The 288,358-nt window shown below is 42.4% G+C and overlaps 1 protein-coding gene and 1 long non-coding RNA gene across 3 annotated transcripts; both read right to left on the bottom strand.

Moving 5' to 3' along the window:
- Positions 1–38,011: 38,011 nt before the first annotated feature.
- Positions 38,012–77,272, bottom strand: LOC134348998 (uncharacterized). Its single transcript, XR_010018556.1, has 5 exons — positions 77,150–77,272; positions 55,607–55,709; positions 53,543–53,635; positions 52,034–52,069; positions 38,012–38,771 (listed from the first exon to the last, which is right to left on the bottom strand). It is a non-coding gene; the product is annotated as an uncharacterized LOC134348998 (long non-coding RNA).
- Positions 77,273–169,657: 92,385 nt separating this feature from the next.
- Positions 169,658–287,308, bottom strand: ccdc82 (coiled-coil domain containing 82). Of its 2 annotated transcripts, none has more exons than XM_063053816.1 (8): positions 287,172–287,308; positions 274,875–275,536; positions 271,878–272,046; positions 263,959–264,051; positions 261,555–261,679; positions 251,715–251,885; positions 232,602–232,787; positions 169,658–169,795 (listed from the first exon to the last, which is right to left on the bottom strand). In XM_063053816.1, exons 2-8 carry the CDS (start codon positions 275,529–275,531, stop codon positions 169,703–169,705), a joined length of 1,494 nt encoding a protein of 497 aa, XP_062909886.1. In that variant the 5' UTR covers positions 275,532–275,536; positions 287,172–287,308; the 3' UTR covers positions 169,658–169,702. The 2 variants fall into 2 exon arrangements, with proteins under 2 accessions (XP_062909886.1, XP_062909887.1); XM_063053817.1 differs by lacking the exon at positions 169,658–169,795 and adding an exon at positions 200,045–205,442.
- Positions 287,309–288,358: the final 1,050 nt, after the last annotated feature.

The following is a 288,358-nucleotide window of genomic DNA, read 5'->3' as shown; positions in this document are numbered from 1 at the left end:
GTGATATGCCTGTCATACTGTCTACCTGTCCTGTCACATGCTTACGTCAACAGTCCTGTAGAAATTGCCCAGGGCTGCATCCCTTCCTGGGCCATGAGTCCATTATTGAGTCCATTAATGTACTGAAATTTAATATATCTTGTGTATTTATCTTTGACAGTTTTTTTCTTGTCCTTTTAGAGTCAATAAGCTCCAATACCTTGGCCTCAATACCTCCTTGTGCAATTGGTTCCTGGACTTCCTTACTTGTAGACCCCAGTCAGCTCAGATTGGCAGTAAAATCTCCTCCATGATCTACATCAACACAGATGCACCACAAGACTGTGTGCTTAGCCCCCTGCTCTACTCTCTTTACATCTGTGACTTTGTGGCTAAGCACAGCTCCATTGCCATATTCAAGGCTGTTGATGACACCACTGTTTTGAGCTGAATCAAAACTGGTGATGAATCAGCTTACAGGAGGGAGATTGAAAAATTGGCCGAATGGTGTAATAACACCAACCTCTCACTCCATGTTAGCAAGACCAGGGAATGGAATATAGACGTCAGGAGAGGGGAAGCAGAGGTCCATCAGCCAGTTCTCACCAGAGGATCAGAGGTGAAGAGGGTTAGCGACTTTAAATTCCTGGGTGTTACTATTTCAGAGGATCTGTCCTGATCCCAGCACATAAATGCAATTGCAAAGAAATCACCACAGTGCCTCTATTTCCTTAGGACTCTGGAGATTTGGCATGACACCTAAAACTTTGACAAACTTCCACAGGCGTATAGTGGAGAGTATATTGACTGGCTGCATTACGGCCTGGAATGGAAGCACCAATGCCTTTGAACAGAAAATCTTACAAAAGGTAACGGATTGGGCCCAGAACGTCACGGGTAAAGCCATCCCAACCACTGAGCACATCTACATGAAACACTATTGTAGAAAAGCAGCATCCATCATCAGAGATCCTCACCACCCAGACCATGCTCTATTCTTGCTGCTGCCATCAGATAGAAGGTACAAGAGCCTCAGGACTTGCACCATCAGGTCCAAGAACAGTTACTACCTCTCAGCCATCAGGCTCTTGAATAAAAGGGGTAAACAACACTTGCTTACCCCGTCATTGAAATGTTTCCACAACCAATGATCCCACTTTAAGGCCTCTTTATCTCATTATGTCACGTCCTGGTTATTTATGGCTATTTATTTATATTTGCATTTGCACAGTTTGATTGTTGTCTTCTGCACTCTGGTTGATCTTTCATTGATCCTGTTATAGTTACTATTCTATAGATTTGCTGAGTTTTCCCACAGGAAAATGAATCTCAGGGTTATACATGGTGATACATAAGTACTTTGATAAGAAAATTGACTTGGAACTTTGAACTTTTGAACTTTAGAATCTAAAATACTTTTACTAAAGTAGCTGATCAAATGTAAGAAATAGTTTGCAAAATTATGCTACTAGTTTCCAAAAGACTGAGTAGAGTGGATGTTCATTTACTTTTAGAACACTGTGCTTTGTTTAATAAGTGATCATAAGACCATAAGACAAAGGAGCAGAAGTAGGCCATTCGGCCCATTGAGTCTGCTCTGCCATTTTATCCTGAGCTGATCCATTCTCCTATTTAGTCCCACTCCCCCGCCTTCTCACCATAACCTTTGATGCCCTGGCTACTCAGATACCTATCAATCTCTGCCTTAAATACACCCAATGACTTGGCCTCCACTGCTGCCCGTGGCAACAAATTCCATAGATTCACCACCCTCTGACTAAAAAAATTTCTTCGCGTTTCTGTTCTGAATGGGCACCCTTCAATCCTTAAGTCATGCCCTCTCATACTAGACTCCCCCACCATGGGAAACAACTTTGCCACATCCAATCTGTCCATGCCTTTTAACATTTGAAATGTTTCTATGAGGTGTCCCCTCATTCTTCTAAGCTCCAAGGAATACAGTCCAAGAGCGGACAAACGTTCCTCATATGTTAACACTCTCATTCCCGGAATTATTCTAGTGAATCTTCTCTGTACCCTCTCCAATGTCAGCACATCCTTTCTTAAATAAGGAGACCAAAACTGCCCACAGTACTCCAAGTGAGGCCTCATCAGCGCCTTATAGAGCCTCAACATCACATCCCTGCTCCTATACTCTATTCCTCTAGAAATGAATGCCAACATTGCATTCGCCTTCTTCACTACTGACTCAACCTGGAGGTTAACTTTAAGGGTATCCTGTACGAGGACTCCCAAGTCCCATTGCATCTCAGAACTTTGAATTCTTTCCCCATTTAAATAATAGTCTGCCCCTTTATTTTTTCTGCCAAAGTGCATAACCATATACTTTCCACATTGTACTTCATTTGCCACTTCTCTGCCCATTCTTCCAATCTATCCAAATCTCTCTGCAAACTCTCCATTTCCTCCGCACTACCAGCCCTTCCACCTATCTTCATATCATCAGCAAACTTAGCCACAAAGCCATCTATTCTATAATCCAAATCGTTGATGTACAATGTTAAAAAGAAGCGGCCCCAACACTGATCCCTGTGGAACACCACTGGTAACCAGCAGCCAACCAGAATAGGATCCCTTTATTCCCACTCTCTGTTTCCTGCTAATCAGCCAACGCTCTATCCATGTATGTAAATTTCCCGTAATTCCATGGGCTCGTATCTTGTTAAGTAGCCTCATGTGTGGCACCTTGTCAAAGGCCTTCTGAAAATCCAAATATACAACATCCACTGCATCTCCCTTGTCTAGCCTACTGGTAATTTCCTCAAAAAATTGTAATAGGTTTGTCAGGCAGGATTTTCCTTTAAGGAATCCATGCTGAGTTCTGCCTCTCTTGTCATATGCCTCCAGGTACTCTGTAACCTCATCCTTGACAATCGGCTCCAACAATTTCCCAACCACCGATGTCAAGCTAACAGGTCTATAATTTCCTTTTTGCTTCCTTGCCCCTTCTTAAATAGCGGAGTGACATTTGCAATCTTCCAGTCTTCCGGAACCATGCTAGAATCTATCGACCTTTGAAAGATCATCGTTAATGCCTCCGCAATCTCCACAGCTACTTCCTTCAGAACACGAGGGTGCATTCCATCTGGTCCGGGAGATTTATCTACCTTTAGCCTATTCAGCTTCCTGAGTACTTTCTCTGTCGTAATTGTGACTGCTCACACTTCTCTTCCCTGCCACCCTTGAGTGTCCGGTATACTGCTGATGTCTTCCTCAGTGAAGACTGATGCAAAATACTCATTCAGTTCCTCTGCCATCTCCTTATCTCACATTACAATTTCTCCAGCATCATTTTCTATCGGTCCTATATCTACTCTCACCTGTCTTTTACTCTTTATATACTTGAAAAAAGCTTTTAGTATCCTCTTTGATATTATTTGCTAGCTTCCTTTCATAGTTAATCTTTTCTCTCTTAATGACCTTCTTGGTTTCCTTTTGTAGGGTTTTAACAACTTCCCAATCCTCTGTCTTCCCACTAATTTTTGCTTCCTTGTATGCCCTCTCCTTTGCTTTAACTTTGGCTTTGACTTCTCTTGTCAACCACGGTTGCATCCTTTTTCCACTCGAAAATTTCTTCTTTTTTGGAATATACCTGTCCTGCCCATTCCTCATTTCTCTCATAAACTCCAGCCACTGCTGCTCTGCTGTCTTTCCCGCCAGTGTCCCTTTCCAGTCAACTTTGGCCAGTTCCTCTCTCATGCCACTGTAATTTCCTTTACTCCACTGAAATACCGGCACATCAGATTTCGGCTTCCCTTTTTCAAATTTCACAGTGAACTCAATCATGTTATGATCACTGTCTCCTAAGGGTTCCTTCACCTCAATCTCTCTAATTGCCTCCAGTTCATTACACAATACCCAATCCAGTACAGCCGATCCCCTAGTGGGCTCAACAACAAGCTGTTCTAAAAAGCCATCTCGCAGACATTCTACAAATTCTCTCTCTTGAGATCCAGTGCCGACCTGATTTTCCCAATCCACTCGCATGTTAAAATCCCCCACAATTATCATAACACTGCCCTTCTGACAAGCCTTTTCTATTTCCAGTTGTAATTTGTAGTCCACATCCCTGCAGCTGTAAATAACTGCCATCAGGGTCCTTTTACCCCTGCTATTTCTTAGCTCAACCCATAGAGATTCTGCACCTTCCGATCCTATATCACCTCCTTCTAATGATTTAATATCATTTCTTATCAATAAAGCCACGCCTCCCCCTCTGCCTACCTTCTTATCCTTCCGATACACCGTGTATCCTTGGACGTTCAGCTCCCAGAGACATGCATCCTTTAGCCAGGTCTCAGTGATGGCCACAATATCATACCTGCCAATCTGTAGCTGTACGACAAGATCATCCACCTTATTTCTTATGCTGCGTGCATTTAAGTACAACACCTTAAGACCAGTATTTGATACTTTTTGCTTTGATTTCACTGCAACTTTATTGCACTGCAACTCATCCCAATGGCTACAAATTTGCCCCACCACCTGCCTGTCTTTCCTGACATACTAATAACTGGTAACAATTGAATACAAGCAGTTCTTTTTTCTCTTGAAGGTCCACTGATCAGTATGATAAGTTACCAAAGATTGCTAGCCTATTGAACCGTACCAGTAATGGCAATTGAACCACTCACTCTCAACTTCCATTGGAACTAATATCACTTGAAACATTGACCAGCTGTGGATTCAACCAAACAGCACTGTTTCTTTTAATCAAAAACGTGCAGATGCTAGAATTCTGAAAATAAGGCAGAGGTGCTGGAAATATTCATTATGTCAGACAGAGCAAATAGAGTTAACATTTCAGGTTAATTCCCTCTCACCAGAGAGATGGGTTTTTTGAACTGTAATGGTAAACCCTGTTTTCTCTCAATGATTGCTGCCTGACCTAACTATTTCTGTGGCTTCCTGTTTGTATTGCAGTAGTTCTCGGATTATATGGGGGAAAGGAAGAGGCAGAAATTTATTATAAGTGCAATTGTTTCCTGGTTATATTGCAAAGACCATATTGGCTTTGAGTAATATTCAGGCAAGCACCACATATACTAATGAAGCTAGCATGTCGATATCAGTTTTAGATTATTGGACACTGGGCTTGATGGTGGTGAGGAAGGAGCCCAGGAACCAGAAGATACATTCATTTCTTGTTTATATGCTTTTCCTCACATTCCTATTAACCAATGACCCCATCCTCCAGTCCCCTGTACTGTTTGAACTTCTTGCCTCTGACTCATCAAATGCCGCTGGCTGAACAGAACACCTCAGCCTCCATGGGTCTATTCTTTTCTATATTGCAGCTGAAGGGAGTTCAGAATAGGAAACAACGAAGAGTGTGATATGTCCTCAGGTGGGCCTTAGATACTAGCAGAGAACAGGAGTGACCTAACCATAACCACAGTTACTAGAGAGGGGATCTTCAACAGTAGCAAAAGAGCAAATTGCTGGAGTAAGTCAATGGGTTAAGCAGCATCTGTGGGGTGAGAAGAATTGCGAACATTTTGGGTCGAGATCAACCCTACATCAGAAAGAATGCAGGGTTTTGACCTGAAGTATTGAAAGTTCCTTCCACCCTGTGGTAAAACCATATATATATGTTGTAACTGGGTTACCTGTCTGGACACGCCCCTCTGCTGACTGCTCCTGTGGCTCCTCCCACAGACCCCTGAATAAAGGCAATTGCGCCATTGCTCCTCCCCCTCAGTCCAGGAGCAGACACTCAGCATGATGGAGGTCACATTTTACTGCTAATAAAAGCCTTTCAGTATTTACTCTACTTCCAGTCTTTTGGAGTTACTGATGGTACATCAGGCCCCTCCCCCCTCAGATGCTACTTAAATTGCTGGGATCCTCCCGAAATTTGCTTCTGCTCCAGATTCAATCATCTGTAGTCTCCTGTGTCTCCCTTTTCAAATAATATTTTTGCTTTATGGTTTCTCTAATTGGATGATCCCTCCTACCTGCCATGCTTGTGCACATTTTGATGTCATTGTGCCCTATGACCCGTTACACATTTGCATATAGTATATAAATAACCACATTGCTTTTTCATTTTAAGGATATGTGCAAATATTGGTCATAGTCATTAATATTCATTACAATGAGTATCTCTTACTATAATCATTCGAGTCATATTGATATTTTTGACAGTTTCCATTGCTGAGTTCCATTTAAGATTATGAGATTAGTCTTTTTATTGGGATCTTATTGCTGAATCTTGTACTCAATCTGTGGCCTAGTGAGTCTCCTCATTCCCACTTTTCCCACATCTTCTCTTCTCTCTCTCTGTGAAAATGCTTTTCTTCACATCTTGACTTTGGCTTTGCTTCAGTTGCTGACTCTGTTCTCTTTTCTAATTCAGGCAGTATCAAACTCAATTTGCACAAAAGATGATGCACAAACATTTCTGCCAGAGAACAAACAGCAGACGAGTGGAGTTGGTACCTTAACATGGAATTAGACAATTGATGAATCATTGTGAAGTGAGAATAATGTTGAAACCCTTAATTCTGCAAGGCTTCTTTTACCTAACACAAGACAGATCCCTCTACTGCTCCATTTGAAGCCAGGTGACACACAGAAGTAAACAGATACTTGTTGTCATTGCATCAGATAAAACACTCAAATAAATACAAAGTGAAATGCAGTTCATTGCCAGAGACAGATCCTGTCAGTATTTCACATGCAGCGAAGATTCATCTTGACTCTCACATTCCCTAACTGCAGCATTTAATGTCTGCCTGTTTTCAGCACTATCTTTTCCAACTTGAATATTATTGGTATGAAAAGCATCTTCATCCTCTCCTTATAAGATATGAATGATTCACATTCCTTGTTTCACATTCTTAGGCTGTCTGAGAAACCTGAAATAAAAACAGAAAGGGCTAAAAATACTTATCATGTCAGGCAGTGCCTGTAGGGTGAACAACAAAGTTAAACATTTAGGTCAATGATCCAAAGTGTACTTTAAGTTGTGGGGGAGCGGTGGTTGAGAAAAAAACACACTGAAATGTCCAGGGTAGCCCAGTTCTCTTGATGCACTGTCAAATTAATTGATAGCTCAGAGCAATTAGCAACAGCACATACTGGATTTATGAGAAGCAAAACACAATTAGCAACAGAACATACTGGATTTATGAGAAGCTCTCCAGATAAGAGAGCTGGAAAGACTCAGCAGATCAGGCAGCACCTGCAGGAAGAGAGAAGAAGAAAGGTTACTGTTAAAGAAGTTGAAGGTGTATCTATGGAAACTTGTCATTTTGTTGTGTATGTCAAGAAGTCTTTGTTTCCATCTGAATGGGTCCTATCCCTCAACTCTTTCTTTATTGATATCTGCCTTGGTGTGCCTGGCATTCATAAAGAAACTTAAAGCTTTCATTACCATGGCAAAATTTCCCACCTTGCTGATACTTGCACATGATCCACAGCTTTCTCTTCCATTCCCTTCATCATGTCCATCTCAGGGGATAGCATAATAACCAACATTCATTACAAACTGACAGGCTCCTTTAGCCAACCTGACAATTACTCATCCCACTCTGCTTTCAGTAAGACCCATTCCAATTTTCCCAGTTCTTCTGTTGTATGTATTCTGATGACAAGATGTCTTCCTGTAACGTTAGTTATGACTTCCACCTTACCACAACTGGTGTGGCTCTCAACAGCAACTCCTCTATTTTACTGTCAATTTTGCTCTCAAACTCTCTACTCACAGCCAGAGGAAGGTTAGGTTTCCCTTTCTGCCCCAGCAGTTTCCGCATTCAATCATCTCTGTAACTTCAATCACCTTCAACAAGAGTCCACTTTCCATAAATTGTATGCTCCCCACTCTTTGAGCATTCCAAAGGAACCACTCATTTGATGACTTTCTGGTTGGCTCACCCACCAACCATTGCCTTTTCATGTCACTTTCCTATGCAACCGTAGATGCTGCCTGAACTGTTGTGCATTTCCAATAGAGTGGCATGATAATGTAACGGTCAGTGTTCCCACCTCACAGATCCAAGAAACAAGTTTTGATCCTGACCACAGGTTCTGTCTGTTCTCCTCTTGACTGTGTGGGTTTTCCTATCTTTTCCAACTGTTCCCCCAAAACCTGAAAGAGGTTGGAACATTGATTAACTCCTGTAAAAATACCATACTCTTCATTCTGGGAGAATGATGGAAAATGTGAAGCATATGTAAGCAACACACATCAAAGTTGCTGGTGAACGCAGCAGGCCAGGCAGCATCTCTAGGAAGAGGTACAGTCGACGTTTCGGGCCGAGACCCTTCGTCAGGACTCTACAGCAAAATAAGACATGGAACTGGTGTGATTGATTTGCTGGAAGCTGGCATTGACTTAACGGGTGGAATGGCCTCCTTCTGTATCATAGTTATTTGCCAAAGTGGTGTCCTTATATCCCCCCTTCCTGTGTTCTTGCATTTTTACTCTCAACTCTTTCTACTATTTGTCAACATACACAATCTCCTTTGCTTTAATTTTCACTTGACCTATTTACATATAATGATAAATACACTACAGAGAGGGATACGAGTAAGATGGAAAGAGAAGGGGCAGACAGATAATGTACTTGGTTGCATTAAAAAAAAAGATTATGGCATGTTATCATGCTGATTTGATTTGAAGTAAATCATAATCATCTCCATATATGACCATAAGATGATAAGACATAGGAGAAAAAGTAGGCCATTTGGTCCATCAAGTCTGCTCCATCATTCAATCAAGGCTAATTAATTATCACTCTCAACCTCATTCTCCTGCCTTCTCCCCGTAACCTTTGATGCCCTTACTAATCAAGATCCTATCAACCTCCACTTTAAATATCCCCATGACTTGGCCTCCACAGCTGTCTGTGGTAATGAATTCCACAGATTCACTACCGTCTGTCTAAGGAAATTCCTCCTCATCTCTGTTCCAAATGGACGTCTCTCTATTGTGAGGCTGTTCTCTTTGATCCCAGACATCCCACTATAGGGAACATCCTCTCCACATCAACTCTATCTAGGCCTTTCAATATTTGATAGGTTTCAATAAGAACCATCTCGTATTCTTCTAAACTCCAGTCAGTAAAGCCCCGGGCCGTCAAATGCTCCTTATATGTTAACCCTTTCATTCCCAGAATCATTCTTGTAAGCCTCCTTTGATCAATGCTAATCAATTTTCTCAAACTAGGGCTTTTAACATCAATTGCCAGCAAATAGCCAAAGAAGCCAGCCCTCTGAGGGGACCCATTCTCAATCCTAGGCCAGCTACTAATAGCTAAATTGGTCCAGTTGGGAAGGCCAGGAAGATAGTTGGAGTATCACCTGAAGACTCAGAGCATGAACATGGCAGATGGTGCTGGCGGGGCATTGCAGAACAGGGGTGGTGAAACTTTCTGTGTTTGTGTATCCAAATTGGTGATAATCTTCTAAAAATTCTCTCATGTGCTTAGTAATCTTGAGCAAATATTATCATTGATTAATGAATTAGTGACAATAATTCTGGACATTTTAAAGGAAGACAGATGAGCCCTGTTACTTAATTATGTGTATTCATTGTTAAGATTTTTACTGCTAATGCTGTAGGGGATTTCATTCTGTGAAAACAGTGTGCCCAGCTGGTGGAATGTTTGGGTTTTGGCTAAAGATAAGGGACTATGATGCTCAACTTAGGAACGTTATGTCAGCCAATCAGAATGGTGGAACTAGAGAGAGCTGGATGGAGAGGAACCTGTGATGGACACTGGTGGGGTTTGTGGTCTTGTTGGCAGGAGCTATGGAGAGGATAGAAGGGAAAATGGCTGGGAATGCTGTGGGAAGGAGCATCCCTGTTGCACAAACGGCTTTGTGCAGATGAATGACTCCAAGGAGGAAGGGCCAATACTCCCAAGAGAAAGCCCATTGGTTTGAGATGAATTTCAAGCAAAGTTCAGAATGTGCTGTGTGCTTTCCCACAGACCGTGGATCCAGCACGTGAGGTAAAAGGACAACTTCAAGATGAGCTCCAACTTTATGTATACATTTGGACTGGGTTAACTGAAATAGGCCCTTTCTCCAACTAGCTGATCCATAAAGCTGAGATTTGTAAATATGCTTTCTTTAAAATTTTATGCAGTGTACGATCTGTTATCTCGTGCTGACCAACAATTGTGTATGGGCAATACTTGCATGGCATTAACTCAAATCAAGGTTCCACTAATCTGAACATCATGACATTCCTGTGCGGCTGAACCCCAAACTACACTGACAGTGGACATATATAGTTTATGAAAGGTGGCCTTCTCACCACTGAGACATGTGGCTGTTGGCAGAGCCGGCTAACAAGCCAAGTTTGCATATGAACCCGGTGAGGGGGGCTGCATTATTAATCGAAAACCTTTAAAAATTATTACTATTTATCTTTTTAAAAAGGCAATTGAAAAATAAATATTCAAGGAGGCACTAAACTACATCCACAGATAAAAGATTTCATATTGATGGAACACCTGTCCCAACTGTTTCAGAAATGCCAGTGAAGAGCTTGGGCTGATGGTACGATGCTAAGCTGAAGGACACTGAGCAGTTTAATCAACTCAAAAAGGATACCATCATGTACATAGCTTGCATCAACATGACATGGCTGCCAGGAAAACTCAAGGCTGTGGAGCTTCCAGTTCGACATACCCCCAAGACTCATGAGGCCTTTAACAGTGTATGAAATCCCCATCAGCAAGGTTGAAAAGCTCGAGAGAATGATCAGCACACATGTAAAACAGTGGCTTGGACTTCCATGATGCTTAAGTCCTGTTGGAATGTACAGGAACAGCAAATTGGCATTACCAATTGCAAGTCTTGTGGAAGAATTCAAATGCACCAAAGCAAGGTTGGTCATGACCCTCACTGAATCTGAAGATACTGTTATTTGAACAGCGGCCCCCCGTGTGGCAATGGGGAGAAAGTGGACCCCATCTGAAGCTGTTCAGAGTGCTAAGTTTGCTCTTTGCTTCAGGGATGTGGTTGGCCAAGTCCAACATGGGAGAGCCAGTCCCGGGCTCGTTCCAAAAGCTCCTCAGTGGCACAAGGCAACATCAGTGCAGAAGAGGTGGCTCGTGGTGGAGGAGTTGAGAAGACAGGTGGAGGCAGAGTGACACGCCAGGGCCGTCTCAATGGCCAAGCAGGGCCAATGGACTAATTGGGAGAGCCTGGAAAAGAGGAAACTTAGCTGGCGTGACACCTGGGAGATGGAGGGATCTCGGCTAAATTTTGTCATCAGAGCCACTTATGACCTCCTACCCACACCCCAGAACCTGAACCAGTGGTGGGGAGAAGACCCCGCTTGCTTTCTTTGTCAAACACCTGGATCACTAAGGCACATTTTAACAGGAGGCACCATGAGCCTCACCCAGGGGTGGTACACATGGCGGCATAACCAAGTTCTCAGACAGCTGGCATCAATCTTGGAACAGAGGCGAATCACCACAAATGCTCTCCCACAAACATCAGCAGGAAACGTCCACATCACACGATTTGTACCAGCAGGCCAACCTCCAGAGCACCATTTAACATCAAAAGATGTAAGCATTCTGCAGGTTGCTCGGGATTGGAAAATGGACGTGGACTTGGAAAAAAAGCTTGTGTTTCCCCCAGACATTACGGCTACAAACACTTCGGCCAGACATGATCTTGTGGTCCACAACAGCCAAGCTGGCATATGTTGTGGAATTGACAGTACCATGGGAAGATGGTGTCGAAGAAGCTTATGAGAGGAAAAACACCAAGTACTCTGAACTGGCAATTGAAGCTGCCCAGAATGGCTGGAAGACCAAGATTTTCCCTGTAGAAGTGGGATGCAGGGGATTCGTTGCTACATCTACGACCAGACTATTGAAGAAGATGGGGGTGAGAGGTCACTCCCTCCAACAAGCAATCAAGTCCTTGTCAAATGCAGCAGAAGAAAGCAACAAATGGATTTGGATTAAAAGGAAAGACAACAACTGGGCTGCAAGATAAAGACAGGAGGGTATGGAACTGAGGGGGGTGTATCTGGGATGCCAGGTAGCACCGTTGAGCCCTCTGGAGACGTCGTGGGCTTATCAACGAAACGTCAAAGAAGGAGAATGCCCACCTGATGACCCCGATGACGTACCTACCCTCCTTGTCACCACTCCAAGCCCACTGCCAACATCGAGAATGCCGACTTACCATAGGGATTTAAACATCAAGTCCTAGTAGCTCTACTACATAGAGAAACTTATTAAGAGATACAGCATGGAATAGGCCTTTCTGGCTTTTCAAGCTGCACTGCCAGTAACTCCCAGGTTTAATTCTAGCGTAATCATGGGACAATTAACAATACCCAATTAACCTACTAACTGGTGCCTCTTTGGACTTTGGGAGAAACCTGGAGGACCCAGAGAAAATCCACACATTCCATGGGAAGACATACAAATTCCTTACAGAGAATGTCAGAATTGAACTCTGAACTTCTACATCCCAAGCTGTAATAGCATTGAGCTAACCAGTAAGCTACAGTTGCGGATTTTATTGTTAATATCGTATTTGTGAAGTAGGATACCGTGCACAATCCGGATTATATAGAGATAGCCGTGAGAAGTGCAGAGGAACATCTGGAGTAACTTCTGAAATGCCTGCTTCGCTGCTGCTACTACTGTGCGATCAAGAATCTCCGGAGGGGAAGGCCCCAAATCCTTGGCTTAGCCTATTGCCTGTTGCTGGGGCCAGGGTCGAAGCTCTCGGCAGAGATGGTGCTCAGTGCTCAGTGTCGAAAGGTGGTCGGAGGCTCGGAGTTTTCAGACGGACTTGGAGTCGGACTGTGGTCAGATGCTTCCAGGATGCTGCATCGGCAAGTTGGTGGTGCTGAAGGTTCACCGTCTGTGTGAGATGATGGGACTTTCGAGAGACTTTGAGACTTTTACATGGTCTGTTCTTATCAAATTACGGTATTGCTTTGCACTGTTGTAACTATATGTTATATTTATGTGGTTTTTGTTAGTTTTTAAGTCAGTTTGTCATGTGTTTTCGTGATATCATTCTGGAAAAATATTGTATCATTTCTTAATGCATGCATTACTAAATGACAATAAAAGGGGACTGCGTGTCCTCATAATCTAATCTAATCTAATCTAATATCACTGAATATCAAATATTCACTTACAAATGACAGAAAAAAATATAAGTAGAGAAAAGGCAATTGCAACTGGCCCAATCGTTTGCTATCCAAATACTGATTTGTATACAACAGGAATTCTGCAGATGCTGGAAATTCAAGCAACACACATCAAAGTTGCTGGTGAACGCAGCAGGACTGACGAAGGGTCTCGGCCTGAAACGTCGACTCTACCTCTTCCTAGAGATGCTGCCTGGCCTGCTGCATTCACCAGCAACTTTGATGTGTGTTGACTGATTTGTATACACCAGGTCTGCAAAGACTTCAAAGCATTTCATCCAACCTTATGTGTACTTACAACCATCTAGCTGGTGCCAAACCAGCATGAGATGCTTCTTCTTATGTTGTAAAATATCATTCGCTGCTTCATTTGCCAGCAAAGATAATGATTATATATATTTTTATTATGGCTGGGGTTTAAAGAATTGAAGTGTGGCGCATGGCCAAGTGGTTAAGGTGTTGGACTAGCGATCTGAAGGCCGTGAGTTCGAGCCCCAGCCAAGGCAACGTGTTGTGTCCTTGAGCAAGACACTTAACCACACAATGCTCCAGTCCACCCAGCTGAAAATGGGTACCAGCAAAATGCTGGGGGTTAACCTCGCAATAGACTGGCGTCCTATCCGGGGGGGAGTCTCGTACTCTCAGTCACCTCACGCCACAGAAACCGGCATAAGCACCGGCCTGATGGGCCTATAAGGCTTGGGACAGACTTTAACTTAAAGAATTGAGGGGTAGCACAGCATGCCCAAGATGGCACAAAGAAACATAGAAACATAGAAAATAGGTGCAGGAGTAGGCCATTCGGCCCTTCGAGCCTGCGCCGCCATTTATTATGATCATGGCTGATCATCCAACTCAGAACCCCGCCCCAGCCTTCCCTCCATACCCCCTGACCCCCGTAGCCACAAGGGCCATATCTAACTCCCTCTTAAATATAGCCAATGAACTGGCCTCAATAGTTTCCTGTGGGAGAGAATTCCACAGATTCACTACTCTCTGTGTGAAGAAGTTTTTCCTAATCTCGGTCCTAAAAGGCTTCCCCTTTATCCTCAAACTGTGACCCCTTGTTCTGGACTTCCCCAACATCGGGAACAATCTTCCTGCATCTAGCCTGTCCAATCCCTTTAGGATTTTATACGTTTCAATCAGATCCCCCCTCAATCTTCTAAATTCCAACGAGTACAAGCCCAGTTCATCCAGTCTTTCTTCATATGAAAGTCCTGCCATCCCAGGAATCAATCTGGTGAACCTTCTTTGTACTCCCTCTATGGCAAGGATGTCTTTCCTCAGATTAGGGGACCAAAACTGCACACAATACTCCAGGTGTGGTCTCACCAAGGCCTTGTACAACTGCAGTAGTACCTCCCTGCTCCTGTACTTGAATCCTCTCGCTATAAATGCCAGCATACCATTCGCCTTTTTCACCACCTGCTGTACCTGCATGCCCACTTTCAATGACTGGTGTATAATGACACCCAGGTCTCGTTGCACCTTCCCTTTTCCTAATCGGCCACCATTCAGATAATAATCTGTTTTCCTATTTTTGCCATCAAAGTGGATAACTTCACATTTATCCACATTAAATTGCAACTGCCATGAATTTTCCCACTCACCCAACCTATCCAAGTCACTCTGCATCCTCTTAGCATCCTCCTCACTGCTAACACTGCCACCCAGCTTTGTGTCATCCGCAAACTTGGAGATGCTGCATTTAATTCCCTCATCCAAGTCATTAATATATATTGTAAACAACTGGGGTCCCAGCACTGAGCCTTGCGGTACCCCACTAGTCACCGCCTGCCATTCTGAAAAGGTCCCGTTTATTCCCACTCTTTGCTTCCTGTCTGCTAACCAATTCTCCATCCACATCAATACCTTACCCCCAATACCGTGTGCTTTAAGGTTGCACACCAATCTCCTGTGTGGGACTGTGCTATAGATTCACCACTCCTGTTATAGAGAGTTCACCACAACCTTCTCGGCACTCTAGGCAGATGGACACACGCTGTTCCCTACTGGACAATCAGCAGAAGATATTTGTATGAAGTGTGGCAGAAATGTGCACTGGACTGGAAGGTCACACTGTCCCTGATGGCAGGGAGTTTAGAGGAACCTTCCTCAAGCATATGGGATTATATTACAAAATATGCTTCCTGTATGGATCAAGCAGCCAATCCTGTTGGTTATCAGACACACAACTGAATTGGGTCCAAATATACCATGATGCTGGATGCATGCACTCTGAATTCATTTTGTCTTCAATTATGTTGGCAGATACCTTTGAACTCAGACTCAAGATGGTGAAGTCTGGTTGGTCTTTGAGATGGATGAAGACAAAAGATGAAACTCCATTGAAGTGCTCCTCATCTGGAATCTACTATGCCTCAAATCACAAGCATGCTCCTGATACAGAAGAAGTTGATTTCCTGAAGCTCTCCTCGTCTCCAGACTCATAATTTGTCAGCCATGTGACCGAGCAGCCAATCCTTACCTTTGCTGGAACTACAGAAATCACACTGCAGGTAGTAAAAGAATAATGCTTTAAATTTGCTCAAAGGCATTTACTGGGTTGGATGAAAGTCAAATCATATGTTTTCACTTGTAAGTCATATGTATCCAAATCATTCTGAGTATTTAACTTGAAATAAAAGTATGAAATGTCAAATATACTCAACAGGTTAGGCAGTATCAATGGAGGGAGAATTAGTGTCATTGTCTCAGGTCAGTGATCTCTCATCAGAACTATGTCCTGGACTGCTTTGCCCATGGAGCTCAGGGTCAAGTTTGTTTTCAACTTTCAGCTCTCAGGGTCATCCTAACTGCTGCTGATTTCTGCCACGTCTCAGTTTGTGCTCACCAGCATACGAGAGGAGTCACCCAAACTCCAGACCAAGGAATAAAGTCCATCTACATTTCCTTTGGCAGACAGAAGGGAAATGGGAATCAAATTTGTCTGAATATAAAACCTCTCGAGAACACACTCGTGTTCTTTCTGTGGTTTTCTTTTAGGGTCTGCATAGACCTGTAGGACAAAGAACTCTTACAATTACTATGCTTCACTGACATGAGAACTCAGTTGGTAAGATGGCATCTACGGACAGGAATATGCTGTTAATATCTTGGGATGAGACCGTTCATCAGGACTATGAAGCATCTCTGCCTGAATTGATGACTGTTCATTCCTCCCCATAGATGCTGCCTGGCCTGCTGTGTTCCTCCTGCATTTTGTTTGTGTTGCTCACTATTTTTTACCATCCTGTTTAAGTTCCCCTGACCCCTGGGTGCATTGTCTCATTCAGCTCCCACTATTAGAACATTTATTCACTCATTGAAAAAACGTAGCTGCGGCTGTAAGTTCTGCTGGTACATTGCTGTCCCTTTAAATGTTGCCTGGGAAGTTTGTATTTGCCGTTTTACTGTAATGTGCAACGCCAACAGGTAACACCCGACTGGAACCCACAATATCAGTTTCAGCTCCGCATTGCACAGGGAAACCTGATCTTGTGTTCTGTGAGCCTTTCCCCTCGCAGTTCCCATTCTTTACACAGCTTTCGCAAACAGGTGTTACAAAACTCTGCTTCAATGTCGGGAAAAAATGGCATGGAGTATTTTCTAAGCCAGCACATCTTGATGTGATTCAGAAAAAACTTCCTGTGTAGAAAGTAAACTGTCAGCAAGTGCAAAGTGAACAAATTCTATCCTACCGGAAATTTGAAAGCACCTGTGAATATGGAATACTTGTGTTATTTCTGTGAGTTTTAAGCAACCCGCTCAATAGCTCTCGCTCTCCCACCTTGCTGTTTATGACATATTTTGTGAAACCAGGAACACTGTGGCTAGTACATTAAGCTTTTGAAATATCACTCCTCTGAGCAATTGCTGTACTCTATATCAATGGGCAACCTGCATCTGCTAGGGTGGTTGTAATAACATCTTTGAATTTAACTTAGTTGCAGCCCGCAAATGTTGCTATGCTTCCAGTACCAACATATCATTCCCATAACTCACGATTCCTAATCCTATGTCTGGAATATGGGAGGAAGCTGGAACACCTGGAGGAAACTCATGTAGTCATGTACAAACACTTACAGCCTGTTGCAGGAATTGAACCCTGATCTTACAGCAGGCATTGTAAAAGCATTATGCTAACTAGTACGCTACCATGCTGCCCCTCTGCATTTTGCTCCTGCTGTGTAGGGGTGTGCAGAATGCTTGGCGATGACCTGCATTCCCTGTACCTCCTCCTCTCCTCTCATAATCATTTCAAAGAAGTTATGGATGTACGGGTAATTGGTTTACACATACTGTCTTAGTAAGATTAACGAAGCACACATGTGACCCTCCAAAAGCAGTCACGCCTTCCTTGGTTTAAAAGATGGCATTTATCATTGGTAACATGGACTCAACCAACGTTTCGTGATCAGACCTTCATTAGTGCAACAGAGAGCAGTCAGTATCAAAGATTCAGTCTGCCTATTCAGCTAATATTTATTTTCATAATTCCTTACAACAGAACAGAACATTCAACTCATTGAGTCTGTTCTGGCTTTCAGAGCAAACCCATCCCTCTGGTTTCTCCCCTGTAACCTATACTCTCTGACATGCATACCAGTCCACTCTAGTTCTCCTACCACCATTCCATCAGCTCTTTTGTCCTTTGCTCTGCAAGGCCTTCCTTAAACATTTCTTTTGTACTTTGCTTTTCCCCTGAAAACTCTTCTTGAAATCCATTTCTCTGGCAAAGCTTTTGCCTCAGTGTCAAATTAGCAAGTGCTTTGTGTCGACAATACTCCATGTCCAGCAACAGAGGGGCAGCAGAATGAGAAGGTCAAATTTACAACTCCTCCCTTAGGGGGTCAGACACCCTGAGCCAATAGGCTGGTCCTGGACTTACTTCCTGGCATAATTTACATATTACTATTTAACTATTTATGGTTTTACATTGCTATATTTATACTCTATTCTTCGTTGGGGCAACTGTAACGAAAATTAATTTCCCTCGGGATCAATAAAGTATGACTATGACTATGACTAAGACTTCAGTTCTAAGCGCAGAAGAAGGCCATTTGCCCTCTCCTGACCGGTTCACCATTTAATAAAGTCTTCTACTTCAATGCACCTTTACTACACCAGCCCCATCTATCTGGAGTCTAATAAAAACAAGTGTTTGCAAAAACTTTGATAACTAAATCTGGAAAATGGGATGTGATTTTACAATTTTGTTTTAAACTAACCTTAAAAGTGGAGCCTCTTCTGCTAAACAAAGTTATTGAGCAACTTTTACTTTATTGTTGATCAAACTGAAAAAATATGAAGTGCTAATGAGTCAATCTATTGCAAGCAGAGTCAATGGAAACATTTGTTTTATGATGTTCAGCAGATCAAGTGCAGCTAAATGTCACCTGATTCTATTCAGTGAGGAGCACGTCAGTGCAAAATTAACAAACATGCAAGTCTGTCAGTGTTAAGCACTTAATGCAGTACTTGAGGCTGGATCTGAATTAACTGGGGTTTTCCCCACATACAATATGAAGTGATTAACATGATCTACACCTTGAAATGCTTTGACAAGACTAACTTGATGGGTGTGGTAGATGCAGGGGATGAGGTCACCTGCAGAAACTGACTGAAGAGGTTTTTTACATGAAGCAACATGAAGTAGATGACATGGTTTGGGATATATCTGCTTACAACTACAAACGTTTGTACACTAAATCCACACAGAAATGGAAACTGCACAACTGTAACTCAGAGAAAATGTGAAAAATGGAAATCTGCCAATTTTAAAGTAATATATATATGTATATATGACCATAGTGATTTCAACTGGTGCCGAGTATCCACCTCCAGGAAATTTTACTGAACATACAGTAGGAAATAGATTACCAAAATTATGTGGAATAAATAATGATTCAATAATCTAGGTACACCAGTGAGTTTCTTGATAGAAAATTAATCAACCCTCCCCCCTTCCTACATTCCGCAGTTAAATAGTCCCAGCTGAGACTTACTTCTTTGCTCTATTCCTATTCTTCTGTTAAAACCGGGAATATTATTTGCCACTAATTCCCCGTTTCTCCTGTTTGCAAACCAGAAAGCAATTTGTGGCTTACAGCTGGCTACCAGTGACTAAATTCAGCCATTCCTGCTAATGTGCTAATGGTAATAGGACCCCAGGCTCTTGCCCTATGTCCTGAGTGGAAGAACCATCTTTACCATGCTGCAATTCAAATTCACTTTTTTTCCCTGTAGCGTGTCAAGTTTCTTGAGCCTTGTCAGAGTTGTATGATCCAAGCAGATGAAAAAATATTTCATTGCCCTTGACTTGACCCTTACAGAAGTTTTATGAAGTTGGGGGTGGGGGGTGGTTGAGTCATTTATCCTATCACACCCAAACGCTGTATTCTAACTTATTTTATTTGGAGATACATCATGGAATAGGACATTCTGGCCCTTCAAGCCACGCACCAGCCTGGTTTAACCATAACCTAATCACGGGACACTTTACAATGAACAATTAACCTACCAGGTACGTCTTTGGACTGTGGGAGGAAACAAGAGCACCTGGAGAGACCCCACGCATTCCACAGGAAGGATGTACAGAGACAACTGGCAGAGGAGGCTAGGATTGAACTCTGAACTTCCGGTGCCCTGTAATAGCTGTAATAGCATCCTGCTAACTGCTATGCTGCTGTGTGCCTCTTTTGGCTACAGCAGTTATGTGAGTGCTCTAACTCATTTTCTGTTCAATAGTAATCCCAGGACTGAAGGGAAGACTCTATAATGGTAATGTCATTGAATGGCAGACATACATAGTCACACACATGGCTTTTATGGAGATAGGTATTGTTTGGAAGCTCATTTCAGTCAGGTAGGACATTGGCGCACAGGTCATTGGTAAGTGACACTTCTAGCACAGTTGTTGAAACCAATCGTTATTCTGCTGATGATTGAGGCTATACTGATTGGGCAATAATTAGACTGACTGGATCTTTTCCACTTCTTGTGCTTGGACAAACCTGAGCAAATTTCCACATTGAGGGGCAAGTTTTAGTATTCTACCTGGTCTGGTATTGATTGGATAGAGAACTCAGTTAGTTCAAGAATTCATGTCTTCACACTACAGTCAGAACCTAATTTGGTCCTGTAACCTTTGCCGTGCCTAACATTTTCAAATGGAGAAATTCAAACTTCTGAAGATCTCAGGAAGTAGCAGTTCTGGCCTTCCTGCTAAAGATAGCCATAAATGTTTCAGCCTTGACTTTAGCACTCATGTTCTGGGCTCTGCTATCATCATGACCAGCAATGTTCTTGGTGCCTTTTCCTCTCATTCGCTGTTTAGTTGTCCACCACTGTTCACAATTGGATATGGTGGGACTGCGGAGCCTTGGTCTGATTCAGAATCAGGTGACAAAGATTCTTATTTCACAGTAGGAGTACAGTGCCAATCATAAAAATTATTATAAGTCGCAAAAATAAATACATGGAGCAAAAGGCGAGTAAAGAGATAATGTTGAAGGATTCATGGACTATTCAGAAATCTGATGGCGGAGGGGAAAAAGCTGTTCTTAAATCATTGAGTGTGGGTCTTCAGGCTCCTGTACCTCCTTCCCGAAGGTATTAATGAGAAGAGGGCATGTCCTGGAGGGTGCGGGCCTTTATTGATGGATGCCACCTTCTTGTCACACCTCCTCTTGAAGATGTCCTCGATGTCAGGGAGGGTTTTGCTCATAATGGTACTGACTGAAAAGACAGCACCGGAGGTCAGGACTGACCCCTCATCGCTGGAGCTCAGCCCTGGTCGCTGTACCACTGTGCTAAATCTACTGCATGTTGCTTTTACTGTTTAGTGTTCATGTAATCCAGTGTTCCTTCAGGTTGACATAGCCGGAGTGTTTGGGAGTGATAGTGGGGATAAGCTCCCACTACCTATTAAATGCCCCCAGTGCTATGCTCCTCGAATTGCCTCTGACAACCAAGTCCAGCTTCTGGCCTTCCCGTGTGGCTTAGCTACTAAGCCCAGCGGAACCAGTATCTGACAGGAGAAGGGGCAAAGGCGGGTTACTTGCACCTTAAAACCAGTCACTCCAGGCAGAATTAATTAACCAAACATAGAATGCTTAATCAAACAATATGTTTATGATATTACTCAAATATTACTTATATATTAAATTCACTTACATCTGGCCTCAAACCAAGTCTACAGTTATTTCCTCCGAGATGGCCATGCCTGTTGGTTGTGATGCTATTTGAGCCGGTCTTGGTGATGGATATTGAAGTCTCCACTCAGAATGTATTAACCCCGCTACTCTCAGTCCATCATCCTCATCTTCAGTACACCTATTGCTGCTCCCTGTTGATGCACCCTTCATCATTGGACCTGGCCTAGTCTCCAGCTTGATTGCAATAGTACAGTAAGAGATGTGAGGTTGACCTTATCAGCTGAGGGAGAATGGTAGGTAGGGACCGGATAACCTTGAAGATTCTGTCACTGTGTGCTCTTGGAGGACAGGATCCAGGTGTGGAGGAATGGCAGGCTTTCTCTGTCACAGAGGTCACTGGCACTGACTCATCCCAGGAGCTGCGGACGGCAGGTTCACGATTCGACCCAGGAATGGAGAAGCAGCAGGTTCCCCAGGAGGAGATGGAAGCAAGAGGTTACACATTGGAATACCAACAGAGCCTCAGTGGAGCAACTGAGCGACACTGTGAGACAATTCATTCTCTCCAACACAATGATTCCGGTAAGGGAACGTGGGAAACTCGTGCCAGTCATAAAGAATTTGGCCTGATTAAACTGAAAGCACAAGGGGTTAATGGCTCTGGTAAAGATATTGATTAGTAAGTAAAGGTGCTCGAAAACCCTAGAAGCTCAACACTCTATGGCAGGGCTCATGACAGGTTCTCAAGCTGCTTCCTCCCAACCATATACGAGGGTACTGCCACCGTAGTCAAGTCTGTCCCACAAGTTGGCAGGAGGCATCGTGAGACTGAAGTGTGTGAATTTGGCTGTGATCTATGATTTTTGTTGATAACGCCAGGCTGTTAATTGACCATTTCAGAATGTTCAAAATTCCACATCAATTAATTAAATGACCCTATTCTGCCCAGTTAGCATGGTGGGGTTTGGAAAGTCTCTGGATGGTCCCCCGACCACTAGATTACAACAGTAATGTAATCTCCACACTACTGCTCCCACCAGGCTAATCGACAGCTAAATTCAAGAGATTATTATCCCAAAATATACTAGCCTGAAGATTCTCTGCTAAATCCTGTATTTACGAAGGTTTTGAGTTAACAATTCTCCCATTTCCTTAGCTATTGTGAAACATTGTTAAACATTTGCTTTACAATGATCTTATGAAGGAATGTGATGTTAAAGATTAACTAGGAAGCATATCTGTGCACATATTATTTACAAAACCCTGCAGGATCTTTTCCATAAATAACAATTAGTAGATTAATGAGAGTACAGTGTCTCCCAGTTTTCATGACAATACTCCTTCATTATATCTCCCATTAGGGAACATGTAGAGGTCCCAGTGGGGCTGAAAGTAAGCTCAAGTCTTGCACTGCAGAAGAACAGGAAGGGGAAATACATTCAGTCATCCAAAATAACTTGACTATTTATTTGCAACAGACAAATGAGCTGATTTTTTCTAAGGACTTATGCCTCTGTATCTTTTCACTTTGGCTTACTGAGCTTAATGAGGCAACTGAGCCAATTATTGGGAGTCTAATTTATGACAGAGAATGTTACAGGTTCTTACAATGTCATATTTTGTGACGTGATTCCCTCCCTTCCAGCAAGAAGTTTTCTTTCAGTTGAAAGGATCTTAAGGCAAGGTGTTTCATATGATTTTTGAGTGACTAAGAGAAAGATTAATTTGAATTAATTGCTGTATGTATTACCATTTGTACGAGCCATTATAGCTCCAGAGATGGTCTCTTCTCTCTGCCAAGTTGGTTACATCAACTGAGCTGGCAGTGAACTCTTGGGTTCTCGGAGAAGGAACTGGGAAAACCAGATAGAGTTTGATCCACTCATCAAAGTTGTAAGGCTGGTGTGGGTAAATGTCAAATAATCACAAATTAAGGGTCAGCCGTGATGCACACAATATGACACTTACTGTCACTCACACCAGTCTCTGTCACCCTGTACCATGATGTGAGTAGATGCCTTGGAAAAAAGCAAATAAAGAAGGTTAAATGCTTTCTCAAACAAGAGAAAATTTGCAGATGCTGGACGTCTGAGCAAATCACACAAAATGCTGAAGGAGCTCAGCAGGCTATGCAGCATCTATAGAAAAGAGTCCACTCGACATTTCGGGCTCAGACCCTTTGGCAGAACTGGAGAAAAAAAGCTGAGGGGTGGATTTAAAGGGAGATGGGAGGGTAGGGAGAAACACAAGGTGATAGGTGAAACCGGGAGGGGGACAGATCCCCCCCACCCCCTGGTTTCACCTCACATCTTGTGTTTCTCTCTCCCCTCTCCTCACCTTTAAAATCTAGGTTAAATGTTTTTTTACTTTTTTGTTGCTGATAAAGCTACTTAAAGCGTCCAACTAACTGTCCTTTGACCTGCCTGCATCACTCATGCCTGCTAACAGCACTATCAAAGCAAAAATCAGTAAGTGTCAATGGGATAATTTCAGTAGTCTGAAAATCATGGGGAGACTCTCCAAAATACATGATTTCACAGTAAAATTACAGCAGAAGCATCTCGGGATGTTACAATGTTCTGTAGAAATGCAAATAAGATTAGAAAGCCAATCTTAGATTATCTAACCCCAATAAATTTACTGTGTTCCTGTGGTCTAATAACTAACTCCAATGAATTTGATTCCACTGCTCTGAGGCAGAACTCACTTCTGTGTTGAGTGCTTTGTACATAAAGAACTTTCTGACCCCACCAGTAGTGCCGATAGGAACATCATCCTTTTCTCTTTTTGGGAAAAGTATTCAGTTTAATTAGCTTCCCTTTCCCACCCACCATAACATCTTAGACATTGGTTGAAAGTTGAATATTAGCCAAAACATAGGGATAGCTCCCCTGCTGTTCTGTAGCAGCTTGGGTTGAATCATCTGTTAAAGGGCAGTGTAGCACACCTTCAACACTGCGCTGAAGTGCCAGACTAAATTCCATATTTTGTAGGGCCACTGCCTCCTGGCTCAGAGATGTGTGCTTTCAACTAGAGAACAGGAAGTGGTGAAAGAAATGCGCAAAACTTTAAAGAATAATTCTTAGCTGGTTGCACTGGCAGACCTTTGTACCAAATACATTTAAGCCAGGCACTGCTGAAAATATTTATGTCTGCTAAACCAGTCATGGATCAGTTATAGTACTGTCTGAGCCATCCTGATGATGTAATTGTTCCAGTCGAAACTATTCTTACAAACCAGCAGATTTCCATTAGAATATATCAGCAATGAAAGCGTGTCTGCTTTCAATAATGGGATTATTCTTTCATTTGCTTGATTTGTATACCATTCTAAAAGCTGCTCTCCTTAATCTCAAAATGAGTTCTCAATAGAACATGGTTCCACTAAGATTGTCACCTCCCAAAACAACATTGTCTTGGAACCAAATCAAAGACTTCCTGCAACTTACCGAGGTAGTGGTCCAGCACCTTCTGAAGCAAGCTAAAACTGACCAGATTGCTCATCCTGTGAGTGAATTATTCCTGCATCTTCATTTGCTGGAATTTTGAATTGGTAACAACATTGCATCTCTGTCAGGCCAACTGGAATGTCCTGAATGTTGGATTCAATGAAATTTCAGGAAAGACTTAATGGTTTGTTTTATGACATCAAAACATTAAACTAGTTCAAAGGAAGATGCAGGAGTCTGAAATGTGAGTCTAACTTCGTGCTTTACTTTAAGTGAGGCACGCATGTATCATGTGGTAGCATCAATACATATTCAATTCATGTATTTATGCATATAACTTGTAATGAATTACTTAAACAAACAAGACTACTTAATCAACACACACACACACACACACACACACACACACACACACACACACACACACAAGATTACTGAAATATTAAATACCCAACTCTCCTCCCTGCTTAGCTACAATCTCAAACTAAGTAGAGAATTTATCAACTATATACACAGTATGCTATATAATACACCTACTATATACAGATATCCATGGCATAGGAAATTTTAAATTGTCCCATTCAGGCCTAAAGATAGATTTAATTGCTGTAGAAGATTTCTTACTCTTGTGGAATAACATCATTTCTGACAAGGGATTTCACTCTGCTTGGCAGGGGAGATTTGTGACTGTGAAACAATCTGAGGTTCTGGGGCCTCCTTCATGGTGGTTGTAGGAGTTAACTCTGGGACTGTAGGAAGTGGTTCTGACAGCTATGGACACCTTTCTTTAACAATTGACTCTGTTCTCCTCAACTGATCAATGTGTCATCTCCAGCTGATATCTGACACAATGTCCATTGTGCAAGAAAGCGGTCCAGTTCTGTCCTTAATCTTTCTGAATACCCACTTGTGATCACCTCTGTAGTTCCTCACCAGGACTGCTTGTCCAGGGGTAAAACATCGAACCTTTTTGTTTGAGGAGCCCTCAATGCGTCTCAGCTGTTTGTGCTGCATACTCCTTCTGAGATTGGGCTTGAGGAGATCCAAGCGTGAACACGAGGGACAACCCAGGAACAGCAGAAATATTGGCTATGGAGTGTGCTGCATTACGATATACAAGGAGGAAATTAGTGAGCTTGTGATTCAGTGTCAATGTAGTGTGTTCTGCTGCCATTGCTCGCAGTGAGTTCTTTAGACTCTGGATAAACCTTTCTGCCAAGTTATTTCTGGCTGGGTAGTATGGTACAGATGTAATATGTCTAATTCCATTCATTTTTAGGGATGACTGAAACTGTTCCCCACTAACTGTGGTCCATTGTCACTGACTAAGTGTTCTGGAACACCAGTCCTTGCGAGGAAGCTTCTCAACACATGAACAGTGGCTGTAGTGGAGGTCATTGGGAACACTTCTGGTCACTTTGTAGTTACATTCACAATTACCAAGAAATTTGAGCCCAGGAATGGTCCGGTAAAATCCAGAAAAAATCCTCTGCTAGGGTAATGCAGGCCATTCCCAGAGACGGAGAGGCTCGACATCTTCGGGATACATAGTGCATGGTAAGCTGTTCGATCTGCTGATCTATCCCAGACCACCGGACAGACCTTCGATCCAATGCTTCAATTTTAACCATGCCCAAATGACTAGCTTGGATGGTACAACAAACCTTAATCCCCACATAAGACATCCTCCTCAAGGGCAAGTTAACTCGTTGTTGGTAAAAATGGGGGAAATGGAGCTTCTGCTTTTGCCATGTGGGGTCTTCTCTGGTTTCCTTTTGGATCATCTCTGCTGTAATAGGGAGACTTTTGATTTTTCAATAGTGAGAATACGCTGAGGAGTGTCTTTTTTGAAAGTTTTTCACGTATTTCCTTTTCCAAGGGTAAACGGAACATTCCATCAGCAATTCCAAGTTTAGTCATCCTCTTGAAGTCAATCTTGTAATTGTATCCTCCAAGAAACAGATCCCATCTCTGCAGTAGTGCTACTGCTGTTAGTGGAGCACCCTTCTGTGGATTGAAAACGGACACCAGTGGTTGATGATCAGTAACGAGGTTAACTCTCTCCCATACAAGTACTGGTTAAAATGTTTTACACCCCAAACCAGACTCAAGGCCTCTCTGTCAATCTGTGTGTATTTTTTTCTCTCTGCAACATAATGCAAAGGCGATGGGGCATTCATTTCCATCGCTCATAAGATGAGACATGACTGCACCTGTACCATAAGGTGAGGCATCACAAGCAAGCTTCACTGGATGACGTGGACCATAACGTGTGAGTACACTGTCTAATATCACCATTTCATTTACTTATTTGAAAGCTACCTCACACTGCTTTGTCCATTGCCATTTCTTCCCGATCTGCAGTAATGAGTTCAAGGGGTGGAGGACAGAAGCTAGGTTTGTCAGGAACTTGTTATGGTAGTTGACAGATCATAAAAAAGAACCACACTTTGACACATCCTTTGGACTTGGGGCATTCAATACTGCTTGAAATCTCCCTTGCACGCTTGTGTAATCCTTCGCATTAATATTATGACATTACGTATCTGATGTTTGCTTTAAAGTATTCACACTTGTGTGTCATACTCAGAGCCCATAAACTTCTAATCTTTTTAACACTGTCTTCAGGTTTTGGAGTTGTTTCTTGTCATCCGTACTGGCAACAGCAATGTCATTCAGGTAACACTGAGTGCCTAGTGTCCTCGTAGCACCTGGTCCAAAGCTTTCTGCCAGAGGGCAGGTGCAGATGCTGCTCCAAAAATAAGCATATTGTGGTGATAAAGCCCTTTGTGAGAATTTATGCTGAGAAATACTTTGGACTCTTCTTCCATCTCGATATGTAGGTAGCAGACATCCCACCTCTCCCGGAAGTTCCAGGAGCCTCCCGCATATTAATAGCGGCTCCCTGATGCCCGCAAATTATATGCAATGTCCTGGAAATTGATTTTTTTGAGAGCGAGTGTGAGAGAGTGCGCGAGAGAGCGAGAGCAAGAGCGAGAAAGCAAGCGGAAGAGAGCGACAGCAAGAGCGAGAAAGCTAGCACGAGAGAGACCACGAGAGAGAGCAAGCTTGAGTGAGAGGGACCAGGAGAGAGAGCGCGAGAAAGCAATATGAGAGAGAGCGACCACGAGTGAGAGAACGCGCGCGCGTGAGAGAGAGAGCAAGAGCAAGAGCGAGAGAGTTCCACAAAAAGTCAGAGTGGCAGAGTGTTCCAAAAGAAAATATAAAGTGTACCCCTGCCTAATAGGGGTCAAAAATAATGACAGTTTGCAACAGTGACTTTTCTATAGCCCGTGGTGAGTTAAGACCGTAAAAGACATGTTGAGGTGAGTTCAATAGGTGTGTCATGTGTGACGCCAAGCAGAGCTACCAGACTGATGATGCTAATGAGAGGGATAACAGAAGACAATGGAGAAACATTCAAAATGCTAATAAGAGAGAAGAGAGAGGTTAACGAGAAAGAAACACAATTCAGATATTGACAGACCGTTTGCTTTGAACCTGAACTGTTTGAAGTTTTATGGACAGGTGATACCCCAGCAGGAAGATGAAAAGAGCAGGTTTGCTAAGGCACAACACATGCTATGAGACCCTGGAAAGAGCAGTGTGCCCCCACAAGTTGGTGGGAGTTTGCAGGACTGGTTCGCGTGAATTGGTCAGAGGCTCACAGGGTGTAAAGGTATGATCAGTGGGAACCTGGGGAGTGTGTCTGCCCTTGCCTGCGTGCCGGGTTCACCGCGGAAGAACGATCGTATCTGGAATGGAGGGGTCACAGTCGGTGACCACAGTGGGATCAGAAGACATCAAAAGGTCTGCCCAAAACCAGCTGCATCTCTCACTCTCTCTCTCTCTCTCTCTCTCTCTCTCTCTCTCTCTCTCTAACGGTACAACAACAGCGATTACTCCAAAATGCACGAAACTAAACTGAACTCTGTTTCACGTAAGACTGATCATTTTACCCCTAGACTGCAATAGAGCTTGGTTGATTCCTATTACCCTATTTCTGTGTATATGTGTGTATTATCATTGCTAACCTGTTACATTTATATCCTTGCAATGAGTGTACTGTATTACTTATTTCTTTAATAAAACTTTATTAGTTCCTAGTAATCACAGACTCCAACGAGCGTTCCATTTCTGCTGGTTTGGCAACCCAGTTACGGGGTACGTAACATAAGTGGGGATCTTGTCTGGGATTTTGAACTCCAAAATTGGGACTGGGTAAATTGATTGGGTTAAAATTCCCAAAAGAAAAAAAGGGCAAACAGCAGAAATGGAGATTGAGGAATTTCTAAAGGCGCCAACCTTGGAGGCATTAGAGGATGCCATGAAATCAGAATTGGCGACTGTTCCAAACAGTTGAATCTTTTTAAGGGGAAGCTGACAATGAGGAGAGTGGAGATGCACAGAGCTATCCTTGAGCATTATGTATCTAAAGGTGTGTTTCCTCACGGGGAACTGGAGGTGGTGTCTATGAGCAAACCTGGTGAAGAGGCAGTGCAGCTGCAGATGGAAAAATTAAGACTGGAGCATGAGTTCTGAGTAAAGCAATTAGAACGAGAAGAGAAGCGGTTAGAACGAGAAGAGAGAGAGAAGGAAAGGGAGATTGAACTGGAGAAGATAAGGATAGCGTTAGAGAGGGGCCAAATGCTGAACCAAGGTGGAGGGTTCAGGGCGACCCAGGAGGTTAGGTTGGTTCCTCCATTTGAGGAGGCCGATGTTGATCGGTACTTTCTACATTTTGAAAAAGTTGCTGCAAGTCAGGACTGGCTGAGGGATAAGTAGGCTGTTTTTTTGCTTCAGAGCGTACTTAAAGGGAAGGCTCAACAAGCTTACTCAGTGTTGTCAGCAGAAGATGCCCAGAGGTATGATGTGGTGAAAGAGGCCATACTCAGGATTTATGAGTTGGTCCTGGAGGCATACCGGCAGAGGTTCCGGAATGTGAGGAAGCAGTGGGGCTACACGTATTTAGAGTTTGCCTGTGAGATGCAGATGTATGAAAGGGGTCACTGGGAATTATGACAGACTACTACAGCTAATACTGATTGAGCAATTTAAAGGTTGTGTCCCTGAATGTATGGGGCCCTATCTAGATGAGAAAGAGGCAGAAACCTTAGCCGCAACTGCTAGGTTAGCAGATGAGTACGCGTTAACACACAAAGCAAAGTTAACCCTGAATAAGAGCTACCAGAAGGGTAGTCGAGAGGGTGGAGAAAGTCTGCCGGAAATGCTAGAAAGTAAGTCGGGAACTAGTGAGAAGGATAAGGAAGACGGAAAGCAATGTGATAGGAAGTCTCTTGGGGTCGTATGCTATAATCGTGGGAAAGCCGGTCACATTGCGTCCAGGTGTTTTGCCCCAAAGAAGGAGACGGGGAAAGGAAAAACGACGACTCCGACTGGCTGTATTGAGCCGGCAAACAAACCGCCAGGGGAGAAGAGGTCTGGTAGAATTCAGGAAGGGCGCGAGAAGTTTATTTCAGCCGGACTGGTGTCGGTGAAGGAGGGATCAACCCCAGTTCTGGAGAGACACTGGGCTTGTCAGTCATTGATCTTAAGGAGTGTGTTAGACCTTAGTGCAGAGACCGAGACTGGGGAAGTCAGTGTGATAAAAGGCATTGGGAAAGGGACTGAAGCAGTATCTTTGCACCAGATACACCTAAAAAGTGACTTGGTCTCCGGACCAGTCATGATAGGGGTGAGGCCCAAATTACTAATGGAAGACGTGAAGGCCTTACTCAGTAATGACCTTGCAGGCAGAGATGTGTACCCAGCAGTAAAGCTGACAAGCAAGCCTGCCAGGACTGAGGACCCGCCCATGGACTCACAGGTTTATCCCGTTTGCACAGTAACTCGGCGCATGTCGAGAAAGGCTGCCGAAGCGAACGTAGATTTAGCTGAGATGTTTTTACCAGCCTTGTACCAGGAGGGGTTAGAAAGTGAGAAGAAGGAGCATAGTGAAGCGGAAGGAAGTGAGGGAGTTGAGAGCGAGGAAGGAATTTATACAGGCACAGGAATGAGATGAGGAGCTGATGGTCTTGACGGAGACAGCTCTTTCTGAAGCAGAAATAAAAAGGGAACCAGTGGGCTATTATGTGAAGGAGGGAGTTCTGATGAGGAAGTGGAGACCAAGTACCGTGCCTGCAGATGAGGAGTGGGGGGTGGTGCCCCAGGTGGTAGTGCTGAAAATTTATAGGGATGAGATTTTTAACCTGGCCCACAAGGTACCCCTCGGTGGACATTTTGGGGTGAGGAAAACAGTCGATAGAATTATGAAAGAGTGTTACTGGCCGAACATGAGGAAGGATATTATTGAATATTGTAGACAGTGTCATTCCTGTCAGGTGGTAGGAAAGCCGAACCAGGTCCTGCCTAAAGCACCCCTTCGACCGATACCCACTTTCAGGGAACCTTTTTCCCGAATAATTGTGGATTTTGTCGGTCCCCTGCCCAGAACTGCGAGTGGGCGAGAGTATGTGATGACTATGATGTGCGCCGCCACCAGGTTTCCGGATGCTGTGCCCCTAGCAAGCGTCCAGGCTCCTGCAGTGGTAAAGGCTCTTGTGAAATTTTTCACTACGGTGGGGCTGCCAAGGGAGTGTCTTCACATCTCACACATTCCAATGGATGTTGGATGAGATGGGAGCAAAGCAGATTTTGGCCTCCGTGTACCACCCGGAGTCCCAATGGGCGTTGGAAAGATTCCACGCAACATTAAAGACCATGATTAAAATTTATTGTCAAGAGAACGCTAGAGACTGGGATGATGCCTTGCCTCTCCTGTTATTTGCCGTAAGGGACATGGTTCAGGAGTCACTGGGGTTCAGCCCATTCGAGCTTGGCTTCGGTCATCAGCCCAGAGGACCTCTGACCTTACTGAAAGAGCAATGGTCCAGTCCGACAGTACAAGTCAATGTGATTGATCATGTTTTAAAATTTTGTGAGAGGCTTAAAAGGATCTGTGACCTTGCCAAAGAAAATCTTCCAAACACTCCCAAACTAAAATGAAACAGTGGTATGATAGACGTGCCCGCGAACAAGTGTTTCAATTGGGCGATAGGGTCTTAGTTCTGTTTCCAGTGGTAACCAACCCCCTCCATGCGAGATTCCACGGTCCGTACAAAGTGATTAAAAAGATAGACTCTTTGAATTATGTTGTTGAAACGCCAGACAGACATAAGCCGACCCAATTAGTACATATTAATATGTTAAAAGCTTACCACGATCAGAAAGCAGATCTAGTCAGTGTTATGACAAAAATAAATGAGGGGAGGTTCCCCTCCTGTCTTCTCCTATCATTTTGGATCTCCCCCTCCCCCTCCCACTTTCAAATCTCCTACTAGCTCTTCTTTCAGTTAGTCCTGACGAAGCGTCTCGGCCAGAATCGTCGACTATACCTCTTCCTAGAGATGCTGACTGGCCTGCTGCGTTCACCAGCAATTTTGATGTGAGCTGCTTGAAATTCCAGCATCTGCAGATTTCCTCTTATGTGAGTGACTTTTATGTTCCACTTTAAATGAGGTGTAAATATATCACGTGGTAGCATGATGACGTATGCAACTCACATCTTTATACACATAACTCGTAATGAATTATTTAAATGGACAGGAATGCTTAATTAACTATATATATATAATATACATGATAACCCAAATATTACTTAAATATTAAATGCACAACAGTTAATGCAAGGAATTACTGAGTCTCATAAGATGCAGGCGGAAATAAAGAGAACAGAAACGGAGCTTTAAGAAAAGTGGAACAATTGCTCCTTTGCAGCTTTAAACCTTCAGATTTGTGTGGTATGTCACAACTTTAAAAAGGGCTTAAACAGCAATGGTTGCTGGCCTGAAATTAATTTATATTTGCAGAGCAAATTGAACAATTCATAACCCAGAATGGAAGTCTCTCAGTAAAATTATTCTGGGTGAGGTTAATTGGTGGAATAATGCAAATGGACGAACAATTTGATGATTGGAACTCAGCATGTATTTTTTCCATGAATTGCTAGTACAGTATTTTAATGTACCAATATTGGCAATTGCTGTGAATTTACTATTTTCATCAATGCTTTTGACCAAATTTTACTTTAAGTTGTCCAGTTTGCTGAATTACTTGCTAAGTTGGGCAAGTCTACTAGTCGAGAGCTGGGAGGAGTCATTTGCCTGATTTTTCAAGTATAAATTAATGGGTAGTTAATACAATTATAAATTAGGACACTGCAACTCCTTGGCTTAGTATTCACTCTGCTAAATGTTCAAAGAAAATTGCAAATGTTATTCATATTTAACAATGACTGCATTTGAAACATAATATAAATGAAGATCATGGACTTTTGACTGGTGTACTGTTACAAATATATGGGTGAACACAATAGTTAGCCTGACAAGGTACTATAGCTGTGAATTTCCTGGTTCATACCCAGCTACTGCAAAGAAATAAATACAAAGCAATTTCTCTTGAAGCCAAATATCTTTTTTGCTAAATGGTTCAACAGAGATTTAGAGGCTGTTTTACTAATGACTGACAAAAGTTGATTGTATTGTAATTATAATAAACTGTTGCATTATGGCATATTGATTTAAAAATACACCAGTAAATACAGTGCCTATAAAAACTATTAACTTCCAAGAGGGAATGTTCATGTTTTATTATTTTACAACATTGAAACACAATGGATTTAATTTTGCTTTTTTGACACTGATCAACAGAAGAAAACTCTTTCATGTCCAAGTGAAAACTAATCTCTATAAAGTAATCTAAATTACAAATATAAGACACAAAATAATTGATTGCATAAGTATTTACCCCCTTCAAGTCAGTATTTAGTATATGCAGCTTTGGCAGCAATTACAGTCTCTGTGCATAGGTCTCTTTCAGCTTTGCACATCTGAAAGTGCAATTTTTTCATTTATCTTTACAAAACTACTCAAGCTCTGTCAGATTGCAAGGGGGTTGTGAGTGAATAGCCCTTTTCAATTCCAGCCACAAATTCTCAAATGGATTGAGGTCTGGACTTTGACTTGGCCACTCCCGGACATTAACTTTTTTTTGTTTTTTAAGCCATTCCTGTGTAGCTTTTGCTTTATGCTAGGTGGTATTGTCTTGTTGGAAAACAAATCTTCTCCCAAGTCACAGTTCCCTCGCAGACTGCATCAGGTTTTCCTCCAGGATTTCCCTGTATTTTGCTGCATTCATTTTACCCTCTACCTTCACAAATCTTCCAGGACTTGCTTCAGTGAAACATCCCTACAGCACGATGCAGCCACTACCATGCTTCATGGTAGGAATGGTGTGTTTTTGATGATGTGCGGTGTTTGACTTATGCCAAACACAGCATTTAATCTGATGATCAAAAAGCTCAATTTTGGATTCATCTGACCATAGAATTTTCTTCCAGCTGACTTCAGTCTCCCACGTGCCTTCTGGCAAACTCTAGCCGAGATTTCATGTGAGCCTTCTTTTCCAACAGTGGCTTTCTCTATGCCACTCTGTCATGAAGCTCTGACTGGTGAAGCACCCGGGCAAAAATTATATGCCCAGTTTCAGCCACCGAAGCTTGCAACTCCTCCAGAGTTGTCATAGGTCTCTTGGTGCCCTCCCTCACTAGTCCCTTTCTCACACGGTCACCCAGTTTTTGAGGATGGCCTGCTCTATGCAGATTTACATCTGTGCCACATTCTTTCCATTTCTTGATGATTGACTTAACTGAACTCCAAGGGATAGTCAGTGATTTGGAAAGTTTCTTGTATTCATCTCCTGACTTGCAATTTTCAATAACCTTTTCATGGAGTTGCTTGGAGTGTTCTTTTGTCTTCATGGTGTAGTTTTTGCCAGGACACTGACTCACCAGCAGTTGAATTGCTGGTTAGAGAGGAGATTAACACAATAGAAAGGAAGGACATTAACAGGGAGGATGTGGAATCGATGTGGGTAGAGCTACATAATATTAAGGGGCAGAAAATGCTGGTGGGAGTTGTGTACAGGCCACCTAACAGTAGTAGTGAGGTTGGGGATGGCATTAAATGGGAAATTAGAAATGCGTGCAATAAAGGAACAGCAGTTATAATGGGTGACTTCAATCTACATATAGATTGGGTGAACCAAATTGGTAAGGGAGCTGAGGAAGAGGATTTCTTGGAATGTATGCGGGATAGTTTTCTGAACCAACGTGTTGAGGAACCAACTAGAAAGCAGGCTATTCTGGACTGGGTATTGAGCAACGAGGAAGGGTTAGTTAGCAATCTTGTCGTGAGAGGCCCCTTGGGTAAGAGTGACCATAATATTGTGGAATTCTTCATTAGGATGGAGAGTGATATAGTTAATTCAGTAACAAAGGTTCTGAACTTAAAGAAGGGTAACTTTGAAGGTATGAGACGTGAATTAGCTAAGATAGACTGGCAAATGATACTTAAAGGGTTGACGGTGGATATGCAATGGCAAGCATTTAAAGATCGCATGGATGAACTACAACAATAGTTCATCCCAGTTAAGGTTACCATCAACTCAGTAATGAAAGTAGATCAATATCCTGTGCCCCAGGGCCAGATGGTCTGCATCCCAGAGTGCTTAAGGAAGTAGCCCAAGAAATAGTGGATGCATTAGTGATAATTTTTCAAAACTCTTTAGATTCTGGTTTGTTCCTGAGGATTGGAGGGTGGCTAATGTAACCCCGCTTTTTGAAAAAGGAGAGAGAGAGAAACCGGGGAATTATAGACCGGTAAGCTTGACACTGGTGGTGGGGAAAATGCTAGAGTCAGTTATCAAAGATGTGATAACAGCACATTTGGAAAGTGGTGAAATCATCAGACAAAGTCAGCATGGATTTGTGAAAGGAAAATCATGTCTGACGAATCTCATAGAATTTTTTGAGGATGTAACGAGTAGAGCGGATAGGGGAGAACCAGTGGATGTGGTATATTTGGATTTTCAAAGGGCTTTTGACAAGGTCCCACACAGGAGATTAGTGTGCAAACTTGAAGCACACAGTATTGGGGGTATGATATTGATGTGGATAGAGAATTGGTTGGTAGACAGGAAGCAAAGAGTGGGAATAAACGGGACCTTTTCAGAATGGCAGGCGGTGACTAGTGGGGTACCGCAAGGCTCAGTGCTGGGACCCCAGTTGTTTACAATATATATTAATGACTTAGACGAGGGAATTAAATGCAGCATCTCCAAGTTTGCGGATGATACGAAGCTGGGCGGCAGTGTTAGCTGTGAGGAGGATGCTAAGAGGATGCAGGGTGACTTGGATAGGTTAGGTGAGTGGGCAAATTCATGGCAGGTGCAATTTAATGTGGATAAATGTGAGGTTATCCACTTTAGTGGCAAGAACAGGAAAACAGATTATTATCTGAATGGTGGCCGATTAGGAAAAGGGGAAGTGCAACGAGATCTGGGTGTAATTGTACACCAGTCATTGAAGGTGGGCATGCAGGTACAGCAGGCGGTGAAAAAGGTGAATGGTATGCTGGCATTCATAGCAAGAGGATTCGAGTACAGGAGCAGGGAGGTATTACTGCAGTTGTACAAAGCCTTGGTGAGACCACACCAGGAGTATTGTGTGCAGTTTTGGTACCCTAATCTGAGGAAAGACATTCTTGCCATAGAAGGAGTACAAAGAAGGTTCACCAGATTGATTACTGGGATGGCAGGACTTTCATATGATGAAAGACTGGATTGACTAGGCTTATACTCTCTGGAATTTAGAAGATTGAGGGGGAATCTGATTGAAACGTATAAAATTCTAAAGGGATTGGACAGGCTAGATGCAGGAAGATTGTTCCTGATGTTGGGGAAGTCCAGAACGAGGGGTCACAGTTTGAGGATAAAGGGGAAGCCTTTTAGGACCAAGATGAGGAAAAACTTCTTCACACAGAGAGTGGTGAATCTGTGGAATTCTCTGCCACAGGAAACAGTTGAGGCCAGTTCATTGGCTATATTTAAGAGGGAGTTAGATATGGCCCTTGTGGCTAAAGGGATCAGGGGGTATGGAGAGAAGGGAGGTACAGGGTTCTGAGTTGGATGATCAGCCATGATAGTACTGAATGGCGGTGCAGGCTCAAAGGGCTGAATGGCCTACTCCTGCACCTATTTTCTATGTTTCTATGAATCTTCCAGATACAGGTGTATTTTTACTACAATTAATTGAAACATCTTGACTGCACACAGGTCTCCAAAAACAGGATTTTATTAAACCAATTATGTGACTTTTAAAACCAATTGGCTGCACCAATGATGATTTGGTGTGTCATATTAGAGTGGGGTGAATATTCATACAATTACTTTGGGTTTTATATTTGTAATTAATTTAGATCACTTTGTGAAGATGTTTTTACTTCGACATGAAAGAGATTTTTCTGTTGATCAGTGCCAAAAAAGCCAAATTAAATCCACTGTGATTCAATGTTGTAAAACAATAAGTCATGAAAACTTCAGGGGGGGCAGTGTAGTGAATACTTTTTGTAGGCACTGTAAATTAAATTTGTTTTTCACTACTGGATCTCAGTATAACCTTGTTGGTAAAGAATAGTAGCCCCAATGCATTGTGCAGTTTTCTACACATATCATTAGAACTTCATTGCTGAATTGGACTGATATTTCTACAGCCATGCAAAGTTTCAACAAATAGGGAGAATGTTTAAGGTGAGAAACACTTTGGACTCTTCTGCCATGTCTATGTGTAGGTAAGTGATGGAGTGATTTCTTCCAGAAAAGTTTGCAGAGATATCCTCTATCCTGGGCGGAGGATATTGATCTACTTTCATTACTGAGTTGATGGTAACCTTAAATCATCACAGTTCAAGCCCTTTTTTAGGACATGAACATATAGATTAGCTTGGTACTCCTCAGCAGTACTGAGTGTATTGTATTGTCAAAGGCAAATGCGTAGAAAATAAATGTTAAAGTGAGGTGTGTTTGTCTGGAATTCTACTATTCAAAGAAGGAGAATAAATTTACTCTATGTCCTAACCAGCATTTATTTCTCAGCAACCATGAGTTGAAAGAGTCACTTTTCATATCAGTTTATTTGTCAAATAATGTTCATTACCCACCTTTCCCCATGTAAGTTTCAGGTATTTACTCAGTTATCCACAATGGTATTCTCAAGTTCAGGAACATGTAATTTTGCAGCGCATACCTCTTCATTCTATTGTATTTTAGTACATCAATAGTAAGCTGCTCATTTTACTCTAAGTCAGTAGGTTGGAATAATGCTAGTCTGACTCATAGTTCAATAGTTCCATTTAATATCAGAAATCTATGCAATATACATTCTGAAATTCTTGTTCTTTGCAGACATCCATGAAAATAGAAGAGTGTCCCAAAGAATAAGTGAAAGTTAAAATGTTAGAACCCCAAAACCCCCTTACTGCCCTCTCCCATACACAGCAGCAGCAAAGCATGAACACTCCGACACCCCCACCCCCACCCACTTTCACACAAAAGCATCAGCACCCTCCACCCACTAGGCGAGCAATAGCAAAGCACGCAATAAAGACCATGACCTGCGGTACAACAAAACCTCATCGTTCACCTGACAATTTGACATACCACGGGCTCACTCTCTCTTCCTAATAAAGGGAAAAAGAGGTGTCCTCTTTCATAGTGAGAGGGGAGACATAACAAAACAACTCGCTCATTTCCGGTGTTAAAAGTCTGTTGCACTGCTCTTTTTTCTGAGTTCTCCAACTAGAGAATCAGCAACGAACGCTCCCCCGCCAGCAAGAGAGAGGTAGTGCGTGATTTGTCGAGTACAGAGCCCCCAACAGCTGATCCGCAATTCCCAATGTTCCATTTTCTCCCGTGATGCTTCAGTTGGTGGCACCGTCTTAGAATCAGTCCATCTGTAGGCCGCAAAACCTTGGAGCACCAAAGGCATGCTCGTCTTCTAGGTCGCATCCTTGGGATTTCAAAAAGCAGCTGGTTGTGAGCCCCCGGGAGCAGGTCCCACCACCGCAAAGATCCGAGGTCTGAATGTAACTCCAGGTCTGCAGCGGAAACCCATCCACCCTGAAGAGGAAAAAAAGAGACATCAGAGGTAGAAATTAAGCTGTTTTCGTAGATAAACTCAGAAGAGTCGTCATTGAGTGTCATCGTAACTCTGACTCATGAAGTGGAAAACAGCCTGTGGTTTAAAAAGTATGAACTCAGTGTGCATAATCCAACATCAGTGTCAAACCTGAATAGATATCTGAAGGAGGGGCTGAAATAGCCTTTACAATCTAGATGGTTCCTCTCAGTTTCAGAGAGATTCTGTTATTACATAGACACAAGAGGTACTGCAGATGCTTGGAATCTAGAGCAATACACACAATGTGCTGGAAGAGTTCAGCACGTCAGGCAGCGCCTATGGATGAGGATAAACAGTCAATGTTTCAGACTGAGACCCTTCATCAGGACTGTAATTACATACCTTTTGGGATTATAATTTGTCTTATCTAATCAAACTTTCAACCAGAACAATTTAAAATTGATTATTTGCCTTCATTTTAATTTAATAATATATCCCATATGTGAGCAAGTTCACCACGTGTACGCTTCTTATTAGAATGGAAGAACTTTGAAAAGCCACTCTATACTTCAGAGCCAAAAAATTGATCTATCAATCCATAAGTATACTCTGTGACCTTCTGTTAAAAATCATTCCTTGAGAATGTACTGCATGACAAAATTAAAACATATTTCTTTATCTCCAGCATATGAGCATGATGAAAGAAGTGTGAAATAAAAACAAAAATAGCTGCGTACACTAAGCAAGCAGGCAGAATCTGTGAAGAGAGATGCAGATGTTATGCTTCAGCATGAAGTCCTGCCATTCGGTTTGGAAAATCTTGTGTGTAGGCAGTCAAAGATCTGTTCGGTTTAGTGGTAGACCATATAAGTGAGGGGGGAATAGATAGGACATATAGAGAGGTCGTTGTGCATTTAATACTTCAGTGGTATTTGAGTAATATTGTAAATGTATTGTTTGAGTAGGCATTCTTGTTCTTTAAATAATTATTACAGGTTATATGTATAAATACATGAATTGCATATGTCATCACGCTACCACGTGACATGTATGCGGCTTGCTTAATGCAAACTCGAAGGTACACCTGTATTTTCAGACTCCTGTGTCTCCCCTGAATTACTTTAATGTTTTGAAGTTACAAAACATAACATTGGTGGCGTGTGTTTTTAAAGTGAACCCCAGCCAGCTAGCGACCTGTTAAAGTTGAGCGAGATATTTGAACTAAAAAGTAACGCTGCGAGGAATGGTTGACATTAAAAGAAACAGCACAGTATGACATTGAGTTAAAAAAAGGCCGTAAATGGAAGAATTCAGGGTTCATAAAGAGTGAGTACTGAATGATAATAATCACTAAAAAAATCAGAAATGACTAGATACATCAGAAAGTTCATGTATAGTGAACTATTGGAACAGTATTTTGAAGCAAATGAAATAGCTACTGAAAAATGAGTACTAATTTTGCTGAGTGCATTGGGTTTAAAGGCATACAGTTTGCTTCAAAGTTTGACTGCTTCAGCCAAACCACCAGAATTGAGCTTTGCTGCTGTTGTAAAAGAAATACAGGATCACTTAGAACCAAAGTCATTGTGGATTGCAGTACACTTTAGGTTTAATAGGTGGAATCAAAACAAAGGGGTGTCTGTTTCAGCGTATGTGGCTGAATTGAAGAAGTTGTCTGAGAGTTGTCAGTTTGGTAACAGGTTTAATGATGCACTGAGAGATTGTTTAGTCTGTTGAATCTTACAAGAAAGTATTCAAAAGTGGCTCCTAACTGAAGCACAGCTTACATTTAAAGGAGCAGTGGAAATTGCTGTTTCAATGGAAACCACTGACAGGTAAGCAATTGAGTTGCAGTCAGGAATGAAAGTGAATGTGAACAAAATTGCATCATCTAAACAGAATCTGGCTTGGTGGAACAAATTGTTTGTGGCAGGGGCCCACATATAGCAGACAAATGCAGATTTAAAGATGAAACTTGCAGAAAATGCAACAAAGTCGGTCACATACAGAGAGCATGTCAGGCAGACAAAGATAAATGGATTGCTCAGGGAAGAGAACAAGCTAAAAAGTTATATGCCATTTCTAAAAGAGCACTGATCTGCACACTGTTGATGAAAAGTCTGATAACGATGAGAGTGACACAGGACTGTGCAGCCTTGAGATTTGAAGCGTGAATATTAATAACAGACAGGCAATATGGCTTACACCAGAAATGAATTGCAAATTAATTTAAATGGAATTGGATACCGGCTGTTCAGTTGTTCCATAAAATGAATTTGACTGGTATTTCAAAGACCAAACTGAAGGTTGCAGATATTCAACTAAGAACTTATACTGGAGAAAATATAACTCCAGTGGGAATGACATTCGTTAACAGTGAAATACAACAACCAATACGCCACATTGAGTTTGCATGTGGTAAAAACAGAAGAACCAGCATTTTGGGGGTGTGATTGATTGAGACAATTGCAACTTGATTGGAGATAGAGTCATAATTTGCATGTCATATCCCTGCAGTGAAGCCACATGAAAGCGAATTACGAGAGGTACTGGATGATTCAACAGTGTTCAAGGATGCCTTGGAAAACTCAAACATATCAAAGATAAAATAGTGTCAAATGAAAATGCTGCACCCAAGTTTTGCAAAGCCCACCTGGTTCCTTACACCATCCTGGTAAATAGCCAGTGAGCAAGATCGCATGGAGGCTGAAGGTATTCTTTCCAAGGTCAAATGGAGCCCATGGACAATGCCAGTGGTCCCAGTAGCCAAGAAGACTGGCTCTGTTAGTATCTGTGGTGATCTATAAGATTACCATCAACTCAGTACTGAAAATAGATCAATACCCTCTGCCCAGGAAAGAGGATATCTCTGCAAATCTTTCTGGAGGAAAACACTTCTGCAAAGTGGACTTAGCTGAGGCCTACCTACAGATGGAGATGGAAGAAGAGTGTAAAGTGTTTCTCACCATAAACACTCACATCGCTATAATAGGCAGGCTTACTTTTGGAGTGGGATCTGCACCTGTGCTCTGGCAGAAAGCTTTGGACCAGATGCTGCAAGTTTGCCCAGGCACTCAGTGTTATCTGGATGACATTATTACCAGTAAGAATCACAAGAAACATCTCCAAAATCTCAAGATGTTGTTAAAACAATTAGAAGATAATGGGCTCTTCAACCCAAGCATCATTTACTGTGGTCACACCATTGACGCACAAGATTTACACAAGTGTGCTGAGAAAGTTCAAGCAGCAGTGGATGGATGAGTCACAGTTTTGGTCCTTTTGAGGATTTGTCAACTACCATCAAAGTTCATGCCACACCTGGCTATTGTGCGCCTCCCTTGAACTCATTACTGCAGATCGGGAAGTTACGGCAATGGACAAAGCAGTGTGAGATAGCTTTCAAATAGGTAAAGGAAAATGGTGACACCAGACAGTCTACTTGCACCCTAGGATCCACATCGTCCAGTGAAGCTTGGCTGTACATCTTGCCTTATGGTACAGGTGCAGTCATGTCACGTGATTACTGTTGGAGGTGAACGCCCCATTCCCTTTGCATCATATTCCCTTACCGCTGCAGAGAAAAATTGCACACAGATTAACAGATGTCTTGAGTTTTGTTTGGGGTGTAAATGCATCAACTGGTACTGTAGTTGTATGGGAGAGAGTTTATCCTTGTTACTGATTCTAGAGTCCATTTTCAAACCACAGAAGAGTGTTCCACTAACAGCAGCACAGAGAAGGGCCCTGTTTCTTGGAGGACACAATTACAAGAATGAATTCAAGAGGATAACTAATCATAGAAATGCTGATGGATTGTCTCATTTACCCTTGGAAAATGAAGTACTGTACTGGAAAAATTTACTAAAAAAGACTCTACCTTTGAAATAATCTCCCTCATGCAAATTGATAGTCTCCCTATTATGGCTGAAATGATCCAAAGGGAAACCAAAACAGACTTCACATTGTCTCAGGTCAATGTGGCAACCCAAAATGTCTGGAATGTGCAGCAGAAATTCCAGTTCCTCTGTTTTTAACAGTGATGGCATGAATCTGCCCTTGTCTGATGTGGTGATTGAGAGCTGTTCTACTATCTGAGCATAGGAGGAGCTACGTGCTGGTCATCTAGGCGTGGTTAAAAATGTCCAGAAGGCGCCAAGAGCAATGGCTCTCTGTCCCTGGCCTTGGCAGAGGATTTGCGTGCATTTTGCCGGACTGTTCATGGGTACAAATTTCTTTGTAGTGGATGCAGCTACAAAGTGGTAAGAAGTGTTCCCAATAGCCTCAGCTGTAGCCTTGCACACTGTCGATGTGTTGAGAAGCCTCTTTGCAAGGACTGGTGTTCCAGAACACTTAGTTAGTGACAATGGACCACGGTTCATGGGGGAACTATTTCAGTCATTCCTAAAAATTAATGGAATAAGACACATTACTCCTGCACCGTATTACCCAACTACAAATGGCTTGGCGGAAAGGTTTATCCGGAGTCTAAAGGATACACTGTGAGCAATATCAGCAGAACACACTGCACTAGCACTGAATCAGAAGCTCACCAATTTCTTCCTTGCATATTGTAATGCAATATATTCCACAACCAACAACTCATATGCTAAGCTGTTCCTAGGTCATCCCTTGCTTCACGCTTCGATCTCCTCAAACCCAATCTCAGAAGGAGTATGCAGAACAAACAACTGAGATAAATTGAGGGCTCCTCAAACAAGGAGGTTTGATGTTTCACTCCTGGACAAGCAGTCCCGGTGAGGGACTACAGAGGTGATCACAAGTGGGTACTTGGAAAGGTTAAGAACAGAACTGGGCCACTCTCCCACGTAGTGGAGATTGTGTCTGATATCATCCGGAGTCTACATTTTGATCAGTTAAGAAGAGCAGAGTCAATTGTTCGAGAACAAAGTTGACTACTGCTGTCAGAACCATTCCCTGCAGTCTCAGAGTGAACTCCTACAACCACCATGGAGGAGGCACCAGAACCTGAGGTTGTTTCACAGCCACAAGTCTCACCTGGTAAGCAGAGTGAAATCTCTTTTCAGGCAAGATATTATCCCACAAGAATATTAAATCCTCCACAGCAGTTAAATCTACCTTTGGACCTGCATGGAACAATTTAAAATTCACTATGCTGTGGATATCTGTATATAGTCATTGTATTATATAGCATACTGTGTATATAGTTGATAAATTCTCTACTTAGTTTGAGATTGTAGCCAAGCAGGGAGAAGAGTTGAGTATTTAATATTTCAGTAATATTTGAGTAATCTTGTACATATGTTGGTTGATTAAGCATTCCTGTTTGTTTAAGTAATTCATTATGAGTTATATGCATAAATACATGAATTACATACATCATCATGGTACAACGTGATATGTGCGTGTCTTGCTTAAAGTAGATGTGAAGTTACATCCGTGTTTTCGGACTCCTGTGTCTTTCATGAATTAGTTTAATGTTTTGAAGTTGCACAACATAACAGAGGTAGTAACACTCAAGGAGCAGCGCACAGGAGACAGGGGTGACAGTCAGGAAGGAGAAAGGGGTTAAGGAGCCAGTGCGGAGTACCCCAGTGGCCATTCCCCTCAACACCAGTTATATCACTTTAGATTCTGTTAGGGGGATGACCTAGCAGAGGGAAGTCACAGTGGTCAGATCTGTGGCACTGAGTCTGTCTCTGTGACTCAGAAGGGAAGTGAGGAGAAGAGATGAGCTGTGATGATCAGGGATTAGTTAGTTCGGAGGCTCTGTGGATAAGAATGAGATTCCCAAATGGTATGTTGCCTCCCGGTTGCCAGGGTCCAGGACATCTTGGATCGGGACCTCTGCATTCTTAAGTAGAAGGGTGAACAACCAGAAGTCGTGATCCATGTAGGTACCAATGACGTGGGCAGGAAGAGTGACAAGGTTCAAAATAGGGAGTTAGGTGCTAAGTTAAAGGACAGGACCTACAGGGTTGTCCTCTCAGGATTGCTGCCCATGCCTCATGCTAGTGAGGCCAGGAATAGGAAGATTATACAGTTTAACATGTGGCTAAAGTTGGTGTATGAGGGAAGGTGTCAGATTTTGGACCACTGGACTCTCTTCCAGGGAAGGTGGGTTCTGTACAGAAGAGCTGGTTTGCAACTGAACTGGAGGGGGCATGGGGGGGGGACTAATATTCTAGTAGGAAGGTTTGCTAGTGCTGCACGGTGGGGAATGAGAGTCGCAGGGGGACAGGAACCAGACTGCCAGAACAGATAGTGGACGGGTTGTGGAGACGGATGTTGTTAAGATCTCAGACAAAGTCAGTAATCAGTAGGTTGAACATGGTGCAACTATGTCTTGAGCTGCATATATTTCAAAGCAAGAAGTATCATAGGAACGACAGATAAGCTCAGGGCATGGATCAACACATGGGATTATGATATTGTAGCCATTATTGAGACTTGGTTGTAGGAGGGGCAGGACTGGCAGCTCAATATTCCAGGGTTCTGTTGTTTTAGATAGGACAGTGCGGGAGGGATTAAAGGGGGAGAGGTGGCATTACTAGTCTGGAAAATATCATGGCAGTGCTCAGTCAGGGCAGACTGGAGAACTCGTCTAGTGAGGCTTTATGGGTGGAAATGAGGAATAATAAGAAAGGTATGACCATGTTAATGGGGCTATATTACTGACCACCCAAAAGTCCACAGGATTTAGAGGAACAAATTTGTAGAGAGATCGCAGACTGTTGCAAGAAACTTAAGGTGGTTATAGTAGGTGATTTTAACTTGCCAAATATTGACTGGGACTCCCATACTGTCAAAGGACTAGATGGGATAGAGTTTATCAAATGTGTTCAGGGACGTTTCCTTAATCAATACGTAGCAGTCCAAATGAGATGGTGTGCAATATTTGATCTGCTGTTAGGGAATTAGACAGAGTCGGTTGCAAAAGTTTGTGTAGAGGAACACTTTGTATCTCATGATCATAATGGCATTAGTTTCAAAGTACATATGGAAAAAGATAGGTCTGGTCCACAGGTGGAGATTCTAAATTGGAGAAAGGACTATTTTGATGATCTCAGAAAGGATCTGGCAAGTGTGGATTGAGACAGGCTGATTCCTGGCAAAGGTGTATTTGGTAAGTGGGAGGCCATCAAGTGTAAAATTTTGAGAGTACAAAGCCTGTCAGAATAAAAGGTAAAGATAGCAACACACATCAAAGTTGCTGGTGAACGCAGCAGGCCAGGCAGCAATCTCTAGGAAGAGGTACAGTCGACGTTTCGGGCCAAGACCCTTCGTCAGGACTAATTGAAGGAAGAGCTAGTAAGAAAAGGTAAAGATAATAGGTTTAGGGGACTTTAGTTTTCGAGAGATATTGAGACCCTGGTTATGAAAAAAGAGAAGGTGCATCGAGGTATAGTCAGGCCAGGTACCTATGGAGTACAAGAAATGCAAAAAAACATTTAAGAAAGAAATCAGGATGGCTAAAAGAAGACTTAAGGTTGCCCTATCAGACAAGGTGGAGGAGAATCCTAGGGAACTCTATAGCTATGTTAAGAGCAAAAGGATTGCAAAAGACAAAATTGGTCCTCTGGAAGATCGGAATGGTAATCTAATTGTGGAGCCAAAAGAGCTGTGGGAGATCTTAAATGGATTTTTTACATCTGTTTACTCAGGAGATGGAAGCAGAGTCTGTAGAAGTAAGGCAAAGCAGGATCAATTTCATGGGCCCTGTACAAATTACAGAGGAGGAGGCACTTGCTACCTTGAAGCAAATTAAGGTAAATCCCCAGGCTGTGGCAAGGTGTTCTCTCGGACTCTGTGGGAGGCAAGTATAGGAAATGGAGGGGCCCTCGCAGAGATATTTACATTATCCTTAGTGATAGGCAAGAGGATTGGTGGATAGCTATTGTTGTTCCGCTGTTTAAGACAGACTCTAAAAATAAACCAGGAAATTATAGGCCAGTGAGCCTGACATCGATAGTGGGAAAGTTATCGGAAAGTATTTGAACTGGATATACGAGTATTTGGATAGTGGAGGATGTTTGCATGGCCTTTAACAAGGTCCTGCATGGGAGGTTCAGTTGCTTGGCATTTTAGATGAGGTACTGTACTAAATTGGATTAGATATTGGCTTGGGGGGAGAAGCCAGAGAGTGGTAGTAGATGTTTTCCTCTCTGACTGGAGGCCTGCAACTAGTGGAGAGCCACAGGGAGTGGTGCTGGATCCGTTGTTGTTTGTCAAGCCTGTGGTGAGAAGGCAAATGCAATGTTGGCATCCATTTCACAGGGGATAGAATATAAAAGCAAGGAGATAATGCTGAGGCTTTATTAGACACCAGTCAGGCCACACTTGGAGTATTGCCAACAGTTTTGGGCCCTATCTCTCAGAAAGGATGTGTTGTCATTGGAGAGAGTCCAGAAGAGGTGCACAAGGATGATTCTGGGAATGAAGGGGTTAACATCTGGGGAGTGTTTGGCAGCTTTGGGTTGTACTCACAGGAATTTAAAAGAATGTGAGGAAGAGGTTATTTGCCTGGCACCAGACCTCGAGCTCTTCCACCTCCTCTCTGTAGGCCATCTCATCATTGTTGGTCACGAGTCCCACCACTGCCGTGTCATCGACAAACTTGATGATGTGATTGCTCGGGTGTTTGGTCACTTTTTCATGTATGAGCTGAGTGTAGAGTAATAGGCTCAGCACACAGCCCTGGGGCCACGTGAGTTGGGGAGAGCATCTTTTCCTTAAGTTCTTTAATTGACGATGGCAAATTGCGGGCCAAGTGTATAGTAGTAGTCCGCTACTCAACACTGTTGTTCCAGCAGCTGCATGGCACAACAGATAGCTTGTTCCTGAACTCTCCCAACTCTGTTCATAATTCCGGTTTTTCTCTTTCCTCTCCTTTTTATTCAATGGCTTTTCAGAACAGCAATGCCGGTGATTGGAAAGTTAGTGACATGAGGGTAATAAATTTAAAAATAATTTTCACAGCTACTTAGGGTAGTTCTCTACAATAGATTGATCTCGAAAGCTTTTATTTCTTTCCTGTAACTTACCTGAGTGATTAAATCTTGCAGGTAATGTAATACATAGTTTATTTAGTGATGCTCCCAGCCATCAGCTCTGCAGCTTTTCTTCCTGTGAGTGTTATAGCAGTGCTCTGCTTTGAGAGGGATGTAAGGGTACCTTTGCTGTTTGTCCTCCTCCATCTGCTGGTTTCAGCAGTGGGATATGAAGATCAGAGGAAGCATGCGATTGAAGCTTGTTCAGCTGCACAAGAGGATTGGCAGCGTCCTCCTGCAAATTGCTATTGCCACAGAACAGATGGATAAGTGGAGAACCTGCCTTGAATACTGCTGGCAACAGTTCTTGGCTTCAAGTCAACCCTTGTAAGTTCATGAGCAAGTACTATATGGATCAAACATGTGTTGGCTGCATCTTTTGCATTTGAATGTGTCAGTGTTGCTTTCAGCATGCAAGGACCACCCTTCTGTCTGGCCTGGTTGAATTCGGAAAAATTGCTTCATCTTTGTCTTGTTGTACCTCAATCACACAAGTTAAAGTCACATTATTGACAACTTCTGAAAGGCATACACGGCTTTATTTTAGCTGCAAACACAACATAGTTCCACTCACACCTTGCATAACACACTGTCTGTCAATGCTTGTGGTATCAATTTTGGTTAGACTTATGGCTTCCCTTTATTCCCTGTGTCCCAGGCTCTTAAGTCCCTCCTTGTCAGATTTTATCTAAGGTTCTCTCTGTGATTCCAGATTCTTGTTGGTTCATTACAAAGGTAAATCACGTTTCTAAGACCCATCGCCCTCTTATTCTTTTTGATCTCCTCAAATAAGATGGTACTTTGTCCATCTTCGTCTGGGTGCAGCTGATTGGTTGCAACAGTATCATCCCTATCTTCCACTTCATCAATCGAGTAGCATCCTAATTATGGGAACTAAGCCAATCACATGAAGTTCGATCGCTCTTGACTGGTCAGACAAAGACCTTACTCCCCATGCAGGTCTCTTGACCAAGCCGAATCCCTTCTTGTTTCTCAACCATTGTGTCTGTCACTCAAGAAATTGCTAGTTCTTCTGGCCTAGATATTGTTGGAGATGTCCTACAGTGGACTCATTATATAATAACTCATTACAAGAAGATGGCAACTGTCTGTTGCTTCTGATTTATTAGAGGTCTTAGACATTTCCCAATTCATAGCTCCTGCTGGCTGAAGCTAAGAGGATGTTACAGTGGGGGAAAAGCATTTCATCATTCACGTCATTAACAATTCTGTTGCTTAGACTTTCTTAACATTATCAGAGAACTTCACACATTTCACTGGTTTCACTCATCATGTTCCTTTCTTATCAGATTCCATAAACTTTGTTACTTGCTTACTGTCCATTGCACTGCTGGCACTTAGGGCAGCGATGAAGGTCCTTCACCTCTGGGGGTGTTCAGGGCTTTTTTTCATCATGTCAGTGGTTTTGTCTCAGTTTTCATTACTGTCAGTCATGCAAGTACTAGGTGGTATACCATTGCACTCAGATGTAGAAGAACTCTTCATCGCTGTTTCCACAACAGTTTTGTTTTGCCAGTCAGGGTTGTTCACCCTGAGCTGAACCCCCAAAACTGGAGGACTGGTGGACCACTCTTAGCCCAGCCCCTACCCTTTGACCTGTTTGGTATGGGTGACCCTGTTAAAGGGTGGCCCTACCCTACGAGGCCCTGGCTCCAGACAACATAGCAACATAGTTCATTGAAACACGCAAACTTCCAAACCACAACAAGGTTGTGGTCCTCTTGGTGGAAACTTTGTTATCTCCACTAATTACCTGCTAGCCCCTGTCTTTATTTCCATCCTCCCATCTCCTATCTGACTCCATCTGCCTACTGACTGCTTCTCACCTGGATCCACTAATTGCTTGCCATCCCTTGCCTCTCTCCTCCCCCCTTACTTCCATATAGTGGCCATCTCCCCTCTATATTCTCATGCATAGTTTTGATGCAAAACATCAATAATCCCTTTGCCTTCACAGATGCTGCTTGTTTTGTTGAGTTCCTCCAGAATTTTGTTTTTGTTTGCTCCAAATCCCACAGACTATTAACCATTCTTCTACATGGCAACCTGCAAATGCCTGTTAAGTCTGTCCATTCCTCTGTTTTTGTGAGGACTGCTGTGAATCTCTACCAGAGTTTGACAGCAGTGGTTCAAGTTTATCAGCAGCTTCAATGTGGCCATTCAGAAGTGTTGCTGGAACATATATTAAAAATCTGACAATCCAGAACATCCAGGAGTTTGGTGGTGCTGAACTGGCATTTCATCTGATGGTGTCCAATGGAATTGCAAGTATTTTTATTCGTATTTGTTGTCGAAGGGCACTTATGAAAATTGCAACCATATCCCCACTGACCTAGCTGAGATCAGTAAACACCACAAAGTCTCCCCCTTTACAAGTTACTACTACATATTAAGTTACTGACTGGATCTTTGAGTCAGCCAATGTTGGCTTTAAACATTTTATTCTCTCACGGATTCTGGCAAGACCAGAACTAATGACCCCTTTCTAAATGTCCTAGAGAATACTGCTGGGAGCCATCTTCTCAGATCACTACAATCCTTGTGATGTGATTGGCAGCTAAATATCTTCAACACTATTCTGAGGAAATCCAAGGGAGATTGGCTTCTAATAACTGTAACCATCTTCTTTTAGGCAAGGTATGACTCCAGCCAGTAGACAATATCATTTTGCTTTTTGCCAGAATTTTGGAATACATCAGGTGTTATCAGTTAATAACAATAATAATGCGGGCAAGACATTAAGTGAACTACTAGCGGTGCACTGCTGAATAGGCAGGCAGGCACCGGGAAACCCAAGAAAGGTACAGCAAACATTCAGAGCAGCCCACCAACACCACAAGCTGCGATTGCTGGAAGCAGTCTACTGACACCTGAAACCACTCAGGCGGTTAAGAGAAGAAAGACACACATGAAATAGTTATTAGAAGTAAACACATTCATAATGTGTGTCTATTATCAAGTAACAGAACTTGAAACTGATAGGACAAAATAGAGGGACAAATTTCATCAACAGTTCCCTCCATGCAAGTAAATGTGCAATCAATAGCAGATCAACGTAGAGTGACAGTAAAAAATAACTGAATCCCGATAGACATGTTAAACCAAATAAAACAAAAAGTTGCACAAGAGTTAGAAAGAAACCAACCTGAAGACCATGACAATACTACACTAGAAAATAATGAAGATGCATCCCACTGAAGCACTGATGTAAATACAATTATTTCAATTGCTTCACAACTGGACAGTAATAGCAACAACACAGATGTAGAGTACTCACCGAATGCTGATGACGAAGCTGAGCTTACGGACAAAACAAATCTAATATTTAACACCACACTAACAGACTGTGTGGTCATAGACACAACAAAAAGATCCTACATACCAAAACACGACATCAAAATTTGCAAAAATTGTTATTTCTCTCAACAATATTATATTACAACAATATTTAGGAAAACTTGAAACATTTGAAGAACTACACACAATAACAGACTGTGCAGTACTAATGATAGTGCAGTGCAATGGCTCCAAAATAGAGGCACTCATTAATAGAAACCCAAAACTGAGTAATGAAATGAAAACACAAAAATGGCAGAAGAAATTAAGAAACAAAGTTGAAACCTCAAGATAAGAAGTAGCCCACCTAATGGAGTATAAAATGGATAACCTGAGTAAGAAAGTTAAGAGAAAAGTTAAGAAAATATAAGGTTCATACTAGATACAATCAACCTAATGAATGCATTGTAGAATTTATAGATCGACTAAAACAACAGTTTGGTGCCTACAAAGCCAGACTAAATAGATACATGAAATATGCCAGACAAAGAAAACAGAATTATCAGTTCAGAAAAAATGAAACAAGGTTTACACAGGAGATTAAAACTAAATTCAACACACAGAAACGTCACCAACCCTAGCACAGAATTATCAACAAATATGGACATAATGAACTTTTGGTCTAATATCTGGGTGACGCAGAGTCAAGAAGCAAGCTGGATTCGGGAGGAAAAAGAACACACACACACAACAGAAGAAATGCAAATACTGTACCTGAAGTTACAATGGATATGCTGAAAGAGGTTATAAAAAATACCCAAATTGGGAAAGTACTGGAAGTTAAAATAATTATTGCTGTAAAAAAATTTACTTGCATTCATCCGTACCTATTAATGTATATCAACAATTTTCTTAAGAATCATGAAAAATACCTGAATTTTTGACAGAAGGTAAAACGTATCTCTTACCTAAAGGAGAAATCACAAATGATCCATCAAAATATCATCCTATCACTTGTTTACAAACCATATATAAAATTGTAACATTGTGCATCTTGCAACTAATCACCACTCACTTAGATAACCACAATATACTTACAGACCAGCAGAAAGGACGTAATATAAATTTTTAATATACAGTATATAAAATACACCCAATACTTGTGAAATTCCTTTAACATCTGATGAAGCATTGGCATATTGTAATCACCTGAACGAAGAAGGAACAACCACCATTATCAAAATAAACCAAGGCAACTCTCTGAGCCCACTATGGTTTTGTCTAGCTTTTAAACCTGCTCTAATTTACTGAATCAGATGAAAATTGGGTGTCAAATTAGAAATAACAAAATTAATTATACCTTGCCACACCTTCTATACATGCATGATTTGAAATTATGCACTCCTTCACAAGTAAAGGTAAAGCAATTAATTCAATTAGTAGAACTATTTTTGAAAGATATAAACATGAGCTTTGGACTGGGTAAATGTAGAGCATTAAATATAAAGAAAGGTGCAATAGAGCTAGTAGAATACAAAACAGAGCAGCAGGATACAATACAACTGATGGATGAATATGAAACATATACTGTAAGTAGCTGAGATATCAACAAGCAAAGAAAATAGATCATAGTGTGATAAAGAAAAAACATTTGACAGAATTTACTTCAAGGCTTAAGAAAATCTGCCGTACAGAGCTCAGCAGCAAAAATATAACAAAGGCAATAAGTTATTTTGCTATACCCATATTAACATATTATTTTGGCATAATATCTTGGTCCAAGACTGATCTGGAAAATTTACAAAAAAGAATAAGAACTGAAATGACAAATTTTAGAAAAAGCTATGTACATTTGAAAGCACTTAGATTAACACTTCCTAGGACAGAAGGAGGAAGAGGAATAAAAGACATTAAACATTTACACAACAGTCAGATAAAACTTCTAAGGATATATTTTCACAATGAAAACAGGATCCAGCACTCCATGCGAGCATATGCAATTCTGATAAGAAGTACACACCAGAGCACAACCCAGAAAAATGAGGACATTATCACTACTGAAGACGAAGTTAACCAATGGAAGAGCATGACCCTCCATGAAAGACATCCCTGTGATCTGAGCCGACCAGATTTCGACAAGGAAGTGTCGATCGCCTGGCTCAGAGATCAAGACCTCTTCCCAGAAACAGAAGGGTTCCTTGAGGCAATACAGGACCAGGTGGTTTACACAAAAAATGATCAAAGTACATAATAAAAGACCAACAAATTCAAGATGATAAATGCAGAAAATGCCAAGAGAAACCAGAAACAATCCTACAAATACAGGATCCTGCAGTAGTTTAACTCAACCTGATTACTTACACAGGCACAATCAAGCAGCAAACATCATTCACTAAAACCTAGATTTAAAATACGAACTCATATAAGAAAGCATAACCTACTATAAAAATGAGACTGATCCAGTTTTCGAGTCTAGAGTCCCATGAATTATATTATGACTGATCCATCATTATTGATAAGGCAATCCATAGTAACTGTTAGAATATAATAATACAGGATAAACAAGTAAGAACAACTAACTTGATAGATATAACTATTCTAAACACACATAACATACAGAAATGAATAAGTGAAAAACACCAGAAATATGGTAAATTGAAAGACTATGGAACATGAACAGGGAATACAGTGACCCAATAATAGTATCTGCAACTGGTATCATCCCAAAGGCACTGCACAATAGGATTAAACCATTAGGGCTACACAATAAAATCTATGTGAATCTTCAGAAAGCCTCAATACTAAACATCACTAGAATAGTTGGAAAGTTCCTAGCAATTGAGAAATGAGTGTGCTTGACTATGCCTGTACCTTAGGATTTACCAGTTTGAGCTGAGAAACACTATTTAAAAAATATTAACTTTATTTATATAGCACTTTTCATACTGTACATTAGATGCAGGCTCAAACTGCTTTACATAGATTGTAAAGATAAATTAATATACTCATTAGAATACAAAACAATGATAAATAATAAGTAAAAAAAATTATATAGAATAAAATGTAATTGAATATGCCAACCTGTATAAATGTACAGGTTCTAACATTTAACTGTTGTTCATTCTTTGGGACACTTGTCTGTTTTCGTAGATGGTTGCGAAGAAAAAGCATTTCAGGATGTATATTGTATACATTTCTCTGACATTAAATGAACCTTTGAACCTTTGAACATTAACAGGCATTAAGTAATCTTATAAGTAGGCTAAATTGAAAAGTAAGTTTTTAGAAGTGTTTTGAAACATTCCATAATACTAGCCTAACATATCTCAGTCGGGAGAGTATTCCAGAGTTTTGGTGCATAAGAGCAAAAGACTGCATCATCAGTTCTTACATGCTTGGCTCCAGGAACACTAAGCAAATTAGTATTTCCAGATTTAAAATTATGATTAAGGATGTAAGGGGATAGACAATCCAAATACAGTTGTCAATCATTTCTCAAATGAACAAATTACCTATGGAATCTTATAGGGACTTCTGTTGAGTTGGTTACACTTTATGTAATATGTAACTCACAGCTTAATTGAACCTGAAAATGGTTTTGGACTGAATGGCAATATGCATTATCCACAAGCAATTAACTTGTCAGTCCAGTCTGGCCTACTGAAACCAGAGGTCCATGAGCCTCTCCTCATCAGGGATCAGAGGTGGAGAGGGTCAGCAACTTTAAATTTCTCGGTGTAATCACTCCAGAGGATCTGTCCTGGGTCCAGCATGTAAGTGCCATTATGAAGAAAGCATGGCAGCGCCTCAACTTTCTTAGAAGTTTGCAAAGATTTGGCATGTCATCAAAACTTAGACAAACTTCTATAGATACCTGATAGAGAGTATAGTGACTGGTGGCACCATGGCCAGGTATGGAAACACCAATGCCCTTGAACGGAAAAGCTGACAAAAAGTGGTGGATACAGCCCAGTCCAGCATGTGTAAAGCCTTCCCCACTATCAAAGACATCTACATGGAGCACTGTTGCAAGAAAGTAGCTTCCATCATCAAAGACCACCCGCCCACCCCCCACCATCCAGGCCATGCTCCTTTATTACTGCTACCATCAGGAAGAAGGACCCACACTAGCAGGTTCAGGAACTGTTATTACCCCCCAGCCACCAGACCCTTGAACCACGCAACTTCACTCACCCCATCACTGACCTATGGACTCACTTTCAACATCTCTTCATCTCATGCTCTTGATATTTATTGCTTATTTATTTATTATTATTATTATATTTCTTTTCTTTTCTCCTGTATTTGCACTGCTTGTTGTCTTTTGCGCATTGTTTGTCTGTCCTATTGAGTGCGGGTTTCCATTGATTCTATTGTGTTTCTTGTACTTACTGTGAATGCCCACAAGAAAATGAATCTCAGGGTTGTATATGCCGACACATATGTACTTCCATAATAAATTTACTTTAAACTTAGAACTTTTAAATAAATGCCTGTGAAATTACTCGCTTGTTCTTGGAGTGCTTAACTTCTCTGGGACCGAAGCTTGATTTGACTGGGGAGGAGCCAGGGAGTCATTCATGGACTCACGCAAGTCTTAAATTCCTTCTGAAGAATGAAATAGACAAAATATTTTAAAATGTTATCACACGTTCCACAACACTTTAGTACAGTTTGCAGAAATAGCTTTTTGATTACATTTAAGCTATTATTAAAAGATTTCTACGTCCTTTCTAATCGTTCTAAAAAAGATTTTTGTAAGCATGGTTTCATGTTTCCAGTTGCTCAGGAGCTAGTTTAAAGAAGACATGTACAACATTCTAGTTGTATTACAGATCTGCTTCCACTGAAAATAGTTCTGTATAAATGCACAGTATTCATGCTGATTGTACAGTAACAGAACTCAGTTGTAATGGCCGACTGGGGTTACTTGAAATTTTGTCCCTGTACCGTGGCTCTAATAAGGCACATTTAACGCAACTAAAAAAAGCAAAGGAGATTCAGATGTGTGTTACCAAACAAAATATTGAAAGCAAATTACTTCAAAATATCAGAATTTAGATGGATTGAAAGAGCTTTTCAGAGATGGGAAGAGAGGGAGAGAAGCAAGGGATTTAAGATTTTTAGAGCTTGAAAACACGCATGCAGGATCACAGTTGGTGATGCTTCCGAATCTGGAATTTGAGGAGCAGAGAAAAGTAGGATTCATAGTGTTAATGAATATGAAGCCAGAGAAAACTATGAAAATGGAGGGTTCTGATGGGGAAATCTGAAATCAAGGTATTACATTACTGGAAGCCAACCTAGATGAGCAACAACAGAGATGATTGGTGGACAGGACTTGGTTTGAGCTAGGAAATGCATTGTGGAGAGTTGAATGATACACTTTCATAGAGAATAAAGCAAGAGGCAGGTCAGGGTTGTATTAGAGCAGGGGTCCCCAACCTTTTTTGCACCGCGGACCCATTTAATATTGACAATATTCTTGAGGAACGGCAAACTGGGGGGTGGGAGTTCAAGTAAGGTTAAACTCACCTCAACATGTCTTTTACAGTTAAGGTTGCCAGCTTTCTCACTCCCAAATAAGGGACAAAAGTAGCAGTCAAATACAGGACACTTGGGTTTACCCCAAGAAAGACTACCATGACCATGAAGCCTTGCGCGGGCACTTGTGTGCGCATGCGTGATGTGCGCATGCGCGTACGTGCCGATTTTTTTCCTCACAAATCGGTTTTGGCTTAATCTTCCTGACTACACTGTACATACATTATTTCTACTTTATACAGGCTGTGTATTTATCATATCATTCCTGCTTTTACTATATGTTAGTGTTATTTTAGGTTTTATGTATTATTTGGTAGGTTATTTTTTGGGTCTGGGAATGCTCAAAAAATTTTCCCATATAAATTAACGGTAATTGCTTCTTCGCTTTACGCCATTTCGGCATGAAAGGTTTCATAGGAACGCTTTACCTTGGCGGGGGAAATACGGGACAAGGGCGGTACCGTATGGGACAAACCAATTTAGCCCAATATACGGGATGTCCCGGCAAATATGGGACAGTTGGCAATCCTCTGTTCAAGTTCAACAGTGCATGACAGGGAATGAAGAAAGGTGTAGCTGACTCATATCATTTCCTCGTGGGCCGGTAGCACATGCTTTGCGGCCCGGTGGTTGGGGACCGCTGTATTAGAGAGTATCCAGAAGTACCAACAGCACAGCTGAAGGGCACAGGCAGTAATGGATCAGGATGGTATGATGGCGGTGGGGACACACTGTATGCCTTAGTGGGCAGAGATATGTTCCTAAAAATCAAATGCGAAATCAAGATTGCAAACAAACTAGTACAGTTTCAGATAGAGGAATAGGGGGTAACACCAGAGGAATAGAGTTTATAACAGTGACCAGAAACTTTGGCTGCACTCTTAACAATATTTCATCTGGAAGAAGTTTCTGCTCGTTCAGCACTGAATGTTGATGAAATCTGACAATCTAAAGATGATGGATTGGTCAAGGGAGTTGTGAACACTGACATTGATTTGGGATGGTGTTGCTGAGGGCCATCTTGTAGAGGAAAAATAGGAGACTCTTACAGGGTCTTAGCCTTGATGATACTACAATCGGATGGAATAGAAGAGAGAGCTCAATCCAATCTAATCCAAGGATCATGGCAGGGAATCCTTGGAAGAGGATTGTGCAACCAACGATACAAACAGAAATAACATAAAATGTTGAAGGAGTAGGGGATTTGGCTGCACACGTCTATTTCACCATTCAAGGTCCTGGCTAACCTTCTACCTCAGTATATAACCCAGATCTTTTTATTTCTTTAATATTCAAAAATAATTTAACTTCTGACTTGAATGTACTCAGCAACTGAGTTTCCATAACTCCCTTAGGTGGAGAGCTCCAAAGATCCACCACACCTCTCATCTCAGGCCTAAATGACCAAAGTTGCTTGAGATTCTGGATCAAGTTTCAAGAGAGATTTTAACACAAGTGAGTACAGCCCCAGCTCGCTTAACTTCATACGACAAATTCCACTGCCTTGGGAATCAATCTGGTGAGCCTTTTTGATCGTTGCCATTCAGCAGACTTCTGTGGAATTGAAAATTCACCCATGGCCTTCAACACCAAAACTAAGTAAGTATCTGGAAGGGAAGAATTTGCAGAGGGAAATGTTGTGAGAATGGGATTTGTTGGCTTGATTTGTTGAAGCACTGACTCAGATTCAGTCTGATTGGCGCCTTCTGTGCTGTAATCATTCTGTGCTTCGTGTCATCTGCAGTTCTCATGTAAGGAGATCATATCAATGTACGATATTCCAGGTGTATTCCCAGCAGGGTATTGTATAATAAAACACACTTATTCTACGGAAATCCTCTTGCACTGAAGGCCAACTTGCCACTTGCTTTACAAATTATTGGCTGTACCTGCAATTGGCACAGCTTGCTCTGCACACTAGCACATCAATCTCACACCACATAAAAATAATGTTTTTAATCAAAGAGGATAACCATATTTTCCACCTTATTTATGCTGTTTCAGTATGCTTTCGCTGCCATTCAGCTTTATCTCATCACCAAACCTGAAAATATTACACCATGTCAATGTTACAGTCAGCTCAAGAAAAACTAGGATAGAATGTGATGTTACCTCAACAAAGCACCTGTTTGTCCTGTGTATATTTGGATAGTAGGTGTAAGACATTACTACCCCTCAACCATTAGGCTCTTGAACAGAAGGGGATAAGTAAGCCAGGATCAGGGAGGCTAAAGACAGGTACAGGAGGAAGCTTGAGTGGAAACTCTAGCAGAACAACATGAGAGAGGTCTAGAGGGGGATGAGGACCATCACTGGGTTCCAGCAAACTAGCAACAGAGGAGCTGAAGGCAGTGTGGACAGGGCCAATGAACTTAACCTGTTCTTTAACAGATTTGACATTGTGGCCCCTGCCCATCCCGCACATGAGCCATCTGTTGTCGGCCCCCAACCAACACATATTCCACTCTCCCCTCCTACCCCTCCTCACAGTCCCCCACCCTGCTGTCATGACTATACCCCTTCCCCACACGAAACCACCATGGTGGGCTTCATAGCTGAACAGGTGAGAAGACAGCTGGAACGTCTCAACCCAAGCAAGGCTGCAGGACCGGATGGTGTCAGTACCAGGGTGCTCAAAGCCTGTGCCCCTCAGCTATGTGGAGTACTTCGCCATGTATTCAACCTGAGCCTGAGGCTCTGGAGGATTCCTGTACTGTGGAAGACGTCCTGCCTCGTCCCTGTGCCGAAGACTCCGTGCCCCAGCGGCCTCAATGACTACAGACTGGTGGCATTCGACCTCCCACATCACAAAGACCCTGGAGAGACTTGTTCTGGAGCTGCTCTGGCTTATGGTCAGGCCACACTTAGATCCCCTCCAGTTCGCCTACCAGCCCCGACTAGGAGTTGAAGATGCCATCATCTACCTGCTGAACCGTGTCTACGCCCAGCTGGACAAGCCAGCGAGCACTGCGAGGGTCATGTTTTTTGACTTCTCCAGTGTGTTCAACACCATCCGCCCTGCTCTGCTGGGGGAGAAGCTGACAGCGATGCAGATGGATGCTTCCCTGGTATCATGGATTCTTGATTACCTGACTGGCAGATCACAGTACATGTGCTTGCAACACTGTGTGTCCGACAGAGTGATCAGCAGCACTGGGGCTCCACAGGAGACTGTCTTGTCTCCCTTTCTCTTCACCATTTACACCTCGGACTTCAACTACTGCACAGAGTCTTGTCATCTTCAGAAGTTTTCGGATGACTCTGCCATAGTTGGATGCATCAGCAAGGGAGATGAGGCTGAGTACAGGGCTACGGTAGGAAACTTTGTCACATGGTGTGAGCAGAATTATCTGCAGCTTAATGTGAAAAAGACTAAGGAGCTGGTGGTAGACCTGAGGAGAGCTAAGGTACCGGTGACCCCTGTTTCGATCCAGGGGGTCAGGGTGGACATGGTGGAGGATTACGAATACTTGGGGATACGAATTGACAATAAACTGGACTGGTCAAAGAACACTGAGGCTGTCTACAAGAAGGGTCAGAGCTGTCTCTATTTCCTGAGGAGACTGAAGTCCTTTAACATCTGCCGGACAATGCTGAGGATGTTCTACGAGTCTGTGGTGGCCAGTGCGATCATGTTTGCTGTTGTGTGCTGGGGCAGCAGGCTGAGGGTAGCAGACACCAACAGAATTAACAAACTCATTTGTAAGGCCAGTGATGTTGTGGGGATGGAACTGGACTTTCTCACGGTGGTGTCTGAAAAGAGGATGCTGTCTAAGTTGCATGCCATCTTGGTCAATGTCTCCCATCCACTACATAATGTACTGGGTGGGCACAGGACTACATTCAGCCAGAGACTCGTTCCTCCGAGATGCAGCACAGAGCATCATAGGAAGTCATTCCTGCCTGTGGCCACCAAACTTTACAACTCCTCCCTTGGAGGGTCAGACACTCTGAGCCAATAGGCTGGTCCTGGACTTATTTCATAATTTACGGGCATAATTTACATATTACTTTTTAACTATTTATGGTTTATTAATATTTAATTATTTATGGTGCAACTGTAACAAAAACCAATTTCCCCCAGGATCAATAAAGTATGACTATGACTATGACTATGACTGCACTCAACTTCACTTGGCCCATCATCAAAATATTTCCACAACCAATGATCTCACTCTCAAGGACTCTTTGTCTTGTTATCTCATGTTCTTGTTATTTATTGCTATTTATGCATATTTGCAGTTGCACAGTTTGTTGCCTTCTGCACTCTGAAGTTGATCTTTTACTGATCCTGTTATAGTTACTATTCTGTAGAATCTCAGGGTTGTATATGGTGACACAAATGTACTTCGAACCTCGCACTTTGATTACAAGGAATCTGCTCACAAAGGCCAGTTGCACTCTAACCAGACATACAGAACAGTCCACTGCTTTTTAAGTGTTTAGTTAACTTGTCAATGAATCATTTGACTTGATTTATAAAGCTTTCTTTAGTTAGTCTTCATAATTTATCCTGGGAACTTCGTATTCCTATGTCTTTCCATTGCTAAACGATTGAAAATGAAATATTAGATATTAAATTCCATCTCTTATTTCCTATTTTCAAATGCTAAATTCCAAATATCTCTGGATGAAGTCTGGAGGGATTGTCTACTGACCCTCTATAGGTGGAATTTAGAAAAAGGAAGGGGTCAATAACTCTACTGGGTGTTTTTTATAGACCACCCAATAGTAACAGGGACATGGAGGAGCAGATAGGGAGAAAGATTCTGGAATGGTGCAGTAATAGCAGGGTTGTCATGATGGGGGATTTTAATTTCCTCAATATTGATTAGCATCACACTAAAGCAAGGGGTTTAGATGGGGTGGAGTTTGTTAGGTGTGTTCAGAAAGGTTTACTGACACAGTATGTAGATAAGCCTACAAAAGGAGAGGCTGTACTTGATCTGGTCTTTGGAAATGAACCTGGTCAGGTGTCAGGTTTCTCAGTGGGAGAGCATTTTGGAGATAGTGATCATAATTCTATCTCCTTTACCATATAATTGGAGAGGGATAGGAACAGACAAGTTAGGAAAGTGTCTAATCGGAGTAAGGGGAAATATGAGGCTATCAGGCAGGAACTTGAAAGCATAAATTGGGAACAGATGTTCTCAGGGAAACGTACAGAAGAAATGTGGCAAATGTTCAGGGGATATTTGCGTGGGGTTCTGCATAGGTATATTCCAATGAGACAGGGAAATGATGGTAGGGTACAAGAACCGTGGTGTACAAAGCCAGTTGAAAATCTAGGTAACGATAGAGATCCAGAAAATTATAAGGCTAGCGGAAAGGAGCTTAAGACTGAAATTAGGAGAGCCAGAAGGGGCCATGAGAAGGTCTTGGTGAGCAAGATTAAGGAAAACCCCAAGGCATTCTACAAGTATGTGAAGAGCAAGAGGATAAGACGTGAGAGAATAGGACCAATCAAGTGTGACAGTGGAAAAGTGTGTATGGAACCGGAGGAGGTAGCAGAGGTACTTAATGAATACTTTGCTTCAGTATTCACTACGGAAAAGGACATTGGCGATTGTAGGGATGACTTACAGTGGACTGAAAAGCTTGAGCATATAGACATTAAGAAAGAGGATGTGTTGGAGCTTTTGGAAAGCATCAAGTTGGATAAGTCACCAGGACTAGATGAGATAAACCCCAGGCTACTGTGGGAGGTGAGGGAGGAGATTGCTGAGCCTCTGGCAATGATCTTTGCATCATCAATGGGGATGGAAGAGGTTCCGGAGGATTGGAGGGTTGCAGATGTTGTTTCCTTGTTCAAGAAAGAGGGTAGAGATAGCTCAGGAAATTATAGACCAGTGAGTGTTACTTTATTGGTTGGTAAGTTGATGGAGAAGATTCTGATAGGCAGGATTTATGAACATTTGGAGAGGCATAATATGATTAGGAATAGTCAGCATGGCTTTGTCAAAGGCAGTTCATGCCTTATGAGCCTGAATGAATTTTTTGAGGATGTGACTAAACACACTGATGAAGGTAGAGCAGTAGATGTAGTGTATATGGATTTCAGCAAGGCATTTTATAAGGTACCCCATACAAGGCTTATTGAGAAAGTAAGGAGGCATGGGGTCTAAGGGGACATTGCTTTGTGGATCCAGAACTGGCTTGCACACAAAAGGCAAAGCGTGGTTGTAGACGGGTCATATTCTGTATGGAGGTTGGTGACTAGTGATTTGCCTCAGGGATCTGTTCTGGGACCCCTACTCTTTGTGATTTTTATAAATGACCTGGATGAGGAAGTGGAGGGATTGGTTAGTAAATTCGCCAATGACCCAAATGTTGGGGGTGTTGTGGATAGTGTGGAGGGCTGTCAGAGGTTACAGCGGGACATCGATAGGATGCAAAATACATATATTTCCAGTCCCTTAGTATATATTCCAATAAGTTACCCACTACTGATGTTCGGCTCACAGGCCTATAATTTCCTGGCTTATCCTTAGAGCCTTTCTTAAACAATTAAACAACATACCTATCCTCTAATCCTCTGGTACCTTCCCTGTGGTGAAGGACATTTTAAACATCCTCTGTAATTTCTGCTCTAGCTCCTACGGGCTCTGATGGAACAGCTTCTCAGGCCCTGGGGATTTATCCACTCAAATTTGCCACAAAACACCAAACACCTTCTCCTCTGTCAGCTGTCAGTGTCCGTGAGTTCACTGCTGCTTTGCCTCATTTCTATAGACTCTGTATCCGTTTCCAGGGTAAATACAGATGCAAAAATTCCGTTTAAGTTCTACCACATCTCCATCAGCTCCATGTATAGATGACATAGAACATAGAATAGTACAACACAGTACAGGCTCTTCGGCCCACAATGTTGTGCCGACCATTAAATCCTGCCTCCCATATAACCCCCCACCTTAAATTCCTCCATTTACCTGTCTAGTAGTCTCTTAAACTTCACTAGTGTATCTGCCTCCACCACTGACTCAGGCAGTGCATTCCACGCACCAACTACTCTCTGAGTAAAAAACCTTCCTCTAATATCCCCCTTGAACTTCCCACCCCTTACCTTAAAGCCATGTTCTCTTGTATCGAGCAGTGGTGTCCTGGGGAAGAGGTGCTGGCTATCCACTCTATCTATTCCTCTTATTATCTTGTACACCTCTATCATGTCTCCTCTCATCCTCCTTCTCTCCCTTAATCTCTGATCATAATGCATACTCTGACCACACTGAAATTCCAGAGGAACAACTTTGTCACTTGCTATGCTTTTGCTCTGAATAAATCTGTAGAAGCCCTTGGGATTCTCTTTCGCCTTGTTTGCCAGAGGAAATTCATGCCTTCTTTTAGTCCTTCTGATTTCCTTTGTAAGTGATCTCTTGCATTTCTTATACTCCTCAAGTACCTCATTTACTCCTTTCTGCTGATACGTGCTATACACCTCCTTCTGTTTTTTTTAACCAAGGCCTCACTATCTCTCGAAAACCAAGGTTCCATAAACCTGTTATCCTTGCCTTTTATTCTGACAGGAATGTACAAACTCTGTACTCTCAAAATCTCGCTTTCGAAAGCCTCCCACTTACCGTGTACAGCTTTTTTTGCGAGACGCTCCCAACTGGTCCAGCTTCCGGCATTTAGTTGCTCTAACTCCCTGGAGTACGGATAGCTGGCGTGGCCCCTTTAAGTGTTCAGGACGGTCCCACTAATTGGCAATCATGTTTTGGATGCCAAGAATTGAGTATTTAAGGAACACCTGAACTGAGGTTCAGTATACAATTGCAGCCCTACTGGTGATTTTGTCTTGCATTTGTTTTGTGCTCAGTTCCCGATGCAGTTTGAGACCGTGTCTCGATCCTTGCTTCAGATACTCTGGCATGTGGGTCCAAGACATCCTCATCATGGACTCTCATCATACCTTTGCCAGAAAATAGCCCGTTCCAATCCACATTTGCCAAACCCTTTCAGATACCATCAAAACTGGCCTTTCTCCAATTTAGAATCTTAACCCGAGGACCAGATCTATCCTTCTCTGTAATTATCTTCAAACTAATGGCATTATGATCACTAGATGCAAAATGTTTCCCTACACAAACTTCTGTCACCTGCCCTGTCTCATTCCCTAATAGGACATCTATTATTGCACTCTATTTGGGGACCTCAGTGTACTGATTAATAGACTTTCCTGAACACATTTGACAATTCTATCCCATCCAGCCCTTATACAGTATGGGAGTCCCAGACAATATTTGCAAAGTTAAAATCACAACTTCAAATAGGAGAAAATTTGCAGATGCTGGAAATCCAAGCAACATACACAAAGTGCTGGAGGAACTCAGCAGGCCAGGCAGCATCTATTGAAAAGAGTTCAGTCAAAGTATCACAACCTTGTTTCTTGCAACAGTTTGTAATCTCTATGCAAAGTTGCTCCTCTAAATCCTGTGAACTGCCTGGTGGTCTATAATATAATCCCATTAATGTGCTCATCCCTTTCCCATTCCTCAATTCCATCCATATAGCCTTAGTAGTCAAGCTCTGCAGTCTGAGCACTGCCATGACGTTTTGGTAGGTCAAATATGATGGCAGAATATAGTATTCATGGTCAGACTCTTGGCAGTGTGGAGGATCAGAGGGATCTTGGGGTCTGAATCTATAGGACGCTCAAAGCTGCTATGCAGGTTGACTGTGTGGTTAAGACGGCATACAGTGCATTGGGCTTCATCAACCATGGGATTGAGTTCAAGAGCCAAGGGGTAATGTTACAGCTGTATAGGACCCTGGTCAGACCCCTCTTGGAGTACCGGGCTCAGTTCTGGTCACCTCATTACAGGAAGGATGCGGAATCCTTAGAAAGGGTGCAGAGGAGAACTACAAGGATGTTGCCTGGATTGGGGAGCATGCCTTATAAGAATAGGTTGAGTGAACTCAGCCTTTTCTCCTTGGAGCGGTGGGGGATGAGAGGTGACCTGATAGAGGTGTTTAAGATGATGAGAGGCATTGATCGTGTGGATAGTCAGAGGTTTTTTCCCAGGGCTAAAATGGTTAACACGGAGGACACAGTTTTAAGATGCTTGGAAGTAGGTACAGTGGAGATGTCAGGAGTAAGTTTTTTACACAGAGAGTGGTGAGTGTGTGGAATGGGCTGCCGGCAACAGTGGAGGAGGCAGATACAATAGGGTCTTTTAAGAGGCTCCTGGATAGGTACATGGAACTTAGTAAAATAGAGGGCTATGGGTAACCCAAGGTCATTTCTAAAGTAAGTAATGTTCGGCACAGCATTGTGGGCCGAAGGGCCTGTATTGTGCTGTAGGTTTTCTATGTTTCATGTATCTCTTGAAATCTTTTGCAGCACCCAATTTGAGATTGCTATTTGCTTGGGTATTTGAGTGTTTATTCAGTTTATACAGTCACAAGGTTTGGATATTGACCCATAGCTTTTGCCTCTCAGCCACAAGGGTAGTAAAGACCATTTAGGTCTGGATGCACTTTTAGGACAAGGAAAGGAATTTTTTCCCTTAAGTACATTAATAAACAAAATAGTTTTTACAACAGCAAGCATTTTTGTGGTTACCATTGCTGATACAAGTTTTTATTCAATTACTTGGATTTGAATTCTTCTGCCCCAGTGGGATCTAAATTGATGTGTTCAGGTCAATGGCCTAGGCCTCTAATTTAATCCAGTCACAACCACAATGCCATTTCCCCCTCTTTTTCTCAGCTGAAGGTGAGTATTTTATGATCTGTGTTCTAATCAATAAACTTAACTGGGTTATTAATAGAAAAGACCTTATTTTTAGAATTTTTATTTCAGTTTTGCCCTCACATCAAAGAGCAATAAATTAAGTCATGCATTTATTCTGTATGGCATGCTACAGATGTACTGATTTTGCCAAATTATCATCAAGAGTGAAAATGTAATTTGCCACCACATGATGTCTATGTATTCTGTGTAACTCCAAAATGATTAAAGATTGTCTGTCAATTCCATTAGATGTACCTGGGCGATTTGATGCTTAGAAAGCTTACGTAGATTTGGAAGCAGGATGAATTTTCTCCCTCTATAAATCTGTGTTATTGAAACTGATAATTCAGAATTTGTGAAAGGATGATATCTCATGTCAGTCCTGCCGAAGGGTCTTGGCTCAAAACGTTGACTGTACTCTTTTCCATAGATGTCTGGCCTGCTGAGTTCCTCCAGCATTTTTTGTGCATTGCTTGGATTTCCAGCATCTGCAGATTTTCTCCTGTTTGTGATATCTCACACATGTCTTGTTTGACTTGTTTCTCCAATCTTCAGCTTATAATGTTTTGGCTTATAATGTTCTATCAGTTCAAGCTGATAATGGTGCAGTGAGGAAATGCAGAAATCTGGGATCTTGGAAAACAACAGGCAACAGATCTCCTTGAACTAACAGATTTAAGGACTGCAAAATAAATGAAGGTCGGACCGAGAAGCAGGATGAATTTCAGTGTGTGAATTTAATGTTAAATCAGCTACAGGAAGGAAAATAAGAAGATTGAATCAAATGGGATAAAGGAGAAATGTAAAAGACAAATAAGTCAGTGGTCAGGCAGCATCGATGGAGGGATCATGGAGAGTTGACACTTTCTGATGAAGATTCCCAACCCAAAACATCGACTATCCATTTCCCTCCATAGGTGCTGAATTCCTCCAGCTTATTTGTGTGTGGCTTCTGATTTCCAGCATCTGCAGTTTATTCTGGCTCTAAGAGAAAAATAACATGTTTTAAAAATGTTCGGCACTAATCCACTACCTGAAGGGATGCAACTCTACTTCTTTACTTATTCACTTCTGGGCATGATGGACAGTCATTAACAATTGTTATATTGTTAAAAATGTGTATATGCTGTAAATTACCACTACAAGATGAACACCAAGATCCCACTGTTAACAGACACCTGAACAGAACTCTTGGACAGTAAAACGGGCTCTTGGCCTCACAATCTACCCCATTATTATCTTGTTCTTCATCATTTACCTGCATGGCACTCTTTTTGGTAGCTTTTACACTTTATTCTGTATTGTTATTATTTTGCCTTATTCTAGCTCAATGTATGATGAACTGATTTGTTCTGTATAAATGGTATGCAAGAAAGGGTTTTCACTGTATCTTGGTACAGGTGACAATAACAAAACAATACCGATACCATCCAGGCCATGCTATCTTCTTGCAGCTACCAACAGAAGTTTAAAGTCTCGCTCCACAAGGTTCAAGAACAGCTTCTTCCCTTCAACTATTCAGTTCTTGAACCAACCTACAAAACCCTAATCACTACAGTTTAGCAACAATTAAGACCACTTTCATCACTTTGCACCAAAATGGACTATGCTGTTTTGTTCGAATTGTGTACTTTCTTGTACCATTTGGTAAAGTTTATTTTTAATGTATGTTTTTCTTGTGAATACTGTGTCTCTAATGCTATATGGCTGTGATGCTAGTAATTTTTTCATTGCGCTTGGCGTGTGACAATAAACTCGGCTTTGAACTTTGAACACTAGTTAATGTGCAATTGCACCAACTTGGGAACAATCACAGGGAAATTAACAGTGAAAAGTCAACAACTGTAAAGCAAGTGGCAGGCAGCACAAATTGCCAGCAAAATTGAGATATTTTGTTCTTCACAAGCGAATAAATGGTTCCATGCCCATGATGGTGCGGGCACTTCACACAATATTGACTTCTTGGCAACTCTAGTGCAAAATGTTGATTTAATTTTCACCCTTTCAATAGGTATTTTGTAATAATAAATATCTGAGAACTTGGAGCGAAGATTATAGACTAGACTCTTACCAATTAACTCATTCTTATCTTTCTTGTTTGATCGCCCACAATAAGGAAGTTCAAACTTCAAAAGTTCAAAGTTCAAAGTAAAATTTATTATCGGAGTACACACATGTAACCACATACAATCCTGGGATTCTTTTTCCGGAGGGCATACTTAGCAAATCTATAGAATGGTAACCGTAAATAGGATAAATAAAAGAGCAAGAGCATAGAAGACCACAAACTGTTGAAATGCAACTATAAATAAATAGCAATAAATAACAAGTGCATGAAATAGGAAGATAAAGAGTCCTTAAAGTGAGATCACTGTTTGTGGGAACAAGTCAAATGATGAGTGTAATTATCCCCTTCTGGTGGTTGAGGAGTGTTCTTGAACCTGGTGGTGCAGCTGTGCTTTCTTTGCGACTTCATTTATATGACGTATCTAGGACAGGTCTTCTGAGATAGAGACACCCAGCAATGTTTGACTGGAACATTCAGCCCGCGATATTTTCAATGAAGCCGGAAGTGTAGATGGCTTGGGAAATCCTTACACAGGCGAAGTGACGATGAGATCAGTGATAGGATTTTGCCATGATTATTTTCTTTCTGTTCACACCCAACTGCTGCCTGATTTAAGTACAACTGACAAATAGGAATGATCCCCAGCAAGTGGAAGGAAGAAAACAGAGCATGGCGAGGAGAAAGAGAGCAACATAACTAAGAGGGAATAAAATCTAGTGTGGGGAAGGCACCGGATGCAGCAGGTGCAGAAAGGGTGAGGGTCTGTCATCTCTTGTCCTAGGAGATAATCTTTAAAACAAACTCAATAACTTGATCCAGCAGCTTCCATCTCTCTTCATTGCCAGATTTGCTGATGATTGAGAAAACAGTGTAGCAATATTAATGTTAAAACAGACTACAGCTGTGATATAAGTGTTATGTTTGCTCTTCAAAACAAACTCTGTGTGGGTTTTAAATGCTAGCACATTTATTAACTGGAGGCTAGTCATGGGTTCTAGCTGCACACTTTAGAGCATGCTCTCCAGTTCATCTGTGTCACTTCTGGCACCACATTGCACTGAAGTTCTTCATTATGTACACATATAATAACACAATAAGTAAATCTTTAAAATGTAGAGGCTGGAACGCTCTACACAACATTATGAGGGTACGCGGTGGTTTGGGGTCACATGCTGCACCTGTTGTGGATGATGGTGTAAAACAAAATAATACAAAACACAATGAACCAATTCAGCCATTCATTCTATGTATATCCACCTTGAAAGGTGCTATCCGATCAGTCCCACTTCCCTCTTTTCTTCCATACACTGCTATTTTCTCCCTTCTTGTATTCCCTGTTATTGATTTTGTTTCCCACTTTTCTTTCAGACAGCAGCTTACAGCTCAAATCTCACTGGGGCTAAAAATATTCTCAATAAAACATATCCTTCCTCATTTCACCTTTGATTCTTTTGACAACCACCTCAGATCTATTTACTAAACCTTCTGACAACAGAATCCATCTCTCCTTTTCACTCCAAAACACCTTTCAAAATTTTGAACACATTCATTAAAATTTTCCTTAATCACCTTGATGTAAGGACATCTACCTCAGCTTCCCCACAGCCCCTTCATCACTGAAATCCTTAACACTAACCCAGCTAATCTCTGCACACTCTCAAAGGTCTTCACATCTTTCTTCAAGTATGCTGCCAAGAATCAGACACACAACTTCAGCTGGAGCTAATCAGTGCTTTATTAAAATTAAGTGGAACTTCCTTGCTTTTGTACCCTCTAATTCTACTAGTAAAGTCAAGGATCTCATGTGCCTTTATATGTCTTTCTCAGTTTATCTTGTCATCTTAAAATATTTGTTTTTATCCACTCAGTTTAAAAGTGAACTGTTTGGTTTATGTGGCCTCCTTTTATTCCCCCTTGAATATTAATCACTTTGCACGTTGCATTCAATTTTACCTGCCACGTGTTTGCCTGTTACCAGTCTATCCAAAGTCATTGCTAAATTTGGTATGAAATGCAGGTTTTCTATGTCCAAGTACAGATCATTGTGTATATCAAAAAGAGAGGGAACAGCACAAAAAATACACCAGCAGACTTGACTAAAAACAAGAGAAAATCTGCACATGCTGGAAGTCTAAGCAATACACACAAAATGCTGAAGGAAATCAGCAGGCCGGGCAGTATCCATGGAAGTGAATAAACAGTCGATGTTTTGGGCCGAGACCCTTCCTCAGGACTGGGAAAAAAGATAAGGAGTCAGAGTAAGAAAGTGGGGGTGGGGGAGGAGGAACCACAAGGTGCACAAGGTGATAGGTGAAACTGGGTGTGAGGGAGAGTAAAGAGCTGGGACATTGATTAGTGAAAGAGACACAAGGCTGGAGAAGGGGGAATCTGATGGGAGAGGACAGAAGGCCATGGAAGAAAGAAAGGGGGAGGAGCACCAAAGGGAGGTGATGGGCGGGTAAATATGTAAGGCGAGAGCGAGAAATGGGAATGTAGAATGGTGAAGTGGGGGTGGATTTCCCAGAAGTTTGAGAAATTGATGTTTCTACCATCAGGTTGGAGGCAACCCAGATGGAATATAAGGTATTGCTCTTGCAACCTGAGCGTGGCCTCATCGTGACAGTAGAGGAGGCCATAGACTGAAATGTTGGAATGGAATGGGAAGTGAGATCTCACTTTTTCTGGCAGTAGCTGCTCGGCGAAGCAGTCTCCCAATCTGTGTCGGGTTTCCCTGATATACAGGAGGCCACACCGGGAGCACCAGATACAGCAGATGATCCTAACAGACTCACAGGTGAAGTGTCGCCTCAGGTGAAGCACTTGTTCCGCTTGCAAGGATAAGTGTCAGGAGGGAGATCAGTGGGGAAGGACGAATGGACAAGGGAGTCACATAGGGAGCGATCTCTGCGGAAAGCAGAAAGTCGAGGGTGGGGGGATCCCGCTGGAGATGGTGGAAGTTACAGAGAATTAAGTGCTGGACGCGGAGATTGGTGGGGTAGTAGGTGAGGACAAGGGGAACTCTATCCCTGGTGGTGTGGCAGGAGGATGGGATGAGGACAGACATACATGAAATGGAAGAGACGCGGTTGAGGGCAGCGTTGATGGTGGAGGAAGGGACTCCCTTTCCTTTGAAGAAGGAGGACATCTTAGTTCTGGAATGAAAAGCCTCATCCTGAGAGCAGATGTGGTGGAGACAAGAGGAATTGAGAGAAGGGGATGGCATTTTTACAAGTAACAGGGTTGGAAGAGGTATAGTGCAGGTAGCTGTGAGAATCAATGGGTTTGTAATAGACATCTGTGGATAAGCTGTCTCCAGAGATAGAGACAGAGAGATTGAGAAAGTGGAGGGAGGTGTTGGAAATGAACCAGGCAAACTTGAGGGCAGGGTGGAAGTTAGAGGCAAAGTAGAACTGATTAACATCATTCATTTCAGTCTCCCAGCCACAGATAAGATGGAGATGCTTCATACTGTACCTGATGCACCTGAGGAAAGGAAATACAGAAGAGAAGGATTGATATTACTGAAGGATGGGGGGAAGTCTCAAGTCTTGTGACTGTGGAGTTCAGGGGGATGGAGGTGCTTAGCTGTGATTAGTGGGAGTGGAAATCAGTAGGGACTGTCAGGTGAGAGGATGGAGGAAGGGGGAGTGATTGGGGAAGAGACAGAATGTGAGGGGGATAGGGTTATTCAGGTAAACATTGGAATGGTGCTGGGGAAAACTGGAAAGCAACGGACCCATTGTGGTTTGGAGATCGGATAGGGCCAGGCTGTTTGTAGACCCAGTGCAGGGGGTTCAGTTAGGCTGGTGCACCTGGGATGGGGAGGAGGTTCTGCTTCTCCTGCCTCCAACTCACCAGTGGAGGTGTAAAACCACCTTCTTGTTCCCCTGGCCTTGAGCCCCTGCACACCCTCTCACTCACTTACCCTCCACCATGATCTCTCAGCTGCCTGAAGCCTAGAAACTCTGCTGGTCAAAAGTGAGAAATTAAACCGGAGCATGAAGCAACACTTCGATACTTAAATTAATAATCTTTCTCCAGGAAGCTGTTGAGTTTCAAAGTTCAAAGTAAACGTATTATCGTCATATACTAACTCGAGATTCATTTTCCTGCAAACATTTACAGGAAAATAAAGAAATACAATAGAACTTAAGAAAAACTGTACAGAACAAAGATTGACAAACAAGCAACGTACAAAAGAAGACGAATCGTGCAAATAATTAAAAAAAGAGTCATCAGGATATTGAGGAACAGATACGCAGGCAGATTAAGGATAGGTGTAAAAACAATAGGGTTGTTGTCATGGGGGACTTCAACTTCCCTAATTTAAAATGGGACCTTCTCAGTGCAAGTGGTTTAGGTGGGGCAGAATTTATTAGATGCATCCAGGGGTGTTTCCTAAATCAATATGTAGATAGTCTAATAAGAAGAGGCGCCGTACTGGACCTGGTGTTTGGTAATGAGCCTGGCCAGGTGAATGACCTTTCAGTGGGTGAACGGCCAGAGAAAAGTGACCACAACTCTAAGTTTTAAGAAGATGTAGATAAGCATAGGTATGAAACTTGTGGGAGAGCATTAAATTGGAGCAGGACAAATTACGAGAGCATTTGGCAGGAATTAGGGAGAGTTAATGGGGAACAGCTGTTTTTGGCAAGTCCACATCTGACTTAAGCAAGGGTGTTTAAAGACCAACTGGACAGAGTGCAGGACAAGTATCTTGTAGTCAGAAGGAAGGACAAGGATGGGAAGGTAAGAGAACCTTGGGTGTCGAGGGAGGCAATGAATTTAATCAAAAAGAGAAAGAAGTATACAGAGCTTAGGAAGCTAGGATCAAACAGAGCTCGTGAGGATCATAAAGATGCCAGAAAAGAACTCAAGAAGGGTATTAGGAAAGCCAGGAGGTGCCATGAAAAGTTCATTATAAGTAGGATTAAAGAGAATTCTATACATACATTAAGAGCAGGAGAATAACTAGTCCGAAGGTAGGACCACTCAAGGATGAAGGGTTTGCTTGGATGCAGAAGATGTGGGTGAGGTGCTTAATGAGTACTTTGCCTCAGTATTTACATAGGAGAAGGATGTGGAGGATAGGGAGATCGGTGCTTAGAGTATTAATATACTAGGTCGTTTCAAAGTCAACGAGAAGGTGGTGTTAGGTCTCTTAAAGAGCTTTAAAGTGGATTAGTCCCCAGATCCTGATGGGATATACCCCAGACTATTGAGAGCGGCAAGAGAAGAGAATGTTGGGGCCTTAACCAATACCTTTGTGTCCTTGCTAGCCACAGGCGAGGTCTTGGAGGACAGATGAGTAGCTAATGTTGTTTCATTATTTAAGAAGGGAACAAGGGAAAATACTTGAAACAATAGACCAGCGAGTCTCACAACAGTGGTAGGGAACTTTCTGGAGAGAATTGTTAGGGATGGGATTTATGAGCATTAGGAAAATCATGGCCTAATTAGGGAGAGCCAGCATGTCTTATTAACTTGACTGAGTATTTTAATGAGATGACGAGGGTGATGGAAGAAGCTAGATTTATGGATGTTGTCTACATGTTTTTTAGTAAGGCATTTGACAAGGTTCCTCATGGGAGGCTCATTCAGAAGATTAAGATGTGTGGGATCCATGTTGAATTAGTCATTTGGATTCAATACTGGCTTGCCCATAGAAGACAGAAGACAGAAGTAAAAGGGACTTATTCGAGCTGGAGGACTGTAATTAGTGGTGTTCTGCAGAGATCTATACTGGGACCTCTGCTGTTTGTGATGTGTATAAATGATCTGTTTAAAAATATAGATGGGTGGGTTAGTAAGTTTGCAGACCATACAAAGATTGGTGGGGTTGAGGATAGTGTAGAATACTGGCAAAGGATTCAACAGGATATAGATCAGTTGTAGATATGGGCAGACCAATGGCAGATGCAGTTTAACCAGGCCAAATATGAAGTGTTGCACCTTGGGAGGTCAAATGCAAAGAGACAATACACTATTAAGGGCAATATCCTTAACAGTGTTGATGAGAAGTGGGATCTTGAGGTCCAAGTTCACAGCTCCCTGAAAGCGGCTACACAGGTTATACGGTGGTTAACAAGGCATATGGCATGCTTGTCTTTATTGAGTTCAAAAGGTAGGAAGTTATGCTGCAACTTTATACAACTCTAATTCAGCCACACCTGGAGTATTGCATACAGGGTCTGTTCACCCAATTCTAGGAAGGTGTCATGGTCCGGTCCATAGTTCCTTATTCCAGGGTTTCTGGTTTTCCCCAGTTTCTGTTGTAGGCACATGATTCTCATTTTGGGGCTGAGACATAAATACCTCTGTAAACCAGGGATTCCCTGTTGGACTGTCCTGTTCCCTTCCCTGTCTTTTCCCACCTCACTTGACTTGCTGCCTGGATACCTCGCCGGCATCACTGTTGAGTTCAATTGCCAATGCAGAGATGGAACTGTCTGTTGTTCTTTGGTGTTTGTCTCTTCTTGTCCTCGCCTCCATGGGGTAAGTCAGGCCATTCTGCCGTTGCCCTGCAGGGGGATCTGTCTTGTCTTGTCCTCGCCTCCGTGGGGTAAGTCAGGCCGTTCTGCCCTTGCCCTGCAGGGCGACCTGTCTTGTCTTGTCTTGTCTTGTCTTTGCCTCTGTTGGGTAAGTCCGGCTGTTCTGCCATTACCTGACAGATGGTCCTGTCCCGTCTCTGGCTTGGGGTCCAAGCCCAAGTCTGCTTTCTTGTCCCTGCTCCTTGTCTGTATCCTGTCACATCCCTACTCTAGCAAGTCCTGTTCCTTGTACTTCAGTGTCTGTGTCTTGCATTTGGGTCCGTTCCCAATGCCCCCATTGTGACAGAAGGATGTTGAAGCTTTGGAGACAGTGCAGAAAGGTTTACTAGGATGCTGCCTGTAGAACCATAGAACACTACAGCACAGAAAACAGGATATTCGGCCCTTCTGGTCTGTGCCGAAACATTATTCCATTAGTCCCATTGACCTGCACTGAGTCCATAACCCTCCAGATCTCTCCCATCCATGTATCTATCCAATTTATTCTTAAAACTTAAGAGTGAGCCCGCATTTACCACGTCAGGTGGCATCTCGTTCCACACTCCCACCATTCTCGGAGTGAAGAAGTTCCCCCTAATGTTCCCCCTAAACCTTTCCCTTTCACCCTAAAGCCATGTCCTCTCATATTTATATCTCTTAATCTAAGTGGAAAGAGCCTACTCACATTTACTCTGTCTATACCCCTCATAATTTTGTAAACCTCTATCAAATCCCCGCTTATCCTTCTACGCTCCAAGGAATAAAGTCCTAACCTGTTCATTCTTTCCCTGTAACTCAACTCCTGAAGACCCGGCAACATCCTAGTAAATTTTGTCTGCACTCTTTCAATCTTACTGATATCCTTCCTAAAGTTAGGTGACCAGAACTGCACACAATACTCCAAATTTGGCCTCACCAATGTCTTATACAACCTCACCATAACAACATCTCAACTCCTATACTCAATACTTTGATTTATGAATGCCAGGATGCCAAAAGCCTTCTTTACAACCCTTTCTCCTGTGATGCCACTTTCAGGGAATTGTGTATCTGAGCTCCCAGATCCCTTTGTTCCTCCACACTCCTCAGTGCCCTACCATTTACTGTGTAAACAGAACCCTGAAGCACACCACTAGTCACAGGCCTCCAGTCTGAGAAGCAATCATCCACTACCACTCTCTGTCTTCTCCCACACAGCCAATTTTGAATCCAGTTTACAACCTCTCCATGGATACCTAGTGTCTGAACCTTCTGAACTAACCTCCCATGTGGGACCTTGTCAGAGGCCTTACTAAAGTCCATGTAGACAACATCCACAGCCTTTCCTTCATCTACTTTCTTGGTAATCTCCTTGAAAAACTCTACAAGATTCATTAAACATGATCTACCACACACAAAACCACGCTGACTATGCTTAATCAGCCCTTGGCTGTCCAAATACTTGTATATCCGATCTCTCAGAACACCTTCCAATAATTTACCTACTACTGATGTCAGGCTCACCGGCCTGTAATTACCTGGTTTACTTCTGGAGCCTTTTTCAAACAATGGAACAACATGAGCTACCCTCCAATCCTCCGGCACCGCACCCGTGGCTAAGAACATTTTAAATATTTCTGACAGGGCTCCTGCAATTTCTACACTGGTGTCTCTCAAGGTCTGAGGAAATATCATGTCAGGCCCGGGGGAATTATCTACCTTTATTTGCTGTCAGGCAGCAAGCACCTCCTCCTCTTTAATCTCTATATGTTCTATGACACTGCTGCTTGTTTCCCTTCCTTCCATATATGCTGTGCCAGTTTCCTGAGTAAATACTGATAAAAAAAACTGTTTAAGGTGTCCTCCATCTTGTGAGGCTTCTAGGGGGCATGTACTATGAAACTCCCTGGTTTCCTTGGCTGCGTAAGCCTAGGGAAGTCTCTCTCTGGTCCTGCTAAATTGAGACTGTTCTCCCACCCAAAACCCCGGTTTGTGTGGATGCTGTGTAATTCATTATCCTGTTACAAATTAGTGCCACGAAACAACAGACAGCACACTGCATACGATTAAAGGAATTATATTTATGAATCTTAACTAAAGGGTTAGTAAAGAAAAACAAAAAGAAAAGGGCCCATTGTAATTAAACAGCCCAATGTGCACAAGTTGGAGCTCATCTTGAACTTCTGTCACTCACGTGCTGGGCACTTGGTCAGTGTGAAAACACACACCACCTTCCGAAAGTCACTCGCAATCTGTCTCGAACAAATGGGTCTCCCACCGGGTCGTATCCTACGACCGGTTCTCCCCAGCGTCTTCTCTCTTCATCTCCCACTAAACCAAAAAAACCTCAAGCCCAACCTTAGTGTCCCGCACCAGGGAAACCTCCCCTCAGCTCTACCATCCTAATTGGATGGCACACAGTTCTCCTCATCCCTTATCTTCAAGAATAACCCAAACAAGCTGAAAACAGAACAGACTGCTCTTACAGAACTGCCAAAATGAAATACATACAGCATAACAGTAAATATATGAACCAGGGCATGACACTCTCCCCTGACCAAAATAGCCATGTCCTCATGACTTCGAAATAATTTGTCATCCCGTCATTAATGACACCATTTTCAAAGCAAGTTTGTGATGTCAGCACCTTCAATCCATTTGTAAATGGTAGCGACATACAGTATCTCACTAGGCACTCTGTTCCCCTGGTGCTACATAGGCCAGCCTATCTGGGGGGTCTCCTGACTCTTTGAGTCTTGCTTATCCCATTATCTACTTCTTCAGTTTCAGACACGCCTTGGGATACTTCTGGTCTACCTGGCAAGGCCTCGACCGGTCTATCACTCGTGCCCTCCAGCAACTCGGACCCCTCTGCCACTTGGCTGAGCTCAGCTTTATCCTGAGTTACTAGAACCCAGCCCCACTTCATGGTCCAGCTGTAAGCCTGCCTGAGCACCACTAATCCCCCCATTTCACCTGCCTCAGTGTGAGAAAGGTTGGGAATCTCTTCCTCACTTATTGGGGAGTTGGCGAAAGGCAGCATATACCGCACCACCATTTCCTCATCCTCCGAGCCTGTATCCTATTTCAGAATCAGAATCAGGTTTATTATCACTGGCACGTGACGTGAAATTCATTAATTTAGCAACAGCAGTTCAATGGAATACATAATCTAGCAGAGAGAGAGAGAGAGAGCGTGCGCGCGCGCGCAAAAAAATAATAAATAAAATAAAGCAAGTAAATCAATTATGTATATTGAATAGATAATTAAAAAATGTGCAAAAACAGAAATACTGTATATTAAAAAAAAGTGAGGTAGTGTCCAAAGCTTCAAAGTCCATTTAGGAATCGGATGGCAGAGGGGAAGAAGCTGTTCCTGAATCACTGAGTGTGTGCCTTCAGGCTTCTGTATCTCCTACCTGATAGTTACAGTGAGAAAAGGGCATGCCCTGGGTGCTGGTGATCTTTAATAATGGACGCTGCCTTTCTGAGACACCGCTCCCTAAAGGTGTCCTGGGTACTTTGTAGACTAGTACCCAGGATGGAGCTGACGAGATTTACAACCTCCTTCAGCTTCTTTCGGCCCTGTGCAGTAGCCCCTCCATACCAGACAGTGATGCAGCCTGTCAGAATGCTCTCACAGTACAACTATAGAAGATTTTGAGTGTATTTGTTGACATGCCAAATCGCTTCAAATTCCTAATAAAGTATAGCTGCTGTCTTGCCTTCTTTACGACTACATCAGTATGTTGGGACCAGGTTAGATCCTCAGAGATCTTGACACCCAGGAACTTGAAGCTGCTCACTCTCTTCACTTCTGATCCCTCTATGAGGATTGTTATATGTTCCTTCGTCTTACCCTTCCTGAAGTCCACAATCAGCTCTTTCGTTTTACTGATGTTGAGTGTCAGGTTGTTGCTAAGGCACCATTCCACTAGTTGGCAAATCTCACTCCTGTACACCCTCTCGTCACCACCTGAGATTCTACCAACAATGGTTGTATCATCAGCAAATTTGCAGATGGTGATTGGGCTATGCCTAGCCACACAGTCATGTGTATATAGAGAGTAGAGCAGTGGGCTAAGCACACACCCTGAGGTGCGCCAGTGTTGATCGTCAGTGAAGAGGATATGTTATCACCAATCCGCACAGATTGTGGTCTTCTGGTTAGGAATTCGAGGATCCAATTACAGAAGGAGGTACAGAGGCCCAGGTTCTGCAACTTTTCAATCAGGGTTGTGGGAATGATGGTGTTAAATGCTGAGCTATAGTCGATGAACAGCATACTGACGTAGGTGTTTGTGTTGTCTAGGTGGTCTAAAGCCGTGTGGAGAGCCATGGAGATTGCATCTGCTGTGGTGGCGGGGCGTGGGGTGGTTTAATCCTTCCCGCTGTTGGCCCTTCAGTCTCCCCACGTCGCCGCAGAGACCTCTTAGTAGGTGTAGGGTCCAGTTCAGGCTCTAGGTCAACACGCACCTCTTGTCCCAGAGATAGAAGGTGGTTCTGATGGAGAATCTTGACAGGCCTATTCCCAGCCTCCGGTTTCACCCGGAAAATTAGTATGTTTAGATTCTGACTCTTTACTATGTAGGGCGTAGCCACCCAGCAGTCAGCCAATTTATGCTTCCCAGGTAGTCCCACATTCTTTATAAGTCTTCGGTGGTAGATATTCTTCACCTGACCCAAAACAGAGGTCAATGGGCAAACTCGCCTTGCTCCCAACCATCAGATAATATGGCAAGTACCTGGTAGCTTCATTTTGTGTACAGTTCAGCAGTGGACCAGATGTCTAATATGTTGACTCAACTTGTTCTTTTTGCTGATCTCCAAGGTTCCGAGCATGTCTAGCAAGGTCCGATTAAACTTCTCAGGCTGGAGATCACCCTGCAGCTGATAAGGCGTAGTCCTCGACTTCTCGACTCCAAGCATGCTCAGTAGCTCATGTATGAGCCTGCTCTCAAAATGTCATCCTTGATCACTGTGTATCTACCTGGGGAGCACATAGTAAATGAAATACTTCTCCCATAATACTTTGGCCAGAGTGGACACACTTTGGCAAGTATACAACACTGTAGCTCGGCACTATGAAAGAACATGCAGCAGTATAGTATGAATAAGATATCAGATCATTAGGGTAAGCCCTCAAAGTGACATGTGAATGTTTATAACCAGTTGCCTTCATACAACACATATTCCGTGTGATGTTGATGATCAGATCTCTGTTTGAGTTTGCTCCTACTTTTTGATAGAGGTTACAAGCATCAATATGATTAACATGAGGTGATCACCAAAGGATTAGTCAGAAGAAAGCAATTTTTAAATTAATTTTCTTCCATCTCCTGTAATATTTCTCAATTTTTCACAGTTTGTATTAAAGTAATGATTCACCTCAGAGGATCAGGCTGAGTCACCCCTCGTCATCATACCTCTTTGAATGTTAATTCCCAAGTTGTCAATTGGGTATTGTGAATTTGAAGTTATTGGAAACTGAGATTGTTTAAATTTATTTATGGAGATGTATTTTACACGCATCAGAATGGTCTGAATTTGTTTTTAGGCTCCAAAGGCAAACAAATAATATTCTAAATCATTGCACCACCAAGTTCTAATGAAAAAGAAGCTCTCTCCAGCGGTTCAGTGTTTCTGCGCAGGCACCAAATTTAAACGCAGAGTCGCTCACACATTGTTCAGTGTGTGGGTTGTGTAGGTAGTCATGTTGTCATTTCTGGTTGGGGGAGCAATACAGGACCAAAAAAGCAAATGGTTTCAATACATATTCGGTCATCACTAACTTAAAATTCATTTGTATGCATGACATTGGACACTCATACAAAAGCAGAATTTCACAATACATGTGAGCACTACTTCTGTGTAATTTAAAAAGGGGTAAATCATGGTTCATCATTGTGAAATATAATACTTAAACCCACTTGCAACTGGATCCCCTTTAAGATTTTAACCTAATCCTCACAACAAATCAAGCATTCTTACTATTGGTTTCTTTTAGACCTCTGAATGCCTGTTTGATTGCAGATTGAAGATGCCTTGATCAATTGAAACTACCTTGACTCAGTATCATAGAGTCATAGAATCAGAGAAAGATACAAAATGGAAATAGGCTGCCAGACCCATTATTAACCACCAATTTGCACTAATCCTCATTTATTCTCTCCAAATTCTCAACTTCCTCGTGAAAATCCATCACACAACTACAAATTATCTTATCAACCTAAGATACTGGTAACAACAAAGTTCAAAGCTGAAAGTAAATTTTATTATCAAAGTACATATATGTCATCATATACAACCCTGAGATTCATTTTCCTGTGGGCATACTCAGTAAATCTATAGACTAGTATCTATAACAGGATCAATGAAAGATCAACCAGAGTGCAGAAGACACCAGACTTTGCAAATGCAAATATAAATAAACAGCAATAAATAATGAGAACATATGATAAGGTAGAGTCCTCTAAGTGAGACCATTGGTTGTAGGAGCATTTCAATGATGGGGCAAGTGAGTGTAGTTATCCTCTTTTATTCAAGAGCCTGATGGTTGAGGGGTTGACATATTTTGGATAGGCCATGAAACTATTTATTTAACTTCTTTTATGTCTGTTTTTTTTTTCTAATCTTAAATATGTTTCTGGAACAACTATAGCCTGTGATTTCCAGTAAGGAGATCAACTGAATGATGCAGCACTTTGCTGTGTCTGGGAAGTTTCCAGGAAACAGTGGGCCTGAGCCTCGAGGCAAAGAAAGTATGAGACAGGGTGCTAGACGATGTTCGACTCCATTTCGCAGATTAAAATATCAGAACATTAGAAAGTTTTTAACAAGAACAGGCCATTTGTTCCAACAAAGCTTGCCAAATCCCTATTCACATAGTGTATTGAAATAACTATTGAGTTTATATTTGGAAGTCTCTAAGGTACAGTACTACTCTCAAATACACAAATTGGTAGTTTGTTCCATGTGTCCACAACTCGTTGTGTAAAGAAATGCTTCCTGATGGTAGTCTGAAATCTCCCTTTAACCAATCTCCACCTATGGCTCCATGTCCTCGTTGATGGATTAATTTTGAAGTAACGGCTGGCATCCACCTTACTTATACCCGTAATGACTTTGAACACTTCTGACATGTCTCCTCTCATTCTACGTCTACTTAGGCTAAAAAGATTTAATTCTTACAATCTTTCTTCATTATTCGTGCCCAGCAGACCAGGTGTGGCCTCACAAGCGCATTATACAGCTTAAGGAGAACGTCTCTTGACTTGAACTCCATTGAGTGTATTATCTAGCCCAACATTCTATTATCCTTCCTGGTTGCTTCTGTGTATTGTCCAGATTTTGAGAGTGATGTCTACAAAGACACACAAATCCTTCTCATACAGTCACTTTCTAACTCAAGACCCCCCCATTGTATATTTCTACTACTTACATGTAATATTTTACATTTACTTACATTAAATTTTGTTGCCATTTATCTGTTGACATCTGGATTTTGTTTAGATCTAACTGTATTGATTCTACTGCCTGAATGTTATCAGCCCATTCCTCTAATTTTGTGCCATCAACAAACTTTACTAGTTCATTTGTTATGTGCTTATCCAAATTAAAAACAGCAGCAGCCCCAAAACTAATTCCTGCGGAACCCCACTTTTACCATCTTCTCAGTTTGAAAATGACCCTCTCACCATAACTCATTGTTTTCTGTTTTTGAGCCAATTCTGCACCCACTCACACAGCTTACCTTGAATCCCTGCCTCCTGTAATTTGATTATTAACCTCTCGTGGGGTACCTTGTCAAAAGCAGTCTGAGAGTCCAAGTAAATGATATCAACCGTTCGATTGTTATAAATTTTAGATGTCTCTTTATAGTAATCCAGCATATTAGTAAAACATGATTAACCCTTTCTGAACCCGTGCTGTCTTTCTGCTAATGTGCCTGTTCTTATCAGCTGCTTTTCCATCTCATTCTTTACTAATGTTTCCATTGTCTTACCTACAATACACGTTAAGCCTACAGGTCTGTAGTAACCAGGGTTAGTGCAGTCACCCTTCTTATACACCAAGACAACAGTAGCCCATTTCCAGTCCTTAGGGATTTCACCAGTTGTCAGTGACTTTTGAAAAATACATGTTAGGGGTTTGTATATATAATCACAAACCTCTTAAGTACCCTTGAATATATGTTGTCAGGCCCTGGAGATTTATTTACTTTCAATCTTTTCAGCTGAAGCAGGACCTCAATTTCTAAGATCTCTAAGTCACTGCAAGCAATCTTATTTTTTTCTACACTTACTGGCATATTGCTAACATCTTTGCAGGTGAACACTTTACAAAAATATGAGTTAAGAGTATCCGTTAAATCCTTCTCTGCATAATTTATCAGCCCACAATTATTCCTAATACACTTAACTTCCTCTTTGACTTTTATGACTAAACTATTGAAAAAAATCTCTTGGGGTCAATCTTAGTATTATCAGCAATATCTTCTCAACCTGCCATTTGCAATCCGAATTTCCCTCTTGACTATAATTCTCATCTTTTCATATGCCCTGCGGTTAACATCATTGCTATTTTTCTGTATTCCTTATATAGGTGTCTTTACTTCAATAATTTTTTTATGTGATTCTTTATTCATCCATGTATTTGGTCTATTGTTTTTATTGCTTCTCCTGACCTTGGGAATGAACATTTCCGGCATTATGTGTATTACCTCTTTAAATTGAGCCCATTGTTCCTCAGCTGACTCAATGTCAAGCATTTCCTTCCAGTTTACCTTCCGAAGTCTTTGGTGCATCTGCACAAACTTTGTCTTTCTGAAACTCAGTTTAATGGCTTTGGTTTTTACTGATATGCTTGCCCAAAACGCTTCGAGACTAACAATGCTATGATTGCTTGTTCCTAAAGGATCAACAACTTCTGTACTCAAAATTCTAACCTGATTGTTACAGAATATCAAATCTAGACAGGCCTCACCTCTTGCTGGTGCATTAACATACTGGGTCAAAAAACAATCATTCAATAACACAATAACTTTCCTATAATCCATTAGTCACTGGGTTCTCCCACTCAGTACTGTATTTGGGAAATTAAAGTCACTCATAACTATAACATCACCCTGAGAACTTGATTTTCTAATATTCTGATACAGTTGTTTATTAAAATCACTCTCAGCATTAGGGTGGTCTATAACATACACCCAATGTTATTCCTTTATCCTTATAGCTTTCAGTTCTCACCCAGATATCTTCACTAAGTCTCGATTCATCTCCTATCATAAGCAGCCTCACGTTTAAATTCTCTTTTGTGTATATGGTTACTCCTCCACCTTTACGATCTTGCCGATCTTTCCTAAGTAGAGTAAATCCTTTAATACTATATTCATCACCATCCAGCCATGTTTCAGTTATTGCTATTATATCATACTTACACACACTTGCATATAATTCCACACAAACACGAGGAATTCAAGCAACACACATCAAAGTTGCTGGTGAATGCAGCAGGCCGGGCAGCAGCACTAGGAAGAGGTACAGTCGACGTTTCGGGCCGAGACCCTTCGTCAGGACTAACTGAAAGAAGAGCTAGTAAGAGATTTGAGAGGGGGAGGGGGAGGGGGAGATCCAAAATGATAGGAGAAGACAGGAGGTTGGGGGGGACTTCTCTAACTTCTGCTAATGCCCCACCTCCTCCTTGTACCCTATCCGTTATTTATTTATATACACACACATTCTTTCTCTCGCTCTCTCTCCTTTTTCTCCCTCTGTCCCTCTGACTATACCCCTTGCCCATCCTCTGGGTTTTATCCCCCCCTCCCCCTTTTCTTTCTCCCTGGGCCTCCTGTCCCATGATCCTCTCATATCCCTTTTGCCAATCACCCTTCCAGCTCTTGGCTCCATCCCTCCCCCTCCCACTTTCAAATCTCTTACTAGCTCTTCCTTCAGTTAGTCCTGACGAAGGGTCTTGGCCCGAAACGTTGACTGTACCTCTTCCTAGAGATGCTGCCTGGCCTGCTGCGTTCACCAGCAACTTTGATGTGTGTTGCATATAATTCCAACTCGTTTACTTTATTCTTCGTACTTCTTGTACTTATACAGGTAATTCTTAGTCTACTACTGCTGTTTTCATCCTATTCTGACCCATTTTTATATCTTGAAGCCTATAATCAGTTTATGTCCTAATATGTTATTCTCCATTAAGGTGTTTAAACAGTTGAGCCTGGCCTGTTCTAAGTTCCCTGCCCTTCGCCACCCCATTCCCTAGTTGAAACAGTCATCAACTAACTGAAGCATACGCCTGCCCAGTACATTAGTGCCCCTCCAGTTCAAATGCAACCCGTCCTAGCAGTACAGGTTCCATCTGCCCCAAAATGACCCCAATGTCCCATAAACCTATACCCCTCTAACCTACACCATGATTTGAGCTACACGTTAAATCTTCTGAGCTCCTCAATCTTACCTGGACTGGCACATGGCACAGGAAGAACTTCCAAGAAGACCACCTTGTCAGTTCTGTCCCTAAGCTTCCTACCTAACTCTTTAAATTTGTCTTGCAGAACTGACAGCCTGCCCTTACCTATGTCACTTGTTCCTATGTGGACAATGACGACTGGATCCACGACAGCTCTGGCCAGGAGCTTATCTACTCGTCCAGGGAGGTCTCCTACTTGTGCTCCTGGTAGGCAACACACAGTATGAGACTCCTTGCCAGTACACACCTGATTCTCAACACCTCCCCCCCCCATAATTGAGACCCCTACTCTCACTACTTCCTTCTTATGGTGTTTAGGTTTAGGATTAGAGAGGGTCCTGTGGGAGTCTTCAGTCCTGCCTACCACCTCAGAGGTTTCATGGTCATTGTCGAGCATCGCTAGATATTCAAACTGATTGGACACTTCCAACTCTGGAGTTGGTGCCCCCGGACAGTGTGCACCTCCTACCCAGTGCTTCTGGTCTGCTGTCTGAACCCATGGCTCTCTTGGAGTGCACATCATCTCCCTAAAGGGAGATCTGGAGCACATTTGCCAATTCTCTATAACATTGAAGGTCAGCTACCTCCTCCTCAAGTTCAGCTGCCTTGCTCCCGAGGTGTTGGATTAGCTGACAATTCTTGCAGGTGAACTCTCCAGGAGAGCAATTTTCCATGAATCCGTTGTTCGCCGATTAAAGCGACGAGGAAGATTGAAACATGGCTGCGAATGCGGACAGCGAGCCCGATGACCTGCCTTCTGATCGCTGGTGGTATCGCTCTGCTGCTGAAGAGAAGCTGTGTGGCCTATTGCTGTGCCCGGAGGGTAGGCCTTTTGATGTAACTGAGGTTTCTGCTTTTATAGACTTGGACTATGGACAATGAACTTTTTTCAGTCTTATGGTTTTTAAATTGTCTGTTTTTGCCTGTGCTTTGTCTTTGTTTTGCAGGTTGATGTTTTGTGCAGGGGAAGGGTGGAGGTCTGGGGGGTTGATGTTCTTGTTACGTTTTTGCCAGTTTTCGTGAGGGGACAGTGGAATTTGGAGGCCAATGGTCTTGCTATGTTATATGCAGGGGGAGCGAGTTTGGGGGGGGGGTGTTGATTAATCATGTTGTCATTCTTTTTTTGTGCGAGGTGTGGGTTTGCTGTTTCTGTCTGAACTAACTTCCATGGATTCTCTTTGTTTCGTGGCTATCTGGAGAAGAAGAATCTCATAGGTGTATTCTGCATGCGTACTTTGATAATAAATGAACTTTTGAACTTTTGAATTTTTGAACCTTTTTTGGTAACATATAAGGCATTATATAAAAGAAAATCTTTCAGTTCCCATTCAGCACTCTTGATTTAGCTTTCTATGAAAAGGAAAATAGTCTTTGGCTCTTTCTTCACTGAATATTATGGAGTAGCCCAGCAAGCAAGAAGTCACATAATACCATCATTAAAGTGGGATAGCTTTAAAACAGCAATGACTGTGAACAATCAGCATTGCATATTACACATCAAAGTTGCTGGTGAACGCAGCAGGCCAGGCAGCATCTCTAGGGAGAAGTACAGTCGATGCTTCGGGCCGAGACCCTTCGTCAGGACTAACTGAAGGAAGAGCTAGTAAGAGATTTGAAAGTGGGAGGGGGAGAGGGAGATCCAAAATGATAGGAGAAGACAGGAGGGGGAGGGATGGAGCCAAGAGCTGGACAGGTGATTGGCAAAAGGGACTCACTTGTTAATTTGTCCCCCCCATCCCTCCCCACTGATCTCCCCCGTGGCACTTATCCTTGTAAGCGGAACAAGTGCTACACATGCCCTTACACTTCCTCCCTTACCACCATTCAGGGCCCCAGATAGTCCTCCAGGTGAGGCGACACTTCACCTATGAGTTGGCTGGGGTGATATACTGCGTCCGGTGCTCCCGATGTGGCCTTCTATATATTGGCGAGACCCGACGCAGACTGGGAGACCGCTTTGCTGAACACCTACGCTCTGTCCGCCAGAGAAAGCAGGATCTCCCAGCCGCCACACATTTTAATTCCACATCCTATTCCCATTCTGATATGTCTATCCACGGCCTCCTCTACTGTAAAGATGAAGCCACACTCAGGTTGGAGGGACAACACCTTATATTCCATCTGGGTAGCCTCCAACCTGATGGCATGAACATTGACTTCTCTAACTTCCGTTAATGCCCCACCTCCCCCTTGTACCCCATCCGTTATTTATTTATATACACACATTCTTTCTCTCACTCTCATTTTTCTCCCTCTGTCCCTCTGACTATACCCCTTGCCCATCCTCTGGGTTTTTCCCCCCTCCCCCTTTCCTTCTCCCTGGCCTCCTGTCCCATGATCCTCTCATATCCCCTTTGCCAATCACCTGTCCAGCTCTTGGCTCCATCCCTCCCCCTCCTGTCTTCTCCTATCATTTCGGATCTCCCCCTCCCCCTCCCACTTTCAAATCTCTTACTCACTCTTCCTTCAGTTAATCCTGACGAAGGGTCTCGGCCCGAAACGTCGACTGCACCTCTTCCTAGAGATGCTGCCTGGCCTGCTGTGTTCACCAGCAACTTTGACGTGTGTTGCTTGAATTTCCAGCATATGCAGAATTCTTCGTGTTTGCATATTATACATCTGTAAGTCAATATTTGAAAACCCAATCCTCCCTCTCACCACCTGAACTTAAACCAGCTGATACCCTCTTCCCCGACTGTACAATGCACAAACCACGACCCTGTACAAAGCTATAAAGAAGACAAGACAGTGGCTATATTTCATCAGGAGTTTGAGGAGATTTGGTTTGTCACCTAAAACACCTGAAAACTTCTGCAGATGTACTGTGGAGAACATTTTAACAGTCTGCATCACCGTCTGGTATGTTGTGGCAGGGGAGGGGTACGGGGAGCGCTTGGCGTCTACTGAACAGGATTGAAGCAAGCTGCAGACAGTTATAAAATCAGTCAGCTCCATCATGGGTACTAGCCTCTGTAGTATCCAACACATCTTCAGAATCAGAATCAATTTGTTAACTTAGCAGCAGCGGTACAATGCAGTACATGATAATATAGGGAAAATAAATATGTATATCAATTACTCATATATGTGTATTAAACAGTTAAATTAAAATAGTGCAAAAACAGAAATAATAAATGTGAGGTCGTGTTCACGGGTTCAGTGTCTATTTCAGAATCGGATGGCAGAGGGGAAGAAGCTGTTCCTGAATCACTAAGTGTGCGCCTTTAGGCTTCTGTACCTCTTCCTGACAGTAGCAAAGAGAAGAGGAGCAGTGCCTCAGTGAAGTGACTTCCTTTACCAAAGACCCCCGATACCCAGGACATACCCTCTTCTCATCGTTACTGTCAGGAAAGGGATACAGAAGCTCGAAGGCACACACTCAACGATTCATGAACAGCTTCTTCCCCTCTGCCATCCGATTTGTGAATGGACGTTGGACCAATGAACACTAGCTCACTACTTTTTTATTTCTGTTTTTTTGCACTACCTATTTTAACTTCCCTCCCTAACGGTACTGTGGGTGTACCCACACCTCAGGGACTGCAGCGGTTCACCACCTTCTCAAGGGCAACCAGGGATGGGCAATAAATGCTGGCTTAGCTGGCGATGCCTACATCCCATAAATGAATAAATAAAAATATATATACTTAACGTAACTCCGTTTTTTTCTCTTTATTTATTTGTCATATATTTCATTGTACTGCCACCGTAATGTTATCAAATTTCACAACATATGCCAATGATATTAAACCTGATTTTGATTCTGATTCTGTAATTTCTTATTCCGCCTTACCATAGGGTAGTGAGTCAAGAAAAGGACTTTGTGTGCAGAGAATGTATTCCAATGTACATGATACCTAGAACATTGTGTATAGCAGAGCACTGCAGAGTGCAGATCATGCACAATGCAGATTGACATACCATGCATTGCTAAATTAGCAGATCTCCAGAAGAATCCAGTAATTTCTAGGTTGACATTTTCTTAATTACAGTTGTGCAACAGCTTGCATGTGGCTGGATACTGCAGTTATATGATTCAGAATCAGCAATCATTATTTGCATACTGTAGGTTATATTGCTCCACCCTGTATATATTATTCGTTACTGCTCAGTAGTAACAAATAGGTTTGGAAACTGGACGTCTGAGGATACCCACTTTTCCCTGGCTTATAACTGTTGTGTAGCATTCTCAAACCTCTTCAAGGCACATCCAGAAAGTGCATGTTTCCACCAACTTTGTTATAGAGCATATAGGCACTATATGTGGCATGTTCTACCTAGGCAGGCCAGGGCTACCTACACACCACCCAAAGTCTCTGTGATCACTACAGGTTGCTGCAGTTAAAATGCCGCAGCTGCGTACAAGAATCTGATAAAAGGTCATGAATGTGGATCCTGAGAAGGCAGACTGGATTTCTCTGAGCTTTACAATGAATGAGAGTTCCAAAATTTACATTCTTATGAAATGTAGCTGCGGCTTTCAAAATGTTACACCTTATTAGACCACATTTCTACAAAATGCAAAAGACATAGGAGCAGAATTAGGCCATTCAGCCATCGGGTTAACTCCATCATTCTATCATGGTCGATTTGTTATTCCTCTCAAACTCATTTGTTATGCATTGTAACTTCAAAACATTAAACTAATTCAAAGGAAGATACGGGAGTCCAAAATGTGGTCTAACTTGGAGTTTACTTTAAACGAGGCGCGGACGTATCACATGGTAGAGTCATGACACATGCAATTCATGTACTTACACACAACTTGTAATGAATTATTTAAATGAAGAATGCTTGTGTGTGTATATATACACACACACACAAGATTACTGAAATATTACTTAAGCCTTAAACACACAATAACATTCTCCTGTCTTATCAACCTGCCTTAAATACACTTAATGACTTGGCCTCCACAGCCACGTTTGTGGCAATAAATTCCACAGATTCACCACCTTCTGGCTAAAGAAATCCCTACTCATCTCTGTTCCAAATGGACATCCTTCTATTCTGAGGCTGTGCCTTCTGGTCCTAGACTCACCTACCATATCCACTAGGCCTTTCACTACTTGAGAGATTTCAATGAGATCCATCCTCATTCTTCTAAACTCCAGTGAGTACAGGGCCAAAGCCTTCATACATTAACCCTTTCATTCTTGGAATCATTCCCATGACCCTCCTCTGGACCTTCTCCAGTGTCAGCACATCTTTTCAGAGATAAAGGACTCAAAGCTGCTCATGATACTCCAAGTGTAGTCCAATTAATGCCTTATAAAGCCTCAGCATTACATCCTTGCTCTCATATTCTAGTCTTCTCAAAATGAATGTTAAAATTGTATTTGCCTTCCGTACCACCGACTCAACCTGCAAGTTAATCTTTAGGGAATCCTGCACAAGGACTCCCAGGTCCCTTTGCATCTCACTTTTATCCCTGTTTAGAAAATAGTATGTGCCTTTATTCTTTCTACCAAAATGCATGACCATATACATCCCTACACTATATTCCATCTGCCACTTCTTTGCCCATTCTCCCAATCTGTCTAAGTCCTTTGTTATGTATTTAGTATTTCAGTGATAACTGAGAAATTTTATGGATGCATTGTTTGATTAAGCATTTTTTTTGGTTTAAATAATTAATTATGGTTTATTTGTAAAAGTACGTGAATGCCATATGTCATTACAGCACTATGTCATTGTGGCACCATGTCAAATGAGCAGGTCTCACTCAAGTAAAACAAAGAATCTGAGCGTACGCATTCTCTGGGCTGCTGTGCTTTTCTTTCAATTAGCTTTATGTTTTGGAGTTACAAAATATAACAATGGCAATGAGGAAGTTTTAAAATGAACCCAAGACAACTACCTATCTGTTGAAGCACAGTGCGACATTCAAGTTTAAAAAGAAGAGCAGCATGCTTTCTTCACAAGAGGCGAGCAACAATCGCGCAAAAGAAAAGCAGAAAATGGCCAAAATTCACAAAATCATAAACAGTGGGTACCAGGTAATAAAATTCATACTATAAATTTAAAAAATTCAGAAATGACTGGCTACATTGGGAAGATAGACACATTCAATTGCACAACTAGTGTATACTGAAAGATTGGAGCAAAATTTTGAAACAAATGAAATAGCCAACGAGAAATAAGTGCCAGTTTGCTGAAAGCAATAGGTGGAAAAGCACACAGTTTGCTTAGAAGTTTGAGTACATCAGATAAACCAGCCGAAATGAGCTTTGCTGATATCATGAAAGTAATGCAGAAACATTTAGAACAAAAACCATTATTACTTGCTGAACTCTTTAGGTTTCATAAGTTGAATCAAAAGGAAGGGGAGTCCATTTCAGCATACGTGACTGAATTGAAGAAGTTGTCTGAGCATTGTCAGTTCAGTGATGGGCTTAATGATGCATTGTGAGATAACTTAGTTTGTGAAATCTTAGAAGAAAGCATTTTAAAAGCAGCTTTTAACTAAAGCACAGCTCACATTTAAAACAGCAGTTGAAATTACTGTATCAAAGGAAACAGCAGACAGAGATGGAATTGAATTGCAGTCAGGAATGAAAGTGAGCATGAACAAAATTGCAATGTCAAAACAGAAACCTGTCTGGCTGAGCAAATTGTGTTATCATTGTGGCAGGGGTTCACATGCACCAGACCAATGCAGGTTTAAAGGCACAACTTGCAAAAAATACAACAAAGTAGGACACATACAAAGAGCATGTCAGTCAGACAAAAATGAATGGACTGCACAGGGTAGAGAAAAAGATAAAAAGTCAAGTTGCAGTTTTAAAAAGAGTACTAAACTGCATTCTGTTGATAAGAATAATACTAACAATATGGTTTACACTAGAAATGAAAAAGAAATTAATTAAAATAGAATTGGACACCGGCTCAGGTGTTTCAGTCATTCCACAAAATCAGTTTGAATGACATTTCAAAGATACTAAACTGAAACCTGCAGATATCCAACTGGAACTTACACTGAAGAAAAGATAACTCCTGTGGGAATGACATTCATAATAGTGAAATAAACAACCAACAAGCCACATTGGGCTTGTACGTGGTAGAAAGGAGGTCCAGCATTGTGGGTCTGTTATTGGCTGAGACAAGAACCACTTGATTGGAGATCCATCCACCACTTGCATGCCACATCCCCTGCAATAGAGTCAACTGATAGGAACATAGGAAAGGTACTGGATGATGTCACAGCAATGTTTAAGGAGGCATTGGAAAACTTACACATATCAAGGGTAACATAGTGTTAAATAAAAATGCCACCCCTGAATTTTACAAAGCCTGTCCGGTTCCTTATACCATCTGTGATAAAGTAGCCAGTGAGCTAGATTGCATCACTCACAACACGCTGGAGGAACTCAGCAGGTCGGGCAGCATCTGTGGAAAAGGTCGGTCGACATTTCGGGCCAGAACCCTTCGTCAGGAGCTAGATTGCATGAAGGTTGAAAGAATTCTTTCCAAGGTTGAGCAGGGGCCATGGTCAGTGCTCCCTGTACCCATGAAGAGTGGGTCTGTCAGGATCTGTGATAATTTTTAGGTCACCATCAACCCAGTACTGAACGTACTGACCAGGATAGAGGATATCTTTGCAAATCACTTCAGCAAAATGGACTTATTTGAGGCCAATCTACAGATGGAGACGGGAAAAGAGTCAAAATTGTTTCTTACCATAAACATTCTCAAAGGGTTTTATCGCTATAATAGGCTTATTTTTGGAGTAGCATCTGTACCTGCACTCTGGCAGAAAGCTATAGACCAGGTGCTGTGAGGCCACCAGGCACTCAGTGTCACCTGGATGACATCATTGTTACCGGTAAGATTGACAAGCAATATCTCCAAAATCTCAAGACAGTTTTTAAAATATTAGAAGATTATAGGCTCAGAGCATGATGCAGAAAGTGTGATTTTTTAAAACCAAGAGTCACTTTTTGTGGCCACACCATTGACACACAAGCATTGCATGTGTGGTGAGAAAATTGAAGCAGTGGTGAATGCCCCAAAGCCAAAGAACATGTCACAGTTGCGGTACTTTTTTAGGATTTGCCAATTACTGTAACAGGCTCCTGCTCAGTCTGCCTACTGTGCTCCACCCCTTGAACTTATGACTACAGATTGGGACAAAATTGCAATGGAGAGAGCAGTGTGAGGTGGCTTTCAAAAGGGCAAAGGAAGTGGTGGCGTCAGACACAGTACTCACACTTTATGATCCACATCACCCAGTGAAGCTTGCCTGTGATGCCTTGCCTCATGGTATAGTTGCACTCATGTCACATGCTATGAATGATGGAAGTGAATACCCTTTAGCCTTTGCATCATGTTGATTCACCATTGCAGAGAAAAATTATGCACGGAGTGACAGATTGGCCTTGAATCTGGTTTGGGGTGTAAAACTTTTCAACCAGTACTTGTATGAGAGAGGGTTTACTCTCATTACTGATCATCAGCCACTCGTGTCCATTACAAGATTGAATTCAGGAGGGCAACTGATCATGGGAATGCTGATGGAATACCCCATTTACCCTTGGAAAAGGAAATAGTTGAAAAATTTACAAAAGGGGACATTCCTCTTGACATATTCTGTCTAATGCAAATCAAAGGTCTCCCTATTATGGCAGATATGATCCAGAGGGAAACCAGGAAAGATCCCGCACTGTCTCAGGTCTCCATGGCAACCCAAGATGACAGGAATGTACAGCAGAAATTCTAGTTCCCCCATTTTTACCAGAGCTGGAATGAACTTGCCCTTGATGGAGGTTGCCTTATTGAGAATTGAGGATTGAGAAATGTTTAAGTTCAAGTTCAAGTTTAATTGTCTTTCAGCCAAACACATACACGCATGAATACAAACAAACAAAACACCATTACTCCTGGGCCAAGCTGTAAAACACGGCACCAACAGTCACCCACAGCACATGGCACATATAGCACATATAAGTTAGAAAGCACATATAAGAGATCAGTAAAACACAGCCACACAAAAAATATAGTGCACGACCCTGAGTCCATGAATGTTGCAGCAGCCTGCAGTTGAATACAATGCAGCTTGTCTTCTGCTGAGCGAACACTGGGGGCAGCACTGACTCCAGCTTGGACACCTCACCCCACCATGTCTGGTAGAGCGCACAGACGCCAATGCTTCTCTTCTGGGTAGCTGTAAACAGGTGACACCAATGCTTGAGGCCTTGTCCTCACTACGGAAAAGGTCGTGCAGATCCCCCGCTGTCCCCCCCGCTGCTGTCTGACAATAAATCAGTCAATCAGACTTCAGCTTCCCATATTGATAATGCTCAACAGGGTCTTGAGATCACAACAAAAGCGACTAAGACGATCACTTGTTGTTAGACTGCACACTGCCTTCGCACACTGACTCCTCCAGTGCCCCTTTGACACAGGCAGCAACACAATCCATGCCAAGTTCAGTTTCTTCGGTTTCTCCACCAATGAACAACTCGCTGATGAGGTATACCTGCAATATGTTAAGATCCTTATGTCCGGCAGTGCCTTGCGATCATAGAAAGTACGTTTGAAAAGGACAGTAACACCTTTCATTGACCCTGTAGAAACCACTGTGATTGAACACGCCACCATCTTACCAGAAGATGTACCATTGTTGTATCATTCAAGCTGAGATCTAAAATGTTGGAGGAGCTACATGCCGGTCATCTAGGTGTGGTCAAATGGAAAAGGTTGGCTTGAAGCTTTGTTGGTGGCCTAGGATAGATCAGCAGATCGAGCGGCTTGCCATGCTCTCTTCGTGATGCCAACATGTCCAGAAGATGCCAAGAGCAGCATCTCCACATCCCTGGCAATGGCCTGCATTGCCCTGGTGGTTGATTCATGTAAATTTTGCTGGACCATTCATGGGCACAAATTTCTTGGCAGTAGTGGATGCAACTACAAAGTGGCTAAACATGTTTCCAATAGCCTTCACTATAGTTTCACAGACTGTTGAGAAGCCTCTGCTCAACGTCTGGTGTTCCAGGACACTTAGTCAGTGACAATAGACCACAGTTTGTTATGGACAGTTTCAGTCTTTCCCGAAAATGAATGGATAAGACATATTACATCTGCACTGTAACACACAGCTGGAAGTGGCTTCTGAAAAGGTTTATCCAGAATTTAAAGAACACACTGCAAGCAATGTCAGCAGCGCACTCTATACTGACACTGAATCAGAAGCTCGCTAATTTCCTCCTTACATGTCACAATGCAGCACACTGCATAACGAGCAATGCACCAGCCATGTTATTCCTGGGTTGTCCCAAAGTGCTCATGCTTGGATCTTCTCAATCCTAGACTCAGAAGGAGTATGCAGGACAAACAGCTGAGACACATTGAGGGCTCCTCAAACAAAGATGTTTAAAGTTCCACCCCTGGACAAACAGTCCTGACAAGGGACTACAGAGATGATCAGAAGTGGGTAATTGGAAAGATGAAGGACAGAGCTGTACCACTCTCCTACACAGTAGAGACTGTATCTGATGTCATCTGCAGATGCCACATTGATCAGTTGAGGGGAACAGAGTCAATTGTTAGAGAAGAAAGGTGTCCAGAGCTGTCAGAACCACTTCCTGCGGTCCCAGAACCAACTCCTACAATCACCATGGAGGAGGCCCCAGAACCTGAGATTATATTACAGCCAAAATTCTCACCTGCCAAAGAGGTTGACCCCCTTCATCAGGAAAGCGTCAAACCACAAGAATGTGAAATCCACCACAGCAATTAAATCTTTAGGCTTGAATGGAACAATTTAATATTCACTATACTATGGATATCTGTATATAGTAGTTGTATTACATATTATACTGTGTATACGGTTGAGATGAGTTGGAGTTTATAGCCAAACAGGGAGGAGTATTGTGTATTTAATATTTCAGTAATATTTGAGTAATATGGTAAATATATTGTTTGATTAAGCATTCTATGTTTGTTTAAATACTTCATTGTGGGTTATATGTAAAAGTACATGAATGGCATACGTCGTTATAGCGCTATGTCATATATGCGCGTCTCATTAAAGTAAAACAAATAACCTAAGCGTAACCATTCTCCAGGGCTCCCGTGTTTTTCTTTCAATTATTATATGCTTTGGAGTTACAAAACTTAACATCCTTCTGCAGACTCCCTGCTTCCTCAACACTACCTGCCCCTTCACCTATCTGCAGACATGGCCAGAAAGCCATCAACATCCACTGACTCTCCTTTGCCTACCCTGCCTATTATTTCTTCAAAGAATTCCAACAGATTTCTGAGCCGAGATTTCCCCTCAAGGGAACCACGTTGATTTTGTTTTATCATGAGTCCCCAGGTCCCCTGAAACCTCATCGTTAATAATGGACTCTAACATCTTCCCAAATACTGAAGTCAGGCTAACTGGTCTATCATTTCCTTTTTTTTTTCTTTCTCTCCCTTCTTAAAGAGTACAGAGACATCTGCAATCTTCCATTGCTCCAGAAGCATTCCAAAATCTAGTGATTATCAGAATCAGAATCAGATTTATTATCACTGGCATGTGTCGTGAAATTTGTTAACTTAGCAGCAGCAGTTCAATATAAAAGAGAAATAAATAATAATTAAATAAGTAAATCAATTACAGTGTACGTATATTGAATAGGTGAAAAATTGTGCAAAAACATACATAATATATATTAAAGAAGTGAGGTAGTGTTCAAGGGTTCAATGTCCATTTAGGAATCGGATGGCAGAGGGGAAGAAGCTGTTCTTGAATCACTGAGTGTGTACCTCCTACCTGATGGTAACAGTGAGAAAAAGGCATGTCCTGGGTGCTGGAGGTCCTTAATAATGGATGCTGCCTTTCTGAGACACCACTTCTTGAAGATGTCCTGGGTACTTTGTAGGCTAGTACCCAAGATGGAGCTAACTAAATTTACAACCCTCTGCAACCTCTTTCAGCCCTGTGCAGTAGCCCCCTCCCCGCGCCCCCCATACCAGACAGTGATGCAGCCTGTCAGAATGCTCCCCACGGTACATCTATAGAAGTTTTTGAGTGTATTTGTTGACATACCAAATCTCTTCAAACTCCTAATGAAGTATAGTCACTGTCTTGCCTTCTTTATAACTACATCAATATGTTGGGACCAAGTTAGGTCCTCAGAAATCTTGACACGCAGGAACTTGAAACTGCTCACTCTCTCCACTTCTGATCCCTCTAAGAGGATTGCTATATGTTCCTTCGTCTTATCCTTCCTGAAGTCAACAATCAACTCTTTCATGTTACTGATGTTGAGTGCCAGGTTATTGCTGCGACCCCACTCCACTAGTTGGCATATTTTGCTCCTGTACGCCCTCTCATCACCATCTGAGATTCTACCAACAATGGTTGGTTGTATCATCAGCAAATTTATAGATGGTATTTGTGCTATACCTAGCCACACAGTTATGGGCATAGAGAGAGTAGAGCAGTGGGCTAAGCACACACCCCTGAGGTGCACCAGTGTTGATCTTCAGCGAGGAGGAGATGTTATCACCAATCTGCACAGGTTGTGGTCTTCCGGTTAGGAAGTCAAGGATCCAATTGCAGAGGAAGGTACAGAGGCTGAGCTTCTGTAACTTCTCTATCAAGATTGTGGGAATGATGGCATTAAATGCTGAGCAATGGTGGTTGCACAGCATCCTGACATAGGTGTTTGTATTGTCCAGGTGGTCTAAAACCGTGTGAAGAGCCACTGAGATTGCATCTGCCATTGACCTATTGTGGCGATAAGCAAACTGCAATGGGTCCAGGTCCTTGCTGAGGCAGGAGTTCAGTCTAGTCATGACCAACCTCTCAAAGCATTTCATCACTGTAGATGTGAGTGCTACCAGGCAATAGACATTAAGGCAGCTCAGATTATTCTTCTTCAGCACTGGTATAATTGTTGCTTTTCTGAAACAAGTGAGAACTTCTGCCGGTAGCAGTGAGAGGTTGAAAATGTGTTTGAATACCCCTGGCAGTTAGTTGGCACAGGTTTACAGAGCCTTACCAGGTACTCCATCGGGACCTTCTTGAAAGATTATTACCACAATCTCTTCAGGTACCTCTTTCTGCACTCTGGGATGTAGTCCATCTGGTCCATGTATCTTAACCACCTTCAGGCTTTTCAGCTTTTCAAGCACATTCTCCCTACTAATAGCAACTACAGTCACCTCTGCTGCCTGCCACCCTTGAAATTCTGGCATACTGCTGGTGTCTTCCACAGTGAAGACTGACGAATGAAGCTCATTCACCATTTCATTTTCCCCCCATTACTACCTCTCCAGCATTGTTTTCCAATATCCACTCTTACCTCTCTTTTACTGTTTACATATCTCTTTTATATCATTGGCTAGCTTCCTTTCATATTCTATCTTTGCTCTCCTTCTGGCTTTTAGTTGCTTTCTGTTAATTTTTAAAGTTTACCAATCCTCTAACTTCCTGCTAATTTTAGTTATATTATATATGCCCTCTCTTGCTTTTATGCTGTCCTTGACTTCCCTCGTCACCCACAATTGCATCATCCTCCCTTTAGGATACTTCTTCATCTTTGGGATTATCTATTCTGCACCTTCCTAATTACCCCGAGAACTGCAGCCATCAGTCCAGCTGGTATCCCATTCCAGCGAACTTTGGCCAGCTCCTCTCTCATGCCTCTGTAATTTCCTTTATTCCACTGTAATAATGATACATTCAATTTTATCTTCGTCCTCTCAAACTGTAGGGTGAATTATCTGATATAATGTTCACTCTCTCCTTTACTTAAAGCTCCCTAATCGAATCTGGGCGATTACACAACACCCAATCCAGAATTGTCCTTCCCCTAGTGGGCACAACTACAATGCTCCATAAAGTCATCTTGTAGGCATTCTACAAATTCCATCTCTTGGGATCTAAACCAACCTGAATTTCAGTCTATCTGCATATTGAAGTCCCCCACGATTATCGAAACATTGCTCATGTCTTTTCTTTTGCCCATTGTAATTAGTATCCCACATCCTGGCTGGTGTTTGGAGGTCTGTATATAACTCCCATCAGGGTCTTTTTACCCTTAACTCTACCCACATAGATCCTACATGTCCTGATCCTATGTCACCGCTTTCTAAGAATTTGATTTCACTCTTTTACCAATAGAGCGGCACCACCCCACCTGCCTACCTGCCTGTCCTTTCTATACAATGTGTATCCTTGGATATTAAGCTCCCAACTACAGTATAATCTTCTTTTAGCCACAACTCAGTGATGCCCACACAGCATACCTGCCAATCTCTATCTATCTTACAAGATCGTTTACCTTATTCCATCTACTGCATGTATTCAAATATAACCCCTTTAAGTCCTGTAGTCATCATCCTTTTTGACTTTGCCCCCATGTTGCACTTCAACTCATCCCACTGACTGCAATCTTGTCCTATTGTCTGCCTGCCCTTCCTCACAGTCTCCCTACGCACTGCAGCTACTTGTGTACCTAGTGCCTCATCCTCGGTCCTATTCTCGTTCCCCTGTAGGTACCTGGAGAGCAGCTCCAAGATATTGCCAGCCTGTTGCAGATGCTCGTGAATGTGAGTGCATTTCTCAGTTCAAGCATTAGTAAATGGGTTGAAATGCAAAGGGCACGAGGTATACATACTACAATCTGGGTCCAACGTCCTGTTTCTCCATCGTTTGCCTAGTATTTCAAGTCTCGTTCTTGTCCCACGAGCATTGTAACCTGTCTTGGCTGCAGACAGCAATCTTTGACTCTTTTAACAATGGTTATTCTTACACAGCGCTAGGGACAATTGAGCCTTTCAAATTTGTAAGATGACTTTATGTAAGACAATCTTAAAATAATGCAAATGGAAAATCTCCTCTTATATAAGCCTTCGTAAATAGGCTGTTATTTTTGTGAATGGAGTCAAAACTGATATCTTTATGTCGAGAATGTAAGAAGAATCCATACGCTTAATACTGTTGCTAGGATTTCCAGGGAAGCAATATGAATTGAACCTAGGGCAGGACTGTCCTAGTAGGTACTTATGAGCCACATTCAGCTCTGAGAGAAAGATATTTATCATCTCTGAAGAATATATTTTTTTCCCTAAAGGAAGCTAGCAGAGGTGACCAGAAAGGATTTTATAAAGTAGGCTGCTGCAAATTAGAATATACATCTCTGATAAGGGTTGGAAGAGGATTCAAGAGGAATTGAGTCAATTGCTGAGAGGAAAAACAATGATAAAGCTGGAGGAATGGGATTGATTGGACAGTGCAAGAACAGGATGGTCGGCTGAATGCCCACTCTAGGAGTCTTCAGGAAGTTAATGGATATTTTGGTGGAATTCAGTTTGGCTTTTCCGTGCACACACAAAATGTTCCTGAGATTGAGAGGTACAATATCAGGAAACAGAACTTCTGAAGTGCAAATTAGCTGAAGTAGTCTAAGATGATCTTTCTCCCATGCTTTCCAATTGAGACAGAAACCTGCCTAAATTTGCAAACGATATCAAACTCGGGTAGGTGATTTGAAACATAAGCAAAGCTCATGGGCAAAGTAAGTAACATACATCAAAGTTGCTGGTGAACGCAGCAGGCCAGGCAGCATCTATAGGAAGAGGCGCAGTCGACGTTTCAGGCCGAGACCCCCAGCTTTCAAATCCCTTACTCACTCTTCCTTCAGTTAGTCCTGACGAAGGGTCTCGGCCTGAAACGTCGACTGCGCCTCTTCCTATAGATGCTGCCTGGCCTGCTGCGTTCACCAGCAACTTTGATGTATGTTGCTTGAATTTCCAGCATCTGCAGAATTCCTGTTGTTTGGGCAAAGTAAGTAGTTTTTTTTCACAAATGGTAAACCTCCTTATTAGAGTAGATAAATGGATAGTGAAGAGAGCAAGCAGTGAAAACACTACAGGACAGAAAATCAAAATTCTGATCAATTCCATGAATTTCAGGGGCTGAACAGCACGTGAGAGTGGTGCATGTCTAAGCTACCTACTCTTAATGTACAGACAGAACATAAAATAGAAATATTTGTTTGCCTAGGAACAAAAATATGATTGATAGGATTCAAACATAATATTCCAAGAATCTTGGGCAGAATTTGAGAGGTGACCGCATTCAAAGACTTTGGAAATAGTAGAGGTTTTGAAGAAACTGCTTTAAACCTTTGTACTGTACTTAATGCAAACAGTAATCTTCTACAGATCGGAGAAGGAAATGGATAACTGAGCATTCCAGTCCTGATGAAGGGTCTCGGTCTAAAACGTCCACTGTTTATTCACTTCCATAACTGCTGCCTGATCTGCTGAGTTCCTCCAGCATTTTGTGTGTGTTGCTTTGAACATTCCGTTGGCTTTCTTTGCAAATTATTCTGATCTTTCTATGGTTCTGAACTGATATGTTTAGCATCAGAGATTCTGAAATGCCTTCTTCTTCCTCAGCCGCTATTTCTTCTCATTTGTGGTGAATCCACATGACTTTATTTCCTGCACCTGCGCTCACACAGCCTCTTTTCCCTCCCACATTAAAGGTACAGTTTCATTCATTCTTTTTTATTGCACCATTTAACATTTGCATTTCTGAAAGCAGCAATATAATCAGTTTACCATTCACTTGCCTTCCTGAGGCAGTGGCCCTATTAAAAGGCTGTAACTAATGTGTTGCTTGTCCTCACTATGCCTAGCATGCAGCTTTTCCATTTAACTGGACCAGATGCAAGATGGTTCCATTCATCTTCTTCCAAACCATTGTACAGACCACCAGAACAAAATTTCACACTAAGCCACATAATTATTATGGAAGATGGACTAAAAGAAAAATCAAACAGAAAAGAAAGAGAGCTGAAAATAACACGTTGGACTTATGCAGCTGGTCAGGCAGTATCTATAGAGGGAAATAGGCATCCGTTAGTCTTGTGAGACCATGGATTTGCGCCTTGGAAGGTTTCCAGGGTTGTATGGAAGACCGGCAGTTGCCCATGCTGCAAGTCTCCCCTCTCCACACCACCGATGTTGTCCAAGGGAAGGGCATTAGGACCCATACAGCTTGGCACCAGCGTCGTCACAGAGCAATGTGTGGTTAAGTGTCTTGCTCAAGGATACAACACGGTGCCTCAGCTGAGGCTCGAACTAGTGACCTTCAGTTCACTAGACTGACGCCTTAACCACTTGGACACGTGCCAACACAGAGGGAACCGGATCGTCGACATCTTGGGTCGAGATCCTTCATCTGGACTGAAAGAGGGGGAGATAGCCAATATAAAGAAATGAAGTTGTGGAACAAGTGATAGGTTGGTCCAGGCAAGGAAAAGATTGGCAGATGGAGGAGGGGAGAGTGAATATAGTAATAGAAGATGACGAACTTATAGGTGGAGGCAACAAAGGTCATGGGATCTGATAAGAAAGCAAGAGAGAATCTGCTGATGCTGGAAATCCTCAGCAACACACACAAAATGCTGGAAGAACTCAGTAAGCCAGACAGCCTCTATGGAAAAGAGTAAACAGTCAACCTTTCAGGCTGAGACCCACCCGTCCTGCAGCAATTTGTGCATGCTGCTTGAGAATTTTAAAATTGAGGCTTTGCTTGAAGGGAACCAATGCAAGTCAGCAAACAGAGGACATGCTTAGGAGGGCTTTTGAGGACCCAATTTTTAGCAATGGTGGAAAGTTGAAGGCCAGTTCAGAGCTCATTTGAATGATAAGGTCTAGAGGTAACACCAGAAAGCTCAGCTGGATGAAGTCTTGCAACATTATGGACATGGAAGTAAAGGGTCCTCATGACATTATGGTTATGTGATATGGGTTCAATCATGATACCAACGGAGAACAGCCTAGTTTGATCTACCATAGGGAAAGGGGCTAGGAAAAGGGATATAGCAATTGTCTTACGGACACAATTTCAGGGAAGGAATGAAGAGAGGAGGAGGAGAAGATGGTGGCGCGACGCAGCACGCGTGGCCACTCCAGAGAATGATATCTGTAATCTGTCAAGTAGGTACCATGCACAATTTTTATTTAATGGAGACAGACGTGAGGGTACGGAGGAACATCTGGAGAAACTTCTGAAATGCCCGCTTTGCTGCCGCTGCTACTGTGTGGTCCAGAATCTCCGAAGGAGAAGGCCCAAATCCTTGGCTTTGCTTGTTTTGGCGGCCGGAGTGAGGTCGAAGGCGCTCGGCTGAGGATGGCACTCGGGAGGCTGTATCAGAGGGGCTGGTCGGAGGCTCGAAGTTTTCGGATGGACGGACTCAGTGTCGGCTGTGGTCGGCTGCTTCCAAGGCATTGGCAAGTTGTCGGTGCCTGGAGGTTTATGGCAGGGAGTTTCTCCCTTTCGCCACCTGCTATCGGGGACTCGGGAGTCGATTGGGACTTTGAGACTTTTTTTTACTGTGCCCATGGTCTGCTCGTCATCAAGTTATGGTATTGCTTTTCACTGCTGTAACTATATGTTATAATTATGTGGTTTTGTCAGTGTTAGTCCTTGGTTTGTCCTGTTTTTCTGTGATATCACTCTGGAGGAACATTGTATCATTTCTTAATGCATGCATGCATTTCTAAATGCCAATAAACAAGGACTGAGTGTTCTCATAATCTAAGATAAGGGCTTTGGCCTTTCCAGTACCTCAGAAGGAATTTCTGCTACACCACACACCAGAAAAGATGAGCAGAAATATTTCTAATTAGCAGCGTCGCAGGAGAACTATTGTAGTTTTAAAAAATTCACTCTTCATGCTCTGTGTTTCACTGACAACGCCAGCGTGTGTGGACACTCCCTTAAAATCACTGAACTGGCTAGCACATTTGGCCATTTCAGAGGATATTTGCTGATGTCAGAGTCACATTGCAGATGGGCAGATTTCTTCTCACGGGGGACATCAATGAGACAAATGGACTTTTACAGCTAACATCAGACTGCTTTCTTTCAATTCCAAACTATCAACTGATTTTAAATTCTGCAGCTGTCATCGTGGGATTTGAAGCCTTTGAAGCGATAATAAATGAAGATGCATTTGGGTAAATGGCAGAGGGAGGGCACTGGAGAAGCTGGATTGTTGGCAACAGATGGTAGTGCTGCAGACAGCTTGAAAAGGACCAGGGTCAAAACTTATCACTGCTAGAGTTACATAAGCCATCGATTGTCATTGGTGGGAGCTGTTTTAATTTAGTACCGTGGCAGGGATACAACGGGAATACGAAAGTTCATACATGACATTATGGGAAGGATGGACATAAATATGCAAGACGACAGTGTACTCAAAGACTTTGGAATGATACGGGATACAGGGATGTGAGAAACTGCCTCTGAACTATTGCACTGAATTTAAATCAACAGTGATCTCCTACACATTGGACAAACCTGCATCAGTTGAGCTGAATATTTTATCATCTGCCACTTCAGATGATTCTGATCTTCCCCTGGTTCAGTGCTCCAGTTCTATCTCCCATTCCACTGCCGGTTGCTCTCATGGATCCCTGTACCGATGCGCCCTCATATTTCATTGTAAAGTTAAGTGCTTTAGAGATTCCTGTCCCACGTATGGCCTAAGAAGTAGCACATTTCCAGGTGAAAAGATTACTTTGTTTTCTCTGCTAAAATGACATGTTGTTTAAGGAAGAAAACATTATTAAAACATAGCTATCAGAGGCATTGCTGCTGAATAATCTTAACCTTTAGTTGGTTTGCACATTTCCCACTGAGTTGTATTTATTGCCCAAGCACTAATTTTGCTTCCTTGTTTGATTTTGTTGTATTTAAACAAAATCTGTTTCAGTTTCCAATTAGCTTATGTTCTTTTTTATATAAGCAAGTGAAGCAAGATTTACTTTGTAGACACTAAATGAGTAAGCTAATAGAAATTGTATTGGCCTAAACTCTTTACAAACTGAGTGACAGAAGTTATCAATAAGCATAACTTCAAAATTTAAAGCAATAAATTATTTTTGTTCTCAGAGTAACTTAAGATCGAGGCACGACTGCACAAGCGCATGGACATCAGCGAGTTAGACTGGCCAGAAGAATTTAACAAGAAGACAGCTTTATAGAGCGGGTGCAGGAGTGGAGGGAGTCAGAGTAGGAGGGCTTTGGCGATAACAGGTAGAGGCGTGGCAAGTTACTTGTGAAGAATAGGAATAGGAAGTATGTCTGTGAGGCCAGTGTTCTGTACTAAGTGTCAGGTGTGGGATGTCTGGGAGACTCCCAGCCTCCCAGATGGCCACATCTGCACCAGGTGTGCCGAGCTGCAGCTCCTGAGGGACCAAGATAGGGAACTGGAGCTCGATGCAGCTCGATGACCTTCTTCTGGTCAGGGAGAGTGAGGAGGTGATAGAGAGGAGCTATAGGCAGGTAGTCACTCCAGAGCCTGGGGAGACAGGTAAGTGAGTAACGGTTAGGAGAGGGAAGAGCAAGAGTCAGATACCAGAGAGCACCCCTGTGGCTGTCCCCCTTAACAATAAGTACTCCTGTTTGAGTACCGTTGGGGGGGACATGACGTACCTGGGGTAAGCAACAGTGGCTGCATCTCTAGCACAGAGTCTAGCCCTGTGGCTCAGAAGCGTAGGGAAAGAAAGAGGATGGCAGCAGTGATAGGGGACTCTATAGTCAGGGGATCAGACAGGCGATTCTGTGGACGCAGGAAAGAAACATGGATGGTAGTTTGCATCCCAGGTGTCAGGGTCCGGAATGTTTCTGATCGCGTCCACGACATCCTGAAGTGGGAAGCTGAACAGCCAAAGGTCATGGTACATATTGATACCAACAACATAGGCAGGAAAAGTGAGGAGATCCTGAAAGCAGACTACAAGGAGTTAGGAAGGAAGTTGAGAAGCAGGACCTCAAAGGTAGTAATCTTTGGATTACTGCCTGTGTCATGTGACAGTGAGAATAGGAATAGAATGAGGTGGAGGATAAATGCGTGGCTGAGGGATTGGAGCAGGGGGCAGGGATTCATATTTCTGGATCATTGGGACCTCTTCTGGGGCAGGTGTGACCTGTACAAAAAGGATGGGTTGCACTTGAATCTGAGGGGAACCAATATCCTGGCAGGGAGATTTGCTAAGGCTATTGCGGGGAGTTTAAACTAGAAATGCTGGGGGGTGGGAACTGAACTGAAGAGAAGGAGGAAGGGGCAGTTGGTTTACAAATAGAGAAAGCTTGTAGGCAGTGTGAGAGGGAGGATGGGCAGGTGATTAAGAAGGGATGCGCTCAGACTGATGTTTGAGATATGTCTATTTTAATGCAAGAAGCATCATAAACAAAGCGGATGAGCTTAGAGCGTGGATCAGTACTTGGAGCTATGATGTTGTGGCCATTACAGAGTCTTGGATGGCTCAGGGACAGGAATGGTTACTTCGAGTGCCAGGCTTTAGATGTTTCAGAAAGGACAGGGAGGGAGTTAAAAGAGGTGGGGGTGTGGCACTGCTGATCAGAGATAGTGTCACAGCTGCAGAAAAGGAGGAAGTCACGGAGGGATTGTCTACTGAGTCTCTGTGGGTGGAAGTTAGAAACAGGAAGGGGTCAATAACTCTACTGGGTGTTTTTATAGACCACCCAATAGTAACAGGGACATCGAGGAGTAGATAGAGAAACAGATTCTGGAACGGTGCAGTAATAACAGGGTTGTCGTGATGGGGGATTTTAATTTCCCTAATATTACTGTATGGAGTAAAGGAAATTACAGTGGCATGAGAAAGGAACTGGCCAAAGTTGACTGGAAAGGGACACTGGGAGGAAAGATGGCAGAGCAACAGTGGCTGGAGTTTATGCGAGAGGTGAGGAAGGTGCAAGAAGAAATTTTCAAATGGAAAAAGGATGCAACCGTCGTTGACAATAGAAGTCAAAGCCAAAGTTAAAGCAAAGGAGAGGGCATACAAGGAAGCAAAAATTAGTGGGAAGACAGAGGATTGGGAAGTTGTTAAAAGCTTACAAAAGGAAACTTAGAAGGTTATTAAGAGGGAAAAGATTAACTGAAAGGAAGCTAGCAAATAATATCAAAGAGGATACTAAAAGCTTTTTCAAGTATATAAAGAGTAAAAGACAGGTAAGAGTAGATATAGGGCCGATAGAAAATGATGCTGGAGAAATTGTAATGGGAGGTAAGGAGATGGCGGAGGAACTGAACAAGTATTTTGCATCGGTCTTCACTGAGAAGGACATCAGCAGTATACCGGACACTCAAGGGTGGCAGGGAAGAGAAGTGTGCGCAGTCACAATTACGACAGAGAAAGTACTCAGGAAGCTGAATAGTCTAAAGGTAGATAAATCTCCTGGACCAGATGGAATGCACCCTCATGTTCTGAAGGAAGTAGCTGTGGAGATTGCGGAGGTATTAGCAATGATCTTTCAAAAGTCGATAGATTCTGGCATGGTTCTGGAGGACTGGAAGATTGCAAATGTCACTCCGCTATTTAAGAAGGGGGCAAGGAAGCAAAAAGGAAATTATAGACCTGTTAGCTTGACATCGGTGGTTGGGAAGTTGTTGGAGTCGATTGTCAAGGGTGAGGTTACAGAGTACCTGGAGGCATATGACAAGATAGGCAGAACTCAGCATGGATTCCTTAAAGGAAAATCCTGCCTGAGAAACCTATTACAATTTTTTGAGGAAATTACATGTAGGCTAGACAAGGGAGATGCAGTGGATGTTGTATATTTGGATTTTCAGATGGCCTTTGACAAGGTGCCACACATGAGGCTACTTAACAAGATAAGTGCCCATGGAATTACAGGAAAGTTACATACGTGGATAGATTTTTGGCTGATTGGCAGGAAACAGAGAGTGGGAATAAAGGGATCCTATTCTGGTTGGCTACCGGTTACCAGTGGTGTTCCACAGGGGTCCGCGTTGGGGCCGCTTCTTTTTACATTGTACATCAACGATTTGGATTATGAAATAGATGGCTTTGTGGCTAAGTTTGCTGATGATACGAAGATAGGTGGAGGGGCCGGTAGTACTGAGGAAACGGAGAGTCTGCAGAGAGACTTGGATAGATTGGAAGAATGAGCAAAGAAGTGGCAAATGAAATACAATGTTGAAAAGTGTATGGTTATGCACTTTGGCAGAAGAAATAAACCGGCAGACTATTATTTAAATAGGGAAAGAATTCAAAGTTCTGAGATGCAATGGGACTTGGGAGTCCTCGTACAGGATACCCTTAAGGTTAACCTCCAGGTTGAGTCGGTGGTGAAGAAGGCGAATGCAATGTTGGCATTCATTTCTAGAGGAATAGAGTATAGGAGCAGGGATGTGATGTTGAGGCTCTATAAGGCGCTAGTGAGACCTTACTTGGAGTACTGTGGGCAGTTTTGGTCTCCTTATTTAAGAAAGGATGTGCTGACATTGGAGAGGGTACAAAGAAGGTTCACTAGAATGATTCCGGGAATGAGAGGGTTAACATATGAGGAACGTTTGTCCTCTTTTGGACTGTATTCCTTGGAGTTTAGAAGAATGAGGGGAGACCTCATAGAAACATTTCGAATGTTGAAAGGCATGGACAGAGTGGATGTGGCAAAATTGTTTCCCATGATGGGGGAGTCTAGTACGAGAGGGCATGACTTAAGGATTGAAGGGTGCCCATTCAGAACAGAAATGCAAAGAAATTTTTTTAGTCAGAGGGTGGTGAATCTATGGAATTTGTTGCCACGGGCAGCAGTGTAGGCCAAATCATTGGGCATATTTAAGGCAGAGATTGATAGGTATCTGAGTAGCCAGGGCATCAAAGGTTATGGTGAGAAGGCGGATGGAGTGGGACTAAATGGGAGAATGGATCAGCTCATGATAAAATGGCGGAGCAGACTCGATGGGCCGAATGGCCGATTTCTACTCCTTTGTCTTATGGTCTAATATTGATTGGCATCTCCCTAGAGCAAGGGGTTTAGATGGAGTGGAGTTTGTTAAGTGTGTTCAGGAAGGTTTGCTGACACAGTATATAGATAAGCCTACAAGAGGAAAGGCTGTACTTGATATGGTATTGGGAAATGAATCTGGCCAGGTGTCAGGTCTCTCAGGGGGAGAGCATTTAGTGATAGTGATCACAATTCTATCTCCTTTACTATAGCATTGGAGAGGGATAGGAACAGACAAGTTAGGAAATCGTTTAATTGGAGTAAGAGGAAATATGAGACTATCAGGCAGGAACTTGAAAGCATAAATTGGGAACAGATGTTCTCAGGGAAATGTACAGCAGAAATGTGGAAAATGTTCAGGGGATATTATTGTGGCATTCTGCACAGGGGAAGGATGGTAGAGTACAGGAACTGTGGTGTATAAAGGCTGCTGAAAAGCTAGTCAAGAAGAAAAGAAAAGCTTACAAAAGGTTCAAAAAAACTAGGTAATGATAGAGATCTAGAAAATTATAAGGCTAGCAGGAAGGAGCTTAAGAATGAAATTAGGAGAGCCAGAAGGGGCCATGAGAAGGCCTTGGCAAGCAGCATCAAGGAAAACCCCAAGGCATTCTACAAGTATGTGAAGAGCAAGAGGAATAGACGTGAAAGTATATGACCAATCAAGTGTGGCTGTGGAAGTGTGTGTAAGGAACTGGAGGAGGTAGCGGAGGTACTTAATGAATACTTTGCTTCAGTATTCACTACGGAAAAGGACCTTAGTGATTGTAGGGATGACTTACAGCAGACTGAAAAGCTTGAACATATAGCCGTTAAAAAAGAGGATGTGCTGGAGCTTTTGGGAAGCATCAAGTAGGATAAATCACTGGGACCGGATGAGATATACCCCAGGCTACTCTGGGAAGCGAGGGAGGAGATTGTTAAGCCTCTGGCAATGATCTAGATGGAGTAGAGATAGCCCAGGAAATTATAGACAGATGAGTCTTACTTCAGTGGTTGGTGAGTTGATGGACAAGATCCCGAGAGGCAGGATTTATGAACATTTGGAGAGGCATAATATGATCAGGAATAGTCAGCATAGCTTTGTCAAGTGCAGGTCATGCTTTGTAAGCCTGATTGAATTTTTTGAGGATGTGACTAAACACATTGATGAAGGAAGAACAGTAGATGTAGTGTATATGGATTTCAACAAGGCACTTGATAAGATACTCCATGCCATGCTTATTGAGAAAGTAAGGAGGCATGGGATCCAAGGGGACATTGCTTTGTGGATCCAGAACTGGCTTGCTCACAGGAGGCAAAGAGTGGTTGTAGATGGGTCATATTCTACATGGAGGTCGGTGACCAGTGGTGTGCCTCAGGGATCTGTTCTGGGACCCCTTCTCTTCATGATTTTTATAAATGATCTGGAAGAAGAAGTGGAAGGATGGGTTAGTAAATTAGTTGATGACACAAAGGTTGGGGGTGTTGTGGATAGTGTGGAGGGCTGTCAGAGGTCACAGTGGGGCATCTATAGGATGCAAAACTGGGTTGAGAAGTGGCAGATGGAATTCAACCCAGATAAGTGTGAGGTGGTTCATTTTGGTCGGTAAAATATGACGGCAGAATATAGTATTAATGGTAACTCTTGGCAATGTGGAAGATCAAAAGCATCTTGAGGTCTGAGTCCATAGGACACTCAAAGCTGCTGCGCAGGTTGACTGTGTGGTTGAGAAGGCGTACGGTGAATTGGCCTTTATCAACCGTGGGACTAAGTTCAAGAGCTGAGAGGTAATGTTATAGCTATATAGGACCCTGGTCAGATCCCTCTTGGAGTACTATGCTCACTACAGGAAGGATGTGGAACGGATGCAGAGGAGATTTACAAGGATGTTGCCTGGATTGGGGAGCATGCCTTATGAGAATAGGTTGACTGAACTTGGCCTTTTCTCTTTGGAGCAACGGAGGATGAGAGGTGACTTGATAGAGGTGTACAAGATGATGAGAGACATTCATTGTGTGGATAGTCAGAGGCTTTTTCCTCGGGCTGAAATGGCTAACAATAGAGGACAGAGTTTTAAGGTGCTTGGGAGTATGTAGAAAAGAGATGTCAGGGGTAAGTTTTTTACGCAGAGAGTGATGAGTATGTGGAATGGATTGCCGGTGACAGTGGTGGAGGCTGATACAATAGGGTCTTTTTAGATTCTCCTGGATAGGAGCTTAGAAAAATAGAGGGTCATGAGTAACCCGAGGTAATTTCTAAAGTAAGTACATGTTCGGCACAGGCTGAAGGGCTGTAGGTTTTCTATGTTCAGATGTTTCTACTTAATAGTCTCCTGAAATCAATTTCTGACTCAGCCAATATTCTTCAACTTATTTTCCCTTCTTTTGTGAAAAAAAAAGTAATACTGATAGTTCAAAGGAGCTTGAGAGAATGTGTTATAATGGAATGAAATGTATATGTGCAGGTTTACAGACAATACAAAGCTGGGTCGGAGGATGAACCTTGAGGAATATATGGGTTAATTTGAATAGATTGAGGGAGCAGGCATATACATTGTGAATAACTGTGAAGTTATCCATTTTGGTAGCAATACCAGGAAGACAGATTATTATCAGGAGTCTGATGGAGTGGGGGAAGAGTAAGTACAGTGTGGCCTAGGTGTCCATGAACATCAGTCACTGAGGCAGCTCAGGTGATTAAAAAGGAAAATTGAATGCGGACCTTTGTAGAGAGAATACTTGACCATAGGAGTGGGGATATCTTGTTGCAATTTTACGGGACCTTAGTGAGACCACACATTTAGTATTGTTTGCAATTTTGGTCTTCTTCTCTGAGGATCAATGGTCTTGCTGTGCAGAGTTCAGTGAATGTTCACCAGACTATCTTGCTAGATGGCAAGACTGATGTATGAAGAGATATTGGATGAAATAAGCTTATATTATATTTATGAAAATGATTGGAGATCTTCTGGATGTCTACATAATTCCATCAGGACTGGATAGATTAGATTAATGATGGATGTTCCTGATGGCCAGGGAATTCAGAATCAGGGCTCACAGTCTACAATAAGGGATGAACCATTTAAGTTTGAGTTAAAGAAAAAAAATCTTGCAGAGTGCTGTGAACCTATGGAATTTTCTACCACACAAGGCAATGAGCCCAAAATATGTTCAAGAGGGATATATATATGTATGGTTTGGGGGAGGGCGGAGGGTGAGGGTTGGGTTGGGAGACAGAAGCAGGTGGATGTAAGGAGAAGGCAGAGAAAACAGTGCCAGGTGGAGGGGAGGGTAGAGGGTGAAGATGAAGACTGCTGGGGGGGGGGGGGTTGATAAAGAAAACAAAAGCTATCAGTGCTGGAATCTGCTCAGTAGAGATTATGTTGACAGTGCTCCTTGGTAACTCTGAGATATTTCGCCATGTCCTACATAAAATCAAGTTGTTGCTGTTCTATTTGGTCAACAAGAAATCTGTCATCTGTTTGATGCATCAGTGGCTGTGAAATCTGGCAAACACCTTGCAGGAATCCAACAACAAAGGCCTTCAAGGGTGCAGTGACCTTGGCAGACACCAGCAAAACCACTTCTACCTAAGAACTTAATACATGGAGGTGGCTAACAGTTGAATAAACAGTAAAGACATATTTTGGTCGGACATATGTGCCTGGGGGGTGTGTGGTCTGTGGGGTTCTGAAGCAGACCCACATTGTCCTGTCCTTCTCCACTGTTTCCTATCCTCTCCAGGACCACCGAACCGTGAACAAGCTGCCTAATTGCAGAATTGCGATTGAGGTGACTTAAACTGCAGCTGTGACAATGCTAAGACTGAGAAGCCACTGAAATATCCCCAAAGTGCAAAGACTGTGTTGGAACTGATTATAATAAGAGATGTATTAAACAGAATAAACTAATTAAACAACAAAAAAAGGAATAAAAGAAGTCAATTCTTCAGTTAACACTGGCGCACAGTGTAGTCTCTAAATAGCCCAAAGAACCTTTGACAAGAGCACATTTGATGTGGAAAAAATGTCTGTGCATTCCTGTTGCTGAGCACGTGACGTAGTGAAATTTAATATTTGTAATCAGTGAGAGCCGTGTCCCACAGGATGGCTCTGTTCTGCTCAAGGGCACTCACTCCTTCACCACTCTTGGTTGCATCTGGCTCAACTGCACCAAAAGTGTTTCTGCTTCTTGGGTTAACTTTCCAGGGGTGGTCCATGAGGAGGCTTCTCTTCCTGTCCAATCAGGAGGAGGTCTCAATTCCAAGAAACCGTGGGCCACAGCTCATGGCAACAGGGCCTCCACAGGGTCCTAGTGGACCCCTTTTTAGATGTTTTGGTCGCATCATTCAAATGGAAACTTTTTTTCATCTTTCACGGGGGACAAGGCAAGGCTGTCCATTAAGTCCTTTGTTGTTTAATTTAATATTAGAACCCCTTGCTATTGCTCTTCGTGAGGTTAAAAATATCCATGGGATCTTTGTGAATGAGACCATGCATAAGGTCTCTCTTTATGCTGATGATTTATTGGTTTATATATCTAACCCTGACGAATCCATTCCTGCCTTACTAAAATTATCTAATGAATTTGGAGGTTTTTCAGGATATAAAATAAATTTTAGTAAAAGTGAATTGTTTCCTTTAAATGATTCTGTCTCTATATATGATAATACTCCTTTCAAAGTTTCAGACTCTTTTAGATATTACGGTATTATAATTACTAAAAAATATAAGGATCTTTATAAAGCTAATTTTGTTCCCTTAGTAGACTCTATGAAGTATTTATTTAGTAGATGGAGTCCACTTACATTTTTACTTGTTGGTCGTATTCATATAGTTAAAATGATGATCTTACCGAAATTTTTATATTTATTTCAGAATACTCCTGTTTTTTGATCGGATTGATTCTATTATTTTATCTTTTATTTGGAATAATAAAAGACCAAGAATTAGTAAATATCATTTACAAAAATTGAAAAAGGATGGAGGTCTTGCTTTGCCTAATTTTAGAATGTATTATTATTGGGCTGTTAATGTGCGATATATGTCTTTTTGGTTATACTGGGCTGATAAAAGTGAGCGGCCATTTGGGTAGACCTGGAACTGAAAGTTGTAAAACAGTTTTATTTAACCTCATTGTTGGGAGCTCCTTTACCTATGCAATTAGGTAAAGTTGTTAATTTAAACCTATATCCTGTGATTAAGTTTTCTTTACAAATTTGGCTCCAGTTCTGCAATTTTTTTAATCTTAAAAAATTTAAACTTTGTAGTTTAGTTTACCGAAATTACTTTTTTAAGCCTCCTTTGAGCGATCCAATTTTTTTAATTTGGAAAAATAAAGGTATTAATTCTTTTCTGGATTTATTTAAAGAAGATAGATTGATGTCTTTTGAACAATTAATTGATAAATATTCTCTTTCATACTCACACTTTCTGCAATACCTTCAAGTTAGATATTTTTTACAAAAATATTTAAGTAATTTTCCTTACATATTGGAGGCTGACCTGTTAGATACTATTATGAGTATGAATCCTTTGATTAAGGGTTCTATTGGAAGAATTTATAATTTACTATTACAATGGGATAAGCATCCTTTATCTAAGATTAAACAGGATTGGGAAAAGGAACTTAATTTGACTTTTATGACGGAGGATTGGATGCGGATATTGAAGTTGGTTAACTCTTCTCCAATTTGTGCTAGCCATTTATTGATTCAATTTAAAATTGTACATTGTTATCATTTGATAAAGAAGAGACTTTCTAAAATCTTTCCTAATGTTGATAGTTATTGTGATAGATGTAAAACTGAGATAGCTCCACTGACACATATGTTTTGGTCTTGTTCTATATTGGAACAGTTCTGGAAGTCGGTTTTCTCAACAATTTCTAAAGCACTTAAAATTAATTTACAACCTAATAAACTAACTGTGCTCTTTGGAATAGTTCTTCAAAATATTCATGGTATTTCTGTGTCTGACCAACATGTTATTGCATTTGTTACATTGATGGCTAGGAGGGCCATTTTGCTGAAGTGGAAGGATACATCAGCTCCCACTTTGTCACAATGGTTCTCTCAAGTGATGCTATGTCTTAGTTTGTAGGAAATTAGAAGTCGAACCTTTGAACCTTTATTTAATTTTGAGAAAAGATGGGGCTCATTTGCTCGTTATTATCATTTGAGTTAATTGATATAATTTTTCCACCATCTAATTGTAAATTTTTTTAGTATATTTTCTTTTCTTGTTGGCGGTTTGATGTTTATTTTTAGAAGCTTTTTGTATGACGCATGACTCTGGGGTTGTACACCTAATGGGTTCTTTTTTTTTCTCACTTTTCTGCTTAGTAGGTTTTTTTTGTTATCACAAAATTGTTTTTCAATGTTTAAGATAATGTTTTTTTTTGAGGCATTGTAAGTGTTGTTACTTCGATGTACTCATGTTATTTTCCTGTATATACAATAAAAAGATTTGAAAAGAAAGAAAGAAAGGAAACTCTTTTTCTTGACCAGAGGAAGGATCAGACATTTTTAAGAAGGCTGTGGGAATCAGGGGTCATTGGCTAGGAGTGAAGAAGCAGGAAAAATGCAGGGACAATAAGGGAGCAGGCATTATATTGTGTTATCTGAATCATAAAATATCAGTTTAGTTTGTAAAGCTGGGAATATTTTAGATTTAGCACATTGTTAATAAGCATTGACTTAAAAATCTATGGTGCTTGTCTTTTTATAAACATGACTAAATTAGTAGCAATAATAAAAAAAGGTGCTGGGCAGAGTCAGCAGTTCAAGCAGCACCAGTTGAAAGAGAAAAATAGTTAAAGTTTCAGGTTGAGAACCTTTGGCACTTTGACCTGAAACATTAACGAGTTGTATTTCCCAATCCACAGATGATGCTGCCCCGCTGAGTCACCCTGATGGTTCCTCGCAATGATTCCTACGTCACGATTCCTTCAAGAATCACCAGATTCTGGAATGGTTCCAGAAGACTGGAAAATTGCAAATGTCACTCCACTCTTCAAGAAGGGAGAGGAGAGGCAGAAGAACAGAAATTGCAGGCCACTTAGTCTGACCTCAGTGGTTGGGAAGATGTTGGAGTCGATCGTTAAGTATCTGGTTTCAGGATACTTGAAGACACATGACAAAATAGACCGTAGTCAGCATTGTTTTCTCAAGGGAAAATCTTGCCTGACAAATCTGTTGAAATTCTTTTAAGAAATTACAAGCAGGATAGACAAAGGACAATCAGTTGTGTACTTGGATTTTCAGAAGGCTTTTGACAAGATGCTACAAATGAGACTGCTTAACAAGCTATGAGCCCATGGTGTTACAGGAAAGATTCTAGCATAGATAAAGCAGTGGCTGATTGGCAAGAGACAAATAGAGTGGGAATAAAGGGAGCCTTTTCTGGTTGGCTGCCATGATAGGAGTCGGTGTTTTTACATTATAGTCATTACGTTATAGTTTTTACATTATTTACATTGATGGCTTTGTTGCAAAGTTTGCAGCTGATACAAAGATAGATGGAGGAGCAGGTAGTTTTGAGGAAGTAGAGAGGCTACAGAAGGACTTAGACAGGTTAGGAGAATGGGCAAAGGAGTGGCAGATGGAATACAGTGTCAGGAAGTGTATGGTCATGCACTTTCGTAAAAGAAATGAAAAGAGAAAATACAAAGGTCTGAGGTGTAAAGGGATTTGGAAGTCCTTGTGCAGGATCCCCTGAAGGTTAGTTTGTAGGTTGAGTCTGTGGTGAGGAAGGCAAGTGCAATGTTAGCATTCATTTCAAGAGGACTGGAATATGAAAGCAAGGATGTAATGTTGAGACTTTATAAAACACTAGTAGAGGTCTCACCTGGAGTATTGTGAGCAGTTTTGGGCCCCTTATCTTAGAAAAGATGTGCTGAAACAGGAGAGGGTTCAAAGGAAGTTCACCAAAAAGATTCCAAGATTAAACAGCTTGCCATATGAAGAGCATTTGATGACTCTGGGTCTGTATTCACTAGACCTAATTGAAACCTATCAAATGGTGAAAGGTCTTGATAGAATGGATGTGGAAAGAATGTTTCCTATGGCCAGACAGTCTAAGACCAGAGGACACAGCCTCAAAATAGAAGGGGTCCTTCTAGAATGGAGATGAGGAGGAATTTCTTTAGCCAGAGAATGGTGAATCTGTGGAATTCTTTGCTACAGGCAGTTGCGGAGACCAAGTCTTTCTGTATATTTAAGGAAGAGAATAGATTCTTGATTGGTCAGGCCTTGATGGGGTACAGAAAGATAGCAGGAGACTGGGGCTGATAGGAAAAATGGATCAGCCATTATGAAATCTCAGTGTAGACTCGATGGGCCAACTGGCCTAATTCTGCTCCTATATCTTATGGTCTTATGCCATTGAATCTGTAATAAAATCAAGGAGCTAGGAGGCTATACCCTGATTCTCATGTAATTTTTAAGTGGAGTTTGGCTGACTGTCTAGTTGGTGTTACAACACCTCAGTGAGGGCTGTACAGGTGGGATCTTTGATTATATTGGCTGCTTTATCAGGGCAGTGAGAAGTGTAAACAGAGTCCATGGAGGGGAGGCTGGTTTCCATGATGTGGTGTGTGTCTGTGTCTATAGCTCTCTGCAGAATCTTGTGGTCACAGGTAGAGCACAGGTTGGGACAGGATACTTTCTATGATGCATCGATAAAAATTTGTGAAGGTCAAAATGAGATGTAGCAAATTCCTCGAGCTTCCTCGGTAAGCAAGGATGCTGGTGAACTTTCTTGGCCATGGTGTCTATGTGATTGGATCAGGACAGGCTTCTGGTGATGTTTGCTCCCAACCCTCTCAAACCTCAACACCATTGAGGTAGCTGGGGCCACATGCACCACCCCAGCCCCTTCCTGAGGTCAATGAGCAGCTCCTTTGTCTTGCAGACATTCAGTAAAAGGTTGTCATGGCACCATGTCTCCCTCATTACTGTACTCCAACTCATTGCTATTTGAGATTCTGCTCACTGATGTGGAATCATCTGCAAAATTATAGATGGAGATAGAGCAGAATTTGGTCATGCAGCTGTGGGTGTATAAGGAATAAAGCAGGGGTCCGAGGATATAGTCTTAAGGGGTGGTAGTGTTGAGGATAATCATGGTGGAGGGGTTGCTGCCTATCCTATCCGAGTCAGGTCTGTTGGTCAGAAAGTCAAAAATCCAGTTGCAAAGGAAGGTGTTGAGACCCAGGTCTAGGAGTTTGGAGCTGAGTTTGCTTGGAATCAGAATCAGAATCAGGTTTAATATCACCGGCGTATGTTCTGAATTGTGTTGTCTTTGCGGCAGCAGTACAATGAACATAATAACAGAGTAATAACACAATAACACATAATAACAGAGCAAAAAGAAAAACATGAATTACAGTAAGTATATGTAGTAAACAGTTAAATTAAACAAGTAGTGCAAAATTAAAAGTTAAAAAAAAAGTAGTGAGGAAGTGTTCACAGGTTCAACGTCCATTCAGAAACTGGATGGCAGAGAGGAAGAAGCTGTTCTTGAATCATTGAGTGTGTGCCTTCAGGCTCCTGTACCTCCTTCCTGATGGTAGCAATATGAACAGAGCCTGCCCTGGGTGATGGGGGTCCATGATAATGTATGCCGGCTTTTTGACACATCACTCCTTGAAGATGTCCTGGATACAACAAGGTTAGTGGTCATGATGGAGCTGACTAAGGTTACAATTCTCTGCAGCTTATTTCGATCCTTTGCAGCAGCCACCACCCCGAATCCAGCTGGTGATGCAGTCAGTTAGAAATCTATGGTATTTTAATTGGAGATGTAGTCAATAAATAGTAGTTTGATGTAGACGTCTTTACTCTCCAAAAGCTCCAGAGATGAGGGTAGGGCCCGGGTATAGCATCTGATATTGACCTGTTTCAGCAGCAGATGCATTATTGTGGGTCAAAGTTGTCAATGGCCTATGGGATTCTGCAGGGCTTGGTGTTAGGCCACTGCTTTTTTTAACATCTGTGTTAACGACGTAGACTTGGGACACAGACCAGAATTTCCATACTTCCCATGCAACATAATGCAGTAATATTGTGAACTGTGAAGAAGATAGTATTACATTGCAGTAGGGCAGAAACAAGCTGATGGAATGGGCAAATGCATGGCAGGATGAAGTTTAACGTGGAGGAATGTGAGATGATTTTTTTTTGGTAGGACAAATGAGGAAAGACAATATAGAATAATGATAGAGGTCTTTAAACACAAACAAAAGAAAATCTGCAGATGCTGGAGGAACTCAGCAGGCCAGGCAGTATCTGTGGAAAAGTGTACAGTCGACATTTTGGGCTGAAACCCTTTGGCAGGACTTCTTAAAGGTGGGCAACAGCAGAGAGAGCTGAGACTATGGGTTCATATATCATTGAAAGTGGCAGTGCAGTTTGAAAAATGGTTTCATTAGACTTGCACAATTTTGGGCTTTATTAACAGTCATTGAATATAAAATGTTTATGAAACACTGACTTGACCTGAACTGGAGCTCTGTATTTAATTCTGTTCATTGTATTATAAGAAGGATGTAGAAGCAATGGAGAAGCTTTAAAAAAGATTTATGATAATATTTCCAGGAACGATCTACTTTCCACAGATTGGAAAGGCTGAGACTGTCTTATATTGAGAAGAGAAGGCTGAAGGGAGATCTACAGTACTGAGCAGTCAGGACGGAATGGATTGTGGGAGGCTGCCCCCTTCAGAGGGGAGGTTGAGGACTAGAGGTCACGGATGTAAAATAAAAGGGGAAATAAAAGGGGAAGAGAATTAAAACTGACATGAGGAATTTTTTTTTTGATGTAGTCTGTGGTTGGAATCTGGAATAGATTACCTGCAGATGTGGTGAAGGAAGCTTCCATTCTGGCTTTCAAGAGAAAATTGGATAAATATATGATGGAAAAGAAATGTAAATGTTCTGCGTAAGAGCCACTGAGTGGAACCAGTGTGTTAGTCTGGTAGAGAGTCAGCCTGGACATAATGGGTTGAGTAGCGTTCTTCCGAGCTGTAGCTATTCTGCACATTTATAGTCATATGTAGTTAACAGCATTTCATGTGAGAGCCCTCAGAAATGTTTCAGATTGTTAGTCTAGGCTGCCCAGCAATAAAGGTTATGCTTCACTGCCTTAAGTCTATTCACATTTTAAAGGCTTAGTGAAAGAATTGCATGGAAAGTACAATTGCAGTCTGTCTTAGCCCACAGCCTTGGCATAGGTCAGTGCTCTACGCTCATTAACAGACTCAAAAGCTGCAGGCTTGATCTGCTGACAATTAGATCAATTTGTGCAATCACATTACTGATTTAAAACTTGAAGCATAGTAGCAACCAATAGGTGAAGATGAGCTATCTATCATTTTGATTAGTTACATATTCCATAAAATATCAATTACTCATAAGCTAAATAATGATATCCTTTTTTGAAAAAGGCTGGAGTCATGATCAAAGTTTTAGAGGCTGAGGTTATGGTCTTAACACGGAGGTGAAAAGAATCACCACTATTGCACAGAATATTAAAGTTCTTAGGAAACATGGATTTAGAATGAAGTTGGGACATTCCATTATTTATGCTCTGTAAGGTTGACACCCAACAGTTGTTTTATTCAGAAGTACAGCATACCCATGGAAGTCATAATATACCAGAAGTTCACTTCTGTGCAAAAGAAAAGCCTCAAAGAACTTTGATGCAAGTGCCAGAAGGAATAATTATCTACAAGCTGTGTTCCCCTTAGCTCATTTATCTAAGCTATTTGTGTGTTCCGTTATCACCCACAAGAGAATCCTTTCCCGAATATGATCCATCTCAACTTACCTACATCTTTTGTGAGGTGATTAAGTTGATTTTTTCAGCTACATTACTTGTGAAGTAGATTACAAACTCTCCCAAAATTAACCTCCAAGCTTAATAGCACTTCTTGACTTTTCCCATAGGAAGTACATTTGTTCTCAGGTGAAATTATAGTTTTCTCTGATGTTAGATATGCCATTCTAAACATATGGTTTCAGTCACATAGTCTGTCCATAACATGCTTCCTTTCAAAAAAGTACTGCTCATTTGAGAGTTGATGTTCTACCCTACATACTATTAAATACACATAGCTATAAAACACCCACATATAGATCACACATGAGTGCATTAATTGAAAAAAATCAGCCTCCAACACAGCGATGCAGATTTGCCACATGAGGAGGTTTTCCTGTTATTTTGCTCATAATTAGACTTTTTACATCAAGAAAATTTTGGAGATACAATTGATTTCTGACTTAACTATATAATTTCAAACCAGCTCTTTCAAAAACTGTTTTGCAAACACAATGGAAAAAACTGAAGCATTCTGAATTGAGTTAAAAGGACTAATTTTGTTTCTCCACACTTATCTCTTATTTCTTTCAAATACTATTTGTTTAAATAATCAATACTGGCATCACCTAGATTTCAAGAAGTTTGTGAGATCAAACGGTGAGGAGCTGAATTATCACCAGTGGAGGTACCAGTGGCTTCAAATTTATTTATGGGATGTTGATTTTACATTTAACCAAAAGGCAAGGATAAATCATGACCAATTGTCCCTCCCTAATTTACTCTTCATATGGCATCCTTTTCTATTAATTACAGAACTTTCCCTTTAGGTGGATAAAGATGAGTAACAATGTATCAGGGGAAAAGAAGTGAGGTGACACTTGATAAGAATAATCATAAAGAATTAAACAAAAGATTCTGCAGATGCTGGAAATGTGAAGCAACACGCTAAATGCTGGAGGAACTCAGCAGCACAGGCAGCGCCTACAAAAATGAATAAACAGTTAACATTTCAGAACAAGACCCTTCTTCAGTACGGAAAAGGAAGGAGAAAGATGCCAGAATAAAAAGGTGGGTGGAGGGGAAGGAGGACTAGATAGAAGATGAAAGGTGAAGCCAGGTGGTTGGGAAAGGTAAAGAGCTGGAGAGGGAGGACGTAAACACGAGGAATTCTGCAGATGATGGAAATTCAAGCAACACACATCAAATTTGCTGGTGAATGCAGCAGGCCAGTCAGCATCTCTAGGAGGAGGTACAGTCGACGATTTGGGCCTGAGACCCTTCATCAGGAGAGGGAGGAATCAGATAGGAGAGGAGAGTGGAGCATGGGAGAAAGGGGAGAAGGAGGGGCACCAGGGATAGGTGATTGGTAGGTGAGGAGAAGTGGTAAGAGGCCAGAGAGGATAGTAGAAGAAGAGGGAAGTAAGGGAGAGAAGTAGGGAACAAAACATTACTGGAAGGAGAAATTGATGTTCATGCCATCAGATTGGAGGCTACCCAGATGGATTATGAGATGCTGCTCCTCCACTCTGAGACAGGCCGTATTGTGGCAAAAGAGGAGGCCAGGGACCGACTTGTCAAAAAGGGAATTGGGATCGGCATTAAATTGTTTGGTTGTTGCGAAATTCCGCTCTTGGCAGACAGAGTGGAGATGCACGACAAAGCAGTTCCCCAGTTTATGTCAGGTTTCACTAATGCAGAGGAGACCACATTGGGAGCACCAGGTACAGCGGATGACTCCAAAAGATTCACAGGTGAAGTGTTACCTCTCCTGGAAGGAATGTTTGGGGCCCTGAAATGAGGTAAGGGAGGATATAAATGGACTGTTGGAACATTTCAGTCACTTGCAGAGGTATCTACCACGAGGGAGGTTAGTGGGGAGGGATGAATGAACAAGGGAATCACAGAGGGAGCAATCCCTGCGGAAAGTGGAGAGTGGGGGAGGTGTATGTTGTGTTTGGTGGTAGATCCCTTCAAAGAAAACAGAAGTGCTGGAGAATGGTGTGTTGAATGTGGAGACTCATGGGGTGGCGGGTGAGGACAAGAGGAACTCGGTCCCTGTTAAGGTAGCGGGAAGATGGGGTGAATGTGGATTTTTGGGAAATGGAGGAAACATGGGTGAGGGTAGGAAGGAAACACTGGTCTTTGAAGAAAAAGGACATCTCTGATGTCCTGTAAAGGAAAGCTTCATTCTTGGAACAGATGTGGCAGAGGCGAAGGAACTGAGAAAAGGGAATAGCATTTTTATAGGAGACAGGGTGGGAGGAGGTAGGTTCAAAATAGCTGTGGGAATGGGTAGGTTTATAAAAGATGTCAGTAGACAGTTTGACTTCAAGGTGGAGAAAGCGTGATCAGGAAAGTAGGGGGGACGGTTTGTCAGAAATGGACTGGGTGAACTAAAGGGCAGGGTGGAAGTTAGAGGTAAAGTTGATGAAATTGATGAGGTCAGCATGGGTGCATGAAGCAGCACCAGTGCAGCTGTCAATGTAATGCAGAAAAAGTTGGGGAGAATACGTAGGCAACAAAAAGGCAGGCATAGCTGCGGTAAATGCCCATGTCTACCCCTTGAGTTTGGAGAACGTGGAAGGAGCCGAAGGAAGAATTATTGAGGGTGAGGGCCAGTTCTATCAGATGGGGGAAGGTGGTGGTGGATGGAAACTAGTTGGATCTTTTGTTGGAAAATAATGGAGAATTTTAAGGCCTTCTTGATGGAGGATAGAAATATATAGGATTAGGCATCCATGGTGAAACTGAGGTGGTCAGGATAGGAATTTGAAAGTTGATGAGGAGATCAAGGGCATGAGAAGTGTCGTAGATGTAGGTAGAAAGGGACTGAACTGAGGAGCACAGAATGGGGTTGAGGCATGCAGACACGAGTTCAGTGGGGCAGAAGCAGGCAGAGACAATGGGCCAACCCAGTCAGGTTTGTGGATCTTGGGTAGGTGGTAGAAACGAGCAGTGAGGGGTAAGGGAACAATGAGTTTGGTGGCAGTGGTTGGGTGTTCTCCAGATTTGATGAGGTTAGTAATGGTGTCAGAGACAATTTTCTGATGGTCTGGAGTAGGGTCTTTTTCAAGGAGTAGGTTAAGTGGTAGTGTCCAAGAGTTGCCACCTGGCTTCAGTAAGGTAGAGGTCAGTGTGCCACACTACATCAGTACCCACTTTGGCTGCGGGTTTGATGGTAAGGTTGGGATTGGTGCGGACAGAGTGATGGGCTTATGTTCACAGGGCGTAAGGTTCGAGGAGGAGTGAGGAGAGCTGTATTTGAGCCAGTTGATGTCTGGTCAGCAATTAGAGATGAAAAGATCCAGAGCAGGTTGTCCAAGAAGAGGAGGAGGATTGGAGACAGGAGAAAGGGTATCGGTACCGGGTGGTGAATTCTTGCCAAAAAACAGGGCTCGGAGATAGAGCAATGGAAGAAGAGCTTGGCAGCGTGGTGGGCATGGAACGTATAAAGAATTTGCAGATCTGCAGGATCCTGTCAAGATCTAAGTGGGGAGTTTCCATAAGAAAACTGAGATTCAGTAAGACAGCTAAAATTGACATTCATGAGTTGTCTTTGGAAGACTTACTGCCAAAATTATTTGCTTGAAGTTCTGCAGCAGGCTATGAAAGTCAGCTCAATAAGTGGTATGGAGTTATATGGCACTGAAACAGCTTCTTCAGTCCACCATGTTCATGCTGAACATCAACTTCCTATCTATACTAATCCCATTTATCACACCTGGTCCATAGTCTTTGATGTCTTGGCAATTCATGTACTCATCCAGATACATTTTAAATATAGTAAATGTAGTCAGATTATGCTTCCAGATGCTCTCCACCCATTGGTTAAAAAAATGCTTCAGATCCTCTTTAAACCTCTTACCCCTTGAACTTGGCATATGTCATCTAGTTTTAATATACCTCAGCTGTTGTGAGGTAAGTCTTTTAATCAGCAACATCAACTACCAAAGTATAAATTCACCAGGTTTACCATACAATATTTAGTAAAGTTATCAAATCAACCAGTTAGGGATAGCTACAAGGAACCAACATGCAAGGGTTGTACATATTGGAGTTTCTTCAAACTTCAGGGTGCACTATCCCGAACTTGCTATAAAGGGACACGACACCATGAATCTGAAATTGGGCTGTGGTGTCATAGCTATGACAGATTGTCATAACTGTTTGCTAGGGAGTTCTGGCACTCTGAACTACACAGTATAGGGAACTATTTAAAGGAAAAAGTGGAGTATGAGCATGTATTACTAACCTTCTTTCTTTTAAATTGGCATCACTTTGTGAGTGCCAGGTAAAGGAAATGGCCATCATTACAAAAAAGCCTATTAATCAATGAGTGGTTGCTGAGAGAACCAATAGAGTGGGCACAGAGTGTGTATATCCTGGAGCTTTGGATACCTCTGCTATGGGGAAAGGTTTCCTAATATCTACAGTATGCTTTTCATACAGTCATTTTGGATATATCTATCAGCTCTCCCTCCAGCCCTCTTTGCTGCGAGGAAATCAAACCCAGCATAGCCAAGCCTTCCTCCTAAATGAAACATTCCTTCCCAGGCAACATCTGGTGAAACTTCTTTGTATCCTCTCTAGTGCAATTACATCTTTTTGACTGCACGATGATCACTACTGCACACATTACTTCAGATGTGACCTAAACAATATCTTATAAAGTTTTACTTTATGAAGCAAGTTATACTGGACAGGGCGGTAACATAGCAGTTAGTATAACACGTAACCCGGGTCCAATTCCACTGCTGTCTGTAAAGAACTGTACTTTTTCATCTGTGATCTTTGGATTTGCATACTGAGGTCCCTCTTTCCATATTCTTTGTTTGTTACATGTACAGCGAAACATACTGTGAAATGTGTCTTTTGCATCAAATCAAATCAGCAAGGATTCTTATCCATATTATTACTACTGCAGTGTCATTGATTGATTAATCTCTCATTGACACTGCTATAATTAAAGCAGTTTTTACAATCCTTTATATTGTAAACCAATGACTGACTGTATTCAATAAAGAAATAGAAATCAATCTGCAGGGTATACTCAGCAGGTGCAGCAGCTTTGGTGGTGAGGGAAACATTAATGTACTGATGACCTCTCATTGGCACTGGACAAACTAAATCTGTGCAGAATTTTCAATGCAGAAATTGGCATGAAGCCTCATTATGAATTACAGCTTTGCGTTCCTATAAGACCCTTTGAGCCCTGTGACTAACTGTTCAGAAATGACCGTGGAATATACCCTTTATTGTACCATTGTTTTATATCTACAATGTTACAACAGTACATTTTCATATTATAATTTACTGAGTACCAACATGTGCATTTCTTAAATACAAGAGATTCTGCAGTGCTGGAAATCCAGAGGAACAAATAGCAAATGCTGGAGGAACTCAAAAGATCAGGCAGCATCTGGTTTCACCCATCACTTGCCAGCTTGTACTCATTTCCCTTACCCACCATCTAATCCTGGCTTCTTCTCCCTTCCTTTCCAGTCCTGATGAGTGGTCTCAGCTGTTTATTTCTCTACATAGATGGTGCCTGACCTGTTGAGTTTTTCCAGCATTTTGTGTGTGCAATCCTTTTCCTCTTACTGTAGTCCTCCATGTACCATTTTATGGTTAGAATGATTAAAGTTAATTTGTTGGTCTTCAACTGCAATAAAATCTACTGTATTTCTAAAGCATCTCTAATACAGTAAAACATCCCAAAGTCTTTCGCTAGAGCAGTATCAAAGAAAAATTGGCTTTGAACTACACAAGGTTCTATTAGAACAGATCAATAGAAGTTTGACCAAGGCAATAACTTTAGGGAATATCCTATATGAAGAGAGTTAGAAAGAACATAAGATCATAAGAAATAGGAGCAGGAGTTGGCCATCTGGCCCGTTGAGCCTGCTCCACCATTCAATAAGTTCATGGCTGATCTGACCATGGACTCATCTCCACTACCTGCCTTTTCCCCATAACCCTTAATTCTCCTACCATGCAAAAATCTATCCAACCTTGTCTTAAATATACTTGCTGAGGTAGCCTCCAGTGCTTCATAGGGCACAGAACACTACAGATTCACCACTCTCTGGGAAAAGCAGTATCTCCTTATCTCCATCCTAAATCTACTCTCCTGAATCTTAAGGCTATGTCCCCTAGTTCTGGTCTCACCTATCAGTTGAAACAACTTTCCTTCCTCTATCTTATCTATCCCTTTCATAACTTTATATGTTTCTACAAGATCTCCTCTCATTCTTCTGAATTCCAGTGAGTACAGTCCCAGGTGACTCAATTTCTTCTCATAGTCTAACCCACTCATCTCTGGAATCAACCTGATGCACCTCCTCTGCACCGCCTCCAAAGCCAGTATATCCTTCCTCATGTAAGGAGACCAGAACTGCACGCAGTACTCCAGGTGCAGCCTCACCAGTACCCTGTACAGTCGCAGCATAACCTCTCTGCTCTTAAATTCAAACCCTCTAGCAATGAAGGCCAACATCCCATTTACCTTCTTGATAGCCTGCTGCACCTGCAATCACCTTTTGTGATTCATGCACAAGCACTCCCAAGTCCCTCTGCACAGAAGTATGCTGCAATCTTTTACCATTTAAATAATAATCTGAGAGCCGGGCTCGGGCTCATCCCAAAGGCTCCTCAATGGCACAAGGCAACATCAGTGAAGAAAAGACGACTCGTGGTGGAGGAGTTGAGAAGACAGGAGGAGGCAGCGCAACACGCCAGGGCCATCTCAATGGACAAGCAGGGCCACTGGACTAATTGGGAGACACTGGAAAAGAGGAAACTTAGCTGGCGTGACATCTGGGAGATGGAGGGATCTCAGCTAAGTTTTGTCATCAGAGCCAGTTATGACCTCCTACCCACATCCCAGAACCTGAACCAGTGGTGGGGAGAAGACCCCGCTTGCTCTCTTTGTCAAGTACCTGGATCACTAAGGCACATTTTAACAGGATGCACCACGAGCCTCACCCAGGGGCGGTACACTTGGCGGCATAACCAAGTTCTCAGACAGCTGGCATCAACCTTGGAACGGAGGCGAATCATCACAAATGCTCTCCCACAAACATTGGCAGGAAATGTCCACGTTACACGATTTGTACCAGCAGGCCAACCTCCAGAGCACCATTTAACATCAAAAGATGTAAGCATTCTGCAGGTTGCTCGGGATTGGAAAATGGACGTGGACTTGAAAAAAAAGCTTGTGCTTCCCCCAGACATTGCAGCTACAACACTCCGGCCTGACATGGTCCTGTGGTCTACAACAGCGAAGCTGGCATATGTTGTGGAATTGACAGTACCATGGGAAGATGGTGTCGTGGAAGCTTATGAGAGGAAAAACACCAAGTACTCTGAACTGGCAACTGAAGCTGCCCAGAATGGCTGGAAGACCAAGATTTTCCCTGTAGAAGTGGGGGATGCAGGGGATTCGTTGCTACATCTACGATCAGTCTATTGAAGAAACATAGAAACATAGAAAATAGATGCAGGAGTAGGCCATCCAGCCCTTTGAGCCTGCACCGCCATTCAGTATGATCATGGCTGATCATCCAACTCAGAACCCTGCACCAGCCTTCCCTCCATACCCCCTGATCCCTTTAGCCACAAGGGCCATATCTAACTCCCTCTTAAATATAGCCAATGAACTGGCCTCAACTGTTTCCTGTGGCAGAGAATTCCACAGATTCACTACTCTCTGTGTGAAGAAGTTTTTCCTCATCTCGGTCCTAAAAGGCTTCCCCTTTATCCTCAAACTGTGACCCTTCGTTCTGGACTTCCCCAACATCGGGAACAATCTTCCTGCATCTAGCTTGTCCAATCCCTTTAGGATTTTATATGTTTCAATCAGATCCCCCCTCAATCTTCTAAATTCCAACGAGTATAAGCCTAGTCAATCCAGTCTTTCTTCATATGAAAGTCCTGCCATCCCAGGAATCAATCTGGTGAACCTTCTTTGTACTCCCTCTATGGCAAGGATGTCTTTCCTCAGATTAGGGGACCAAAACTGCACACAATACTCCAGGTGTGGTCTCACCAAGGCCTTGTACAACTGCAGTAGTACCTCCCTGCTCCTGTACCCGAATCCTCTTGCTATAAATGCCAGCATACCATTCGCCTTTTTCACCGCCTGCTGTACCTGCATGCCCACTTTCAATGACTGGTGTATAATGACACCCAGGTCTCGTTGCACCTCCCCTTTTCGTAATCGGCCACCATTCAGATAATAATCTGTTTTCCTGTTTTTGCCACCAAAGTGGATAACTTCACATTTATCCACATTAAATTTCATGTGAAGATGGGGGTAAGGGGTCACTCCCTCCAACAAGCAATCAAGTCCTTGTCAAATGCAGCAGAAGAAAGCAGCAATTGGATTTGGATTTAAAGGAAAATCAACAACTGGGCTGCAAGATGAAGACAGGAGGGTATGGAACTGAGGGGGGTGTATCTGCAACGCCAGGTAGCACCGTAGACCCCTCTGGAGACGTCGTGGGCTTATCAACGAAACTTCAAAGAAGGAGGGTGTCCACCTGATGACCCCAATGACATACCTACCCTCCCTCCTTGTCACCACTCCAAGCCCACTGCCAACATCGAGAGTGCCAACTTATCATAGGGATTGAAACATCAAGTCCTAGTAGCTCTACTGATCTTCCATTTTTCTTCCAAAGTGGATGACCTCACATTTACCAATATTGTACTCCATCTGCCAGACCCTTGCCCACTCACTTAACCTATCTATATCTCTCTGCAGACTCTCCGTATCTTCTGCATAATTTGCTTTTCCACTCAATTTAGTATCATCAGCAAACTTAGATACACTACACTGTGCCCCCTCTTCCAGATTGATAATGCACATTGTAGAGGTGTGGAGCTATAGAGTGAAGTTCTAATGCTTAGGGACTGGGCATGTTCAATACAGCTGATCAAAAAAAATGAGGGTGCAAAAAGTCAGAACTGGAGGGGTACGGCTCTGTCGGAGTGGAGCAAAGTTTATTTAAGTGTAAAACTTTGCTGGACTAAGAACGAAGGTGAACACTGGAATGATGGATAAGCAATGAATAACAATGATGACAGCAGAGTTTGGACAAGCTTGCATTTGCACAAAGTGGAAGATGGGAACCAGGCCAGGATAACGCTGGAACTGCAAAGTCTAGTGATAAATAGGTCATGCAGCAGAGTTTCAGCAGCCAGTGACCTGAGGCTAACGTCCTTCTTTCCTTGGAAGATCCTGGTCTGACTCCATCTCATTGTGTGTGCCTGGCTAGGTTAGTTCTACCTCTGATTTACTGCTGAATCCAGACTGGGAATGATATTCCAAGAAGCTGTACCTTTGATTCCAGCCAGTGATGGGATTAATATGTGATAGGCTATTGCTTAATCAAATGGAACATCTAATTATCCTAAACAAATCCTGCCAGTCTGAGTGAAGGTGGTGACCTCTCTGTCCTGCCTTTCAATTACTTCAACTTGCACTTTTTTGGAAGAAGAAGCATATTGGTTTATGATAATGACCCCGCTGAGCAAGGAAGGACAAAGGGACCATCTAGTGGTGGTCCTAGTAGCTCCAGCAATTTTTGTGAATTTGAGGACTATCACCTCCAGTTTAGGTGATATGCATTGCTTATTTGGGCTTAATGTTCCTCAAATAGTTCCTTTCAAATGAAGACCAATGAGATTTGAGCCCCATCAAGAATAGATGTCTTTTCAGCTCCCACTCAGGAGCAGAATATCTTTACTGGCACCCCCAGTTCTGCAGCTTTCTTATGTCAAAGAGTCACCAAAAGCTATATTCCCTTTTTGAACTGGTATAAAGTAGGAGTGGTACAGCAAGGAATAAGACATCAGGAAGCTTTGGTTTCTCAGTAATAAGTAGGATGTGAATCAGGTTTCTTTTCCGTCTCTCTAATGATTATTGTCTTTCCGTGTACCAAGTTTCAATGCTGATCTGCAGGGAAAGAGGGTGCAAACTGCAAAAATGTGAAGAACCTGAAGGTATGGGGAAGACAGCAGAAATTGCGTGCTTAAATTTTACCAGATAAATGACCTGAGACAATTTGAATCAGCGTCTAAATCCTGGACAGTCCTATAGATTTTGAAATCTCTTTAGAGCTAGAATTGAATATCCTCCCCTATGTACTCAACAGCCAAATATCGGTGATGATAATCCAAGCCTTTGCCAGTTCCAACTACCTGAAGGAGATGCATTCGGTCCATCGTAAGAACACCGTTGGAACTGGCAAAGGCTTGGATTATCATCACCGATATTTGGCTGTTGATTACATAGGGGAGGATATTCAATTCTAGCTCTAAAGAGATTTGCTGACACTATATAAAAGAGCTCGGATGGCAGACTCAGAGTAGTGATCCCAAATTTAATTTTCCTTGCAGAGCTGATGGTTCTTTTATACATCTAGTCTTAAGAGAGCATACATTCTGTCCAAAAAGTTTGATACGTAATTAAAAAATTAGTAGCACTAATATGCATAGGCAACTTTTTTGACATTTCTGCTCGAACTAACCTCCTCCATTGCATTTATATTTTCATTTTACATGAGATGCACAGCCACCAGACAAGTGTAACTCTGGATTGAGCAAGGACCTGGACTCGACGCAATTTGCTTACCACCACAATATGTCCACAGCAGATGCAATGTTGGCCTTGGACCAAATGGACAAAAACAGTACCAACATTAGCCTGCTGTTTACTGATTGCAGCTCAGCGTTCAACGCCATCACTCCTCAATATTGATCAACAAACTTCAAAACCTGGGCCTCCATACCTCGCTCTACAACTGGATCCTTGACCTCCTTATCAGCAGACTGTTATCTGTCATGGTCCAGTCCGTGAAGTCCGCATTCCAGTTCACGGTCCGGTCCATCGATCAGTATTCCAGGTTTTCCAGGTTTTCCAGTTTTCCCTTGTCCTGTTGTGTGCCTTAATTGAGGCACATGATTCTGATTTTGGGCTGGCTACATAAACAGCTCCTGGGTTCAGCTTTGGTTGCTGGACTGTTCCCTTCCCTTCCCCTTCTGCCTGAAACCTCGCCTGTATCGCTGTCAAGTTCTACCACCGGAGCAAGACCGGAGCCTTGCTGTGCGAGATAAGGAACTGTCTTTCATTGTTTGGAACTGTCTCTGTGTCCATGCCTTTGCTAGGTAGGTCTAGCCGTTTGCTGCTACCTTGTTTTTGGGAACTGTCTCTGTGTCCACACCTTCGCTAGGTAGGTCTGGCTGTTTGCCTCTACCTTGTGTTGGGAACTGTCTCTGTGTCCATGTCTTCGCTAGGTAGGTCCAGCTGTTTGCCGCTACCTTGTGTTGAGAACTGTCTCGTCGTGTTCAGCATTCTGTATATGAGTCCCGGCCCTATGTCCTGTTCCCAAGGAGGGGTCCTGGCTCTGTGTTCCATATCCCTGTTCCCCCTCGACCAAGGCTCTGTGTCCCTGTTCCCCCTCGACCAAGGCTCTGCGTCCCTGTTCTCGTCCTGTCCATTTGTCTTGCCCAGTCCAGGAGTACCTCGTTCAGCCCGGTGCTTGAGTTCCCTCGTCCTGTCAGGAGTCTCTCATCCTGTCCAAGCCGCGTCCAAGAACCTTGTCCTGTCCAAGTCAATGCTTTGTGTTCTCGTCCTGTCCATGTGCCACGTCAAGTTCCACGCCCTGTCCTAGCCAAGATCCTAGTCCCGAGTCCCTGCGTAGACCTGGGTTCCAGTTCTGAGTCCCAACCAAAACCCAGGTCTGGGTCCTTGTCCAGGCTCTGGTTCCAGAGTTCCGTATCACTAGTCCAGGCTCCTTGTTTCTACTTCCTTGTCTGGGTTCCATGTTTCTTGTCCATGTCCTAGCCCAGGCCTTGAATCTTAGTCTCATTCAGGGTCTGTGTCAATGTCCAGCGTCCTTTCTTCCCCACTTCTCTTGCTTGCTTAACTCTAGTTCTAATCCTGTTCCTAGTACTTCAGTGTCTGTGTCTTGCATTTGGGTCCCTCACCAACGCTCCCCTCCCCCCGTATGACACTATCAGTGCAGATCAATAATAATATCTCCTCTTCGCTGACAATCAACACAGGCACGTATTAAGGATGAGTGTTAGCCCACTGCTCTACTCTTTCTACACTCATGACGATGTAGCTAGGCACAGCTCAAATGCCATCTATAAATTCACCCAATGACACCACTACTGGGGGCAGAATCTCAGATGGTACAGGAGTGAGGTAGATCAGTTAATTGAGTGGCATCACAACAGTAATCTTGCACATAACATCGGCAAGTGCAGGAAATTGATTGTAAGTTTCAGGAAGGGAAATTCAGGAAAACATATACTAATTCTCATGAGGGGTCAGTTTCAAGTTCCTGGGCGTTGACATCCCAGATGATCTAATCTGGGCCAACACATCAACGTAATCATGAAGAAAGCTCATCTGTGGCTATATTTCATTTGGAGTTTGAGGAAATTTGGTATGTCACCAAAGACTCTAGTAATTTTTTTACAGATGTACTGTGGAGAATATTCTGATTGGTTACATCACTGCCTGATATGGTGGCTCCAATGCACAGGATCAGAAAAAGCTTCAGAGGGTTGTAGTCTCGGCCAACGCATTACGGGCAATATGCTCCCCATCATTGAGGATATCTTGAAAAGGCAATGCCTCAGAAAGATGACAGACATCATTAAGGACCTTCGCCATCTGGGACATGCTCATTACTACCATCAAGGAGGTGTAGGTGTACACTCATTTTTTAGGAACGGCTTCTTCCCCTCTGCTTTCAAATTGCTGAATGACACACGAACCCATGAACACTACCTCGCCATTTCATTTTTACTCTGCTTATTTTTTGAGTTTGGTACTGTACTGCTGCCTCAGAGCAACAAATTTCAAGGCATATGTTAGTGATAATAAACCTGATTCCGATTTTCATGCATGAACTGTAAAAACACAGCCATACATCCCTTATCACCCTCCCACCAAAACCCAACCAAACACCTCCCACCTCCTGTCCATTCATTCCTATCCTGGCATACAATTTTCAGCAAACGGCAATTAAAGCAGGATATTTCTTGCTAAATTACAAGGACAATCAGACAAGTATCTGACTTCAATGGCTTAGATTTCACTGTCACAGTATTGGTGAAACATAGAAACTTAGAAACATAGAAAATAGGTGCAGGAGTAGGTCATTCGGCCCTTTGAGCCTGCACCGCCATTCAGTATGATCATGGCTGATCATCCAACTCAGAACCCTGTACCAGCCTTCCCTCCAGACCCCGCTGATCCCTTTAGCCACAAGGGCCATATCTAACTCCCTCTTAAATATAGCCAATGAACTGGCCTCAACTGTTTCCTGTGGCAGAAAATGCCACAGATTCACCACTATCTGTGTGAAGAAGTTTTTCCTAATCTCAGTCCTAAAAGGCTTCCCCTCTATCCTCAAACTGTGACCCCTCGTTCTGGACTTCCCCAACATCGGGAACAATCTTCCTGCATCTAGCCTGTCCAATCCCTTTAGGATTTTATACGTTTCAATAAGATCCCCCGTCAATCTTCTAAATTCCAACGAGTATAAGCCTAGTTGATCCAGTCTTTCATCATATGAAAGTCCTGCCAACCCAGGAATCAATCTGGTGAACCTTCTTTGTACTCCCTCTATGGCAAGAATGTCTTTCCTCAGATTAGGGAACCTAAACTGCACACAATACTCCAGGTGTGGTCTCACCAAGGCCTTGTACAACTGCAGTAGTATCTCCTGCTCCTGTACTTGAATCCTCTTGCTATGAATGCTAGCATACCATTCGCCTTTTTCACTGCCTGCTGTACCTGCATGCCCACTTTCAATGACTGGTGTATAATGACACCCAGGTCTCGTTGCACCTCCCCTTTTCCTAATCGGCCACCATTCAGATAATAATCTGTTTTCCTATTTTTGCCACCAAGGTGGATAACCTCACATTTATCCACATTAAATTGCATCTGCCATGAATTTCCCACTCAGCTAACCTATTCAAGTCACTCTGCATCCTCTTAGCATCCTCCTCACAGCTAACACTGCCACCCAGCTTTGTGTCGTCTTCAAACTTGGAGATGCTGCATTTAATTCCCTCATCTAAGTCGTTAATATATATTGTAAACAACTGGGGTCCCAGCACTGAGCCTTGTGGTACCCCACTAGTCAATGCCTGCCATTCTGAAAAGGTCCCGTTTATTCCTACTCTTTGCTTCATGTCTGCCAACCAATTCTCTATCCACATCAATACCTTACCCCCAATACTGTGAGTTTTAAGTTTGCACACTAATCTCCTGTGTGGGACCTTGTCAAAAGCCTTTTGAAAATCCAAATATACCACATCCACTGGTTCTCCCCTATCCACTCTACTAGTTACATCCTCAAAAAATTCTATGAGATTCATCAGACATGATTTTCCTTTCACAAATCCATGCTGACTTTGTCCGATGATTTCACTGCTTTCCAAATGTGCTGTTATCACAGCTTTGATAACTGACTCTAGCATTTTCCCCACCACCGATGTTAGGCTAACCAGTCTATAATTCCCCGGTTTCTCTCTCCCTCCTTTTTTAAAAAGCGGGGTTACATTAGCCACCCTCCAATCCTCAGGAACTAATCCAGAATCTAAAGAGTTTTGAAAAGTTATCACTAATGCATCCACTATTTCTTGGGCTACTTCCTTAAGCACTCTGAGATGCAGACCATCTGGCCCTGGGGATTTATCTGCCTTTAATCCCTTCAATTTACCTAACACCACTTCCCTACTATCATGTATTTCCCTCAGTTCCTCCATCTCACTGGACCCTCTGTCCCCTACTATTTCCGGAAGATTATTTATGTCATCCTTAGTGAAGACAGAACCAAAGTAGTTATTCAATTGGTCTGCCATGTCCTTGTTCCCCATAATCAATTCACCTGTTTCTGTTTGTAGAGGACCTACATTTGTCTTAACCAATCTTTTTCTTTTCACATATCTATAAAAGCTTTTACAGTCAGTTTTTATGTTCCCTGCCAGTTTTCTCTCATAATCTTTTTTCCCTTTCCTAATTAAGCCCTTTGTCCTCCTCTGCTGGACTCTGAATTTCTCCCATTTCTCAGGGGAGCTGCTTTTTCTGGGTAATTTGTATGCTTCTTCTTTGGAATTGATACTATCCCTAATTTCCCTCGTCAGCCACGGGTGCACTACCTTCCCTGATTTATTCTTTTGCCAAACTGGGATGAACAATTGTTGTAGTTCATCCATGCGATCTTTAAATGCTTGCCATTGCATATCCACCGTCAACCCTTTAAGTATCATTTGCCAGTCTATCTTAGCTAATTCACGTCTCATACCTTCAAAGTTACCCCTCTTTAAGTTCAGAACCTTTGTTTCTGAATTAACTATGTCACTCTCCATCTTAATAAAGAATTCCACCATATTATGGTCACTCTTACCCAAGGGGCCTCTCACGACAAGATTGCTAACTAATCCTTCCTCATTGCTCAATACCCAGTCTAGAATAGCCTGCTCTCTAATTGTATCCTCGACATGTTGGTTCAAAAAACCATCCTGCATACATTCCAAGAAATCCTCTTCCTCAGCACCCTTACCAATTTGGTTCACCCAATCTATATGTAGATTGAAGTCACCCATTATAACTGCTGTTCCTTTATTGCACGCATTTCTAATTTCCTGTTTAATGCCATCCCCAACCTCACTACTGCTGTTAGGTGGCCTGTACACAACTCCCACCAGCGTTTTCTGCCCCTTAGTGTTATGCAGCTCTACCCATATCGATTCCACATCCTCCTGGCTAATATCTTTCCTTTCTATTGTGTTAATCTCCTCTCTAACCAGCAATGCTACCCCACCTCCTTTTCTTTCATGTTTATCCCTCCTGAATAACAATCCTCATTAATAACAATCTGCACTTTTAATTCATCCACCTTGTTACGAATGCTCCTTGCATTGACTCACAAAGCCTTCAGGCTTGCTTTTACAATACTCTTAGCCCTCATACAATTATGTTGAAAAGTGGCCTTTTTTGATTTTTGCCCTGGATTTGCCGGCCTGCCACTTTTACTTTTCACCTTACTACTTTTTGCTTCTACCCTCATTTTACACCCCTCTGTCTCTCTGCACTTGTTCCCATCCCCCTGATCTGAACTAACCTCCTCTCGCCTAGTCCCTTTAATTTGATTCCCACCCCCCAACCATTCTAGTTTAAAGTCACCTCAGTAGCCCTCGCAAATCTCCCCGCCAGGATATTGGTCCCCCTGGGATTCAAGTGTCACCCGTCCTTTTTGTACAGGTCACACCTGCGCCAAAAGAGGTCCCAATGATCCAAAAACTTGAATTCCTGCCCCCTGCTCCAATCCCTCAGCCACTCATTTATCCTCCACCTCATTGCATTCCTACTCTCACTGTTGCGTAGCACAGGCAGTAATCCCGAGATTATTACCTTTGCAGTCCTTTTTCTCAACTTCCTTCCTAACTCCCTATATTCTCCTTTCAGGGCCTCTTCCCTTTTCCTACCTATGTCATTGGTACCTATATGTACCACGACCTCTGGCTCCTCACCCTCCCACTTCAGGATATCTTGGACACGATCAGAAACATCCCGGACCCTGGCACCAGGGAGGCAAACTACCATCCGGGTCTCTGGACTGCGTCCACAGAATCGCCTATCTGACCCCCTTACTATCGAGTCCCCTATTACAACTGCCCTCCTCTTCCTTTCCCTACCCTTCTGAGCTGCAGGGCCAGACTCTGTGCCGGAGGCATGGCCACTGTCGCTTCCCCCAGGTAAACTGTCCCCCCCAACAGTACTCAAACAGGAGTACCTATTGTCAAGGGGCACAGCCACTGGGGTAATCTCTAGTACCTTCCCCTTCCCCTTCCTAACCATTACCTACTTGTCTGCCTCCTGTGGCCCCGGTGTGACCACCTGCCTGTAACTCCTTTCTATCAACTCCTCACTCTCCCTGACCAGACGAAGGTCATCGAGCTGCAGCTCCAGTTCCCTAACGCGGTCCCTTAGGAGCTGCATCTCGGCGCACCTGGCGCAGATGTGGACGTCCGGGAGACTTGGAGACTCCAGGACCTCCCACATCTAGCACCGAGAACAACAAGCCGCCCTCACACTCATACTGCCCTCTCCTCAAATAACAACAAAAAATGAATACCAAACCTTCCTCACCTCACCCGTTTCCGACTAAGCCCAAATAGCATTTATGTGTAAGTTTGACAGCAGTTTCAGGCAATGAGAAGATAAACAAGAATAATCGAAAGTTATTGTCTGAGTTGTGCTATCCCTGTGTTAGCTGTGCAAGAACAGCACCTCAATGTCTGCATCACCACTGAATGTTATAAAGTTGAATTTTTACTTCCTCTTTCTCTTCCTTCAAATTTTCCTTTTTTCTTCCAATTTCATGCTGAATTCACCTGCTTTAACTTAACACTCTCCTCAGACTTCTGCTTTTATTTCCTGAAGCAAATTTCTAGGCAAGCATCTTCATTTAATTCTCAATAGGATAATTTTCACAATATCAGTATTTCCTGGAACGAAAAGCTAGCGTTTGGACTTCCCGTACTATTTGGCCCCAGCTCCTCCTAGAAAACAAATAGTAACAGGAGAAATTCTGATTATTATTGATCTATGTTTTAAGGCTGTTCCTGTTAGTTATTTACTCAGTGAAGGTAACAACTTCATCAGACAGTGAGGTGGAAGTGTCAGGGAGACCAGTAGTGTGAATAAATATGCAGGTAATTAACATAAAATGATCCAATTGAATTGTTAGGTGCATATAACTACAGGAGACATATTGCTTCTTTGAGCTTGTCCCATATAATGCCCAGTACCTGAGATTATTTATACAATTTTCAAAAATTTAACACATTCAACCACTGATGGTAGCAAGAGCACTCAATGTCTTGAATTATTACAATGGATAATTAAAAGCACATGGTTCTCTTCCTTTCAGGAGCAGCTGAAAACATGTAGACCGTGCTTCCAGCAGTTGGCAGGTGATGTCTGGGCAGGAAAGGTGTTGCTGGCACAGTAAGTGTGAGTATAGTCTTGGCTATGAATATGAGCATGGTAAGTTGAGGTGCCTACAGTGAATAATATTTCAGGTGCTACAATGACTCACAGAGTTGGAGAGAGATAAATCACAAAAACAGGCCTTTCTGCTTACCAACTTCATGCCAAACATAACCAGAATCAGAATCAGAATTAGGTTTATTACCACTGACATATGTTGTTAAGTTCGTTGTTCTGCCGCAACAGTACAGTGCAATATACACACGTACTATAAATGACAATAAGAAATATATACGTATATTTAAAAAATAAATTAAATAAGTAGTGCAAAGAGAACAAAACATTGTGAGGCAGTGTTCATGGGTTAGTTCATTGTCTGTTCAGAAATCAGAAGCTGTTCCTAAAACATTGCGTGTGTGTCTTTAGGCTCCTGTACCACCTCTCTGATGGTCGTAATGGGAACACAAAATGTTCTGGGTGATAGAGATCCTTAATGATGGATGCCACCTTTTTGCGGTATAGACTTTTGAAGATGTCCTTGATGCTGGGCAGGGTAGTGCCCATGATAGAGCTGGCTGAGTTTGCAACCCTCTACAGCCTTTTCTGATCCTGTGCAGTGGCTCCTCCATACCGGGCAGTGACACAACCAATGAGAGTGCTCTCCACAGTACGTCCGTATAAATTTGCTAGTCTTTGGTGGCATACCTGCTTTTCACTAATCCTACTCTGAACCATTTTATTCTCCCTGTATTACATCAATTCCCTCTAGATTCTAGCACTCAACTACCCAGTAGAGTAAATTTTTAGTGGACAATTTAGACATCACCCTGCATTTTTTTGAGGGGAGGGGAAAGAAACAGAGCACAGTCATAGGGAGATCATGCAAACTCCACACAGACAGTGTTAGAGTTGAGGACTGAGGCCAGATCACTGGAGGTGTGAGGCAGTAGCTTTACTAGCTGTGCCATCTTGCTGTCAACTAGATAGAATCTGTGCAGGATGTATGACTTGCCTAAGCCTTATCTTCAGGAAAGGGGAGAGGGCTGTAGAGTGAAGACCTCACAATTGCTATAAAACACACTGGAGCAGTTTGAGGCTTTGTAGGTGTTTCGAGGATTAATGAAATATTGTTGAGGACAACATGGAGCCCTGATATGTGATTACCCTGTACCTGGTTGACTTGATGCAACCGGTGAACAATATCGACCGAAATTTAATTGTTACGAGTGTCATACCCAGCCAGAATAACGGGACAGTTGCTTGTAGAGTCATACAACATAGAGAAGTAAATGTTTACACTAATTCTGCTATATTGTCCCTGTGTTTCCATCAATTCCCCATGATCTATCATACGTTCACAGATTTGCAAATTATATCCTGCATATCCATGTTAAAAGTTGACAAGGAGAAGGTGCTGGAAAGTTTAGCTTTATTTAAAGTAAACAATTTTCCACATCTGGATTGAATACATCTTAGGGCGCTAAGGAGGTGGTAGGTCTTGGCACAATCTTCCAATTCCTCTATAAACAGGAAATGTACCAGAGGAGTAGAAAGTGGTAATTGTAACATGTTTTTAAAAAAGTTGTGCCACTACATGCTTGCTACTACAGAGCAACAGTCCCAGCACCTCTACCTACTACTGTGCCTTCCAGTCTGAGAAACAACTTTTATCACTAATTTCTGTTTTCTTTCTTTAAGCCAATTTCCACTCATTGCCCCTACTGCCCGTTAGTTGCATGGCTATCAATTTCACCAATCAATGTTGTGAATAGCTTTATCAGGTGCCTCTGAAAATCCATGTAGACAACATCTACTCCATTTTTCAGAAAGCGTTTGATAAGGTGCCACACATTAGGCTGCATAACAAGATAAAATCCTATGGTGTTACAGGAAGGATACTGGGATGGATAGCAGAATGGCTGACAGGCAGAAAAGGGAGCCTTTCTTGTTGGCTGCCACCAACTAGTGGTGCTTCTCAGGGGTCAGTATTGAGGCCGCTACTTTTCACATTGTTTGTCATTGATTTAGATAATGGAATTGATGGCTTTGTGGCAAAGTTTGCGGAGGATAAAAAGATAGGTGGAGGGGTAGGTAGTGCTGAGGAAGCAATGCGATTGAAGCAGGACTCAGACAAACTGGAAGAATGGGCAAAAAAGTGGCAGATGGAATACAATGTTGGGAAACATATAATATTGCATTTTGATAAAAGGAACAATAGCGTGGACTATTATCTAAATGGGGAGAAGGTTCAAACATCAGTGGTAAAGAAGGCAAATGCAATGTTGGCATTTATTTCAAGGAGAATAGAATGTAAAAGGAAGGAGATAATGTTGAACTTTTATAAGACACTAGTGACGCTGCACTTAGGTTATCGTCAATAGTTTTGGACCCCATATCTCAGAAAGGATGTGTTGAAATTGGAGAGCCCAGAGGAGGTTCACGAGGATGATTCCAGGAATGAAAGAATTAACATATGAGGAGCATTTGGCAGCTTTGTGCCTGTACTCACTGGAATTTAGAAGAATGTGGGGGGATCTCATTGAAACCTACTGAATGTTGAAAGGATTAGATAGAGTGGATGTGGAGAAGATGCTTCCAGTGGTGGGGTATCCGGAATTAGAGGGCACAGCCTCAAAACTGAGGGGCAACCCTTTAGAACAGAGGTAAGGAGGAATTTTTTTAGCCAGAGAGTAGTGAATCTGTGGATTGCTCTGCCACAGACTGTGGTAGAGGCCGCCCATGCATATACTTAAGGCAGAAGTTAATCATTTCCTGATCAGTCAGGGCATCAAAGGATGTGGACAGAAGGCAGGTGTATGGGGTTGAGTGGGATCCAGGATCTGCCATGATGGAATGGTGGAGTAGACTGGATGGGCTGAATGGCCTATTTCTTCTCCTATGTCTTATGGTCTTATGATCCATCCTTTTCTGCAGCCTTCTCTGATAACTTATCAATCATTCAATCAGATTTGGTAAACTCAATCTGTTTATAAGAAATCAGTTTCAAATTTCCCCAAGCGTCTATTAATGTTTTCCCTAATTATTTTTTCTAAATATTGCCCACAGTCAAGGTTTAATAATAATAATAATACTAATACTTTATTGATCCCAAGTGGGAAATTCTTTCTTTACAGCAGCAACATTTTAAAACACACTTGGCAGTGTGCTTAACTAATGTGCTTAACACGGTGTACAGTGTGAACAGAAGTTGACTGGCCTGTAGTTTAAAAAATTCTGCCATTTTCCAGTTCTCTAAAGGAAGGGTGGAAGATTATGCCAAGTCCTTCTGAAAACTCCATGCCCACCCACCTCCTCAGCAGCCTAAGAGGTATTTCGTCTGGATGTGATGAATTGTTTACTTTAAACATAGCTAATCTTTCCAACACCTTCTCCTTGTCAATGTTCACCCCATCCATTATTTTGCCCACTTAGCTTCCTACTAAGATTTTGGTTACTTAATTTTGGCTGCCAACACTTTAACAATGTTCTCATTTAATATGTTTTCAGCTTTAAAGTATAGATCACCTTAATCCTAAGTCAACCTCACCCTTCCTTTTACTACCTGTTTATTATTTGCTTCTCTATGGATTTATTTGTCTTAGTCTCTTTGCACGCCTTCTCTTCACCATGTACTCCTTTGCAGTTTCCCTCATAAATTATTATATTCACTCTGGATAATCTTTCTAGATAATGTAGCTGACCTGTACCATGCAATATCCTTCACTCTCATTATCTTCTTGGTCTCCATCAGGTGTGGTGACCTTATCTTATTTATTTTGTAATTTATAGTAAAATTTTCTGTCTTCCACATGTAAGATAGTGATAATAAACCAGATCTTGATTTAATCAACGTTTAACTTCATTTATTCTTGCCAGGTCTCTTCTCATCTGATTGAAGTTAGCTTTTCTCCTTTCTCAACATTCTATGTTAATTCCTGCCTTTGCCCTCTCCATTATTAACCAAAACCTTATGATTCAGTTATCACTGAGCCCGCAGTTTTCAGCCACTAACATGTGGCCTGGAGCTAAATCTAACACCTCCCTCAATCTTTTAATCCTTCTCCTGCTGCTCCATTACTACTTCCCTTAGATCTGAAGGCAAGGTCGAAGCTCTCATTATTATAAAAATGTGCCACATAGAGGAGACCAGAATGACCTTTGATACTTGCCTTGGGAAGTCCTGTATCAGCACTGCACTCTTTGTACAGTTGTGCAGTGGACCCAGTGGGCTTTCAGTAACTGGATAACTCTTGTCACTTAGTAACACTCCTGTCGTTTGGTGAGGCTGCACAATTGCTACAGCAGACTGTGACAGATGAAGGTAAGTCTCACTGCTGCTGTGAGTCTGGACGTTGACCTGCATGACAGGATGTCTCTGGTCACGGACTGGCTGAGCAATGGGGAAATGGAATCTTGTCAAGCTGCTGCACGTCTCCGAGGTTACCTGTGGTGGAACAGTGGTGCGCGGAACCAATAGCGTGCTGCGATGTGAGGAAGCCTGCAATGCTCAGGCAGCTGTGTGCTCACTCCGTCTATTTTGCTTAGACTGGGAAGAAGGAAATGTAAGTAGTTTTCCTCCAGCTGAGAGCAGCTGTGTCACCCTTTATTTGGCAGGATGTGGAAAACTGTGATGTACTGCAGATCACGTCTTCTAAATTTGATTGAGTTCTTTGATGGTGTCCAAGAAGGTCAATGAAGACAGGGCAGTAAACAGTCTATATGGACTGTAGTAAGGTCTTTGATAATGTCCCACACTGGTAGATTGTTCTGAAAGTGTGATGAATTTTCATTTCTCAGGGCTGTGGAGCTTATTGCTAACCTCAGCTTACTAGCACAGAAGCATGACCTTTCCAAAGGGTCAGAGTGGTTTGTCACAAAGTTAAACTTCCAGCAAATACTCCTTGCTCCGCTTCTTGTAGCAAGAAAGAACCAGACTTCAGTTCTTAATGTAAATTGCAAGCATCAATCAGTTTGAATTTAAGAGTCCAGCTTTACAAAGAGCATTGTTTACAAAGCAAGGCTGCTGGCCCAGAGCAAGGACTGGCTGCACAAGTGAAATGGTTTGCAAAGTGAAGTGGCCACGAGACTTCCTGTCTGCATCAGCCAACTGCTGGACAAAGGAGTTATGTAACTTATCAGATCAAACATGGTCATAGGCATTGCTGATCTATCAATGGTTGGGGTATTTGCTTATTCAGAGAGTAAACCATCATAGCTTTAGTATCAGGTATCTGAGATATTTGTCCCCAGAAGCTTTCAGACTATCTGTCTGAATTTCTTTGTCACAGCAAAGATATCTGAAAACCATTACATGCAGATAATGTCAACTAGTAGCAAAGTCGTATAAATGTTAGAAGGCAATGTGGACTGACTGTTAGGAATGACAAAGAGAATAACAGAGAGGCGACATGACAGAATGAAGAACTAGAAGTCATTCATAGAGTCATTGAGTCATAGAGCACTACAGCACTGAAAGAGGCCCTTCAGCCTATCTAGTCCATGGTGAACCATTAACCCACCTAGTCCCATCTGGACCATAGCCCTCCATTCCCCTTCCATCCATGTACCTATCCAAATTTTTCTCAAGTGTTGAAATCAAACACTTTCCCTATAATCTTTCAACCTTTCCCTATAACTCATGTCTTCAAATCCTGGCAACATCCTTTTAAATTTTCTCTGCACTCTTTCAGTCTTATTGATATCCATCTGGTAAGTGACCAGAACTGCACACGTTTAACATAACATCCCAATTCCGAAACTCAATACTTTGATTTATGAAGGCCAAAGTGCCAAAAGCTCTATTTATGACCTTATCTACCTGTGATGGCACATTCAGGGGATTATGCATCTGTATTCCCAGATCTCTCTGTTCTACCACATTCCTCAGTGCCTACTGTTCACAATGCAAGTCCTCCCAAAGTGCAACACTTCATACTTGTCTGCATTAAGTTCCATCAGTCATTTTCCAGCCTATTTTTCCAGGTGATTCGGATCCCACTGTAAGCTTCGAAGCCTTCGCACTGCCCACTACTCCCCATTCATGGTGTCATCTGCAAACTTGCTGATCTTGTTCATCATATTTTCACCCAGATCATTGATATAGATGATAAACAACAGGCCCAGCATTGATCGCTCTGACGTACCACTAGTTACAGTCAGAAGTAACCATCTACCACCACTCTCTGACTTCACCTGCAAAGCCAATGTCAAATCCAATTCGCTACCTCATCCTGAATGCCAAGTGACTGATCATTCTTAATCAGCTTCCTATGCGGGACTTTGTCAAAGGCCTTGCCTTTGTAAACAACATCTGTTACCTTGCCTTCATCAACCTTTCTGGTAACTTCCACGAAAAACTCTATAAGATTGATTAGACATGGCCTACCACACACAAAGCCATGTTGGCTATCCTTAACCAGTCCTCAACCTACGGCTTGTGTGATAGACAACTCGTCCATCTGAAACTCATTGATGTCTTCTTTTATTTCATAAGAATTGTACCTGTGTTTGGAAGTTCTTTGCAGCTTATAAAGCTTGCATAATTTGGAAATCTTTTGTATATCAGGAATCCTCTGTGAGTGTTAAATGTGTGTTAAAACTATTGGTCTAAATTTAAACTGTATCATTAAAAATAAAATAAACTGTGTTTAAACTACTTTGTTAACTGGAAGTATCTCCTCCTTGGTAGGGAGTAGGGACCCACCACTCTATCTGTGAGTATTGGCAGTTAGACCTCGCTGTAGAGACTAGACAGGGAACTAAGCTAGTCCTTGAAGAGTAGGTGGATGGAGCATAACTCCCCTATAGTGAGGGTATCCATAAATACCTATAATGAAAGGGCTTAAAATCTTTTGAGTTTAGAGCTTTACAGATGGTGAGCTCAATACCATCACAAAAAGTGAGATCATATGGTTTCCGGAGAAAGCTGGCTATTGGATAAATAATTGGTCTGATGGCAGGAAACACAGCATGATGGTGGAAGGTCATTTCTTGGACTGGAGATCTATGATTTCTGGTGTTCCCCAGGGCTTGGTGCTGGGCCCATTTTGTTTGTCATCTATGGATGAGAATGTATAAGGCATGTTAAGTAAGCCTATAGGTGATGCTAAAATAAGTGATAAGACTGACAGTGAAGAAGGTTAACAAAATTTACAAAGGGATCTTGATCAGCTAGGTGAGTGGGCTGAGGAATAGCAAATAGAATTTCATTCAGATGAATATGAGGTATTGCATTTTGGAAAGTCAAATCAAGATAGTACTTTCACAGTAAAGGTAGGTCCCTGGGGACTGTTGTAGAACAGAGCAACCTTGGACTTCACATATGTTTTCCTGAAAATGGCCAGAGCTGCTGAGTGGTACAGAAGGAAAAATGCCACAGAATGCCATTGGAAGAAGAGCCCAGGTTGCACTGTGTGCTTTGTGCAAATGAATAGCTCCAAGGAGGAAGTGCCAATACTTCTGCAGGAGAGCCAGTTGTTCAGTTTGACTTTGAGGGAAGTTTGGAATGTGGCGTGTGCTTTCATGCAGACCGTGTGTCGTGGTCCGGTCTGTGAAGTCCGCATTCCGGTTCATGGTCTGGTCTGTGGGCTCAGGACTCCGGGTCTTCCAGCTGTCCCTTGTTTTGTTTGAGTTAATCATAGGCACCTGATTCCCATCCTGAGGCTTGGAATATAAGTAGCCTTGGGGTTGAGTGCGGGCTGCTGGTTTGTTTTGTCAAGATCCCCTGGGAGCAACCCGCTGGTGAAAGGCTAGTGTGGCCACTTGCCATCTTTAGGCTGCATTGGAGAACCGTTGCGTCATGGAGCCTTGCTGTCGGTAGTCAGAACTGTCTTTGCAGTATGGATTTTGCTATTTCCTGGGCCAGCTGAGTGGCCGTCAGTCGCTCCGAGCTAGGTAGGGATCTGGCTGTTTCTGTAGCAAGCTGGGGTTGCTGGCTGTAACTGTGACTTGCAGCAACCCCAAAAGAAGAGATGGAACTGTCTGTCGTTCTTTGGTGTTTGTCTCTTCTTGTCCTCGCCTCTGTGGGGTAAGTAAGGCCGTTCTGCCATTGCCCTGTGAGGGGTCCTGTCTTGTCTTGTCCTCGCCTCCGTGGGGTAAGTCAGGCTGTTCTGCCACTGCCCTGGGTAGGGAGGACCTGTCTTGTCTTGTCTTTGCCTCTGTTGGGTAAGTCTGGCTGTTCTGCCGTTATACAACAGGTGGACCTGTCCCACCTTGGTGTGGAGATAAAGTTGAGTCCTGGCTTGTTTAAGGATAAGTCCCGGCTCTATGTCTGTGTACTGTCCAGTCTCGTGTTAGTGTCGTGTTAAAGATGAGTCCCGGCTTTTCGATGGATAGTCTCGGCACTATGTTGATGTACAGTTCCCAGTCTTTCTCTGAGCTTCAGCCTCTGAGTTGTCAGCCTTCACTTTCCAAGACCCCAGCCTGTCTCCAGGCTCAAGACCAAGACCCCAGCCTGTCTCCAGGCTCTAGCCTCAAGCCTCAAGACCCCAAGCCTGTCTCCAAGCTCTAGCCTCAAGCCTCAAGACCCCAAGCCTGTCTCCAAACCTCAAGACCCCAGCCTCCAGTCCTGCAGTCATGTCATGTCCATGCCTGGTTCTGGGGCCCGAGCCTGAGGCAAGACCCAGGTTCTGGGTTCTTGTCCAGTCTCTGGCTCGGGGCACAAACCCCAATCTGTGTTCTTGTCCCTGCTTCTTGTCTGTATCCTGTTATGTCCCTACTCTAGGCAAGTCCTGTTCTTTGTACTTCAGTGTCTGTGTCTTGCATTTGGGTCCGCTATCAATGCCTCCCATTGTGACACCGTGGGTCCAGTGCATGAGTAAAATACAACATCAGTATAAGCTGCAACGGTCATTGTGCACATTGGACTGGTTTAACTGTAGTGGGCCTTTTTTTCTTTTCTCTTTCCTGTTAACTGCTTGATAAAGCTGAAATTTGTAAATATACTTTCTTTATAATTTTATGCGGTGCACAATCTGTTATTTCTTGCCAACCGGCAGTTGTGTATGGCAGCATTTACACAGCATTCGTTCAACTTGAGGTTTCTTTGACCGGAACATCATGATGTTCCTGTTTGGTTAGACCCCAAATCATACAGACCCTAGATGGACATTGTTTATGACAGGTGGCCTTCTCACTGCCAAGTTACGAGGCTGTTAGCGGAGCCAGGTAACGAACCAAGTTTGTATACAAGCCTAGTGAAAGGGTTACACATGAATGTTGCCAAGGCTCAAGGGACTGAGTTTTGGGGAGAGGTTGTACAGGCTCAGACTTTTATCCTTGGAGCATAGGAGACTGAAAAATATTCTTGTAGAAGTGTTCAAAATCATTTTTTGGTATAGTAGAGTGAATGCTTTTCCCAGAGTTGAGGAATCAAAAGTAGAGGGGATAAGTTTAAGGTGAGAGCTCAAATATTAATAGGAAATTGAGAGATAACTTTGTAAACAGAGGGTGATACATAAATAGGATGAGCTGCCAGAGGAAGTGGTTGAGACAGGTACAATAACAACATTTAAAACACAGTTGGGCAGGTACATTGATAGGAAAGATTTAGAAAGATATGGGCTAAATGCAGGCAAATGGAATCAACTTTTCCAGTGGGGGTCATTTGAATCCAAGGGTCTGATTCAGTTCTCCTTCTTCACTCCATGTGCCATGCACCTCTCGTGCTGGACTCCAAAGTGAATGGCCACAAGAATGCCACATATCTCAGCAACAATCAATACAGAAGCATTGAGAAGACACTTCATTGGCTCCTGGCACACTAAAACCTGGAGATATTGAGACTTTAAGAAGTTTGAGAAACATCAAAACAGAGGTTGATCACCAATCAGTAAAAATAGCCAACAACTAATGCATAAACACCTTGTTATCTCTTCTAATTTCTGCAAAGCAGTGTACTTCCTTCTGCTGAATGTGTGTACAGCTGTGTGAAGTTAACACACACTGTGAGCCGAACCACAGCTTCACTGTGCTGCACTTGCATTTAATCAACTGGCCGACGTTCCAATCTGCCTACACCGCATCTTTCTTGTGGGTAAGAGCACCAGCTCTGTTTCAGGCACATCCCAAAGTACAAGTATATATGTGTGCCATGGGCATTTAACTGATATCCATAATGCGCAAGGAACAAAGTCACAAATAAATTTTGCATCCTTTTGTTTCTCTTTTCCAAGATGATTAAAGTTCTTTTTATTTTTATGTGCCTAAGACCATTTTAAATCATGGGGCACAAATACTGATAGGGCTGATACTGCTCATTCTTGTAGCAGCTGATAGATTGGAGAGAGTATCTGCGGCTGGTAGCTTGGAGCAGTTCTGAGGTGATCCTGGCTCTTTCTCAGTGGGGACGCTCCTGACCATTCCACGTTACGACCACCTGAACTGGAAACACACTATCTGGAGGAGAAATCGATCCAAAACTGTGCCCACAAATTCCGGAGCAGTGCAACAATCACTTGTTGAAATTTGAATGAGAACACAGGATAAATTGCTTCCTTTATTCCCTAGGCTTTAAAAACCGACAGAAGGCTGGTATTCAGTTGTTTTTCATACAATATGTTAACTCTTAAAAGATTCTTGAGAGACAATTTAGAAAATTGATCTGAATGCACAAGAATTACTTTCCTGAAATGATAAGTTCCACCAATGAAATTTAGAAAGGTGAAAATGACAAGGAAGCCTAATATTATGATTACTATTATACATGTCACACATCTTGATATGGCATTTCCCTCCCTGTTACATTTCCTGGACATGAGAAGGTCTGCACCAATATCTCATTTAACTTCCCCTCCTTACTCACAGTGTGGAAATATCCATCACTATTTTTTGCTTTGCCAGATGGCACATCAGAATCTGCTACTTGCATTTTGGGAAATAACGAACACAAAGCCACATCCTCCCACTCTACAGCACTTGCTGAAAGAGGAAAGCAGTAAACCATTGTATTATCTACCGCTGGTGCATTAGCTCAACTAAAGTGTATTGAATTATTAATTTAATGAACAGAAGCTGGTGTTCACTAACAGTGGAGAGGTGCTGTGTTTTGCATCAGAAGCTCACGTTGGCAAACGGAGGAAAGATTTCAGTGTGACCCTCCTACCAGTTCTGGTGAACAGGTGTGGTGTTAGAAGCCTTTTGTGTGGAATAAAGGTTAGGTGGAAAGCTTTCTACTCAATCTGCATTTACACATCATCATTTTTTCTTACAACTTTGCTGCTTGGCTGCCCTCTGCTCACAGAAACATCACTGGCTTCATTTCAAAATGTCATTGAGAGACAGCAGTGAAACATCTCCGAGTTTCGCTGAGCTGGGCTCCATCTCTGTCCGGGGTATGCTGGTCACACTTCAGTGAGGGATCACAGCTGCTCGTATCAGCTGCTGAAGGCAGAACCAAGAACTCTTGAAATAGAGATCTTCAAATTCAAATATCAATGGAAATAAAATTATTTTTTAAAGATTTTATTTGCTTTAGTTTCCCAAAGGACACCCACACTTATTTCCACTGCCTTTCACAGGCCCAGACCATCAGTAGATGGATATCCTCTATTATGTATCTATATTCACATCAAGGCTTCTTTAGTGGCATTCCTGATGGTAAAGTTCTGGCATCTTAACTGAAATCATCATCCTGGGAGGTATCTAGCTACACTGAGTCTGTGAAAATCTTGCAGCCCTGGTCTCACATCTAGTTGTTCCTTGGCAGCTTGGTTTTCATTCCCACTGTCCATAGGATTAGTGCTCAGGCAAGGGTGGACAAGGCTTCTGTCCTGAGAAGTGGTTGTGGGAGGACAACTGGAGGCTTTGTAATCCTCTTCCTATTTTTTAAACCTTCCTCCTTTGCTTACTGACGAGGTAGATCTGCAGTGGCAGTGTGGAGGATCAGAAAGATCTTGGGGTCCGTATTCATCGGACACTCGAAGCTGCTGTGCAGGTTGACAATGTTGTTAAGAAGGTGCCTGGTGTGTTGGGATTGAGTTCAAGAGCTGTGAGGTAACATTGCAGCCATATAGGACTCTGGTCAGACCCCACTTGGAGTACTGTGTTCAGTTCTGGTCATCTCACTACAGGAAGGATGTGGATACTCTAGAGAGAGGGCAAAGGAGATTTGCAACGATGTTGCCTGGATTGGAGAACGTGCCTTATGAAAACAGATTGAGTGAACTTGGCCTTTTCTCCTTAGAGCGACGGAGGATGAGAGGTGACCTGATAGAGGTGTATAAGATGATGACAGGCATTGATCATGTGGATAGTCAGAGGCTTTTTCACAGGGCTGAAATGGCTAATATGAAGGGGCATAGTTTTAAGATGCTTGGAAGTAGGTACAGAGGGGATGTCAGGAGTAAGTTTTTAACACAGAGTGGTGGGTGCATGGAATGGGCTGTCAGCAGTGGTGATGGAAGCGGATACAATAGGTACATGGAGCTTAGCAAAATAGAGGGCTATGCGGTAGGGAAATTCTAGGCAGTTTCTAGAGCATGGTCAGCACAACATTGTGGGCTGAAGGGCTTGAAATGTGCTGCTGATGTCTCTGTTCTATGTTCTAACTGAAGAAAGGGTGAGTATCAACTGCCAGAGATGGAAGACCGGTGGACCTCTGTGAGATGCTTCACTCGGCTGCTAGAGTGGCAGTGCAAGAGATAGGTTAGAGAGTAAGTAAAATGATTTGTGTGAAATTGCTTTGAATCCAAATCAAAATCAGAATCGGATTAACTATTATTGGCATATAATATGTCATGAAATTTGTTGTTTTGCAGTTGTAGTACAGTGCAAGCCTTGAAATTACTGTTACAAAAATACATAAAAAGTACAGAAGAATAATGATATGTAGTGTTAATAAGTTCACAGTCTGTTCGGAAATCTGCTGGCAAAGGGGAAGAAACGTTTCCTAAAACATTTAGTGTGGGTCTTCAGGCTCCTGCATCTCATCCCTGGTGGTAGTAACGTAAAGTGGGCATGTCTGAGATGACGAAGGCCTTTAATGATGTACACCACCTTCTTGAGGCACTGTCTCTTGAGGCTTTCCTTCAAGTCAGGGAGGGTTGTTCCTTTGATGGAGCTGGCTGAGAATACAACGTTCTAAAGCAGGGGTTGCCTATCAAAGTCCAACCGTACATCTCCGTCGTGAAAGTGGAAACGGATAAGGCTGGCCAGCAGGGTTCTGCTGAAGCTGTATAGGTCAATCCCCTGTACAGTGGACACAATGGATTACAGAAACATTGATGAACTCCAACCGTACCATCGACTTTGGACGATGGAGATGGGGGGGTCATCAATGGCCTGTGCTCCATCAGAAGCAGAATCAGGTTTAACATCACAGGCATGTGTCGTGAACTTTGTTAACTTTGTGGCAGCAGTACAATGCAATACATAATAATAGAAAAAACCCTGGGAGTTACAATAATAATATATATATTTAAATTAAATATTAGTGCCTAAATAGAAATAAAAATGGACTGAGGTAGTGTTCATGGGTTCAATGTTGATTCGGAAGTCGGATGGCAGAGGGGAAGAAGCTGTTCCTGAATCACTGAGTGTGTGCTTTCAGGCTTCTGTACCTCCTTCTTGATGGTAGCAATGAGAACAGGGGATGTCCTGAGTGATGCGAGTCCTTAATGAAGGACACTGCCTTTTTGAGGCATTGCTCCTTGAAGGTGGATACTATAGAGGCTAGTGGTCATGATGAAGCTGACTAAGTTTACAACTCTCCGCTGCTTACGTACTTCGATCCTGTGCAGTGTCCCCCACTTCCCCACCATACTAGACGGTGATGCAGCCAGTTAGAATGCCCTTCACAGTACATCTGTAGAAATTTGCGAGTGGTTTTGGTGACAAACCAATTCTCCTCAAACTCCTAATGAAATATAACCACTGCTGTGCCTTCTTTGTAACTGCATCGATATGTTGGGTCCAGGTTAGACCCTCAGAGATGTTAACACCCAGGAATTTGACATTCTTCACTCTCTCCATTTCCAATCCCTCGATGGGGACTGGTGCGTATTCCTTCATCTTACCCTTTCTGAAGTCCACAATCAGCTCTTTGGTCTTACTGACATTGAGTGCAAGGTTGTTGCTGTAACACAACTCAACTAGCTGATATATCTTGCTCTTATACGCCCTCTTGTTACCAACTGAAAGTTTGCCAACAATGGTTGTATCATCAGCAAATTTATAGATGGCATTTCAGCTGTGCGTAGCCACAGTCATGGGTGTAGAAAGAGTAGAGTAGTGGGCTAAGCACACATCCCTGAGGTGCGCCAGTGTTGATTGTCAGTGAAATGGAGATATTATTTCCAAGTCACCGGGACCAGACAAGATGTACCCCAGGCCACTGTGGGAGGCGAGGGAGAAGATTGCTGAGCCTCTGGTGATGATCTTTGCATCATCAATGGGAATGGGAGAAGTTCCGGAGGATTGGAGGGTTGCAGATGTTGTTCCTTTATTCAAGAAAGGGAGTAGAGATAGCCTAGGAAATTATAGACCAGTGAGTCTTATTTCAGTGGTTGGTAAGTTGATGGAGAAGATTCTGAGAGGCAGGATTTATGAACATTTGGAGAGGCATAATATGATTAGGAATAGTCAGCATGGCTTTGTAAATGGCAGGTCGTGCCTTATGAGCTTGATTGAATTTTTTGAGGATATGACTAAACACATTGATGAAGATAGAGCAGTAGATGTAGTGTATACGGATTTCAGCAAGGCATTTGACAAGGTACCCCATGCAAGTCTTATTGAGAAAGTAAGGAGACATGGGATCCAAGGGGACATTGCTTTGTGGATCCAGAACTGGCTTGCCCACAGAAGGCAAAAAGTGGTTGTAGAAGGGTCATATTCTGCCTGGAGGTTGGTGACCAGTGGTGTGCCTCAGGGATCTGTACTGGGACCCCTGTTTCATGATTTTTATAAATGACCTGGATGAAGAAGTGCAGGGATGGGTTAGTAAATTTGCTGATGACACAAAGGTTGGGGATGTTGTAGATAGCGTGGAGGGCTGTCAGAAGTTACAGCGGGATATTGATAGGATGCAAAACTGGACTGAGAAGCGGCAGATGGAGTTCAACCCAGAAAAGTGCGAGGTGGCTCATTTTGGTAGGTCAAATATGATGGCAGAATATAGTATTAATGTTAAGACTCTTGGCAGCGTGAAGGGTCAGAGGGATCTTAGGGTCCGAGTCTATGGGACACTCAAAGCTGCTACACAGGTTGACTCTGTGGTTAAGAAAGCATATGGTGCATTGGCCTTCATCAATCATGGAATTGAGTTGAGGAGTCGAGAGGTAATGTTGCAGCTATATAGAAACCTGGTCAGACCCCACTTGGAGTACTGTGCTCAATTCTGGTCGCCTCACTACATGAAGAATGTGGAAACCATAGAAAGGGTGCAGAGGAGATTTACGAGGATGTTGCCTGGATTGGGGAGCATGCCTTATGAGAACAGCTTTTTTTCCTTGGAGCGACAGAGAATGAGAGGTGACCTGACTGACCTGATAGAGGTGTATAAGATGATGAGTGCATTGGTCATGTAGGTAGTTAGAGGCTTTTTCCCAGGGCTGGAATGGCTAGCACAAAAGGGCACAGTTTTAAGGTGCTTGGAAGCAGGTACAGATGAGATGTCAGGGGTAAGTTTTTTAAGCAGAGAGTGGCGAGCGTGGAATGGTCTGCTGGCTGGATGCGATAGAATCTTTTAAGAGACTCTTGGACAGGTACATGGAGATCAGAAAAATAAAGGGCTATGGGTGACCCTAGGTAATTTTTAAGGTAAGGACATGTTCGGCACAGCTTTGTGAGCTGACAGGCCTGTATTGTGCTGTATGTTTTCTATGTTTCTATATTTCTAATCCACACGGATTGTTATCTTCTGGTTAGGAAGTCAAGAATCCAGTTGCAGAGGGAGGTACAGAGTCCCAGGTTTTGGAGATTTTTGATCAGAACTGCAGGAATGATGGTGTTAATCGCTGAGCTATAATCAACAAACAGCATCCTGACAGGTATTTGTATTGTCCAGGTGATCCAAGGCATCGTGAAGACCCAATCGCATCTGCCATAGACCTATTGTGGCAATAGGCAAATTGCAGGTCCTTTGTGAGACAGGAGTTCATTCTCACCATAACCAACCTCTCAAAGCACTTTATCATTGTAGATGTTGGTGTAACTGTGGTCCAGTGATGTTGGTGTAACAGTGGCCCAGAGATGTTGGTGTAACTGTGGTCCAGTGATGTTGGTGTAACAGTGGTCCAGTGATGTTGGTGTAACAGTGGTCCAGTGATGATGATGTAACTGTGGTCCAGTGATGGTGATGTAACTGTGGTCCAGTGATGTTGGTGTAACAGTGGCCCAGAGATGTTGGTGTAACTGTGGTCCAGTGATGTTGGTGTAACTGTGGTCCAGTGATGTTGGTGTAACAGTGGCCCAGAGATGTTGGTGTAACTGTGGTCCAGTGATGTTGGTGTAACAGTGGTCCAGTGATGATGATGTAACTGTGGTCCAGTGATGGTGATGTAACTGTGGTCCAGTGATGTTGGTGTAACAGTGGCCCAGAGATGTTGGTGTAACTGTGGTCCAGTGATGTTGGTGTAACAGTGGCCCAGAGATGTTGGTGTAACTGTGGTCCAGTGATGTTGGTGTAACAGTGGTCCAGTGATGATGATGTAACTGTGGTCCAGTGATGGTGATGTAACTGTGGTCCAGTGATGTTGGTGTAACAGTGGCCCAGAGATGTTGGTGTAACTGTGGTCCAGTGATGTTGGTGTAACAGTGGCCCAGAGATGTTGGTGTAACTGTGGTCCAGTGATGTTGGTGTAACTGTGGTCCAGTGATGTTGGTGTAACAGTGGCCCAGAGATGTTGGTGTAACAGTGGTCCAGTGATGATGATGTAACTGTGGTCCAGTGATGGTGATGTAACTGTGGTCCAGTGATGGTGGTGCAAAAGTGGTCCAGTGATGTTGGTGCAACAGCAGTCCAGTGATGTTGGTGCAACAGCAGTCTAGTGATGGTGGTGCAACAGCAGTCTAGTGATGGTGGTGCAACAGCAGTCTAGTGATGGTGGTGTAACAGCAGTCTAGTGATGGTGGTGTAACAGCAGCCCAGTGATGGTGGTGTAACAGCAGTCCAGTGATGTTGGTGTAACAGTGGTCCAGTGTCTTGGCTCTTAGCTCCACTGTGATCTAGGAGCCCAAGAAGAAAAAAAAGAAGAGCGGAGATCCATGGACCCATTGATTAATGGTATTAAAAAGGTAGGAACCCCTGCTCTAGAGCCCCTTGCAATTTTGTCATTGGAGTCTCCACACCAGTCTGTGATGCAACTATCATACATATGTAGAAATTTGCAAAAGTATATCTCCTCAATCTCCTAATGAATTAGAGTCACTGGCACGCTTCTTCATGATTGCATTGATGAGTTGATCCCAAGATAGATCGTCTGATATGTGGATGCCCAGGAACAGGAAAGCTGCTCACCTTTTTCACCACTGATCTTTCAATGAAGACTGATGTGTTTTCTCCGGACTGCCCCTTCCTGAAGTCCACAATCAATTCCTTGGTCTTGCTGACATCCTGTGTAAGATTTTTGTTGCAAAACCCCTTAACCAGCGGATTTATCTCACTCCAAATAGGCGATAGAGATAATGAGGAGAAGACGAGCAGCAGAACAAAGTGCACAAAATGACATGAATTGACATGTCGTTTGGTATGTTCGCTACATTTCTAGGACATTTTTTTAAAAAAGGACACAAAATGTATGGAGTATAAGGAGCTGTGCGGTAGATGGGAGTATATACTGAGACACACATCATGAGGATCACTGAGGTTTCTTACAACGCCGGTCACCATATCCACTGTTACACCCAGTCGCTCACCACCAAACTGTCATCTTCAATGGTGGTCTTGATCTCCCCACTCCCTCTCTCAGACTGACTTCTTATTCCTAGCTGTTAAATTAACAGCCTGTTGTTAATTGTCCTCCACTTTCTTCTTTTGGGACTGGTGGTGCTCATTCTTGAACCAGTTTCTCCCACTATCAGAATGGTTTCCCTTGATCCGCGTGGCCAATGCTTTCACACTCTGGCACTGGCCGCTTTACTCCATGGTCAGATCTCTCCATTTCTGCTCTCAGACTGAATTCTCCCCTTGTGCTGCTGAAATGACCTCCCATGTCACACCGAGGCCTCCACCCTCAGTGTCAGGGCACAAGTTTCCATGCTCTCACCAGTCCCGCTGCCTTGATGGTGATCAGAGAAGCCTGATTCGTGTATCGAAAGGAGTTCGAATTTCACAGAGTCTTGAGCTGGGACAGCAGGCTCACATGAAGAAAGGTGCTTATCTTGCTGAAGTGAACATGGATTTCTCCATGATTACCCATAGCATATGAAAGCAAAATGATGGTTTACCATCAAAGCACAAACAGGAAACATCCACAAGCTCAGTCAAATCAGAAACACGGGAGAGGAGCTACTGTGCTTTGAATGACTTCAAACCTCTGTAACCAAGGGTGGAGAGTAAACCAATCAGGAAACCACTACAGGGCACCAGGAAACACTTCCCAAAGTGGTTCTTGCAGATTAAACATGATGACAATCACAAATCATTTTCAGAGGAATGATTTTGTCAAAAGTGAGAAGTGGGTACAAGTATGTGACAAGAGACCTAGGAGGGGATGGACCCAAGTGCTGGAGTATTCAAGACTAGAATCGAGACATGATATGAGTCTGAAATGAAGACAAGGTTTTGAACTAGACATGAGATGAGAATGCAAAGTAGAATGGGCCTCTGTTCAGGTGCTCTCTAAATATTGAAATCCTGGCGTAAAAACATGGCCGCCAATTATCAAGGTGGGTCTGAATCTTTAAAGGGGCTGCGCTAGCTAGCCATATTCCAGAGAATCAGAGCGTCCAACCCTGGAAGCTGGCATGCATCACAACAGGGCACCCTCTCTTACGGCCGAGTCTGCCCTGAGAGATCATGATGATGTTAGTCATGGACAAGAGCCAGTTACAAGAAGTCCCTTTCAGGAACCCAGCACCGTTCTTCAGCTCCAAATCCTTCCCAGTCCACAAGGAACTGCCAAGCACACTGAACGGTTTGTGAATCCAGAATTCTTTTTATGCTGAAGACCTGTTTCCATTGACAAACCTGGTGGCAGCAGGGTTGATGGTGGTGGAGCTAAAGGATTGGTGCTTGCTTACAGGCTTTAATTTGGAAATATGGAAAGTGGAATTGATCTTGAGGGCCTTGGGGAGCTGCAACATGTAAACCACTGGGTTTACTTTCCTGAGTACCTTGAAGAGTCCAATGAACTTGGGCGCCAATTTCCTAAACTCCACCAGGAGAGGCAAATCTTGAATTGACAGTCAGACCTGTTGCCCAGGCTGCAAAGCTGGTCACTGTCTTCTCTTGCAGTTAGTTTTCATTTCAGTTTTCTGTGTAGAGGCCAACAAAATCTCCCTAGCCCTAGTCCATTTTAACCATGCAGCATTGGACGATTTCTTCAGCCGCAAGAACCCCAAACTTGGCCTCCTGCTCAGGGAAGAGTGGCAGAGAATACCCAATTGACGTTCGAACAGGGACAACCCGTGCATTGAATGCTGGAAAATGTTGTCGTCAACCTCTGCCCACATCAAATGGTTGCACCACTCGTCTAGTTTTTCTGAGGCCAGGCATCTTGGGGTTCTTTCTAAATCTTGGTTCTCCCATTCTGTCCGGCTGTGGAACTGTGGGTGAAACCCAGAGGAAAGACTTGCTGTGGCCCCAATCAGTGTACAGAATGCCCCCCCACTGAAAATATGACATGAATTAATTGTGGACCCCGATCAGACACAATGTCCACAGGAGGTTTGTGGATCCTGAAGAATTGGTGCAGGACAATCTCGGCTGTCTCTGCTGCTAATGTTAGTTTGTCCAATGCAATATATCTGCAGGCTTTTGAAAGCAATCTACAATTACCATGATGACACTCTTACCCTTGGAAGGTGGAAGACCCGTGACAAAGTCCATGGAGATGTGCGTCCATGGTCTGTCTGAAACAGGTAGAGGGAGAAGGAGCCCTGGAGGGAGGGTGCAGGGCCCCTTGTTCTGGCACACACCTCTAATGCCTGCAAGTATTGTTGAACCTCTTTAGCCATTCCAAGCCACTGGACCCATGTGCCAGATATGCCAGCTAGTTGAGTGGTGTCACAGCAACAACCTCGCACTCAGTTTCAGTAAGACCAAAGAGCTGATTGTGGACTTCAGGAAGGGTAAGACAAAGGGACACAAACCAATCCTCACAGAGGGATCAGAAGTGGAAAGAGAGAGCAGTTTCAAGTTCCTGGGCGTCAATATCTCCGAGGATCTAACCTGGTCCCAACATATCGATGTAGCTATAACAAAGGCAAGACAGTGGATATATTTCATTAGGAGTTTGAAGAGATTTGGTTTGTCACCTAAAACACAGAAAAACTTCTCTAGATGTACCGCAGAGAGCATCCTGACAGGCTGCATCACTGATTGGTACAGTAGGGTGGTTGGCTGCTGCACAGGATCAAAAGAAATGACAGAAAGTTGAAACACACACAAAATGCTGGAGGAATTCAGCAGGCCAGGCAGCATCTATGGAAAAGAGTAAACAGTTGCCATTTTGGACCAAGACCCTTGATCAGGACCCTTCATTCATGAGTCCTGATGAAAGGTCTCGGCCTGAAATATCGGCAGTTTACCCTTCTCCATAGATGCTGCCTGACCTGCTGAGTTCCTCCAGCATTTTGTGTGTGTTGTTTGGATTTCCAGTATCTACAGATTTTCCCTTGTTTGTGACAGAAAGTTGTAAGATTAGTCAGCTCTAGCCTCCATAGTATCCAAGTCATCTTCGGGGATCAATGCCTCAGAAAGGCAACATCCATTGTTAAGGACTCCCTTCACCCAGGACGTGACCTTTTCAGGTAGGAGGTACAGAAACCTGAAGGCACACACTCAGCAATTCAGGAACAGACTCTTCCCCTCTCCCCTCTTCCTTAATGGACATTGAGCTCATGAACACTACCTCACTTTTTTATGTATTATTTCTGTTTTTCACTACTTTTAACCTATTTAATATACATACATTGTATATACTTATTGTAATTGATTTACTTATTTTTTTCCTTCTCTCCATATTATTGTGTATTGCATTGAACTGCTGCAGCTAAGTTAACAAATTTTGCAACAAATGCCAATGATATTAAACCTGATTCTGATTCTGATCCTATGATGAAAGCATGGCCACGGTATCAGTCCTTTTTCTGTAGAAAGAAGATGCCCAGATCGTCTGGTGAAGTGGAGGGCCAACTGACTCCCGTAGCCAGTACCTCTTCTATGTATTCCTCTACAGTGCATCTCTCCAGGCAAGGGAGCAAACATAACTGACAGGTGACAGTCAGTAGGTCGACTGTACAGTCGTAGGGTCAGTGCAGTGGAAGAGTCGAGGCATTTCCCTTGCTGAAGATCTTTTGCACATCCTTGTAGATGGAAGGGATTTTGACAGGCTTGGATGCTGCAACTACCCTTGAACATTGCTCCGAGAGTGATTCCTGAGGCTCCTTAGGTAGCGGGAGTAATTCGGCAGACCTCGGTCTCGTCCATAGCTTCACCAGAGTCCTTTGTTAAAACAGAGACCAAATCAGAGTCCAAATCTTCATCTGTATCCTCAGATAACTACAAGGCACTACAAATGGTCTTTGTGCTCCAAGGACAAGAATCCAAGGGTCTACATTTGGAAGCCTTTCCCTTAGACAGGACCTGGTGACCATTTCCCTTAGGTTTGGCTCCAGACTTCTTCGGCACCTCCTTGGCGGGTCTCTTGGCTTGCTCCTGTACTAGAGGCCCTCTCTCTCCAGTTCCAACGCATCCCAGACTAGACTGGGTTGGGACTTGCACGGCCCTGTTGACTGGAGCTGACTTGTCTGCTCTTGGAGGCAGGACTGGGCATCCCGAAGGCTCCAGGTTACCCTGAGCAAAAGTCTGCCTCCCCATCGGCTGCTGGCATCAAACCGAAAACCTTCCCCTTGCAATGACTTGACCTTGCAATGATTCTCCCTTCCTTCCAGTTCACGGAAGGGTTATGCTCGGACGGCCAATGGTGCCAGGGTGCCTGAGAATCAGGAGCATGTGAGGAGAATCGACGATATGGAAACACATGTCCTCTGCGTGTTCGCCTATCCAATGTTTGCTGAAGGACCTGCCCGGGCCCCGGAGGGGTTGTGGACATGGGCTGTCTCAGCTCCTGCACAGATATGTTAAGTCGGTGGGTGGTTCCCAAATCCTGGAAATTACCAGCTGGTCCGGAGTCCACAAAGGCATTCACCTCTCACTGGTTTTATTCCCCAGGAGATCCCTGCCTTCAGCGTGACACTACAATCAGTCCTGCTGGGAGTAGTGGCTGCAATCATCACAGTTCTCCTGCACTGGATGGTCTTAGTAGTTTCCCAATGGCTGCAGCTTCAGACATTCAGCCCACAGTTGACCTGCTTCCCCACAGTAATAGCAGCAACCTCGACTCTGACGCCAGGACCTCTCACCGGCAGTGAGTATTGGGCAGCTAATTTGCATTGGCTTGACAGGACCTTGTGCAGGAAATGGGCTGATGTCAGGAAGCGGGACTGCGAAGCTTTTAGACTGGGCTTGGGCTAGCCCTCTGCAACCTCTTCATCCCACTTTTGTTCCGCCAGGTGATTGTTGAGGTAGAAGAACTGATCAATCAGCGCTTTTAAGTCCTCTACCAGCTCTCCCAGGGCAAGGCCATCCCTTAGTTCACATCAAGGTTCGTGGTGGTATGGGCTGGCCAAGGCCTTCCTGTTCGAGCCACACGCCTCACCTGAAGTCTGAAACTCAATAGCATAGTGCGCTGGTGACTGACTTGCTTGATGGACCTTCATCAGATGCTCCGAGGCTCTATTTGCTCCGATGGGATGATGGAACACCCTCTTCACGGTGTTCATGAATTCCTCTGAATCCGAGCAAGTCTCTGACCTCCATTTCCAATGTGTGGTAGCACAGGGCAGGCCTCTCCCAGTCGGGAGAGAGATCATGAAGGCTACCTTTCTGCGCTCCATAGGGAACTGGGATGGCTGGAGTTCAGACACCAGAGATCATTGAGAGAGGAAGCTGGGGCAGAGCCCGGCTCACTGCCAAATCTTTCTGGGGTCAGAAGATGGCTGCACTCCGCAGAGTGACTGACAACCTCACCCGAGCGACTCTGGCTTCCTCCTTGCCATAGTTGGTGCATAGCGACTTGTAGGTCAGGTATCTCCAGGCTTCCTTGCTATGGCTGGTCACAGCTGACGAGAGGCTCCAACATCCCACCGCGTCCATGCTAGGCTCAATCAGACTGTGATGAGAGACCTACGCGAAGATGGTTAAGACCCAAATGCTGGAGTATCCGAGGCTAGAACTGAGATACGGTACAAAACTGAAACAAGGACAGGGTTCTAAACTCGATGGCGGATAAGCATCCAAAGTAGAGCTGACACTTCAGCACCAAACCTCGGTTCAGGTGCTCTTTAAATATTAAAATCCTGGTGCCAAAACATGGCCGCCAATTAGCAGGGCGGGCCTGAGTTTTTACGTGTCCTGTGCCAGCTCTGGAGAATCAGAGCGTCTAAACCCCAGGAGCTGGCGCGGTTGGGTGTATATTGTAACAAAGGAAAGGAAAGGATCGGGAGCAAGGAATAGTGGTCTCAGTAAAAATGATATGGGACAGAAGTAGTGTCCTGAAGAAATAAAAGTATTTTGGATTCATTTGGAAACCACTTTTACGGCTGTGCAAAAACAGTTGAAGGCTGATGTGATCATTATTTGGAGATTATGAAGGGAATTTTAGAGGTTCAGGATATGGGAATCAACAAGCTTTTAAAGATTGCAGAAGAAATGAATGGATTTTCTACCTGGACTTGAGCACTTCTTCACGCCAAAAGGAAACTTGAGGTGAGAAGAATTATATACTGTTTGCACCTTGGTCAAAATTCTTGGAAAAATATTGAACTACTTTAAGTTTTTAGATCCTTTAAGAAGGCATGATTCGATAAAGCATTACCTGGGTTTCCTTTGAGTAAGTCCATGAGGAATTCACAAACTAATAAAGAGGCAGAAAATACTGGTATTTATGACCATCACCTCACTGCCATTGTGGCTGCAATGTTTGAAGAAGACAGCAGCAGTGAATCTTTTTTTTGCCTTGTGTAAGGCATGACCTACAATGTTGTATCTTTCTTATGTTAAAATATGATTTAAACAACCTACCACCTCACAGATTCAGTGGACTCCACAGAGACAGCACCAAGGTAGGATGCAAACACAAGGAAATCTGCAGATGCTGGAATTTTAAGCAACACACATAACAGTTGCTGTTGAACACAGCAGGCCAGGCAGCATCTCTAGGAAGAGGTACATTCGACGTTTCAGGCTGAGACCCTTTGTCAGGACTAACTGAAAGAAGAGCTAGTAAGTAATCATTTACTAGCTCTTCTTTCAGTTAGTCCTGACGAGGGGCCTCGGCCCGAAACGTCGAATGTACCTCTTCCTGGAGATGCTGCCTGGCCTGCTGCGTTCACCAGCAACTATTATGTGTGTTACCAAGGTAGGATTGAATGCAGGTCCCTACTGCTGTCAGGCCAAGGTCCTACTAACACTATATTTCTCTACAGCCAATTTTCTGCTTTTATAGCAAATAATTATAGAGGATACCAAGGTCAGCATTATATCACACAAAACTGTATGTTGCAAATCAAATTATTGAAAACACAGTTCTTAAAATCAGAGTAAATTAGTTGCATTGGACACACAAACATTAAATTTATAAAATGTTTAGTTTCCTATATCTTGGTTAGAAGCAAGACTCTTGCCAATGAACCTCAAAAGGGGATATACCCTCAGTGACACTTTATTAGATACATTTGTACACCTGCTCGTTAATGCAAATATCTCACCAGCCAATCATGTGGCAACAACTTAATGCATAAAAGCATACAGATATGGCCAAAACCATTCAGTTGTTTTTCAGATCAAACATTAGAATTGGGAAGAAATGTGATCTAAGGGACTTTGACTGCGGAATGATTGTTTGGTGCCAGACAGGGTGGTTTGAGTATCTTAGAAACCGCAAGTACCCTGGGATCCTCATGCACAATTGTTTCCAGAGGTTTCAGAGAATGAAGCGAGAAACAGAAAACATCCAGTGGGCGGCACTTCCGTGGGTGAAATTGTTATGAGGAAGCAGGTTTACAGGTTTGGTAAGTGAGACTGAAGACTCACTGATTATGAATACGCACATTAATCATCTGTTTACAAACATAAAAACATTCAATAAACAGATACATATCTAAGAGTGTGCGTGGGCTCCACTTTATCTGCAGCATACTTTTCCAATGGTTCTTCTGCACTGGTCATGACCTCAGCCTGAAGTGGGCCCTGTGGATGAAAGAAAAGAGGCCAAGTCTCCCGCACATGCTATTCTTACACCCCTTAGGTGGCTGAAGTTGGACATTGGTGCCGTGACACACAAGGCAACCAATGGAAAGAACTGCTGTATCCTTGAAATGGGCCAACTCTTCATCAGCACAGTAGAAATGGCTTTTGACTGAAAAGTAAACTATTCCCCCTCATGGCAACCACCCGTCGAAAGTCCCTCAGACTAGTATGACCCTTGCAAACACCTCACTAAACTACATAGAAAACACAAGAGTACAATACCCAGCACTATAAACCCAATAGTCACCCCCCAGTGTACTACAGCAGTCCACCAGCCTCCCTGTGTCCCAGTGTGCCACCAGCCCTCCCCCGGAGTGCAGTAGCTAATGATCTGGTCGCCTACTTAACCTTATACACCGACGCTCCAATGTGATGTGATCAGCCAGGTGAGTGATGGTCCCTGACTCGTCAGGAATGTAGGTGCAACATTCTTGACCAATAGCAGCTCAAGTGCCACCTTTCTTTGCAAGCAGGGAATCTAAGGCCTTCAATATCAGTCCCGGGATAGTCTGGCCATACCAGACTGTGAAAGGCTGTCAACCAAAACCTTCCTTCCACTGTGATTGTCCTCTTGCTACGCCAACCAGCATGGGCAAGGTGCTCATCCAGGGCACTGAGATGGCATATGTACGGCACCACAGATCTCAGACACCAGCAGTTGCACCACCCTGTGGGGAGCCACAGATAAGCCTAGGAGCTGCACATCCACTAAGTGCCATTCAGTATCCCAGGAGTTCACACCTTCACAGCACCATTCGGCATAGACACTGTTCCTGCTCTCACTTGCTGTGTCCCACAGCCTGGTTGGACCTATGCCTATCATACTGCCTACACCAACATCCCTTCCCTGTTGGCCAGGGAATCACTTTACGAGTCGGGATCTTCCAGTTAAGCAAATAGTACATGGGGAAATAGTAGCCCTTAATGCACTTATTCCATGGGGGATTACTAAGGCTCAAATTCCTTAAGGCTGCTACCATACTATAGAAACATAGAAACATAGAAAATAGGTGCAGGAGTAGGCCATTCGGCCCTTCGAGCCTGCACCGCCATTTATTATGATCATGGCTGATCATCCAACTCAGAACCCCACCCCAGCCTTCCCTCCATACCCCCTGACCCCCATAGCCACAAGGGCCATATCTAACTCCCTCTTAAATATAGCCAATGAACTGGCCTCAACTGTTTCCTGTGGCAGAGAATTACAAAGATTCACCACTCTCTGTGTGAAGAAGTTTTTCCTAATCTCGGTCCTAAAAGGCTTCCTCTCTATCCTCAAACTGTGGCCCTTGAGGTAGGCTGGAATATACTACTCCCTCCTGGCTTCCCCAAAACAGAATCCCAAAACCAAAGAAGCTGGACAATTTTCCCCAGCAGTCTTTTTCCTTGTCACCGAAAGGTATCGTTATTAATGGCATCCCTTCCACGAGCTATTAGGAGCCCTCATACAAGTCCAGCAACATGACACATTGGCCCGCTTTGCATAGTCAAATGCCATCTGCAGGAATGTATTATAGGATCTTGCACCACAAGTCAGCATCCACAACTTTGCCGTTCTGTAATGCAAGGAGACACAAATTCACTTGCTCCTGACTAGTCACTGGATACTTCGACACAAAACTCAAAAACAACAACTTCGAGGATTGCTCCCCAAATGCCTATTTTCCTCTGAAAGGTAGGCATCTCATATCTGGAAAAAAGAACGCAGAGATTTCTCCTTAGCCTAGATTCCACATGGCCAGTGTGGATTCTGGGCTTCTCCCTAAAACAAATTGCATGGGAGACAGATAAAGTTACAGACTAAAAACACAGACAGGACCATCAAAAATCAAAGCTTGTACCTGCCTTCCTTCAGAACCTTTGCAAGTATGAAAACCTTAACAAGCAGTTAATTCCCACGGTAAAAAACTAACACATTTTTCAAAGATCAAAAGGAAAGGAAAAAACAACTAGGCCTGACACATTAACACATTTTCACAGCCACTTAAAGGCAAAACCTTCACACACACACACACACACACACACACACACACACACACACACAAAGTGAACTGACATGTGGCCACAACTCACGCAGAATTTCTCCCAGACGCAAACCATTCACACTTTATTTATAGGGAGAAGGTGCAGGCTGGATGAACCCTCCCTACTGGGGTGAGGTAGGAAGGTGCTAACCATCCACACACCCTGACACCTACTGCCACTGAAGGCCTCTAGCAAGGGGCCTAGGGAATCCAGAATTCCAGAATGCAATGTGAGGAATCCAGCAGAGGACAATAGGAGCCCTTATCAGGACAAAAGAATGACCCTTTCCCCTTAACAGCCTGATGACTTCCCTTCCCCTGGCAGTACACCCTCCACATTGCATAGAGGGTGGGAGTGTGAGCCCCATTTACCTGCTCCAGTGGGACCCCAGCTTTGAGCAATACCAAAATCATTTCCCTAAGGAACCCCCACTCCTCTCCGCTTATCTAACTTCCGTACCTGGCTACATACTCCAAACCCTGCAACGACTGAGTGGCAGCATTTACGGGACGACCAACTGCCGGCCCTATAAAAGCCAGCACTACTCCTTTCAAGTGGGGAGCTGTGGCCATAACCAGAAGCCTTATCATGGCAGAGGTTAGTTCGACATCCTCTGGCGGGCTAGAGCTATTGCTGTATAATTCTGTAATAAGAGCCCACTGGCAAAGGGCTCTAACCTCTTCCTCTGCTGTGCTTTAAATCCCATTCAAAAAGGGAAGGGTACCTGAACAAGACTACTGCTGCCACCCGATCTCTAATGATGCATTATGCTCAGGGCATTACTGATCATGTACTGGGATGATAGGCTCCCTAAAATGTCCATCTCTCTATTAGACAGGCTCACTTTGTATCCTTCCCCATCTATATCTTCAACGACTATATGGTCAGACACTCTCCAGACTTCTGTCTGTACCTATTCCATCAAGTCCTTAGCGGAGAACTCCCTGATCTCTGTTGTCATGAAGGAGCCCATTGTACCACTCCCCACACATTCCTGATCCTCCTCCTCCTCCTCCTCTGGGGGGCGGCGAGGGGGGTGAGAAGCCGCAGCAGGCTGATGCCCCTTCATGGCAGGTGTGGGAATGTGAGATCGCTGGCCTGGCTGCTATTGTTTTGGATATGCAGGGGAGAGGGTGATCATTTCAAGGGATAATCCTGGGAGTACACTTGCCCATTTTCACCATCCAGCCTGGCATCCCCATCCCCATCCCCATCCATGCAGCGTGATCTTCAACCCGCCACATCAAAGCTTGGACCTGAAAGGGACCCAGTTCCAATTACCCTGCCAGGCAACCTCTAACCTCTTCATTAGCTAACAGGCTGTCTCTGTATTCTTGTCTCTAGCTCTGCGGCCTGGATCTGGGCCAACTGTACAACATCCCCCCCATAGTGGCACACCACTGACGCAGCACTCCCACCACATTCTTAAGCCCATGATCATCTTGTGCTGGAGCCTTACAATGGCTGCAAACATCCTTTTGGCTGTCCTTCCTCCTGGAGAATCCTAATGTGTTAAGTATCAACGTGATGTGGTGTCCAGTTTCAACCCCAGGGAAACCTAATTAGTCTGACCAATCGACAAGCACTTTATAACCCACCAACAGGTTGGCAAGACTCACAAATTTCGCACCATTAACGGTCCACCCTGGGACTCAGCATTGCACGTACAGGGTGTTCTCCCTCTTAAATAACCTTGCAAAGATACTTATCTACTGTTCAATCGCCAAACCCTGCTCACAGTGCCAAATGTTATAGAAACATAGAAAATAGGTGCAGGAGTAGACCATTTGGCCCTTCAAGCCTGCACTGCCATTCAGTATGATCATGGCTGATCATCCAACTCAGAACCCTGTACCTTCTCTCCATACCCCCTGATCCCTTTAGCCACAAGGGCCATATCTAACTCCCTCTTAAATATAGCCAAAGAACTGGCCTCAACTGTTTCCTGTGGCAGAGAATTCCACAGATTCACCACTCTCTGTGTGAAGAAGTTTTTCCTCATCTCGGTCCTAAAAGACTTCCCCTTTATCCTCAAACTGTGACCCTTCGTTCTGGACTTCCCCAACATCGGGAACAATCTTCCTGCATCTAGCCTGTCCAATCCCTTTAGAATTTTATACGTTTCAATAAGATCCCCCCATCAATCTTCTAAATTCCAGCGAGTATAAGGCTAGTCAATCCAATCTTTCATCATATGAAAGTCCTGCCATCCCAGGAATCAATCTGGTGAACCTCCTTTGTACTCCCTCTATGGCAAGAATGTCTTTCCTCAGATTAGGGGACCAAAACTGCACACAATACTCCAGGTGTGGCCTCACCAAGGCCTTGTACAACTGCAGTAGTACCTCCCTGCTCCTTTACTTGAATCCTCTTGCTATGAATGCCAGCATACCATTAGCCTTTTTCACCGCCTGCTGTACCTGCATGCCCACTTTCAATGACTGGTGTATAATGACACCCAGGTCTCGTTGCACCTCCCCTTTTCCTAATCGGCAACCACTCAGATAATAATCTGTTTTCTTTTTCTTGCCACCAAAGTGGATAACCTCACATTTATCCACATTAAATTGCATCTGCCATGAATTTGCCCACTAACCTAACCTATCCAAGTCACCCTGCATCTTCTTAGCATCCTCCCCACAACTAACACTGCCGCCCAGCTTCGTGTCATCCGCAAACTTGGAGATGCTGCATTTAATTCCCTTGTCTAAGTTATTAATATATATTGTAAACAACTGGGGTCCCAGCACTGAGCCTTGCGGTACCCCACTAGTCACTGCCTGCCATTCTGAAAAGGTCCCGCTTATTCCTACTCTTTGCTTCCTGTCTGCCAACCAATTCTCTATCCACATCAATACCATACCCCCAATACCATGTGCTTTAAGTTTGCACACTAATCTCCTGTGTGGGACCTTGTCAAAAGCCTTTTGAAAATCCAAATATACCACATCCACTGGTTCTCCCCTATCCACTCTACTAGTTACATCATGAACATGAGGAAGCATGTTCACAGGATTGGTAAGTGAGGCAGAAAACACTGATTATGAATAATCACATTAATCATTTATTCACAAGCAGTAAAACATTTAACCAAACATCTAAGTCCCCCCCAAGTAAGACAACTACAAATCTAAACATTCAATAAACAGATACTTAACTAAGAGGGTGTGTGGGCTCCCCTCTAGCTGCAGTGTATTTTTCCAATGGTTCATCAGCACTGTTCATGACCTCAGCCTGAAGTGGGCCCTGGGGATGAAAGGAAAGATACTGAGCATCCCAGGCATGCTATTGTTATACCCCTGAGGTGGCTGAAATCGGACACTGGTGCATGGCACACAAGGCAACCAATTGGAAAGAGCTGCTGCATCCTTCAAACGGGCCAATCAATGACCAGCATGGTAGAAGAGGCTTTCGACCAGCAAGTAAACTAACTCCCCCACATAACAATAATGAGAGAGGTCAGTGGAGAATGGCCAGACTTGTTCAAGCTAACATTAACTTCAATAACCACGCATTACAACAGTGGTGTGCAGAAGAGCATCTCTGAATGCATGGCATGTCGAACCTTGAAGTGATTGGACTACAGCAGCTGAAGACTACGACTCAGTGGCCTCTTTATTTGATACAGGAAGTATTTAATAAACTGGCAACTGAGTGTATCTAAAGCATTCTTTTATGTTGTATGCACATGTTATTAGTTATTAATGCTGGGAATTAAGTATTGACTCAAGTTATAAGCAGTATGTTTAACATACAATTTTCCTTAAGTGGCAGGCTAAACTATTCACACCACCAGTTACAGAAGACATGATTTAGTTATACAAAAATTGATTTCAATTTTTACATTATAAGAGAGCAGTCCTGAAGCTTTGAGATCACATTAAACAAATTGGTTTGTAACTGTAATATCTGGCTGGTGGAGTGAAAACCTCCCATATTTTGTTACTTCATAATGTAATACGGAGCTTTATCAGTGTTGCTTCTTTCTGCACCTGGAAAGCACAGCCCCACCAAGAACATGGACTTGGCATTAAAACTAAAATTACTTCAAGCAAGTGTGCAGATTCCCAAATTCTTCAAGCCAGGTTCCAGAGAATGCAGAGAATGTGTGCTTGCAGGTGCCCAGCATTTTTCTCCAAACAACCTATCATGCAAATATTTTACCAGTTTAGCAATTATAAAATCTACTCACATTAAGTGCACTAAAGATCAGAGGCTAGAATGGAAATCCTAATCTGAATTTTTAAACATTTTGCTGAGTTGTTCACTGTGGTTTCAGCTTAAATCTTCATACCAGCCAAATACCAATATAAATTACTGCTTGTTTGAAAACTACCCACAAGTAAATTCTTTCCATTCTTAGTGTGCAGCATTTTACATTTGTCTTACTCACCTCAGCCAGTAGCCTCCCTGTAAAAAGGATTTGAGAATCACAGAAAATTTATGGCATAGAAGGAGATCATTTGGCATATTTGGTGCATTCCAGTCATAAAAAAGCCCAACTCAATCTTTCAGTATCAGGTCAGTGAACTTGCATTTATGGATCTTCAAGTACACATCTTGGTGGAAATTATTTTCCTCATCTGTCATCTAATTTTTCCACTGAGGAAAATTGGTTCTTAGTAATTCCATATGAACCACACATGAATTTCTCACTTCAAATCAGTTCTCCTACAGACACTTTTTCAAAGAAAAGAACCCGCTTATCCAATCTTTTCTTGAAACTAGCATTATTCAATCTTGGTAACTGTTATGTTTTGTAAATCCAACAACAAATCAAGAGAAAACCATGGGAGCCGGGGTAACATGTCTACTTTGTTTACTTTGCTGAGGTACACACGTATGACATAGTTGCATAATGACATTCACATACTTCTTACATATAACCCATAATGAATTATGTAAATAAACAAAGGATGCTTAATCAAACAATATAGTAACAATATTTTCTATTACTGAAATATACAACACTCCACCCAGCTTAGCTAGGATTTCTTACTCTAGTGGGAAAATGTCTTTCCTGACAAGGGAAGTCACTCTACTTGGCAGGTGAGATTTGTAGCTGTGCAACAATCTCAGGTTCCGGGACACCATCCGTGGTGGTTGTAGGAATTGACATGGTCTTACAACTCTGAACACCTTTCTTCTCTAACAATTGACTCTGCTCTCTTCAACTGATTGATGTGTTGTCTCCAACCAATACTATTCAATAACACATCAGACACAACCAATGCTATTCAAAAAACACATCAGATGCAATCTCTGCTGTGTAGGAGAGTGTTCCAGTTCTGTCCTCAATCTTTCCAAGCACTCACCTTTGATCACCTCTGTAGTCCCTCATCAGGACTGCTTGTCCAGGAGTAAAACATCGAACCTCCTTGTTTGAGAAGCCTCCATTCGTCTCAACTGTTTGTCCTGCATACTCCTTCTGAGACTGGATTTGAGAAGATCCAAGTGTGAGGGCAAGGAATGACTTAGGAACAGCAATGTGGTGAGTTGTTGGTTGTTGTTTATGCTGCATTGCGATATACAAGGAGGAAATTGGTGAACTTCTGATTCAGTTCAGTGTGTTCTGCTGACATTGCTTGCGATGCATTCTATAGGCTTTGGACAAACCTTTTTGCCAAGCCACTTGTAGCTGGGTGATACGGTGCAGGTGTAGTATGTCATATTCTATTCATTTTCAGGAATGACACTAGCAGAGATGGACAGCATAAAATCAAATGAGAGGGCATGCAATATAGCAAAGATTAGTGGGAAGTTAGGGGATTGGGAAGCTTTTAAAAACCAACCTGTAAGAGCCAAATATATATTTGTTGTCTGACTGTATTGTATTTGTGTTGCATATCATCATTCTGGGTTAAGGTAATTTGTCACTTGGGTTTGGGTGGCAGTTAGCGGGTGATGCGCAGAGTGAGGTAGTGGCTAAAATAGATGAATGAAGTCACCTGTTCACCTGTTTGGCAGCTTTGAGGGTTTGAATAGAGAGCAAATATTTTGTTTGACTGCCCCTCCTTGTTTGAATTTGATCCAATTACGCTCGTTTTGTTTTACGTGAATAACAGGAGAGTCGAATGATTTTACTTTTGGTTTGGATTAAACCTACTTTTTCGACTTGGAATTCAGTTAGTTGGAAGTGTGTCATACAGTGCAATACTCCCTCACTTAGCCTCTTTTAGTTAGTTTTCAACTTGTTGCTGCATTTTGTCAACGAAAATATTTTCATACCAAACACGTACCAGTTTACAGCAAAGCTATCAGCACAGACTATTTCACACAATGCTTCACATTCTGGATGTAGAGGATTGCTCGGACCTGTTGGTGGAAGAAGAATTCCAACACAAAGGAACACATTTTGAGTGGTCAGTACTTCCTGTCCATTGGGGACCGTTGACTGATCGTGTGGTGTTTGCCTATGATTTATTGTTGTGTTTTATTTAAGTGCTCAAAGTCCTGGTGTGTTGTGTAGTTTGCGAAGTTCATGAGTGTCAAAATATGGTCCTAGTTGCCGACATTTGAATTGAATGCTGTTTGTTTGATTTGGTTGATGCGCTGTGGATGCAAAAATAGTTTGCTTGTTGCCTGTGCTGATTGAGCGGAATACCCCTGGTGCGTTTTGTGAACATGAATGGATCAAAGGATGGGACTGAAATCAATGGCTCTACAATGGAGACTGGCAAGAGAGAAGTTAAACTTACTACCGAAGCTTTGGTGAATAAAACTGAAAGTCTTCAAAAGGAGCGTAAAACAAACCTGAACAAAATAAGGTTTAATGCCATTAATTAAAGATATTAAGAAAAATAAGGAAAATGCCTCACAGGTGCAATCCCAATTTGAAAACATGACTAACCTTTTTGAAGCTGCCACTAAGTGATTCCTTTACTTCCCAGGGATGAACAGGAAAAACAAAATAGATCGTTCACAAGCATTGGTAAACACAGGAGTGCATTCAAAGAGGATGTGAAACAATGGTTGGCTCACACATTTCACATTGATGGCCATGTTCAATCGGATGCTGCTGCAATAAATGAAGATATGCCTCAGCTTCCAAAAAACAATGTTGAAAGTTCCAATTCATGTTAGCACTTCAGATATCATGGATGCCATTCAAGATGATGTAAAACCAAAATGTTGAAAACAGAAAGACCAGCTTACAGAACTCTGCTGTAGGAAGAAAATCTTCTGTATCAACTATCTCTTCTGCATGCATTAAAACAGAGGCTGACTTAGATGCATTAATGTCATGTCAATGGTTATTTAAGGACAAACATGTGCTGGAAGAGGAACAGCTATGGAAAAGGAAGGAACAGCTTTAAGTTGGAGGAAGAACTTGCTACACATACGGCTAAAGTTAATGAGCCAAGGGCTTCAAGTGTGTCAGGTGCTAAAAGTCCTCCAGCAGGACAGTCCTATGGTGTGAGTTCCCATATTGAAAAGGTATAAAGAGAAACATAAACACCCAATGTCAAGGCTGATTTTTTTCATTCCTCAAGTGTCTGGGAAACATGAACAAAATCCCCAAGAGGTAGTTCAGGATGTTTACTTTCAGCCTGCACTATTGTGGCATTCTGAACCTATGTCACATGCAACAGCTCAAAGTGCTCATGGGGACATTCACTGACAGTGTTGAAACACTTGTTTCAGATGATAGAGTTCAAAACAGTTCTTTTGATATGATTAGCGTAATGCCCTGGTTAAGATTTTTACTGCTATGCTGCAGGCATTTCATTTTAGCAGTTCTGTAAGAGCAGTATGTTCTGCTTTAACATGTTTGGGTTTGAGCTAAAGATAAGGGGCTACATTGTTTAACTTAGGAATGTTGTGTCAGACAATCAGGATGGTGGAATTGGGATAAGTTTCTAGAGAACACTGGGTGCAGAGATCTTTGCGACAGACACTGGTGTGGGTCGAAGTCTTTTTGGCAGGAGCTGGGAGAAGACAGTGGGATAAAGATGGCTGAGGATGCAGTCCCTGTTGCACACGGTGCTTTGTGCAGATGTATGGCTTCAAGGAGGAAGAACCAATACTCCCGTGGGGAAGCCCACTTGTTTGAGATAGATTTAGAGTGATATTTGGAAGGAGGTGTGTGCTTTCATACAGACCGTGGTTCCAGAGCATGAGTTGAAGAGAACTTCAAGATGTGCTCCAACTTATAAGCACATTTGGATTGGGTTAACTGTAATGGGCTCCTTTTATATTTTTTCTTTTCTCTTTCCTACTAACTGTTTGACAAAACTGAAATTTATAAATATACTTTCTTTATAATTGTATGTAGTGTACGATCTGTTATTTCTTGTCGACGGCTAATTGCACCGGGACAGTACTTACACAGTATTCACACAGATCGGGGTTCGGGTAGTCGAGACATCCTAACTTCCTGGTTTTGGTGGGACCTAAGTCATACTGACCCTAGATGTATGGAATTTGAGAAAGGTAACACGATAGTGGTTACTTATGCTTTCCTAGATCAAAGGAATACAGCTGTGTTCTACACTGTGGGCCTTATGAACAAGCCCAACCTCACAGAAAAAAGGACACGCATTCTCTTACACACCATGGGTCAAGAGAAGGTCATGAGTATCTACATTGTTTCAGGTTTGGAAATGGTTGGCTTAGATAATGAAAACTATTGTCAAGCACCTACCATCTATACACAGGAAAGTATGCCTATCCACAGAGGGAACATTCCACATCTGGGGGATTTCCAGGGATGGTCTCATGTGAAACATGTCTATTTGCAAGAGATTGATTCAGAAATTGAGCTGCTGATAGGGACAAATGTGCCAAAAGCATTGGAGTTGTAGCAAGTGATTCACGGAGTTAATAATGGATACTATGCAATCAGAACAATGTTGCATTGGACTGTGAATGGACCACTGAAAGGAAACAATGGTGATGGAAGAGACTGCACACAGCCAGAGCTGACAAATAACAGGATCTCAGTTTTGAACACAGATGAGCTTTGGCAGCAGCAGTTCAAGGCAGACTTCCCTGAACACAGTCAGGATGAACAATCTGGTTTGTCAAGAGAAGACCACAGGTTCATGGAGCTGGTTGCAAGTTCTGCAAAACTGGTGGATGGCCTCTACCAGATTAGTTTACCTTTGAGAAAGAAGGAGGTTAATATGCCAAATAATAGGAAGATTGCTGAACTGTGTGCTCTAAACCTAAGGAGGAGGTTTAAAAAGTATTTGTCATTTCACACTGACTACACAGCTTTCATGAAGAATGTCATCTCTCAAGGTTATGCTCAGAGAGTCCTGCAGAGGATCTGGAATGTATTGATACAAAAGTCTGGTATAGTCCACATCATAGAGTTTACCACCCCAGAAAAAGGAAACCCATATTGTGTTTGACTGTGGAGCGACTTTTCAGGGAACATCACTTAATACTCAGCCTCTACAGGGACTTGATCTTACCAGTTCACTGATCAGAGTCATGACCAGATTCAGAAAAGAACCAGTGGTGATCATGGCAGATACTGAATCAATGTTTCAATGTTTCACCAGGTTAAGGTACCAGCAGAAAATGCAAATCTGCTAAGGTTTCTCTGGTGGCCTGATTGTGACCTCAACCAAGACGAGATGTCTGGACAGACCTAGCTGCCTTCTGCCTTCCACAGGAGACAGAGGCTTGAGAAGCTACAGCTACAGATCTAGAAGCTTCACTTACTTTGGTTGACTTGGATTTGGCTTACTCAGTTGACGGAGAATGGCGGTAAAAATCTTGCTGTACTGGACTAAGTGCTGGTAACCTCCGGCCTAGGTGACTGTTACATGACTTGGTTTAAAGAAGAAAGAAGACATTTGCATGAATGTTAGAATTTGTTGATAATATGTGAAGACGTCATGTCTCCTATGTAGCTGTAATTATTATAGTGTTATGATAAGTAGGGGCTGGGATGTAGGAGCCATGTAGCCAATAAAATAGGGCATCAAAAGCTTTTTTTCAAATATATAAAGAGTACAAGAAAGGTGAGAGTGGATATTGGACATCTGAAAAATGACACTGGAGATGTAGTATGGGGGGGGAACGACAAAAAAATGGCAGAGAAACTTAATATGTATTTTGCGTCAACCTTCATTATTGAAGACACGAGTAATATACCAGAAATTCGAGAGTGTCAGGGGGCCAAAGTGAGTGTTGTTGCTATCATTAAGGAGAAGGTGCTTGAGAAGATGAAATGTCTAAAGGTAGATAAGTCACCTGGACCATTTGGACTACACCCCAGGGTTCTGAAAGAGTTAGCTGAAGAGTTTGTAGAGGCATTAGTAATAATCTTTCAAGAATCACTAGATTCTCTAGTGGTTCTGGAGGGCTGGAAAATTGCAAATGTCACTCCACTCTTTAAGAAGGCAGAGAGGCAGAAGAAAGGAAATTATTAGCCAGTTAGTCTAACATCAGTGGTTGGGAAGATATTGGAGTTGATTGTTAAGGAAGTGGTTTTGGGATACTTGGCAACACATAATAAAATAGGCCAAAATCAGCATGGTTTCTTTAAGGGGAAATCTTGCCTGACAAATCTGTTGGAATTCTTTAAGAAACTAACAGGCAAAATAGATAAAGGAGAGTCAGTGGACATTGTTTACTTGGATCTTCAGAAGGCTTTTGACAAGGTACTGCACATGAGACTACTTAACAAGATAAGAGTCTATGGTATTGCAGGAAAGATACTAGCATGGATAGAGTATTGGCTGATTGACAGCAGGCAAAGAGTGGGAATAAAGGGGGGCTTTCCTGGTTGGCTGCCGGTGATTAGTGGTGTTCTGCAGGGGTTGGTGTTGGGACCCCTTCTGTTTACGTTATATGTCAATGATATGAATGTTGGAATTGATGGCTTTGTGGCATGTTTGAGGACAATATGAAGATAGGTGGAGGGGCAAGTAGTGTTGAGGAAGCAGGAGGTCTGCAGAAGGACTTTGACAGATTGGGAGATTGGTCAATGAAGAGACGGGTGGAACGTATTGTCATTTACTTTGGTAGAAGGAATAAAGGCATAAACTATATTTCTAAACAGGGAGAAAAATCAAAAATCCGAAGTGCAAAGGGACTGGGAATCCTTATGCAGGATTCCCTAAAGATTAAGTTGCAAGCTGAGTCAGTAGCAAGGAAAGGAAATGCAATATTAGTGTTCATTTCAAGAGAATATAAAAGCAAGAACATAATGCTGAGGCTTTATAAGGCATTGATCAGACTGCACCTGGAGTATTGTGGCTGTTTTGTGCCCCTCATCTAAGAGAAGGTGTGCTGGCCTTGGAGATGGGCCAGATGAAGTTCACGAGAATGATTCCAGGAATGAAAGGGTTAACATATGAGGAGCGTTTGATGGTTCTGCTCCTGTACTCCCCAGAGTTTAGAAGAATGAGAGGTATCTCACTAAAACCTATCGAAAGTTGAATGATATGTATAGAGTGGATTTAGGGAAAATGGTTCCTATAGCAGGTGTCCAGCACCAGATGGCACAGCCTCAGGTGAGAAGGATGTCCACTTAGAACAGGAATGAGGTAAGCCAGAGAGTGGTGAATCTATGGAACTCATTGCCGTGGAGGCCAAGTCATTGAGTATATTTAAAGCAGAGGTTGATAGTTTCTTCATTTTTCAGCACGTCAAAGGTTATGGGGGCGGGCAGGACAGCAGGGTTGAAAGAGATAATAAATCAGCCATGATGGAATGGTGGAGCAGACTCAATGGGCCAAATGGCCTAATTTTTATCCTACGTCTTATGGTCTTAAAGGAATTTATTTGTGCTTGGACACACATCCCTGATGACCAAAATACAGATCCAATTATAAATTAAAAAGACAAAAGGAATGCTAGACTCTATTATGAGGTATTGTACACAACAGCAAGGAAGCCTTATTGAAACTGGACCTGAACTAGTCCCTTCCAGGTTACGAATGCCCAACTGGACATCCCATACATATAAGCAAACATCTGGGTGACTGGAAGGATGGAAATGAATGGATTTGCTTGCTGCTGTCACCTGCTGTTTGGGAACAGAGGACTTCTGTGTGCCTACTCTTCCCAGCTCCTCACTCCCAGTGGCAACAGTTGGGGACTAGGTCGAGCCAAGCAGAGCTGGGAGCACTGAGCAGATTCACTCACTGAGCCAGTGAGGCTGGCAGACAGTTACAGTTCCTGTCCCCACTTAATTCCTGCCACAGCTACTTCTGTTCATATATGATTTATGAACATTTTAAGTTACAAACACTTCTCAGGAACGGAATCTTGCCATAACCCAAGGACATCCTGTACAGTTTTTGTTCTCCATACCTAAAAAAATAGTATCTACTTGCCATCGAGGGAGCACAGCAAAGATTCATGAAACTATTTCAAGGGGTAGCAGGATTATCATATAAGGATAATGCACCATATGCCTTCTTAACCACAGAGTCAACCTGCATAGCAGCTTTGAGTGTCCTATGGACTAGGGCCCCAAGATCCCTCTGATCCTCCACACTGCCAAGAGTCTTATCATTAATGCTATATTCTGCCATCATAATTGACCTACCAAAATGAACCACCTCACACTTAGCTGGATTGAACTCCATCTGCCACTTCTCAGCCCAGTTTTGCATCCTATCAATGTCCCATTGTAACCTCTGACAGCCCTCCACACTATCCACAACACCCCCAACCTTTGTGTCATCAGCAGATTTACTAACCAAGCCCTCCACTTCCTCATCCAGGTCATTTATAAAAATCACAAAGAGTAGGGGTTCCAGAACAGATCCCTGAGGCACACCACTGGTCACCGGCCTCCATGCAGAATATGACCCGTCTACAACCACTGTTTGCCTTCTGTGGGCAAGCCAGTTCTGGATCCACAAAGCAATGTCCCCATGCCTCCTTACTTTCTCAATAAGCCTTGCATGTGGTACCTTACCAAATGCCTTACTAAAATCCATATACACTACATCTACGGCTCTACCTTCATCAATGTGCTTAGTCACATCCTCAAAAAATTCAATCAGGCTTGTAAGGCACAACCTGTCTTTCACAAAGCCATGCTGACTATTCCTAATCATATTATGCCTCTCCAAATGTTCATAAATCCTGCCTCTCAGGATCTTCTCCATCAACTTACCAACCACTGAAGTAAGAATCACTGGCCTATAATTTCCTGGGCTATCCCTACTCCCTTTCTTGAATAAGGGAACAACATCCACAACCTTCCAATCCTCCGGAATCTCTTCCTTCCTCATTGATGATACAAAGATCATGGCCAGAGGCTCAGCAATCTCCTCCCTCACTTCCCCCAGTAGCCTGGGGTACATCCCGTCCAGTCCTGGTGACTTATCCAACTTGATGTTTTCCAAAAGCTCCAGCACATCCTCTTTCCTAATATCTACATTCTCAAGTTTTTCAGTCCACTGCAAGTCATCCCTACAATCGCCAAGATCCTATTCCGTAGTGAATACTGAAGCAAAAATTAGCTGAAATCTTTGTCACATTGAGTCCAAGAAGATGTCCATCAAATCTGGTGGCCACTGTCATAGTTGTTTTCTGTTTTTTGACTGGGTGGTTGATCATCACACTATAAATGTAATCATTGCAGTCATTCACAGAAATGCGGGAGATGGACCATGCATACTTGCAGTTATGATGTGAAGTAGTCATCCAAAGGCCAAGTCTAGCCAACAGAAGAGCTGAGTTCCTATCTGACCAGGGTAGCTGTGGAAATTTAAATTCAGCTAAAAATCTAGAATTCTTTTAAAACAAAGAACAGTTCGTATTAGGAATGAGGACATTCACTTTTGCTCAATGAGTTATCTGCTGTTTCCAGCAACAAGGATACAAGCCCATTTGCACTTCTGGCTTGTAACAACAGAGGTTAGGAGGGTGGACTAGTAAAACGTCATCATTGCCCTCATGATTCAGTGAAAGAAAATTTTAAAAGCATAAGAGAAGCTGATGAGAAAGGTCATTTCAAGCCATCAAGGTCACTGCATAAGAGCATGATTACTTTGCACAGACTTCTATTCCTTCTATGATCTTCTGCTTGATGCAGCTCCTATGAAAAATATAAACTTTAAAATATTTCTGTAGTCTGTAATCCACTTCTGATTCAGCTTGTTCTCAAAGGTGTTAACTGATGGCATCTCAAATTCCTTCCTTTGAAATCATGCAGAACGCAAACACTGGAAGTCTAGAGTTCAAACTTAGGAGTACAAAATAACTTAAGATTACATCAGTGCAGCGAAACAGTACGTAAATGGAATGATGTTTTGTTCAGTTGATTGTTACTCAGCTTGTTTTTGAGATTGTATTATCTTTTGAATGTACAATGTATGTCTCCTGTCCTGCCAGGGGCCCAGATAGCTTGGACAACTGCTACATAACCATCAAGGACATTGACACACCTCCATCAGGCTCTGCTTCTTCTCCCTACTCACAAACAGAAACTGAAACGTGAAATTCTGTACAGAAAGTCTGAGGAAATAGATGAGCTCCTACGAGGCGGCATTGAGTCAGTAGACTGGTCCATTTTTAAGGACTCAGTGGCCAGTCCAACTGAGTATGTCACTGCTGTCACAGACTTAATCAGCAAAGGTGTACCAGAGAAGTCAGTCCAGGTGTTCCCCAAGCAGAAACCATGGATAAACCTTTTGAAGTCTTGGTCTGAGACGTTCAAATCAGGTGACCTATCTAGCTGGATAAGATATCTTGAGGCACTCTGCTGGTCGGGACCGACCATGAATGTTGCGTCCCAGCTGTCTATGTGATACACAAGCCAGGGTAGTACGCTGTGGGGAGCAAGCTGTTGCCCATGTCGCAGGTTCCCCTTCTCCTGCCAGCTGATAAATCCAAAGGAATGGCACAGGCAACATCACAGGAGCTGCCAGTAAGTGTTAAACTCAACATAGGACTGCCTTAAGAACACCAGCTCCAGATTTTTCCTCGGGGTTTACTCCTGAAGCCTACCCCATGGGTAGTATAGCTCCAAGGCAGAGGAGGTTTGAGACCAGAGTTTTCCTTCTCCTAGCTGAGCTGCCAACCACAGTTGATGAGCCCCATCTGCCCAAAGTGACTGGTTTTAAGGTCCCAGTAACCCACCTTTGTCCCTTCACCTGTCAATAGAAATAGTTTACCAGGCTTAGTAGCTAAGCCACATGAAAAGACCAGGAGCTGGACTTGGTTGTCAGAGTTATTTGAGATGCATGCTATTGGGAACATTTAATAGGCAGTGGAAGCTTATCCCCACTACCTCCCCTGGCTATGACAACCTTAAAGAACCTCAGGTATGACAATATCTGACCAAACTGAAGTCTCCGACCAGCTGTTAGTTGCAGCAAAGTTTGCATGCCATAACTGGCTATAGAACAAAGCTGGGCAGTGTCACTCGCATACAACCACAGTCACCAGGTCAGCCTTCTAGAGAGGGAACTCATGGAAAACGACTGGTCCAGCTGGACTCCCCAGCCATGTCCTAAGATGTTGTGCAGATCAGCTGGCAGGAGTAATCACAGACATCTTTAAGACCATAAGATATAGGAGCAGAATTAGGCCATTTGGCCCATCGAGTCTGCTCTATCATTCCATCATAGATGACATATTATCTGTCTCAACCTTATTCTCTAGCCTTCTCTCCATAACCTTTGATGTGTTGAAAAATGAATAAACTATCAACCTCCGCCTTAAATATACCTAATGACTTGGCCTGCACAGCTATCCGTGGCAATGAATTCCACAGATTCACCATCCTCTGGCTAAAGAAAGTTTTCTTCATCTCTGTTCTAAATGGATGTCCCTCACTTCTGAGGCTCTGCCTTCTGCTCCTAGGCTTCCCCACTATAGGAAACATCATCTCTATCTAGGCCTTTCAATAGTTGATAGGTTTCTGTGAGATTCCCCCCTCATTCTTCTAAACTCAAGCAAGTACAAGCTCAGAGCCATCAAACGCTCCTCATATGTTAAATATTTCCCTCCCAAGATAATTCCCATGAACCTCTCAGGTCCCTCTCCAATGCCAGCACACCTTTTCTTAGATAAGGGGCCCAAAACTACTCACAATACTCCAGGTGCAGTCCGACCAATGCCTTATAAAGCCTTAGCATTACATCATTGCTTTTGTACTCTAGCCCTCGCGGAATTAACACTAACGTTGCACTTGCTTCCTTTACCACTGACTCAGCCTGCAAGCTAACCTTGAGGGAATTCTACACAAGGACTCCCAAGTCCCTTTGCACCTCTGGTATTTTAATTTTCTCCACATTTATAGGATAGTCCATGCTTTTATTCCAGGCACCATGACCATGCACTTCCCACCTGCCACTTCTTTGTCCATTCTCCCAATCTATCTAAGTACTTCTGCAGATTCTTTGGTACTTCAATACTATCTGCCACTCCCCCTATCCATATTGTCCACAAACTTGGCCACAAGGCCATCGATTCCATCATCCAAATCATTGACATATAACATGGAAAGAAGTGGTCTCAACACTAACCACTGCAGCCCACCTCTAATCATTGGCAGCCAATCAGAAAAGCCCCCCTTTATTATCACTCTTTGCCTCCTGCCAATCAGCCAATCTTCAAAGCATGGTACTATCTTTCCTGTAATACCACAGGCTCTTACCTTGTTAAGCAGCCTCACGTGAGGTACCTTGTTAACAGTCTTCTGAAGATCCAGATAAACAACATTCATTGACTCTCCTTGGTTTATCCTGCGGTTTATTTCCTCAAAGAGTTCCAACAAAATAAGAGCTCATGGAATTACAGGGAAGTTACTAGCATGGGTGGAGCATTGGCTGATCGGCCGAAAACAGAGAGTGGGAATAAAGGGATCCTATTCTGGCTGGCTGCCAGTTACCAGTGGAGTTCCACAGGGGTCGGTGTTGGGACCGCTGCTTCTAGCGATGTATGCCAATGATTTGAGCAATGGGAGTAATGGATTTGTGACTAAATTAACCGATGATACAAAGATAGATGGGAGAGTGGGTAGTGTTGAGGAAACAGAGAGCCTGCAGAGAGGCTTAGATAGTTTAGGGGAATGGGCAAAGAAGTGGCAAATGAAATACAATGTTGGAAAGTGTATGGTCATGCACCTTGGTGGAAGAAATAAATGGGCAGACTATTATTTTGATGGGGAGAGAATTCAAAATGCAGAGATGCAAAGGGACTTGCGAGTCCTTGTGCAGGTTACCCTAAAGGTGGTGAAGAATGCAATGCGATTGCAACGTTGGCATTCATTTCTAGAGGTATAGAATATAAGAGCAGGGATGCGATGTTGAGGCTCTATAAGTCACTCGTGAGACCACACTTGGAGTATTGTGTGCAGTTTTGGGCTCGTTATTTTAGAAAAGATATCCTGTCATTGGAGATGTTCAGAGAAGAATCATGAGAATGATTCCAGGAATGAAGGGGTTACCGTATGAGGAACGTCTGGCAGCTTTTGGGCTGTATTCCCTGGAGTTCAGGAGAACGAGGTGGAATTTTCTGCATGTTAAAAGGCCTGAACAGATTAGATGTGGCAAAGCTGTTTCCCATGGTAGGGGTGTCTAGGACAAGAGGGCATGACGTCAGGATGAAGGACGTCCATTTAGAACAGAGATGCAGAGTAATTACTTCAATCAAGCGGTCGTAAATCTGTGGAATTTGTTGCCATGAGTGGCTGTGGAGGCCAAGTCATTGGGTGTAGTTAAGACAGAGCTAGATAGGTTCTTGATTAGCCAGGGCATCAAAGGGTATGGGGAGAAGCCAGGGGAGTGGGGATGACTGGAAGAATTGGATCAGCCCATGATTGAATGGTGGAGCAGACTCGATGGGCTGAATGGCCTACTTCTACTCCTATATCTTATGGTCTTAAAACACTTATTAAGTTCCTCCTTCCATTTTTTTGTCTCCCCCCGCCACATTACCCACTCTCCAGCATCATTTTCCAGCAGTCTGATATCAACTCTTATTTCATCTTTTCTCCCCTCCATGGCCTTTTTAGTTGCCTTCTATGCTTTCAAAAGCCTTCCCAAACCTCTAACTTCTCACTAATTTTTGCTTTTATGCAGTCTTTGATATTCTCTTGTCAGCCACAGTTGCATCATCCTCTCTTTAGCATACTTCTTCTTTGGGATGTATCTTTCCTGCATCTTCCAAATTGCTCCTAGAAACTCCAGGCATTTCTGTCCTGCTGCCTTCCCTGCTAGTGTCCCCTTCCAATTAACTTTGACCAACTCCTCTCTCATGCCTCTGTAATTCCCTTTACTCCACTGTAATATTGATGTAATATTGATGCATCTGACTTTATCTTGTTCCTCTCAAACTGCAGGGTAAATTCTATCATATTATGATCACTGCCTCCTAAGGGTTCCTTTACCTTAAACTCCTTAATCTAATCTGCTTGATTACACAACACCCAATCCAGAATTGCCTTTCCCCTAGTGTGTTCAACCAGGAGCTGCTCTAAAAAGTCAACTTGTAGGCATTTGACAAATTCCCTCTCTTGGGATTCCAGCACCATCCTGATTTTCCCCAATCTATCTGCATATTGTAAAGCCTCATCACTATCACAACATTGTCCTTTTGACATACTTTTTCTATCTCCTGTTGTAATTTGTAGCCCACATCCTGGCTACTGTTCAGAGGCCTGTATAGAACTCCCATCAGAGTCTTTATACCCTTGCAGTTTCTTAACTTTACCCACAAAGTTTTGACATCTTCTGATCCAATGTAACCTCTTTCTAAGGTCTTGATTTCATTGTTTACCAACAGAACCGCCTCATTCCCTCTGCCTACCTGTGCGTCCTTTCAATACAATATGCATCTTTGGAAGTTAAGCTCCTAACTATGATCTTTCAGGCACGACTCAGCAATGCCCACAACATCATACCTGCCAACCTTTAACTATGCTACAAAATCATCTACCATATTGCGTATACTGTGTGCATTCAAATATAACATCTACAGTTCTGTACTCATCACTCTTTTCAACTTTTTAGGTTATGAATACACATAGTCCTTTTTTATTGTCATTTAGTAATGCATGCATTAAGAAATGATACAATATTTCCTCCGGTGTGATATCACAAAACACAGGACAGACCAAGACTGTAAAAAACTAACGAAACCACATAATTATAACATATAGTTACAACAGTGCAACAATACCATAACTTGATGAAGAAGTCCATGAGCACAGTAAAAGTTCAAAGTCTCTCAAATGTCCCACATCTCACGCAGACGGAGAGAAGGAAGAAAAACTCTCTCTGCCATACCCGACCACGGTCCAACTCTGAGTCATCTGAAAACTTTGAGCTCTGATCAGCTCTCCGACACTGAGTACTGAGCACCATCACTATCCGAACGATTCAACCTCCTTCTCGGTCGCCAACAGCGGGCAAAGCCGGGGATTTTGAGGCCTACCCTCCGAAAGATTCCCGACCGTGCAGTAACGATAGCAGTGAACGAGTGTTTCAGAAAATTTTCCAGATGTTCCTCTGCGCTTTCACGTCCGTCTTCATCAAATCAGAATTGTCCACAGATACGATATCATTTTTCATTGGAGGGCTGCGCATGCGCGGTGCGCTGCTTCTCTTCTCCTCCCGCCCCCTGTTACACTTTAACTCATCTCACATTGTGTCCTATCATCTACCTGTTCTTCCTCACAGTCTCACTACACACTGCATCTAGTTCTATACCAACTGTCCAATCCTCAGCCTTATCATTCTGGTTCCCATCCCCCTGTCAAATTAGTTTAAACTCTTCCCCAACAGCTCTAGCAGACCTGCTTACAAGGATATTGGTTCCCCTTGGGTTCAGGTGTAACTCGTCCTTTTTGTACAGGTTATACCTTCCCCAGTAGAGATCCTAATAATCCAAAAATCAGAAACCTTGCACCCTGCACCAATTTGTCAGCCACACATTCATCTGCCAACTCATCCTATTCTTACCCTCACTGGCATTTGGCACAGACAGTAAATCTGAGATTACTACTCTGGAGGTTCTGCTTTTCAGTTTTTTACCTAACCAGATATATTCTGTCTTCAGGACCTCATCCCTTTTCCTACCGTGGGTCATTGGTACCAATATGTATCATGACTTCCGGCTGTTCATCCTCCTCCTGAAGCAAGACATCCCTGACCCGGGCAGCTGGAAACAACATACTATCCAGGTGTCTCTTTCACATTCACAGAATGTGCTGTCAGCTCCTCTAATTATGGAATCCCCTGTCACTGCACACTCCTCTTCTCTCTCCATCCCTTCTGAGCCACAGAGACAGACACAGTTCCAGTGTCTGATCGTAGTGACTTCCTTCCCAGTAAGTCACCCTCCCCAGCAGTATACTTATTATTAAGGGGATCGGCCACAGGGGTACTTTGCATTGGCTGCCTATTCCCATTCCCTCTCCTGACAGTCACCCAGGTATCTGCCTCCTGCAACTTGCGGGTTGCTACCTTCCCTGTAGCTCCTATCTGTCACCTCTTCATTTTCCCACATGAGCCAAAGGTCATCGAGCTGCAGCTCCTGTTCCTTAGCATGGTCTCTAAGGAGCTGCAACTTGGTGCACTTTGTGCATATGTAGTTATCAGGGAGACTGGAGGTCTCCTAAAGTTCCCACATCTCACGCCAGGAGCACCACTAACTCTGGACCTCCAGCTATTCCATTCTGAGCTTTGAAATGACCGCTATCAGCCTGGTGCCAAAGAAAAATAAGGTAATGTGCCTTGGTGACTATTGCTCAGTGGCTCTGACTTCATCATCATGTGGTTCTGCGTAAGGTTGGTCATTGAGCGATCACCAGGTAGCCTTAAGCTACTGCAACTTGCCTACCGCTGAAACATGTCTTTGGTGGAAGCCATCTGTGAAACATCTGAATAACAAAAACACTGGTGTCAGGCTCCTATTTATTGACCATAGCTCTGCCTTCATTACCATCATTCCAAACAAACTCATTTCTAACCTCCTAGACTTAAGACTCAGCACCTACAGACCACAGTCAGTATGGATATGGCAGAAACATGTCTAACATGATTAGCCTCAGCAGTCACGAGCGTATAGGGCAGAAGGTAAGGGGCTTCAGATGCAGCCGTGCAGGGCTGCATCTATAGCACCTTAATTTATTCCCTATATTCATAACCGTGTGGCCATATTGTGCTCTAACTCCAGATACAAAATTGCAGATAATATCACTGTAATGGATGGGATCTCAAATAATGACAAGATGGAGTACAGGAAGGAGATAGGCAGTCTTGTGACATGGTGTTAAGACAACATCAAAGGAGCAGGCCATTGGTATCAGGAACTGGAATGGTGTACATACTGCTCTCTGTATCAATAGTGTTGAGATGGAGGTAGTTGACAGCTGTAAGCATCATCAGCAATTTGCCAGTCACATAGATTTTATAGCCAAGAAAGCACACCAGCAGTTTAACTTACTCTGAAGGCTTGTCCCCAATGACAATCACCAATTTTCACAAATACACCATAGAAAGCATCTTATCACAATGCAATGCAGCTTAGTATAGCAATTGAAATTGCAGAGACTTGTGGACACAGCTTTGTCTATCATGAAAACCAATGGAACCTCCCCTCCACTAACCCTGTCCACACTTCCCAGTACCCCAGGAAAACAGCCAATGTAATCACATTGATCATTCCCTCAACTTTGCCTCCCATCAGATGGAAGTTAGAAAGGTTTGAAAATGCACCACCAGGCTGGAGGATGGGTTGTATCCCACTGTCCTACAATCCCTGCATGGACCCTCTTACATGATAAAGATGCACGCTCAATCTGCCTAGTCATGACCTTGCCTCTTATTTGTCCACCTCTATTGCATTTTTTCTGTATCTGTAACAAAATATTCTGCTCTTTTTTTTTCCCTTTTGTATCACCTAGACAATAGACAATAGGTGCAGGAGTAGGCCATTTGGCCCTTCGAGCCAGCACCACCATCCATTGTGATTATGGCTGATCATCCACAATCAGTATCCAGTTCCTGCCTTATATCCATAACCTTTGATTCTGCTATCTTTAAGAGCTCTATCCATCTCTTTCTTGAAAGCATCCAGAGACTTGGCCTCCACTGCCTTCTGGGGCAGAGCATTCCACATATCCACCACTCTCTGGGTGAAAAGGTTTTTCCTCAACTCCGTTCTAAATGGCCTACCCCTTATTCTTAAACTGTGGCCTCTGGTTCTGGACTCACCCATCAGTGGGAACATGCTTCATGCCTCCAGCGTGTCCAATTCCTTAATAATCTTATATGTTTCAATCAGGTCCCCTGTCATCCTTCTAAATTCCAGTGTATACAAGCCCAGTTGTTCCAATCTTTCCACATATGACAGTTCCGCCATCCTGGGAATTAACCTTGTGAACCTACGCTGCACTCCCTCAATAGCAAGAATGTCCTTCCTCAAATTTGGAGACCAAAACTGCACACAATACTCCAGGTGTGGTCTCACCAGGGCTCTGTACAGCTGCAGAAGGACCTCTTTGCTCCTATACTCAATTCTCCTTGTTATGAAGGCCAGCATGCCATTAGCTTTCTTCACTTCCTGCTGTACCTGCATGCTTTCTTTCAGTGACTGATGTACAAGAACACCTAGATCTTGTTGTACTTCCCCTTTTCCTAACTTGACTCCATTTAGATAATAATTTGCCTTCCTGTTCTTACCACCAAAGTGGATAACCTCACATTTATCCACATTAAACTGCATCTGCCATGCATCCGCTCACTCACCCAGCCTGTCCAATTCACCCTGCATTCTCATAACATCCTCCTCACATTTCACACTGCCACCCAGCTTTGTGTCATCTGCAAATTTGCTAATGTTACTTTTAATCCCTTCATCTAAATCATTAATGTATATTGTAAACAGCTGCGGTCCCAGCACCGAGCCTTGTGGTACCCCACTGCTCACCTCCTGCCATTCCGAAAGGGTCCTGTTAATCGTTACTCTTTGTTTCCTCTCAGCCAGCCAATTTTCAATCCATGTCAGTACTCTGCCCCCAATATCATGTGCTCTAATTTTGCCCACTAATCTCCTATGTGGGACTTTATCAAAGGCTTTCTGGAAGTCCAGGTACACTACATCCACTGGCTCTCCCTTATCCATTTCATAGTTACATCCTCAAAAAATTCCAGAAGATTAGTCAAGCACGATTTCCCCTTTGTCTATCCATGCTGACTCGGACCAATCCTGTTACTACTATCCAGATGTGCCACAATTTCATCTTTTATAATTGACTCCAGCATCTTCCCCACCACTGATGTCAGGCTAACCAGTCTATAATTCCCCATTTTCTCTCTCCCTCCTTTCTTGAAAAGTGGGACAAGATTAGCCACCCTCCAATCCACAGGAACTGATCCTGAATCTATAGAACATTGGAAAATGATTACCAATGCGTCCACAATTTTTAAAGCCACCTCCTTAAGTACCCTGAGATGCAGACCCATCAGGTCCCGGGGACTTACCAGCCTTCAGACCCAATAGTCTATCCAACACCATTTCCTGCCTAATATAAATTTCCTTCAGATGTATTTATATATGAAATGACATGTCTGGATGACATGCAAATAAAATCTTTTCACTGTGTTGCAGTACATGTGACTCTAATAAGCCAATTACCAAGTGTAGGAACTGGCAAAAAGAGTCAAAGAGAATAGTTAATTTTCCCTTTGATGAAACAGGTCTGTTAGGACAAACCTGTAAACTGGGTTTCAATGGCGTAAGTCATTCTGAAGCATGTCTGTATCATTCTAATGGCACACATTAGAGTGGATGTCTCCAGGACCTGATGGGATCTATCCTAGGGCCTGGTGGAAGTAGATTAGCAGCATCCGCTAGAGGAATAAACAAGATTCACTAATCGAGAGAGATTTTAAAGTTACAGGAGCCTAAAGACCCACTCTCAGTGATTTGGGAACAGATTAGTCCCCTCCATCATCTGATTTCTGAATGATCCATCAATGCATGAATGCTATTTTGTTATTTTTTTACACTGTTTTTGTCATTCATAGATGATTATGTCCTTGCACTGTACTCCTGCCACAAAACAAGTTTTATGTTACAACACACAAAATGTTGGAGGAACACAGCAGATGAGGCAGCATCTATGAAAGAGGGATAAAGTGTCCATCTTTCAGGCTGAGATATGTCAGTGATAATAAATTTGATTCTGATTCTGAAATAGTAAGAGTTCAGAGTCATCTTGGCCCTGTAAGATTCCTAGCAAGTTTATGGGACCTTGGTTAACAAAAGGATTTTGAAGGTTTGAGCTGTGATAAGAAAGGAGCCCTTGTCAAGTATAAGAAATTGATAGTGAACAAAGCTTTTGGCTTTATAAGGAATGTAGAAGAGTATAAGAAAGATTCAGGAGGGGAAAAAGGTCAAGGTTCAAGTTTATTTCTCACGGTGCTGTCTGAAAAGAGGATGCTGTCTAAGTTGCATGCCATCTTGGTCAATGTCTCCCATCCACTACATAATGTACTGGGTGGGCACAGGAGTACATTCAGCCAGAGACTCATTCCTCCGAGATGCAGCACAGAGCATCATAGGAAGTCATTCCTGCCTATGGCCATCAAACTTTACAACTCCTCCCTTGGAGGGTCAGACACCCTGAGCCAATAGGCTGGTCCTGGACTTATTTCATAATTTACTGGCATAATTTACATATTACTATTTAAATATTTATGGTTCTATTACTATTATTTATGGTACAACTGTAACGAAAACCAATTTCCCCTGGGATCAATAAAGTATGACTATGACTATGACCATGACTATTTGACATTTCACTACGGAAAAGGATCTTGGCAATTGTAGGGATGACTAGCAGCAGACTGAAAAGCTTGAGCATGTAGGAAGAGGATGTGCTGGAATGGCTAACAGAAGAGGGCACAGTTTTAAGGTGCTTGGAAGTAGGTATAGAGGAGATGTCAGGGGTAAGTTTTACCCGTTTAACCATGACCAGAAGGAGCTGAATCAATTTTTTGCTAACATAAAATTGCTTACATTATCCCCACAACAAGCTGAGTCCTTGGATGCTCCAATTACTGAGGATGAGGTCAGACGGTCTATTGCGGCTATGGAAATGGAGAAATCTCCAGGTATGGATGGATTAATATTCCCAGTTGAATATTATAAGAAATATCTGGACATATTGGCTCCTCTTCTAACACAAATCTATTCAGAAGCATTTAATTTGGCATCTTCACCTAATACATTTAATGAAGCTTTAATATCGTTGATCCAAAAAAAAGTCAGGGATGTAATAGATCCTTCCAATTATAGGCCTATAAGCTTAATTAATGTGGACTGTAAGATACTGACTAAAATACTGGCTTCGCGATTAGAGAAAGTATTGCCATCTATAGTTAATACTGACCAGGTTGGCTTCATTAAAGGTAGATCCCCAACTGACAATTTAAGGAAATTACTGCACTTAACACGGCTGAACTCCTTAAGTAGTGTCCCAGTTACTGCCATTTCCCTGGACACTGAAAAGGCCTTTGACAGGGTTGAGTGGAGATTTTTAACCACAGCCTTGTCATTCTTTAAATCATGGATTAGAATCTTGTATAAAAACCCAAAGGCTGCAGTTATTTCAAATCCCCATTTTTCAACATTTCAAGGGGTACACGCCAAGGCTGCCCCCTCTCCTCACTGTTATATACGATTTGTTTGGAACCATTGGCAATCATGATTAGAGCAAATCCAAATATTAGAGGGGTGAAGGGAGGCAGAAAGGAGCATCAGCAGTTGTTATACGCTGATGATATTTTATTACTGATTAGTGACCCTCCTAATTCCTTACCCCCACTAATGAAAACAATTCAATTATATTCTGAGGTATCTGGTTATAAAATCAACTGCAATAAATCTGAGGCTATGCCAATGTCAAAATTGAGTTATTCAAATCAGTATCTCAGTTTAATTTCAGATGGGTGCCAGTTGGAATGAAGTATCTAGGGGTCAAACTCAGTCAGAATTTGGGTGAAATAATTACTTTAAATTATGATCCTTTATTGAGTAGGATAAGAAATAATCTGGATAAATGGGGGCAGGCACTGAGACTGTCACTCTGGGGTAAAGTCAATGTAGTTAAAATGGTCATAGCACCTCAGTTTAACTATCTTTCAATGATGCTTCCTTTAAATATATCAGATTTGATCTACAAGCAATACAACAAAATTATCAGTGATTTTCTATGGGATAAAAAGAAGCCCAGAATTAAAATGAGTAAGATGTCTATATCCAGGGACATGGGTGGGCTCAGTCTACCAGACGTCAGGGCATGTAAATTATCCTTTGAAATGACCAAATTAGCTAAACATTGGGACAGGGCTGATGTTGATTTAGATTGGGTAATTATAGAACGGAGCTTGGCTGCACCACATTCTCCCCTTAGCATCCTCTGACAACATGTGGAAAACAAGACTAATCTAAATCCTATACTATTTCACTCAAGGAGTGTGTGGAGTACAATTCATAAAGCTTGTAGAATGTCACATTTAAACCAGTTATACTCCTTGCTCTGTCTGGAATAACCCTGAGGTATGCATTGGGAAAAGAATGGTGTACTGGAAAGAATGCAAGATTAAAGGTGTAAATACAGTTGGTGATCTCTATGAGAATGGGATTTTTATGTCATATGTGGATTTGCAGAGGAAATATAACTTTGTAGATAAAGGGAATTTTTGGAAGTATTTACAAATAAGACATTGCATTAGTAGCATATTCAAGAACAGTGACCCACCTTTAACTGAATACTTTACATTATGTCAGGAAGTTTATAAAGCATCAGTGTTTTATAAAATGTTCAAGCACTCTGTGGGTGAATCGTGTAACAGTCTCAAAGCAGTATGGCAGAAGGATCTTGGAAGTGATATTGAAGATAATGAATGGTCAAATATTTTATCAAATATGGGTAGACATATTAGGTAAGTGAGAGGGAAATTTATTCAGTATAAGATAGTATACAGATATTATTGGACACCAACTAGACTCTACGAAATGGGGATTGTTGATAATAATTTATGCTGGAAATGTAAAAATGAGGTGGGCACATATTTTCACATGATTTGGGAGTGTTCCATGGTTCGTCTATTTTGGTGTAAAGTTCTTGATTTGTTGGGGAATTGGTCGGGTTCCACACTGCCCTTGTGCCCACGGCTTTATCTCTTGAGTGATAGGACAATGACATCTAATGTAAACTATGACAAGTTCATTATTTTAAAGGTGGGTCTCATCACAGTTGCAAGGATTATATTGCAAAACTGGAAAAAACCCAGATGTCCCACTGTGAAGGAATGGACTGAGGAAATGATTAAGATTTCATCATATGAACACATGTTGGGAAGAACTCGTTGTCGTGGCTATCCCTCGAGGTCGAGGATGATGGACTTCATTCTGTTGATCTATTTATGGGCTCTCAAGTGGCTTATGAGTCCAATCTTGGCTTTGAAATTTCTTCTGCATTCAGGACAGGTAGTTCCAGATGGCAGATCGGGCTTTGGTTGTTGCTGCTCTCTTTCTATTTTCTTCTCTTTTCTTCTAATTCTGTACATCTGTTGGCTTTGAAAGTTGCTGTTCCTTCTCAGATGATGGCTTGCCAGAGTTTCCTGTCCTTGGCATTGGTTTCCCAATTGCTGATGTCCATGTTACATTTCTTCATGTTGGCTTTTAAGACGTCTTTGAATCTTTTCTGTTGTCTGCCTCTTTTACGTTTGCCTTCTTTAAGCTGGGAAGAACTAACAGTGAGGAAAAAGTGCAAGATGCGTGGGATCAATTTTGGTTGTATGTTAATTTAAACTTAAATTAGAACTTCTTTCTGTTTCTAAGTTTTACTTGTTTTCCTATCATGGGATGGCTGTGTAAATATGCTGTACTGATATGCTGTGCTGCTTTGTTAAGTTAGAATAAATAATAATAAAAATCTGAACTACAAAAAAAAAGTAGACGCACTTTGTTAAAAATCTTCAGGTATTTCTATAGCCAGACACAAACATTATTGGGATATTATACAATTTACATTAGAAAAGCTTCTGGCATGTCCTGTGTAGGGCATGTGTTACACAGCAATGCCCATTCCTCCAGCTGCGTTATGTTTTGTAACTTCAAAACATTAAGATAATTCAAAGAAAGACCCAAGAGTCTGAAAATACAGGTGTAACTTCGTTGTTACTTTAAGTGAGGCATGTGTGTATCATGTGGTCGTGTGATGATGTATGCAATTAACATATTTATACAAATAACTGATAATGAATTATTTAAATGAACAAGAATGCTTAATCAAACTATATATATATAGTACAAGATTACGCAAATATTATTGAAATATTAACTACATAACAATAAGAATGTTCATTTCTGTCAGCAATAGAGGAAAGATACCCAGTATGACCTTGGTTGCATAATTCATGCCAGGCAATTGTCGGCTGTTTGAGTTGAACTGTACCTGAGCCAATTTTCCAATGGTAACCAATCCACCTGGTAATACTTTCTCATGCATCAAAAATATCTTTGATTTAATCATTGAAGATACAAAAACATTTGCAGATAGGCTCAATTTCTAGGCAAAGATGTTTTAAAAATACACGCAGGCAAAGAGAATTACAAATGAAGTTGCTCACTGTGAGCCAAGTGGCATGTTTCAAAATGAACGCGTCTTCACAAAGGAAGGGACAATATCGGCAGTAGCATTAGAAATGTGTTTATGACAAACATTGAAGGAAAGGGAATGTTAATGGGTCAGGCATTATGAAAAGTGAATTGACAAAAACCACGATACCATGAAGAACACAAACATGGAGAGAATTTGCAGAGGATCTGAACATAGTATTTTGTTTTTGGCTACGACACTGGAAGTCTGCTAATGTGGTAACACTGTTTAAAAGGGAAGAAGGGGTTAGGGTTAATTATTAACATAAAGATCGATGGTAGGAAAACTATCATAAATTTTCTGAAAATCAGGATAAATCATCATTTTGGTTCATCAAATACAGCATAGGTTTATTAATGGAGATTATGTAGATGCTTGCAACACACAAAATGCTGGAGGAACTCAGCAGGCCAGGCAGCATCTATGGAAAAGAGTAAACTGTTGATGTTTCGGGCCAAGACTGGACAAAAAAAAGATGAGAAGTCAAAGTGGGGGGAGGGGAGGCAGAAACACTAGGTGACGGGTGAAACCGGGAGGGGGAGGGATGAAGGGGAGGGGTGAAGTAAAGAGCTGGGAAGTTGATTGGTGAAAGAATTACAAGGCTGGAGAAGGTGGAATCTGATAGGAGAAAACAGAAGGCCATGGAAAAAAGAAAAGGAGGGAGGAGCACCAAAGGGAGGCGATGGGAATGAGGGAATGATCCCTGCGGAAAGCAGAAAGTTGGGGGGGGGGCGCATTGGGGATGTGCTTGGTGGTGGGATCCCATTGGAGGTGGCAGAAGTTGCGGAGAATTATGTGCTGGATGCGGAGGCTGATGTGGTGGTCTCTGAGGACAAAAGGAACCCTATCCCTGGTGGGGTGGTGGGAGGATGGGGTGAGAGCAGATGTTCGTGAAATGGAAGAGATGCAGTTGAGGCCAGCGTTGGTGATGGAGGAAGGGAAGCCCCTTTCTTTAAAGAAGGAGAACGTCTCCCTATGTGACTCCCTTATCCATTCGTCCCTTCCGGCACTTATGTTTGCAAGCAGAACGACTGGTACATCTGCCTCTACACTTCATCACTCACTCCCATTCAGGGCCCCAAACAGTCCTTCCAGGTGAGGCGACACTTCACCTGTAAGTCCACTGGGGTCTTACACTGTGTCCGGTGCCCCCAGTGTGACATCCAGTATATCGGTGAGACCTGATGTATATTGGGAGACCGCTTCACTGAGTGCCTATGCTCTGTCCGCCAGAGAAAGCGGGATCTCACAATAGTAACCCTTTTTAATTCCACTTCCCATTGCAATATGACTATCCATGGTCTCCTCTACTGTCGCCATAAGGCCACACTCAGGTTGGAGGAGCACCTTATGTCCTATTTGGGTAGCCTCCAACCTGATAGCATGAACATCGATTTTTCAATTTTTTTGAACTCCATCCCCTTCACAAGTCCCTATCTCCTATTCCCTCTCTCACGTTATCTCCTTGCCTGCCCATTGCTCCTTCTTTTCTTTTTCCCATGCCCTTTTGTCCTCTCCGATTAGATTCCCCTTCTCCAGCTCTGTATCTCGTTCAGCAGTCAACTTCCCAGCTCTTTACTTCACCCCTCCCCCTCCCAGTTTCATCTTTCACCTTGTGTTTCTCCCTCCCCTCCCCCCACTTTCTTACTTTGACTTCTCATCTTCTTTTCTCCAGCCCTGATGAAGGGTCTCAGCCCAAAACGTCAGCTGTACTCTTTTCCATAGATGCTGCCTGGCCTGCTGAGTTCTTCCAGCAATGTGTGTGTGTTGCTTGGATTTCTAGCATCTGCACATTTTTTTCTTGTATGTAAAATTTTTGGAGGAAACAATGACAGCAGAGCATATAATGAAGTCTGCATTGATTTTAGCAAGGAGATTGATAAACGTGCTACATTACAACTGATGAGGAAATAGAAATTCATCTGATCCCAAGGAAAGTGACAAATTGAATTCAAAATTGGTTCAGAAGCAGAAATGTGAAGTGCAATGGCTATTGGGATTGTTACTGTGATGAAATCTGTATGCTTCAGTGCAGTCTCCTGTTCTTTTGCGGTATATTTCATACAATTGAACTTAAGTATAGGAGTCATAATGAAGGAGTTTGGCACAACACTAAATTGACAGCATGGTTGAAAGACATTGTAGGATTCAGATAAATATGGGCTGATTTGGGGTTGTTTCTTTGTTTTGCTCATGTCACAAGAGGCTGTAGTAAACTGCTTCAGATGCTCAAATACAATCATCATACAATCTGGGACTCCTGACCTTGGAACTGAGTGGACAAAGCATCAGGTGCAGAAGTTTTACACTTCAAGTTTTAGGCAGCAGGCAAGGCTGGAGAGGAGCTTCACTTTCTGTCCATGTTTTATACACAGAAGGTATTTGAAAGCTATCAAAATTATTAAACTTGCTTTAAATAACTACTAACATTTTTTTTAAACTTTAAAAAATTAATAAATAACTTACATTATTAAAATAAAGTAAAATATATAAGAAAACCAAGACCCTGCTTTTCTGTTTCCCGTCTCCAGGTTGTGAATTCCCTTACAAAACAATGGAGTTTCCATTCTAATGCCAGGTCTGTATGGGATGAGACTGTGATAGATTTCCCAGGTTAATGCTTCCAGCGCTCTTCCGTTGGACTTCGTTTAAGAGCGCAATGTGCTTAATCGTGAGTGGTTGAAAACCGACACTCTTATTTGGAATCCCAAAGCCATTTTCATTTGCCCATTGGGTAGCTGAGGTGTGAAACCGTTCAATCTGACAAAATCTGAGGTAATGCACGCGGGGAGTCCAAGCTGACAGAACAGAATAAATTGTCAGAAACTGGAGAAGAAAAGGGAATACATGTTGACGGTTTCCAGAGGTAGTTGAATACATAGAGGTGATTAAGAAGACAAAGGCTAAGAGTATAATACATAAGCAGGGAGGCCTTGTAGAATGGTATAATAAACTATTTATACCACAGCCAGAGCACTATGTACAGATGTGTTGCCACATTACAATAACGACGTAATTGAACCAGAACAGATGTAGAAGAGATTTACAGCGATGTTGCCAAGACTGTGAGTGATTGTTATGATGACAGATTGAATAGGCTGGGGCTATTTTTGTTGGATCATAGAATAAGTGAAGATTTAATCAAGTTGCATAATATTATTAAAGATCTTGACATTATCAATGGAAAAAGGTACTTATTTTTGCAAGTGGTTTAGAATCTAGGGGCATAAATTTAAGACAATTTGGAGTAGGATTAAAGAGGAGTTGTGGGAAAAGACGTTCACTCACAAAATGGTCAATCTCTGGCATTCAGTACTTGCAAGGGTGGAGCTGGCAGAAATCCTCACCATATTTAAAATGTATCTGAATGAGAACTTGCAGGTCACAACTGACATGGGCTACAGACTGGGAGTATGCCAACGAGCATTTTTTGTTGGTCGGACTTGGATAGAGTGTAAGCTTGCCTTTCTCTCTGCCATAAGCTTCTACTTGTTCTTCCCTAGTTTAATAAATGCTAGTACAATTAGAGACACTTGGAAAACCGATGGCTGTGATAGAAACTTCGTAATGTCATCGCAGAAACCTAGTACCTACTGGGCCCACTTCAGAATCCTTTTCCAACAACACTGATGTGTTCCTTTTAAGGCACAATTATGAGTCAATTTGTGGTTGTAATATATAATAATACTTTCACTGCAAATAACACCCAGCATTTATTTGGGTAATTTTCTTACAATCCTTGCACTAAAGCAACTAAGTTTCTTCACCTGTGAATCTTTTGGGGTCGTCTATTGTATGCAGCTTTCTCTACATTGGTGAGACCTGCTATAAATCAGGGGATTACTTTGTTGTGCACTTCTGCTCCATCCACCACAAGCAAGACTGGCCAAACATTTTAATTCTGATTCCCATTCTCACTCCGACATGTCGGCCCATGGCCTCCTCTCATGCCAAGATGAGGCCACTCTCAGGGGGGAGGAGCAACATCTTACATTCCATCTGGGTAGTCTCCAACCTGATGGCACGAATATCAATTTCTCCTTCTGGTAAACAAATCCACCCCCCCAGCCACCTTCCTCTATTCCCCACCCTGACCTTTTACATCCTTTCACCTGCCTATTACTTCTCCCGGGTTCCTCGCTCCTCTCCTATCGATTTCTTCTTCTCCAGCCCTTGACCTTTCCCACCCACCTGGCTTCACCGATCACCTTCCAGCTAGCCTCGTTCCCCTCCCTCCCAACTTTTTATTCTGGCATCTTCCTCCTTTCTCTTCAGTCCTGAAGAATGGTCTTGGCCCAAGCTATTGACTGCTGAGTTCCTCCAGCGTTTGATGTGTATTGCTTTGGATTTCCAGCATCTGCAGATTTTTTCATGTCTATTTATTTATTTAATGTGATACAGTGCAGAATAGGCTCTTTTGGCCCTTCAAGCCACACCACCCAGCAAGCCTCCAATTTAAATCTAGCCTAATCACGGGTCAACTTTACAATAACCAATTAGCCTACCACCTGGTACATTCTTGGACTGTGGGAGGAAACCCGAGCACCCAGAGGAAAACGATGCAGTCATGGGTAGAACATACAAACTCCTTACAGGCAGCGGTGGGATTTGAGCCTATGTCACCTGTACTGCTAACCACTACACTACCATGCTGCCTTGATTCTTCATGCTCTTCTGCTGGTTTCCACCTGCAGTATAAACTGTAATAGTTGATTATAAAAGTTTGTTACTTTGATTTGGTCCAGTATTGTCAAATATTTGTCACTAACATTATTGACAACTTTATCGCTCAGCAAGTCTTGCCACCTTAAAAGTATTAAACAAATTATGAAGTGAATAACAAAAAATTAGACTTCATTTAAAAAGCAAAGCCCACACCAGACAACTTTGTTCCTTCTCAATTTTTATTTTTACAGATTCTTGCTATCAGAAATGTTAAGTTACCATCATAAAGTGCACAGCCACTTATCTTACATTACATAATTTCAGTAATCTTTCATTTATTTCTGTTGGAGAAATTTCTTCTTTCAAGTTATTAATTCTGAATGATATCAATGTTATGGGAGATAATTATAATGTTAATTCACTTATATGCTTACAGGAATGCAGAGGTACTCTCAAATATAGAATGTTGAAGTATTATTTTACCTCTTCTTGCACAAAAAATATCCATTTGCTTCACAGTATTAATATGTTCAGGTCAAAGTCCTGATAAGGTATAACCTTCATGAATACTGGAGCAGGTTTATGGAATCCAATGACTAGTTCCTGGTCTTATTCATTGTGTACTCATGTTCTTATCTTCTAATTGTACAGTATCGGAATATACCTTTTAATAATGAGACTTTGTAACAAAAATGCTCTACTCAAAATGCAGCAAATGCTTGGAAAAACCAAAGCTAATTAAAAATATGACAGTTCTAAAAAATCAATATGTACAAACATTACATTCCTTACTCATCATAAAAAGCTTGATTTAGGACTCAGAGAGTCAAAAGTAAATAGTATCATGCATTACTTGGTCATTAGTAAGTCCCTTCATTCAACAAAAGACTGAGCATTCCAGTAATAAACCTCACTGCTAATGCACATCATTCATTTTGTTTAATTGAATAGGAAAGGAACATTTTTTGAGATAGAGGTGAATGAGCAGGTACTAGGAAGATATCAGAAAATGCATTTGTTTAGAGAGAGAAATTTCCTTGTTTTGCGAGACTTTCACTTCATTCTCCACAATTATCCTTAACCCACCAATGTGAATTACTGCTTTCACAAGTACATGGTTTATTCCAAGTAGTGAGGAAGAGGTTATGGAAATCAAATTCTACGAGCAGACAGTCCAGAAACAGAAATAAGCTTCGCTATACAAGTTGTTTGAAACCAAGGAAGATGAATGTTAATCTACTAGTTCAGAAATGGTCACTTGTGTGTAAAGTTAATTAAACAGAGCAGAGAATCAAAATGGAACAGGTGCATACGGAGCTTGTCTCCAAAATGTTCCACAAGTTCATAGGGAAAATTGCAGAAGCTTGGGAAACAAATAGCCTGTATACTTTGATTAAATTTGTTTGAAGGTGAGGCATCTAAATTGCAATGTTCAATAAATGAATTAATTTATATTTTTCAGTGTCCAAAGCAATTTATGCTAGTAAAGGTAAAAAAGTTATTAGTTTAGAAAGAAGTCAATAAATGGAGTTATGTACTCTTAATACGTGTAATGTGACACAAATATTTCAAAATGCACATTTAGATATTGTTAATTACTTCAGCAAGATAAAAATTACAAAAATAGGAATTTAAAGTGTTCTTTTGAGATTTTTAACACAAAAATGAATACTTTCCTTACAATAGTTTCATACACTAAATCGTTCTTTGAGTTCAGACTTTTTGATGTTATAGATATTCAAAGTGCTCAACTCAGTAGCATAATTTTCCACTTCTACATTACACAAAATAGTCCTGACTACAAACTTCAGGAGGATACAGTCAAACTGCAGAAATATCCAGGAACATGGCAGATGAAATGAATGCAGAGAAATTTAGGTACGATAAAGGGATGCATTTCGCATTGTAATTCCTTGAGTCAGGCATGGGGTCATTAAACAATTGAACAGGTATACAGATCCATTCATTATTTCTCCCTTAGCAAAGCTGACCACACTAGCCAAAGTTGGATCTAGGAAACATTTGTGCCTAATGATTTCCAAGTAGTGGCTAGTCTGAATGAAAGAATATCTCATAATATCACTTGATTAACACTCCAACATCACCAAATCTCCATACTAACTGGCGTCTTGGAGAGTATAATAGAGTACATATTACACACTGACCTAGGTTCAAACATGACAACACTCAGAAAGCTTAATATCATTCAGGGCACAGCAGACCAACTGTTCAGCATCTCAGCCACTGACCTTAATATTCACCTCCTCCAAGAACAGTATATTTTGGGTCACTGCATACACTGTGGCAAAACATGAGGATTACCTCAACCTCAACATAACTTACCACCCTGCTACCTCAACCATTGGAAACACAACCCTCCATTCATCTTCAGCTTACACACACCAACTTGAATTGGAAAAGCAGTGATCCATTCTTTCATGTGACAAAATCCTTGCGTTCCCCACCTGAGGTGCATTGTGGGAGAACCATCTCCACAAGGGTCGCAGGGACAAAGGAAGATCACTGATCTCTCAGTGCAACTTGTTATAGACAACAAATACTATCTGTCAGGTCATCCATATGTTATGTATGGATGAAAGAAATACTAATAATCTCATCCCCTTTAGTAATACTTACACCATTTCCTAACAGGACAAAACAATGACATTTCCAAATGCTCTAGAGCCCAAGGGGAAGAAGATGATTGGTCCTCAGCATGTCTCATTTTTGACTGGGGTATTAACCAATACTGATTCCACAGCTCTTTTCATTAGAACAGTTGCTGGTTATGTTCCACACACCTAACAGAAGATCTGTGCTTAATGCAAACAATTTTTGATTGTTCACTACAGAGGTCACTATTTTAATCTTTGATGTATTCCTCAATAATTTCAAGATATTGGTATAAAATAATCTATAATTGGAGTAACCAGAAAGGTTTGTTAAATCAATATATGGATGGTCTAATGAGAGGAGAGTCTGTACTGGACCTGGTATTGGGTAATGTGCTTGGCCAGGTGACTGACCTTTCAGTGGGTGAGCAGTTAGGGAACAGTGACCACAACACCTTATCATTGATATGGTCCTTGGGGGGAAGAGTTTTAAATTGGAGTAGGGCAAATTACGAGGGCATGAGGCAGGAACTAAGAAGAGTTAATTGGGAACATTTTTTCTCTGGCAAGTCCACACCAGACATGGGGAGGGTAATCTGAAGATCAATTGCAGAGAGTACAGGAAAGGTATGTTCCTGTTAGAAGGAAGGACAGGGATGGAAAGATAAAAGAACCTTAGATGTCTAGACAGGTGATGAATTTAGTCAGGAAGGAAAAAGGATAAGTATGTAAGGCTTGGGAAGGTAGGATCAAACGCAGCCCATGAGGAGTATAAAGAAGCCAGAAAACAAGTAAAGAAAGGAAATAGAAAGCCAGGAGGGGCCATGAAAAGTCCTTGGTAAGTAGGATTAAGGTGAATCCCAAGGCATTCTATACATACATCAGGAACAACAGGATAACTAGGGAGAGGGTGGGATCACTCAAAGATAAAGGGGAGCACATTTGCTTGGATGCGGAGAATGTGAGTGAGATATGAAATCAGTACTTTGCTTCAACAGAGTACAGTGCTGAGTGTATAAATATGTCAGGGTGTTTAGAGGTCAAGGAGGAGGAAGTGTTCGGCCTCCTAATGAGTTAAGGTGGCGATGTCCCCCAGGGTCTGAAGGGGTTTACCCCAGGTTATTGAAGGAGGCAAGAGACAAGATTGCTGGGCCTTGACCAGTACCTTTGTGTCCTCTCTAGACACAGGGGAGGTCCTGGAAGACTGGCAAGTGGCTAATGTTGCACCTCTATTTAAGAAGCGAACAAGAGAAATCCCTGGGAACTATAGACCAGTGAGACTCATGTCAGTTGTACAAAAATTGCTGGAGAAAATTCTTAGAGATAACATATATAAGCATTTGGAAACCCATGGCCTAATCAGCATGGCTCTGTGTGGGGCAGGTCATGTCTTACCAACTTGCTTGTGTTTTTTGGCAAGGTGATGAGAGAGATTGATGAGGGTAGGGCAGTGGACATTGTCTACATGGATTTTAGTAGGGCATTTGACAAAGTCCCTCATGGGAGGCTAATCCAGAAGATTAAGGTGCATGGGGTCCCTGATGAATTGGCTGTTTGGATTCAGAACTGGCTTGCTCATAGAAGACAGAGGGTGGTAGTCGAAGGGACTTATTTGAGCAGGAGGTCTGTAATCATTGGCGTTCCGCAGAGATCTGTGCTGGGATCTCTGCTGTTTGTAATGAAAATGTAGATGGGTGGGCAAGTAAGTGTGCAGATGATACCAAGATTGGTGGAGCTGTGGATAGTGTAGAAGACTAACAAAAAAAATCCAGCATGATATAGATCAGTTGCAGATATGGGGAGAGAAATGGCAGATGGAGTTTAAACCAGACCAATGTGAGGCGTTGCACCTTGGTATTGGTAGGGCAAATGCAAAGAGACAGTACACTGTTAAGAGCAAGATCCTTAATAGTGTTGCTGAGCAGAGAGATCTTAGGATCCAAGTTCATAGCTCCTTGAAAGTTGCTACACAGGTCGATAAAGTGGTTAAGAGGACTTATGGAATGCTTGCTTTTATTAGTCCAGGCAATGAGTTCAAAAGTCAAGAGGTTATGTTGCAATTTTATAAAACTCTAGTTAGGCCAATCTGGAGAATTGCACACAGTTCTGGTCACCCCACTACTGGAAGGATGTTGAGGCTTTGGAGAGGGTGCAGAAGAGGTTCGTCAGGATACTGCCTGGTTTAGAGGGCATATGCTATCACAAGCGGCTAGATAAACTTGGGTTGTTTTATGTGGAGCACCAGAGGCTGAGGGGAGATCGGATAGAGGTTTACAAGATTTTGAGAGACCTAGATAGAGTAGACAGAGAGTATCTGTTTCCAAGGGTTGAAATGTCTAATGCCAGAGGGCATGTATTGAATGTGAAAGGACAGTAGGTTCAAGGGGGATGTGAGGAGTAAGATTTTTACTCAGAGAGTGGCGGAATGTGCTGGCTGTTATGGTGGTTTAGGTAAATATATTAAAGGCTTTTAAGAGACGTTTGGATAGGCACATGGATGTAAGGAGGATGAAGGGATATGGACATGGGTAGGTAGGAGGGATTAGTTTTTGATTTGCTTTTTAGCTGGTTCAGCACAACACTGTGGGCCGAACAGCCTGTTCCTGTGCTATACTGTTCTTTGTATACCACAGACAATTTCCTTCAACTATTTCTTTTGAATACTCAAGATTAAACTAGTCAAAGGTCTATATTTTCACATTAGAAAGGAGACACAAATCTGCATTACATTACAAAAACAGACAGGTTAGAAACACTGTTGAGAGGTTTCCTGATTCATAATAAACTGGTGGTGAAGTTATGTCCCGTAGATGACCTTTAAATTGGCCAATTGCTTTTAGCATAGTGATGAAGCAGCATGTGGCACAGATTGTTCCAAAATCCGTAACAGAGAGAGAAGGTGAGTGCTAGAAAATACAAATAATATCCTTTCTGTTTTCTTCCTTCTGCCTTATTCCAGAGTTTCTTCACGGAAACAGTCGGCATCGTTGAGAACTGTTTCAAAATGCCTATATCGCTGTCGAGCAAGGAAGAAAAACAAACAAAGCTATGTTAAAACCAACTTTATATTCAACGTAGGGGAAAAGTACAACTAATAAGGCACATCACTGCACACTTGCCCTAGATAGCTTCAAACAACTAAGCAAGTAACTGGGCTGAGAACCAATGGTGCAATCACTGTATTAGGTTACCACCTGCTAGCACAGCCACAGGTTGCTAGTCAAAAAAGACGTGTTAGTAACTTAAAGAAATAGAACCAATTACATAGCTCTGGGTAAAACGGTCTGTGTCTATTTAATAATATTATAGGGCTTGAGGAGAGCCCAGAACACTTTAGTCATTGCCCAAATTCAGCATAATACTTAACTGGTAAGGTCACAAAGGTGACTGCTTACTTCAATGTTCCTCAACACGACAAAAGCCAGAACTCAAATGGTACAGGATGGGCAAGGCAGTGGAGAAAACAAGTTGAAAGCAGTACAAATGACATATAATATTGCAGAACTCATCCCCTTGTTAACACTAAATTAACCAGCTGAAAAAGACATTTCATTTGTTGAAGGACAGATAAAGACAAGCTTCTATACTTCTACCACATAAGCAAATAAAAAAATGAAAATCTCATATTCTTAGAAAAGCTGTTAAGAAATATTCAAAATAGATTTGGATGATTGGTCGCAGATTTCTCTTCTTTCCCTGATACCTGGTCCCACCCTGACGTATTTCCTGATATAGCCGGCAGGTGGTGCAGTGGCATCTGCACTGGATTTTGAGGCGAGTGGTCCTGGGTTCGATCCGGCCGTCTCCTTGCAGGCTTTACATCTGCGCTGGGTTGAGCGTCAAGCTAGCAACTCAACCCTCATAAAAAAGACAAAATTGCTAAAGAAACGGGAAGTTTGCCGTCAATGCGCCACAAGGTGCAGAAAGGAACAACAACAAACACTGAAATTAGAAACTCACCTTATGGTCAGGTGTAAATCAAACTGGTAGGTAAAGCATCAAAATAATAAACACTTTGCAGGCACTGAAGTTCACTATAAAGATCAGGTGTCAGTGTGAACTAGCACAGTTTTCTTTAGCTAAGAGCCCTTTGCTCTACAAGCTTCCCTGATAACTTGATAACAAAGCCCAAACCACACTGTCCAGAAAGTAACACACATCAAAGTTGCTGGTGAACGGAGCTGGTCAGGCAGCATCTCTAGGAAGAGGTACAGTCGACGTTTCGGGCCGAGACCCTTCGTCAGGACTAACTGAAGAGATCCCCCTCCCACTTTCAAATCTCTTACTAGCTCTTCTTTCAGTTCAATTTCCTTCAGCACTTAAGCTAGTAAGAAGGAAAAAGATCGTCCGGGTTCCCACTCATCATTATTGTTGTGCATGTATGCACTAAATGGTTGGGCAGTATATCTGAGGATGGCTGGCACCCTGTATTCCAGAAAACATATTGATGTTTTTGTTTAAGCTTCCATATTAAATTATATAATAAATTAGACAAGTAGCTGTTGATGCTTCTCTTAAAACTACAAAGAATTCAGCACAACTTAAAACCAGATTACCCTGTGAGGCTAAGGGCATGCAGAAGGAAAACTTGCACTGGGATGGGGATACAACTGTTGATTCCAGAGTAACAGAACCGGAGGATCTTGGGAAGCTATGCTTTCAGTTTGCTGCCAAATCTGCACTCCCAAACTGCTCCACGGTTTTCTGGGTCATTCAACTCAGGCCATGTGGGAGTCGTGGTGTAAGTGATTCAGTGACCCATGCAATGAGGCTGATTGTACAGAACATAACAAAAGGAAATGTCTACATTTATTTACAAGGGAAATTTATTAATCACGAGGTAGAATAAAATAGTAGTTCATTAATACAGTTTACAATAGATTGCCCTATTCCAGCTTCTAATTAAGTAATGAGCTGTCTGATTTCATCTAATCTAAAAGGAAGAGATACAGAGACATACATGTAGAAAAAAAATGGTGTCAACTTTCATCAGAACTTACAAAAATGAGAGATAGGTGTCAGGCCTGCACAGGCAGTCTCTTCCAAGCCAAAAAGAGTCACCTGCCACTCGTTTCCAACTCATCACCTGCAGCCCATTTAAACCCGGCTCTTATCCACAATCCTTGTTCACCCACTGAACCAGCTGCTCCTAGCCTTCAGAAACCTTGTTGCCGGTGGTGTTTTGTATAAGTTCTCCCTTGCTTTGTGGCTCCTCATGACTTGTTATTTTCACAGTCTATTATTAAAGTTATCGCTCACTGCTAAATCATCCCCATCGCTCTGTTTTTGGGTTAAGCCTCTTCTACATTTCCTGACAGGTGTGAACTAAAGGTTGATCCAGCAGAGTCTGTTTGCCTAAAGGAAGTCGTCCACTGACACAAGTACACCACCCAGAAGCAGCTGTAAACCCCTGACCATCCACTTGCCACTCTCCATCTTGTTACAACGACCCCGTGCCAGTCACCCTCCTCTCTCGGGGTCCCAGATTCTGCTTCCCCAATGCTTTGACTGATTCCCATAACGTCCTGTCTCACTGCACCTTAAATGTTGAGTTCCAGCCATCTCTGTATTTTACAGACAAGGATGCCTTCATCATCTCTCTCTTGACTGTGCAAGCGCTGAGCTGGGCTGCCACTAAGTGGGACAATAAAATCACTATTTGCAATAAATAAGAGGAGTTCATCACTGAGTTGTGGGGTTTCGATCATCTGGGGGGTAGCAGATCAGATACTTCATCCATGTCTAGGCTCAAGCTTGGTACAGGACACACCTTGGAACTCAGGACCCTCGTGGAGGAGTGTGGCTGGAACGCAGAAGCGATGCTGGCCCATTACTATCACCGTCTCTTGGAGAGCTTAAAAGATGAGCTGTCTACTTGGGAGAAGCCCACTGACCTTAAAGGCCTCATTACTCTGGCCCTTGGTATTGACAAGCATCTTATGCAGCGACCCTCCAGATCACCATTTAGAACCCCAGTTCCACATCAGACTGTAGAACCCTCATCACCATCGCCCCCAGAACCCATTTAGTTAGAGAGAGCTCCCTTAACCCCCAAAGTGTGTACGTTGCTGGAGAAACAACTGGTGCACTTACTGCGGGGAAGCAAATCACCCACACATCAAATGCCCTCTGTGTCCGGGAAACAGCACCACCAGGTAGAGACGAGGGGCTTTCTATCTGGTCATCTCCCCCGACCCCTTGTCCAGCAACATGGCCAAACTCACTCTCTCAGTTCTCCTCTACACCCCCATGGCTCTACGCACACGGGAGGCTCTGGTGGGTTCAGGGGCAACAGACAATTTTCTGGACCGAACTCTGTGTATGTAGGTTGGACTCCCTACTGAGCCAATCTCTCACCCATTTAGCATCACAGCCATTGAAGGATGTCTCTTGAGGTGTAGGATGGTCAAAGCACACACACCGCCTGTGCACGTGAGCACTGGAGAGCTCCGCAAGTCCATCCAATTCCTCCTGATAGACCCATTCAACACTCCTCTCATCTTGGGTTAACCCTGGCTCTCCAGTCACGACCCTCACTTCGCTCAGTCACTGCCTGGATCGGGGCCCACCTGCCAGACCGCTTGCCTGCAACCTCAATTGACTTCACTCCAGAAATCCTTGGAGACAGAGGAAGCCCTCAATCTCACCGAATTCCCACAGGAATACCATGAGTTCGCCATCGCCTTCAGTAAAAGGGAAGCCAACATTCTGCTGCCTCATAGACCACACGCCTGTGCGCCGGACCTCCTCCCAGGTGCACCCCCCCCCGAGGTCACCTGTTTTCCCCCTCCCCTCCTAAAACCTGAATCATGAATGACTATAATCGCCAAAGTGCTACAGCACAGCTTCATTCCACCATCCCAGTCCCCAGCTGGTACAGGGTTCTTCTTTGTCAAAAAGAAAGATAGGAGTCTCTGTCCGTGCATTGACTACTGTTGACAAAATCACCATTAAGAACCGCTATCCTCTCCTTGATGGATAGTGTATTCAAAATCTTCTGTGGGTCCAGATCTTCACCAACTGGATCTGTGGAGTGCAAAAATCCTGATCTGCATCTGCCAGGGGGATAAGAGTGGAAGACAGTGTTGATAACGCCCACCAGTCGCTACAAATACTTGGTGATGCCTTTTGGACTTTCCAATTATCCAGCCACTTTGCAAGCCTTCGTTAATGGGATTCTTCAAGTCATCCCACACAGGTATGTGTTCGTTGACCTGACAACATCCTCATCTTCTCCAAGGGACCCCCAAGACCACGACTGTTCAGTCTTTCAGTATCTCCTCGAAAGCAAACTGTAATGCAAGTTAGAGAAATGCCGGTTCCACACCCCAATCATTTCCTTCATAAGCTATGTCCTTTTACCCTATGACATTAGAAGAGTCAACGGTGAAAGTCCCGTCCATCAGGGCCCTGGTTCACCACTGCCAGAATACTTGGAAGAAGGGATGCAGGGCCTTCCTAGCTGTCAACTATGCCTACTGCCACCAGGCCAATCGCCAGTGGTGCCCACTTGTGATTCACCCCTGCATACCAACTCCCCCAAACCTTTAACCCAGTCCATTGGTCACTTCACACTGCATCAATCCAGTCACTTAACATCTCCAGCTGCCACCATCCCTAAGGATCTCACCTACCCTCTTTGTGTCCTGCCTTGAGCCCCTTGTCCACGGACCACTCAACCCACATGAGCCTGCACCTCCAGAACCTAGGAAGGTGGAAGGTGATCCAGTGTACATGGATCACTGGTTGATGGGATTCACGTTGTCAGGGACAGGGTGGGCAATACCTGGTTGCCTGTGAAGAGCACAGCCCTGAGGAGAGCTCTTGAGTACCGTCCAGTTTCACCTCGGATCCATTGCTCATTAAGGAGTTCCACCAGACTCACCTGGATTGTCCTGGGCCATTAGGTGCTGACTGTGGGTGGGGGTGGGGGGGTGTCGTCAGTCCTGCACAGGCAGGCACCTCCCAGTCTCCACCCAGCTAACAGGAGTCACGTGACACACATTTCCAACTCACCACCTGCAGCCTAAACACAGCTCTCATTCACTGTCCTTATTCACCTACTGAACTGACCAGCCTCAACCAGATGCTCCTAGTCTTCAGTTATCTTGTTGCCTGTGGTGTTTTGTATCTGTTTTCTCTCATTTTAAGGCCCCTTGTGGCTTGTTATTTTCAAAGTCTATCATTAAAGTTATTATTCATCATTGAGTCGTCTCTACTGCTCAGCTTTAGTGTCAAACCCTCTCTAAATTTCCTTACAATGGATATATTTCAAGATGTGAAAAAAAGAGATGGAGGTGGTCAGGGCATGGGAGTAGGTCAGTGACGTTGTGGTAGATAGCAATGATTAAATGTTACAGGAGGTGAAAATGCAAGTTGGCCAAATTGTGGGGGAGGTATAAATGCAGACTGCATGAACCAAAACAATGTGGAACAAATGTGACAGAAACAGTGAAACTGGGAGAATGAAAACTGAATGAATATGATTATTCAAGACAGCTGTAAGAATTGTTGAGTTTGTGGTGAATACTGACTTGTTACACCCTATCCTGAAACAGAGCTACAACCAATAACAAAGGAAGAGTGTGATAAGAAATAAAAAATTGGGAGTAGGAAAAGGCTATCTCATCCTTTGAGTATGCTCTGCCATTCATCATGCCTGACCTACAGCCTTATGGAAACAAACGAGACTACAGATGCTGGAATCTAGAGCAACACACAGAAGGAACTAAGTGAGTCTGGTAGCAGGTATGAAGTGAATTAGAGAATTGATGCTTTCATCTCAACCTGAAACATTAATATTCCAGCTCTCTCCATAGATTATACATGAGCCACTTCGTGCCTCCAGCACTTCATGTGGTGCTGCAGCCTTCGCTCCAAGAGATATCCCCATATCTCTTAATTCTTTTGATATCCAGAAACCTATTGGTCTTTGATTCGAATACATTACTAAGACTGCAAACCTTCCATGGTACATAATTCAAAAAAAATCATCACACTCTGAATGAATACATTGCCTCTCAGCTCAGTCATTATACCTTTTTACAATCGTTCCCCCCAATCAACCAGGTGCTCCAATACCTTTGTAGTTTTCTTTGCTTAGATTTAAGACCTTATTACTTACAAGCTCAATGCGAAAATTCTATCATATTATGATCACTCTTCCTTAAAGGCATCTTTAACTCAGGATCATTAATAAACTTGTTTTCATTGCAAGACACTATACCTAAAACAGATTATTAATATATTGACTAGAAAACCAACTTCAAACATTCCATAAATTCTGGATCTTACCACCACTAATTTGACTTGTCCAGTTTAAATGTGGATTTAAATACTTGATAGCATGACATTGTATTACAATGGTTACAGGTAGAGATAATTTCCTGATTTATCCTGTGACCAATATGACCAACTACAATATGGTCAATAAATAATTCCTACCACTTCTGCCTTTTCTGCTTCTCAACCTCGTTCTGGATCATGATCTATTAGTTGAAGACCAATTCTCATTACTATTCTGTAGTATAGTAATGAGAATTACTCATTAGTTTGAGGTAGCAAGTGAGAGACTGACATCTTGCAGGGTGTGAGCCAGTAGAAAACTGCACATCTCGTCAGGAGTGAGTCATTGAAGGAGCAAGTGAGAGAGCAACTTCTTGTAGTGTGGGAGCCATTTGAAAACTGCACACCTCATTGGGACTGAGTTTTATTTGAGACAATAAAAAGAAAACAGGAGCTGTGGCTCGATGACCTTCGGTCATACGGGAGAATGAGGAGGTGATAGATAAGAGGTGCAGGGAAGTAGCCACCCCTAAGCTTCAGGAGGCAGGTACCTGTGTGACTGTCAGAAGAGGGGAAGGCAATAGGCAGCCAGTGCAGAGTATTGACTGTTCCCCTCAATAATACTTACACCATTTTGGCTACTATTGGCAGGGGGACTGCGGAAGAACTTAACTGGGAGAAGCCGCAGCAAGCAGGTGTCTGGCACCGAGTCTTGCTCTGTGGCTCCGAAGGGAAGTGGGGCGAAGTGGAGTGCTGTGGTGATAGGGGATTCATTAGTTAGAGGAGCAGACAGGAGAATCGGCGGGCGTGAAAGAGACACCTGGATGGTATGCTGCCTCCCAGATGCCAGGGTTAGGGATGTCTCAGCTTGGGTCCATAGTATTGTGAAAGGGGGAGAGCTGGAAGTCGTGGTACAGATTGGTACCAATGACGTTAATAGGAAATTGAAGAGGCCCTGAAGAGAGAATATAGGGAGTTAGGTAGAAAACTGTGAAACAGAACCTGAGTTGAAGCATAATATGGGACAAAATTAAAAAGGATAGTGAATACAGGATTGAAGGAGTTATATTGAATGCATGCAATATATGGAATAAGGTAGAAGATCTTGTAGTGCAATTAGAAATTAGCAGGTATGAAGTAGGCATCACTGAGTTGTGGCTGAAAGAAAGTCAAAGTAGGGAGCTTAACATCCAAGGATACACATTGTATCAAAGAGACAGGCAGGTAGACGAGGGTGGGGGGCTCTGTTAGTTAAAAGGGCAATTGTATGATAGTAATGGGGGATTTCAAAATGCAGGTAGACTAGAGTAATCAGGCTGGTGCTGGATCCCAATGGAGGGAATTTCTATGATGCCTACAAAATGGCATTTTAGAGCAGATTATGGTTGAGCCCACTAGGGGAAAGGAAATTCTCCAACGGGAGTTGTGTAAAGAACCGTATTCAATTACGGAGTTTAAGGTAAATAACTCCTTAGGAGATAGTGATCATGATAACAGAATTCACCTTGCAGTTTGAGGAAGAAGATAAAGTCAGATGCATCGCTATTACAGTGGAGTAAAGGGAATTACAGAGACATGAGAGGCAAGCTGCCAAAATTGATTGGAAGAGCACACTAGGAGGGATGATGGCAGAACAACAATTGCTGGAGTTTCTGGGGTCAATTCAGAAGGCAAAGGATAGATACATCCCAAAGATGAAGAAATATTCTAAAGGGAGATGAGGCAACCATGTCAGACAAAGGAAATCGAAGACAGCATCAAAGCAAAAAAGAGGGCATATAATATAGCAAAAAAAAAGTAGGAAATTAGAGAGTTGGAAAGTTTTTAAAAATGAACAGAAGCCAACTAAAAAGCCATAAGGAGAGAAAAGATTAAATATGATGTTAAGCTAGCCATTAGTACGAAAGAGGATACCAATTTTTTTCAGATATATGTAGACTGAAAGGTGAGAGTGGATATCTAACTGCTGGAAAATGACGCTGGAGTGGTAAAAATGGGGGACAAAGAAATGGTGGACGAACTTCATCAGTATTTTGTGTCAGTCTTCCCTATGGGAGGTATTAGCGGTATGCCAGAAATCTGAGGGAGCAGAAATAAGTGTTATTGCTATTACTAAGGAGATGGTGTTTGGGAAGTTGAAGGGTCTGAAGATAGATAAGTTACCTGGAACAGGTGGACTACACTCACAGGGTTCTGAAAGAGGTAGCTGAAGAGATTCTGGAGGCACTTTCAATAACCACTAAATTCTGGAATGGTTCTGGAGGACTGGAAAATTGCAAATGTCACACCACTCTTTAAGAAAGGAGAGAGGCAGAAGAAAACAAATTAAAGATGTTGGGGTCCATTATTAAGGATAGGATTTCAGAGTACTTAGAAGCACTTGATAAAATAGGCCAAAGTCAGCATGGTCCCTTACGGGGAAATCTTACCTGACAAATCTGTTGGAATTCTTTGAGGAACTAGCAGGCAAAACAATGAAAGGAGACTCAGTGGATGTTGCTTACTGGGATTTTCAGAACTCTTCGGACAAGGTGCCACACGAGGCAGCTTAACAAGATAAGAGCCCATGATATTATAGGAAAGATACTATTATGGATAGAAGACTGGCTGACTGGCAGGAGGCAAAGTGTGTGAATAAAGGGGGCCTTTTCTGGTTGGCTGCCAGTGACTACTGGTGTGCGATGGGGATTGGTGTTGGGATCTCTTCTTTTCATGTTATATGTCAATGATTCGGATGAAGGAATTGATTGCTTTGTGGCCAGGTTTGCGGACGATATGAAGATAGGCAGATGGGCAAGTAGTGCTGAGGAGGCAGGGAGTCTGTAGAAGGACTTACATTGTGCCAATGGGCAAAGAAGTGGCAGTTGGAATACAGTGTAGAGAAGTGTACAGTCACGAACTTTGACAGAAGGAGTAAAGGCATAGACTATCTTCAAAATGGAGAGAAAATTAAAAAATGAGAGGTGTAAAGAGACTTGAGAGTCCTTGTGCAGGATTCCCCAAGGTCAACCTGCAGATTGAGAGTAGTTAAGGAAGGCAAATGCAATGTAGCATTCATTTTGAGAGAACTAGAATATAAAAGCATGGATGTAATGCTGAGGCTTTTATAAAGCATTGGTCAGACCATACTAGGAGTACCATGAGCAGTTTTGGGCTCCTGATCTTAGTAAAGATGTGCTGGCATTGGAGAGGCTCCAGAGGTAGTTCATGAGAATGATTCTGGGAATGAAAGGGTTAATAAATGAGGAGCATTTGTTGGCCTTGAGCCTGTACTTGCTAAAGCTGAGAAAAACGTGGAGGGATCTCATTGAAAGGTCTGGACAGAGTGGATGTGGGGAGGATGTTCCCTTTAGTAAGTGAGTTTAGCCAAAGCATAGTGAATCTGTGGAATTTATTGCCACAGATGGTTGTGGAAGCCAAGTCATTGAGTATATTTAAAGCAGAAGTTGATAGATTCTTGATTTGTTAGGGATTCAAGGGTTACACAGAGAAGGCAGAAGAACAGGTTTGAGAGGGATAATAAATCAGCCATGTTGGAATGGGGGAGAAGATCCGATGGACTGAATTACCTAATTCTGCTCCTATCTCTTATGCTCTTACGTTTTTTCATTTCCACGCCCTGTGGTGCATTGGGCAGTAACCTTGCTGCTTCTTTAGCATTTGCCTGTTTTTTTACGAGGCCGAGTTGCTTGCTTGACGCTCAACCCAGCACCAGCACGGATGGAAAGTGTGCAAGGAGCCAACCGGATTTAAACCCAGGACCACTCACCCCCATGTCCAGTGCAGATGCCACTATCCCACCAACTGGCTTATGGTCTTATAGTCTAATGCAAACCCAGATTAACAGCACTGCCCATCTTCCTTTTCCATTTTGTACTTAATTCCTAAATACTCATGAACAGTCAGCTCCTTCCACTTGACATCATGCCGTCACAATTCTGCTTTGGCCATTAGATCGAATCCATTTTCTTCCAATTGTGTCAGGTACTTGCTTACCATGTGCATTTAGATACAGCAAATCTAGTTTTGCCCTTTTAACATTTTTCTATACTTTGACTACTTTCGTTGCTTGCCCTGGTTTCATCGGAATACCTTTTTCACTTACTACTCTTCAAACTTACGTTTCCTGCTTTGCTTCTTTCCTTTACAGTTTCCAACCCCTATTAAGCTGATTTAAATTGTAGTCAGACACATGCACACACATACACACAAATCACCAGCTAATCCCTACGTGATATGGGCAACCTAGAAGGTGAGAGCAGGATGGAAATTGGTGACAAAGGTGATGATAATTTCCTTCATCTAAATCCAACTCCCCATTTCTTACAGCAATCTTTATTGGTTCTAAACATGGAGCTGGAAGATACAATTCAAAGATACACTGCTGTAAATATATTGGAATTATATGCTAATTGCTGTAAACTAGACAGAATGTGAATACTTGTCAAATACATGAAGAATTTTGATTATCGTATTTAGTTTTAACCAGAAAGAACAATTGAGTTTTGCACATGTACACACTTATAATATATGGTCGAACCTTCCTAGATCTGGGCTGGCACTTCTAATGGAAATCTCGCTCAGTAGTACAGCAGTCCTATTTCCACAGAGGCTTTCCATGGGATTAAGTTCTGCTTATTGGGTGTATGCTGCTTAGATTTGTTCAGACAGTTTGGGTTTCAGCTGTTTGGAGGACTGGTACCTCTACAGATATATATCAATCTTGGATAATTATAAGATAATTTTTCCGTAAACTTACAGTTGCATCAGTATGTTGCTCAACTATGGGCTTGAATGCAAATTGAACTATGTCCTGGCCACTTAGAAAGAACTATAGACTTCCATAGACCATTTCTTGTTAAGATTTTTTAAAAGTCTGTGGCTTCTAGTTTTCCTTTCATAGTGCATACCATGATCTGAAGAATTTTGGATTGTAGTCAAACTTCTGATTCCCCATCTTCCATCATCCCCATCTCCCAAGTCCAGTTCACCCACCAATCCTATTCAGGCAAACCTAAAGTTGCTTGTGCTCCAGCAAGACCTCAATATCAAAATGTTCTAACAAATTCTCAAATGCTTACATTACCTCACTTCTCTACCTCAGTAACCACCTATTCCCTGTCAATCCTCAAAGATCCCTTACTCTTCCAGTTCTGAACCCCTGTGCATTGGTTTAGTCAGTCCACTGTTGGTATGCCTTCAACAGACTAGGTCCTATGTCTCACCATTCCCCCACCCCACCTCAACCATGCCTCTTTATTCCTCAACCTCTTTTTTACTTCTTTAAGTTATTTTTCTTCGATCAAGATTTAGTCACCTCTTCAAGCGGCTTCATGTCAAACTACATTTGATAATGCTTTTCAATGTTGCTATTATACTAGTGCAAAAAGTGTTATTTGTATTGTTATTTTAATTTCAACTGAAAGCCTCTGATTAATCCTGGCCTGAAGAACTGACCTCCAGACTTTTGTTTGCATTCTATGACCTCCATATAGTTTATGGATATTTGTATTCTCACAAATGTTCACTGCTGAGCCTAACATTCAAGAATTGCCAATGTTTCCTTATTACAGCAGAGACGCGTAAATTGGCTTTCAACCAATTGACATTTGTCAATCTGTCAACAAAATGGACAAATAAAATAGCTAATTTATTGATCTCCTGATCAGCAACTATTGAACAGTGTTCTGGCTTGATACTAAACATGGATAAAGGCCTTAATTTAAAAAGTTAATGTTAATCATTTACATTTGTACTGTTCTATCAGAACTGATACATTTTAAATCCCTGGAAAAGCTCCATATACACTTCTGATTATGTTTTTCATTGCAATTATGCATTCAAATTCATTTTACCAACATACTTTAAGAATTATCTCCAAATTTATTAGAATATTTCTGGAATTCCTATTTTATAAACCACATTTTATAACAATCCAGAGGCAGCCATTGCTGTAAGGCATATATGCTTTATTTGGTTCTAGGTGACGCATCGATAATTTGACCTGCTGCAATATTTCTTGAGACCACAAGCTTCTTTATCAAGAATTAATTCAATCCCATTGTTTACTGCAGGGAATTTCAATACATACTTTCTCTCTAAGAAAGGCAGTCGGTTTTCCTTTTGTCCAGTCAGTCATCCTTTGCTTCCAGTGAATGATTCCACTTTCATAGACTTGTATTGCCAAGTAACCTTGTAGTTCAGCTGCAGTAATTGCATGGCTCTTTTGTTAGACTGAATTGTGCACTGCGTTCCAGTTTAAAGTTAATTTTAATATTGACTGATCATATTATTTTCAGTTCAGTGGCTGTGGCTATGGGAGTGGAGGTCTAAACTGGAGACTCATGAAAATGAGCAGGGGGATTGCAAAGCCTGATTAACCTATGCAGTTGGCTGCAATGCAGGAAATTCGTGGCAACTTCATGCTGCCTACTCATTATAAAGGTTTCACCATCTGTAAGCGGGAACCACTATTGATTGTCTAAGCACATTATCAGGGGGCCAATATTGGTAAAGGGGCAGTTATAACTCATCTCAATAACTTGCAGCCAACTGTGGCTCTTAGAGTGGCTGTTCTACAAGTGGAAGTAACCCTGGGAAAGCATGACAAAAATGGTACTCATGTCTCACTCTAGCTTCCACACTCTCTGGGATACAGAATCTAAAAGGTTCACGACCCTCTGTGAGGAGGAATTTCTATCTGCATATACTTTGAATGACTGGAAACTATGACTCCTTGTTTGAAATCTGCCCACTGGTGAGAAGATTTCACCAGCTATCCTGTTGTGCTCCATATGTTTCAACCAGATTACTCCTCAATCGTTTGAACTCCTAAGAATACAATCCCAACGTGCCTCACTGTTCTTGAAACTCATCCCAAGAGTCAGCCTGACGAATTTCCTTTAGACCAATGCCACTATGTTCACTCTCCCATCCTGCCACACTGCCAGTGCTCCACTGGTACTTATCAGCCACCCAGCTCAGACTACTGACTTCCATGTCAAGTCGCAACAATCCTCCAAGAGTAGCAGCAGTTTCCTCTGTTGAGAGACAACAGGCTTCCACTGAAGTAGGACTAGATGGAGGATTGGGGCTGCCAAAGGCACTCAGAAGTCAAGGACAGAAGAAATACAAAGAACTGATTAATTGATCTTTGCGTGTTAATACTGCATGATTTCACTCATGAAGTTAGTTCCGATTATTTATTTTGTGGTAGCTTTTAATTCTTCATGATGTCCAGGTACAAAACTGTAAGCGTCAGCAAAGAGGGATATAAACTCTGGGACAGTTTGTGAATAGGGGATTGGCATTATTGGTATTAGTATCACATTTGGATGAGTCCTTTAATAATCATCTTACATAAAAGGGCTGCCTACATTTTCACCTTTCTTTCACCCTAGCTTCCTCCTCGTGCACTTACTCACTCCATACCTGGTGAATGTCTCTTGCTAAAGTCAGGGCTGTGCTTTATGCAACTCTGTTGAATACTGTAGAGTTCTGACAGCGAACCAAACTATGGATACGATTTTCCAGACCTTGTTTGGCAGCTTCACTGTATGTACACTGTGCACATGTACACAAATCACACATGAAATCAAGAGCCAGAATCAATGGACAGCCCTTTTCCACAGCAGCTATTCTGCAGAAATGTGCAGTATAGTGCAGTACCATGGAATGAAAACAATATGGCTGCAGTTGGTATGAATTAGAATCAGAACCAAAATCAGAGTCAGGTTTACTATCACCCGCACATATGGAGAAATTTGTTAACATAGCAGCAACAGTTCAATGCAATACATGATAATATGGAAAAAAAGGGGGAAATAAATACAGTAAGTATATATGTACAAAGAATAGATTAAAAACAGTGTAAAAACAGAAATAATATAGATTTAAAAAATGAGGTGGTATTCCTGGGTTCAATGTCCATTTAGGAAACGTGGCAGAGGGGAAGAAGCTGTTCCTGAATTGCTGAATGTGTGCCTTCAGGCTTCTGGATCTCCTTCCTGGCAGTAACAAGAAGAAGAGGGCATGTCCTGGATGATGGGGGTCCTTAATAATGGACGTCGCCTTTTTGAGGTACCACTCCTTGCAGATGTCTTGGGCACTACGGAGATTGGTACTCAAGATGGAGCGGACTAATTTTACAACTTTCTGGAGCTTCTTTTGGTCCTATGCAGTAGCCCCCCCACCCCCATGTATCAGACAGCGATGTAGCCTGTAAGAATGCTCTTCATGGTACAACTATAGATGTTTTTGAGTGTTTTAGTTGACAAACCAAATCTCTTCAAACTCTTAATGAAATATGGCCGCTGTCTTGACTTCTTTATAACCTCATTGATATGTCACTATGTTAGATCCTCAGAGATCTTCACATCCAAAAACTTGAAATTACTCTCTCTCCAATTCTGATCCCTCTATGAGGATTAGATGTGTTCCCTCATCTTGCCCTTCCTGAAGTCCACAATCAGCTCTTTCATCTTATTGACATTGAGGGCTAGTTTGTTGCTGCAACACCACTCAACTAGCTGGTATATTTTGCTCCTATACGCCTTCTCATCTCCATCTGAGATTCTACCAACAATGATTGTATCATCAGCAAATTTATAAATTATTTAATTATGTTAGGAATTGACCTACATGATTCAATGCTGATCACTGCACACCAGAATGTGCAAAAGGAGTAAAGTTCCTACTGCTTCTGGTACAGGACAGAGCTGACATACAACACATAAAGCAATAAACATGCAGTGAATAGTAAACTGCACCACTGGGAAGATGACAATTCCAATGAAACCTGTGTGCCCACTTTCCCTGTTGGCCATTGGACAAAGGAAACTGCAAATTAATTTTGATGCTCAAGGTCAGTGGTCACTCTCTCAACATCTTAATGCCATTTCAGCAGATACATTAGGGCACACAGCAATTTCTAGGAAATCAAGTTTAGTGTTTTTAATGAAAAACACCAGCCTTGCTTCAATGGTGTCAATCTTGTCTGAATCATACAACTGCGGGTTCAACCCCCACTCCATGCAAATGGCTATATATACTCGCCTGTTTTTTTGGATCATGCGCAGTGAAATACCAAAGTTCCAGAGCTATAAATATTTTTCGGCTGGGATGTTTTAGTTGCTCTCAAGGTGAATGTAAGAAGTCCCAAGGGGAACATCCACAAAGACCACGTGATTCTCCCTGCATCCTGGATCAATGTCACTATAAACTAGAGCTGTTGATTTAATGTGTTTGCATGTGAGATTAACATAATGGAAAATTAGCATGTTAATTAAGAGGTTAACTGAAAAAGAGTGCAACAGTTTCCAACGCCTTTATAAACAATACATAGTGGTCATCAGTCCTCAGACAGATTTTAACACAACAGTAATCTATAGTTAGAGATGATCGTGGCGTTAACCAGTCTTCCATTAAAGCAATAGTAGTTCTTCAAATTTCTTTTAAGCTTAATCAATAACATCTTCACAAAAGTTAATTTTGTTAGCTTAAGTTCCAGCACAAAAAATAACATACCATAAAGGAATACAGACTTGTTTCTCAGAAAAGCTGTAGTTTATCAATTGTCAGTGCAGCACCTTTATTTACTCTCTTTGTAAGCCACTAAGAATATGAAACTTCCACTGGGATTTGCTGATCAGAAATATACCAATTAAAGTGCTGGGGAACCCAAGTTCAATTTTGTTTTTTTTTAGGTCTTGCTATAATATTGGTAGGACATCAAGGTCTAGTATCTGTCAAATCCCGTCAATACTACAAAATCTAAAAGACCAGCATTTATCGCCATTCTTGAGAACATTGTGAACTACTGCAGTTCTTCTGGTAAAGATAACAAATTTTGGCATTAGAGATTGGTTAACTGAGTAGTATATCAATAAAATAATATTCAAGATTGAGATTGATTAACATTTGTACACTGTCTTGGCTTACGGTTATAGCACTTGTATGAAAGTGTTGCTTATGAACCTGCCTCTGAGGTTTTCTACTTCTGCACTTGCTCGTCAGTGGTTTTCTGCTCATTGAAGTGAATGGATCACAGGGTGACCAGCAGAGAAATGAAAAACACAGAATAGGACAACAGGGTAGCGTGCTGGTTGGTGTAATGCTTTACAGCATCAGCTCTAAGATCAGGGTTCAGTTTCTGTTGCTATCTATAAGGAGGGTGCACGTTCTCCCTGCGTTTCCTTCAGGTGCTCTGGTTTCCTCCCACATTCCAAAGATGTATGGGGTTAGGGTTAGTTGTGGGCATGTTACGTTGGTGCTAGAAGCATGGCAACACTTTTGGGCTGCCCCTGGCACATCTTTGGATTGTGTTGGTCATTGATGCAAAACAATGCATTTCACTGCATGTTTCAATGTACATGCGACAAATAAAACTAATTTTTAACCTTTAATCTTTTCTTTACATTCAAAAGATACACACCCTACCAAAACCTTATGGGGAGAAACCTTAAAATTCCAACTATGCCTAAGTAAAATACATTTTGATATTGAAAAATGATGTCCAATTTACATGACATTTGTTCAGAACGGAAGGAAAATAGCCAGATAAACTTGCTATCAGAATGAAGCAGATTGTGCTAATTACCAGACCTCTCTTCATAATCTGATTAACTCTTTGACCCTCAGGTAAAGATCTTGAAAAGCTTTGGACTAACACCTGTGACAGGATTAGTATTTGCCAACAGGATTAGTGTTTTTCTAAGGCAATTTTTCATTGTTTCAGTGGAACTAAACCATTTGAACACACATCAGTCCCTCCAGTGTATTGTCCTCAGTACCTAGGCAGTGGAACCAACCGGCATTTTAACCTTTTTGAAGATCATGTTAATTGCATGCAGCATTTGACAAACACTGTAGTTTGGGAACAAGAAAAATTGATTAGCATAGATTATCCTTTAAAATGTCATGCCTTAGTTTCTGCTTGATTTATGTTTAGAATATTCTGAGTTCTACCTCCTGAACAAACACAAATCTCTAAATTATATTTTGGTGAGTAAATCCCAAATTAGACATAAGCTTTTAAACAATCTTCAGACCTGTACTTTTGTAAATATTTCTTAAGTCTCATTTTCACTTAAACACATGAATTTTTACCTGAAGTAAAACCTTTCTTCTCCTGGAAGCTCAATATTTGATTTTGGTACTTAACTTTCTTAACAAAAAGCTGAGAAACTTAACTGTGCTCATCAGTTAACAATCTCCCTAATACTGTATGAAAAAGAATTAAAAAAAACACAAAGTTCATTAATTAGCATGAAGTCCAAAACAGCATAGATGGGATCCCTTCTACAATGCCACTCTAATTTCAGAACAGAAGGTGCAAGTGGTCTAATTTTCTGCATTAGCAGCATTTTCTTCACAGCTCTGACTTCAGGAAAGTCACACCACAACACAACCAGCACTCCTTCAGTTACTGAGGACCACTCACAAGATTTGAATGTATGCTACAATGTCATGAACTGGGCAGTGTAGTCTTCCAAAGAAGGCAGAGAAAACTAAGCAGGCTTCAGAAGAACAGTACACTCAGGTTGTAAGGAAGATACACGTACAGGAATTTCACTGACATAATGCAGAAGTCAAAAAGGTTGCATGTGGCACATGTCACCAGAGACCAGCTCTAAGGATCCTGGAGGCGAGTATGTCAGGAGGGATAAATTTGATTTTGACCTTAAGAACAAAGCAAGGACCTGTATGAACTTGTATGATTATGGCTTTCAGAGGCCACAGGCAACGAAAAGACAAATTCAAGAGCCTGTACAATTCTCAGCCAAACTCAGGATCACCTCACTCTCAGAAACCTAACAGGTGGTTTCTGTGCTGAGAAAAAGGGATGAAATGGTGGTGCAGCTTGCACAGCCATTGCCTCATAGTGCCAGAGTACCCAGCTCAATCTTGACTTTGGGTGCTGTCTGCATGTTCTCCATATGACTGCATCAGTTTTCTTCGACATCCCAAAGACGGGCAAGTCAGTAGGCAAACTGGCCGCTGTAAAATTGCCTCAGGTAGAGTCTGAGGGCTGATGAGAATGTGGCGAGAATAGAAAATAGAATCAATGAGGATTGCTGTAAATGTATAGATGTGAACCTGGTGAGCCAAAGAGCCTGTTTGTGGGCTGTATGACATTGCGACTCTGAAAACACAACTGACACCGTGTAAAACCTTACATTTTTGGTGAATGTCATTTACAAAATAAAAGCCCAGAGCGCATTTTGCTGATCTGCTGGAAATCATGCCCTTACTGACAATTTCTGTCAAAAGTGCCCTTTGCACTTGGAACTTGGCTCCTGCACAGAGTCCTTCAGAAGCTTGCACCCTCTGGAGGACTCACATATTACAGTACGGACTTATTCCGAGTGAACACTCTCCAGTATCTGATAGAATGCTGATTGCATTGTGGCTTGACCTTTTAATAGCTACTTCCTGAGATCACAGCTAAGAGGAAAAGTAGAGAAGGTTTTTGGTGTTTCTGATGTCATGAATTTCTCTTTCCGCAAGGTGTTTTTTTCTGGCCTTTCTGCATGCTTAATTTTGCAGAGGATCTTGTTGAAACCATCCACAGTGTGGTGACGAGGAACCCAGAATGGTTCAGTTTACTCAAGGTCTGTTTTGCAAAGTTATATAACACTCTGCCTGTGAACACAGGAGAGATGTGGGCACCAATTGTTCAACTTCAGCCTTTGGTAATAAGGTTCGTTCTTCTGGGTGTGAGTAGCACCACTCCTAATGCAGACTAAAATCATTCAAAATTTTGCTGGAGGCAAAGGCTGGACATTACACTACTGCTCAACATCCTTGGGTGAGCTAAACATAAGAAAGGAAGTATATTCATGATTGAGATCAATTTTTTTTGGATACTAAGGGAATCAAAGGTTATGGGGACAGGTGAGAAAATGCATTGATGTACAGTATTAGCCATAACCTTCGTGTACAGTCGGCCCTTCTTATCCGTGAGGGATTGGTTTCAGGACCCCTCGCAGATACCAAAAAACACAGATGCTCAAGTCCCTTATTCAACCTGCCTCAGTGCAGTGGACATTAGGACCCGGCAGTGGAGCTCTGAATCTGCAGTGTTTCTGTTCACAAAAATAATCACGATCATGATTAAAAATAAAGTGGAAATAATAAAGCGATCGGAAAGAGGTGAAACACCATCGGTCATTGGAAAAGTGTTAGGCTACAGTCGGTCAACAATCAAAACAATTGTAAAGGATAAAGTGATAAAGGCCCTGCCCCGATGAAAGCTACAACTATTACTAAGCAACGCAGTGGTTTAATGATTGGGTTTTGGAGTTTTGGGTTTTTGATCCTTCACATCAACCCGGCACGGATGGAGAGCGCGCTCAGGAGCGGTCTGTCACTGGATCGAACTCGGGGACTTCTGTTCCCCAGCCTGGCGCTGAAACATACGTTTCTTAAGTGTTTTATATGCATAGAAAGGTAAAATATATACTATATACTAAGACAAATGTTTGACTAACTGACGCTAAATAACACCGGATGTACCTGTTCCGACTTACTTAGTAAGAGATCTTCCGTTTTTTTTCGATCCCGATCCAGGATAACTTACGCACATCCTCCCGTATACTTTAAATCATCTCTAGATTACTTATAATACCTAATACAATGTAAATGCTATGTAAATAATTGTTATACTGCATGGTTTAGGGAATAATGACAAGAAAAAAAAAGTCTGTACATGCTCGAACAAGAAGTGTTGGAAGAGCACTTCCAGGTTTTCTAGATTCGCGGTTGGTTGAATTCTTGCATGTGGAACTTGCGGATAAGGAGGGCCGACGAGCAGGCTTGCAGGGCAGTTTGGCCTCCTCTTGCTACTAATTTTTTTGCACTTGCTTTCTTAAATGTAATCTTACTTTTCATGCTTGTAGCAATCTATCAGAATTATGAAGAGTAAAAGGCATAGAGATGTCTGTTCTTAAATCTGTACTAGTCAATGAAGAAAGGCCAAAGGGCAGAGGCAGCACTCTCTTTCAGTAGATCTGATTTAGGGTTTCTTCTTCAAAAAAGGGCAATTAAAATATAGAATTCAAAGCAAATGTTAATGATTGTTAGCAACACAACGAGATAGAGACTGGCGGCATCACAGTCTGCTATGGAAACATCAATCCTTTGAACAGAAAGTCCTACAAAAAATAGTGGATTCAGCCCAGTACATCACAGGTAAAGCCCTCCCAACCACTGAACGCATCTACATAAAACGCTGACATAGGAAAGGAGCATCCATCATCAGAGATCTCCACCACGCAGGTCTCTTCTCAATGCTGCTATCAGGTAGAAGGTACGAGAGCCTCAGAACTCGCACCATCAGGTTCAAGAACAGTTACTATCCCTCAACCATCAGGCTCATGAATAGAAGGGGATAACTAGACTCACTTGCGCCATCATTGAAATGTTCCTACAACCAACGATCTCACTTTAAGGTCTCTTAATTCCATTATCTCATGTCCTCATTATTTATTGCTATTTATACACTGTATGTTGATAATAAAATTCACTTTGAACTTTCCTCTGGTTAAAGTCTACTGAAGGTAAATGGTGCCACGGTGTGTGCGACGCTATTATAGTTTGGGACATTCTGGAGTTCAGAGTGCAATTCCAGCGTCATTCTGGAAGTACTCTCTGTACATCCATCCTGTGGAAAGTGTGGGATTTCTCGTATCTGCACACTATATGCTTGTGCAGTGGCACCAATTAAAATAGCATCCCAATAGAAGTTAACAAACCATAGGTTTGACCATGTAACTTATGAGAATTTTGATTAATTCAACCCCTTTGACAGTCATTTTACAACATCCTTCACACACGTTCTCCCATCCCCCTACTCCTTGCTTCTACTACAAAAGTTGCTCTATCTTACATTAAAGCTACATCATAAAAGCACTTACAATGTAGAAACTATATTTTTGCCTTTGACATTAAATTATAAAATTGGTTTCAATAGGGACATTTAATGTCAGAGAAATGTATATAATATACATCCTGAAATTGGTATTCCTGAATGTAATATAATTATCATTTCAGGCACTAGATCGTGAAGCTGCCACTGAAACTGGCCTCTAGGTCTTTTGCACTGGTAATTCTGCCTCTTAGCACAAAATGAAGAGAGAAAACCTGAAATTCAAGAAAAATTCAAATACATGGCACAGTTCCAACAAATGACAATACTGTGGTCTGACTACAGGAAGAAGGAAGCCAAACAGATGGTGTAACAGTGGAAGTTAGGTCTTTTAAGATAATCATGAGTGATAATGGTTACATGTTATAACATTTGCAAGGCCTGGGAGATGTGCGACAAAGCCATTGAATAATAAACGTCGTTGGTGTTTTAACTAAGTTTTTTTCACTATTTGGAACAACGCAAGGAATTATTGAAAAGGCTGGTTGTTTGCTGATTTTTAAAAAATGGACAAATGTATCTGCTGGTGAATGTCTAAAACAATTCTTTGTGCAGTTTTTGTTCCCTCTTTTTCAGCACACTTTGCCCTGCTGCTTCACACTGGCATACTATTCAATCCACATTTATACTTCACAATTACAGAATTAAATGTTGGAGCAAGGCTGCCCTATCTGCTTGTATTGACAATTCCTCTGGCATTATTCTGAAAAACAGTGGAGTTCCCCAAAGTGCCTCAACTAATATCATTGTAAAACACACCGTTAGTAAAGCAAAATGACAAACTCTTGACAACATTATAACATGAAACTGACAGTAACTCTGTGATTTTTGTAATTTATTGTAGAAATCTTGCTCTGTCAGCAATTCAGCCCACCTTCTCAACAAAATCAGTCAAGAGGCTCCACTTATACGGACAGCATTTAAGCTATTTATGAAGTAATCTCAGTATAATAGACCTGTAAAGTTTTAGGCTTGTTGCATTACATTTAAGTGAACTTTTATTGATGTACGACACCAGATCTGCCACTTAAACTATGGCATGGAAATACTGGTACGCTTTAAGTATGATATGAATCCATTGGGTTGGCACATATGCCTGGGTGTGGGGGGGAAGAGCAGGAACCGGACTGGGGCTTTATCAGCCTGCCACAGAGACATTTTGGCATTCCTGTGGGTGTATCTGTGGGGATGGCGATAGGAGGGAAAGATTGGGTTTTTCTGCAAAAACGTTGCCATATTTCCTTCATCATGACTGGAAATACTCTCAGAAATATAAAATGCTTTGAAGATGTCTGAAGGTCATGAAAGATACGAGGGAAATGCAAACAACAGGAATTCTGCAGATGCTGGAAATTCAAGCAACACACATCAAAGTTGCTGGTGAACGCAGCAGGCCAGGCAGCATCTCTAGGAAGAGGTGCAGTCGACGTTTCAGGCCGAGACCCTTCGTCAGGACTAACTGAAGGAAGAGTGAGTAAGGGATTTGAAAGTTGGAGGGGGAGGGGGAGATCCAAAATGATAGGAGAAGACAGGAGGGGGAGGGATAGAGCCAAGAGCTGGACAGGTGATAGGCAAAAGGGGATACGAGAGGATCATGGGACAGGAGGTCCGGGAAGAAAGACGGGGGGGGGACCCAGAGGATGGGCAAGATGTATATTCAGAGGGACAGAGGGAGAAAAAGGAGAGTGAGAGAAAGAATGTGTGCATAAAAATAAGTAACAGATGGGGTACGAGGGGGAGGTGGGGCCTTAGTGGAAGTTAGAGAAGTCGATGTTCATGCCATCAGGTTGGAGGCTACCCACACGGAATATAAGGTGTTGTTCCTCCAACCTGAGTGTGGCTTCATCTTTACAGTAGAGGAGGCCGTGGATAGACATGTCAGAATGGGAATGGGATGTGGAATTAAAATGTGTGGCCACTGGGAGATCCTGCTTTCTCTGGCGGACAAAGCATAGATGTTCAGCAAAGCGGTCTCCCAGTCTGCGTCGGGTCTCACCAATATATAAAAGGCCACATCGGGAGCACCGGACGCAGTATATCACCCCAGTCGACTCACAGGTGAAGTGTTGCCTCACCTGGAAGGACTGTTTGGGGCCCTGAATGGTGGTAAGGGAGGAAGTGTAAGGGCATGTGTAGCACTTGTTCCGCTTACACGGATAAGTGCCAGGAGGGAGATCAGTGGGGAGGGATGGGGGAGACGAATGGACAAGGGAGTTGCGTAGGGAGCGATCCCTGCGGAATGCAGAGAGGTGGGGGGAGGGAAAGATGTGCTTAGTGGTGGGATCCCGTTGGAGGTGGCAGAAGTTACGGAGAATAATATGTTGGACCCGGAGGCTGGTGGGGTGGTAGCTGAGGACCAGGGGAACCCTATTCCTAGTGGGGTGGCGGGAGGATGGAGTGAGAGCAGATGTACGTGAAATGGGGGAGATGCGTTTAAGAGCAGAGTTGATAGTGGAGGAAGGGAAGCCCCTTTCTTTAAAAAAGGAAGACATCTCCCTCGTCCTAGAATGAAAAGCCTCATCCTGAGAGCAGATGCAGTGGAGACGGAGGAATTGCGAGAAGGGGATGGCGTTTTTGCAAGAGACAGGGTGAGAAGAGGAATAGTCCAGATAGCTGTGAGAGTCAGTAGGCTTATAGTAGACATCAGTGGATAAGCTGTCTCCAGAGACAGAGACAGAAAGATCTAGAAAGGGGAGGGAGGTGTCAGAAATGGACCAGGTAAACTTGAGGGCAGGGTGAAAATTGGAGGCAAAGTTAATAAAGTCAACGAGTTCTGCATGCGTGCAGGAAGCAGCGCCAATGCAGTCGTCGATGTAGCGAAGGAAAAATGGGGGACAGATACCAGAATAGGCACGGAACATAGATTGTTCCACAAACCCAACAAAAAGGCAGGCATAGCTAGGACCCACACGGGTGCCCATAGCTACACCTTTAGTTTGGAGGAAGTGGGAGGAGCCAAAGGAGAAATTATTAAGAGTAAGGACTAATTCCGCTAGACGGAGCAGAGTGGTGGTAGAGGGGAACTGATTAGGTCTGGAATCCAAAAAGAAGCGTAGAGCTTTGAGACCAACCTGATGAGGGATGGAAGTATATAAGGATTGGACATGAATGGTGAAAATAAAGCGGTGGGGGCCAGGGAACTTAAAATCATCGAAAAGTTTAAGAGCGTGAGAAGTGTCACGAACATAGGTCGGAAGGGATTGAACAAGGGGTGATAAAACCGTGTCGAGGTATGCAGAAACGAGTTCGGTGGGGCAGGAGCAAACTGAGACAATAGGTCGGCCAGGACAGGCAGGTTTGTGGATCTTGGGTAGGAGGTAGAAACGGGAAGTGCGAGGTGTGGGAACTATAAGGTTGGTAGCAGTGGATGGGAGATCCCCTGAGCGGGTAAAGTCGGTGATGGTGTGGGAGACAATGGCCTGGTGCTCCTTAGTGGAGTCACGATCGAGGGGTAAATAAGAGGAGGTATCCGCAAGTCATCGCTGTGCCTTGGCAAGGTAGAGGTCAGTACGCCAGAGTACAACAGCACCCCCCTTATCGGCGGGTTTAATAATAAGGTTAGGATTAGTGCGGAGGGAGTGGAGAGCAGAGCGTTCCGAAGGAGTGAGGTTGGAATGGGGACAAGGTGTGGTGAAGTCGAGACGGTTGATGTCCCGTCGGTAATTAGCGATAAAGAGATCCAGAAGACCAGAGTGGGGTGTCCATGAAGAAGAGGAGGGTTGAAGACGGGAGAAGGGGTCATCGGTGGGGGTGGAAGAGTCCTTGCCGAAGAAATAGGCTCGGAGACGGAGACGGCGGAAGAAAAGTTCCACATCATGGCGAACACGGAACTTCCCGAGGTGTGGGCGAAGGGGGACAAACGTGAGGCCCTTACTGAGAACAGAGCGTTCTGCCTCCGACAGTTGAAGGTCGGAGGGGATGGTAAAGACCCGGCACGGATGAAAGCTGGGATCAGAGGGGGGAGGCTGGGGGTGTCAATGGAGAGGGGAGGGTTGGGGTGAGAGGAAGATGGAGCCTCTGCCAACTTCACCCTGCCCTCGTTTACCTGGTCCATTTCCGACACCTCCCTCCCCTTTCTAGATCTTTCTGTCTCTGTCTCTGGAGACAGCTTATCCACTGATGTCTACTATAAGCCTACTGACTCTCACAGCTATCTGGACTATTCCTCTTCTCACCCTGTCTCTTGCAAAAACGCCATCCCCTTCTCGCAATTCCTCCGTCTCCGCTGCATCTGCTCTCAGGATGAGGCTTTTCATTCTAGGACGAGGGAGATGTCTTCCTTTTTTAAAGAAAGGGGCTTCCCTTCCTCCACTATCAACTCTGCTCTTAAACGTATCTCCCCCATTTCACGTACATCTGCTCTCACTCCATCCTCCCACCACCCCACTAGGAATAGGGTTCCCCTGGTCCTCACCTACCACCCCACCAGCCTCCGGGTCCAACATATTATTCTCCGTAACTTCCGCCACCTCCAACGGGATCCCACCACTAAGCACATCTTTCCCTCCCCCCACCTCTCTGCATTCCGCAGGGATCGCTCCCTATGCAACTCCCTTGTCCATTCGTCCCCCCCATCCCTCCCCACTGATCTCCCTCCTGGCACTTATCCGTGTAAGCAGAACAAGTGCTACACATGCCCTTACACTTCCTCCCTTACCACCATTCAGGGCCCCAAACAGTCCTTCCAGGTGAGGCAACACTTCACCTGTGAGTCGACTGGGGTGATATACTGCGTCCGGTGCTCCTGATGTGGCCTTTTATATATTGGTGAGACCCGACACAGACTGGGAGACCGCTTTGCTGAACATCTACGCTCTGTCCGCCAGAGAAAGCAGGATCTCCCAGTGGCCACACATTTTAATTCCACATCCCATTCCCATTCTGACATGTCTATCCATGGCCTCCTCTACTGTAAAGATGAAGCCACACTCAGGTTGGAGGAACAACACCTTATATTCCGTCTGGGTAGCCTCCAACCTGATGGCATGAACATCGACTTCTCTAACTTCCGCTAATGCCCCACCTCCCCCTCGTACCCCATCTGTTACTTATTTTTATGCACACATTCTTTCTCTTACTCTCCTTTTTCTCCCTCTGTCCCTCTGAATATACCTCTTGCCCATCCTCTGGGTCCCCCCCACCTTGTCTTTCTTCCCGGACCTCCTGTACCATGATCCTCTCGTATCCCTTTTGCCTATCACCTGTCCAGCTCTTGGCTCTATCCCTCCCCCTCCTGTCTTCTCCTATCATTTTGGATCTCCCCCTCCCCCTCCAACTTTCAAATCCCTTACTCACTCTTCCTTCAGTTAGTCTTGACGAAGGGTCTCGGCCTGAAACGTCGACTGCACCTCTTCCTACAGATGTTGCCTGGCCTGCTGCGTTCACCAGCAACTTTGATGTGTGTTGCTCGAGGGAAATGCAACTTTTCTTTGATCCTGTTAGCTCCTGATGCTTTAATACTGTAGCTCTCACCTTTTGCAAATGGTGGATATCTTAATGGATTTTCTAAGGCTGCCCACCAAGATGATTTGGTAGAAATCAAAACAGCAAGTGATAAGAATTTTCTTCCTGTCAGGCAGCATCTGTGGAGGGAAGAGCTGTGGAGGTATCTCCCTTCGCAAATGCTACCCGTCTTGCTGAATAATTTCAGCACTTTTTGTTTTTATTTCAGATTTCCAGCAGCTGCAATTTGTTGCTTAATGACCAGATAGGAAAATGAGTCTAGTAGACAACACCTTCAGTAACCCTGTGTGAAGGCTGCTGTAGACGTGTTTGGATATGCACAGAATGTTGCTCACATCATATTATAGTCTGACTAGAGCCATTGATTCAGTACAAAAGTGCCCCTTCTGCCTGACTGACTTCTGCAAGCACTCAGTTTAAATAAAATGCTATTGATAATAAAACACATCTCCGATACATACAGGAACATAGTAACAACTTATATTTCTGAGAAAGATTTACCTCTTCGATCCAGCTTTGTTCCTTCAAGCGCTTGTGAATCCGATTGACAGCATCTTTCACATTTTCATCTTGAGTAGCTTCACTCTGCACTATGGAGCAACACTCCTCATACAACTTATACTTGAAGTGCTTTAAAGCATGGTAAACTTTGGTCCTCTCCGAACACACTCGGCCAACTAACAACACCTGCAAAATAATGCAATTTTGCAAATAATACTGAAGAAAACTTGACAGATTAAACAGACCAACATTGCTCTTCAATGAATTTATGTATTATAAATCAGTGAGCTACTTCAGCAGCTCTTTCAAATTCAAATTACAGCAAGAAATTTGATTAATCTGTTTGATTTTTTAAAGTTTCTATAGCATTCTAAATTATACTGCTTAACCAGGAAAGACAAGGTCTCCATGAGATGACTAGAGTTAAGAGTGAGGATAATTGATCCATACAGGTACGAGTGCCTATGGCTGATAATTGATCCGTGCAGAATTAGATGATCCTGGTACCCGTGGACTGGGGAGGAACACATCAGTATCACTCAAATGCTGAGCAGGGTTTTCCAATGAATGTTGTGTGGACAGCAGTGGGCTCTGTGGTGACCGCCCTTTAGCTAAATTGCCTGACGGGTTCAAACAAGAAAGGGACCTTTTCAGTGAGCCAACAGAGTGTGTTTGGTGCCTGTGAAATTGTTACACTTGTTTAAATCAGCATCATTGGTTGGATGGTTAGGGGAGGCGGGGTTGAGGGATTTGGGTGATGCAACAGAGGGGAAACAATTGGTTGTCTTGGTGTTTGCTTGAAGGACTTCCTGAGGCAGCTGACCCAGCACCTAGGCAGGATGATTTCAACATTTATGTTAATTCTGCTTCCTTAGACTGCTCTCAGTACCTGTTCATTTTAGGGTAGCCTATGAAGACCCCAGGAGTGGCCAGAAGGGCCAATCATCAGCACTAACCAAAATGAGGTCTGTTTTCCAATGCTAGATGCTTTATTTATTAGCTTTTCGAGATGGGGGAGCGGTGGCAGGGCTTGCATTTATTGATCATCCAAAACAATGGTCAGGAGCTGGAGGCAAGTCAGTGACTTGAATTGCTGCAGTGCTTTGTTGTGAAGATGGTTTTAAAAATTCCAGTTTTGAGATCTTGTGGAGAAAAAGGTCTTGTGCCACTTATTTCACGACAACGTGCAACTGCAGTGCTTCTTTACGCCTGTTTCCTATGTCCCTGGGGTAGAGGTCACAGGTTTAGGAGCTGCTGTTAGAGTAGTGATACATTTTGCAAGTGGTTCACTCCATGCCCATAGCATGATAGTACTGAAGAGAAGACAGATTCAGGGTAGTAGTCCAGATGTGTCTTGGATAATTTGGACAGTTTTTGGCATTGTTAGTGTTGCACTCATCTGCATATATTGTATATAGTTTCATTATGCTCTGGACTTGTGCCTTGCAGATGGGAGGAAGGTTTTAGATGTCAGAAGGTGAGCTATTCATTGCAGAATGCCCAGCCTCTGCCATGCTTTTCTATTTATCTGGCAGGTGCGGTTGAGTTGAGGTGATATCTCCAATATATTGATGTTACCATTGTCAGAAAATTCAGCTGGAGCAGCTACATAAACGGAGTCTACAAGAGCATTTCAGAGGCAAATTTAGATTGATATTAAAGCAGAGCAGAGTACTTGCAATGCAATCCATTCAACCATATCAGAAATGCCTCCTGGCTAAAAAACAATTTCATTTTGCACTGCATCACATGCTCGCTTCCGATATTTTCACATTTATATGAAATGCTTCTGATTTAGAACAAAGGTGTTCACGATGTTATTGGTTTCAATCCCTTCTCCAAGGTGCGCCTGGTCAAATTAGGTCTCAATCCTTAAAGAAAAGTAAACTACTTATAAAGTAGGAATTACAGGGAGCAAAGGTTGGGCAAATTTGATCCTATTTATCTCTCTCACCAGTTGAACTTTAAAGTGATTCTTGGTGAAATGGTTCAGCAAAAAAAATGCACTGAGGTACAATATTGCCATCTGATGGAGCTTTGGAGACATAACGACATGGAGGCAAATCTCCATGCTCCAGTATATATAATAGCATTTCTATCGACTAGTATCGACAATAATAGAATGATTAAATCAAAGATTAGAATGCATATGTATGTTTAGTTAACTGGTAGCATAAAGTAAGATTCAAATAATTTTATTGTTCATTGTACTTTCTATGACTGACAGTCAACTTTGGATCATTTCTGTTATCCGCTTTCCTCACACAAATGAAAGTTATATTCCAAATTAGGCTTCACGGAAGAACTTCAATATTTCCAGTTAATTGTCTCCAATTTGGATACAATAAATATTAGGTAACTCTTAAAGCATGAACACTTTTTCAGTCCACTTTCTTCTGGGCAAAACAGCAAGCTTCCAAGATTTGTGAATATTTAGTTATATTATCCTATTGTACTAATTGTTCTGAAGCATAAAGCCAATTTCAGCAGGGCAAGGAATTGAAATAGAAATAAAATAATTACTGGTCTGTCCTAGGTACATTCCTCATGCTTGCTATTTTAACCACAGTTTTCGAAGTTGACTTAATCACCTGCTAGATGTTAGCAGGGGAGCCAGGAACAGTAAAATTGGCCTGCTGCGATGCAATAAGAACAATAATGGTATTTTAACACAAAAAAAAGCAAAGAACACTTTCAAGAACCAACCTGCCAATGGCTGCATCGAAGTAAGGCAGATATTTGTCAAAGGATGACTACAGATTAAGGTAATAAATAGCTACTTGCATTTAAAAATGTTGTTAAATAATGCCAAATGCACTTTCTAACCAATTAAATTTATTTATGGTAAAATATGCCAATCAATTTGCAGGAATTAAGTTCCCACAACGTAATAACTGGTAAGATGACCTGTTTCAATATGGACAACCAGAGAAAAGGTTTGGAAGTGTATAATAGGGGTGAGACACCTACTACACCTTGCCGCAAGAGAAATGAGGGATGAGTTTATGGCTCCCTATTCCAAGGACTTTCTCACGTTCTTTTTGTGAAAATATACCCCGCTGTGCCAACATTCTATTTCCCCCCCCCCCAGGACTCCCATAATCATGTCTCAGAGATCTGTGAAACTTGCAAGTCCTATACCTTAGTGATACACTGATCATACAATGTCAGAAACTGTTGGCAAACCACAATGTAGAAAACTTACCAAATGTGTTAACACTGATGCATTTGCAATAGTATATTTGGAGCTGATACTAAATTAGGTGGTATTGTAGACAGTGCAGGAAATTATGAAAAATTACCAGGCAATCTTGAACATATGGCTTTCAATCCAGATAAAAGTGAGGTATTGTACTGAAATGTTACGTTTATCCAGTTATGTTGTATGGCTCAAAATGTTGAACAATATCTAGTAACATGAGGAAACGAATTGTAGCAGCAGAGATGTGGTTTTTGAGGAGGATGCACAGAATATCATGGATGAAACGAATATCTAATGAGGATATCATGAACAGAGCAAACACAAAAGGAGAAATAATGTATGAGATCATGAAAAGGCAACGTAATTTCATAGACATGTGATTAGGAAAGAGGAGTTAGAATGCACGGTAATTATGGGAAAGATTGAAGGGAAGAAAGCAAGAGGAAGACAAAGACAAATGATGATGGAGACAGCAGCCAGAGAACTGGAAATGAATACCAATGAATTGATCCACTTGGCCCGAAACAGGAGTGTGTGGGCCATGGCAGTCAAAGCTCAAACTGGGCACGGCACCCGATGATGATGATGATTGTACTTTGGGAAATCAAAGCACTGTAGGACATACAATGAATGGTAGGACCCTGGGAAAAGTTACGGAACAGAGAGACCTAGGAATGCAAGTGCATAGTTCACTGGAAGTGGCATCACAGGTTGACTGGGTGGTGAAGAAGCATTCGGCATGCTGGACTTCATCAGTCAGGACACTGAGTAAAGGAGTTGAAAATTTATGCTGCAGTTACACAAGACATTGGTGAGGCCACATTTAGAGTCTTATGTACAGATGTGGTCACATTGTTATAGGAATGATGTTATTAAACTAGAAATAGTACAAAAAAAATTTACCGGGATGTGGCTTAAACTTGAGGACTTGAGTTTCAAGGAAACGCTGTATAGACTAGGACTTTATTTCCTAGAAAGTAGGTGTTTGAAGGATGACCTGCTAGAGGTACACAAGATCATGAGGGAAATAGTCTATTTTCCCCAAGGAGGGGTGCTAAAAACAAGAGGACATAAATTATAGATAAGAGACAAGATATTTAAAAAAGACATCCAAGGCAACTTCTTCACCCAAAGGGTACCAGAAATAGTACCTGAGAATGGCACAATAGCAACATTTAAAAGCCATCTAGACAAGTACACGGATAGAAGTTGTTTAAGGGCTATGGGCCAAATGTGGACAGATGGGACAAGCTCTCTGGACTACATACTGTAGTCCACATGGACAAGTTGGGCAGAATGGCCTGTTTCTGTGCTGGATGGCTCTGCGACTCTATTTTATCCCAGTGCTGGCATTATTTTCTCTTTCTCCCCAGAACACATGAATCTACATATATGTATATCTTCTGAAGACAAGTATGTGTGTGAACAAACCTTTCTCACCCATTCTTCACAGCACGCTTTTTGTGTCATTCAGTCACTTTCGATTCTCTACCCTACCTCAAACATTTCTGTTGTTATATTGTTTTTATTACATTTAAAAAAATTCTTTTGAAGGATTTCCATCTCCACAGCTGCTGACTGACCTGTTGAGCACCTCACTTCAGTGTGTTTTAATGTGGCTGATGGATAACTGTTAGTAGGAACTGCAGAAAGTTCCTGATAGTGCCATGGGACTTCAAAGGTCTCTTTGAATGAATAGAAAAAGCAGATGAGATTTGAGATTCCTTATATATTTTTCCTCTACTCTGCACTAAAGAGTTAGCCCAGAGGAGGTTCATTTACATCCTACCAACTCCAATATAACATTCTCAAAATCACACACAAACCTTATTACTGTAATTATCACAAAAAATGCAAACACACCCTGCCAATGTTATTCTAGCCTTGAAGAGCAGAAGAATAAACACCAGTGAACAAGAAATGTGGCCTCAAACCTACAAATTGGTTTTATTAAAATTAATAATCAGTGTTATAAATCAATATGGCAACTTTTCAGAACTGCACATGGGTACAAGAATATCACATTTGCAACACACCTAACATATAAAATCTTTTAAAATACTATTCTGGGGTTGTATCCACTAACATTAAGGCCTCATGTTAAAGGAAGGAGTACTGGGTATGGTGTGCAGGAGCCCCGTTGCAGATAATGCACCCAGGTAAATGTAATCACATAGCAGCAAAGGTCATGGACTCAGAACCCCAGACGATGAAGTGCACAAACTTTATATGCATCTTGAAGTAAGCAACAAAAGCCTCCTTTAGCACTTTGAGCTCAAGAGAGATCATATTCGATAAGTACCTAATAAGAAAAGCACAATGTTTTGACATGTGAGCGATAATTAAGTTGAAATTATGTTGCGAATGCATCAGTGTTAACACATTTGGTAATTTGTTCTACAGTGCCAGCAGTTTCTGACACTGTATAATCAGCATGTCACTGATATATAGGACTTGCTGACTTCACAGATCTTTAAGACATGATCCTGGCACACCACTAGACACAGGCCTCCAGTCTGAGGAACAACCCTCGATCATCACCCTCTGCTTCCTACCACTGAACCAGTCATAAATCCAATCCACTATTTCCTGCTGGATCCCATGTGACCTAACTTCTGAAACTAGTCTGCCATGAGGGGCCTTGTCAAAGGCATTATTGAAGTCTATATTATTACCATCCACTGCCCTGTCGCAATCTACTTGTTATGCGTTGTAACTCCAAAACATAAAACTAACTGGAAGAAAGGTAAGGGAGTCCAGAATGTGAATCTAACTTCATTTTTTACTTTAAGCGAGGCGTGCATATGTGACGTGCTGGCATGATGACATATGATATTCACATACTTTTACATTTACCCCATAATTAATTATTTAAACAAGAATGCTCAATCAAACAATACTGTTACAATATTGCTCAAATACTACTGAAATATTAAATAGGCAGTGTTGGCGCGTGGCCAAGTGGTTAAGGCGTCAGTCTAGTGATCTGAAGGTCACTAGTTCGAGCTTCACCTAAGGCAGCCTGTTGTGTCCTTGAGCAAGGCACTTAACCACACATTGCTCTGCGACGACACCGGTGCCAAGCTGTATCGGCCCTAGTGCCCTTCCCTTGGACAACATCGGTGGCGTGGAGAGGGGAGACTTACAGCAGGGGCAACTGCCGGTCTTCCATACAACCTTGCCCAGGCCTGCGCCCTGGAAACCTTCCAAGGCGCAAATCCATGATCTCACGAGATGCCTGTAAATTAAATACACAAATCTCCTGCCTGCTTAGCTATAAACTCAATCTCAATAGAGAACACATCTCAGGAGGAATTTAAGGTGGGGGTTATATGGGAGGCAGGGTTTAAGGGTCAGCACACATTGTGGGCCGAAAGGCCTGTACTGTTCTATGTTCTATATACACTAAACACTATATAATAAGACTACTATACAGACATCCACAGCATAGTAAATTTTAAATTGCCCCATTCACGCCTAAAGATTTAATCGCTATTGAAGATTTCTTACTCTTGCTGGAAAATGTCTTTCCTGCCAAGGGGGCAGTCACTATGCTTGGTAGGTGAGACTTGTGGTGGTGAAGCAACCACAGGCTCTGGGGCCTCCTCCACTGTGGTTGTGAGAGTCAACTCTGGGAATGTAGGAAGTTGTTTTGTTCCATCAGCCCAGGACACTGTTCTTCCCAAACAGCGCATGGCACGCTTCACTGGATGACGTGGATCCTAATGTGTGAGTAGAGTCTGACAACACCATTTCCTTTACTTTTTGGAAAGACACCTCACACTGCTTTATCAATTGCCATTTCTTCCCGATCTGTAGTAATGAGTTCAACAGATGGAGCACGGTATCCAGGTTTGGCAGGAACCTGTTGTGGTAATTGGCAAATCCTAAAAAGGACTGCAACTGTACATGTCCTTTGGCCCTGGGGTATCCACCACTGCTTGAGTTTTCACAGTACACTTGTGTAACTCTTGTGCGTCAATGGTGTGACTACAGTAAATGATGCTTGGGTTAAAGAATTTACACTTGTCGCATCCATAATCTTCTAATCTTTTTAGCAATGTCTTGAGATTTTGGAGATGTTCCTTGTAACAATGATGTCATCTGAGTGCCTGGGCAGCCTTGCAGCACCTGGTCCCTAGCTTTGTGCCAGGTTGCAGGCGCAGATGCTACTCCAAAATTAAGCCTATTACAGTGATAAAGCCCTGTGTGAGTGCTTATGGTGAAAAACACTTTGGACTCTTCCTTCATCTTCATCAGTAGATAGGCCTTGGCCAAGTCAACTTTGCCGGAGTGCTTTCCTCCCGAAAAGTTTGTGAAGATATCCTCTATACTGGGCAGAGGGTATTGATCTACTTTCAGTACTGGGTTGACATTGACCTTGAAATCACCACATATCCTGACAGACTCATTCTTCTTGGCTACAGGCATTGCTCATGAGCTCCACTCAGCCTTGTAAAGAATTCCTTCAGCCTCCATGCAGTCTAGCACAATGGCTGCTTCATCATGGATGGTATTAGGAATCGAACGGGCTTTGTCAAACTTGAGTGTAGCATTTTTATTTGAGCTTTTCATTGTCATCCTTCAGCACTGCTGTAGGCATCATCCAGTAGCTTTCTAAATTTGCTTTCAGTTGACTCTAATGCAGGGGATGTGGCATGCAAATGGTGGATGGATCTCCAATCAAGTTGTAGTTGTCTCAGCCATTCAGAACCCCACAAAAGCCGACCCTGCTGTTTTTAACCAATACAAACCCAATGTGGCTTGCTGGTTGTTATATTTTACTGTTACAAATGTCATTTCCACAGGAGTTATCTTTTCTCCAGTATAAGTTCTTAGTTGAATATCTGCAGGCTTATGTTTAGTATCTTTGAAATGCCGTTCAAACTCACTGAAACAGCCGAGCCAGTATTCAATTCTATTTTAATTAATTTGCTTATCACTTCTGGTGTAGGCCATATTGCTCGTCTCTTGTTAGTTTTCACACTGTAAATCTCAAAGCTACGCAGTCCTGTGCTACTCTCATCATTATCAAGTTTTTCATCTACAGCACACAGGTTAGTGTTCTCTTTGAAACTGCAACTATCTCTTCCCTGTGCTGTCCATTTATTTTTGTCTGACCAACATGCTCTTTGTACGTGTCTTGCTTTATTACATTTTCTGCAAGTTTCATATTTAAATCTGCATTGATCAGGTGAATGTGAGCAGAATTTGTTATCCAGATTGGTTTCTGGTTAGGCATCGAAATTTTGCTCATGATCACTTTCATTCCTGACAGTAACTCAATTTTGTCTCTGTCTACTGTTTCCATAATACAGCTATTTCAATTGCTTTTTTAAAGCATAAGTTGTGCTTCAGTTCTGAGCCATTTTTGAATGCTTTCTTGCCAAATTTCACAAACTAAATGATCTCTCAGTGCATCATCAAGCCCATCACTGAACTGACACTAATTAGACAATTTCTTCAATTCAGCCATTTCTGCTGAAATGGACTCCCCTTCCTTTTGATCCCACTGATGAAACCCAAAACGTTCTGCGATCAACAATGTTTTGGGTCTAAATGTTCTTGCATTACTTTCATAATATCAGCAAAGCTATTTTGGCTGGTTTAGTTGGAGCAGTCAAACTTCTAAGCAAACTGTATGCGTTTCTACCTAATGCACTCAGCAAGACGTATTGTTTCTCACTAGTTATTTCATTTGCTTCAAAATTCTGCTCAATATCTCAGTATACATATTCCAGTTATATGATGCGATCAAATGCATTTATCTTTCCGATGTAGCCAGCCATTTCTGCTTATTTTTAAATTTATGATTTTTATCACTCTGTCCTCACTGTTTATGAATCCTTGAATTTGACTGTCTGTCTTTGTTTTAACTTGAACATCCTTTCTGAAGAAGTATTTGCTTTGCTTTTTTTTTCACTCGTCTATTTCCCGTTGCACTTTTTGTAAACTTGAAAGTCTCGCTGTGCTTCAACATATAGGTAGTCATTGTGGGTTTGTTTAAAACTTCCTTGTCACCACTATTATGTTTTTGAAACTCCAAAACATTAAGTTAATTGGAAGAAAAACAAGGGAGTCTGGAATGCAAATCTAACTTTGTTTTTACTTTAAGCAAGATGCCCACGGTATGACATGGTGTGATGATATAGTTTTACATATAACCCGTAATGAATTATTTAAATAAACAAAAATGAGTAATCAAACAATATATTTACAATATTACTTAAATTTTAAACACACAGCACTACCCTCTTAGCTAGTTAAAGAACTCCAAGAGGTTTGCCAAACATAGCTTCCCATGCACAAAACTGTGCTGACTGTCCTGAATCAGACCCTGTGTCTCCAGATTTTGGAAGATCCTGTCCCTGGGAATCTCTTTCAGCAATTTACCACCACCAGGATCTGATTCACCACCCTGTAGTTTCCAAGCTTGTTTTCACTAGCCTTTTTAAATAAATAGTAATTTGAACCAATTAAACAATTAGTTATTCTCCAGTCCTCTGGAACCTCATCTGCGGCCAGAGGTAAAGCAAATTCTCAGTAATAGAAACATAGAAAATAGGTGCAAGAGTAGGCCATTCGGCCCTTCGAGCCTGCACCGCCATTTATTATGATCATGGCTGATCATCCAACTCAGAACCCCGCCCCAGCCTTCCCTCCATAGCCCCTGATCCCCGTAGCCACAAGGGCCATATCTAACTCCCTCTTAAATATAGCCAATGAACTGGCCTCAACTGTTTCCTGTGGCAGAGAATTCCACAGATTCACCACTCTCTGTGTGAAGAAGTTTTTCCTAATCTCGGTCCTAAAAGCCTTCCCCTTTATCCTCAAACTGTGACCCCTTGTTCTGGACTTCCCCAACATCGGGAACAATCTTCCTGCATCTAGCCTGTCCAATCCCTTTAGGATTTTATACGCTTCAGTCAGATCCCCCCTCAACCTTCTAAATTCCAACGAGTACAAGCCCAGTTCATCCAGTCTTTCTTCATATGAAAGTCCTGCCATCCCAGGAATCAATCTGGTGAACCTTCTTTGTACTCCCTCTATGGCAAGGATGTCTTTCCTCAGATTAGAGGACCAAAACTGCACACAATACTCCAGGTATGGTCTCACCAAGGCCTTATACAACTGCAGTAGTACCTCCCTGCTCCTGTACTCGAATCCTCTCGCTATAAATGCCAGCATACCATTCGCCTTTTTCACCGCCTGCTGTACCTGCATGCCCACTTTCAATGACTGGTGTATAATAACACCCAGGTCTCATTGCACCTCCCCTTTTCCTAACCGGCCACCATTCAGATAATAATCTGTTTTCCTATTTTTGCCACCAAAGTGGATAACTTCACATTTATCCACATTAAATTGCATCTGCCACGAATTTGCCCACTCACCCAACCTATCCAAGTCACTCTGCATCCTCCTCACAGCTAACACTGCCACCCAGCTTCATGTCATCCGCAAACTTGGAGATGCTGCATTTAATTCCCTCATCCAAGTCATTAATATATATTGTAAACAACTGGGGTCCCAGCACTGAGCCTTGCGGTACCCCACTAGTCACCGCCTGCCATTCTGAAAAGGTCCCATTTATTCCCACTCTTTGCTTCCTGTCTGCTAACCAATTCTCTATCCACATCAATACCTTACCCCCAATACCCTGTGCTTTAAGTTTGCACACTAATCTCCTGTGTGGGACCTTGTCAAAAGCCTTTTGAAAATCCAAATATACCACATCCACTGGTTCTCCCCTATCCACTCTACTAGTTACATCCTCAAAAAATTCTATGAGATTCGTCAGACATGATTTTCCTTTCACAAATCCATGCTGACTGTGTCCGATGATTTCACCGCTTTCCAAATGTGCTGTTATCACATCTTTGATAACTGACTCCAGCAGTTTCCCCACCACCGACGTTAGGCTAACCGGTCTATAATTCCCCGGTTTCTCTCTCCCTCCTTTTTTAAAAAGTGGGGTTACATTAGCCACCCTCCAATCCTCAGGAACTAGTCCAGAATCTAACGAGTTTTGAAAAATTATCACTAATGTATCCACTATTTCTTGGGCTACTTCCTTAAGCACTCTAGGATGCAGACCATCTGGCCCTGGGGATTTATCTGCCTTCAATCCCTTCAATTTACCTAACACCACTTCCCTACTAACATGTATTTCGCTCAGTTCCTCCATCTCACTGGACCCTCTGTCCCCTACTATTTCTGGAAGATTATTTATGTCCTCCTTAGTGAAGACAGAACCAAAGTAATTATTCAATTGGTCTGCCATGTCCTTGTTCCCCATAATCAATTCACCTGTTTCTGTCTGTAGGGGACCTACATTTGTCTTTACCAGTCTTTTCCTTTTTACATATCTATAAAAGCTTTTACAGTCAGTTTTTATGTTCCCTGCCAGTTTTCTCTCATAATCTTTTTTCCCCTTCCTAATTAAGCCCTTTGTCCTCCTCTGCTGAACTCTGAATTTCTCCCAGTCCTCAGGTGAGCCACTTTCTCTGGCTAATTTGTATGCTTCTTCTTTGGAATTGATACTATCCCTAATTTCTCTTGTCAGCCACGGGTGCACTACCTTCCTTGATTTATTCTTTTGCCAAACTGGGAGGAACAATTGTTGTAGTTCATCCATGCAACCTTTAAATGCTTGCCATTGCATATCCACCATCAATCCTTTAAGTGTCATTTGCCAGTCTATCTTAGCTAATTCACGTCTCATACCTTCAAAGTTACCCCTCTTTAAGTTCAGAACCTTTGTTTCTGAATTAACTATGTCACTCTCCATCTTAATGAAGAATTCCACCATATTATGGTCACTCTTACCCAAGGGGCCTCTCACGACAAGATTGCTAATTAACCCTTCCTCATTGCTCAAAACCCAGTCCAGAATAGCCTGCTCTCCAGTTGGTTCCTCGACATGTTGGTTCAAAAAACCATCCCGCATACATTCCACGAAATCCTCTTCCTCAGCACCTTTACCAATTTGGTTCACCCAATCTACATGTAGATTGAAGTCACCCATTATAACTGCTGTTCCTTTATTGCACACATTTCTAATTTCCTGTTTAATACCATCTCCGACCTCACTACTACTGTTAGGTGGCCTGTACACAACTCCCACCAGCGTCTTCTGCCCCTTAGTGTTACGCAGCTCTACCCATACCGATTCCACATCTTCCCGGCTTATGTCCTTCCTTTCTATTGCGTTAATCTCTTCTTTAACCAGCAACGCCACCCCACCTCCCCTTCCTTCATGTCTATCCCTCCTGAATATTGAATATCCCTGAACGTTGAGCTCCCATCCTTGGTCACCCTGGAGCCATGTCTCTGTGATCCCAATTATATCATAATCATTAATAACAATTTGCACTTTCAATTCATCCACCTTATTACGAATGCTCCTTGCATTGACACACAAAGCCTTCAGGCGCTCTTTTACAACTCTCTTAGCCCTTATACAATTATGTTGAAAAGTGGCCCTTTTTAATGCTTGCCCTGGATTTGTCGGCCTGCTACTTTTACTTTTCTCCTTAGTACTTTTTGCTTCTACCCTCACTTTACACCCCTCTGTCTCTCTGCACTGGTTCCCATCCCCCTGTTGTGAACTAACCTCCTCACGCCTAGCCTCTTTAATTTGATTCCCACTCCCCAACCATTCTAGTTTAAAGTCACCTTAGTAGCCCTCGCTAATCTCCCTGCCAGGATATTGGTCCCCCTAGGATTCAAGTGTAACCCGTCCTTTTTGTACAGGTCACGTCTGCGCCAAAAGAGGTCCCAATGATCCAAAAACTTGAATCCCTGCCCCCTGCTCCAATCCCTCAGCCACGCATTTATCCTCCACCTCATCGCATTCCTACTCTCACTGTCGCGTGGCACAGGCAGTAATCCCGAGATTACTACCTTTGCGGTCCTTTTTCTCAACTCCCTTCCTAGCTCCCTATATTCTCCTTTCAGGACCTCATCCCTTTTCCTACCTATGTCATTGGTACCTATATGTAATGGCTTCATCAATTTCTTCTTTAGCTTCCCACAAGGACCAAGAATGCACCAGGTCAGGCCCTGGGTATTTACTCATCCTAATGCACTTTAGGGCATTCAATATCTACTCCCTGCTAATGTGTGTGTGGTCCAAAGCAACAACACTTGTTTCTCTTATTTCCTCAGCTTCCATCGTTTTCTCAACAGAAAATACTAAAGAGAAACGTTCAGTAAAAATCTCACGCATTTCCTTTCGTTCCACACACAGATGGCCATCCTAATCTTTAAGGGAACCTACTCTCTCCCTATCCACCCTTTTACTCTTAATAAACCAAGAGCCTTTTGGGATTTTGCCTCACCTTGCCTGCCAATCCTTCTCATATCCTCCTTTTGCCTTCTCAACTTCTCTCCCAAGTGCACTCCTACATTTCTTGTAGTACAGCTACCTCTCTTTCTTAACCAAAACAGTATTTCTCGTCAACTGTGATTCCCGAAACCTACCCACCATGCCATTCACCCTAACAGCAACATGCAGACCCTGAACTCTTGATATGACACCTTGAAAGGCCTCACTGTTGGCAGATGCTCCTCTTCCTGTAAATAAACTTGCCCAATTAACCAGTTCAAAATCAAGCTTAATGACTCCAAAAATTGCTTTGCCCAAGTTCATGAACTTAACTTGTGAACCCCTTGTATCTATTGATTTTTAAATTAATAGAACCATGGTCACTTGCCACCAGACACTTCCTCCACTTATCCAACCTCATTCCCCAGGAGGAGGTCCAGTGTTGCACCCTCTCGTATTTCTCCCTATATTGATACGGAAAACTTTCACGGGCACATTTCACAAATTCCACTCCATCCATCCAAACCTTTTACATTGTGAGTGGCTCACTCAATATTGGAGAAGTTTAGATCTTCCACTGGCTCTGGGGGGCCTGCAATATACAATCAGATCAGAGTGACCATCCCTTCGTTTCTAAATTTTACCCATACAAGCTCAGTTGATGAACGCCCAGGAATACCCTCTCTACTGACATTATTTTGTCCTCTTGCATCAAGAAAGCAACTCTCCTTCCTTTCACATTTGCATCCTCTCATACTTTTGATGTTAGAAAACTAAAAGAAAAGAGAATGCAAGAAATATACTCCAGATTAGGCTGCATCTGTGAAGTGAGGAAAGGAGAGCTTACATTACAAGTTGATGACCTCTCACTGGAATTGGATAGTTGTGATACAAACAAGAAAGGCTAGTTATCTGAGAAATTAATTCAGTGTCGAACTCTGACGGCTGTAATCTGTCTAGCTGGAAGAGGAGATGCTGACTTCTTTTCAACACAGAGGTCCAATCACTTTACATTTCCATCCTATAACAGGACGATCCAAAGACAATTCTCTTTTTAAACAATATCCCGAATAATCCCCCTTCACTGCCACCATTTTAGGTACACCAGCTCATTAATGTAAATAACTAATCTGCCAATCATGTCACAGCAACTCAATACCTAAAAGCACAGAGCCATGGTCAAGAGGTTTAGTTGTTGTTCAGACCAAACGTCAGAATAGGGAAAAAATGTGATCCAAGTGACTTTGACCTTGGAATGATTGTTGGTACCAGGGATGGTGGTTTGAGCAACTCAGAAACTGCTGATTCGTTGGGATTTTCACACACAACCATCTGTAGAGCTTACAAAGAATGGTGCGAAAAACAAAAAATATCCAGCTCTGTGGGTGACAATAGCTTGCTAATGAGAGAGGTCAGAGGAGAGTGATCAGACTGGTTCAAGCTGACAGCTGACAAGTAACTCAAATAACCACATGTTACAACAGTGATGTGCAAAAGAACATCTCTGAATGCACATGTTGAATCTTGAAGTGTATGGGCAACAGCAGCACAGGACTACAAACACATACTCAGTGGTCACTTTATTAGGTACCTAATAAAGTGGCCACTGAGTATACGTTCATACTGAAGAACTTCCTCAAAAACTCTGTTTACTTCCTGCAAACCAAATCTGATGCATTAAGCAGTTCTATTAATTTTGTTCTCTCTCTCTGCTGATGACGCCTTTGTAACTCACAGTTCAGGCACAGAATGCTTCATCTTTCTGTGATTCTCTTGTCTCCTATCAGTCAGATCAACTACAATAAGCAAGTCATCACCACCCACACACAGCCCACAGTACAACTCCTTTTATTAAGTCTCTCTTGATCTCCACCTTGTTCTCGTTGATCTTTCCACTTCTACCCCTCCTCTATAACATATGTTTGAATTCCAGATTTTTTGAGTTCTGACAAAAGTGCCTGGAGCTGAAATGTTATCCTTCTTTCTCTCGTCACAAATGCTGTCCCATATGCTGAGTATTTCTAACATTATCTGACATTATTTCAGATTACCAGCATTCGTAGTTTTTTTTTGCTTTATGGCTGAAATTCTCTGACAAATTTGTCATTTATCTCATTTAGTTTTGGGCTCTTGTGTGCAATTTGGCCAACACATCTGCAGCACAGCAATTCTATGCATTTTAAGGTAATTCACTGCTTGTCAAACATTTTGAGACACTCCAGATTAGTTTGATAAAGCATTATAAATGAAGGTTTTGTTTTCTTTCTATTGAACCAGACACACCTTATTGTCCTGAAGCTGAAAATGAATGGAGAATCGCCTCCAGGGAAAGCAAAATTTATAATGCTGGCAGAGACAGAAATGAAAGTCACAGGCCCCCTACAGAATGTCAGAATGATCTATGCTGAATGTACTTTTCTTACCCTATCCTTTCTTTACATGGTGAAGTATTTTGCTCTCTTGCTCTTCTTGTACCATCTTTTGTCACTGACAGTGGGATGGTGGGGATGACTGCCGGGTTGCAAAGGCAGGCAGATGTTTCTCCTTACATGGGAGTCCTTTTCCAGTGGAGCCTTATGGAGACAAGCTCTGTCCAACCCCTGCTCCAGATATCAGTAACATTCTTTAGACTTAAAGTCATATAAAACACTGCAGAAACCCACTCACTGTTGTTTCCTGAGAAACAGCAACTGGCTCAACACAGTTACAGATAAAGGATTACATCACTAGAGCTGCTACTACCCTTCTGGTGTTATTGTTTCAATTCTGCAGGACACTATCAACTTCATACTCCCTGTCCTTTTTTATATTTAAAGCAAAATTTAAGAATGGAGATGTCATTTAAGAAAACATCTATCTCATGTCTGATGTTTAATTTTCTCCTACTTGCTAGATTAGGGCATTAGCTTAAATGTTGGAGCACGTTATGCTTTTTTTGCCAGTGCAGTTGGAACTAACAGTGAACAAAAACCCAAACAAAAACACATCTGCCGGGAATCTGAAATGAGAAGAGAAAAAGCTGGAAATATTCAGCAGATCAGGCAGTACCTACAGGAAGTGAAGCAGCGTGAATGGTTCAGGAACCTCGTCAGTACAATGGGATCACATTTAGATTGGGAAATCACAAAATGGTAGCAGCAGTGTTTTAATCACATTTAACACTGTCCCTGAAATTACAGAAAGTCCTTTCAGTTGCGCTTCACCTTCGCTAAAATCAAATTATTGATAGATGAAAGATAGTTACTCAGAGCATTTTGAGCCTCATTGTTCAGGGAGTGACTGTATATTGACAATTGGTGGCCATTGATGGAACCATCACACTGTATTTAGATACAGGTTGCTGGGGTAGCAAAGATGGCACAGAGGAGGGGAGGCTTGCCTTTATTAGTTGGGGCATTGATTTCAATAGTCAGCAATTTTATTGCAGATTTATGCAACTCTGGTTAGGGTGTTTTTGGAGTATTGCATTCAAGTCTCTCTATTATAGGACAGATGTGGAGGTTTTGGCGAAGGTGCAGAAAAGGTTTACCAGGACACTGGCTGGATTAGAGGGCAAATGCTACAAGGAGAGGCTGGGTAAACCTGGATTGCTTTCTCTGGAGCAGTACAGGCTGAGGAGGGGCATGATAGAAATTTATAAGATTATAGGGCATATGCAGCTGGTATCTTTTCCCCAGGGTTGAAATGTTTAATATTAGAGGGCATATATTTAAGGTGAGAGGAGACAAGTTCAAAGGAGATGGCAAGGCAAGTTTTTAATGAAAGTAAATGAGTATCCAAGATCACTCTTGGATAAATGTGAATCTTATCCAAGGTCTAAGGATACTACTGGACCTTGACAGGTCAGTGCTTCCTCCTCAGAACTTTAGATCAGAACTGGGGAGAGACTGGGGCCTTTTTTTTGTGAAAAAGCAGCTGGTTTTATTTATCCACCCAATCAGCTGTATTGTATTTAAATAGATACATACATAGATAAATAGATAGATAGAAAGACACTTTATTGATCCCAAAGGAAATTACAGTGTCAAGGTAGCATTACCAGTGCACAGATACAAATACTTGAAGAGAAGTAGAAAGAATAAAAATAAGCTACAGCAAACAGTCTAACGGGGGGGGGGGGGGGAGGTCATCACTTTCCCGGCTATAGGTTGACATATTATAGAGCCTAATGGCCGGGGGTAAGAATGACGTCATATAATGATCTTTGGAGCAGCACGGTTGTCTTAGTCTATTAGTAAAAGTGCTTCTCTGTTCAGCCTAGATGGCATGCAGAGGGTGAGAAAAATTGTCCAGAATTGTCAGAACTTTCCGTAGGGTCCTTTGTTCTACCACAACCTCCAGTGTGTCCAGTTTGGCTCCTGTAACAGAGCCAGCCTTTCTAATCACTTTATTGAGCCTGTTGGCATCATCCATGTTGATGCCATTGCCCCACCACACCACTGCACTGAAGATTGTATGGCAAGAACAGACTGGTAGAACATATGGAGGAGAGGCCTGCATATGCCAAAGGACCTCAGTCTCCTCAAGAAGTGGAGGTGACTCTGGCCCTTCTTGTACACAGTCTCTGTGTTGGTGCTCCACTCAGGTCTGTCATCCAGGTGAAGACCCCGGGATTTGTAGGTCCTCATCACATCCACGTCCTCAGCGTCAATAGAAACAGGGAGCAGTGAATTATTGTGGTTCAGAATGGTTCACCTGTACTGTATTTTAAAATGTTTCAGAATAATTCCTTCGTTCTGCAAGAAATTACTTAGTTTTGGGAACTGTGTCTATAATTTCAGTCACCTAAAAGCTGGTTTCACTTTCCTTATGGCCTCCTGCTCAGGGAGCAGTTAGAATGCAGGTAATGAAAAGGACATGTTAGCCTCAATGATTCTTTTCATTGATGCTATTCTTTCAAACACTTGCTTTTACTCTTTGCACTTAATATTTCAACAGTAGCTTCCAAGTGAAAACATTTCAATGGAATTACTTCTTTTTCATCCATGACATTATCATTACCCAATACAGTAACTTAAGAATGACATATAATAACAATAAAGGTCAAAGCTCAGTGGGTGAACTGAAAGAAGTTACAAAGCATAGAGAGAAAGTAAATAATGAGACATACTAAAGAATTTATATTTAAATCAATCACTAAAATAATTAATAGGGCAGTTACAAGAAAATCCTATGCATAGAAAAATGATTGAATGTGGAATTTATTGTCAGAATGAGAAGTAAAACAGAATAAACTTATCTTTAAAGGAGAATCAGTTTGCTGCCACAGCAAAGGTGCAGTGAAGTGAATGTCATTAGACTATGCAATAATGTAAAATATACTATGGTTGTATGAATAATAATTGGTTAATGTTTCTCTTAACTAATTCATATAAACCAATATAAATCAGCTCCAGAACCTGGGCCTTAGCACTCAGGTCTGCAGCTGGATCTTCAGCTTCCTCACAGACAGGACCCAGGCTGTAAAAATAGGGGACAAGCTCTCCTCTACAATCACTCTGAGCACCGGTGCCCCACAAGGCTGTGTACTCAGCCCCCTGCTGTACTCACTGTACACCCATGTTGTGTTATTTTGCTGTACCTGCTTGTCATTTGACATGAAGCTGTCTTGTTCCAAATTTTTGGAGTCGTATAGCTTTCCTGACAGGGTAACTGTGAACCTACAAGTACGTTTCAGTTCACAGGCCTGACACGATGTCTTGAGTCCTGGATGCTCTTTCACATGAAGATTAGGATAACAATCCACACGCTCCTGTAAGAGTAGCAAAAAGAAACAAAATATTTGAACAAAAAGATTTGGGTCTATTTCAACACTATTGTTCCCCAGAAAAAAAAAAATCAGGTTCAGAGAAATCCAAGAAAAATGTCATTATCAAATTGAGACTTAAATGCTGAATGAAGAAATGATTTTTGTATATACAGGACAATGGAATGAGAAATAAGAGCCACAGCCATGAAATCACAAGGTCATACAGCACAGAAATTTGCCCGTCAGCCCACCAATTCTACTTCAACCTTAACGCACCCCATTACTGTAGTTCTATATGGCTCATATGTTTGTTATTCTTTTTCAGATTTTCATATTGGGCACAGTTCACAGTGGTCTATTAACTTAATAACCCACAAGTCTTGGATGCAGGAGGAAAGATGGAGAGGATATTTCAGAACCCAAATGGACAGACTTGCTCCAGCATACATCAGATTAAATTCTTCCACTTTTTAAAGTTGCAGATTCTTAAGTTCACGACGACGACAATGGAGCGTTCAAAACCTACAAGTAAAACAGGGGTTTCACCGAGTACCTACGCTCCATCCGCACGAAGAAGTGAGATCTCCCAGTGGCTGCCTATTTTAATTCCACTTCCTATTCCCGTTCCAATATGTCAATCCATGGCCTCCTCTAGAGTTGCGATGAGGCAACAATCAGGTTGGAGAAACAACACCTTATAATCCGTCAGGGTAGCCTCCAACCTGATGGCATGAACATCGATTTCTCCAACTTCTGGTAATGCCCCCCTTCTCACAATTCCCCATCCTCTTTGCCCCTCTCCCACCTCATCTCCTTGCCTGCCCATCACTCCCACTGGTGTTTCTCCCTCTTTTTCTTCCTTCCACAGCCTTCTATCCTCCATCACAGACTGCCCCTTCTTCAGCATCGTCTCTTTCACAACTCAACTTCCCAGCTCTTTATTCCCTCCCCCTCCCAGGTTCACCTAACACCTTGTGTTTCTCTCCCCCCCCCCGCCCCACCTTTTAAATCTACTCCTCAGCATTTTTTCTCCAGTCCTGCTGAAGGGCCTCAGCCCGAAACATCGATTGTACTTTTTCCATAGATGCAGCCTGGCCCGCTTGCTTCCTCCAGCATTTTGTGCGTGACGCCTCCACGTTTTACGTATTCTGTACATTACCACAATAATATTTACAGTGTATCCTTGCAATTTACTTGTAGTGAAAAGTCATTTTCTCTCATATAAGGACAGAAGATGTGGAATCTGGTGTAGACTTATTGGCCTGCAGTCCTACTTTACCTTTCAATAAGATCATGCTGATTCAAACATATGTCAACATGACTTTCCCAATCTCTCCCCATATCCTGTGAATCTTTAGTAGTTCAAATACCTGTCAATCTCAACATTCTGCCACCTCAGTTCTCTACATAGAGAATTCTAGAGTCATAAACCTCTGAATGAAATTCCTCTACATGTCTGATTCCCTCTTATTCTGAAACTATGCCCACAGCTCTAGGTACCCTCAGAAGGGAAAGCATCCACTCAGCATTCATCATATCAATTCCCCACAAAACTGATGTTTCAATGAGATTACTACTCGTTCTTCTAAACTCAAATGTGTCTCAGCCCAAACTGCTCAACCTCTTTAACCCAGGAATCAGCCTGGTCAATCTTTTCTGGATTGCCTTCAGTGCAAATAGCCCTTTCTTAAGTGTGGAGACCAAAACTATGCAGTGCAGTGTCACCAGCACATTGTTAACTTCATCAAAACTATTATACTTTCATCATTCATGGTCCTTGTATAAAAACAATCAATATTCTCCTAGCCTTCTTAATTTCTCATTGTCCCACATGCCAGCACTTGTACTTCATGTATATTTTGAAGTCTCATTTTTTTTAAATAAAAATTTGCTTTTTCACTTTCTTTCCTAAAGCGAGTCAACTCACGTTTTCCACATTTCTTCCAGGTTACTACAGCAGGCATCCTGCTATGAACTCCTATAAAGGGATATACAACAGCAACATATACCGTACAATGGACAAAGGTGCTGATATTTTTCCTGTGCAAGATTGATCAGGTAATTGTGAGGATCATCCATCAATGATAGCAGGATTTCTATCCGTGCAAAGAGCTACATACATTACTCAGATGAGCATCAAAGCTATTAATATCAAGGCCGAGTGCATTATTAAAGGAAAGGGTTTCAACTTTATTAATATTCAAAAAGTATCACTTCATCACAAAAGTATGCACACTGCTGGCTGTTACCAAGTCTATAGCAATGATGTGTCCAGTAGATGGCTTAACATTTTTCTGACAGGGAACTCTGCGTCGATGGCTCTGAGAAGACAATACCCAGTGGTACTTATATGGGGCCTTTAATGCAGAAGTAGCTGCAAATTATAAAATAATAGGGCCAAGCCAGACATAAAGCTTGGCCAAAAATGTAGGTTTTAAGCAAGATCTTAACGGAAAAGATTGAAGTGACGGAGTATATAAGGCAGTAAAGTATAGTGTTGGACAATAGTGATAGAAGCCTAACCTTCAGTGTTCACACATGGGTGGATGGATGCACAGGAAGCAAGAAGTTACAAAGGTCTCAGATAACTTGAAGGACCGAAATGGTAATAGATAAAAACAGACTACAGCTACAGGGGAAAGGAGGATAAGGGTTGGGAGCTATGTTTCCTCTAAGCTGTGCACGTGTACGCGCGCACACACATTTTTCAACCAGCGCACAAAGGAAATTAATGTGCGCACAAAATGTTAGTTACCTAAAATAATGTAGTAATTAATAATCATACTTATTGAAAATAATCTTTCAGCTAAATGTTTTTGTTAACTAGTTAGTCGGTTTTTCAAATACCACAATGCACGTCACTAATTTATGTCACCTCACCTATCCTGTTCTGGGATCTGGGAGACAATGTTTCGTGGAGTGACAAAGTTAAAGTTTTGTTAAGCCAACAACATGAAGAAAACATCACAGTAGATACAAGTTCGCTGTTGACCTTTATAAATAATCTTTGTGTTCATTTAGAAGAAAGGTTTCCTGAAGATGAGGTACAAGAATGGTCAACTTTTGATTTCTCCGAAATTGCAGATTGTGACTTCACATTTGGCGATGAACAAGTTAATGCTTTATGTCTAAAATATCATGATTTTCTAGCTGAAAATACTGTAATAGTCAGAAAGTTTAATGATTTCAAATTTTCCGTGCAAGGAAAAATTAAATCCAAACCGATTTCAAACTTTGCTCAAATGGTGGCATTTGTACTTCAAAATGAACAGTTTTGCAACCATGCACAGTTGATGGACATTGGGGGAACCTTTCTTCCATCCAGTGCGGACTGTGAGCAAGGTTTTAGCCTTATGAATCAACTCAAAAACAAGTTGAAAAACCATTTAGGTGAATGTCATTTGGATATGTTAGGGAGAATCAAAAGCCATCATAGAACCATAGAACATTACAGCACAGAAACAGACCTTGTGGCCCTTCTTGGCTGTGCCGAACCATTTTCCTGCCTAGTCCCACTGACCTGCACCTGGACCATATCACTCCATACACCTCTCATCCATCTACCTGTCCAAGTTTTCCTTTTCCTTTTCTTTGAAATTTATTTTTTATTGAATTTCATCATTAAACATTTCCATAAGATGTATTTCAGATACTGTACATTTTATATAATATTTGTCACAAATCTCCACATAATATTTATCTGACAGAAAGGAGAGGAAAGAAAGAGCAATCAAAAGAAGAAAACTATGTACAGAGTAGGGAGTGATCTTTTTTTTACAACATATTTATTGACTTGTGAGAATAAAATCAGGCCTATGAGGTGTTATGTAGTTAAACCATTTTTCCAGTATGAATAAAATTGTTCCAACTTATGATTAACAGATGCTGTTATCTTCATTTTTAAATGTCCATTGTAATTTCAATCCATACATTTAGAGTTGGGCTTTCCTGTGATAACCATTTCCTGGTAAGGGTCTTTTTACCAGCCACCAGCAGTACATTCATTAAATATTTATCTCTTTTCAACCATTCTTGAGGTATATACCCAAAATACATAACGCCCCTGTTTACTGGAGAAATTGTGGAAATCAAAATGCAAACCATTATCGTATTTTCTGGGAATGCCCTGTTATCAAAGACTATTGGAATGGGATACATAATGTCCTACAAGATATCTTTAAATGTGAAATACCCTTTGAAAGTAAGACCATATCAATTGGATGGAAGTTCTATTAGTCTAGATAGAGTTTACAAAGAATGGGTAAATGCCAAAGACAGGAGAGAGAAAAAATAACTGAGTGACCTAAGTATGTAATTTTGTTGTTATTCTGTGCAGTTTTATGTCAAATATTTTGTAAACCTACATAAACTGTGCCATGTGTGCATTCAGTGCACACATACTTTTGTCACAGGAAAAAAATTTGCACAATGTAAGATTTTTGCGCACACTGACTACTAAAAATTAGAGGGAACATTGGTTGGGAGAGGTCATAGTTATTGGAAGGGAAAGACAGTGGAATGTAAAGTAGTAAAAACTGGGCCCTTGTATAAATAGCTGCAGCAGAATCGCAGAAACTGAATTGCGTTCAATGGGAAAAGTTAGGTGAGGAAAAATGAAGATGCTTTGGAAACAATGATCCAAATGAACATGACAGAAATGAAAGAAAATGGAAGAATGTATTGGGGTCCTGGCAGAAAATGCATGGAAGGAAGTGTTACCAAGGTTGGCATCAGAGTTGGTGGCTACATACAACCAATGATGGAAAATCTATTGAAGACATTGAGAGAGTTAGGCTGAGGAAGGGAAACATCAGAGACGAAGGTAGAGCTGGGGCTGAAATTGGAAATAGTTTGTTGGAAATTTTACAGTTGATAATAAAAGCACAAGTGGTACCCACAATCATCATCATACTGAAGAAAGAGGATGGCAGGACTGGAAGATATAATGTCAAAGAAAACTACTAAAAGGTAGTTATAGCTTTAAGAATAAACCCAAGACTCATGAATTTCCAGAGCAGTATCCATTATTTGAACCTAATGAATAGAATTACAGGACCATTGTTCTTTATTTTATCCCAGTTATAAAATTACATTATTTTTGTTGAGTACTTTATTTCATAATGTAACCTTGAATCTATGCCTCAGGACCGCAGGAAGACTGAAAGTTAATTAACATTGGCAACATGATTGAATCTATATAAAACTGCTGCCTGCATGCAAGTCAACATGGGTGAGTCGATGCTCATAAAGGCGCTGTTTCACTGGCAACCCCTTAACTAGCATGTGATTTTCAACTTGTGGTACAATTTACTCGTTTTACAGTGAATGAAATCCAAGTTATTTTGTCTAACATTTGGTCCAATTTCTTCCAGTAAATTAAATGCATACCCTGCTTATCAACTGCATGAAATATAATAGAAAAACAACTGCAGTCGCTGCTGGAATCACAGCAGATTCTTGATGGGCAGGATTTCCACCAGAATTAGGCACAAGCACAGCAAAATCAATGGAAAATGAGGTGCACAGATATGGCAGTTCTGTCTCAGTCCTGCTCACCCAACCTGGAACATCGGGCAATCAAATGTCACCCATTTTATCTGCCGAGGAGTTATTCCACCATCCTCCTGGTAGCGGTGTACATTCTGATCCTGGCCAGCATCAGGCAGGCACTGGTGGAACTGAGTACTGCGATAAGCAGTCATGAAATAGCTCACCCTGATGCCTTCCTGATCACCAAGGATTTCAACCAATCAGCTTGAAGGTGCCACAGCAGCATAGTAGTTAGTGCGATGCTACTTACAGCACGGGGTGTTGGAGTTCGCAGTTCAATTCTGACACCGTCTATAACAAAGTTGTATGTCTTATAACATGCAGGCTTCCTCTGGGTTATTTGGCTTCTTCCCATATTCCAAAAGCATACTGTTTAGTAAATTAATTCATCACTATAAATTGTCCTGTGATTAGGCGAGGCTTAAAAAGTGGGTTGCTGGCTCAATGGGCCAGGAGGGCCCTTTCCACGCCGTATCTCGGAGATTCAAAGTATATTTATTATCAAAGTACTTATGCCGTATACAACTTTGAGATTCGTCTTCCCCACACTGAAACAAAAAAGAAAATCACGGAACTCGTTCAAAGAAAGACATCAAACTCCCAACGCGCAAAGAAAAAGAACAAATCGCACAATGGCAAAATAAAATATTGAGCGAGAAACACAGAATATAAAACATCAAGCACACAATCATTGAACCAGTCCAGGCATTATTCGGTTCAGATCAATCCAGCTCTGTGCTATTTGTTAATTTCAGGCCATAAAGCCAGTCTGCCTGATTAAAATAGCAATGAAAAAGTGACTAGAATCCAGAAACACATCATAATGTGAACTACAGAGTCCAATTCACAGACCGCGTCGATGAAACCTTGCCTAAGACCCTGGACTCCAATACCAACCTCTGGCGGAGAGAGGGGGAGAGGGGGGAGGAGAGAGGGGGAGAGAGGGGGAGAGAGGGGGGAGGGGAGAGGGGGGAGAGGGGGGGAGAGAGGGGAGGGGGGAGGGGGAGGGGGAGAGGGGAGAGGGGAGAGGGGGAGAGAGGGGAGGGGGAGGGGGGAGGGAGAAGTCTCCAATTATAGCAGAACCACATTTGAAAGAAAAAGAAGTGGAAGTAGTAAAATGTAAAGTCTGTGGCTACCATCAACATATCACCTGTGGTATCAGAGGAGCCAACACACTTGACCACTGTTATACCACCATCAAGAACGCAATCCATGCCATTCCGCATCCACACTTTAGAAAGTCCGAACATCTGGTACAGGCAGAGACTAAAGACCGCAGCACCAGTGCTGAGGACCTAAAAGGTATGGGCAAGGGAGGTGCAGGAGCGCTTACACGACTGCTTTGAGTTGGTGAACTGGACAATATTCAGGGATTCATCTTCAAATCTGAATGATTATGCCACAGTTATCATACACTTTATCAAGACCTGTGAAAATGAGTGTGGGCCTTCAAGAACATACCAGACATGCCCAAACCAAAATCTGTGAATGAACCAGGAGATTTGTAGTCTGCTGTGGACTAGATCTGAGGCTCTTATGAATGGTGATCCAGAACTTTACAAGAAGTCCAGATATGGTCTATGGAAGACTATTTTAGGAGTGAAAAGATAATTCCAATTGAAGTTAAAGTCAGAATCAGGTGCACACCAGCTCTGGCAGGGTTTACAGGTCATTACTTCTTACAAGGTGAAACCTCACATCACGTGAGGGTGTGACACTTCACTCCCAGAATAGTTCTATGCCTTTTATGCACACTTTGAAACTGAGAATAAAACTACACCTGTGCAAATCCTGTGATCTCTGTCTTGGAGTCTGACATCAGATCATTTTTCAAGAGGGTGAACCCTCGCAAGGCTTCAAGCCCCAAAGGTGCACCTGGTAGGGCACTGAAAACCTGTACCAATCAACTGACTGAAGTGTTTAAATACATCTTCAATCTCAAAATGCTGCAGTCAAGAGGTTCCCATCTGCTTCAAAAGGACGGCAATCATATCAGTGCCCAAGAAGAGCAGGGTGAGCTGCTTCAACGATTATTGCCCAGTTTCACTCATACCTACTGTGATGAAGTCCTTTGAAAGGTTGTTCATGGCCAAATTCAACTCCTAAGCAAGGACTTGGACCTGCTGCAATTTGCCTATCTCCACAATAGGTCTACAGCAGATGCAATCTCACTGGCTCTCCACTCGGCATTGGATCACCAGAATAATAGCAATATGTACGTCAGGCTGCTGCTGATTGATTACAGCTCAGCGTTCAACACCATCAGTACTAATCAACAAGCTCCAAAACCTGGGTCTCTGTACCTCCTCTTCAACTGGATCCTTGACTTCTTCACCAGGCGACCACAATCAGTGAGGATCAGAAGCAACATTTCCTCCTCACTGACAACACCGGTACACCTCAAGGATGCGTGCTTGGCCTACTGCTCTACTCGCTATACACCCACGACTACGTGGCTAGGCACAGCTTAAACTATAAATTTGCCAATGACATAACTATTGTTGGTAGAATTTCAGATGGTGATGAGGAGGCGAACAGGAATGAGATAGATCAGCTGGTTGAGTGATATCGCAATAATAATCTTAAACACAATGTCAGCGAGATCAAGATATTGTGGACTACAGGAAGGGAAGTCAAGGGAACACACACTATCCTCATTGAGGGAGTAGCAGTGTAAATAGTGAGCAGTTTCAAGTTCCTGAGTGTCTACATCCCTGAAGATTTAGCCTGGTCCTCACGTATTGATGCAATTACAAGGAAGACACAATAGCGGCTATATTTCATTACGAGTTGAGGAGGCTTGGTATATCACTGAAGGTGCTAGTAAATTTTTCTCAACAGATGTATCATGGAAAGCATTCTAATTGGTTACATCACTTCCCTCTGGTATGGAGGGGCCACTGCACAGGATTGGAAAAAGCTGCAAGAAGTTGTAAACTCAGCCAGCTCCATCATGGCTACTAGCCTCCCCACCACTGAGGGCATCTTCAAAAGGAGATGCCTCATCAAGGTGGCATCCATCATTAAGGACCTCCGTCGATCAGGACGTACCCTCTTCTCATTACTATCATCAAGGAGGAGTTACAGGGTCCTGGAGACGTACACTCAACGTTTCAGGAACTGCTTCTTCCCCTCTTCTGCCATCAGGTTTCTGAATGGACAATGAATCCATGTACACTACCTCATTATTTTTTGCTTCTTTTTTGCACTACTTAATTCTTTTCTTATTCACCTTCCAGATTTCTTGCTTGTGCTAAACTATTAAAATTCATGGATTAGTTTGAAAAAGTTCTAAGATTTGCATTTCAGAAAAATATAACCAACTGCTTCCACCTGAGTTCTAAAATTAAGTGGTAGTAGTAGTTCAGGCGTATTTCTGAAAAGAGCTACTCTATGAAGTCAGAGTTCTCATATTCAATCTTCTGAAAGATAATGTCAGCTATTTGAAGCAAAATAATGTTCCACTGCAGATTACAGCCTGAAGTAGTATCATTTCAGCAACAGAAATGATACACAAGTAGGTCAATAATTGCAGAAGAATAAAGTATATGTAATCCTTGATCTGCTATCAGGTGCAGCGCAACCTGATTATGTTCTTCCTGATCGTCAGGAACATATATTTAGGTTGAAAACCTTTGATTGAAGACTTCAGTACTATCTGTGAGTTGCTAAGCAACAGGAATTGCTAAGCTAATGCAATTGATGCTATTTCTTCTTTCTTCTGACAGGATTATCTGTAAGCAACTGTCAAGCTGCCCCATTGTCCTAATGTCTCTTTCAATTGGCCAGGATTTATAAATAACTTGCTTCATTCTGCCATTTTGGTAACTACAGGGTGAACCAGAGCTTGCTGATATAGGGGTACACCAAACTCTGATGATTAAACAGGGGAAACGCATTCCATTTGTGTCTTTACCTTTGTTCTCTATAAGGTAACAAGACTTCAAAGATCATGAGGACTATTTTCCATGGTTTGTTATTTTGTTGCAGCCTCAGCTGATTGTTTCAGTATGCAGTTTGAACAGGAAGACAATCTGGAGTGCACAATTTCACAGCAATTCAAGGTGAATCCTATCCTCAATTCCCAGAAATAAGTTAAAACATTCGCATTCTTAAACTCACCTTATAGCGATCTTTCCACCGGCTTGTTGACTTTAAATTTGTAAGACGCATATCAACACAGCGCTCATCCAAATAATTCAGTGATTTCAGGATTTCCTTTGCATATTTCTTCGTCCTTCTTCCTTCTGTTGGAGGCCACAGTGAAGAGAACAAAAAGATGATAAGATGCCAATGATCAGAGCGAGGCAATTCTATAGTCCCCCAATATATTGTCGACTGACTCGAAAATGTTATCGTATCACAGAGATTAAGTTACTGGGCTAGAAATGCACAGGCCTTGTTTCTTGACACAGAGGCATTATCTCTGGCTGGTTCACTAATGAACAAGATTATGTCAGACATTCCTGCTTTGCTCCCAATTTTTCCTATAACAACAGTCAACTCTTGCAGTTTCAGAAGATCAAATCAACCAGGAGGCCTGGATATTGCAACGTCCTGCAAAGTGGAACTTGCAGTGAGGAACAACTGTACCTCAGACAGTGAATCTCGAACACCTGATGGGCCTGAACTGATAGTTGATGTCAAAGGCCTTGATAACTATTACTAAATGTCTGTCCAACGGACATAGAAGTTAAAATAAATACTAAAGAAGTTTAAAATACCATAATCTGATAAGACTAAATTGAAAGCAAAGTAAAATAAAGGTAAATTAATAAACCGGTTACTTCTAATGACATTTTTGATTAAGGTCATTAATCCCACATCCTTGACTCAGAAGCTTGCCACGCCAGAGTGGGAGATGGTGCATGCCTGCTCTTGGGCTCCAATTCATTTCAAACTCCATACTGGAATGTGCAGGCATCGGTGTCTAAGAAAACATGCCCATGAGAACAGTATCTCTGGCAGCTCTCTACGGAAACGGCAACTAAAGATAAAGATGATTTGGCTCCATGCCTTAAAGGAAAGAAATTTGCTGCCTTTATCTTAGCTGTTTTACATGTGATTTCAGACGCACATAAATGTTCATACCCAACTATCGTCTGAAATAGCCCAGCAAACTGAGGGTACTTAAAAACAGACATTTTTTTTGTCTCATCAGCAATTGCCACATCCCATACTGAATGAAAAAGTCTGATTTTTGCAAATTTTATATGTAATTTGCAATAAAACCACAACTAATATCCTTTCTCTGTTCCCCTGATAAGATCATTTTGGGAGCCAATACTCAAACTGTTTGCAGATCTTGTGCAGATGGCTCCCTGACAATGATCCAGGGGAAGAATCAGGCTTCATCTCAGTCATGGTGAAACAATGGCAGCACATGTAAAGTTAGATTTAAGTACATTCAGCTATCAGTGACTTGTAACATTAACTCTTGTCTCTTTCCTGATACGTGTTCCTAGTATGCACCATTTTTACTTTAGAACTCTTTGTAACTATTAGTTTGGAGGAATTGTTTGGATTGAATTATTTGGAAGAAGTGCAAGAACAACCAAACAAAGTCATTACCAACTATTAACATAAGGGGCTGTTGAATCTTTATTAATTTATTATATCACTAACAGGTAACAAGTTGAGCTATCAACTTCAGTGCAACAGTAGGTATGAGCAAAATGAATACAAAAGAGTACACATCCTACAAAATAAGATGACTATAATTTGGCCCAATGTTTACAGAGGTCTACAGACCCCTCAGTTAATGGTAGGGGTCCATGGCAAAAAAAATTGTTGGGAACCCCTGCTTTAAAAGAAGGAAACTTGCTGTATTTACCTAAACTGGGATAATATCTTACTTAAATTTCAATGATAAAAAGTTATGCTGTCAAGATTGAGATAGTTGTATTGCATATGGAGAACTTTAACAGTGAGAAAGGTCAAAGTTTTATCACTTTAAAATGAAGTAATTTATAAACAGTTCCACACAAAATTACACGCGGCTCAGTAAAGAAACAGCAGATCTACAAGTTGATTAAATGTATTAACAAATAATAAAACTGTTTAGAATACTATATAGAAAAGCGCATTACATAATCTGAACAATAGATTGAGTCATCAATTCTCCTTTCAATCTTTTTTTCCAATTTTCCTTTTGGCCTCTTACATCAGACGACTTATTCTGGGCTACAGTAAGAAGGCTCTGGCATCACCTGATGGTCATTCTCTCAGCCTGAACACACAGGTAGTATTTACTGCGCTGACCAGCATGGCCATTTCTGGGGATGGCGAGAAATCAAGTGCTTCTGAATCACATAAAAGCCAGGATTGGCAATGGCAACATATTAACTCCCCTGAGTAATAGTAATTGTAAACGTGGTCTCCTAATTATTAGTTCAGCTGACTTAATGCATAACTGGAATAAAAAAGATTGTGCACATTCCTTGTTTGTATAGTTCCATAAGAAGCAGCATCTTTATCCCATGAACCAACAAGAAGTTTCCTCTTCTCATTATATACTTATACTCACCATACAAAGATTTAAGGAAATTGGTATCAAATGCATTGATCAACAAAGCTTTAACAACTCTTTGGAAGTGTGAGTAGAGATCACGGATGCGGACTGTGAATATAAAAAGAAAAATAAATTTAGATAGTTCCCTGTTTCTTAACCTTAATTTTAATGCAAACAGATTCATGTAGACTAGGGGGGAACATTCGTATGGCAAAAAGTATACCAAGGTCATTAATATATCAACATTGGAGAAGCTTCTGAGCATGAAATTCCTGGGACAGGTTCATTCGAGTGGTATTACAAAACACCATAGTAATCAGCTTAAGGTTGGAGATTGAATAAAGGTGCAAATTGTGTGCATTTCCTGTGGGTAATGATGGTTTCCTACATTCAAGCTTCTTAATGGAACAAATATCAGCAACAAATATCTTGTTCTGGATGCTGTTGAGGGGGATGACCTGACAGGGGACGCCCATGGTGACCGGGTCTCTGGCACTGAGCCTGGCGCTGTTGTGCAGGAGAGAAGGAGGGAGAAGAGGAATGCGGTAGTCATAGGGGATTCCATAGTCAGGGGAACGGACAGGAGATTCTGTGAGCCTGATAGAGATACCCGCATGGTGTGTTACCTCCCAGGTGCCAGGTTATGGGATGTCTCGGATCGGGTCCTGAATATTCTGAAGGGGGAGGGTGAGCAGCCAGTTGTCTTGGTACATGTTGGTACCAATGACATAGATAGGACAAAGGAGGAGGTCCTGAAGAGAGATTTCCAGGAGTTAGGAAGGAAGCTGAGAAGCAGGACCTCCAGGGTAGTAATCTCGGGATTGCTACCTGTGCCACGTGCTAGCGAGGGCAAGAATAGTAGGATCAGGCAGATGAATGCGTGGCTGAGAGACTGGTGCAGGGGGTAGGGCTTCAGATTCTTGGATAATTGTGATCTCTTCTAGGGGAAGTATGACCTGTTCAAAAAGGACGGGTTACACCTGAACCTGAAGGGGACCAACACCCTGGCGGGAAAGTTTAATAGAGCTGTTAGGGAGGGTTTAAACTAATTTGGCAGGGGGATGGAAACCAGAGTGATAGGGCTGAGGAAGGAGAAAACAGAAATAAATCTAAGATAGTGAGCAGTAAAGATGTCCAGGAAAGACAGGCAGGTGATGGGGCAAATTTGTAGCTATTGGGATGAGTTGCAGTGCAATAAAGTTGCAATGAAATCAAAGCGAAAAGTACCAAATATTGGTCTTAAGGTGTTATGCTTAAATGCATGCAGCATAAGGAATAAGGTGGATGATCTTGTCGTACAGCTACAGATTGGCAGGTATGATTTTGTGGCCATCACTGAGACGTGGCTAAAGGATGCAGGTCTCTGGGAGCTGAACGTCCAAGGATACACGGTGTATCGGAAGGATAGGAAAGTAGGCAGAGGAGGAGGCGTGGCTTTATTGGTAAGAAATGATATTAAATCATTAGAAAGAAGTGATATAGGATCGGAAGGTGCAGAATCTTTATGGGTTGAGCTAAGAAATAGCAGGGGTAAAAGGACCCTGATGGCAGTTATTTATAGGCCTCCAAACAGCTGCAGGGATGTGGACTACAAATTACAACAGGAAATAGAAAAGGCTTGTCAGAAGGGCAGTGTTATGATAATTGTGGGGGATTTTAACATGCGAGTGGATTGGGAAAATCAGTTCGGCACTGGATCTCAAGAGAGAGAATTTGTAGAATGTCTGCGAGATGGCTTTTTAGAACAGCTTGTTGTTGAGCCCACTAGGGGACCGGCTGTACTGGATTGGGTATTGTGTAATGAACCGGAGGTGATTAGAGAGATTGAGGTGAAGGAACCCTTAGGAGACAGTGATCATAGCATGATTGAGTTCACTGTGACATTTGAAAAAGAGAAGCCGAAATCTGATGTGTCGGTAGTTCAGTGGAGTAAAGGAAATTACAGTGGCACAAGAAAGGAACTGGCCAAAGTTGACTGGAAAGGGACACTGGTGGGAAAGACGGCAGAGCAGCAGTGGCTGGAGTTTATGCGAGAAGTGAGGAAGGTGCAAGACAAGTATATTCCAGAAAAGAAGAAGTTTTCGAATGGAAAAAGGATGCAACTGTGGTTGACAAGAGAAGTCAAAGCCAAACTTAAAGCAAAGGAGAGGGCATACAAGGAAGCAAAAATTAGTGGGAAGACAGAGGATTGGGAGGATACTAAAAGCTTTTTCAAGTATATAAAGAGTAAAAGACAGGTGAGAGTAGATACAGGACCGATAGAAAATGATGCTGGAGAAATAGTAATGGGAGATAAGGAGATGGCAGAGGAACTGAACGAGTATTTTGCATCAGTCGTCACTGAGGAAGACATCAGCAGTATACCGGACACTCAAGGGTGGCAGGGAAGAGAAGTGTGCGCAGTCACAATTACGACAGAGAAAGTACTCAGGAAGCTGAATAGTCTAAAGGTAGATAAATCTCCCGGACCAGATGGAATGCACCCGCGTGTACTGAAGGAAGTAGCTGTGGAGATTGCGGAGGCATTAGCAATGATCTTTCAAAAGTCGATAGATTCTGGCATGGTTCCGGAGGACTGGAAGATTGCAAATGTCACTCCGCTATTTAAGAAGGGGGCAAGGAAGCAAAAAGGAAATTATAGACCTGTTAGCTTGACATCGGTGGTTGGGAAGCTGTTGGGAGTTGATTGTCAAGGATGAGGTTACAGAGTACCTGGAGGCATATGACAAGATAGGCAGAACTCAGCATGGATTCCTTAAAGGAAAATCCTGCCTGAGAAACCTATTACAATTTTTTGAGGAAATTACCAGTAGGCTAGACAAAGGAGATGCAGTGGATGTTGTATATTTGGATTTTCAGAAGGCCTTTGACAAGGTGCCACACATGAGGCTACTTAACAAGATAAGAGCCCATGGAATTACGGGAAGGTTACATATGTGGATAGAGTGTTGGCTGATTGGCAGGAAACAGAGTAGGAATAAAGGGATCCTATTCTGGTTGGCTGCCAGTTACCAGTGGTGTTCCACAGGGGTCCGTGTTGGGGCCGCTTCTTTTTACATTGTACATCAACGATTTGGATTATGGAATAGATGGCTTTGTGGCTAAGTTTGCTGACGGTACGAAGATAGGTGGAGGGGCTGGTAGTGCTGAGGAAATGGAGAGTCTGCAGAGAGACTTGGATAGATTGGAAGAATGGGCAAAGAAGTGGCAAATGAAGTACAATGTTGGAAAGTGTATGGTTATGCACTTTGGCAGAAGTAATAAACGGGCAGCCTATTATTTAAATGGGGAAAGAATTCAAAGTTCTGAGATGCAATGGGACTTGGGAGTCCTTGTACAGGATACCCTTAAGGTTAACCTCCAGGTTGAGTCGGTAGTGAAGAAGGCGAATGCAATGTTGGCATTCATTTCTAGAGGAATAGAGTATAGCAGCAGGGATGTGATGTTGACGCTCTATAGGCGCTGGTGAGACCTCACTTGGAGTACTATGGGCAGTCTTGGTCTCCTTATTTAAGAAAGGATGTGCTGACGTTGGAAAGGGTACGAAGAAGATTCACTAGAATGATTCCGGGAATGAGAGTGTTAACATATGAGGAGCGTTTGTCCTCTCTTGGACTGTATTCCTTGGAGTTTAGAAGAATGAGGGGAGACCTTATAGAAACATTTCGAATGTTGAAAGGCATGGACAGAGTGGATGTTGTTCCCATGATGGGGAAGTCTAGTACGAGAATGCATGACTTAAGGATTGAAGGACGCCCATTCAGAACAGAAATGCGAAGAAATTTTTTTAGCCAGAGGGTGGTGAATCTATGGAATTTGTTGCCACAGGCAGCAGTGGAGGCCAAGTCATTGGGTGTATTTAAGGCAGAGATTGATAGGTATCTGAGTAGCCAGGGCATCAAAGGTTATGGTGAAAAGGTGGGGGAGTGGGACTAAATAGGATAAAATGGATCAGCTCATGATAAAATGGCGGAGCAGACTTGATGGGCCGAATGGCCTACTTCTGCTCCTTTGTCTTATGGTCTTATAATCTGGGTACAGTATAGAAGACCACGTATCTGGATTTGGAGACCAGAGTAAAGAAAAACTGGGGTAGCTCTAGAACTGAGGAGAATGTTACCTCTGCATCTGTAAATACTATAAGGTTTCCAGGATACAGGAAATGCAGGAAAAAGCACAGAAGAAGAGCTAGATGGAGAGGAGAGGTATGGGGTCCTTGCTTCATTTAGAATGAGCAGAGTATTTGGTGCATTAGTGTGGTGGTTACAAAGACTAAGGAACTAAGTAAAAGTTACATTACATCCTTGCTCTTACATCCTAGTCTTCTTGAAATGAATGCTAACATTGCATTTGCCTTCCTTACCACCAGCTCAACCTGCAAGTTAACCTTTATGGAATCCTGCACAAGGACTCATAAGTCCCTCTGCACCTCTGACTTTTTAATTTTCTTTCCATCTAGCAAATATTCAATGCCACTATACCTTCTACCAAGTGCATGATGAAACACTTCCTAGCACTATATTCCATCTGCCACTTCTTTGCCCACTCTTCCAGTCCGTCCAAGTCCTTCTGCTTCTTCACACTAGCTGCCCCTCAATCTATTATTGTATCATCCACAAAGCTAGCCATAAAGTCGTCAATTCCATTATCCAAGTTGAACAAAATGCTATATCAATCACTACTTAAAGAAAGAGAGGCATGCTGTTTCATTGCTGCCAGTTAAAGAACCTCAGTAGATCATCCGGGATATCTTTTTTCCAAAACTTTACTAATACACAAGCTAAACACAATGTAGCTGATGTGTCTTTAATTTAATTTCAGTTATCTGGAAAATCAGCAGCTTGGGTAACTGGTTGAGGATAACCATTGAGTGGAAAAGGGAATGTGGGGCAATTATGAGACTGAGAAAACAACAACTGTTACAGCAGAGACAGGACAGTGGGAAGGACTCCATCCTCTTATGGTAGAGGGCACCCCTGCTCCTGTGGACTTGTAACAAGAATTTCCAGTGACATTGAGCACACGCATGTCTTCACCTTTAGTCCAAACCATCGTATCACATTTAACTGTGCACCCCACCCTCCACCCTCAGTGAAAGCTACAAGCAACCTACAAATACACTATGATGTCATACCCTTCATACAGGCTTCTCCAGAAGTGGACAACAGGAGATGTTCAGTTCATACACTCAGTGGCCACTTTATTAGATGTTCAGTTCATACAGTCATTGGCCACTTTATTTAATATCCGATGGTCACTGAGTTCATGGCCTTCTCATGCTGTAGCCCGTCCACTTCAAGGTTCGACGTGTCGTCTGTTCAGAGATGTTCTTCTGCACACCATTGTTGTAACGCGTGGTTATTTGAGTCACCACAGCCTTCCTGTCAGCTTCAACCAATCAGCCATTCTCCTCTGAACTTTCTCATTAACAAGGTGTTTTTGCCCACGGAACTGCCACTCATTGGATGTTTTTCTTTTTGTTTTTCACACCATTCTCTTAAATTCTAGAGACACTTGGGTGTGAAAACCCCAGAAGATCAGCAGTTTCTGAGATATCCAAACCACTCCAGCTAGCAGGAATAATAATTCCTTGGTCAAAGTCACTTAGATCACATCTCTTCCCATTCTGATGTTTGGTCTTAACAACAACTGAACCTCTTGACCTTGTCTACATGCTTTTATGTATTGAGTTGCTATCACATGATTGGCTAATTAGATATTTGCATTAACAAGCTGGTGTACAAGTGTGCCGAATAGAGTGGCCACCAAATGTACATGCACACATCAAACTGACTGTGCCTGTCCAGTGGGCAGTTATCACAAGACACCTTGAATGTCCACCAGTGCTCCATTCTCGCCAGGCTGTTTGCATGTAACCATTAGGTCAACAGCAGATGCAATCTCAATTGCTCTCCACACAGCTTTAGACCATCTAGACCACACAAACACCTACGTCAGGATGCTGGTTCATTGACTATAGCTCAGCATTTAATACCATTATTTCCACAATCCTGATTGAGAAGCTGCAGAATGTGGGCCTCTGTACCTCCCTCTGCAATTGAATCCTTGACTTCCTAACCGGAAGACCACAGTCTGTGCGGATTGGTGATAACATATCCTCCTGGTTGACGATCAACACTGGCACACCTCAGGGTGTGTGCTTAGCCCACTGCTCTACTTTCTATATACACATGACTGTGTGGCTAGGCATAGCTCAAATACCATCTATAAATTTGTTGACTATACAACCATTGTTGGCAGAATCTCAGGTGGTGACAAGAGGATGTACAAGAGTGAGATATGCCAACTAGTGGAATGGTGCAACAGCAACAACCTGGCACTCAATGTCAGTAAGACGAAAGAGCTGATTGTGGACTTCAGGAAGGGTAAGACGAAGGAGCACATACCAATCTTCATAGAGGGATCAGGAGTGGAGAGAGTAGGCAGCTTCAAGTTCCTTGGTGTCAAGATCTCTGAGGACCTAACCTGGTCCCAACATATCGATATAGTCATAAAGGCAAGACAGCGGCTATACTTTATTAGGAGTTTGAAGAGATTTGGCATGTCAACAAATATATTCAAACACTTCTGTAGTTCTACTGTGGAGAGCATTCTGACAGGTTGCATCATTGTCTGGTATGGAGAGGCAACTGCACAGGACTGAAAGAAGCTGAGGAAGGTTGTACATCTAGTCAGCTCCATCTTGGGCACTAGCTTACAAAGATCCCAGGACATCTTCAGAGAAAGGTGTCTGAGAAAGGCAGCATCCATTATTAAGGACCTCCAGCACCCAGGGCATGCCCTTTTCTCACTGTTACCATCGGGTAGGAGTGAAGGCACACACTCAGCGATTCAGGATCAGCTTCTACCCCTCTGCCATCCAATTCCTAAATGGACTTTGAAGCTTTGGACACTACCTCACTATTTTTTTTAAGTATACAGTATTTCTGTTTTTGCACATTTTAAAAAATCTATTCAATATATGTAATTGATTTACTTGTTTATTTATTATTAAGTTTTATTTTATTTAATTATTATTCTCTCTCTCTGCTAGATTATGTATTACCCTGAAATGCTGCTGCTAAGATAACAAATATCATGTCACATGCCAGTGATAATAAACCCGATTCTGACTGACTTTCAATTCTTCACTGAGGCTGCCTCTCAGGGTTCAGGATGCCTTCCTTCCACTCCTATTTCCTGGCTAATGAGAGAGCTGCAAACTCTTTCTCAAATAAGATGGGAGTGTCTGGTGTTGTGGACAAGCAGATAGCATATGTTTATTGTCAGACTCATCAAGCAATGCTTCATATGTTTTTCTTTAAATTTTAATTGTTAGCAAAGCTAATTGCATCTTGCCATATTTAAAAGTTCCCAAATAACAGTGGCATGCTGAATGCTGAACTACTGCCAAGCACAGAGAATTTGAGCTGTATAAGTAGAGGAGCAATTAAATCCATACAAAAGTGACCATGGTATAAAATAAGAATCAATATCAAGTTCAGTATTATTCCAGACAAACACAGATACTTCTGAGCTTATGAATGTTTGTTTTATGCACCATATACGAACAAATGTTTGAGAAATTGGCAGTTGATCTTGCCAGCTGCTATAGGACTGCAGGCAGTTTATGTCTTGGGGGAACTCAGTTTGCAGCTGTATTGTAAAATGTTTGGGTTACAAACAACTTAAATTCTGGTTTAAGATGGCACTGGTGATGCCCAGCAACAACTAACTGGAAAAATGCAACACTTAAGAAAATTAAAAATCAGTAAGATTTTTATTGACAAAAATCAGCAAGTAGGGAATTGTTCATTTAAGAAACATCTGAATTTATGTTTGCACTTATCATATTAATATAGTAATTGCCTCTTGCTTTCTAATTATACTAGAATAGGAAGGGCAATTTCAATGTAAAAGCCAATATTACTTACAGTTGGGCAGATATTTTTCCAGGACAAATTCATTATGGTTTGATGTTGTCGTTTGCAGATCTTTTTCATCAGATACAATGAAGTCTTTTAAACTGTCATTTTCCCACTCTGTTTCTGAGCTATTTTCCACTTGGGAGAGAGATGATGTGTCAGACTCTTCATCTGATATCTGATAAGCAGATGCAGGTTAATGTCACATCTTGAAAATCATGAAACTGACAAGATAATGTAACTTATGCATTCCTATACAAGGCTGCTTCATTATCCTACCTAACCAATTTAGTTAGTACACAATAGGACTAAGTTTAAAAAAAACATGGAAAATTCACAATGGATATGCTATATATTGGATTAGTTTGGGGAAAACTATCGAAGTATTTTGGATTCAGTATGGTGAAATAAAGGAAATCATCACCCTTGATCTTACTCCCAGTATTGCGAAGCTCCTTTTCACTTCATGTGTCAATAACTTGCATGATGGAATTGTTGATTTTGTGGCCAAGCTTGCAAGTATGAGGGGTGATTGATAAGTTCGTGGCCTAAGGTAGAGGAGTCAATTTTTAAAAACCTAGTACATTTATTTTTCCAACATAGTCCCCTCCTGCTGTTTGCATGTGGCCAGGTGGTCTAGTGATCTGAAGGTTGCTAGTTCGAGTCTGAGCTGAGGCAGCGTGTTGTGTCCTTGAGCAAGGCACTTAACCACACACTACTCTGCGACGACACTGCTGCCAAGCTGTATCGGCCCTAGTGCCCTTCCCTTGGATAACATCGGTGGCGTGGAGAGGGGAGACTTGCAGCATGGGCAACTGCCGGTTTTCCATACAACCTTGCCTAGGGCTGCGCCCTGGAAATCTTCCAAGGCGCAAGTCCATGGCCTCACGAGACTAATGGATGCCTATAAGTCCCCTCCTACATTTGCACACTTAGTCCAGCGGTCGTGGAGCATACGGATCTTGGACCTCCAGAAAGTGTCCACAGCATGGGTGATAGAAAGTTTGTGGCCTAAGGTAGAAGGAGATGAGTTATACAGCTCTCGTTACATGCATATGCAGTTCAACTCTGAGTGATTATGCAAAAAGTTTGAAATTAATAACTCATCAGGGGTGATTGATAAGTTCATAGCCTAAGGTAGAAGGAGATGAGTTATTAACTTCAAACTTTCTGCATAATCACTCAAAGAGTTGAACTGCATGTACATGTAGTGAGAGCTGTATAACTCATCTCCTTCTACCGTAGGCCACAAACTTATCAATCACCCCTGCTGTGAACACTTTCTGAAGGTCCAAGATCCGTATGCTCCACAACCGCTGGACTAAATGTAAATGTAGGAGGGGACTATGTTGAAAAATAAATATGCTAGGTTTTCTAAAATTGACTCCTTCTACCTTAGGCCATGAACTTATCAATCCCCCCTCGTACTATAAAGGTAGGCGGAGGGGTAGGTAGGGTTCAGAAAACAGAGAATCTGCAGAGGGAGAAAGGACAAAGAAGTGACAAATGGAATATAGTGTAGGGAAGTATATAGTCATGCACTTTGGCAGAAGGAATAAAGGAGAAGACTATTTTCTAAGCAGGGAGAAAATTTAAAAATCAGAGGTACAAAGGGACTTGGGAGTCATCATGGAGGATTCCCTAAACGTCAACTTCCAGGCTGAGTTGGTGGTAAGGGAAGCAAATACAATGTTAGTAATCATTTCAAGGGGGCTAGTACATAAGATCAAGGATGTAATGCTGAGGGTTTATAAGGTATTGGCCACTGGCAGTTTTAGGCCCCTTATCTAAGAAAAGATGTGTTGGCATTGGACTGAGTCCAGAGGAGGCTTACGAGAATGAAAGAATTAACTTATGAGGACCATCTGATAGCTCTGGGCCATTTAGAAGACTGAGGGGGGATATCACTGAAACCTATCAAATATTGAAAGGCCTAGATAGACTGGATGTGGAGAAGATATTTTCTATAGTAGGTGAGTCTAGGACCAGAGGGCACAACCTCAGTATAGAGGGACGTCCATTTAGAACAGAGATTAGGAAGAATTTTAGCCAGAGGATGGTGAATCTATGGAATTCATTGCCACAGATGCTGTGGGGGTCAAGTCGTTGAGTATATATAAGGCAGAGGTTGATAGATTCTTGATTAGTCAGGATGTCAAAAGTTTTGGGGAGAAGGCAGGGCAGGAGAATGGGGTTGAGAGATATAATACAAGAGCCACAGTGGAATGGTAGAGCAGGCTGGATGGGCTGAATAGCCTAACCGTGCTCCTATGTCTTATGGTCTTATAGTTATATGACCTTGTTTCTGCTTTAACAGCACCCAACAGACTTTACACAACACCTTCAATATGATACACATTCCAGAGACCCACTCTGGATTTGAATTTGACAAGTCAAGACTGAGCGAAAGGAGGAGACATTATGAAGAACTTTACTGAAGAAATGTGTTTTTAGAAAACAAAACATACAGAGATTAAAGAAGGGAATTCTAAAAAGTAGAAATCAAAATGTTGAAGGTTTCATTCCTACTGTTGAAGGAAAGGTCGGACCAAAAGAAGATGGACCAGAGAACCAAATCAAGCTACATTAGGTTGTATAGATAGAATGGAGAGGATGGAATGGAAGGATCAGCAATAAGAAAGTGTACTTTACACTTGGGCACAAGAAGTCACAACAGAGCCGCAGTTTACACTTGAGTGCAAGATACTTCATAATGAGATATGTACAGCAGAATGTGATAGAGAGCAACACTAAATAGTCTATAGTAGTTATACCTAAAGGTGAGAGGAATGAGGAATGGCTGAGATGATAAATTATGGAGATGAAAGTATTTGGTTTTATTTAAAGAAGGTTTTATGTCTGAAGAAAGCCTGAGACTGAACAGAAATTCAGTGACGTGGACAATCTGGCTTGTCCTAAAATTGGTGGAAGAATGAAATATTTGACAATGAGCAAGAGTAAAAAATTGTTAGTGATTAATTAACCAATTCTTTGAATGAAACTAACCTCAGTTAACTCTAACGTACTACTAGTTGTGCTTTGAGACCTTTTCTTCTGTGATAAACGTGTCAGCTCCAACTGCCGTTTCCTTTTTCGAGAAATTGCAAGTTCTTTCTCTAACTGAGTATCTTCATCAATCTTTACACTGAAACTAGCATCCAATGGCTGTTCCTCACTATTGCTTTCTTCATCTTGTACAAAAATACAGCGTGACTTGGCTTTTACCTTCCTCACTGGCTTGCTATAAATCTCACTATCTGAACTGCTCTCACTCTCCATTAATGGATTACTTAAACATAAACGCTTCTTCCGAATAACACATTCGTCATCTGAGCTTTCTGTTGTTTTATTGGCTGGGTTTTGATCATTATAATCTTCTGTGGTGCCATTCTTTAATTCTTTATCTTTACTTTTTTCACATGAAGACTCCTTTTCTTCATCTGAACTATCTATTGTATTGTTTGCTGGGTTCTGCTCATCTTCTGAGGCACTAGTCCATGATTCTTCATCCTCACTCTCTTCATAGGAAGACTCGCTTTCCTCATCTGTGTCACACATTTGAGAAAGTGAAGCCATCCTTGTGCGCCTTCGATCAATACGTGATTCAGGCAAACATTGACGTGTGCTTTTTCTTGTTCTGTATTTACTGATTGCAGAGGCCATTGCATCTGATTAAACATAATGAGATAGCATGAAATAATAAATCAATTAGCAGCAATACTATAATCTTTTTACTTACTATTATGAATTTGGCTTTTGGTTCTGGGGGAAATAAAAGAAAGCACACTGCATTTATGTTATACATTTACTCAAACAAAAAGCTTCCAAATCAGAATTGTATGTTGTATGGATGAAACAAGGATGGGGAAATTCATCAGAAGATAGCCAATGAGAAAATCGTGAAGATTTCCACAAACAGAAATATGCAAATATTAGCATTCGCTTTGACAGGGCTAGAATATTAGATTATATTAGATTAGTTTAGATTCAACTTTATTGTCATTGTGCCCAGTACAGATATAAAGCCAATGAAATGCAATTAGCATCTGACCAGAAGACTGCAAATAAAAAGTAAGCACTACAGCATACAAATATAAAAGTACTGAGACAGTACAATACGGATGCAATACTGCTTCGCGCTGTGATGTGAGGTTCAGCAGGGTCACAGCCTTAGGGAAGAAGTTCTTCCTGTGCCAGCTGGTGCGGGAGCGGAGGCTCCTGTAGTGCCTACCAGATGGGAGGAGAGTAAAAAGTCCATGGTTAGGGTGAGATGCATCCTTGATAATGCTTTTGGCCCTGCCCAGGCAGTGTGTATGGTAGATGTTCTCAACGGTGGGCAATTGGGTGCCGATAATTCGCTGGGCAGTTTTTACCACGCACTGGAGTGCTTTGCGGTCTAATATGGGACAATTGTCATACCACACTGAGATGCAGTTAGTGAGTATGCTCTCAATGGTACTGTGGTAAATGTTCGTCAGTATCCTGGGACAGAGGTGAGCTTTCTTCATGCTCCGCAGGAAATAAAGGCGCTGTTGCACCTTTTTGACCAGGATGGAGGAGTTCAGGGACCAGGCGAGATCCTCGGAAATGTGGACACTGAGGAATTTGAAGCTTGATACACGCTCCACTACAGCTCCGTTGACATAGATGGGGACATGAGTATAGGTCCTAGCATGCCTGAAGTCCACAATAATCTTCTTCTGAATGTTAAGGGCCAGGTCGTTGTCGGCACACCACGCGGCCAGGTGCTGGACCTCATTCCTGTAAGCCGTCGCATCATCCCCTCTGATCTGGCCAACCACCGTGGTGTCGTCTGCGAACTTGATTATGGAGTTAGAATCGTGTACAGGAATGCAGTCATAGGTGAAAAGGGAGTACAGAAGAGGGCTCAGCACACAGCCATGAAGCATGCCGGTGTTCAGGGTGAGAGTGGAGGAGGAGAGGTTGTCTAATTTAACAGACTAGGGTCTGTTAATCAGAAAGTCCAAGGTCCAACTGCAGAGGGATGAGCTGATACCAAGCTGGCGAAGTTTGGCGATCAGCTTGGAGAGGATCATAGTCATAGTCATACTTTATTGATCCCGGAGGAAATTGTTTAAGTATTCAATCACAGTATTGAATGCCGAACTAAAGTCAATGAACAGCATACTGACGTGAGAGTTGGGGCTGTCCAGGTGGGACAGGGCAGAATGAAGCACCGTGGAGATGGCATCCTCTGTAGACCTGTTGGTGAGAATTGATGGGGGTCCAGGGCATATAGTTCCCTCTAAGCTGTGCGCATGTGCGCGCGCACACACATTTTTCAACCAGCGCAGAAAAGAAATTAATGTATGCACAAAAGGTCAATTACCTAAAATAATGTAGTAGTTAATAATTATACTTATTGAAAATAATCTTTTAGCTAACTGTTTCTGTTAACTAGTTAGTCGATCTTTCAAATACCACAATGCATGTTACTAATTTACATCACCTCACCTATCATGTTCCAGTTTGTACAGCTGCATCATGGTGGCAGCCATCTGTGGCAGACAGTGTTCATATCGTAAAGTTTACAAAGATCTGTTTCAAATCCTGTAGATCTCTTACTAAGTGTTTATTGGAAAAATATTGATTCACTATGTCGAATTCAAAAGAAGCGAAGGGCGTGAAGCGCAAAAGAACTGCAAATTTGTTTAAAGTTGAATGGCTTAACAAAATAGTAGAAACTGTTACACCGAGAGCTCATGAGATCATGAACGTTCAGCTACCAGAAATATTTATGTATGATTTGGAAGCTGGAGTTATCTGTATTGTCGTGATGTGAAAGTTGCTGGAGAATTTGCTAGTGGAAAGAAGTGGGATGATATTTGGAAACTTGACTTTTTGAAGCATCGTTTGGCAAGTAAATCGCAGTTGGACGGTGTACAAAAGCTCAGGCAACAGAACCCGCCATTACCTGTTACAGGATTGCTACGCATGTTACGGTTCAGTGCAGATGAGCAACAGCAAAAATGATCAAACCCAGAGGAGATCAAAGTTGAGGTACAAGAATGGTCAACTTTTGATTTCTCCATAATTGCAGATTGTGACTTCACATTTGGCAATGAACAAGTTAATGCCTTATGTCTAAAATATCATGATATTCTAGCTGAAAATATTGTAATAGACAGTTTAATGATTTCAAATTTTCTGTGCAAGAAAAAATTAAATCCAAACTGATTTCAAACTGTGCTCAAATGGTGGCATTTGTACTTCAAAATGAACAGTTTTGCGACCTTGCACAGTTGATGGACATTGGGGGAACCTTTCTTCCGTCCAGTGCGGACTGTGAGCGATGTTTTAGCCTAATGAATCAACTCAAAAACAAGCTGAGAAACCATTTAGGTGAATGTCATTTGGATATGTTAATGAGAATCAAAAACTATCAATGGGATAGAAGTTCTATTAGTCGAGATAGAGTTTACAAAGAATGGGTAAATGCCAAAGACAGGAGAGAGAAAAAATAACCGAGTGACTTAAATATGATAAAAATTAACTATCTCCAACCTGATGGCATGAACATTGATTTCTCTAACTTCTGTTAATGCCCCTCCTCCCCTTTGTACCCCATCCTTTATTTATTTATTATTATGATTTTTTTTTCTTTCCCCTTTTTTCCTCCCTCTGTCCCTCTCAATATAACTCCATGCCCATCCTCTGGGCTTTCCCCCTCCCCCTTTCTTTCTCCCTAGGCCTTCCGTCCCATGATTCTCTCCCTTCTCCAGCCTCATATCCCTTTTGCCAATCAACTTTCCAGCTCTTGGCTCCATCCCTCCCCCTCCAGTCTTCTCCTATCATTTTGGATCTCCCCCTCCCCTTCCCCCTCTCACTTTCAACTCTCTTACTAGCTCTTCTTTCAGTTAGTCCTGACGAAGAGTCTTGGCCCAAAACATCGACTGTACCTCTTCCTATTGATGCTGTCTGGCCTGCTGTGTTCACCAGCATTTTTTTGTGTGTGTGATTTAAATATGTATGTTATTTTGTTGCTATTCTGTGCAGATTTATGTCAAATATTTTGTAAACCTACATAAACTGTCCCATGTGTGCATTCAGTGCGCAGATACTTCTGTCACAGGAAAATAATTTGCACAACCTAAGATTTTTGCACACACTGACTACTAAAAATTAGAGGGAACATTGGTCCAGGGTAGTGGGCAGACAGGACTTCAGATGTGATAGAACCAGTCTTTCAAAGCACTTTGCAATGATGGAGGTGAGTGCAACTGGACGGAAGTCATTCAGGCCTGTGGCACTGGAATGCTTTGGCACTGGCATGATGGTGGCGATCTTGAAGCTTGTGGGGACAACTGCCTGGGCCAGGGACAGATTAAAAATGTCTGTGAAGACCCCAGCCAACTGCCTTGCACAGACTCTGAGCACTTGGCCAGGTATTCCATCCGGACCAGCTGCCTTCCGTACATTCACCCTGCTCAGGGTGGCACAAACATCGGAGGTGGAAAGTGAGAGAGGCGGTTCACCAGGTGGGAGATCCGCTTTGAGGGTGACCTCCTTGTTCTCTCGGTCAAAGCGAGCATAGAAGTAATTGAGTTTATCAGGGAGGGAAGCAGAACTGGAAGGGGGCACAGTACTAGGTGGTTTGAAGTCTGTAATGACCTGTGTGTCATGCCACATGCACCAGGGGTCCGAGGAGTTGAAATACTCCTCGATTCTCCGTTTGTATATGTGTCTAGCTTGAGAGATTCCCCTCCTCAGGTTGGCCCTGGGTGAGCTGTAAGCTTTCCGGTCTCCAGATCTGAAGGCTGAAGGCTTTGAGCAGGAGGAGAACCTCTCTGTTCATCCATGGTTTCTGACTGGGGAAAACTTCTACTTGTTTTTGTGATGTCACTCTATCTATACACTTGCTGATGTGTTCAAGGACAGAGCTGGTATATAAATGAATGTTAATCTGAGAGTCTGTGGTGGCATGGGCAGGAAACGCACTCCAGTCTGTGTGCTGGAATTGATGCTGAAGAGCAGGGTCAGCCCCCTCCAGCCAGACCTTAGTAGTCTTCATTGTGGGTTTCACACGTTTAATAACCGGGCGATATTTGGGAAGCAGAAACAATGCAAGATGGTCGGACTGTCCCAGGTGGGGAAGGGTAGTGGCTTTGTAAGCATCAGCCACATTTGTGTAGACATGATCTAAGGTTTTATTTCCCCTTGTGGTGCATGATACATTTTGGTAAAATCTTGGAGGCATGGTACATAGGTTACAATGATTAAAGTCCCAAGTGACAATAAAGGCTCCGTCTGGATGCAATGTCTGCAGCTTGCTAATAGCGGCACTGAGGCCTTTCATGGCTACTTTAGCATCAGCATCCGGTGGTACATAAACTGTGACAGCAATGATACAGGTAAACTCTCTGTGGCTGATAAAAAGGTCTGCTCTTAATAATCAGGTATTCCAGATCAGCAGAGCAATAAGTGTTAGCAACGGTAGAGTTAGGGCGTCATGATCAATTCACGTAGATGCACTACTTTTACCTGTTGCTGTTGCAGCTCTGTTAGCCCTGAAGACTGCGCGCCCTTCCAGTTCCATTACGTTGTTTGGGACATCACTGTTTCGCCACGTCTCCGTAAAAAACATGACATTGCAATCCATAAGCCTTCTTATATATTATAAAAGCAAGGATGTAATACTGAGGCTTTATGAGGCACTGGTCACACTGCGGGAGTACTGTGAGCAATTCTGGTCCCCTAATCTAGAAAAAGATGTGCTGGCACTGGAGAAGGTCCAGAGGAGACGCACAAGAATGATCCCAGCAATGAAAGGGTTGATGTATAAGGTGCGGTTGATATGATTCTGGGCTTGTACTCGCGAGAGTTTAGAAAAATGAAGGGGGATTTCATTGAAAGCTCCGGAATATTGAAAATCCTAGACAGAGTGGATATGAAAGGATGTTTCCTATAGAGGGTGATTCTAAAACCAGAGGGCACAGCCTCAGTATAGAGTAATTCCCTTTAAAGAAAAAAGATGAGGAGGAAGTTCTTTAACGAGAGGATGGTGAATTTGCGGAATTCATTGTCACAGGTGGCTGTGGAGGCCAAGTCATTAGGTATATTTGCAACGGAGGATGATAAATTTTTGATTAGCTGGGGAGTCAAAGGTTACGGGGAGAAGGCAGGAGAATGGGATTGTGAGGGATAAGTCAGCCATGATGGAATGAATTGTGGAGCAGAGAAGATAGGCCAAATGGCCTAATTCTGCTCCTATGTCTTATGATCATAATCTACACCATTTCCTTTTATTTTACTTCTGTAGTTACCTCCTTTAAACATTTTATATGCTTCCTTCATACAAAAGGACAGAGTTGACCTTACTAAGCTGATTTTCCTGCTCTTTCTCACTCAGGAATTAGATGGGAAGAAGGCATCTATAGAGTTTCTCTAATCCAGGAACACAGACACCCAAATCTTCTGTATTGGCCCAATCACATAACCTATGGAGAAACCAGATACAGAGCTACCCTGTCAAGGTTTACAGCAGCAATGACATGCCTTCCGTTAAAATCAGAAAATCCCAATTGCCTCAAAAAAACTCTAGAACACAATGCATAAAAGAAGTCACATTCTAACAGTAAGCTACCCTCTGGTTTTTCATACATGCAAAAATCCCAGTGTACTTCACAACATCTTAACCAACCAAAAGTAGACACTTAGCTAAGAAGGGAAATTAAGGGCTTTTTAAAATAGTTTGGCTTGGGTGTGAGGGAGGATCAAAGATAGAGAGGTGCCAAGGCACAATGTTTGGCAGTTGCAGTTTGGAAGTAAGATACAAAATATGAGAGGGACAAGACCATGGAGTATAAGATATTGAAATAAAATATCAAGAGTTGAAAGTGACAGAGTTGTTTGAGACGAAGATAACCGGCGTTTAGTTGAGTTCAATTATACAAGATTTTCTTTGTACAATTGGACTTTCAGAAGGTTAGGAGGGGAAATTATTTGCATTTATATGATACAGCTCCCTTGGGTTGTCCAGCGTGCTCAAAAAGTGAAAATCTTTGAAATGGAAGTTACTATCACAATGACGATAATGTGGCAGCCTGCTGCACACAGCACCAAATACCATTAAGATAAATAATCAGTTTGGTTGTTCTGGCGATGTTGGTTGGGGAATAAATGAGGACGAGTTCACTGCTAGAATACCACTGGTCTTCCAGAAATACTGCCAGCACGTACACTTGAATGAATCCTTATCTGGAGGATACGACCACCCATAACACAGCATTCCATCAGGGCTGCATTGTACAGTCGACCTGGATTTTGTATTAAAAGTTTGATGCAGATTCGCATCTCAGAGGCAAAAATGCTATTATTCATCCAAGCGTGTATCTGAAGGCTAGGAACAGACCATCCTCAGTTCCGTCTGCTGGTGCTATAAGTAACTGCATATGCTCAACCCTCCTGGAAATTCTTTCGAAGCGTAATAGACAATTTCATGTGTCCAGGGAAAATGGGTGGAGGAAATAATTCCAGCTGCTTCAGCTCAAGAAACATTTTGAAGAGGAGTCAATGCAAGGTATCAGGGAGGCTTGCAGTGTATGTTCTTGTAAATGGCAACTCAATTGGCATGGACCTCAAGAGACTAAATGTGCAACCACCTGGATGAGAAGAGGCAGAAAGTGCAGGAGTGTTCAGAATACTGCTGTTCCCAAACTCATGGTCAGCATGAGACTCCTGGAGCTGGTGACAGTTGGAGAGAGACTGCATGGGGAGAACAGCAAAGCACTGAAATGCAGTTATTGTAAGTGATGACGTGGTTAGGGGCCATTTTTGTAGGTGCCAGATCACAGGAGATCACAGACTAGATACTGAATAGTTAGTGGTATGAGAGTGGGTAATCTGTAATTTTCAAATCACAACCCCTAGGTTCTTCAACACAAGGAAACATGCTCCTCAAATTCATTTTGTTACGACCCCTCAGAATTTTACGTTTCTCCTAAGTCCATTCTCACACTCCTAAACTCCAGTTTCCAAGTCTCACCAGTCCACACTTTCTTCATAAGACAACCCAACCATTCCGGAACAAAATCACAAACAGCTGGAAGAACTCAGTGGGGCAGGTGGTGTAAGTAGAGGCAAATGCAGTTTGTTGTATCCTTTCTACTTTTGTATTCAATTCCCCTAGTGATAAATAATAACAATCTGTTAACTTTTCTAAATGATTGCAGTGTGTGCTTAGTGCCTTTGATAAACTGTATGCCAGGATTACAATCTATGTCAGAAATTTGCAAGCTCTCACTATACAGTTAAAATGTTTTCTTTAATTTTGCTTGCCAAGATGGACAATTTCACATTTTCCAACATTATAATTCAGAATAACAGAAGTGTACGCAACACACATCAAAGTTGCTGGTAAACGCAGCAGACCAGGCAGCATCTATTGGAAGAGTTTCAGTCGACGTTTCAGCCCGAGACCCTTCGTCAGGACTAACTGAAGGAAGAGTTAGTAAGAGATTTGAAAGTGAGAGGGGGAGGGGGAGATCCAAAATGATAGGAGAAGACAGGAGGGGGAGGGATGGAGCCAAGAGTTGGACAGGTGATTGGCAAAGGGGATATGAGAGGATCATGGGACAGGAGGTCCGGGGAGAAAGACGGCGGGGGGGGGGAGAAACAGAGGATGGGCAAGGGGTATAGTCAGAGGGACAGAGGGAGAAAAAGGAGAGTGACAGAAAGAATGTGTGTATATAAATAAATAACGGATGGGGTACTAGGGGGAGGTAGGGCACTAGCGGAAGTTAGAGAAGTCGATGTTCATGCCATCAGGTTGGAGGCTACCCAGACGGAATGTAAGATGTTGTTCCTCCAACCTGAGTGTGGCTTCCTCTTTACAGTAGAGGAGGCCATGGATGGACATGTCAGAATGGGAATGGGATGTGGAATTAAAATGTGTGGCCACTGGGAGATCCTGCTTTCTCTGGCGGACAGAGCGTAGGTGTTCAGCAAAGCGGTCTCCCAGTCTGTGTCAGGTCTCGCCAATATATAAAAGGCCACATCTGGAGCACCGGACGCAGTATATCACCCCAGCCAACTCACAGGTGAAGTGTCGCCTCACCTGGAAGGACTGTTTGGGGCCCTGAATGGTGGTGAAGGAGGAAGTGTAGGGGCATGTGTAGCACTTGTTCCACTTACAAGGATAAGTGCCAGGAGGGAGATCAGTGGGGAGGGATGGGGGGGACGAATGGACAAGGGAGTCGCGTAGGGAGCGATCCCTGCAGAAAGCAGGGGGGGGAGGAGGGAAAGATGTGCTTAGTGGGATCCCGTTGGAGGTGGCGGAAGTTGCGGAGAATAATATGTTGGACCCGGAGTCCTTCCAGGTGAGGCGACACTTCACCTGTGAGTCAACTGGGGTGATATACTGCGTCTGGTGCTCCCGATGTGGCCTTCTATATATTGGCGAGACCTGACGCAGACTGGGAGACCGCTTTGCTGAACACCTACGCTCTGTCCGCCAGAGAAAGCAGGATCTCCCAGTGGCCACACATTTTAATTCCACATCCCATTCTCATTCTGACATGTCCATCCATGGCCTCCTCTACTGTAAAGAGGAAGCCACACTCAGGTTGGAGGAACAACACCTTATATTCCGTCTGGGTAGCCTCCAACCTGATGGCATGAACATCGACTTCTCAAACTTCCGCTAATGCCCCACCTCCCCCTCGTACCCCATCCGTTATTTATTTTTATACATATATTCTTTCTCTCACTCTCCTTTTTCTCCCTCTGTCCCTCTGACTATACCCCTTGCCCATCCTCTGTTTTCCCACCCCCCCCATCTTTCTCCCCGGACCTCCTGTCCCATGATCCTCTCATATCCCCTTTGCCAATCACCTGTCCAACTCTTGGCTCCATCCCTCCCCCTCCTGTCTTTTCCTATCATTTTGGATCTCCCCCTCCCCCTCTCACTTTCAAATCTCTTACTAACTCTTCCTTCAGTTAGAACTGACGAAGGGTCTCGGCCTGAAATGTCGACTGAAACTCTTCCTAGAGATGCTGCCTGGCCTGCTGCGTTTACCAGCAACTTTGATGTGTGTTGCTTGAATTTCCAGCATCTGCAGAATTCCTGTTGTTACGTTTTTTTTTTAAACAGAAGTGTAGCATGTTTTGATAGAGTAGGCAAAATAAAAGCTGTTCCCATGAACCTATGTTATAAGGACTTGGAGAGTGTCAAGTTTTTGGTAAGAGAACTTGATGAGGAATATGGAGCAAGTGGTAATGACCTGGAACTCAGTGCCTTTGAAGTGATAGAAGTGGTGGTGATCAATGATTTCAATAAAAAATTGAAACAGCACTGTAGGGCAATGAGAATACAGTTTGTTCTACAGAGTTCAACTTAATAGACTGAGTCTAATAGGTTTGATGATGTAGTTATGATATTGAATATTGTGCAGCCAGATGGAATGCCACAACACACAATTTATCAACATTGCCATACATCTGTGCTAATGCAGATGCAGAGAATGTAGAATTCATTTTATTGATGGTAGAGGATGATTTATCAGTTAAAGCAACGAGCAAGTGAAACTGATGCAGAGTATCTATTATTTCCAATATTAAAGCAACTATGTATGCTTTTGACTCACTGGATTCATGGTCGGACACATTCGTGGCTGATCACTGACATTACAAATCAACACTGCATTACACAAAATTCACACAATAGTTATACCCAAAGAAGTATGATGTAGAATAATTGAACAACTTCACTCTAAGCATATGGTTACTCTCAGTATGAATGCTGCAACTTGTATATTTGTCCATTGCGCCTGCATAGAACAAGGATTTGTACAACCAGTCAGAAATTGTGAAGTCTGATTGGGTAGAGATCTCAGCCACCTGAGAAGGGCACAAAAAGCCAATCTAGTGGCCACATGGATCACTGTGAGAATGAGCTGCATTACTTCCAGGTGCAGGAGGAGGGCTTCCATTCAGACTGATTGAGGCAAGCCTATGGGGACCACTGAAGAAATCAGATTCATTTCCACAGCATGTGGTGCGCCTGGAGTCCTAACACTTTTTGAGGAGTTGTTTCAGAACACGTTTGAAGATCTCCCGAGGTTGGGAAGTTTGAGACTGGAGCAATGTTGCCTGGCCTGCTGAGTTCCTCCAGCACTGTGTGTGTGTTGTTGCTTGGGTTAATGATGGGAAGGGAAACATTTGGAGGAGTTTGGGACTGGAGACAGCCTTTTTTTGCACAGAGTGTGGTAGGTTTGTGGAATGCTCTACCAGAGGTGGTGGATTTGTGTACAAATGCAGAATTTAGAAGACATTTGAACAGCTACACAGATTGGGTGTGGGGGGGGGGTGGGGCTGGGAAGGTGGAGTGGTTTGGAGGGATCTGAGACAAATGCTCTTGATCTCAAAGATTGTAAATATTGTATCAAGCTGTGATTGTGGACTTGTAAACTCCAGCAAAGACCACAGTTGTCAGGCACAACCCTGTCTGTTAATTAATCAAATGTAAAATATTCTGTCAGAAATCCAGATTATTTTATCAACACAAAAGACAGTTAAGATCTAGGATTGGCAATGAATGAAAGGACAGAAATCAAAATTCCACATGAACTTTAAAAATGTTGTTTTCTTACAAGATTGGAGAAGACAAATTTGATGGGAACTTGAGTGTTTTTTCTCTACATTGTGTCTGTGTGGCGGGTGGGAATGTGGAGTGGTTGAGCAACAGCAAGTTTTTAAGGACAGTAGGATAGGTGCATGAACGGTAAGGGCGGTTTGTGGAGAGAACCAGCAGGGATATGGGAAAGGCAGGAGCAAATGAGATTACGATAGGCGTTTGACCAGCAGGGATAAAAGGGCCTTTGCCGTGCTGTTTGGCTCTCAGGAAGTAATTGCTTCCACAGATGGGTACTACATCGCTGAATCTCCAACTAGAACCAACAACATCCGGTAGAGCTACCGCCACATTATAAATACAGCCAATCTGCTAAATTTGCTCGTCATTAAAATCCTCTTTTGAAGGGGATAAGCAGAGTCCTACGTTATGCAAGTATGTCACTACTGTACTTGACATGTTTTAGACTTGAATGCTTTATTTCATACATAAGCGCTGTCTGAAAATAAACTTCTGTTTATACAGTAATTAAGAATAAGCTCGAATAAACTAGACGTCCCCCCTGCAGCTCCGGGTTGGAAGCCTGCCTGGGCAGCGGGAGCGGGACCCGGACTCATGTCTTTATCAATCGGTTAATTAAATAAGCAGACTGGAGGAGGCCTGGGCGGTTTTGTTTTAAATATGCCTCGCCAGTTTATGATGCCCAAACTCACCAGGTTATTGGTCTCTCCACACCGTGGTCGCCTTTTCCCTCCGCGAAATGGCAGTCCCCTGCTTTCACTTGCAAACTGCGTGATGTTTGTTTCTGTCACCATTCAGCGGCCTTCCGTCACAACCCAAACACGCCCACTTTGCTTTTGAAGTCCAGGGCGGGCGCTTCGAGGGCGCCGGCGGGCAAGGAAATGCAATCTCCTCGAGTGGGGAGTGGTCTCCGACCCTGGGCACTGCGTAGACCCGCGGGTCAGTGTTGGAGGCGCACACGTGAGAGATTTATTTGACAGTAAATTCCACTTACGTCTTTGCAATTGTTTATTTTATGTGTCTGGAAAATGTGGGAGAAGTAAACTTTAAAAAGTTCGCCCTGAACGTCGGCTGTACTCTTTTTCGTAGATGCTGCCTGGCCTGTTGAGTTCCTCCAGCATTTTGTGTGTGTTGCTTGGATTTCCAGCATCTGCAGATTTTCTCCTCTTTGTGACTTTGAAAGCATTTATATGCACCCAAATATTGATACACAATGTATCCTAAAATTCCTAAATTGAATGTATTTTAAATTATTTTAAAATGGTTTGTGCATTCATAGTGTGACAGTGCCCAAACAGGCCCTTTGCGGGGAGTAGGTCCATGCCAATCACATCATCTTCCCTTTTAGTCCCAGTTGCCCACATTTAGTCCATAAACCCCCACTGCCCACATCTACCTATCCAACTGCCCCTAACATGTTGCAATTATACCTGAATTAACCACTTTCTCTGGCAGCTCATTCCAGGTAGTGTATTTAATATTTTAGCAATATTTGAATAATATTAGATTATGAAGATACGTAGTCCTCATTTATTGTCATTTAGTAATGCATGCATTAAGAAATGATACATTATTTCCTCCGGTGTGATATCACAAAACACAGAACAGACCAATACTGAAAAAACTGACAAAACCACATAATTATAACATATAGTTACAACAGTGGCATAATGATATATGCCATTCACATACTTCTTACCTATATCCCGTAATGAATTATGTAAACAAAGAACTTGTTTATTATTTCTTTCTTTTTGTATTTGCAGAGTTTGTTGTCTTCTGCACTCTGGTTGAATACTGAAGTTGAGCAGTCCTTCATTAGTTCTGTTATGGTTATTATTCTTTAGATTTATTGAGTATGCCCGAAAGAAAATGAATC

This window comes from Mobula hypostoma, chromosome 7, assembly GCF_963921235.1.
Source record: "Mobula hypostoma chromosome 7, sMobHyp1.1, whole genome shotgun sequence".
Classification (NCBI taxonomy): domain Eukaryota; kingdom Metazoa; phylum Chordata; class Chondrichthyes; order Myliobatiformes; family Myliobatidae; genus Mobula; species Mobula hypostoma.
Note: the sequence above shows the minus strand (reverse complement) of the source record. Positions and strands in the feature narration are given on the sequence as shown.

Excerpts from the sequence above, each read along its gene's own strand:
- ccdc82 (XM_063053816.1), bottom strand. The coding sequence starts at position 275,531 with ATGGCCTCTGCAATCAGTAAATACAGAACAAGAAAAAGCACACGTCAA. Across the intron at positions 264,052-271,877 it reads GGAAAAATATCTGCCCAACT|TCCGCATCCGTGATCTCTAC; the intron begins GTAAGTAATATT and ends TTATATTCACAG. Across the intron at positions 261,680-263,958 it reads TTTCCTTAAATCTTTGTATG|AAGGAAGAAGGACGAAGAAA; the intron begins GTGAGTATAAGT and ends GGCCTCCAACAG.